Source organism: Sylvia atricapilla, chromosome 1 (assembly GCF_009819655.1).
Source record: "Sylvia atricapilla isolate bSylAtr1 chromosome 1, bSylAtr1.pri, whole genome shotgun sequence".
Classification (NCBI taxonomy): Eukaryota; Metazoa; Chordata; class Aves; order Passeriformes; family Sylviidae; genus Sylvia; species Sylvia atricapilla.
In genome coordinates, this window is record NC_089140.1 from 138,897,399 (window position 1) to 139,148,358 (window position 250,960).

At 42.7% G+C, this 250,960-nt stretch overlaps 1 protein-coding gene across 1 annotated transcript; it reads right to left on the bottom strand.

The window, feature by feature from the left end:
- Positions 1 to 53,157: 53,157 nt before the first annotated feature.
- Positions 53,158 to 231,346, bottom strand: EXT1 (exostosin glycosyltransferase 1). Its single transcript, XM_066335107.1, has 11 exons — positions 230,104 to 231,346; positions 80,245 to 80,338; positions 76,902 to 77,009; positions 73,136 to 73,255; positions 67,473 to 67,605; positions 66,006 to 66,124; positions 65,190 to 65,285; positions 61,131 to 61,220; positions 57,295 to 57,455; positions 56,122 to 56,293; positions 53,158 to 53,615 (listed from the first exon to the last, which is right to left on the bottom strand). Exons 1-11 carry the CDS (start codon positions 231,048 to 231,050, stop codon positions 53,430 to 53,432), a joined length of 2,226 nt encoding a protein of 741 aa, XP_066191204.1. The 5' UTR covers positions 231,051 to 231,346; the 3' UTR covers positions 53,158 to 53,429.
- Between the last annotated feature and the right edge of the window lie 19,614 nt (positions 231,347 to 250,960).

The following is a 250,960-nucleotide window of genomic DNA, read 5'->3' on the forward strand; positions in this document are numbered from 1 at the left end:
TGTGGGCTAGCCAGAATGCTCCTTCAACAATCCTGCTTGGTGTCAGTCTTGTCTGAAATAATGTAAGGCGCATCTGTTCCTAAAGCAAAATTATCATTAAACCAAATAATTTCAATCCGGCTGCAAATACAGCAATAAAAGATGGATCAGTTTGTGGGAAATAAAAATAGTGTGGATTAAAAACCAGAAGGATATATGACACCTTTATTCATAGCCTTTCCTCTGAGCCTAGCAGCCTGCCCCAGGCACACCATTCATTTTCTTTGTACAGTTTTTTGAAACATCTTCCCAGTGCAGGGCTGTTCCTCCATGCCACCCCTGCAGAGAGACCATCCGTGCTAGTGGCAGTTCTGCACACAGCACAGGTGACATCTTCATGCTGGAACAGAGGAAAGAGGTTTTACTTTCCCTATGCTCCCCTTAGTGCATATTTGTTTTCCAAAGTAAGTGACTAGGATTGCTGCAGTGGAAGTGCTTTGGGAAGCCCCTGTGACTAAAGCTTTAAAAGCATAAAGAGAACTATTAGTTTTTATTAATCCCATAAGGCTATTCTGCGAGTTGCCCAAAGGGAACACATGAGCAATACTTGAGAAGAAGAAATATTATTTTTCAGTAAGGTATAAAATATTTACTATCTGCCGGGATGGGCGCTGCACGATTTGTGGATATTACTTTGACAGTGCAGTGTTTAAGGATGCATTTCTCCCTACAAAGGGGGCTATCAGAGCCATATATCAAAACCTAAAAATTCCTTGCCAGTGCAGATGTTGACTGCATCTGAAAAGAAATGCATGTATAACTTCCCTAAAAGTTGTGCAATTTTTAAATATGTGCATATGTATTGTATAAAGTTCCTGTTGGATGAAACTCTCAGCTGCTGTGCCTTGTTGCTCAGGAAATAAAGATCAAGGTTATATTTTACATCACATGCAGGAAATTTAGATGCCTTTCCCATTATTTACTTAGACAGGGTGCCTGCACTCCATCCTGTCAATTGATGAATAAAAGCCTGCTCCCCAGTCAGAGCAGAGCAAAAGGTAGCCCCAGGGATAATTCACCTTCTCTGCCTTGCCTTCAGATGGGCATCTCTCACCATGGAACGCTAATAAGCTGCTTAGCCCAGAGACTTGAGGAGGGAAGAAAAGTGGATATCTACTAGTAAAAGAGACATACAAATATTTTGCCTTTGTTTAAAAAATATTTTCTCCCAGTTCTTTATCAGCATCTTTATAAATTGTAGATCTGTGCAAAACTCCTAAAAACAGTGGAATCTTTGCTCTACTGGCTTTAATTCACTTACACACAAGTCCAGTGGGCTACATTTTTAATTCTGCCTTCCACTGAACCCAAATGGAGCTGAAAGGCTGTGGATATCATTGTTCAGTATACAGGAATATTCAAAGCATCAAGCTTTTAATGGCTTCAGAGCAAGCAAGATAAATCCTTTCAGTTTTCTCATTTTTTTCCCCCCGATGTTATGTTTATTTTCTAATTGGTTTGAAACAGCAAATTTAAACAAAGAGTTCATACTTCCTGCAAGGATTTTGTGTGGATGTGCATAAAACTCTAGGCTACTTGAGTGATATTATTCTGCTAAGTGCATTACCCAGTAGTACCACTGGACCTCTGGAAGCCCAATTACATACCTCTGGATTATTCACAGGAGCAAAGCCTGGAAGACAAGGCTCCCCTAATGAGAGATTGCTTCACCCAAACCTGACATGTAGCCACCTCTGATATGGATTGTGGTAGCATTTAACAGTGCACAGCAAGATAACCCAGCTAAATTAGGACAGGAAGTGGAAAAAGAATAATGCTGCCAACAGGAGCTCTGGGGAGACTGAAAATAGGCAGATTGCAGCTACCCAAGCTGTAACCAGGCCAAGGAGCCTGGGGGAACCCTGTCAGTAGCACAACAGTGGCTGCACTGTTCCAGTAACTGGAAGGAACTAAAACCTGGTTTATCTCTTACACCTCGTATTAAACTGCACAGCCCCTGGTTCAGGTGGGAGTAAGAGCAATGCCTTGGAGGAGCTCTGTCAGTTGCAAAAAGGCCTGATGTGGGCTGCCCCGGGTGCATCCCACAGCAGCGGTGACCCAGCCCCCTCTGCCTGTCTGCCTGCTCTGAAGGGAGGGCATAAATCTCTAGGAAGTAATCTGCAGCTATTAAGGCTGCTGTTACTTTACCAGTGCTTACTTGCTTTATGAAGCTGTCTGGGCATTAGGAAGTTTCTGGATTGTATGAGACTTTTAAACTTTTTGGGTACCTATGAATAAACTGAGAAACATGAAATCATAGCCTAAAGGAAATTAAGAGTCTGAGTTTAATACTGGATGCATGCCTGAAAAAATCTATGAGTGCACCAGCAAGCTGAGATGCCCTACTTCATACCAAATTCCTAGTGAGTACTTCATTCGTTTTTATTGCCTTCTGTTGCTCAGCTTCAGCCTGAGAGCATTTTAAATGACCACAGCAGAGGCACCTGAACTAGCAGGGCTAGAAACCATCACTCAACCTCTTCAATACAAAAAGACTTCATGATATTTTGAAACAGCCCTTTTGGTGGCTGCTCAGAGCATCCCAGAGAGTGCTATCATGGACATAAAGTCAGTTCCTTAAAACAAGGAATGCAACAAGGAATGTAGTTGTTCAGGCATCCCATGACACACCAGAACACAGATTAATATTAATGAGAAAGCTCCCTCCGCTGAAGGGATTCTTCTCAGCATTAATTTCTCAGCCTTTCCATGTTCTGTGAACTTTAAACCACAGGCAGAGTCCATGTGAGGAGAGAATCTGGTGTGTCACAGGACTAAGAAGTTCGGACTCCAAACCTACCTCCCCTGGGATTGTCCTCTTGGTCTTTCCTAGTGGAGTAGTCATTCCCTGTCAATACTAACTTGTTGCATGAGGACTTCCACATGGATTCTGCAGTTAGCTGGAATATGTTTCATGCCTATCTGGGACTAACTTCAGCTGTTTACTCCTTTATCACCACTGTGATATGTCTTGTGTAAGGAATTCAGGTTCTACAGCAGACATTCACACAGCACTTCATATAATAGAGCTGACCATGAGAAATCAGATTTTTCCTTCAGACCTTGCATTGTCTTTTCAAACACAACAAAAATGGAGTTCACAATGTGATCAGTCATTCAAATAATTCTCCCCTTGAGCCCAAAGTATCTTAAATACTGCTTAAAGCCCTCAATAAAACCTGCACTTGGTAACTTTGCTCTTCTGCTGCAACTGAACCTTTCTAAAACTAGGGCAAAGCTTATCTATGGAAGCAGAACTGGTCAGCCTGCAACCTTGGAATGAGCTCCCTCAACCTAACCTCGTCTCTCTAAAATAAATACAGAATATTTATTTTGCCTCTCTAACCTTGTCTTCTCTAAAATAAATACAGAATAACGTGCATTTTTCCAAGACAACAAAGCTAAACAAAATCAAAACTGATAAAGCTGTACCAAAATAAAGCATTCCAGGGAACATAGTTGACTTCAATGCAGGAGTGAAGAGTAACCATCACATGATAGATACTAATCACAATCACTCAAGGCATCAGTGCAAGGTATTCAAATAGTATCAAGATGAACTTTTGCATATTAAAAATCTGAATTTCTTGAATAGTCTGCTGTGAAACCTTAGCTTCTCCCTTAAAACAACTTTGGAACTGAAAAACTGCAATGTCCCTTTTTGTACAGGAGATCAAGGGAGATATTGATGTCTAAAACTGACACAACTAAGAGACAAATTAGAAATTACAATAAAAATAGGAACAGGGGATGCCTGGATACATATGATGTATTTTTGGAAGTCAGTGCAGCTATTTTAAGGATAAATTCTGCCTTAGAAATCTATGATAGGCCTTTGAAGGAGCTGCCAAAGAGGTGAGTAAAGGAGATCAGCCAATAAGGGATTGTTCTTTGCCAAAGGGGTTTGTGCATAAAATTTTGTTGCATGGTTTCACAGAAAACCCATTAATGGGAGAGGAAGCAATAATCATTTCTGATACAGAAGACCTCTGATCTGAAAGCTGATCTCAATATCACATATGTTTATCTTGTTCTTAGCCTTCAATATACAAACATTTTCATTCCTTACACACACAAGAGTACCAAACTGCATATGCCTTTGGCCTGACCATTTGTCATTTTATCCAGCTATTTATAATTTCAGCATCTTTCATTAATCCCCAACAAAAGATCATCATCAGAGTAGGAAACGAATTTGGATATTTGGTTGAAAATTGGAGTGTCTCTTTTCTCAGTTTTCTTCATGCTGAACTTTAATCACTCCTCATTAAATGCCATTCACTCTGCTTCCCTACATCAGTGACATTATGTAACGGACTGAGAGGTGTCTGGACTTTTCAGTAATGACAGGCAGTAGACACCCTATAGTTACATAAAGGGCAGGAAAAATATGTTGTGGGAATACAGGCATGGTCTGGTTAGGGTTCTGTGAAAGAGATAATTATGGCAAAAAGCCATATACTGTCTTTTGTGATGCTTTTGAGTACCCAGAACTACCACATGAAGCTGCTGTATGGGGCTCTGAGTTTCCAGGGACCCATCACTTTCACAAGGTCAGTTGCAGAGAAAGATGTACCAAAAGCACTGCAGTGGCACAACCAACTGCACCAAAGTGCAGAGTTACAGCCAGAGAATGACTCAAGTTGGATTGAGCTGCTTTAGATTTTGATCTCTGAGAACAAGAATGACAGCTGAGGCCTGCCACACTGGTATGGATGGGACTTCTTCCTCTGCAGTGACAGAAGATACCTGCTCTGGTAGCTGTGAATCACTGCCTGCTGACAAAGACCATCAACTCCATGGAGCTGCTGATCTTCTCTTTCCAAAACTGTGAGCTACTTTTCTACAGTCTAAACCAGATTTCTTTTATATTGAGCCCAGCATTTATGTGAAAAAATATATAATATACACCAACATACAAGATACATGGCTCTACTTGGGACTACAGCAACCATCAGATGAAGCCATGCTGCAAGGAGCAGGTTCCAGAAACCAAGGGAGAATCAATGTCAAGTTGCCAGCTGTGAAAGAGCCTTTTCTATTGACAGCTTTCAGCATCAATTAGACTTTATCCCCTTTTTTAATCTGACTTATAGGGATTTTATGTAAAGGGTTTAGAAAATCTCTAGTAAATAAATGCCCTGGAAATAAGAATATGAAATATGCTTATGTTCCTATATTTCACTTCATACAAGCCAAACCTTGTGGCCACTAAAAAGGTAAATTGCACATGTTAAGTGCATACAGGAGAAGGTGAAGTAAAGCTGGGGTCCGCTGAGAAAAGCCCAGGATAAAAAGAGAAAGGCCAAGAACCTCCTTGAAAGCTGTAAATATAATTAAAACATGGAAGGGAAAATGTCAGATGGATTAAGGTTAATAGTTCACACACTTCCGCAGTTTGCTTATGAAGAGCATTAACAGTTTTACCAGAAAGAACTGGTAAAGGAGACTTTGAGCAATCTGCTTCACTTCTGAAGCAACCTGCAGAGCACTCAATGCTGACCTCTAGGTCCTATCTTGACCAGTCAAAAAGGGCCACCAGAAGACTACAGTATAATAAGGCAGGGAGGAAAAAAGCCTCAGAAATATTGTTCTATGTCCTGAAATCTGACTGAACGTTTCCTGGTTTGCAGGCTGATCCAAAAGAAAATGTAGCTGAAAACTTGAGCTGACTTGAAATATTATCTCAGAGCATCTCTTTCAGCTCTCTCTTGCATTATTTGGCAGTCTTCTGATAGCACTGTTCTCTCAGTGATTTCAGACACAGCTGGCTTTCCTCCAGGCAAATGCTGGCTGGGAGCTGGGGACAGGCCACTGAGGAAAACAAAGCCTTTGCTTTATATGTTATGCATGGAGAGAAAATCTTTATGGTGTCCACATCATGTGAAGAGATGTATATAGGGGGTGCAGGGGCTGTACACTGAGAAGCCAGATAAGAAACAGAAATCCCCAATCTGCCACAGAATGTGATGTAAGATGGTAATACTTTGAGAAGTGGTTCAGAAGTGTAACAGTTCTGGTTTCTTCAGGGAATTAGTAACACAAAAGTCAGTCTGATTTTGCTCAGCAGAAGAGAAACAATACCTAGCTGACAAGATAGCTCCAAGTACAGGAGATGACTAGTTAGATTACACTGAACAAAGAAGGCTACTGTGACAGCAAAGCTTCCTTTCTTGTGTCCCACGATCTTAACAGATGTTTACTGTTTACTGAGAACACTTTTTTCCACTCACTCTTTTAAAAATCCTAGTTCAAAGGAGTTAGGAATTCATGACCACTGACATAACAAAGGAAGCAATAAACCTATGCATATCAAGGCTGATGTGTCAAAAACTCCAAAGACCCAAGCAAGAAATACAGTGATGTACTATGATATAAATAAGATACTGTGATGCCTCTCGATGAATTATTTTTCTTATATAGTCAGAGTGCCTCAAAATCCCCACACCTTCTGAAGAGGAGGCTTCTCTAATAAGCATTTCTCTTATGAAGAGAAGTATCTGTTTTACATGTATAGTGTGTTCTTTATTAACTGGACTTTTTTACTATAGCAGTACCATTCCTATCCTAGGTTTTTTTTTTTTTTTTTTTTTTTCCCTTAGTGTCATTTCTAGCATAACAAGTAAGCAAATTTTTTAGGGTTTTTTTTTTGGGGGGAGGGGGGTTGGTTTTTTTGTTTTTCGTTTTCGGTTTTTTTTTTAGTTTTTGGTGTAGAAATCCAGCACCATCCCTGTAAATACAGGCAGACCCTTTCATCTTGGCTTTTTTGCTGTGAGAACAGAGACACCTTTACCTTCATGGACGTAAGACCAATATTTTCAAAGTGATCACTGCTAGACCTCATCTCTCTCTGATCTGAGTTCATTTATCTTGTTTATTTCAATTTTCACATTTTGGCCTAATCTAGCTGTTTTACCATCACACACTAGCTTCACATTAAAGATAGCAGCTAAACATGTATTTCCTGATTTGCTACCCTCCAAAAGTGTTCCCTATTTTTAAAGAAGAAATAGGATCAAGGAATTCTGATAAGGTGGAATGTGAACCTGTTTGAAGATGCATTATTATATAATGAGACAGAGCTGTCACTGTACCACTGCATACTTTAAAATCTGAACAGAAATAAACAAAATTGGTATGCATCCACAACAACCCTAGAGCCTAGTGAGGGCCACAGATTTCCTCATGTTTGATTAGAGAAATCCATTTATAAATTTACTCTTGTCCTGGAAGTTGCTTAAGGCAGTCAGCAAGTGAATAACCCTAAACCACTATGTTTCTGGTTAAGTATTATTAAAAAGTGGCAACAGTCTTTCAAGAAGAAAAACCATCTCTCTGGTCATTTCAGCTTTTGAGATCAGTCTACAAGCTCATGGGCAAGCAGTACCTGTTTTGTCCATGCTGCAAGTCTAACAACAGCCACAGCGAGTGGCGTTCTGCATCATGGGCTTGCTTCAACTTCTGAGACATCTCAAGGGTAAGGCCAAGGAACCACTTGAGATGTAGCTGCTCCACAGTTGTGAGACAATAAAAACACCATTAAAACAAGGTCCATGATCACAAAAAATATGCTGTTCTTTCGTATTTAATGGAAAAATGTGTTTGTTGGACAGCATCCATTGGGTAAAGTAAGTGCTATCTGCCCTGTTACCCAATATCACATAGCAGCTGCTCTGCACACAACTTGACCAGAAAAGGGTTAAAATTAGCCCCCACCTCCTCTCTGTATAAGACATCATGTCCATTAGCATAGTCTCATATTAAGAAGTAAGGATGATTTTACCCCCCCTTCTCATGGATTTTAGTGTTAACACAGAGAAACATCTCCAGCAGTGTCCTTCCATCCATCCATCCATCCATCCATCCATCCATCCATCCATCCATCCATCCAGACACCAAGGTACTTACCCGGCACTAGCTGCCATGATTACTTTTGCTGTGAACACTGAGGCATGCAGACAGAAATATGATACTACTGAGACTTTGGACTTGGGCCAGTCAGTCGTAAAGGCAGGGGAGTTAGAAAGTATTTTCCAAGCAAAGAGGCAGCAGACATACATCTGGGTAAGTTAGCGCAAGCAGGGAATGATGGGCAGATAGCCACAACTTCTGAGGCACATGTGTTATTTTAAAGCAGTTTTCCTTCAGTATATCTGTCACACCCAAATTTAGTATTGTCACATAAAACTCATTCCTTTCACCGAACTGGCTTCTAGTGGTCTCTTTCTAAATTATATGGGTTTCTATAGTGCAGTTGTGCTCTTTGGAAAAGAAACTATAATCATCTGGAGTAACAAGTCCAATTCACACAGAAATACTTCTTGCAGAAGCTCCATATTAAGATGGTAATATGCCTTAGGCTCAGTATTCCTATGTCAGGGAAATTCTGAAATTCACTAGAGATATTCATGCTGAAGAGGTAAATAAATATTTATCTGTGCAGAAGGTTCAACTGCCACATAAACTCAGGAGTTTATTGCCCTTTGTGCCACCAGTCTTGTGCCATGCCCTTATCAGCAAGCAACATTTATGCCTCTTTGCATCTGCTTTGCAATCTCAGGATACAAACTAGTGATTAAAGACAGAAGAAATCCAAACTGGCAATTTAGTATCATGGTAAAAAATTAAATTTAAAATCATGGTAAGCAGGGCTACTAAGTTCCTCTGGGTAGTAGCCTTTTCCAGCACAGACAAAGCTCTTGCATGTTGTTTGGGCATTTTTCATGTCTGCTTTGATCCAAATGCCTGAAAAATTACATGAGAAGGAGAAGTAGGGGAGAAAAGACTGAAGAAAAAGTTCATAAGAGAATGAGCTGCCCTTTAGTATTGCATGTGACTATTGCTAATGACTTTCCTCAGCTGGCCACCCCCTCTCAATGTGCCACCAGATGTATCCTATGTGTCCAGAGTTATCAGGACTCACAGAGCTCACCTGAAGAAGCAAGCCCAGGCTCAGCTCCTGGGGATACTTGACTTAGAGAGGAAGACAACAGTTTAATCTGACAAACTGATTCTGGAGATTGCCATTTCCATCCACCACCCATAGCCCTATCCTTTCCCTCCAGCTCTCTTGAAGGTAACCTGAGCCAGTAACTGCCAGATTGCTTCTACACTTCCTTTTTGGGTTGTCCTTGTCTGAACTACATACAAATGTAGAAAAATGTCAGTTTTGATCCTGTTGAACACCTCGTAGTGTGAGACAGAAACCCGCTGAAGCAACCAGAGGCCAAACCGTCCCGTTACATATGGCGCTCCTCTGCTTCAGGCAGGTGAGTGATTGCTTTGGGCACGGTTCTGTCAGCTGGCACAAGCCACACGCCCAGCAGCCAGGAGCTCGCTGGGCTCGGCCTTCGCCTCCCGGCCCAGCCCTGCCGTCCCCTCGGTGGGCATCTGGAGGGAGGCGTCTCTCCCAGCGCCCCGGGGCGAGGCCCGGCTGTGGCCCGGCCGGCACTGGCGGCCCCGGGCAGGGGGAGCAGCCGGCCCTGCCGGCCAGAGAGCCCCGGGCTGCGGGATGGGCCGGCTCCGGGCAGGGGGAGCAGCCGGCCAGAGAGCCCCGGGGCTGCGGGAGGGGCCGGCTCCGGGCAGGGGGAGCAGCCGGCCAGAGAGCCCCGGGCTGAGGGATGGGCCGGCTCCGGGCAGGGGGAGCAGCCGGCCAGAGAGCCCCGGGCTGAGGGATGGGCCGGCTCCGGGCAGGGGGAGCAGCCGGCCCTGCCGGCCAGAGAGCCCCGGGCTGCGGGATGGGCCGGCTCCGGGCAGGGGGAGCAGCCGGCCAGAGAGCCCCGGGCTGCGGGAGGGGCCGGCTCCGGGCACGGGGAGCAGCCGGCCCTGCCGGCCAGAGAGCCCCGGGCCCGGCCGCCACACGGCCGGAGTGCAGCTGGAGAGCACGGCCTACCAGAACGGCTGCCAGCCCTGGTTAACTTGTCTGGAGCGTGCTGCGTTCTCCTCTGGTTTGGAAGTCATGTCGAATCAAGCCATCTCGCATGAAGCTCGTGTGTGTGCCAGAACAGTGTACCTGCATATGCTCTTTGGAGCAGGCAGATCCCCCATATGGTGTTGAGAGTTATGGTGTGAGATAAACGGGAAGGAAAAGCTCCTCCTCTGATCTTTCCTAGCAAGGCCAGAAGATAAACTGGCAACAAAACCCAAAACTTCCCTCTGGCAGTCTGGCAGTCCTCTGACAATAGAGGAAAGCATCTGTATTTAAACTCTAGAGGAGAGCAGAGAGAAGGAGGAGGAAGGGAGGACGATGAGGAAGAGGAGGACAGCTGTGCTGGAACAGGCATAAAGGGTCCCAGACCACCCAGCAGCTCCATGTGGGGCTCTGTTGTGCCTGCTCAGAGCTTGTACCCCCAGCGTAGCTATGCCAGTGTGACAAAATTTCTACTTCTTGTTCCTGGGCAAACAGATTGAGGGAGAAGGATATTCAGTCACCAGTTAAACAAAGGGTTAATCCATCACTGCCACACAATGTCACCAGCTTTCTGATGCTGCCTGATTTTAAAAGAAGACATACAGTATTTCTGACCCAGACCATCAATTATTAGCATGCTTTTCTCAGTGGCCTTTCTCAACTATTACTGCAGCACCCACAGATGATTTTGATATACTGCAAGCAGTATTTAACCACAGTGAACTTAGACCTACTCCCCTCTCTGCAGCCAGTTCTCTCCCTTTGTAACTAGTATCAGAGCAGTCACAATTTTTCCCCTTTGACTTACTAGCCTCTGTCCTTTTCCACGTAATAGACCTGTGTGCCTGGCTGAAAGTTTCAGTAATAGGATGAGGAATCCTAACCTGCCCAAAATATCATCTCCAGCATACAATTTGTAAAGTCCCCAGTTGCTTTGCTCAGAAACAATCATGGTCAATTAAAGTAGGGATTATCAAGACATCTACTTTCAAAGTCCAGAAAGTTGATTGGGTTGGCACTTTTTAAATAATACAGTTTTTAGAAAGATTTTAACTACAGAAAAGCTTGACTCTTTTCTTCACAGATTTATTCATAACAGTAGAGAGCTTGGTTTTCTCTCTCATTGTTTTTTATTCAGAGAATTGGAGAATATTTCTGAAACCCCTGGAGGTGTTGCACATTCTGGGAGGGCTGGCTGTCTTATCTAAGAACACCCACTGTTTTCTACATGTCGTTGTCAGAAGTATCCAAGAGCCCTACAACTCCCATTTCATCTGTATAAACCAGATGGGGATTAACAGAGGGGGCTTCTTCTGCTTTATCTCTGCAATCTGGTGCAGGACCTAAACCCAGAGAATAGCAGTGATTTTCCAAGATTATTGATAGTAAGTGTAGTAAATGTTCCTTCTGACACCCAGTCCAGTATCCTAATTAGAGTAATCAAAGCATTGATTGGTTTGGGTGTTGGGGGACTGTTGATCCCTAATGTTCAATATTCATATTTTCAGTTAACAGAAACATTACCCCAAGATAGATATGACCAACACTTTTCAAAGTAAGAGAAAGGCATAGATGTCATCATTAGATGAGATTAGAGAGATGTGGTCTGTATTGCATTTATAACTGGCCTGCCTTACAATGAACATGTGCAGTTTAATGCAGATAAAGATAATCTGTATTGCCTGCTTAACACATTCCATCAGTTTTACATTTATGGAGCTCAAGGCAAACATTTAAAATTTTGGCTAATGTACCATATGTCTAGAATGTTTTAGTTCCATTTGACATTTTAAAAATATTTTTATTACGGTGGTAGCTTACTGGGTAAATTCATTTTTTTCTAGATCTGGGTATCCCATACTCCCTTTTTCCACAGCATTCCTAGACCTGTCTGCCATGATGTCTTAATTTTTTGGCTCACTAATCTAATTTAATCTAATGTAATTGGTTTGGCAGCTCTATTAACTTTTTTTTTTTCTTTTTTTGTATGTAGGTGCTAAATGAGGCAGAATGTGTGCGCGGCATGCGAGGCTGCCTTTTTCCACTTGTCCATTTTAAAGCATGATTGCAATTTTCTGGACAGCAGCAAGAAAAGTGGGACAACACAGCCCCTCTGTACAACCCACCTGGCGGCAAATGAAGCATCCTTCATGGTAGATTAGCAGTGAAGCCTGCTGGCAAGAGATGGCACGGTGCAGGTCAGGATCAACTTTGTGCAGACTGCTCAGGGTGACTAATGTGCATGGAAACTACACCTCAATAGGAAGGCCTTACACAGAGAAATACAGAGACGGGACGGACAATACAGAGGCAAGAGTCCGTCCTGCTTCATCCAGGGGAATTTAGATTTGATAATGGCTGGGAACCCTCAGTATTGTAGGCCACATTTTGGGCTTCTCAAAATAACATTAGGCAAAAATATTCAGGCAGATATAATTACTTCAGTATTTTCATTTATGACTGCTTCTTCACACATAACTAGCACTCTGCTTTCCAAAACATTGTAGCTCTCTGGAAATTCTGACTGAGAGCAACAGTGCAACAAGTTTTTCAGCAAGACACAAAAGCCATTATAGCAAGTATCAAAACAGTGAGTCAGCCTAAATGTTTAATGAAGTGAAATTCAAACATAGCTTAATAGATTTTCTTCAAAACTTCACAGGAACATCTTTGTTCTGAAAGAAAATCTTCTTGTTTTCTGTCTGGATCAATTTTGTAAATTAAAATTGTAAGGAAACACAAGTAAGTTTTATTGCTGAAATCTCATCATGAAATATTGCAAGGAGCATTTATTAGTGTGATACTAAAATCAGAGTTCTCAGACTGCAGCAATAGCAAAACAAATTCTCTGCTGATATAACTTAGTTTAGGTCTTGGGTGCTGCACTAAAAGGATACTTCACCTGATGCCACAATCAGGTTGTTCCAAGAGGTAGATTAATTTAGGTTCAATGGATTTATGTCAAGAGAGAATTTAGCCTAATATTCCTCACTTTGGCTTCTGTCGAGGGAAATATTCTAAGAGGAAATTTAAAGGGGTTTTGACTGATTTTATTTATCGAATTCCAATAGAAGACCTCACTGGAGAAGGGAGAAGGTCAGCTTTTCCTCAGCACAATCCAATTTAGGTGATTGTCAGAACAGCAGCAGATGCTTTTGAGAAACCAATGAAAAATATTTTTTCAGAACTTAGGGAGAATTTCTTTTTCATGGATGGTGAGGCACTGCTCAATCATGATGGGGTGCAATTTTCAAAAGTACATCATTGCCTCTTTGGGCTTCCCCAATGGCAGTGGAAAGAGGCATAGAGAGAAGTTTGTGTATCTGCAGATTCAGGCCACAAGAGATGACCAGGACTGTTAAGAACAGTTTACATAAATGTCTGACAGGGAAGGCAAATGGTCGGCTTAATTGTGTCTGTCTTGGATGGAAAGAGAGACTGGACAACTTGGTCCGAATGCCCTGCAGACCTCCCCATTCAGCATACCCTGCTTTGCTGTCATCTCTCACACAGATCCTGCCCTCTTGGCAAAGGACTGAAGTTTTATACTTCTCCCTTCAGTAAGACACTGCTTTATACAAATGCCACCAAATGAATCCTGATAAAGTAATCAATCAGTTTAACAGAATGAAATCCCTGTGTACAAAAAGGTGACATGAAATTATTGCCTAACATATTAAAGGAATATGCCACTGTAGCCCAATTACACCTTCACTATATACAATGAAATACCTCTCAAGCAATTCCTCAACAAAACAATAAACCTGTCATGAAAGAAAAATCTATTGTTCATCAAGGCTGTGTATTCAGGAAGTAATACTACTTTCAGGGTCATGCTGGTAGTAACTCAGCTTGAGATTAAAGAAAATTATAGGGAGTCTTCACTGTATTTTACACTTTACTTTTGTGGAGTAAAGGTCTGGGGTCCTAAACTTTATCAGCAAAGGATTATTCAGTGAAAAACAGAAGTAAAAATTGATAAGAATAGCAATTTATATATGTATCACTTCTTTCTTTGTAAGACCTTCCTTCAAAAATAATCTTAAAAGTTATCCAAGCTAAAACTAAAGTAACTACACTGAATTTGGGGGGGAAAAATTCTTCTGATTTGCATTGGTATACCTTAGAGTGGAGTCTGACCTCTTGTCAATATGAAGTATTCAGACTCCATATTCCTGAATCCATCTATAATTCTGTTTGTAGTCTAACAAAGAAATTGTGAGGTGAACTACTTCTAATGATTTTCAGTATTAAGAATTCCCCTCTCAATCTTTGCAAAAAAAAAAAAAAAAAAAAAAAAAAAAAAAAAAAAAAAAAAAAAAAAGGTACTAAAATAGAAAGTGTCATATCGCAGGCTTTTGGTTAGCTGAGCAGCAGGTTAAAATCACAGGGAGGAAAGGTTGTGAAATAGGCTTAAATATTGATTGGATACCTGCTCTCATTCTGAGAAGTTTAAGCTGTATATTCCCAGGAGCTTCAGTTGCTGAAACCTTTTTTAACAGCTTTGCTAGGCTATGCAGGCAACTTACTGGTTCACTAACTACTTATCTAATCAAGCTGTAATTAGCATGGTTTTCTATAGAGAAAAATTAAAAATGGCCCAAAGCTGTATTAGAGAGGATGCACATTTGGTGAAAGGAAGAAATACAACAGATTTAAGAACTGTCCTGTATAAAAAGAATGATGGTTTTCCCATCATGGGCTTTTGTGAAGATCAGTGGAACAATTGCTCCATATAAATATGATTCGTGAATCATTTAACAATCATTTAAAGCAGAGCTTCTGAACAATTAGAGGTATGATCAGAAACCACAGAGCTGCTGAACAGGGAAAGTGAAGCTAATTTTAATTCTGCTCCTCCACAATGGGGTGAAAGATTGTCATATAATTAAGCTTCTTCAAGCTTTTATGGAAATATTTATGAAATGATAGCATCTTTTAAATAAATAACTGGCCTATTTATTATTTTAAAATATTGCATTGACAAAATATTCAGCCTAGCTTGATTGTTAAACTTGTTTGTGAGTCAGGCTCAGCAAACATTCTGAAGAGCTGAACATTACAATCACAGGACATTTTCAGTCTGTGCCTACTACATGACCCATTAGCTCGGGCAAAAGAGACAAAACATACTGGGATCACAGCAGGTGGAACAGGGAAAATGTGCCTCCCCAGCATTGTTTTCCCTTTCCCTGATCACACAAAGGCTGTCAAATAAACACTGTGAATTACGAGTCCCCTTATTTCAGAGAGAATATTGCAGAGCTGCAGGGCTACAGGAAAACAAGGCAGGTCAATAAAAACAATAAAAGTCTTGGTAACATTCTCCTAGGAGAAGAAATTGCAATGATTGGAGTTATTTACCTGAAAGTCCCAGTTCAAGAATAGGAACCAGATAGCTTGGGATGGCTGACGTGGTTTCCAGCCTCCAGATGTTGGCTCTGCCCTCTTGGAAGACCCATTTGTGCAACACTGCTGTCAGAGATGGTTGTAAAGCTATGGCTGAGCCCCTGATTCTGAATACTAGGGATACCTCCCTTCTGGGCTGTGAAGACCTTAGAGAAGGCAGAAGGGTCATTTGTCCTTTCCTGTCTCAAGGCACAAGCTGGAGGTAAGAAGGGAATAGCAATGAAATTGAACACTGAACCAATTCAAATAAAAGAGATAATTCTTTCCTGACAAGTGGACCTATCATGTGAACCTTGATGCTGCAGGGCATTGCTGATGGTGAGAATGTGAGAAGGTGGAAGAACTGGATGTGAGTATTGCTTTGCTAAAGGTAGTCTAAGTGAAAATTACTACAGTTTTGACTCCTAGAGTAGTAGTTTTTCTTATGCTTACTCTGAAGTCTTGCCTCATTGTTTGAGCCAATCGGTAATGAGTAGCAGGAGGAGGATGCCTAAAGCAGTACCTCTCATCAGTGGAAGTCTTCTGACACCTTCCTTTAAAAGTAGAAGGATGGGACACTTTCAGATGTAGTATTAGAGCTGTGCAGTGTACTGTCAGACTGCAGCCTCAGGATGGTACCAGTACCTCTCTGCTTGGGGTCACAGCAGAAGGATAAGGCAAAGGTCCCAGGTTCCAGCAAGGGAATCTTCAAACTAGCACAAGAAAGGAAGATTCCCCTTAGGGATCAGGGCCCAGGAGAGACAGTGTCACCTCCATCTTTGGAAATATTCAAAACCAGCCTAGACGAGGGTCTGAGAAACCTGGCGTAAGATAGCCCTGCTAAGAGCAAGAGGCTAGGGCAGCTGTCATATGTATCTGATGGCCTCCTGTACTTGAGCACAGACCCAGGTTAAACATTAATACCTCAATATCAGTATGACTTCTCATACGAGGTGCTGGAAGGAAAGATGGGAAAATTACTCTGCATAGGAATGACCATGTGGACTAGCTCTGGGCTCTACAAGGCTTTATGTGTGGGAGACGAGCCAGTGCTGGGTGCCACCAGCTCTTTACACACCATGGATGAAGGGGAAGGAAAACATCACTCGGTGACTGCTCTGAGGATGTCTATCATAATAACTTGATCCTTGACTTGCTAATGGATCTACTTCAGAGAGAAAGGACTTAAATAAAGATTAACCTTTGTATTCTTAGGGAAATGAGAAAGAAATGTAGAATGACCTTTTACCAATTCTCTGATACACTTTCCACTCTATGTCTGGTAAAAGGCAATAATAATCATCGTACAGAAAGTCAAGGGAAGTCATCAGCGCACATTGTTCCCATCTGATTTTTCAACATTTCTGCCTGTCTCCTGCCACAAATCATCTGAAATTGTCTCCATTCATTAGAAAAGAATATAATAAGAAATCATATGAAAACATTTCTTTTCTTAAAGAGCACTAACTCTGCAAATGTCTGGTAGATCAAGAATATTTTCCATATCCCCAGGCCCCACTGAAATTAATCTGAAGTTCAATTATTTTTCAGAGATACCCACAAACCTCCAACATTTTCACTTTATTTCAGTACTTTTTTCCTGTCCCTGCTGACCTCAGAAACTCATGCCCCCAAGACACAGAACAATCAACATTTCTATTATTATTTGAAGACAGATACTTGTTCCATATTTTTAAATAACAATATGATAATAAGGCAGAGGTTTATTTGACTCACAGATACCAGCAGCTGCAGTTCCCCTTAGTAGAATAACCATAGCTTCCCAAGCTGAAAGGTTTATATGACATCTTTGCACATCCCATGCATAGATTTATGGTCAAGTCCATCTGCAAGGCCACATTAGAAAAATTACTGTACAGTTCTAGAGATCAGTACACCAAAATGCAATTCAGTACGTATTAGGAAAAAATATTTTTTTTCAAAGTGCATAAACTCTTCTAAAATATTAAAATTCATCCAGTCTCAAGGAGCTTGTGTAACAGTATTTTGTATGAGCCCTCACATGACCTTGCAATGACTTCATGCACAGGTGCTGAATGAAGACGGACTTGACTGATTAATTCCTCTCCATTGCTTTTTTGCTTTTCATTCTCATCTCCAAGCATGCAGCAGTCACACTTGGATGCAGTATTCCTTCATATCTTTTTGACTACTTATCTGTTCTTCTCTTACAAACACCATATCTTCAGCAGTTGTAATCCTTTGCTCTTTCCTGTACTTTCATTATATACTGCCACAATGTAAGACCTGACTTTTGGGACTATTAAACTCCCCTTTATATTCTGTGGGCATGAAGTGTTGAGTGCAGATGAGACCAGGACACCTCCATGTTATGCAAGAGCAAATACTGAGTGCAGCACAGTAATTTTCTGTCTTAAGAACTGTAATCTAGCCACTGCCTGGTTTTCTGCCTCCGTTCCCTTCATTTTTGCTAGCAGCATCTGAAGGCACTAATTTTGCATATACTCCAGTGAAAACAGCAAGATGTCTTTTTCTTCATCAGCTTCAGTAAGGAAGGGATTTCTTCTACAAAACCTAATTGATCTTGAAAAAATTGTTTTTAAAGATAGCTGAATAAATCTGATCAACAGAAAATTTCAGATTTCACTCAGAAATTTACTTAGAAGTATTAGATTTCTGATTGAATTCTGTACTCCAGAGCTGCTAGGCCAAAGTAAATTTCTTTACCACTCTTGATCTCAGCAAAACTTGCAATTTTACACCAGTTGAAAATCTGTCTTGAATTACAAAGCAATATCATGTAAAACTAATTTCCATTTACTCTGTGACCTTCCCTTATGAAATTATAGTCATCTAGTGTAAGTAATTTCCATGGAATACATCTTCTCCATTACAATCAATAATGGAAGCAGAGAGCAGATGAGAAGATACTGTAGCTGTGTTAGAAAATTTTCCCAACAGATTTGAATGACTGCTTCATTTCTCACAAATACTACATTTTTAAAGCAGTCTTACATGTTTTAATTGCAATGGGCAACACAGCTTGCTAGACCATCACTGCAAAGTGGTGCCTGAAGCTCTAAAACACTGAAACTAATGATCTAAAATTTCACAGAGGGAACTACAGGCAACACAGCAGGTTTGTGTTTCTGTTACAACAAAATATTATTGTGTAAGCCAAAATGACACATATAATTTCATGAATAGAGCATAGACCAAGGGAAAAAAGTTATGTTGCCACAATGTATATATATGAAACATCTCCTGCAAGACACAAAAAGTGTGACTGGTGGGAATCTGTATTGCCCTGTCATGTTAGCATGCATCACATTTTATGGGCTGAATTAAATTTAATTATTTTCTCATGCCAAGAAATTAATCCTGATGCTGTTTTTTAGTTTTTAGCTTATAATATTTGGTAATTTTTTTGTTTTAAAATATCTTCACTAACTTTTACAGGCCAGAAAGATCGCCAAACAAACTCAGAAGAGTTATCTGGTGATTTTGCTGTAATTCAGGTGAGCAGTATCCCTATTTCAAATCCATGGACAACAAAACATTTTCTTTTTCTTTCCACATGGACAAATTGGGATTTCTGCTTTACATTGGAAATTTCACTAGTCACTCTTTCTTTTCTGCTTCAGAAATTAAAGCAATATTTACTAAGTTGGCAATCACAATGATCCTCCATAAATGAATTCAGAGTTATAGGATAAAGGAGTACAGGATGAAATTACATTTTTGGTAGACACAATGCAGCAACAGGGCCTGGCTGATCATCCCAAGGCTTTGGACAAAGGGCCGCTGGGCCAGCATTTATAGTGGTAAGATAAGGGTGAGTTTGGAGTTTTGATCTGTTTATGATGCTGTGTATGTGCAGGGGATGCCTGTGCCCAGTATAGAGTGGGGGAGAGAGAGTAACTCCTGCCAGGAAATCCACCAACATCCACTGGCATTGTTCAGTGCAAAAGCAGAGACCTCATCCCAGCCTAAGCCAGTCCCCCTGGTTAGAGGCAGGACTTGGGCTATTCACATACCTGACATGGGCATGAGGTTGGAAGCACAACTCCTGCAGCTGGGGTGAGGAAGGGGCCATCTGTCCTGCCCTACCCCATGCTACTGAAGAGGGCCCCAGCCTGGGAGACTGAGTGTGGCCCGTGTACCAGGCACTCTGCTGGATCCAGCAGGATCACCAGGACATGCTGTCCCCAGCCCTCAGGGGACACCAGCACCTACAAGGCTGTTTTGTCACCTCCTTTGGCCACCCAGATTGCACTGCAAGGAATGCACAATGAGGCAGCCAGAGTCCCACTGGGGACAGGCATGAGAAGTGCCAGGCTTGGGCATCTTCTCACATTTGCCCCTTGACTGCTGCAGAGCCACAGACAAAAATCTCCACTGTTTGAATGTCAGACAATGTCCTTCAGTTGTGGCTTTATTCTGTGATCTTCACGGGTGGTAAAAGAGCTAGAGACGGAAATACTTGTCCCCTGCCAGGAATTATTAATGCCTTCCTTTATGAAATGAGAAAAGCATGTATGAGCAATCCCTAAACACAAATTAGGTGGCTAGGTCAGAGGATGCTGGTCTGGTGAGGTGCCATCTACTATTTTGTTATGAGATTTCAAGGAGAGCCTCAAGCAGTTACTTGAACCCTCATTTTCTTCCCTAGTTAGGATGGACCTTGTGGGTAAAGGCACCAATTGCAATTCTTAAAAAAAGCAATAAGCTCCTCCAAGCAGTGAATCAGGAGCTACTGACACTTGACATATCTAGAAATCATGCCAAGTAATTGTCTACAGGGGTATGGAGCTGAGGTTCATGTCATCAGCCTGCTCTTAGAAAACTGTATCTCTGTAAATATTATATTTATATATTGTACATATCGAAGCGTGCACCTATTTGCAAAAAGTTTAAAGAAGCAGAATAGACTAACAGTTGAGAATAATTATAATTGTTGTGTATTGGTTTTAATCACTCTTCTTCCCTGGTAAAAACTAAAGTGAGGGGGCAAAAAAAGGCCCTTCTTTGAAAGAGAACAAGACTGAAACTAGAGATCCAAGAGCAGGATGGGTTTCTGATTAAAGCAGGAAAAAGAACCATCTACAGTACCATCTTTAATTTATGACCAGGTACTTCTTTTTAAGGCTCTTTACCTAATGATCCTGATTTTTTTAAAGACCTACTAACTCACAAGTATTCAGTAAAATACTCCATTATTAATTATAGTGGGTTTTATCTTGTTTTGAAATACTCAGATAAGGAAATGTTCTGTGCTGAAGCAAAGGAGCAATGTTCTACACTGTAACCAGAACTTCTAAGAACAAAGTCTTGACTGAAATAAGCACCATGCAGAACTGAGATACTAAATAACCCAAGTGCAAAAGCTAAGGAAGTAAAAAGCATACCAGAGATTTCTTTAAAAAAACACCAAGCAACAAACAATCCCAAGGGCAAAGCTGTCTCTGATTTTTTCCTAGGAGGAACTTTGTACCATATGCTTGTAAATCCCATATACAACTCAAAGAAATGAGACTGCTCCCACCCTTTCAAAAATGCCCACCAGCCTTTCTGGACATCTATAATCAGGCAACAACACCAGGCCTTTACTTCGTCGGTTGCTCCATTCTGGCAAGGACATTTGGGTACTTTATTGCATATTACCTACAGTTTTGTTATGGGATGAATACCATGGATTCAGGGACACTGAGCAAGCCTCAAAGGAGATAGAGTATTAAATCTGCTATTCTTCAGTCTTGTCTTTCTCAGATGTTTGCAGAGTGGATGAAGCAATGCTTTCCTCCTCAAGAGGGCTTTCCTGGCAGGAAGGCATTGGACAAAGAGTACCACAGCCATGACTTTTGCTAAGTGAGATGTCATATGTATGTTAAATAGATTGCAGTGCTGCACCCTGACAAGGTTCTCACTGGGACCCACATGTCCTGGGTTGCTTCATTGCTCCTGTATTACCCAAACAGGAGGGAGGAGCAGGATTAAGAATAAAATGGAATCTTGTGTATTTGCCTATATGTGAAGTTTCCTCATATAGATATGGGACTGCCAGTAAATCAGCATTGTAGACAACAGCAATATTAGAAAATATCTCAGAAAAGAAAAAAGTGATACAAAAAAGAAAGTTGAATGTTTTTGTGTTCCTTCTAGATGAACTTCAGGAAATTCAGATTTAACAAAAAGTAATCAAAGATAATAATATAAATCATTAAAGCCAGCAGGTACTGTACTAAGGAAGACAGAGGAATTATGTAACCTGGGTTGATGGCCGTAAGAAAAAAAATATACAGTAAACAATCAGGAAAAGCTAATGAAAGGGTGAAATGAAGACTACATAAGAACTCAAAGTAAGTAATAAAACTTTTTTCAAATATATAAAGAAGATGAGGTCAATAAAGGAATCGTTTGTGTCTCCCAGAGGCACAAGACCAGATGCCAAACATGGTTGACATCGCAGAACAATTAAATGAACTTCCTTCACTGTTCATGAGGGAAGAGGATGAAATGTTGTCAAAGAGGGAAATGCATGATCCTGAATGAGAAGAATGAAACTCAAATGTGAACTCAAGGTCAAGATATAAAAAAAGATAAAGTGATTAGATTCTGAAAACATTTCTGGAACTTTGGGGGTCAACAGGTCCCACCCCATTCATTGGAAAGAGCACAACAATGAATTACTGAGTCATCTTGGTTTTACTGAATGTAAATAATTTTTGATCAAATCTATTGTTTTCTGTGATCAAATAAGTGTGTTTGTGTACAAGGGATGGTTGGTGGATAACACTTCTGTCAGCTTTAGCAGGGCTTTTGACAGTCTCCAACAACATTTGTACCTGAGGATGCTGTGGTCTGGATGGGTGGGCAACCAGCTGTGTGGGTTGGAGGGTTATGCTCAGAGGAGAGTGATTAATGAGTTGTGCTCCATCCAAGGCAGGCTGGGGCTGGCTAGCTTTACTGTGAGGACTCTGAGGATTCCTGGCAGACAGAGCACTGCCTGTGCATCAGGAGTGTGCCCTGGCAGAAAAGGTGGCCAGTGGTGTCCTGGGCTGTGCTTGTGGGAGCACCACCAGGAGTTTGTGGGAAGGGACTCTCCTCCCACTCAGCTCCTGCTGGGCCACATCTTTTGAGCTACTCAGTACAAGCAATATACTGAAAATATGGAGAAGAAAAAATGTTAAGGAGCTGGAACACTAGATTTGTTCAGCCTGGAGAAGAGGTGGCTTCAGGTGGACATTATAGCAGCCTGCCAGCACCAATGAGGGGGCCATCAAGAAGATGACCAAGTTCTTCATAGTGATACTGGGGAGATGAGAGATGCTAGGCATAAGTTTGAACACGAAAGGTTAATCAGGCTATCAGGAAAAACTTTTTCCCCAAGAGGACAGTCAGATATTGGAGCAGGTTACTCAAACAACTTGTGCAGTCTCCCTCCTGGGAAGTTTTCAAGACTAAACCAGATAAAGCCCTGAGCAGCTTAATCTGATCTCAGATCTGGCCTTTCTTTGAGCTGAGTTTGGACCAGAAACCTCCTCAGGTTCCTTTCAGCATCAATTATCCTGCAATCCTATGATCTGTAGGGGTCGACAGCAAGCCAGCTGAGCAGGGAGCAATGGAAGGCCCTTCTAGATCATGGAAAAACTTAGACATGATAAAGAATAAACCCAATGAGAGTCTCTTGCAAGTGAAATAGCAGCAATGCCAATTAAAGGCAAGATTAGGAACAGATTAACCAGCAAGTGAGGAAAAAAGAAGCGAGGGCAGAGACTACAACTAAAGCCAGAAATGCTGCTTCTACCACTACTGTGCTTGGCTTGCTGTGCAAATTTGGAGAAGTCTCAAGGAAATTTCTCCCCAGTAGTTAAAGCCATGTTATTTCCTCCCTGTCTGATGTAAAAATATGGACAACCAGCAATCCAGCCATGGGAGTGTTTGCCAGGCAGAGACAGCTGTCCAGGAGGCAAAGACATGATGATGATAGCTGTGTTGAAGATGCACAGATATGTTCATAGCATAGAACAGGGCAGTCTCCCTCCTGGGGGGTCTCTCCAGTAGAGACCTGTGATCCAAGCCTGGACCTGAAAGCAATTTTCCTTTTGCTGCAAAAACTACCCAGAGAACCTCACCAAAAAAAGCAACCACCAGGGCAGGAAACACTCAGAAAACATCCACTATTTTTACCAGGGTTTTGTTGTTGTTGGTTTTTTTGGTGTTGTTGGTGGTGTTTTTTTTTTTTTTGTTTTTGTTTTTGTTTTTTTTTTTTCCCCTGGGTTAAATGCTTTCCATGGAGAGACAACAAATGCTGACTCTACCTGTGAAAATCCCTGAGAAACCCAAGTTACAGAAGGCTGGAAAAGTATCATAGAAATATTATTGCTTTTCAGTCCCATGCCTAAGAGACTGGGATGGGTAAACCTCTTTCCTGTTATGTTTTGTAATCCTGAGTGATTTTGATTTCTATCCATAAAATGGGGAAAAACTTTTACTCATAAGGCAGGGACTTTGTCAGACTATATTCACAATAATAAGAGGCTGTTTGATCTTCAGATAAATGCAGATCAAGAAAAACCATGTGTTCTTATGCTTGTAAATAATTGCAATTTCAAGTGCCGTAAAAAGAAGTCAATAAACCCATTCCCAGGAGATCAAGAAATAGCATTATCCAGAGATTATAACCCAACACTGGGGTCATTCTCAATAGACAGCTGTCTCATTTCCCTTTCAAAGAAATAGCTATATATCTCACTGCAGCTCATCACAAAAGTGTAATAAAAATACACATTCATTAACCTGCAGAAAAGAAAAGGGAAGGAATAAAACAAGCTGATGAAAAAAAAAATAGTTCAGCCTAGCTAAAACATGAGACTCAAAGGAGCTTCAAATGAACTAAACCAAACTAGGTAATTGGGCAATAGCATACTAGTGAAACTCAGTCTAGGAATGTGGTTTGTGGGAAACAGTTTAAAATTACTTGTAAACATTTATAGGCTCTGAATTAGTAATTACTGCCAAGGAAAAAGATACAGGCATTATTGTGGACAGCTCAATGAAGACATGTATTAAACAGGCAGCAGCAATTAAAAAAAAAAAAAAGGAATGAAAAAGGAATGAAAAGGTAGGGGATATTGAGCATGGAGCAGACAGAGAATAATACAGAGAACACAGGAATCAATGAGACATCCTCAGCCTTGCCAAGTCAATACACATTTATTTCATATGCACCTCTCCTGAAATCTACAGCCTCAAGTGCCTTGCAAACCAATGCAATCTAATAGCAGAATTAAATAATAACAAGGGGAGATAAATTTGGTTCTCTGTTCACAAATCGAGTAAAGAGCAAAGGGCTGAAATAAGTCTGGATGAGGGCTGCAGTCTTTCACAACTGAAAAGGAATTTCTGCATAGAGAAAACCAGAGAGAAAAGAGAGAAGAGCAAGAAAGCAAAGGAAAAATATAGGCCTGCTCTGGCTGCTGAAAGGGAAGCAGTGTGAGTAGATGCCTCAGTTCATTTGTGGGTAGATATCCACATGCATAGCAAAAAATCTATATATGGTGGTTTATCAATGGTTAGCTTCAGGGGAATCATAGTTGCTGTTTCAAAAAGAGCAGGACAGGACCTCCAGAGCTGCAGCCAGGGTTCAGCTTTCTGTGCCCCTTTTTCACATCTCTGGTTCTGTCTGATTTTTATTCCTTGAACCATTTATTGTGTAGGTTACAAACAATTTCTTTGCATTTTCTGTATGTTTGTGGTGAATGGGAAAAACACTGGGGGAAATATATGGAGAGAAATGCTGGCAGGCTCAGAGCAGGAGAGCTGAACATCTGATCTGTCATGGCCGTGTCGTGTTTGCAGTTTCACTGTAATAGTCTGGAGGAAAAGAATGCAAGGATACTACTGAGATAACAACCAGTAAAACTAATGCAAAGCCTGACTTAAGGAGGCTTAAAGAAATTAATGTAAAAGTAACTAAACCTCAGATAAATGAAGTCATAGGCAAAGCACTAATGCTGAATCCAGCTGGAGTGCTTCACATTCCCACTATTAAAGGTGAAAAGCAATCACTATCCTCATTGCACAGATGAAGAAAAGAAGAGAGGAGTTAAAGGTCACTCACAAAGTCATAGAGAGCAGAACATGAGTACATTGAGAATCAAACTCAGCTTTGCAGTGGTCTACCAAGAGGTTACACTGCAGAAAAGTCACTGAAAAGTTCTGCTTTGGAAACACCATAACCTTGCTTTGAAAATTTCCAGTTAGAGGTGAACTACAAAGAGTAAAAAGGTGAAAAATAAAAAACTCTAAAATTGTCATGAAAATTACATTTGGTCATCTCATTTAAAAAAAAAAAAAAAAAAGTGTAGCAGAAACAGAACTGATCAAGAAAGAATAGGTGGAATTGGCCCTGCTCTGCTTTTGGTTTGTAAGGCCAAGAAGGGTACAAAAGTCAGTGCAAGAGGGGGAGCTTAAGAGGAACTGTCACTGTAATATACTGAGAGCTTAACTTCTGTCCAAGTCAATTTTCACTCACCTTTTGCCTATACATCCTACCTTAGAGGTCAAATATTCACTGACAATTTCTCAAAGCACACGCTGAGGTCCACTATAAAATCATAGCATTAGTATCACAGATATATATTTTATTCTCACAAAGTCAGTGTAAATGTGCAGGAACACATTTTTTTTAAAGTAAGTCATTTCAGTCTGAAAAGATTGCATAGAATTAGAGAAAAATTAATAATGGACAGACTTTTTAGAGGAAAAATAAATCAGATATTGAAGGTGGATCTATTTTGTACCTTTAATTAATTGAAAAAAAAAAGATAAGGAAATCCTTTTACTGAATTAAAAAGTAGAACCAGATCCAAAAATAACCAAAAGTTTTATTTAGCAAATTCTGTCGTTTGAAAGAGTGAACTAAAGAGGTGGTAGGCACAAAGAAGTTGGGAAGAAGAGTGAGCATTATTTCCTAAAGAAAGAAGTTCCAGTCTAAATTTGATTTTGTGTAAGACAGTGATGACCCTCTCTCTTTCAATGAGGTGAACAAGGAAAGAAAAATAATCAAAAAGTGTTCCTCTTAGGCAAATACTCAGCATTGTGTATTTACATCTGCCTTCCTGTCAAAAAGAAAAATAATTAAGAGGGTAAAAACTGAAATAGGTTTTTTTTTTCTCTATGACTTAACCAAGAAAAACCAACCAACCAAACAAACAAACAAACAAAAAACAAGACAAAAAAAGGCAACTTTGAAATCTAATTTCAAAAATTAAAAATTATATACAGAAATTTAAGGAGATCCTATTTTAACAAAGAGGAAGTGCCAAATTAGTCACAACCATGCAGGTCACTGTCTGGGACAAGAGTAGAGGAAAGACACACATGGCCCTTTTCCTTCAGTCAAATTCCCATTTGTACAGATTAGTGGTAAAGAGTCAGATGGTAGAAACACAGATATTTCAGAAAATTGAACTGGCAACCATATTCTCCTTACACTGCCCTCTGCTTCCATGTTTAAAGCCTGTTCCCTGATTCCACTGCTGTCATAATTTCCATTTCAGTGCTCCCTCCTCTTAGCACTTCTCAAAGTAATACAGGCAACTAGAATAATTTAGCCTGGAAGCATCATCCAACTACAAAATCTGCATTATTCCCAAAATAGTAAGTTCCTTTCATTCACTGTACTCATGGCACTTTGGAGGCAAGAGTGAATCTGGACTGTAATAAATATAAACTATTTCTAAACCGTTTTTTCTGTATACAGCTATCCTGAACAGACACCACTGCCAAGTGTTACAGGATCAAGAACTATTTGAATAGTCGTGGTCTGTAGCCATCTGCAAGTGAGTTTGAGCTGTGGAGAAACTAGAGGTCCTTTGCTTGTGTTTTTGATGTTGAATAGTTCTTGTTTGTCATTGGACATTAAAGTTAAGGAAGCTTCCTTCTGCAGATCTCCATCATCCTCCTCTGCTGTCTGAAGGCGCTACCCTCACTGCTACTGGGACCACTTAAATACAAGGATTTGGGGTTTTTTCCACTTTTCTTTCACATCACTGCCTGTGATCTCCCATAACAATAAATTGTGGGGACAAACTCGTATTTTGACTCCTTGGAAGTCTTACTTTTTCATTTCATAGATGTCTGAAATATTGGGAGACTGAGGGAATGTCTTTCTGCCTCAGTCAAATAAGTGAAAAAACTACTGCAATGCCAATGAGAGGAGCTCTTCTCAAATTCACATCTTCCTCTCAAAACAAAGTGATCCTGCAAGAGGCTCCAGCCACCTGGGCAGAGCAGTGTGCTCTGAGCCCTCCATGCAGACTGGCTAGGTGGGATGTAGGGCAGTAAGCAGCACTAAAGGCACAAAGGACATTTGGGACTTGCTGCACTGTTTTAGCAGCCTCCCCCATAGCTGCAGACTCCCTGAGTCAGCAGTGCAAAGCCATTGCAGGCCCACAGTTCAGTCTCTGGAGCTCACCAGCCAGGTCCCTGTTCCACTCTGGTTGCACATCAGCAGGATGTGCACACATCTCCTTTGAGCCCATGAATTACACCTGAGACCCTCAAACAGCATTAGTATTTTAGCTTTTTGTTTGGTTGGTTGGTTTTGGGCTTTTTTGTTGTTTTTTCTTTGTTTTTTTTTGTTGTTTTTTGTTTGTTTGTTTGTTTTTTGTTTTGTTTTATTTTTGTGGTGGTTTTTTTGGTTTTTTTTTGTTTTTTGTCAGAGACGCCCAACAGGACCTGTAACACAGACACCAAATCCCCACTTTACAGTGTGGAAAAGAAGGCTTGTGTTGCTTGCTCTGCACCACAGCACAAGAGTACCTGGTATTTTTGGGCAAATTATCCAACTTAAACAAAAATCACTAATTATTGTCATGGCTGACATCTTCCACATTCAGAGAAGTGAGCAAATCACAGAAAAAACACTCAAGTCCTCTGCTGGTTTTTCCAAAGAAGTTTTGGATAACTGAGCTCCTTTAGATGCTATGGACTGACAATATCTATCTTATATTGAAAATGTCATATGTTGTCTCAGACCTTCCCTAGACAGCTGTGTCAGATTAGCTATTACACACTTCTTGGTTAACAAGAAGCTAAGAAATTAATGAATAAACCATTAATCATGTAATGCAGTATTGTCCAATGATTTGTTTTTAGAAATTAGAAATACAAAATTTAAGCATAAACACAACTTTTAGACCCATATATCCTAGGTCTTCCTGGTGCTCTTTTTTTTAATGTCTGTGGGTTATAGCCAATACAATGAATATCTCATTTCAATTTCTTTCCTCATCTCTGCCCTGTTGTTTTTCAGTGGAAAATGTTCTGGTTTCCATGCACTCTTCTCCAGCAGTTTTTCAGTTATAACATGCTGCATTGAAACATCCAGGCAAGAGGCTATCAAAAGGGGTTGTTACTTCTCTGAAAGCTGGAAGCTAAGCTGCTGCTCTGAGTATGCCTGTGCAGGCAGAACAAGCAAGTCAGGTCCCTTTTGCTCACATCTAGGCCTGTATTATTATATTCTATCCCTCAGGGATTCATGTAAAATATATGGGCAATAAATGACTGACTTATTAAGCAGATTCCAGACCAGATGGAGTTAATGCTAATCTGCATGGCTGCACCCATTCAAGGAGACATCCTTCCAGGAGAGGAATGCTCTTTTAGTATGGCAGCTTATGGTATTTGCATGCTCATCTTCTCAAATATTTGTTCTTGGTATCTTCCTTCTTTTACACTCCACTCCCATTTTAGAAACTGGATAGCACTGTAAAGAATTGTTTGCTTAGGACCACTGTAGAAGTAGAAAATATTTCTCAAAATCAATTTTCCCAAATATACAAGATTTTGATACATAAATCTGGGCTTGGCAAAGCCTTGCTGCTTCTCAATTATGCAGTAAAGCTATACAAAATGCAAGGAGGTCGAAAGACTGCCCAAGGTCACAATGGGAATCAGTAGCTCAGGTTGAGTGAAGCGTACAAACATGTGAGCTCTGATTTTCGTCATCTGGCTATTGGACAACACTCTTTATTTCCAGCTACTATTGATTTACAACCTTCTACCCTCAGAATACAGCTGGCATTTTGTTAATTCAGTATCCAATAGCTCATAATGATCCTGCTAAAGATAGACTGTTATGGGTCAGTCAAACTCCATGAAATGATTGCGTAAAAGTGTGACCAGGAAGTCATTTTTCTTACATACTCTGATTTCTAATTCCTCAGACAGAAGGAACTTTTTGCTCAGCTAAGTTTCATGTACAGTCAGTAAACAATATTTCCAGTGGAAAAGTTTTCTGGCACAAATTGCTGATTACTTTCAAACTGAATTGCTTTTAGGAAGGATTTTTTCTTTTAATTTTCAGTTTGATGCTATTGAAATTTCTCATTTTGATAAGATGGAAATTCTTTCCCTAAAAAGGAAAAGAAAAGAAAGAAACTTCTCAGGAGACATGACTATCAGGAAAATCTCCTTAAAAGATAGACTAACAAAAAAGAAGGAATTTCATCCCGTTACAATTTTCCAGATTCCTCAGATGACACAACATGTCAACCAGCATCACCCATATTATTTGCCATGACAGATCCTGCCTGACACAGTGAATCACAGTGGCCAGGGCATGTGACTGGCAGCCATTAGTGGAGAGGGTCTGATCTAAAGTCACGGGCTTTCCTTTACACCTGCCTGCTGCTCATCTGCAATACCAGGGCTGTACGTGCAGCCAACTGCTCTTGGTTTGTTTGCAGATTCAGAGAGAGTAATAGCAAGGGACAGAGAGTCCTTTTCAGCACTCCTATTTCTTTCCAATTCTCTGTGCAAAATGGCTAGAGATTTCCATTAAAACATCAAAATATCTTTCTAGGTGTAAGTCCAGCTCTGCATAAGATAAAGAAATAAAACCTGTATAAACAATCTTAGGATTCAAAAGCCTTTCCAAGCCAATTGCTGTATAATGAATTCAGTGTAAATGTGTGCTGACCTTGGATACAAAATGATCTCTTTCTGCCAATAATTTGCATAGTGGATATTGCTTTTGAGTCAGGAATACAGTACGTTGTATTATGAAGGTTTTAAAGGATGAAAAGAAAGTAGAGACTGAATATTAGCTCAGAGAGACCTGCACAAGGCAGAAAGAACACCAAGAGACATTGAGGTCTTCCTCAAGTGAGGAGAGAACTGCATTGTTTTTAAGGAGTAAATGCCTTTGTGTTTATTTATATATGTTATTTCATCCACATGATCTAGCTGCAAGCTCATAAAGTAAATAGAGTGGAGAAGACAAAAAATGGCTGTTCAAACTACACCTGCTGCCCTGTCAGACAAATACCCTCCCAGCAATGTGAGCACATTTCTGTGCTTAGGGCAGGAGATGGAGTGAATCCAGGCATCTCCTTGCACAGCCTTGGGAACCAGCAGCTAGATGCAGAACCAGCCTGCATGCAGGCAGGATGTAAAGGAGAATAAAAATGTTCTCTGGCCTCTTCACTAAAAATTTCACAGGCACTAACATGTGGTTGGGACTTCTACAATACCCCCAGCTGCAAGGATGGTGCTTTAGCATGGACAGAGCAGAACTGTTTCCCTCTGTCAGCCTCTTCCTTAGTGGATCTTACTCCAGCCACGGGCAAGGCGCTGAATAGATCCTCATCCTCCCTCTTCTTGTTACCTCTGCTTTCATTCTTTTTCCTTATCCTCATGTTACATCACCTCCTTGGGATGTCTCCAGGATTTCCCATATGCCTTCAAACCCCCACAATGGGTCCATAGGCCTGCAGATAGGACACTTTTCAGGTGCTTTCAGAGTAGGTAAACAATGCAGGGCATATTACATGTTCTGAGCAGCACTGACCTATGAGTAAAGGATTCTCTGAAAAGGTGGAAGGACTAAAGCACCTGAAAATTGCAGCCCTGCACCTTCAAAACATCATTCCTAGTGTTTGCCATGTGCACTGCACATGCCTTTAGCGAGTTGGTCCCTACTGAAGGACTGGTTATTCTCAGTGTACTACCAAGCCAGCACAAGTACTTCCTGTCACTGGTTGATATTGTAGAGCATAAACTGTCATTGTTATTTCTCTCTCTCTTTTTAACATATGAACTATTTAGTGAGTTATTCATACTCCATGATCTTAATCCAGCTCAGTCCCAATAAACACCATCTTGCTTTTGTAGAACACCTTTGTCCCATAGGATTGTACTGTTTTCCTGGATAGACTAATTTTTATTCAATAAGATCATAATGTGCCAGAATTCTTTTAAGTGAATCTTTAGATGTGTCAGCCCTTGCCCGAGAGAATTTCAGTAAATATGCCTACATCATTGATTCATGCAATTCTGGACTTCTTCCACTTTATTCTGAAAAGTCAATATTTTTGAAGGATTCAGGATAGGAATGTTAGTACGGTACATTGGTAAAGACAGCTCTTCTTCTGAGGGAATATGAATGCTAGCACCTTAAAAACACTGTAAATATTAAAAGAATATTGCTCATGACAGAGGAGTAGCTGAAGTAAAATGAGGCCCTGACTAAGCACATACGTTGTTTATGGGGCGGATACACTTACAACTGTGAGAGAGGGTTTCCTGCCATGGCAGGGCACAGGAGATGTCAAAGAACACATCGTGCTTAACAAACCATGCTCGACTTGCTGCCTTAAGGCATATTCCACACATCCCCCAAACACTGAGTGATGAAAATATGAGAGTGCATTGAACTGTGGAGCACCAGTCAGGAAGGGGAAAGGGCTGGATGAGGTTTCAGAGGAGACATGGAAATGGAGTCCCACCTCCATCTGTGGCATGTTGCATGGTGGATGTCACAGATGTTAACTGGACCACTCGAACCTGCTGGTGTTTTTTTTTCTGCAAGATCAAAAAGGAGCCATGTTCAGCTCTCTGGCCCCACTACTGCCCAGGGCTGTCCCTGTCATTCCTGTTCTCCTCATTTGCACAGTGGAGGGAAAAACCTGCTTACTATAGTGACACAAAGGGCGTTGAGATGCTGCAGTGTAAAGCTCTGGGTAAATGTAAATGACAGCCAGGTCACTAGAGTAAAGAGCATTTGACCCCTCCTCTGTTTGCACAGGGGATGGAAGGGAAGGGGATGGGCTGGAGTAGAGATGAGTTGTTACTGTTGATATTATCTCTGCTGATGATTATTCCAGATGAATTGAGAACGATGGACTCAGACAGACATATCTGTGCCAAATACAGTAATAGGTCACTTTGCAATGTCTTGGTTGTCACCAGGCAGTGGCCAATGACACTCTGCCTGCTGACACCCTGCCCCATGGACAATATTGGCACAAAGGCATTCTGCTGATGCCCTGCCTCTGACCAGTGCCAGTGGTGGGATAGACAGAGTGCCAACCCCCTGTCCTCAGCTTGGCAGTAACAGCGTGGGCTGTTAATGTAAGGTGTGCTTTGCTTCTCCCACTGCTCTGGTGGAGCCAAGGGACAGCACAACTCTCACCTCTTACAAAAGGTGCTGCAGCATCAGCTGTTGCTGCAAGGCAATGGGACACCAGGTGTTCCTGGCAGGGCAGAGAACCCACAGCATCGCTGTGATCTTGTGTTTGCTGTCAGTGATGGGATGTCACTGTATGGGCACCTTGCTGCTCATCTTTCTTACTGCTTCAATAAAACTTCGGCTTTTTAAAGCATTATGTGAGCCCATTACTGTCTGGACCCCACTGAGTTAGATGGAAACAGCTGGCAGTCTTAGAGCAGAGGGGTTTGGATGAAGACACAAAAACAAGGGTGAGAAGGTTTGTGTGCAAGCAAAAGATTTAGTACTGCCAAGCACACAATCAATATTGCAAAATAACCTCAGCAATGTGTTCAGCTCCTGGCCAAGGGTCAGAACAGTTCAGCTTCCTGAGCTTCCTTCCATAGCTTAAGAACAAAGAAACAAAGGCTCTTTTTGTAGCACTCTGCAGCCTTATTCTTCAAATTATCCCAAGAAAATGAGAGTCCTAGACAGGAGAAATCCTGTGACGCATCTCATAACAGAAGACATTTCTTGGGAAGTCCCCAGTCTGAGCTTCCCAATCCTGCTGCATGAGATCTTCATCATCTGTCATTCCCATTTTTTCACCTGACAAAATGCTCTCTAAATTATCTGTATTCCTCTAACTTATTGCAGTGGGGTTTGCAGGTTACTTTTGCCGATAAAAGAATAATCCTTAGAGAATAAAAGGCATTAAATGCTCAGTGGGAGAGAGTTTGGGAAGTGCTTCTGAATGCCAGGATCCAAAAGAAACAAGTTTGAGGTAGGTCATGGGGAGACCAGACACAGCCATTCAAACCCACTTATTTTCTTGTGGAAAGCAACTCCCCTTGTGTCACCTAGGGACAGAATAAAAGGGAAAGGCAAAGGGAGATGGGAACTCACACGGACTACAGTGCTACAGACCACTGAGTTCTTGAGCAAGACCTGTGGCCTCTCTGATCTCTTTCTTGCATATTCTTTCTCCCAGTCATACAAAAGAGATAACTACGCATGCTCCAGGACAGGTACTGAAAGGAGGGTTACACCAGAAGTCTCTGTTGTTTTGTGCTGTGGAGCCACAGTCTGTGCTACAAATGGGGGAGACTAATATTATTAATTCCAAGGTTACTGGAGCTAACAGGTATATTTGTTATCAAGACATTTTCCTCTAGCCCCAGGGTTACTGCTGAAAGCTTTGTATTTTCTTTATAACTTGCTGGAACAGAACAGCAGAGAGGGAAAATTACTGCTGGACAGACAAAGGGGTCTGCAAGTTACAAGTACAGAGGTAGGCAGACAAGGACCTAAAAAAATTGGTATCATGCAAGCAGATGGTCTAATTCATAAGACAGAATCAGTCCCCGTAAGAGCTACACGGATTTGATCCAATGTCACTTAGGATATCCCTTCATCAGTAGTTAACAAGGGGTTGGTATCCCATCTGACACCACAGGTGTCTTAACTAAGGACACATTTCAATGGATGATTTTGAGCAGCAAAAGGAAGCAGCTGAAATTTAGGGTGTGTGAACTGGACAGAAATTGCTTTCTATAAAATCATAGAATTATTTAGTTTTGAAAAGATCTTTAAGGTTATCAAGTCCAACCATTAACCCAGACTCTGCAGGCCAACACTAAACCATGTCCCTAACTGACACACCTACACACCTTTAAAATACCTCCATGAATGGTGACTCCACCACTTCCTTAAGCAGTCAGTTCCAGTGCTTGACAACCATTTTGGTGAAGAAATTTTTCCTAATATCCACTCTGAACTTCCCCTGGCTCAACTTGAGGTTCGTTCCTGAGGTTATTTGTTCATATCATCCTAGAGAAAAACTAACATTTGCCTGATCTAACCACACAGGTTGAACGAACTGGGACAGCTACCAGAAGATCCTCCTGCACTGCAGAAGGAGTTGTCCCAAAATCCATGGTTACAACCAATTCTCGTATTGTAACCACCATGTTAAGCTCCGGGATATGATTTTTCAATTTTTCAATTTCAAGTTTGATTTTAGCATTTTGCCTAAGGGAGGATAACAAACATGACTGCTGAAATCTTTGTCTTCTGAGGGCTATGTTAGGTGAAAATGGATTATGCTCATTTATATTGGCTGCGCAGCAAGGCAATGGCACAGTTATTAATGATCTACACAACCTAACACAGAGAAGTACTGACAGACACAAAAATATGGTGGAGCTGGTCTTATGGATATGTTCCCAGTTCCCATTTGTGCCCAGGCACAGGCAAATTCCTAACTTATGCAAGTAAGAGTTGTATTGCTCCTCACATCCCAGGGGCTTTGTGGAGACCAAAGGGGGGTGATTTTGCAGAGTCTTTATCAGCTACAGCACAGAATTTTTCTGCTGCCATGGGGGACAGTCTCTGCTACTGGCCTGTATTTTTGAAACTAGTGAATACAGGAACATTTCAGAGAGTCTGGAGTGAGCTGGGGCACATGGAATGGTTCTCTGTCACCTCTCTGAAGGCTTGGGCTGCAGAAGTTCATCTCACAGGAGTCAGCACCAGGGAGAGCACAAGTGTCCCTTACACCCACTAGCAAGGAAGGCTGCCAGGAGTCAGGGGACAAGACACTAGCTTCTGCCAACCCCTGGAACCAGGGCTGAGGCAGGCTTGGAGTGGGGCCAGCCACAGCTGCTGATCACCTGCACCACATGCAGTATCAACGTGAAATCACTGTCATAGAATCATCATAGAGATATAGAATGGTTTGTGTTGGAAGGCACCTTTAAAGATCACCAGCCCTACTGCCATGGGCAGGGACACCTTCCTCTAGACCAAGTTTCCCAGAGCCTGATCTGAATGTTTCCAGGGATGAGGAATCTGTTACCTCAGTTCTTACACACCCTCTTTATCACTGTCTAGAGGTAAAGAGATTTTATACCTTAGATGAGGAGGTTATCCATCACAGGGAGTCAGGAGGTTAGAGTTTCACTATGCTAAGTGCTAACCAGGAATTCCCCTGTCCTGATGAATTTATTGACAAGGCAGCACCAAAGGAGCGTGGCTATTGACATCATGGAGAGCATAAAACAAGTATTCTCAAGCATAAATATTTTCATTGTTCTTTGCACCACATTAAAAAACAGTATAAACCTACTCTTTGCACAGATCAATAGATGTTCAATAATAAAAGCAACTTCTTATCACAAGCAGGCACTTTTATGGTCCCAGCTAAAGTGCAAGATGAACTAAAAGGGGACACCTCTCATAATAATTTCAGTATGTTTGTGTGTTTAAAAGCTGAGTGGTACTGTTGGCTTCTAGTCCTGATCTTCCAAGCACTGGAGTCTAAGAATCTTCCTGCGACCCTGCAGGCAGCACCAGGCTCATGCAAACATCCATCCTGTTGCTAACATTAACCTTCCAAGTGTGGTCATCATCCAACAGGTGAATAAGGAGTGGTTACAGGTGGTCAGAACTGGCTGCTGAGATTAAGAAGCCCCATGATGAATATGGAAAAGGAGCTTGGGAAACTACTTCAAAGCAGAGGGTTCATGGTAAGGCATTTCAACCTCTCCTCAGGCCATGAGCAGCAGCTGAATTTGGGAGAGGAATGCATCCAGAGGAAGGACTTTGGCTCAACACTCTCTTTCCTTCTTGGCTGGAGAAAGCTCTTTTCCACTGACTGTCATTGATCCAGACAGTATTTACTCAGATTTCCACAGGCAGCAATAAGTCAAGGGGCCCAGGCAGGGAAAGCAATTAAGTTTTCCGTGCAAGCTGGATCTACCATTTCTGGAGCAGACTGGTGTGCCCAATCCATATCACAGGCCTGGCTTTTGGAGAGATTTCAGAAAGAAAGAGGGACATATTTTATCCATCAGTCTTTTGATTTCTGTGTTGGAACAGCCAGTGTTTCAGCAGTAGATTTTCAGGCTTTAAGGCCAGCAAGCTCACCATGGTTGTCTCATCTGCCCAGCTGCATAAAGGAGCCCATCAGTTCTCCCTGGCAATGCCCCCACCCAGCCCAATGCTGTGCAATTCGGCAAGAGCACGCTCTGTGGAAAGACAGTCAGGCTGATTTAGTCTCCAAGTGATGGAGATTCCCTCCCATCCCCGGGTAACCTGTTCTGCTAATGAATTATGAGAAGGAAGGGAGCCATTTAGTCAATGGTATTTGTGTTCAATGATTTTACATGTTGCAATGGTGCCCACTGCAGTAAGTAAATTGCCCCCTGGCTTTCATAAACATCATCTGTACACAAACATTATCCAAAGCAACTCTACGTCAGGGAAATTCTCCAGTGTAAGATAATGTCATCTCCACAGCAGTAAGAAAGGTAAAACAGTACTTGGCAGCTGGGAAAGAGAGCGAGGCGACAAACAGCAGCCAGCTGTAAAATGACCGTGTCAGGGCTACAGCTGCTTGTGTCTGCCTGATTTAAAGCACCAGCCCCACAAAGGCATGCTGAGGAAACTAATTCTGTAAGAGAGTAACTTCATACCCAGGAAAATTATGAGGAACTCAGAGGTCAAGCTGGTTCTGTGGGGTGCCTTTATAATGCAGCCACCAGGAGAAAAAAAAGCCAGAAATTAAGTTCCATCTAATCAGATAGAATTGGCAATAAAGCCATGTAAATACATGCTCCATGTATTTATTTATTACATTAGGTCCAAGGGAACAAGAGCCCATTTTCCTTCTAAATTTGTATGTAATTGCAGACAGGTCTTCATTAGTGCTTTCTAACTTCCATCTTGGAGCTGATGGCATCATTCCTGTTTTATTGGCAGAGAAACTCCTGCCATAAATTGAGAAGTGATCTGGCCAAATTCTTGCAATTCTCAGTAATAGACCAAAGAAGGGAATGTGGCCTTGCTGCATCATATCCCTCCCCCGTGTCTCTCAAACTGTGCCCAGAAGAAGAAAAGTCCTGACAGTCCAGTGCAAATCCACACTTCAGTCAGACTTCAGCTACAGTCAGACTGGATGGTCCATTTTGACCATAGCCAACTCCCTGTCTACATCTCTGAAGGCTGCAACAACCGCTTCCATTGAACAAGGGCAATGATATTTTTGCTCATGCAACATAGACTCATCCAACCCTGCTTTAGGAAGGTGTGCAGAGTTCAAGTGTCTTTAGGTTGTGTGATTTCTTGCTTGAAAGCTGGGACACAACTGCTTTAGGCCATTTAGTCCTTGCTTTTGTCATTGAATGTTGATTTCTAAGACAGAAAGGCTCACCATCTTGTGTTTAAGCAGCAACCTCATTGCTAGAACTAATGCTTGACTCACCCTGATAGCAAACAGCCCAAAAGAAAATGTTAACCTGCCTTTAAAACATAAATGGGATTGTTCTAGGTGGACTTCTATCTTCTTCATATATGTTTAAAAATTAACTTCTTCATCCAGTACTCATCTTTTAACACAGAGCAAAATAGGAATTCAATTTTTGCTGGTAGTGTCAATTAAGCAAAGAGCTTCTTTGTGCACCAAGACAGGGAAGGAATCTGAAGCCTTCATCTTCCATCAGCATCTTTGACTTCCAAAGAAAACACAAAGAAAATTGTTATCTGTTCTTCCAAGGGGGAAACTAAGGAGTTAATTTTATAGAAATTATCAGGACATGGATAATTTATAAAAATTATCCCAACACTAAGGATAAAATAAAGAACAGTCATTGCTCCTATGCACTTACAAATGGCTGCATCTTTCTGAACAGTTCAACGTACTTTTCTTTTTTTTTTTTTTTTTTTTTTTTTTTTAATCTATGATTAAGTGTCCCAGGGGAGGCAGCTGCCTGATGAGCACTTCAGGAAATTTGACCCTTATCTGCAGGTGCTTAAATGGGAGCTGAGCCCTGGGGAAAAAATCATGCCTCTGAATAGCCCGGTAAGTGGCAATGAGAACTGCAGGGAGCTATTCCCTTGTCAGGAGATCGTGGCTGTGATCCAGTGTAGCCCAAGTCAGGGGCAGGGAGAGCAGCCTGACCTCCAGAACATTCCCAGCCCAGGAGGTGGCAGCCATGAGTGGAAGGAGAAGGAAGGGCAGGGACCCAGCAGCCACAGCAGTTCAGGGAGAACCCCTCCTGCTGGCATGGACCCTGCTCTTGACCTTGGCCAATGCCACCAACACACATGAAAAACACATGAAAAGTCAAATCAGGATTTACCAAATCAAAGAACTGCACTAAGCCATCTGTACAGCATGTCTTCTGCTCTGGTGATTTTTCTGGCTGTGTGAGGCATCAGGCATCACCAAGCATTGGCTTTGAATTCTAGATCCCCTGTCTGAGTCCATGAACACCTTGGCAGTGCTTCTGCAGAGTCAGTGCACCCAGCTGCCTGTGTTCCTGCCCACTAACAGACTGCCTGGTGTAAATCTGGCCAGTGCCAGCTCCCTGCCCCCCAGACATCACCCACACACCATTTTAGGGATGGCACAGGTTAGGAACTGTCCCCACCAGCATCTGACCATATACATATTGGGTTTGAGAGTGGAAAGAGAGGGAAGAGAAAAAAAAAGGTGAGTGGATGCAAGTCAAGCTGTGACATTCAGCTCAGGCCTGGAGAACAGACCTTGTGCTGTTCTAGTTCCATAGCTGGAGTAATTTTCTGGCCTTTCCCCATTTTCAGTCCAGGGTACATGCAAGCTCTCCCTGCTCTCCTCTGTACCCTCCATTCCCTTTCTTTGGACCAAACACTGAAGTCCTGGGTCTGGGGCCAGCACGCCTTAGTCCAGCAGCTGGGCTTGGTGTCTTTATTAGTATGTTACAGAATATTAATAGTAGAAATCACACAGAAATCACAAATTTCTATGCCTTGGAGACAGCTCTTACCTACTGTCTTTGCTAAACAACCAGTTTGTGATATGACCCAACCCAGACTCAGGCAGACTTTTTTCTCCCACTCTTCAAATCCTGAGCTTGTCCCGTACAACTTTTTTTCTCCAGGGATTTCTTGCAAAAGAAACCAAAGAAATAACAAGTGGCCCTCTGCTCCAGCTCACTTCCTTCTCACACCCCTCTCACCTCCACCAGGACGTTGTGGTTTGTCTCCCTCTAGTCCCTGAAGTCCCTCAGGACAGAACACCCACTGCTCTCTCATGGCTATATAGAGCCTTAAACTGTGCCAGGGGAGGTTTAGGTTGGGTATTAGGAAGAATTTCTTCACAGAATGGGTGATTGGGCATTGGAATGGGTTGCCTATGAAGGTGGTAGGGTCACTGTCCCTGGAGGTGTTTAAGAAAAGACTGGAGGTGGCACTTAGCTCCATGGTCTGGTTGACAAGGTCTTGTTAGGTCATAGGTTGGACTTGATCTCAAAAGTTGCTTCCAAAATACTTGATTCTGTGAAATATAATTTTGATGCTTTTACTCTTTACAAAAAAACTTGTCCCAGTTTGTCTTCCCTTTCCTTTTCAGTTTGGAAACCTTTGCCACTTTCCCTGATTGCTCTCATATCTTTTTAATGATTCCTTAGGGCTTTTCTTCACCTTGTCTGCAATTTGCAGGGAGAAATGACATGGAACTCGGTTCCTATTTATCTTCTCTTCTTCTTCCAAAGCTTATTTCCAGCCTATTCTTCTCATAAACTGATTATTCCTGGACCTTGCTTCTCAGTTCAGATCTGCAGGGACCAAGCACAGTGTGTTCCTCCATATGTTCTATCACATCTTTCTGTTCACTTGCTCTCTAGCCAAATTAATTGTTAATTAGTCATAAAATGTGAATATCTTTTTTAAAAAAAGAAAAAAACAAAAAAAAAAAAAAAGAAAAAAAAAAAAGAAAAGAAGACTGAAGAGGAAGAAGCAGACAAAGAAAAAGGCTCTGCAATGAAGCAGTGAGTGTGGTAATGAGAAGCCAAAGCTTGGAAGTCTCCTTTCTCTTAGCTCTCACTTCACAGACTCCCTGGAAGGTGAAGTGTCTTTGTCCCTACCCTTTCCTCCTCCTCTGCACAGAAAGCCTCTCTGAGGCAGCTGGGAAGCAGATCTAGCTCCCCAAAGTACACAACACCCTGTGAGAGTGCCACTGCCCTGTGGCTCATGTCACAACCCCAAAGAGTCACCAAAGACTCAGCCAGCTCTTGTGTGTTCCTCACTCTTGAGCTCATCCAATGCCAGCTTTATGGTTTTATTGGTACCTTCAGCATTATTAGGTTGTCCCTTTCTTTCCCTGAAGTATTTTTAAATATACTAGACACCTAGTGAGGAAAATCTCAGGCCAGCACTCCTGCCAGTAGCAAACCTACAATGTACTGGTGCCCCAGGGGGACACCTCCAGATGCCCTCACTGAATATACAATTACAGCAGCCATAAATGAAAGATGTGCTACACATCTCCTTGCAAGGGCAAGATCTACAGCCCTGACAGAGGACACACAGGAGATAGTAAACATCAGGGTCCCCGTTTTCTGCTATGCCCCAGCTGCTGAGAGCCACTCTGTGCAGCAGAGGAAATATAAACCCAGCAAAACTGGGTTTACAGCTGCTTTGTCAGTAAATTGGCACAAAGCAGCTGGGGCTTACAAGTAGAACTGGCCCTGTTCCTAGGTCCACATCAGCCTCATTTTATGAGGACACTTCAGATGGCAAAGACAGGAGCCGTGGAACCTTAATAGAAATACAATAAAATCAATTAAAAACAATTGGGTACCCCATGTGTAAAATTGCACCACAGTGTATTTTATGGGGACCCCTTTGAAGTTGGCTGCTTTGGAGCACAGAGGGGAGAACTGAGGCTTCCAGGAGCAGCACTGCTGCAAAAATCTTATCCAGCAGCACCTTCCTCACTGCCCAAACCATGCTGGAGCATTGAAATTAATTATGCTGTGGGTTGAAATGTGCTGCCTTACTTCTGAGTATTTGTTCACTAACTTTCTATCACAGAGTCAAAGAGATCCTTTTAGATTCAAGGAGATTCTGGAGTTAGATGTGAAAAGTTCATTGTTCACACAAGGTTTGCAAAACCCCCTAATATGATGTGATTTAAATTTGAAGTAGCATAACCTTGTAACCAGATTAAAAGGGATAATTGCAAAGGAGTGCAAGACAGAGCACACTTAAACCAGTGTTTTGGAAATCTAAAGTGAAAAAGGAAAGAGTCAGCACTCTTTAGTAAAAATGGAGGTTGTGTAAGCACTTGAGAGAGGAAAGAAAGAAAGAAGGAAAGAAAGAAAATGCTTCTTTCTACATGGAGAATTAATCTGAACACTGACCTCCAATCTGCTCTGGCACTTACACAGTGGTACAGGGGGAAATGGGGACATAGTGCAAATGACATAAACGAATTCCTGCAGAAGAAACTCTTCTGACAGAGACATCCATTCTCCAGAGTCAATCCCAACCATGCTAACACACTTGCATCTTTCATCCCGCACAACTCCTGCTCTGCCAATAGAAAGCTTCCACAGAAAAAGTGCTGCTTACAAGAGAAAAAAATCATTGTGGGCAGGCTTGAATTTCTCTAGTACCAGAGCTGCCATGCTCTGGCAGTGAAAGCAGCCTTTGGCTTTTCAGGCTCACCAAACCCACTCTGAGCCCTGCAGATCGCCAGCCTGGAGTATCTATAGGCTCTGATCTACTGCATTGCTCAAGGCAAGATGGATGGCAGCGGGCTAGGGCTATCAGCTAGGCTGAGTTACTCTGTTGGGGAAGAAAATAGATGCTATTGCCTGCTCAGCAGTAAAGGGAAAAGGGAAAGCAGCAGCAAGGGAGAGAGACAGTTATTATAAGTTTTACTAGGGACAGAATTAAATCGATGCAGTAAATGGCACTTAATGCACTTTAGTGACCCAATGCATTTACTTCACCATACTGTGCCATGTGGCCGATCACATTTGATGCATAACACATGAAAAGCACTAGAGGCCATTGCTGGAAAATTTCAGGATGCAAAACAAATTGTCTGGGCATTTCTGTATTTTTTCCATCATTTCTGCACGCACACACACGTACACACCCTTTCCTGCCAGCACCTAGTTTTTGACAGCACCTTCCAGAGCTTGGCTTGGCACTGACTCCACACTCCCACTGTGTCTGCATTGTCAGGATGAGCAGTCAGGGCTCATAAATAAATTCTGATAATTTCCTTAGTTTGGTTTGTCTGAAACAGCACAACTGCTTTTTTTTTTTTTTTTAAATATTTATTTTTTAAATCTTATTTTATTTTTAATCAAAAATCCAAGAAAACTTGGATTGGTGCAATCTTGGAAAATTAAATAAGTGATGACGTGTGCCAGCTGCAAAATACAGCAGGACTTCACTCATTCACATGGCATCAGTCCAAACACACAGAGTAGGCGAGCTGTCCTCAGAAAGTTCAAATCCAAGGGCTGTGTGAAGGCTCAGATTTCTTAATTTACCTGACACCAGGGGGGATATACAATGTCAGAGCTGTGGAGATATAAAAAAGACAACACAGTTCTAGAAAGATGCTAGTTGTTGGCAAAGCTGGACTCTTCTTCTTGTCCTGACATTGATTCACCTTTTTTCCCTTGCTACCACATGGACACGTGTAACACGAGGACATGGATAACCTCCAGAACAGCTGGACTTGCAGACAGTGTGAATCCATAACTGTAACGAGCTGGGGCTCAACAGGCTGGGGTAGCCATGCCTTACAAGACTGGACCTCAAAAGTCTGCCCCTTTGTTATGCAGGATTAATGATTTTCAACCATTTTTGCAAGTGGTTGTGACTGTGATATTGTTATTGCTGCGTGTCACCATAAAGGTTTGTTTTTACAAACCTTTTCTTCAGTTAGAGGTTAAATAGAATAAATGAGTGGAAACCACAACCACACATGCAACGAAAGGGGCTGGAAGCAGCCACACCCAGTGCTCCCCCCTATTCATACCAGTTCCAGGGCTTCTGCACGATGTAATAAAAATTTACTCTTAGACTGACTGTTTCACTTGAGGACCAGAAAGCATGAGCTGTGAACCCCTGAAGTTCACATTTTTCATTGCAAAATGAGGGTATTTATGAATACCCACTTGCTATTTAGGAACAGTGAGATGCAGAGAGGTTAAATTGTTTTTTACCTCAGACTAAATCATTAGAAGAGTTGGGAAGTGGAGCAAGAGTCCTACCCAAAGACAAAAAATCATATCAAGCAGTCCTTGATCTCATTACATGAAAAACATCTTCCTCAAGACTTCAGTTACTACTGGCATTACCCCTCTAAATCTATCAGACTTGAATTCTGTTACTAGGGCCATAAAGTGGAATTCAGGGAGGCTAAGCCCCATCCCCACCTGTGATCATGTCCCACTTTTGGACTTGTCTTGCACAACAGCACAATGAGCACAGCAAAAGCAGTCTGAGGGGAAGTGTCAGGCCCAAGCCATGCTCACCCCAATGCCTCACAGCTAAGGAAGGTCACTAATCTCCTGTGAGAACTCTGTGAGATGGGGTTCAGGGAAGCCATGAGGAACACTGTAATACTTTTGGATTCACTCCAGTGTTGCTGAAAGCAGAATATGGCTCTGCTCTAAGAGAGGGAGACAAAAATATACATTTGACTTATTTGCCTTTGGAGTGAACTAAACAGATTTCAGCACTTAGAGGGATTTCATTTATATCATCCATGGATTTTGAAAACAACATTATTGCTTGGTATCATAAACAATTCCCAATTTTTAGATCTTCCTGAGCTAGACTCAGTTTTAGTCCTAGTAGCAACAATTCTATTAAGGCTGTGAGGGAAATGGAATTGCAATGAACTGGTATACATTTTCTTTAAAAATTATAGTGTGACAAATGTTTTATTTTAGCTTCTCTTGAGGATTTCCTGGATATTAAAAATAATCTCAATGTAGTCATTGGCTGGCATAAACATAGTACTCTAACTGCCTGTTTCAGGGAAAGCAGAGGACTGCATTTTCCTTGCAGCCTTTCACAAGGTGCTGTTGTAAATGTGCTTTGTTATCTACCAGTATCAAGATATCACTGGATAAAACGGTATTTTAACTTCATTCTTTAAAAGTCTAATTCTGCCCTTTCTTGTGCTGATAACAATCCATTGTCTTCAGCACAAACAAGAGGGATTTACACCAATCAAAGCAAGAGGAAAATCTGTCTCTTTTCCTGATACATTGACCTCCATTACTGTTTTAAATTCTTGGGGTTTGGATACAGTTTCAGGTATTCTTAACTTCTCCATTTTCATACTGTCTTCCCAGCTCCCTGATGCTCCATCAGTGGTAGCAATAGTGTGGATATGGCAGTCATGCACATCTTACCTACTGTATTGTAGAACTCCACAGTCTAGGTGATGAGACTGTAAAATGGGGCAGATTTTCAGAAAAAGACCCAGCCTAATACCGACATCGCAGACTATGGTGGAACTAACAGCTGAACATTTTGAAACATCTGACTAGAATTACTGCAGGTATCTCTCCAAGCCAAGATGGTCTAAATTAACTATATGATCTTTAATGTCTCTTCCAAACCAAACCATTCTATGATTCTGTGAAGATGTCCTGACAGGTCCTAAATTCTTCCTAAAAATGTAGGACCTTTTCAGTCATCTACAGGGCTACCAAATGAAATCTTCCCTGGGGCAGCCACAGACCTGTTAAGGATACTCAATACAAGGAGGAACTAACTAACTGTGGATCCATTTTAGAAACAAAGAAAAATCAAAATGTGTCTCTCAATTGCCAGCAACTGATTTGTGGTTGGTTTGTGATTCTGAATTGGAGCTGATTCTGTGTAGAGGGGAAGGGACAAACTTGAAAGAAAATATTTCACAGGCTCAAAATTCTTATTTCTGATGCAACTTTGAGAAACTGGTGAGTGGGGGATTTTTTGGTTTGTTTTTGGTTTTGTTTTTGGTTTTGTTTTTTGCAGTCATTATGCCAGCAGTTTGTGTTAATACATTCTTCTTGTGAAATCTCAGAAATGGCTTTAAGTTACATTTTCTGGGAAGAAATATAGCTATTCTTTAAATTGCTTCACCACCACCAGCAAGACAATAGTTAACTACAGAAAGGAGACAGGTAAGAGCTCAGGCTGCACAGAGCAGCCACTGCAGCATGGAGCGCCCATCCAGCCCTAATGTGCAATAGAAATGCAGGTGATGTGCAAATTCAGCTTACCAGGACGAGCAGTACCTGGAGCTGGCAGCTCATAAAACCTTCACACAGCCCTGGAAGTCATGCAGGGAAATGAAGTGTGGAATAAACCATATCATGCAGTGACTAGAATATCACCTCACACTGCTCAAAATCTTGAGTAAAATCTGTTTCTCTCTGATAACATTGTGGATACCAGCTTTAGAAAGGGAAAGCAGACACTTGTTTCTTTTCTCTCTGTTAATCATTTAAAAACGAAAATAAAACAAGGTGTTGATCAGTGCCAACTCTCTTATCTACCTCCATTCAAGTGACTGCACAATGGGGCTCCAGTGAGGTTATTCAAAAAAAGCTCTCAGGAGTTCATTCAAAGTCGAACTGATTATGTTCTAAGTATTTTGGGGCAGATCCCTACTTCATGTAAGGAAGCAAGGTCCTGGGGATTTCACAGACCCAGCTTTGGTGTATTCCAGCTAAGAATTGTTTTCATTCCCAGTGTGGCAGGCTAACAGGCAAAACTGACACCAGCGTGGGATTCCCTCACTTACATCAACACAGAAATCTCCAGTGGAGGTTTTTCTTCCTTTGTGGACCATTTTTCTATACAGCAGAGATGAAGTGGGCACAAGTCTCCAAGGATCCTACTCACCTGATTGGTTCTGGATTTGATCTCCACTGTCTCTGCAGGCTACTGAGAGGTGCACTGTGACAGGGGTTTGGTTTAGGTTACCATTGCACTTCTGAGGTGTCTATCCCAGTTTTCTCCTTTATCTCATTTTGGTTCACATCACAGGGCCACACTTGGTGCACACAAACTGGACCCTTTTCAAATGAAATAAAGCTGTAAGGGGCAGATGTGGACCTGACACACTCCACCCCAACATTTAAATCCCCACCTTCAAGGTAAATAGAGCATGAAAGTCAGTTTCAGAATACAGCTCTGCATCAGTCAGTCCATGCTAAATGCCAGTGGAGAGACAACAGTCTTCTGGTGGCTTCTACAGATGTAGCTACTTGCATTTAATCAAATTAATTCCCCCACAAGCTGTTTTGTATAAATAACATAGCAAAACCACAGAATTCAAGTGCTGAAGGAGTGTTGTCAGATCATTTTCAGGAAAACATTTTGTGTTCATTTTCTGGCAGGGAGCCCATAGCCAGTATCAAACCCACACTGCGGGGATGCTGTTTTGAAGGAATCTATAGTGGCACTGAAAACCAGAAGAGCAGACTCACATCTTTCAACCTCTTCCCAAGATACATTAGTCTTCCATGACTGGCAGATCAGATGGGTTGACAGTGTAAGGACCTCTTCATGCCCTGGCAGTCTGAACCCCAGAAGGGATGAGGTCAGCCTGAACATCTCTGTTGGGAACAAACCAGTGACTAAGCCCTCAAATGTACAGGCCATGATCCTGGGCCCACTGGCGTTACCAGGAGCTTTCCCAGTGCGGGATTCATCCGACCAGATGTTGGGATCTGTGCTGCAGATCCTGCAGTCAAGTGTGCTTGTACCACCAGCAGAGAGAAACCAGCACACATGAGGCACAATTTATCTCATGCTTAAGCCCATCCATGTCTGAGACAGGTGGAGAATAATCCTGAACAGTTCTCTGTTCCACTCATCAGCTACGCAGGGAGACAGCAAGGCCAAGCTCTGACACAGAGAGAGGATGCTTTGTGCACATATAGAGTCAGGTGGGCTGAATGCAAACCCCTGTGACTGTGAAAGGCTTCTGGTACCCCCCTAACAATAAATATGGGTCATAAATCAATATATCCTCAGTCTGCAGGGCCTTCAAAGGCCTCCAAGCTGATGGAGAGATTATTTTTGCACGTACACATGACAGTGACTCCTTCTAAAAGTCATCGTTTCTACCAATGACAATGTCACACTGCAGGGATACTGTCCTGCTTTACACAAGTGACACAGACCAAAAGTTCTGCCCTCAGGTAAGACAGCAAACAGCTGTCAGTGCTGCTGGATTAGGACACTGTGTATACATGCTACACCACGTGTTTGTCAATGCAACAGAGACACAAGATATACACAGAGCCAATGCTCTGAGGAGAAAGCAGATAAAGTGCCTTTCGTTTAACAACCCCACACTTGAGACGTGGAAATTGTACTCCCGAATTTGCATTCTCAAGAACCAAAGCAAGACTTCTTATTCTGCCTTAAAAATAAGAACACACTGCAACAGAAATGTACGTCCTTTATTAACAACTTTTCAAAATAAATCTGAAGAAAAAAAGTCTTTGGTGACACTATCTATAAAACCAACCTATCTTAGATGGTAAACCTATGATGGTATACAGGTTAATGAAGTAAACCAAATAATATGGCTTTTAAAGTTATCATTCTGTCTTTTTCTCTCACTCACACATTTGCTTTAGGTTTAATTGCACCATGTTGTCAATAGTCAAACAAAGAGGGAGAAACACTTTAAAAAAGATGTGGCAGCACTATGAAAACATTGGTAATGCATTAGAAAATTTTTCTCAAAAATGTACATTTTATACAAAATAAGATTGTATTTTTGTTTGCTTTTTTGCTTTACATTTGCCGACCTAAGAATTCCCATTTCAGGTTTCCATTCCCATAATCCAAACACTATACATATTTTCTCTCAAAATAAATATACAGAATTATGTACAAGGTCGCAAGGCCCAATGGATCATCACTAACCCACTGTGAAATAATCACTAAAAACCTTGTGAAAGAGTGGGAGGGAGCATCTCAAAGCATCTGATGAGTTCTATACCCCCCATCCCCCCTCCAGTTTAAACCTTGCCTAATTTAACTCCCTCTAATTTAATTCCAACTTAAAAAATGTGTGTGAAGATGGTTAAAATAGTGGTATAAAGGCCAGCTTGACTTAGTTTTAAACAAGGGTGAGATGTACAAAATTTTGGAAGATGCAATTTTATTTCCAGCAGACACCAGTTAAGACCCTGTGTGGGGCAGGTCCCTTCTTGGAAGACCACAGGTCCATCCTGTGAAATCTCACTAATGCCCAGGGAAATGGCTCTGTCAGGCTGATGCCCTTGAAGGCCACGTTTCCAGAACAGACATCAGAGCCCGCCCGGGAATAAAAAAAAAAAAAAAAAAAAAAAAAAAAAAAAAAAAAAAAAAAAAAAAAAAGAAAAAAGCAGACAACGAGACCACCCTCTGCTGTAAGAGGATGTGTAAGTGAAGGAATTAACAAATTGTTGTCAATTGATAACAGATGTTATGGCAAATTGAATATTCTTTTAGTTTCAGTAGGGGAGTGCAAAAGAGGAGGACACAATGTTTTACACTGGGTATGTGAAGATTTTTTAAAAATCTGAGTCTACATCTAGCTCTTTCTTTCATTGCTTCAAATGATGACTTCCATTCTCCAAACAACATCTTTTGGTAAATGAGCTATTTTAAAAGGCTCTCATTGGTGAAAGATTAATTTCTTTGCCAAAATTGGCTCTAAAAGAAAAATTGCAACCTGAAATTGATCAAATCCTCAATGTTTTCCAATGGAAAAGATCAAAGTGCTCAAAGGCCATGCATTAGCACACCAGCGTGTTCACTATGAAATTATGACAAAGCTTAAACATTCACATCTAGAAAAAGGTACGGTAATAATTACAGATTCTCACAAAATAGAAAGAGGGCAAATAAAATCTTGTGCAGGCCCAAGGGACTGCAAGGAGTGCCAGGCACTTTCTATCTTGGACGTTTGCCCCTATTTTTGTGTCGCATTTTTCACATGAAACCTTTCTCCAGCAATAGGTCTCATTCAAATTATAACTGGGAAGGGTTTCTTTTTTTTTTTTTTTTCTCCCCTTTAATAAATTCAATTAAAAATTCATCAGTTCTCCCAAACGCTAATCCCTACTTCTATTCTGTTTTAATGGCATGGATCTATTCACATTCATCCACCCATCTCACCCCTGATTAAATTAAGGTCAGTAACCTTTACAAAAGGCCACATGCGTAACACTCAGTCAAGTCATCAGGCATTCAAGTACCTGTAAAGTAAAGGCTAACATAGCCTGCTGTTAATGAAAAATAATAATAAAAAAAAACTTACAAAAGGAGCAACAAGGAATGAACCTTGTTTCAGCACCATCTGAATTGGGAGAGGATAAAAAAAGAATAAAGAACCATTAACTTGCACCTAGGACACGACAAAGGAGTGATTTCATTCACTAAGGAAACAACACAGCTCTGTCCAACACAGGTAGACGTGGGAGGCTTTGCCTGCTGTCCTTTGGAGCACTGGCCAGTGATGGCCAGAGTGAGTCTCTGAGCTGGGTCTGTGTCCAGCTATTCCCCTGGGTCCCGGGGCTGTGGACACGGAGCCCAACAGCCGCTCTCCGCACTGGCCGTGAGGGACATTCCTTCCCAGCAGGACAACTGCACCCGGGTAACGCAGGCAAAGAGAAATGCTCCTACCTAGCCACATCCTTTCTGGAGCTAAGCCTTCCATTGTTACTTCTTTAATTAGCAATCAGTAAACACGAGGGGGCCTCGAATCACACTGAAAGTGAGCTTTAGCAGTCTCTTTTAGCCACCCCAAAAAGTGACGATAACAGAATGTCAAACAGCTTAAAAGCTTGGCCTGACTTGCTGCACTCCAAAAATAGTTAGTTACTCCCTTTCTAAGTGAAACTCCAACCCATGTGCCCCCAAATGGCGTTTACTAAAACCCAAGCAGAATTGTAATTTTGTTTTAGTACGGGTCCCTCTTGCTGGCTACAGATCAGTGACTGCTTCCCAGAAGTGCGGATGCTCTTGTGGACATGGGTGCTCACTCATCTGCACATGCCACATGAGCAAAATGTGAGCCCTGCAAACATCATCCAGTGTTTGGCACATTCTCCAAAAAGCAAGTCTAAGTAGAAGGTCTATTCCAGTCCTTGAACGAGCTACCTGATCTCCAAGAAGAAAACTGTCATGGAAGCCACTGAGCCATTCACTCCGGAAAATCAAATTACTGGATATCACCTTCCCATGCAGATCACCAAACACAGACCTGAGAGCACAGGGAAGTGAGGTTCAGATTCTTACAAGATGTGAGCATCTTGAATTAGCAGCTCACCCTAACACAGACTGAAACATAGCCTGCTCCCCTTGCCTCCCTGGCCTTGCCTACCTACTGAAGTCTCTTTACATTTCACTCTGCATGCTGATTTAACTCTCTAAAATGGTCTTAGAAAGATCCAATAAATCACTGGACAGTTCTCCATGAGTTTAGAGAGCTGAATGAGCTCACAGAAGCATTTGGCCATGGTGGCCACCACCATGGCAGAAGATGTCAGGCGAGACTGCATGGCCAGGGACAGGGAGAGAATAGGAAATGGAGGAAAAGTGGCATCTCTTCCTTTCAGCAGCTTAAGTCACTAGCTCCAGTCTCACATGTTTTGGCAGATTCCTTAAAGATTTGGTTTAGATTTACAAGGGCATGTAGTGATAGGACAAAGGGTAATGGTTTTAAAATGAAAGAAGGTAGATTTAGATCAGATGTTGGGAATAAATTATTTACTGTGAGGTGGTGAGGCACTGGAACAGGTTGCCTAGAACACACTAGAAGTGTCCAAGGCCAGGCTGGATGGGGCTCTGAGCAACCTGGTCTAGTGGAAGATGTGGCAGGGGGGTTGGAACTAGATGATTTTCAAGATTCCTTCAAACCCAAACCATTCTATGATTCTAAAACAACATGTCAGGAACCTGATGGTCCTGTCCTAGTTTGATGTGCTCTGTTCAAATATTGCAATACATATGTAAAGCAAAGCACTCTCTGCAAGTCTTTACATGTCAGGTTGCATTCAACATTTAGTAACATGTACTTTTCACTTTTACAGCAACTTTCCATTTAGGGATAATGATCTTATCAGCAAGAGAAATTATTTAAGCTTCACAGCATTCTCTACAACCAGTAATTATTACTTTTACAAAGAGGAAACTGAGGCATGCCCTGGTTATGTGAGTTGCTTAAAGCTGCACACTGAATTGGTGCCTGAGCCTGAATGAAACAGGTGGTCATTCTGGTCCCATTTCTCTTCATTCCTACTAGATGTGACTGGTAATGACTGAAGAGTCACTACTCTTCATCCCTGCTACCAGATTGCCTGCTTATGAAGAAGTGAGGTATAGAAAGGCTTGCTGGTCTTCTGGGCATCGGCACTAAACACTCTTGCTGTGACTTAACAGAGCTCCTCTTGGGGTGCGGATAATTACACAGCACCCCAAAACATTAGAGTTTGAAACATTTTTAAAGTGCTTATTTTCTTAGCAAACTGGAATGGCATCTTCCTGACCTAAATCATTGCTTCTGTTTTCATTCTTCAATGTAAAGAAACACATAAATAAAAAAGGATTACAAAGAAATAAACAACTGTAGTATTGCAATTTAAAATACTTCTATTTGAAATGCTAAACCATTTTGGAGCATGAGCAGCACTCATCTTTCAGAAGCAGGTTTGTGTGTTACCCTGCCCCAAATATGCCTGGGAACACCACTGCTGCCAGGACCCAGTGTCTGACCATATGCTTTACTTCAGGTGTCAGACCTCCACGAGGGAATTTCTCTACATATTTGCACTTCCAGAAAAAAAAAAAAAAAAAAAAAAAAGGAAAAAAAAAAAAAGAAAAAAGGAAAGAACAGAAACCCACTCTTTGATCTCAAATAAGCCAGTTACAGGCCAAATTCCTGCACTGCAAGCACCAACATGCTTTCTTGCTTTTCGTCAACACTCCTTTTACTCTCAGAACGAAGCTACTTTTGGATGTTTAGCTGCAAAGTGGCACCACTGCCTGCAGCAGGAACTTGCACAGGACCACCATGCTGGCCATGCCAACTGCCCGGGGTGCTCTGCCATCTATGGGCAGGGACACTCAGGATATGCCTCTATGAGCACAACACATGGTCCTGCTGTGCTTGTGTCCCCGTGCTCCATGTCACGCTCCTCCACAGTAATGCTCCTCTCTCCCTTCAAGGCAAGGCTGATTGCCTTTAAAACAGAGGTCCCCAGCCAGAAAGATCAACCCTCTCAATTTGGCTGTCCAAAGGAGTTTAGCCTTAGAGGCTGCTACTGGCTTGGGGAAAACAGGAAAAAAAAAAGTTGCTAGTAAATGAGAACTATTAATACTTCAGTTCTGTCCTGTTTGTGCTCAGTTTGTTTCTGAACCTGCTGCATTTTCTCCCAGTGAGATTCCAGCGTTTAACTGTGCAGGGAAAAAGGAATGAAAATTGCATTGACAATCAAATGCATAAAAGAAAGAAATGGCAGCTCTGAAATATTCACAACCAACACAATTTTGATTAAAGAAAGAACTCTGTTTTTAATAGGGTTTTTTTTTTGATCATTAAAAAAGTTTAAACCTGCATAGCAATCATTTCAAAAATAATTATTTAATGTTCCATAATGAAACTGTACAGGACCTAGTCTCGGGGCCAGCAGCCTGCGGGCGGTTCGGCGCAGTCCGGAGCAGCGGCCCCGGGACGCGGCTGGCGGGGTCGGGCGCTGGCCGGCGGCACAGTCTGGCTCCCACACGGGGCAGGGCGGCTCGGCCCCCTCAGCAGCGTCCTCAGAGTCGTTCAATGTCTCGGTACTTCTTCCTCAGGATGGAGACCTGGTCTTTAAAGAGGACAGGGTCGAGCCTCATCTGCGAGTGGATCAGCGGCATATAGCCAAACCAGCTGGCAAAAGTGTTCATGCAGCTCTGCCGCTGGGCAAAGTGGTCGGGGTCGGCCCAGCGCGAGGCTCGGGATGTCTGTGAGGAGAGGAGAGCAGAGATCAGAGTCGGCCTTGGCACACAGGATGGCGGGAACGGCAGGAGCTGGGCCGGGCGGACACCTGCAGCCAGCCCTGCCAGGGGTGCGTGGCTCTGTGGCAGCTGGATCCTGCTCAAAGAGGGGGAAGAACACCCTGCCCACAGCAGATCCAGCGGTGGTGAGCTGGACACCCCTGACTTCCCAAACAGAGCACAGGACAGGGCAGCGTGGAAACGTAAGCTCAACCATGAGCCAGCCTGTGGAACATGACACCCACAGGCAGCCCTCCCAAATCTTGCCAGCACTCTATTTCACCCTATCCCTCACTTCCTTTCTTCAAACCCTCCAGCTATTTCAGAGATACAACAAGTTCTTAAAAACCACCAGGAAAAAAAAGAAGGCAACTGCTTTCCAAGCAGAGGTACATGCCCAGGCCAGTTGCTACCCATGGTCTTCAGCCATAGGACGAAAACAATTATTCAGGGTCAAACCTGAACTTTTGCAGTTCAGATCTGCAGAAATTGATACACAAGTAATTTCGACCAGCTTGTATCTGAGTAGATGTCCCTAAGTGCTTGGCATTACTCATGTGTGGGTGCCCTGCAGTGTAAAGCAAGGTGTTTCCAAGAATCCCACTGGCCAAGTCCAGTGCATCAAACAGCACTGTCTCACAGACAAAAAAAATGAACTGGAGTACCACACTACATCACATTAAACTCTGACCCGAAGAACACCATGGCCATTGACTGTATACATGCATAATATTCTAGCATGATTTTCCAAAGTTCAGGGCAGCTGAAATACCTGTGGTAGTCCACTGAAACTCAGCAGCTCTGGAAAAAATAAAAAGGCCCTAGCAGCTTTAAACCTGCTATTATTCTTTGTCTGTACCTAAAGAACATTTATAAACATAATAAAACTATTATTTAAGGTAAAGTATGAATGTTGAGAACCTAGGGGTTTTTTTGTGCCACTTCCCATGCATCTCTCTATAGCACTTATATTTCAATTATACTTTAAAAACAAATATAAATTAATAAAGTCAAAGGATGTAAATTAAAACATAAACAGATAAAGTCAGGGACTTGCCAAATGACTGTGGTACCAGACTTGATCTTGGTCCAAAGGCCTGTCCGGTTTAGCTCAAGTGGCAGGTTATAATGTGCATTGATTACAGTCTCCTGATTATACAGAGCCACTAAAGAGCAAGTAAAAGCTTGTTGCTAGAGGATTATAGCAGATATTTTGGCCATTAACACTGAATTTCCATATGACTATTCATCTCTGTCACAACACTGAGGTTATGTTAATTTTTTATTTGTCTTTCAAGGAATTATGAACATGGTCCATTACATTTCCCAAAGCTGCAGGAACAACTTGTCTTTAGGAGAGAGTTATAGTTCATGGCTGACTCAAGTCACCCGTGCTGTAAGATGAAAAATGAATGCTCAGGCTTTGCCAGACAGCCAAAGCACAGCCCTGTGGAGAGGTGAGGCTGAAACTGGAAGCAATAGGTATTTTCTGGATGGCCTGGGCACCCAAATGAGCCACAATTGCTGAATGTTACCAATGCTACCGGTACCTCAGGTGCAAGCGCAGTGACACAGAGATAACAGAGTTACAAACTGGCGGGGCAACTCCCCAGTCAAAAGATCCAAGTAATGATACCAGGAGAAAATGTCGGGGGAAAATCGAGGGCCCTTCTTTCACCTGCCCTCTAGTAATCATGGCATTGTTTGCACTGAGATCACAGACACTGTGGCAGCACAGCGGGAGGCTGTTCACGACTTGCAGGTTTTGCAGGACCTGCTTATTCTCCTCATTGTTCTCTCACACAGGGTAGGAGGACAAGTGTCCCCACACTACCATGTCTTCTTACTAGAGGTACTTCTGCAATGACAGAAGGCTTATCCAGTAGCTGGAAGAGGACCTAAAGCAAGCACTTCATGGCTGCTAGTGAGTGATGGCATGACTGTGGGATAAAATGTTCCCTGTGGGGGAAAAAAAAAACTTGCATATCACAAATTATCTCTGTTGTGACAGTTCAGTGTCAGTGCTTGAATCACACTATATAATTTAAAACAGCAGAGGGACAGCCTGGTACATTATATTAATTAATAATAAAAAATAGAAAATCTTTTTAGAATTTATTTATGCTTCTAGCATTCCATGACTAGGTCTTGGGTCTAGAATACTTAAATAGAAAATAAAGAGTTTAACTGAAATTCAGTCACCACAATCATGAGTTCCAGGAGTTTGGGATCACCATGAATAACACCTTGTCAGAAAACTATGAAGGGAAGCAGCATCCACAGTAGTTGTTTGCCATTTTTCCTTTTTCTTCATTATAATAAACATATCTAAAGTCTATTTACAGTTCTGCTAAACTAAAAACTGCAAAAATATTTGACAGAATTTTATCACTGTGTAGTAAGCCTAACTTGGAAATGAACCTGTTACATTATCAATACATCCCAACTGCTAAAACATGCTGTGATTACATACCTGTCCCATCATGGTCTCCTTATACTGTTTTTTCTGTGTTACTTTGATTGGAGGCAATTTTGTCACGGCTGACACCAAAAAATTCATTAGAATGTCCTCACAATTGGCCAGTTGGTCCACCATATTCTTTAGGCTGGCAGGCAGGTAATGAGTGTACAGGTAGTGATAATATCTGAAAATCAACAGCAGTGTTATTAATACAAGTCACTGGGCTTTCAGTTACCCAGGACATTTCTATCTCAGTTGAGACCCAAGTTTTATACTCCACTCCCAGTACAGCATTTCCTTTCTTTGGTCTCATCCTCCAAGAAGAAGGGAAAACCAAATCAGTTTCTCATCAAGACAGTAAACAGTGCTAAAATCTAAAGAGAGACAATATACACCTTTTTTGTAACCAGGCTGAAAGAAACAATGTTGGCCTAAGTATCAAGATAATAGACAAGTAGGAAGGAGAGTCCTACAGTGCTACAGTGTGATAGACAATGCTGATGAATTCATCCTCCATATTTTTCTTTCCAAACTGTTCAGTTGGAAAGAACTCTTATTAAAACTGCCCTGCTACTGTTCTTATTGTTGAAATTATTCTCCTTTGGGTCTATATCATCCCCTGTGGGCTATCTTCTCCTTTGTGGGGGTGTGGATTAGAGACTCCAGTATTTTCTTTTTATTTAAATGTAGAGAGGATTTTGGTCTACTGAAGTTCTAACAACATAGGTTTTCTCCAACATGCTGCAGTATGCTTAGCTTCCACATGCCCACTGTACTGCATTTCTAGAGTAGCCAGAAGACTTTGCAGACTGCAGCTGTCAGCCAACACATACCCAGAGCTGGTCTGGAAGTAACCTTCTTTCTGCTATGCTACAGGCCATTCAGCCAAGCAGCTTAATGAATTCGGGAACTCTTTGAAGTGTGTAATTCCTGATGTTAAAAAGAGCAGTCCAACTGCCTCAAAACACAAGTGACTTCAAAGAGACCCAACAAGTGCAATAATGATTACCAGATCCCCAGAGCTAAACCAAGAACTTAAATTATTACCCCATAAAAAGTAGACCCACTTACTATCTTTCCATTTTTTCCCCTCCCCGGAAGATTGCTCTTCACACCCCACCCCCACGCCCTCTTTACTATTTTGTTTCATGCAGAAGAAGGATAGCAGATGCTCTGGATTCTTACTTGTGGTAAATAGCAGCTCCTGTCAATACCATGGAATAGTCATTAGTCCATTTGGAGGTATACCCCCACCTTTCCTTAGTGTTGTCCCAGAAGTGACTGCGTGCAGGATACCCTACAATCCTCTCTGGAAAGCTCTGCCAAACTGTAAAGGCAAAATCCACCTGCGGACAAAGGTACAGGCCAAATGAATACTGAAATGGCTTCAACAAATGTCAACAAAACAAAATACTACCTTGCCACTAATTCGCAATTCAAAATCTTGGAACTGTTGCAAAACAGTAATTCTGTGTATTCATCAGTAAATTAAACTGACTGCTTGACATTTTGCCCTATAATTATGCACATTTTAATGGTTCCTGTTAAAGGGAGTCTAGAGCATCACAGCATTACATTAACATTTTCAAGCTTGCCCTTTACATATCAAACGTTTTCAAGTTACAGGAAGAATGGGTGTAGGTGCATGTATTTATACCTCGATACAACACCAAGCAGTAATAGCCATGTGGTAAACTGAAATTTCTGCACATCATTGTGCATTGCACCTACCATTTTATCACTGTTAACAAGAGTTTGGAAAATCAGCAGTCACACACACTTTAAATGGTAAAGGTGGCTCAGTGAGAATAAAACAGTCAGTGTGGATTCCTTTCAGATTTTCCAACTGTTTTGAGCCTTCCGAAGACCATGTCAGTCATACTTTCAAGACTGTCAATATGACCAAAAAAGTTCAACATATAGCTTAATAAAGAGGAAGATGAATTTCCCATTTAGTTAAATTGCATAAGGAACCTAAACTTTAAGAAAAATGCTTTATATTGTATAAGCCACAAGAGTATGTCAAATGCTGCCAATGGCATTTTTTTTTTATTTTATTGTCTTGCTGTAACTATTTTAATAACTCAGATCTCTGAGAATTGAGAAGTGACAGGACATTGCTACCCCATGATTCTACCAAACAAAATCTAGTGATATTAGGAAAGGGATGATTGGGGTAGTTTGCAAAAGGATGGTCAGGATTATATTTGAGAAGAGTTTGGTAAAAATACATTTGAAAAGATTTTATCAATGGTTGGCAGTCTCTCCCCTTCAACTCAGACTCTGGAGCTCAAGCTTGACTGAAATTTTATAAGAGCTATACACAATTCTGATTGCCCTAGTCAAACCCCCCCAAAAGAGGGCTTTGTTTCTGCACTGCACATTAGGTTCCCCTCAGTACCAGAGGGACCTAAAACTTTGCTCAAAAATGTTTGAAAAGCCTTCCAAGAATGCAGTCAACATTAAGGGTGTAGAGTTTAGATAAAGAATAGCTGCTCTGAGAACAGTCCATTTTGTGTTGATTACTGTCAGACTTCTCACATTTAGAAGTGTTTTTATGAAACAGAAGAGTCACACATGGGCTAAAATAGAAGTTAGGGCCTGGTTATTTTCTTTAAAGTTGTTTCAAGGAATCTGAGGCCAACCAAAAAGACAATATGCACAAACCAGTAACTGTTGTGATAGTTCTGATCTCATCCAAATCAATACCACATGAAAGAACTGAAGGGGTTTTTTTTTCCCCCTATAAAGGCCTTTCTCATAAAACGTGACATCTGTTTTCTTTAGAGAAGTCTGAGAATCTCAAGCTTAAATAAATAAATAATAAAATTGCTGCACCCAGTGCCCTCTCTTGTGCTTTCAACTACTGCCCCTGCACTAGGGAGATGCACTGAAGTAACCACCCTAAGAGAAAACTCCCTTTACTAAAAAAGCTCCTCAGGTCTCATCCTAAGTAATTTCCAGCAGCACTGCCACTCTCAGCTGATCACTAGGAAAATCTAACCATTTCTGCCGGTTTCTTAAACCTCTGGATCATGACCTACACTGATTTCTAATGACTTCCCATGCACACACCCCTCTGTGCATGTTGAACAGCTCCCCTCACAGAACAATCATGCGCCATTCCGTTGAGAATGGAAAACCTTTACAACACCGGGGTCAGACAGTCTGGAGGATGTGCCTGGTGACTGCTGCTCTCAATGGGAATCTGATTGTCTTTGACCACGTTTCTAAATTGCCTTTTCTGGGCCTTGTAGCTAGTTTCAAAGGAAGTGTCACATCACATTTGCGTAAGCTGCACTGTGGGGGAAGTGAAACAATAGAGAGGTCCCCCAGCTCTTCATGGAGAGCCACCAAACAGAGCTGCTGATGCTGGCACTCTGGCAGACACATGCTGGAGCTGCAAGGTGGGCTCTAGCAAGAGCTGGCCAGCTGGTTCTGTCTGCAGCACAAGGACCAGGGGGCTCACAGAGCAAATACCCACTGCACAAACACACAGGATCAGCTGCAAGTTGCTCACAGGAGCAACAAAGAAAACAGCAAAGCAACAAAGCCACAAAGAAAAGTGTAGGTTGTCTCACACGACAACAATTTTTTGTGCTTCAAAATGTTTAGGGTAAAACATGGCCAAGTTGAATGAGAAACACTATTTCATATGTGTTCCAGAAGCTGTATGACACTGCAGTTTGGAGGATGACTAAATACCAGTTAAAACAAAACATAGCCTCAAATCCTCATGGAATCCACAGGCTGGCTTACTGTAAATACCCGTCAGTTCAACGAAGTCCCATAGAAGTATTACCATGATCCCCAGGGCAGCCAAGATGGGATCCTGCAACCTGAGCAACAACCTGCTTAGGAAGTCCAGCCCAAGAAGAAATGCTTTTTATTGCTTTGGGGTTTCTTTGGGCTGTGCAGGGCTTTGCACACAAGTGCTTTGGCAGCAGCCATATTCTTCCTCATCTAACAGAAACTACCAAGGCGCAACATTGGTATTAAACAGGTTCAACGTCAACTATTTCTTGTATTTTTGAAGCGAAAGAGGGTTACCAAGGCTGTTTCTCGAGCAGTCTAACCACAGCACAACATTTGTACAGAGGAGAAGAGCAGTTGCAATCTCATCCATTTAGAACAAATTCAGTGACATCCTAGGGTATATAGCAGTGACTGAAAACTAATGTTACACATTTCTTCACTGACATATAAGTAGTGGCAGCATCAGTGAAAGATCCCCATCACTGACAGAAATGCATTTTTATGAAGGTGAAGTGGGGAGAGCAGAATGACCATGAACATAGAGAAAAAAGGTGAAAACAAAAGAAAATCGAGTTTTTCAAGCTATTCCCTGGCCATCATTAATAATGTATTTCCCAAATATTGCACTCTATATAAACTGTCATTGGTTTCCCTTGTGGTTCTCAGGAAGAGGTTCTAGAAATCAATACTCATCCCAGTTGTAAAAATTGGTTTTCTACAGTATTTTTCTTTCCTTAGTGCTATCTTGCTCTTGGCACAGACACTCGAGCACCTAAAGTAGCAAAGATCTCCAATTTTATGGGCTGACACAATGGGTAAAGAGCACTCCTCAGTGAAATCCTGCACTAGGGTGGCAATGCTGTCTTTTGGATTGGTAGCAGTCCCCCTCTGCTGACAAGCCTTCCTTCTCCACCTACACCCTACTGATAATGTAGGGGGGAAGCTACCCCAATCAGAAAAGTGAGAGCAGAATATTAAATCTTACTGCTCTTGGCTGCCTACACCCGCCTGCAGCTATGTTACTAAAATAATAAAGAACGGAAGAACCATATGCTAATGATGAGCCAATTAACCAGGGTGAAAAGCTCCTCTGATGGCAGGCACTGGCAGGGTTGCTGAAGCAAGTGCAACACATTAAATCTGAGGAGTGTAGCAGGAAATCTTGTAACATTTGCTCACTGGCAAAGCCAAGAAAAGAGCATATCTGCTGTGCTCAGGCTGAGCCCAGGAGCCAAGCAGACTCCTAAGATGACAGAGACCCTTACCTCAGTGGTTGAAAGCACGGTGTCCTCATCCAGGCTCAGCACTGCGTCTGTCACTATGTTGTCATAGGGTAGGAAGCGACTGCTCATAACCTGTGGGTATCCAAGGCAGAATAGGGAGGAAATAAAAATCACTTGAAGGACTCATTTCCAAGGCAAATAGATAATTTTATTCCTCACTCTTATTTCCTCTTGTCTGAGGTATGTGGCATATTTCTGTCTGATGGAAAGGACCCCTCAGCTCAAAAGTGAAGGAGTCATTTCTGTCACCCCAGCAGTCAGCCTACACCTTCTATCTGAGGAGTAATTTCTGAAAAGACCTCCCTCTTTGCAGCAGGCTGCTTTCCTTTACTGACAAACTGCATTGGTCTGTACCGATAATTAGATGAACCTACAGCTTATTTGTGGAGGACATTTTCCCTGGTGGCTAGGACTGTCCCTCTGCACTCCTACAGAGTGTGAGGATCAAAGGTAACGAACACTGAGGAGGACTTTGCAGCCTTCACAAGCTTACACAGCTGGGAAACCAAGCAGCCCAGGTTGTGTGTGAAAGATGTAATACTACCAGGATGGTGCAACATTCTCCATCAGAAAAGAAGAATATGCTAAAGAACCCAAATTGAGCTTTATCTGCATGAAGAATTATATAGGTATTTATTGTAGCATTTTAGAAAATAACATTCTTAAATGGCCTTCCAGTACCTGAAGGGAGCCTGAAAGAAAGATGAAGAGGGACATTTTATAAGAGCATGTAGTGACAGGACAAGGAGTGGTTTCAAACTAACAGAGAATAAGTTTACATGACGTATCAGGAAAGAATTCTTTGCTGTAAGGGTGGTGAGGCATTGTAACAGGCTGCCCAGAGAAACTGTGGATGTCCCATCCCTGGCAATGTTCAAGGCCAGGCTGCACAGAGCTCTGAGGAATATGGTCCAGTGGGAGGTTTCTTGGTCTGTGGCATGGGGGTTGGCCCTTCCAACTCAAACCATTCTATATAAAAACCTTATAAACAAAACAAGCTTTTTAAAGATATAGCAAGACAGTCCTCAAAGTAATATAAAATAGATGAGAAAGATGGATCAAAAAGATAACAGCTGGCAGCCTGTGGCTTAGACAGGAGTACTCTTTGCTGCATGGCCAAGCCCAGAGAGTGGTCATGAATGGTGCTGCATCCAGCCCATGTCCAGTCACCCACCAGTGGTGCTCCTCAGAGATCTGTGCTGGGGCCAGGTCTGTTCAGTATTTTTACTGGCAACATGGATGAAGGTATTGAGTCTTTCATTAGTAAATTTGCAGATGACACTAAGCTGGAAGCATGTGTCAATCTGTTGGGAGGTCGGAGGATTCTGCAGAGAGACCTGGAATGGTTGGATGGATGGGCAGAGTCCAGTAAGATGAAGTTTAATAAGTCCAAGTACCGAGTCCTGCATTTTGGCAACAATAACCCCCTGTAATGCTATGGTCTGGGGATGGTGTGGCTGGAGAGTGCCCAGGCAGAAAGGGACCTGGTCAATAACAGACTGAAGATGAGCCAGCAATATGCCCAGATGGCCAAGAAGGCCCATGGCATCTGGCCTGGATCAGGAATGGCGTGGCCAGCAGGAGCAGGGAGGTCATTCTTCCTCTGTACTCAGCCCTGGTGAGGCCACACCTCGAGTGCTGTGTCCAGTTCTGGCCCCTCAGTTTAGGAAGGACTTTGAGACCCTTGAGCGTGTCCAGAGGAGGCAACGAGGCTGGTGAGGGGCTTAGAGCACAAGCTCTATGAAGAACAACTGAAGGAGCTGGAGTTGTTTAACCTGGAGAAAAGGAGGCTCAGAGGTGACCTTATCACTCTCTACAGCTTCCTGAAAGGTGGTTGTAGCCAGGTGCGAGTTTGTCTCTTTCTCCAGGCAGCAGTTAACAGAATGAGAAGACACAGTCTCAAGGTGTGCCAAAGGAAATACAGACTGGATATTAGGAAAAGGTTATTTACAGAAAGAGTGATAAAGTACTGAATTGTTTTGCCCAGGCAGATGGTGGAGTCACCATCCCCGGATGTGTTTCAAAAAAGACTGGATGGGCCACTCAGTACCATGACTTAATTAAGGTGTAAGGATATGGGTTGGACTCAATGATCTTGAAGGTCTCTTCCAACCTAGTGATTCTGTGAAAATCCATATGGTTTCTTTAGCAGACTAAATAGCACCTTTTGAGAACTGATTAAGAATAACAAGGACACAACACAGTTTATTTCCCTCATTTGCTAGGAAAAATAGCCTGGTTAGTTACTAGACCTCTGTCCCAACTTCCTATGCCAAGAAAACACTTCAAGAGTCTCAAGATCAGTAAGAGGAATCCACTGTATGGAAACAGGGACATGAGAAATTTTACACAACCCTCCTAATTGACATAGTCAGCTCTACATCCCCTGCAACCTGTTTGGCAACAAGTCTTTGGAATCTATGCCTTGATTCAGAGAAAGATCTATCTCATAATCAGGATGTTCACAATGTCTGTCTGGGGAGCACCCCTTCATCACTATGATGGCCTCATTGTGGTGAGGCAGGACTCTGATGAAGAGGTGATCTGGCTGGGGCTGAGGATTTTGCTTTGCTTACACTAAGATGAAGCAGAGCAAACAGACAGCAGGAGACCCATGTTCTCATCCTAAAATTTTTACAGACTGCAAAATTTTCAAATAGTATCACAGTAAGGACTTGCTGTGTATTTTTTTATAGCTAAAGTACCATTTTGTAAAATGGGTTTTACAATATTTGATTTCAAGGGAAGAGTGAAGGTTTGGTAAAGACAGACCATCATGATTAGCTGCATGGAGTCCTGGCGCCTGCCAGCAGGCCTTGGAGATGAAAAGCAGCTCCTTTGTGCCACCTCTGAACTGTGCTGCTCTGGCTTTGCAAGCTTGGTCCAAAAAACTGGCTTTCCACACAAGAAGCCATTTGGCATATGTTGGGATATTAGAGGGAAGAGACTCTCCACTATAAACACACCTTTGTGTACTCAGGAGACTCATTTGTAATCTAAACAGTGCCTGGGGCCAATTTCTACAAACACTATAGAACTGGTCAGAGATTTCTCCTCTATCTCACCTCTGCTAGTTTTACAAAAAGAAAATAAAAACACCCAGAACATTCAAAAGGCTTAGAAAGCTCTACATCCTTTCTTGGTCCTGCAGCAATTCTCCTGATACTGATTACATGGCTAGCTAAGGCCAGAGCCTTTAGCTGCCAACCTTGCAAGGCTCTCTGTCCCTTGTTAAGGTGACAAGGAGAAAAGGACAAAGACAAGATTACAAATTCAAAATAGGATTGTACAGGCAAAGCAACTGAAAGTTCCCTTTGCCAACGCAGAGCTCTGGAGCCAGCTGAGAGAGACTGCAGAGAGGTCCAGCTCAAATCTGTTTCAGATTCTAGAAGCAAGTCTTGCTTCTCTCAGACCTGCATTTGGAGGGGAATCATTCACTTCAGTGTGAATTAAAGAAACCTCTTTTCTTATCTGATGGCATCTATTTTGATTTTGTGAAAATACAAACAAGATGTGTGTTGCACAGCAAGAGATGACATGGTGATTTTGTTCCCACATAAGTGTCCCACTTCCCTTCCTTTTCTTCGATGGCAGCAGTACCTCAGAAGGCCATCAGAGAAGATACTTTTCAAAGCCAGGTCCTCATTTTTACCTTAGCTTTTGAGTCCACAGCTGACTCCCAAGTCTTGCATATGACTTCTCAAATTCAATGAGTGCAGCTGCATACTTTCATGCACCTGCAGAGATGAAATCTCCAACGATGGGGTCAGGACTATCTACTGGCAGGGCCACATTTCAAAACTGGGTCCCACCTGTGAATCTCAGATTCAAGGTATTAACTGCCATGCTGATGATTTCTGAGTGCACAGGGCCCATGTATGAAACCCAAATCTGCAACTAAGCTGGTACAAAAGGCGAAGGAATAGAAGGGAGTTGTCATTTTGTTGGGAACTACAAAGCTTTCACCAAAGTCACTGAAAAATAAATTCCCATCCTGTCAGAGAATGCAGGCAACCTTGTACCATGCTCCTCTCCACCTACCTTGCTTTCTCCTTCAATGACTATGACAGGCACAGAAGTGGCAGGCCAGCGGTGTTTGGCTGGGAGGGGTTTATCACAATTCCATAAAACAATAATCTGTAAGAGAATATTGGACCATGATCAAAGACCTTTGTGGCAATGCTGTCCATATTCTAAGGTCTCAGATTTCCAGACATGTTAGATTCAAGTCAGGAATTTCAAAATCAAAAGCAATGAAACAAATCTCCATAAAAATAACACTTCGTACATCGATTTTACCCAAGCCGACTACTTACAACATATATGCTCTCAGGCAAATATAGGCTGGATAGGAGCTTGGGAAGTCTATCTCAGCCACATGATACAGATGTGACTCATTTACTCTGGCTCTCATTAAAAGCAAAACTGCTAGTGACAGTCCCCTGCAAGAGGGGGCTTCTACTGAACTCCTCAGGTTTTTTTTTTTTTTTTAAAGAAGCCAAAATCCTGGCACTGATGAGATTAAAAGTCACAGTGGGAGGAGGGAAGATCATGTAACGGCTCTTGAGGCATAGACATTCTTGTGCAGTTTGCAGCACACACAATGCTGATCTTTAAAGTGCACTCATTATTTTACCTGTCTCATGTAACAATGGGTTTAATTACTATCTCTATTCCCCTCCCATTATACTCAGAATTTTTATTTCCCATGCATGCAGGTCACAGACAGTAGAAATCTCAGAGGAAAGAAACACCGGAATTGAAACGGGGTTGAAACAGGGCTGAGTCACTAGGCTAAGCATTCCTGGCAGAGTGGTTTGTCTGTGCTGTGACTGACAGCCAAACAGTGCTGCTTACCTGTGCACAGTACTGGGACTTGGCTACAGCAACCAGGAGTTTCAGCACAGGCTGAGATTGGGAAACCAGGGGAGTTACTGCGTGGATAACGGCAGTGAATGTGGAAAGAGGCTTCAGACCTGAAGTGAAAAGAGATGTGTTCAGTAAAGACAAAATGCCCCCAGTTACTACAGATTAAAGGACTTTGGGGATGGAAAAAACAATCTGCACTTAATGCAAGCCTTGCCAGGTTTTTTTAGGTCACCTCCCTTCCTCTCAGATACCAGATGCTTCAGAGGAGATCACACTTCCCTTTAACTCCCACTCTGCGCCTTTAACTTCCATTCTGAAATACCGGACTCCAAGACAATTATTTCCTTTTCTCACTCACTGTTTCCACAGATGTTCTGTAATCTCTTTCTTTCATCCAGTTTGTCCCACAATATTGACATCTAGTTTGTTCAGCCAAATGTCCTTCTTGACACAGGCTCTGTTTTGCTGCTTGGCTCTGGATGCTTGATGTTTTTTACAGATTATCTCCACAAATTCCAGAAGCTTATTCAGTTACCTCAGTTCCACTACAGCCTCTGTCAGATTTTTGCTCTTTCTGGGTTGATTCCTATCCACATGCATCTTCAATTACATCCTGAGCTGATAATTCTGCTTGCATCCTTGCCTTCCATTTTTAAATTTTTGTCTTGCTATGATTTCTTTTCTTGCCTGGAATAACACATCCTACTGGTGCCTACCCTTCATTACTGCTCTCAACCTCATCTAAATTCATCAGTGTGGGGTCATAGTCATTTTTCATCAGAATTACCACAGAAATCTTCTTCTCCCTTTTTTAACATAGTAACTGTCAATTTTTAGCAGGTGAGCAGTACAGATCTACACAAGTGGGATGGCACAGGCTGAGCCAAAAGTAGCAGCAGTCTGGTAAGCAGGATCCCTTCAGCCTGGAGGCACATTCGCCTGCAGAACTCATTGTTCAAGCTCTGCTTCAGGAAAAAGCCATGAACCTAAGCCCTATTCACTCCTTGTAGTGGGATCCATATGAAGACACACAGTATGCCGAGTAAATCCATGCCAAGTGTGCACTCCAGTAAACAAGTGTCATGGGTAAATTACCACTTTTCCAATTTCCCAAGCATAAATAAACAAAGAAAGGAAAAAGCTATTCCTCTTATGTCCCCTCAGGTCATGAATGGGTCAGCAACTCAAGCATTAATTACCAGCAACTGAAAAGTATGAAGCAACATAGATTTTTTTTTTAAACAATCTTTGCAAGCAAGAGGCACATGATGCATGTTGATGAGTCAGAGATGTTCCAGTCTACAGTGGGCAGCTAAGATTGAGACAGAATAAACGAAAAGCATCATTAACTAGAAATGAATGGTACGTCACTTGGCACATGGTACTCAAAGACAAAACTTCAAAATTCCACTAGAAACTCCAGATGCTACTACATTATAGCAAGGATTCACTCACCAAGATTAGCATAGTAGTAAGGAAAATCTCCCAGATATGAGGAATACTGTGGCAGTACAAATAACCCTCCAGGATGTTTGTTCCATATTAAGCTGTTACGTGATATGTGCTTAAATATTCTGTCCTGAATAATCTGGAAAACAAGAGAAGTAATGATTTTTAAATAGACTGTCATAGTCACTGGTAGAAGCTTCAGAGACTCCAGCTGACTGGAATCATCACCCATTTTTCAAAAAGCTGAGGCACACAAATTAGTAGACACTCCTCCTTGATCTCTCTTTAAAGGACTCAGAACCTGCACACTCTGACACCACTTCAGCAGCTCTGGCTTTGTGCCATAGGTTTCAGAGCACCTCATTAGTCTCTCGGGACATGGGGACCATACATTTTACTGAATTGTATATTTCAAGTCAAATATTTTGTTTATTTGAGTATCTTAGCAGTTGTAAGCCTGATTAGTTCATTGTCAGCTTTACTACCAGAACTCACAGAAGATAATTATTTGAAGATGGCATTAAAAAGCTAGGTAATATTAGGAGATAATGAGAATATTCAAAACCAAAAAGACTTTCAGCAAATCAGGCTGCACTAATTATGATTTTTTTCTTAATTATAAAGGGATATTAGCATTCAGATACATCACTGATTCCACGTCAGTTCTGTGACAGTTCCTTGTTGGATGAAATAGAAAATCTATTTTCACCTACTGTCTGACTCTGTAGAGGGCCAAAACCAGATTCCTAGATTTTTAAGGTCAGAACAGTTTGCTAGGCCATCTACTTTATCATCTAGAATACCACAAGCAACAAAAGAAGAAAAGATACCAGGCCATAAAATCACTATGTATTTATGAAATTACAGTTGCTTCACATCAGATGCCTGATTGCAGGAATGAGAGTAGTTCTTACACTGATGGGAAATTCTTTAAACTTCCTGAAAAGGCATAACAAGATTCAGTGGGGGGAATTCACTGAATTTATCCTCTAGCAGGACAAATTCAGCCTCCAAAGAAGGTGCAACTTTCTAAGTGCAATACACTCTTCAGCCACACGCTCTTATAGATTTGCCTACCCTTGGAGCATTAAAAGTTAGCAGGTCTGGAGATGGAATGCTGCAAAGGGCCAGTGGGTGGTGGAGGATGAATTTCCCCCCAAGCTGGCTAAGCAGGAATGCCTTGTCTTCTTCTGCAGATCATATTTTGTTATTTTCCAAGGAGGTTTTCACATAACTGGCAGTTTATGCGGTTCACAGGGTTGAGTGCCAGGAACATGATGGTTGCTCTAGCCCAATGTCTCTGGCCTTAACACAGATGTATCTGGGTGAAACTTCATGTCTCTGAAGCTGGACTGAAGTGCAGGAAAACAAAAAAAAAAAAAGCAAAAAGACCCACCACAAGAAGAACAAAAGCAGCTGCTGCAGTCTAAACAAGTTAAAATCCATGTAAGCTGCTAAGTTCAAGGACATTTGGTCCATACATGAATAAGTATTGCCATAAGCAGTGTTTTTCCTGAAATTTTTGATTGCCATGACAAGAAAAGATTAAAACACCAGTTACATTGTGTTAGACAATCCACTGCTGGTGGCAATACATGTACTGCTAAACTGGGGCAGATGTTAAATGCATGCTTTTCTGAATTTTGCCTACAGCCAATTACCATAGCTAATATGCAGTAATTCACTCACATGAGTAAGTTAATTTAACTTTTTTTTTTTTTTTTTTTTAAAACAGACTTAAGAATGTAATGCCGTCATTGACAAGAATGTATCTGAATATTTTAGTTGAAAAGTTAGGTGTATCAGACCCCTCACATGGCAATGGGGACAGGAAAAAAAACCACAGAAAACGACTGCTGTTTACTGTAAGTTATGCCACTAAACAAGAGAGAACCTAGGAAGTATTTATTTTTGAGAGTTTACCACAAAGCATAAATACTACAGCTCCTCCCTCTTGCTTTCTCAGAACTGGGGCACAATGGGATAAGTAGTAGTCTGTAAATTTACATGGCCAGGAGGTTTACACAGGCAGTGGAACTTTCTGGGGTGCTGGTAGCCAACAAAGCTGCAGGGGAAACACGTGGCTCGTGTTCATTGCGCCTCGGCGTGCTCGCAGCCAGCACAGCTCCAGCACAGGGCAGGGCCCCAGTGCCACTGCAGCACACACAGACCTTATCAGCCTGGTTCTGCATCCTCCTGGGGAGCTGGTTCCCCACAGTGAAAAAATGGATCACTGTCTCATCACTCTCCTGAGCCTACATAAGAAACATAGGTGTTTGTCAGGGATAGAGGGAAAAAACTTGGCAGAAAGAGAACTAAAATGTGTAAAAAAAGATAATATGGAGGACACCAAGGAATTAAAATGCGGAGTGTGCAGCGTTGCACATATTGCAGAGACAGCATCTACCTGGTCTCTCCAGTGATGAGGCATGACAGGAAGTTTAATAAGAGAAGAAAGGGCTTAGGATCTCTGGCAAGATCTCCTTTTTCTTTTTGGAATGCATTAATAGTCCAATAGATTTGTCTCCCTCATCCCCACACTTCAAAAAGTTCACATACTGCCTTAATCATTGCTGCTTTTTAACAGACCCTAGCCAAGCATCCAGCATTTCCTGTCTGTACTTTGTGCTGTCCCTCTCCCCTCCTTTTTCTGACTGGGGACGTTGTGCAGGAATGTTTTGGGTTTGCTTCAAGAGAAGAAGAAGCTGAAGAAGTGCAGATACACTGGAGCATGCATTCAGTGGTGTCTGCAGCAGCACACTGCTGCACTGCCAGTGCTCCCACTCACCAGCCTGCAGCAGACACTCGTGAGCATCACTGCCTAACCCACATCTTGCCCAAGGCACTGGGCAGTTCCTCTGTGCCTGCCACAGGGGGTTGCTGGCCAAATGATTCAAACATCTTATTTTGGACTATGAGCTGTTTGCCTTAGGCCACTATGCTGGTGTAGAGTTAATTTTCTTCACAGTGGCTGCTATGGGACTGTGTTTTGGATTTGTGCAGAACACAAAGTTGACAATATAGAGATGTTTTTGTTATCGCTGAGCAGGGCCAAGGCCTTTTCTGCTTTTCATACAGCCACAGTGGGGAGGAAATTGGGGGTGCCTGGGAGGTTGGGAGGAGACACCGCCAGGACATGTGACCCAAACTGACCTAAGGGAAATTCCAGACCATATGACATCATGCTCAGGATATAAAGGGGGGATAAGAAGTAGGAAGAGGAAGACATTTGGAGTGATGGTGTTTATTTTCTCAAGTCACCATTGCACATGATGGGGCCCTGCTCTCCTGGAGATGGCTGAACACCTGCCTGCCAGTGGGAAGCAGTGACTTAATTCCTTGTTTTGCTTCACTTTTGTATGCAGCTTTTGCTTTCCCTATTAAACTGTATTTATCATAACCCATGAATTTTCTGGCATTTACCCTTCCAGTTCTCTCCCTGACCCTGCTGGTGGGAGAGTGGATGAGCTGCTGCCTGGGGCTTGGCTGCTGGCTGGGGTTAGACCCACAACAGCCACCAAATGCTGTGAGATGATCGAGGAACTTAAAATGGGATTTAAGGTTTCCAGAGGTGTGCAGAATAAAGGGCTGTGATGTCCTTCCAGACATCTGATTTGTTGAAGAGTTTTTCTGTGCTGGTATCAGACATTGTCAGACAGGGACATACAGCGGCACTGCAGTTAGCAGGCAAGTGATTATTCGGATGATATCTAGAACCATCAGAGCACTCTGACATAACAGTATTACAACAGAAGATGGATCACATCCACAAAAAACCAAAAAACCAGAAAAACAAAACAAAACAAAAACAAAACAAAAACAAACAAAACCCCAAACAAATAAAAAAAAATTCTGCTAGGATTTTACTTCCAGGCATTAGCTTTTAAGAAGAGGATATACTGCTTACAGGTTTCAGACAACAGTAATCACTCTCAACTGTTTTAATCCTTTCCTAAGGAAAGTTAACTTGGGACTTTATTTAGGCAAGTTGAAATGTGAAATCAGTGAAAAGAAAAGAATCTCTCTTAGCCATCTCAAAAGATTGAGAGTCCTGAATTAAAAAAAAAAACAACAAAAAAACCCTCAAACCAAAATCAGTATCCCAAACAAATGAAAAAACCCCGAACATAACTTCAACACCTGGCATACATTAATTGGTTTCATTAAACTTTATATTCCAGGAAGACTTTAGTCTTCACTTTGTTTTTTCTGCTCTGAGCAGAAACTCCAGCTTGCTTCACCTATAGAGGTTTTGCTGTCCCTTGGGCTCCTGAAACGACATGGGCCAAAGTGTCCCAAAGCAGCACTAAAGACACATGTGTGAGCCCTGGAGCTTGATGTGATGGACACCAAGGCTGTGGGGGCTGCAGCTTGTGTGCCCTGGAGTCCAGCCCCAGCACAGGCAGGAGAGGGGCAGTGGGGAGAGTTGTGTGCCTCTGTCCTTTTAGAAATCACTAACAATAACAGGGCACATGCAGGGAAGGCAGATGATACCTGAGGCACCTGATGGTCCCTGGGACCACTTATGTAAGGGTTAATTAAACTGTGAGTAATGGCACATGGTCTTCTACCTTTGTGAGTCTGATCCTGGTGTGGGCTGTGAATTCACTACCTCATCAGTGCTTATGAGGAGTTTCAGGATGAAGAGCAGTTCCTAACAGGCAGCACAGGTGAAGACATGCTCTTCTGAGGGCAATGGGAGCATTGTGAGGATAACTATGCCAGGGGCTCTGCAAATGTTCCCTAGCTGGTTTTCTTCACTGACATGGAAAAACCTAAGGTACTGCCTTGCAGCAGCTGGAGGTTGATCAGCCATGGGCACTCATTTGCAGTTTTCAGGGGTAAGCAGGCACAGCAACAAATGTGGAGCCTTAACAACTGTGCATTGCAACTGTGCACAAAGACAGGTGCAATTGCAGAAGCATAAGACAAATGCATTTGCATCTACAAAGTGAGCCCCTTTCAGTGGTACAAATGTGTCAAAAATCTACACGAAAAATTGCAAAACAATTAGAAAAGGAACCTGCTTTTGAAATTGCAGGCCGGGCCCTACTTCTGAAGAGCCTTTCATCTTTCCTCTGTCTCTGAATTCAGAAAGGAGTCTCTCCACATTTGAGATCATCTGTCTCCCCTTTTAATACCAGTCTAATTATGATTATCTATTAATAATTTATAAGAATGATCAGGCCTTTCCTTCTCCTGTGTGTGAAGATAAGACATAGAATTTACAAGCTCCCTCTTTTCCTTGAGCCAGATCAACAGCCTCATCACAAGGCTTTAAAATGTTAAGGAATGGTCAAGGAGGAGCTCTACTGTAGCATTTTTTCCAAAAAGAATTCCAGAAGGGTTTCTTAAGAAATTCATTTTCTACAAATGACAAGGATAATGATTCATAAGCCATAAAACCTTGCAAAGTCAAGATCACACATGACAACTTTTCCATGTGTTGGGTAGCTCCCATTTTTCACTGTGTCAGTTTTCTAATGTGGATTCCAATAACGAAGAAAGTATTTCCTGAGGGGAGAAAACTTGTCAAGATGCTGAGCTTTTTTCCCAGTGACCAATTGCATATCATGAAAACCAAGGTCTGACACCAGCTGAGGACAGGAGTAGTTGGACAGGTACAGAAGTCTCACTGCTTGGCAAGGTCCTAGGCAACTTTTACTCACCTCTAGTGTAGTCAATACAATCTTCTCAACTGAAGAAAAATAAGCCTCCCACAAGAACTGTGTCTGCTGTCTAAGTGCTAGGATTTTATCCTGATGGATAGACCTGATTGTAGAAGGAATCTGTAATACAAGATGCAATATAGTCAGAAGCTTTAGAAACAACACAATCTCATCAAATTAATATGCTGCTGACAAGCCCTCTCCTCCATTAGCAGGTTGTACAGCTTCAGCACTCATGTCCAACGGAGATGTGTGTCAACAGTTAAAGCCTTGATGTAAAACAAATGAGACACAACCCTTTATAACCCCTGATATTGAATATATTAACTTTTAAAAATCTGATTTCTTTTAGTTTTTGATTGTTTTATGGTAACGAAGCTACCCCCTTGCAGCCTTGTGGTGTGGCATAGTAAGGAGCTCCTCTGTGCAGCCCTCATGCTTTTCATCCCACAAAACTCTTCATGGACTAGTCTTTTAACAGCCTAGTACCTGCAGGGGTTGGGAGTTCAACAATAATCCCCACATTCCAAGTATATTAACGGGATCTGGAATTGCATTTACCACAGCATGGCAACACTAAATGCCCTAAGGAAAACATAGCAACACCTTAAGTAAGACTCCATTTTTTGGGAGCCTGTGGATCAAATTGCATTTTACTAATTACCTTAGGTGGAAAGAATAACATCTTCCACAACATCTGTTATTCACAAGGGAAAACAGTGCTTAATTTTGCTCCCTTTCCATTAAATCTACAGATTATTGTTGTAGAAGTTGTCTTACAGAGAAACCCTAAATTGTCCTGCTGCAGAACTTTTCTATTAAAAAATGTAACTGCTCACTAGATTAGAAGGGAAAGGCTTCATGTCTACATCTTTCACCATCCCCATCTCCTTGAGACAAACGTGTGTACATGCCATTTTTTAACTTAGGACATTGACCAACGCCTTCAGTACAACTGGGACAATGCAAAGTGTCATTATTAAAGGAATTTAAATGAAAATTGCTTCACTGATGAGGGCTAATCGCAAAAATTGAAAGGCATTTAGTATATGCTGCTGCTTTGTGCTCATCTTTTTCTAGAAATCAACAGCTGTGTTGCTGCACCTACATTTTTGTGATTTCTAACTGGAATCACAGAATTGTTTAAATTGGAAAAGCTCAATGAGCTAAGCTCATTGAGTCCAAACACTAAATTAGGCCAACTTGTTCTCAGACACTGGCTTCTCATAAATCTTTTACCTGAGTCATTAGTTTTAAAAGCAAATACCTGGGCTGAGTATTTGGTCCTTGTGCATTCCAGCTTACTCTGAATTTTGCCTGCATTCCATCACATTCAACTCTTTCCTGACCAAAACACGCTCCGCTTATTCCTAAAATATTCTGAGGAGATGATCATTATTTGCTTTCACGTATTCCCAAATCAAATGATTTCCCATGAAACTTCTTCTCTGAAGAAAATTAGTGACTTTAGGAATTTACATGTAAAAAATTTCAGAAGAACAGCAAGTTCTTTACTTGCAGAGTTTGCAACCAGGTCTGGGCACTTTGCCCATGGCTCCACTGGGTGCAGTGTCAGATGAGCCAATCTTTGCTCTCTCAGCCCTTCAACTCTTAGACCATCATCTTAGAGATGCTGCTAATATAATACAGACTTTTGCCTTATGAGAGAGTTAGCACTGCAGCAAGGTGGAGCAGAAGAAAATGGTCAGATTGTCCAAGATGCTACTTTATTTCCCTTCCCTATAGGCCCTTCAAGTAAAACATAGGTCTTTAAGTAAAATACTCCCTGCAAAAGTAGTACGAAAGACAGAAACTGAAAACATGTATTGGCACAAGTCTTTCTAAGAGATCAAATCACTATTTGTGATGTATTCCAATAAGCAGAAGGATAATAAACACTACCTGTACTTGCTGCACAAGTGTGTATTAATCATATCCAGAAACATCAGTAGCAAAGACGAGACTTAAGTCACTTCACAGTGACAACACAGCATTTTCTCAATAAATGTTTAATTGCAGTATGTGCAACCTGTTGTGGTGTGTGTGCATACGTGTGTAAGCTTCCCATAAAATCAATACTCAATCGCCACTACACCTTTTGAAAGGGAATGCTGCTCTGACTATGAAGTTACTGCACAAATTTATGATTTTATACACCATACTATGCTCATGAGCATCAGCAAACAAAGTGTCAAGGTTAAAAAGAGCCTTGATGGGGGCTCTGTTACAACAGCTGGAAAGAAAAATCAGAGCTCCCATTTTAAATGCATTTGCCTATTAATCTACTTGTCCAGATAGACAGGTGGGGAAAAAGATGTATTAATACTAATCTGGGATGATTACATTGGAATTATTAGAACTTTAATAAAAGGTCATTTCAGCAATAAGTAGGGGGGAGGGAAAAACCACCCTGCACAAATAAATGCAGAAAGGCTAGATTAAGCTCTCCCAGTGCTATGATGAAGAGAATATGCAAATAAAAACATCCGAGTTGCTCTCAAACAGGAAATGAAAAACTGTAACACAACAAAAACATTTCCCAGAGCAGACATTCAGGCCCCCTGCCAGCTCTTTAAAAACACTGTTAATAACAGTGCAGTAGCTGTTCAATATGGAAGCAGCTGTATGAAGTGAACGAATGGCACGTTACCGGAAAACATGAAGATCAGCAAATTATTATTATTTAAAGAGAGACATAATTTTGCTCAGAAAAAATGCGCGGTCAACAGAAGCAAAAATCAAATGGCCCCTTTATATTTGCAGCTTGTATGACATTAAGTAGAATCGGCAGCACATTGCAAGGCTTGCTAGGCCAGCTCTTCACAAATATTTACTTCTTTAGACAAGTTAACAGCCATGTGATGACATTGCAAAGATACTTTGTTTTGGGGTGCCATCACACCTGTACCTTTGAGGGCTTCTCTCTGTGGACCACACTAAATTCAACGACCAAAAATAAAAAAGAATTGCTCTTAGTGGCTACTTTGTGTTTATTCCAAATCTTGTGGATCTCAGGCTTATGCTGCTCAATGACACTTTAGAAAAACCAATTTTTCAAGAACTTCTCTTAACATGAACTTCTCTGCAGAATTTACAGAATATATTTGTACTGTAAAACCCACTAATGTAGCTGAAAAAACCCAAACAACCATACTGCATTTAAAACCAAAGCAGATGCTGAAAGTAGCAGGGAATTTGTAACTTCTCAGCCCACTTTTGTTCTATGACTTAAGGATTAACAGCAAGTGACATGAACACTGCTTCAGAAAGCAATGCTACATGGTCCATACATCAGAAAAGGACAGATTCTGCTTCCCACCAAATTGTGAAATGGTAACTCCCACCTGAGAAAATACCTGCTCTCCTGAGGAGAACTATTTTTTACCCCTGAGGACAAACTGTTTTTTAAGGACTGGGGCAGAATCCACCCTCAAATGTTTTCTGCTTCATCACTGTGCCTGCACAGGTTTACCTCAGATTGGCAATCAAGTGCACCACACCAGAAGAGATCTCATGCTCTTTTGCAAAAATAAAAGTATAAACGTCTCCTGCACTTAAGAATGTGTCCTGGTGGCTGCAATGACCTTCAGGTCAAATAATGAATGATGTCATATTAAATGAGTTCACAGCCAGTCTGACACAGACAATTCCTTCATGATAAAAACCTTTTTTACAGCCCTGACCTTTCGGATTCATCTTCCCTGTCCATTTAGATGGTGGCAGCAATAAGCAACTGATCTGCTGAAGGCCGCGGTCTCTTTCTTACCTGTAATAACAATCTCTCATCGCCTATGATGGCAGCTTGGTTCCAATCAATCACTTCCGAGAACGGCAACTCCCATCCGTTGCTGAGCATGACTGGGACGCAGGCAGCCTGTGGGCACAGAGGCACGGCACTGTCAGCACCTGCCCACCAGGGCACCTTCAAGCTTTCCACCAACACCACCACCCCAAACGAGCTCAGGAGAGACAACATGGCAAAGAACACCAGAAGCCACAGGAGGGGAGCCCTAGAGTTTATAGCTTTCCATTTTGGGCTTATTCATATGCACTGAAAGGTGGGTTTTGCACAGACAGTGGCATTTGCAATCTGGTGCTTATGCTGCTAGACAAGGCCAGAACTGTTCAATGCAGCAGATGGAACACTGGAGAATTTAATACAAAATCATGGCCTTCCTTGCTGCTCTGTGAATCTTCCCTAATTTTTATACTATGTTGCTGACAACCCTGCAGAAAATACAGATCATATTTAACTCCTGACCACCTTTCCCATAAAGGAGTAAATTCTCTATCCTGTTTGGTATCAACTCTCTTGTTTGGTATCAACTCTCTGTCAAATACACTCTGTATTGCACAAATACAACTCCTCTGTCATCACCTGTCTACAAAAAAAAGAATTGTTGCATGTCCTAAAACAAACAAAAACATACAGGTTTAGTATCTATTTCTTACCAGTATGATTGTCTAAACTAATCAAACTTTATGAGTTTTACAAGTTCTTCTGCACAGAGAGTTTGTGAATACCTAGCAAATAGGTCAGCATTTCCACAAACAAATGATCACCAGTATCTTCTGGTCAGCTCAACTGTAACATAAGATCCAAACCAAAAACCTTCTGATGTGATGAAATAACCTTGTACCAGAGGATTTTTATCAAACCTCTGCTCTGGTTCAGTTTCTTTTGGATGAAACCAAGCTTAAGTGCTCTGAGTTTGATCTAGACTAGGGCTCAATCCTCCCAAAAGATGGTATAAAGGGGTATCTTTCAGACTGCTGCAGCTTCCTTGGTAGGATGTATCATGCACAGCATCCTAGACTGGTTAAGTCTACATTACAGCAGTGATTATTCTGTGTGAACAACTGTTATCTTCTGTAAGGAATTACATCAGTGCATAAAAAAAAAAAAAAAAAAAAAAAAAAAAAAAAAAAAAAAAAAAAAAAAAAAAAAACCAAAAAAAAAAACCCACACAAACAGAAAACATTTAGTAATGTGTTTTCATATCTAAAACATTCCACTAATGTGGATTAGGACCTTCAACATTACCTGGATCCAGACAGAAACTGGAAATACATCATTATTGGTGAATACTGCTGCTAGCCTGATAGCGAAATCCTCAGTTGCCTACATTTTATCATTGACCTGTAGCCCACAGATTCTGTGCACTCCCTGCTTTCTCCTCCTGAGATGATATATCTAACAGAAGCTGTATGACTTCGGGCCCAGATGACAGAAGAGCTGAAGAGTGCTCTTCAGGAGAATCTGAAGTGACTTGTCATCTCATACAAGCCAGTCCCACTCCTTCCTCTGAAGAGACTGGAGAGCGAACAGCACTTTTCAGGCTATTAATCTTCTCTTTAGTAGGAGAAAGAGGCAAGTGACAGTCCAGAACCTGGATCTCAAATTTGATTGCAGGTGCAGGATTCAGTGGTTACAACAATGTGTCCAGAGCATGTAGGGTATCCAAAAACCCCACCAGAAGCAGGCAGACATGACACAGGATCTACTGGAGTCCTTCTGGAGAAGCAGCAGAAATCCAGAAGGGTTTCTGGGAACCCTGGACTTTTAAAATGACATACCTACACTTAGATACCTGAATCCTGCTCAGCACTGCAGTAAACAATATTCTCAAACAGCAGCTGGGACGTTTTATGTTTAATGAAAAGGGATGGGATACCATGTATTAACAGCTTTACTACTGTGAATGCTGTGACACTTTCCAAATGGCAAAACAACTCCTGGAGGCAGGACCTTGTAAGGTGTGTGTAGAGGGCAGTTTCCCCTGAGAAGAAAAAGAGAAACCTGGAGAAATGCATTGTGAAACCCTGTTCTCAGTGCCATAAGCAAAAGGCTTATTCACATGCTCTCTCTGCAAATTGTTACCAGAAAGTTCTTGATTCTCTCTGTTATCATAGGTTGGTTTTTGGTGCAAGAATTTTAATATTCTTAATTGTTGTCCCCCACTGGACCCTTCCCTCAGACCACACCTTAACTCCCCACCTACACTGGCGTGTGTAAGTACCTCTGTCTGACCCTAGACCCTGCCTCTGGCATTTTGTCTTTTGCCCCTTGTACTGCCTTGATTCAGTTCACTCCAATACAGTGGACACCTTATTGTTTGCTATTTTGGTATTATTAAATTTACTTTTTGGACAGTGGGATCGAAGCTGTCTCGCTCCATTAAGTTGCCATTTGGGCTATGTCTCAAGGAAACTCAAAGGGGTCTGATCGTCTGGGCTCAGACTCCAGGGAGTTTCAGGTGTGTTCATCTGCCACTTCACTGAAACCAAGCAGCTCCTTCCCTCCACTCCAGCCCCTATGGAAATTCCGATACCAGACCTACAGGAGAGTTGCAGGACCTCACAAAATGCTCTCTATGCCTGACTGAAGATCCAGGACCCCAGGATTAGGCTGATGTTTGCAAAAAAAAACCACCACTAGACAGGCAGAAGGTGGAGTAGGCAGGTGTCAGGCTTGACCACTGTGCTGCCTTGGCCACAGGGACTCTGGTGCCCTTTTGTATTGCCTTCTGCTGCTGGCCCACAGTAAAAAGGTGACCACTAACTGAAAAATCTTTTTAAAAGGTGAAGGATATCCAGGTGCTGTCCCAGACAGCATCCAAACTCCCTGAGATCAGTGTATGTCCAACTTCATGTGAAGCTTCCATCTGGAGCTTTATGGCCTCCAGGCCACCTTATGTATGTTCAGCAAGCACCATGTCAAAACTGGAAATGCATATGCAGGTCTGTTTTGGCTAAGTGAAAACAAAAAGCTATTTTCACTGCCCCGGGGCTTACGTGTAAAGGCCAGTGTCTCCCAGGGGAAGTCTCACAGCTTGACAAAATACTGCTCTAAACCAATCTCTCAACTTCACCACATCCAGGGAAACCCTTTTCCTGGAGATAACGCAATCCAACCTTCAGATGAGTTCAGTGTCTCAGCCTCTCCTGGGAAGAAGCTGCCAATTGCTCCAGAAGTATGAATAGAGGCTCTCGAAAAGTGGATTACTGTCCACCAGGGAAATGAAATAAATTCCCCTCCTCCCCGCCTCCCTGCTATTGCACACTGAATTGCAGCCAGCATAGTCACTGCTTTACACTGCAGCTCTTACCTGCAAGGCTTCCAAAAACCTGAAAGAGCCAAGCCTGCGGCCACGGGGAACCAGACAGAAAGTGGCATTGTGCAGCATTTCACGGTAATCATACCTAACAAGAACAGGGGAGAAAAGAGAAAATTCAATTAGTGGTGAGTCCTAGATTAACTGGGCATGAAAATGCAAACAGCTGTTGAGACACATCTGGATAAAATCATCCCCAACCAAGACCATTCAGCACCAGGTTAACTAACTCCCTCCATGCATGTGTGTCAGCCTCCTCTCTGGCAATTTTTTATTCATCCTCAGCTGCAACCACCATGGGAGAAAGATGGGGAGAGTGGTAATGAGACTGATAAGGAAGGAAGTAATTTTGCCTTTGCAATAATGAGCCAGTTCTGCATAAACAGGGCATGACTTCCAGGAACAAACTCACATTAAATATTTTGATACCCAAAGCATTGTTGCAGTACTTCTGTGACCCTGATTTCTATTCAGATTTAGTCGAAGTCATGCATAACTGTGTTCACAAGAGGTTTGTACAAAGCAAAAAAATATTCAAACTATGCCAAAGAAATATTTCCTTATCAAGCAGGCACTAAAAAAGGGATGAGGGGATACAATGACTCACTTGGTGGTTATTGTTAAGTGTGGAGAGAGAATAAATGGCCAGATTTTGGCAATTAATCACATAGCTGCAATGATCCATGCTCCCTTGAATGTAAGTGCTGATAGACATGTCTGTGTTTTTGGTTTTATTTTTAACCCAATTACATCAATCACCAGAAAATCATTCACCAAAACCACACATCAAATCCCAACAGTTTTCCGCCTCTTATTAGCAAATTGTACTTCTGACAAGCCCAGGGAACTGTGAATGGCATTGACCTCATCTGAGTCAAAAGGATCCAGGTTGAACACCCTCCATTCTCCAGAGTGTCCGGACTCTGCACATAGATGCTACTTTGACAGCAACTTGTAGCACTGAATTTTTTTGACACAAATAGTCTAATTTTACCATGTCCTGCAGGCAGAGCAATTTTTTTTGTATGTGTGTTTATATATATATATACATAAATGATTATATTTTATATACAAAGAAGTCAGGATCTATGTTTGTATTCTCACACAGGCCAGACAGATGGGAGTAAGCCAATTTTCAATTATAAGCTCTGTCTTTAGGAAGAGACATCTTGCAAAGGCCCATTTGCTTAAACAAGCGTGTATAGCTAATTTGCACAAGAAAAGGTCACTGTGAATGGATTAAGATTATCTCCACTGAGAGTAAAATAAAACCCCTCATTGCATTAATTAAAACTACAAAACAGACTTCAAAGTCCCTTTTTTCTTTTGAATCCTATCTCAACTTTGGCTAAAATACATATATATATGTTCCATCTGAATGGCAGCTGTTTATTTTTCTCTGTGTGGGATAGAGATTGGCAGCCATGTCCCAGCTCACCAGCCAGCACTGACACAGCATACAGGGGAAAATATTAGGACTGGAATACCGAAAAACAGTTTAAAAAAAAAAGGTTGCCGTTTTTAAGCACTCCTTTTTTACATATTGAGAGGTCTGAGGCTCATTGCTTTTACTGTGTATTGCAGGACAGCAAATGTTAATAAATACCAAAAACAGAATACCCCATAGGGCTAGAAAACACCAATCAGAAGTTCCCCATCATTAGCTAGCTAAAAATGTAAAATCCTGTTAATACCTTAGAATACAACATTATCCACAAAACACTGATGACAAAACCAGAATACAAAGAAAAGCAGAGAGTGAGTCTTCCATATCCCAGTGACATCTTATACTGGGCACCTGTTCTTTCTTATCTAACTTGCTGGTTTTAGGATAGATTTACAAAGGAAAAATAAGGAAGAGGATTTTGTTGACCATTTTCTGCCTCAAAACCAGTTAGCATCTTGCTCCCATTTTTGAGCCTTTTAAAACGTAACGTGTGATTTACTGCAGAGGTCTGTAATAGCACAGTTCATGGTCATCAAGCAATTTATCTACATCATATGCACACAGAAAGCCCCATCCTAACCTTGATGTATGGGCACAAAATATCTACTCGCTTCAGGGAGGACCCACAATTACAGAAGGAACAAATCCAGAGTAAAGTAATATCCATCAAGAGCTGCTGAAGTGAATGAACTGTACCAGAGATTCTACTGAACAAACTCCCCTGCAATTTGAACTAAAATGCTTTAAGGTGACTCAATGGGATCTTTGAGGGCAGTGCTAAGGGACCCATGTCCACTATAAACCCCTCAGAGACCACTCCAGATCAAGCATCTATTTGAAATCTGCAAACATGAGGTGCTATTGTTACTCCTACAAGTTCATGGGTAGCAGACTAAGCAATGGGAGCATTCTGCCTTAGCTGGAAGACAGAAGATGGCCCAGTATGTTTAAATACAAATTTGGGAACACTTGTGCAACAGATGTAAGCGGCCCCAAATACACAAACATTTCTGTCAGGCTGCAAGCCTAATAGCTTTGTAATGCAAAGCATCGCTTATATAGGAAGTAATATACATGTACCAAACAGTACTTTAGAGTCAAGCTTGCAACAGAGACCATTAGAGACCATTTCTTTTTTTTTTTTTTTTTTTTTTTTTTTTTTTTTTTTTTGACTGTCAGGCAGCATTTGGAGGACATCTTGGCCACAAAAATGTCACTTGGTAAATGAAACTCCAGCTAACAGGCCATGGTGAGGACAGAAAGCTCAGGGCAACTTTCACTTTCAGACTCCCTCCCATTCAGCCCAGACAGAACCATGCACACAGCAGCAGGTTTGATTTTTGCCAGCATTTTGTCAGGGACTGCAAAATGTTTGTGTACATTTTTTTCCTCATAGCAGAAAGCACACAGCATTACACCTGAAAGCATCTCTGCTCTTCCCTTAACTGAGACTTAAAATGCTTTCAGTGAAGTGAGTGAAATAATCTCTAGGATTAAAGGTAAGTATCTGAGTTAAGTGTTTACTGGACTTGAAATTTCTCCTTCACTTGTGCAGGAGAGAAATCAGAGCTGGCAACAGACTTCCAGGAACACTCTCTCAGCTAGAGTACTGATGTTGTACATTAAGTACTAATCTGGCATTTAATGGAAACATCAGTACTGCATCAACAACAGGCTTTATTTCCCCACTATCCCCACTGACTAATCGGAGCAAAACCTCAGGGAGGTAATCAAGTATGAGAACCTGCACTTGCCACTGGAGGAGGCATCTCAAGCTATAGAGAAAATAGTCAAGTTTAGAGGAGGCTCTTCCAGGGTTTCTTCTTATTCTCCCCAGCAATGGGGGTTAGATTTATTTCCAGAAGTATTTATTACTGTTAGCTGGTAACATCTGAAGACGGCAGGGACATTTGATATGGTCTTCCAGCTTGCATTGCTGTGGTTTCTGCAAACTCAGAGCTGCCAGAGTGTGTGGACAGCTCTCCTTTACCTGCCTACTGAGACCCTCTTTTTTTTATCTGGCTGTGGAGGTTTTTCAGGCTCCAGAAAATGAGAGCAAAGACCAGCACTGCAGAGCACTGAGCAGAGGCTGGCTGGGCATCTCTTCCTTACTTGTGCTGTTTTGGTGTTACACTACTTCTGGCACTTTCTTTTCCTTCTGGCCATTTATCTTCTTAGCATTACAGTAGAAAAGCTTTTAGAGGAGTCCTTTGCTTTGCTCAGAAGGTATTTATCTCCAGAAAGCTCCAGGTTTCCACATTAGAAGACTGGCAGGGAGTGGGGGCACATGATTATTGCTCATACATTCCTGATTCCTACAATTCTGCACGCTTGCACAGAGGTAACATTTTACTGCCAATTTTAGGGTCGGCTTGGCCTGGGTCTCAGCTGCAACATTCAAACATGTTAAAATCCAAAAATGCATATGCCTTAAAAATGACAGTTGAGTCTTCAAAACTAAAATAGCTACAGATTTAATCCAAAGCTGGCATCCCTCTGTAAGTATTAGAGGCATGTTTTATTAACTTTCAGGCTTCTTTTTATAATGATTAAGTGTACCTTGTTCACAGCTAGTACCTTTTTAGACAGCATAAAAGAATAGCTCTATTTGCAATCAATTCTAATGTATTCATGACCTAATTGAATTATTCCCTCCCTGCCATCACCCATAGTTGAAGAAATATGTTTGGCCCCATCAATCACACAGGTGTAAACATTGCAATGCTATGTGGGCAATTATCCAAAGGGGAAACACTGCCCTGCCGGATGCTCCTACCATTTTAACTCCTTGATCGAATACACAGCAATCTCTTTTCCCTCATTCACCCTATTTTTTTTTTTTTCTTCTGATGTTCAGACCACATCAATCAGCACACGGATTAGAAGGCTGCTTGGGATTCCTGGTTCTCCATTATCCCAAGGAGCCCCGGCAGGCTGCAGAAGCTCTGCAGTGACTAATCAGCCATGCCATACATTCCTTCCTACAGCTTAAGCATTTCCCCATGTCACTACCCTGCAGAGATTATAAACTAGCCCGGGAAATATTTTCACTACCAATTTTAGTATAAACATTTTTTTTGAAAGCCACATCTTCATCACCACTGATTGAAGAGAGGTCCAAAATCTAAAAAGACTGTTTAGACCAGCAGCTATGTCTAGATGCAGTGATTATCATAACACTTTATCAAGCTACATGTCACCTGTCATGTAGACAACACTTTTTTTACAGGATACCATCACCATTCTCATTTCATAGATGGAAAACCTGAACCAGAAATGACTGGTGGCTTCTCCTGCAGCTAGAGGGACCTTGGGAATGCTAACCACAGAATCCTGACCTTACTTCTTTCCCCTCTGGTGATGCAGCATTCACTGAAATCCATCTGCATGCTATGGCTATTAAAATTCAGATGGAAATATAGGAGCAGAACCCAAGCCAAATACAACAGGTTTAACTCAAATCAAATGCAATGGGTTTAACCCAGCAGTACATATTTTAACAGTGCCACACATAATCCATCTTTTGGAAGATGCTGGAGCTCATCTTTGGCAGGGACTATCAGCACATTCCGCTGTACATGTCAGATGTGACTAGAGCTGCTCTTTTACTTCCTGAGCCAAAAAATTGTGATGGCACTTAACCAACTATGTCCAGGGCTCCCTCTCAGGGCTCCCTCTCTGAATCTGCAAGCCCATGAATGCACACTGCATCTTCCAGAAGTTTCTGTATCATATGAAGTACTACAACAAAGACATACAGTAAAAACTTTAACACAAGGGTAAATGGAGAAGTGTTTCCCAGTTTTCCAGTATATTAATTTTCAGCTATTAACCAATTGGCTATTTTTCCATGTGCAAATTCTTAATACAGATGGCTCTGAACTACTGACTGGAGAGCCTGAGAAGAAACTCCACTCAGTCACATGGAGTGTCTCGTTGCTTGGTTTCCACTAAGGTATGTTGGCTTTTAAATAAACTGTCAAGTAAAACTTGGCATTGAAAACACCAAGTGAGTAACTGCCTTTGTAGAAGAGCTGACAGCTCGGCTGTGTGTCAGATAGATAGCTGCCCAAGACTGAGCTGGGAAGGCTCATGCATCCTGCTTGGAAGGGTGCCGTCACTGCAAACCGCTTGCTCCTGGATTTACGGCTGCGCGATGCTTTGGGGTGATCTGAATGCTGGTTAACTGGCTACTGGCAGTTCATCTCCTGCTCTGCAAGTGCTGGTTCTGGAATTAGAAAGTTTAGAGGTGCAAAAACATAATTGGAAAACTTTTTTTTCCTTGTTTAAAAGGCTAATTGATTTCACAGGTGTTTAATTATCATTTGCTGTGAGATAATACCTTGTAGTGCCATAAAAAATGGATTTAATTTTCGAGTGCTTGCAAAACCATTGCCAAAGCCAAGTTAGAGTGAAAGCTAGATAATTATTCTATAAATCAAACACACTGCCTCCTTTCTTTGAAATTTTTAATACTTGGCTATAATGATATCTGACGACCTTGAAACTAACATAAAAAGGATTTTCTTGCCAAGTGCTGAAAGGCAGCCATTAGAGTATTTCTTTCAGTCTAGCTCATTACTGCAGCCGCTGCCATCATACTAACCCAGGCTGCTGGACTCCAAGGATGTTACTGTCTGACTACAGCAACAGCGTGAACACTGGTAATGGCCGAGTATGGGTATGAGCACGAGCCCAATCAGAAAACCCTGCATAATTCTACTAGGCCTTGCAATGGAAATGAAACTCTGAAAGCATGCAGTAACTAACAGCGAAGCACAACTGTTTCCTCCATTCCATGCCAGCATCTTCCTTTGTTTCAAAAAGCTGGATTATCGAAGAAAAACAGGGAAGTAGACTTTCCCCTTTGATGCATTGTTAAAGAAACTGTATTTTACATTTGAGATGGACAGCAACTGTTAAAACTGGAAGTGTCTTTAGTGTTTAAAGTGTCTTTAAAGTCTTCAGTGACATCACTGTTTGATTCAGTTCACTTCAATATCGTGCAGAAAACCATTTGGATACAACAAGCCGTTTAAGTCAATGTGCATTCCAACAAATAAAAATGCTCTAAAGATTTCTGTCTAAATATTTACACAAAATGTCCTGTAAATCTATATGATGCATGCAAGGCATGCACAACACTTGGATTGCAAAATGCAATCCAACTGGCTCCCAGTGGATAGACCACCCAGAACAAGTAGTCTTACACAGTAGCAACAGTGGTCTCACCAACATCATTTGGTAATTAAAGATAACTGCTTATTTAGCAAATGTACCAGAGTGGGTTTGTAAGGGGCATGTCAGCGGCAAACCTTGCAGAGCAGGAGTGTTATGCTCCAGTTACCAGCAACCTGCTAATGGCACCATGCAGTGCTTCTTCTAAAAGCAAACACTGGCTCCCAGTCTTTGAAGTCCTCTAAGAGTGCCTGTTTCACAGCTGCACCTCACTGTGCTGGCAGCAAGAAAACTCCCATCATGCCTAAAAAAGAAAAATCCATGGAGAAGCAAATGCATTGCCCGCCTGTATCTTGTGAAGAAGGTAAATGCAGCCCCACACATTGTGAATATCCTCCAGGTTGGTGTGAAAGCGGGGATGCACATCCAGGAACATTCACACACAGAGTCACATGGTAAGATTTTACCTGGCCCCACCTCCCCTGCCATGCCCTTTGAAGTGACAAAAGCATGTATGAATGCTCTTTGTCTGAAAAGTGCCCAGCTGGCACTTACTGACCATCAAGGTGCTGGACCCTTACAAGGTAAAGAAGACCAAACTACTAAGATGATCCAGTGGCCCAGACAGCCGCTTTCTAACAGGATTCTTCTAACAATAAATTACACCAGCGCTTTGTATCCTTATGGAACCTCTACCTTGCCATTTTCTGGAGATTACAAACTCCTTTTAGAATATTTTAATATGAAGAACCCCAGCCTGCTGGCAGGAGAACAAAGCAGCACCTCCACAAATGAAATCACCATGCAGCCTGAACTTGGGCTTCATCTACTCAGCCTTGTAGTATCTGACTCTTGATAGTCTGCTTTGTGTTTCAATAGGGCACTCACAAATATACTGGGCTGCATCAAAAGAAGTGTGACCAGCTGGTTATGGAGATGGTTCTCCCCTTCCACTCCACTCTGGTGAGATCTCCCTGGAGCACCATGTCCAGCTCTGGGGTCTCCAACACAAGAAGAACATTGACTTGTCAGAGTAGGTCCAGAGGAGGCCACAGAGACAATCAGAGGGCTGCTGCTCCTCTCCTAAGAGGAAGGGCTGAGAGTTTGGCCTGTTTACTCTGGAGAAGCCTCCAGTGAGTCCTTATTGTGGCTTTTCAATATCTAAAGGGGACTTATACCAAAGATGGAAAGAAGACTTTTACCATATCCTGTAGTGACAAGAGTAATGCTTTTAAATGAAACGTGATTGAATTTACACTGGACATAAGGAAGAATTTTTATGGTGTGAGAGTGATGAGGCACAAGAACAGATTGTCCAGAAATGCTGTGGATGTCCCATCCCTGAAAGTGTTCAGGGCCAGGTTGGACAGGGCTCTGAGCAACCTGGTCTAGTGGAAAGTGTCTCCATGCCCATGGCAGAGAGGCTGATGATCTTAAAATATGCCTTGCAACATAAATAATTCTGTAATTCTATTATACTTATTTTTGAAATTGGGGATATTCTACTCTGTCCTTCACAGAGTGACTTTGTTTGGACTTCAGCCCTTTCCTAGCAGTGAAGCAGTGTCAAACACTTGTCCTAAATAGCTCCATCTACTCCCATTAACTAAACTCACATGCTGTGACAGTCCAGTAGTGAACATCTTTGGGGTAATTTCCCACTGGCAAAGACAATTTTCTTATTGATTTATTGTCTAACTTTAAAAAAAACCAACAGAAAAACCCCCAACAAACCAAAAAACCAAACCACTACTGGAATTTCGGTCATTCAAGCATCAGTATGGACTAAAGATCCAAACAAAGAAAAATCTATACTGCATTTTCTGAACAAAGAAACAAATTTTAGTTCATCTGCTACCTACTCTAATTTTGAGATTACAGGACATACCTGAAAGCCTCAGCATGCAGAGATATAAAAGACTTATTGTGAGATCTTTCACCTGTCAACACACCTGTTGGCTCTGAAGCTGATGACTGCTACCTACCTGTCAAAAAAAATAAAAGGTCTCCAAATCTTTTTAAATTATTTTTAAATAGCTCTTTATTAAAAACTTGAGGTTAAAAAATGCTGAAGAGGATCAGTTTTCCATACTTTCACACTTCACTATCTGCTGTTACTGAATGTTTTAAATAACCTAGGAAGAAAAAAAGGTATATTACAGGCCCCCGAGGGTAAAAGATGGATAAAATCAGTGTTCTGCACTCATTTATGCAGCAGTCTGATAACTGGACCCAGCAGAGACCAGAGGACTCTTGCCATTGTACGGAATTCCATCCTCTCTGTTAAGCTGCCGGTACGACTGGGGCTTCAGCAGGACAGTAGAGAAAGTACAACCCCCTGAAGATCAAATTAAGAAGGGGTTATAGTTTCTTGCTTTGAATGTCTGGCTGAGCTCTTTACCAAACAATTTAGAATAGTCCTTATGAAGCCTATCATTTTCTATTCAGCTCCACAGATTTTCCCATTACGGCTATCGAGCTCCTAAGTGGTTTGTTGGCATCTTTAAAAGTTATAGTCCTCCAGACGCAACATCTAAAAATGGAAAGCAAAGATGATGTGCAATGCTGTCTCTAATTATGCAGGAGTTCATTTCTATGAATGACTGGATTTGTTTCCAAAAAAACAAAGAAGGACTTTACACAGGAACTGCTGGCAGAGCCCCATGTTGTCTAGGCATGCTGACCTAAAATGTGACCATGCTTGGAGGAGAAATTAGTTCAGCAAATCCAAGGAACAACTTTGAATGAAACAGAGAAGTGATTTTTTACTCATGCAGCTTAGTCACCGGGAGCAGTACACCACAACATTTCCAGATACTTCATTCTTTTGGCTTATTATTAATTCTTTTACTTGCCTTCATCTAGGACCTCCAAGTATTTTCTTTCTCCTTTCTATAAATGAGACAAAGCTACCATAAAAATAGGATTAGGACACAAAGTGGGGAGGGGGAACAACCCTACTTCTGTGTATTTTGGTTTTGTAGCTCTGAATTTTAGGGTAAAATCCCAGCACTGTTAACAGTCCAGGATGGTTTCCACTGGCTGACAGCAGGAGCTGATCTTCTGGCTTTAATGAGGACTAACTTCTGCAATAAAGCAGAGCAGAAGTGTGAACTCTTGAAGGGCAGGAAACAGCAATTTTTTTTCCTTATTGCAGTCAATAGTCAGTATTAAAATAATTTTTATTTTCTAAGAGACAGAAAGCATAATATAGCAGGAAAAATCCACTGATAAATGTTTTTTTGGTGATGTCTCCTATACCCATTCACAATTTTGCTAAGATTAAGCTAAATCAAGGCCACACAATGTGTGATTTGAGGACCAGGACTGTGCTTCACTGAGTGGCCAGGTAAAATGGAATCTGTCACTCTGCAGATCTGCTCTTTCTCTGTGCTTGCTCACTTCTGCTGACTACAGTAAAACCCAAGTTCTCTCTTGTTTTTCTCAGCAAAAAAGGCATTTATAACTAGTGCACTGGTCCTCTTTATTTCTGCATCACCAAGTGCCCTTTGGAGCCACCCTCCTCTCCTCAGCCAGAGTGAGCTGCATGCCATTTTAAGTATCAGTTTAAAATTGCAGATGGCTTTTATTAGGCATTTCCTACCTCCCACAGTGTTGTTGAGGCAACTCCAGTGGTCTTCAGTTGATGTTGAACCAGAGCAGGGTGTCTATACTACATTCACTAAGGCTGGAAAGAGTTTTATCCTCTTTCAAAGGTACAAGGGATAATTGTTTCAAACTGAAAGAAGCTAAGTTTAGATTGGATATACTGAAGAAATTTTTCACATTGAGGGTGCTAAGACACTGGAATAGATTGCCCAGGGAAGTTCAGGATGCCCTGTCACTGAAGTGTTCAAGGTCAGATTGGTTGGTCTTTGAGCAATCTGATCTATTGAAAGATGACCTGTCCAAAGCAGGGGATTAGGCTAGATGATATTTTAAGATCAAACCCAAACCCTCCTATGGTTCCATAAGTCCCCACTGTGATATACTGGACTTTTAGGAAAAATTGCTGTCTAAAAACCTCCAGAAGCACTTTTGCATCCATGCATACTGACATGCACACACTTCCACACTATTTAAAAAGGATTTTCATCTGGAAACCACTGTCGCATGCGCTTAGCCTTCTTCTCCTGCCTGACCCTGTCCTGACACATAAAAGGACCTCACATATGATTTTTGCAAAATTACTTTTTCAAAAAACAAGGCCCATTTTGAGAACAAAGTTAGAGGAATAACCAACCAGAGCAAACTGAAGGAGAGCTCTTCTTAAGCATGCAAAACAAGAAAATCAGTCTGAAAATGCTAAATGCCAAACACTAAACCAGACCATTTCATAGCTCTGAGTACCACTGTCACTTTGCTCCTAATGTCCCATGGACGTACCTGCTGATGGTGATTGCCTGACTGTTCACATCTGTACCTCCAGTGCCTCACCACAGTGCCAGGCATCTGAGCTATGCTGAACCTGAGCCTACAAGCTGTAGATGGTGTTTCTGCATCCCTACTGCCACCCACTCCTGCTCTCAGTGCTCAAGCACTGCTCACAACCCTGTTTCCCCTTTTTAGCATTCCTGCCCCGCTGGGCAGTGTTTGCCTGAACATGCTACGTCTGTTTGCAAGCTAATAAATTATTTACACAAACTATTCAAGCATAGCAGCAAAGATATAAAACATTTATCAACAAAAGGAACAGTTTGTCATTTTAAAGTAATTATGTTTCTTTAAAGAAACCAACAAATTCAGTTGTCTCAGAATTACTTACTAGTTTGTGCAGACTTGAAAAGACTCCCTCTCTGGCAGAGAGGCATCTTCACTCCAAATAAAGCTTTAACCATGAGAAATTTTATACCTCAGCAGGGAAATCGAAATCTGGTAGGTTTTGTAGCCAGAACCCCAATGAGAAGCACAGATCAGATTAGGCATATGCTGGCACCTTCTCCTGTGATGTGCTGAACTGAAACACTTCACATGAGCTGTAGGAGAGCAGGGAACTCCTAAGTGTATTTGCAACTCTGCTCTGGGGCCAGTATCTGAAGCACACCTACACCACACTTACACCAGGGAGCAGCTCTACCAGCCCCGTCCCTGGAACACTGCCAGACACCTCCTCCAGCCCCACAGGGAAGTGTGCTGGGCCAGGATGACACTGCCTGCCAAAAAAGCCCTTTGCTCTCTCCCTGCTCCCTGCCCTGCCCTTATTATCTCCTCCAGCCATGAAGGTGCAAGGACAAATGGAAAGGGAAAGGCATCAGCATGCAAGTGCTCAGAGGGACCTATGAGCTGGTGTGCTTTGCAGATTGCCAAGGAAAACATGACTGTCCAGACAAAAGGGTTTACAAGAGGATGCCAGCAGTGATGAGATTAGTCAGAGGAACAACAGCTCTTCAGCCAAATGCTAACAGCCAACAGATGGATGTGGAAAGTGTTGACTGTAAGAGAGGCCATGCAATGATGCAGTGCAACACGCAACTGGACCGCTTTTTTCTACAGGTGTGTTAATGCTGGTATTAGTTTTAAAATATTTAATAATATTTTGAAGTTCCAGTGATAAGCACAGAGCAGGTGAAAAGACATCTGTAAAAGAGGCTTCCCTAGCAGGGTAACCTTCCTACCTGTCAAAAACTCTAATCGCAGCCCCTTGTGCTAGTGGGAGAAAAGGCTGCATAGTTCCCAGCTGAGTCTGGGTTTCGTGTGTTGTGTCCCCAAGGGGTATAAACAAGACCTCGAGCTCTCCTTACAAACTTCCGAGCAGCTGTTCTCCCCCAGCTGCCCTTCTCAGACTCCAGATGGGCTGTGATACAGGCATTATCCTACAGCAGTACCTCAAATCATGTGTTAGATGTGTCAGCAATTTTTGCCAACGTTGGAGGCTAAAAAGGTACAGACCTGGAGCAGGGTTCTGGAGCATCTTCATGTAGCACAGACACCTTTTACATACAGTTTAAGAGACTGTAAAATGCAGTAAACCAAGATATAATGCTTGGCATCTGAAACAAGACTTTTTACCTTAGAAAGGAACAATTCTGTATAGGATTAGAGGGTCATTGTGGACAAGCAGCTTAAGGTTGTTACAGAAGAGCAAATGAATCCTTAGACACATCAACCATGTACACACAGAGAAGAAATTGTCCCTTTGTACCTGGAATCAGTGAGGCAGACACCAGAAAATACGCTGTGCTAACATCTCCATTTTATAGAGATGGTGAATAATTGAAGACAGAGAAAAGGGACAGAGAAGTTATTTAAAGGACTATAGTAAATACCCTTCTGAGAGAGACTGAAAGACCTCAGCTTGTTCAGCTTATCAGTGAGAAGAGGAAGAAGTGGCTTGATTACAGCATATAAGTGGCTCTACACGGAGAAAAATAAAAGGAAGCAAGAGTTCTTCAACCTGCTGAAAAAGGGCATAACAAGAATCAAGAGGTGGAAGTTAAAAGTGAAACAAATATCAATAAAAATCTATAGGAATGCCCAGCACTGAGGGTATTTTAAGCACTGACCAAACTGCCAGGAGAGATGGTGGCTCCCCCATTAAATGATCTCTTGAAATCGGAAGGAAGTGCCTAGCCAGAGGACACACTGTAACTCATCCCGCTTTACTGGATGTGGCACAGGGTAAAGCGGGTGACACAGAACGGGCTGCGCAAGAGATCAGACAGAGTAATCTCCTGGTCCATCTGGCCTTCCATTTTCTGTAAAAGCTACTAGTATCTGGTGCTTTTACACAGTCCTGTGCACAAAATCTCTACCTCCAATAGTCCATCATGTAAACTTCACCCTATTACATTAGTACTGAAATGCCTGGGTGTATCTCTGATAAGCAGCCCAGGCACTACTTAGATCGCTTTACTGTAGGTATAACAGATTCAGTAAGACTAAATAGCAACAGCTTACACCTCATAACAAAAAACCTTCAGAATTTTTCTACTTCAGACCAACACATTCATCTTACTCAAGAATTATTCATGTGATGGACGGAGAGTTGAAAACGTAACTATTTTTTTTGAACAGAGATCCATCTTGTATTTCTACAGATCTCAACTGGTTCTTTTCCTATAAAATTCTCCACAAGACTTTTCCACAGGAATGATCATCCCAAATAAAATATCAAGGTTGACTATCATTTTGGTAAACTTAAGAGAGACATTCATAAATTAGCAGAGAAGAAGGGGGAAGCCCCCAAACCATTAAATTATTATGCCTAGATGGAATTTTTAAAATTATCTTGTTTTAATGGATTACTGAAGCCCTCCCGAGTTCATCTGCAGATGCTGAAAGCATGAATGGATAAAACTAGAAGCCTAGGGATTAGCAAAGTCATTAACACAATCACATTTTCCCTGTGTGGAATATTTTCTTTTCTCTTTCCTCTGCCTTTCAAAGGTTTATGATCTCTGTCTAGTAATGCAGCCAGTTCTTATACAAAACTTACCAAGACCTTTGTAATTTAGCTGGGAACATCAGTGTTTATTGAGATGTCTTGTTTAAAACTAGTTTCTCATCACAAATTAATACTCTGCTGTGAGAGGTTTGCAGAAATGGAGAAAGAGTGAGAAATAAATTTGAAGGCAGTTCCTTCCTTCTTCTGCAACTCCACGTCAGTTTGTCTTCAGAGAGGAGAAAGGTCTGAGCACTACAGTCCCATCTCTCAAATACATTTTTTTTTGGTTTATACTTTCCTCTGCTTTCGGCTTTCTTGCTCTGCTGAATAAGTGCATCACCAGCAGAAACCTGACCACACAAAGAGATGTGCAGTTTATGTTTTGCCCACACCAAGGCATCTCAGGCTGGCTGTGGTTTCACAGGTGTCTCCCAGCTCTCAGCCAGCACAGAAAGCAGCCTCTCAGCTCCTTCTCCTTCAGCCTAACATGTTTGGCATGGTTCTGTGGTGACCTTTTCCATGGAGTTTTGAAGGATAACATAATTGCTGCCTCAGCAGATTCCCCAAGAAATTCATGAGAGAGCTTTCAGCTTCAGTTTTGTGAGGATTCTGGAAAAAATTAAGCCTTTAAAGTGACACACGACCTTACTGTCTGTCCCAGTGCTGCCACAAATGTCAAAACCTCAGAAAACACTGCTTGAATCAGATATTTGACAAAAGTCCCATAGAGAAGTTATAGCAGATGATATTAACCCATTACGCTGTGAATTCTACCATAGCTGGTAATTTTTGGGTCGCTCCTCAACCCCCAGATTCCTGACAAATGCGCAAATTCATTTTGCCCAAGGAAGCAGCACACTGTGCATTCAGATGAGTGCTGCAGGGGAATGTATCCATGGGTATCTTCTGTAGTTGTTTATACTCATCATAGCTGCAGACCAGCAGTCTCTTAGCCTCAGGTCTTAATGCATCTACACTCTTTTATAATTTTCAGGAAGATAACTACTCTGCATGTGCTACACGCCGGGGGAAGGACAGCTCTGACTGGGCTGGAGATACACTGTTCCACAGCACCCCAGGGATGGATGATGGTGTAGTGCTGGTTTCCCAGTGATACAAACCACATCCCACTAAAAGTGGGAACCTGTCTCACCCTGTCTTGGTAGCCCCGCTGCACAGGAGAGGGAAGAAGTGCCGAGGTCAGAAGGGAGCAGGCTCAGGAGACAGCCAGATGCTGCACAGGAACAGGAGCTCCCTGCCTGCCAAAGGAGAACTGGGCTCCGGGGTTAATGAGGAGTGAAAGGCCAAGTGCCCAGCAGAGACATCCCCATGGGCTGCCTGCGACCCAGCAGTAGCTGAGTCTCCAAAGGATAGGACAGCAGCCTGCTGGCACGATCCAGCCACACAGGATTCTTACCCACACACTGCAGTCATGCTGCCCGCAGGAGCCAGCCCAGATGCTCTCATAAATTAGTGCATCGAGGTCACCATGGCCAGGTTTTTGCACATCCCAGTCTACAACAAACCTTTTAAAAACTGTGCTCTATTCCTGAAAGCATGTGGTTTCTGACAGCAGTCTCAGGCCAAGGACACATGGTGCCTGTGCCCAGCAGCCCCGTGGTCTCCTTTGGTGCCTCCTGCACAGAGCCATGGTGCAGCTGTGAACATCCCCTGCAACTTCAGTCCTGGGGCTTTCACCCCCTGGCGTTTGAAAATTCTGGCTGTAGTTTTCACACATGGACAGCAACAAGGCTTTTTCTTTGCTCTGTCTGCTGCTTAGAAAAACACACCAAAGTCAAAGAAAGAACATGACTCGAAGGTTCTCCCAGCAGCATCAAGGTCTTGGTGCCTAACAGAGGTTACGCCAGGAGGAAAAGCGCTTCTGCCTCTGACGTCTGTACTGTGACCCCGAACAGCCGGCACCAGGCGAGTCTGTGCGTAGCCCGAGGACTGTTTGTAAAATGATCGATGACGCACGCAAGGCCTCTTGTTTGTCTTACTGTACACTGCAAATATTGCTTTTAGTGATGAGGTTTTTGCCAAATGGTTCTGAACACACCCAAAATGGATCCGGGAGATAAAACTGCAAAAACAAAGTAATGGGATCACCGGCTGTCCTCCAAGAGAGCCTGATCAATGTCCTCTGGTTTGGGCTTAGACTGCAGCACTGAAAAGTGGCAAAGCTGAAAAGTGGATGCAAGTGGCACCACCTACCCACCTCTGCTGCTCTTAGGATCAACCCAGATTGCAGGGAGCTGCTGAACTGCTTTTAAGCTGAAAATTCTCTCCTACTCAGCTTCTGGACCAACTTGAGCCCTTAAAATTTGAATTTCCTCAATTTCCAAAGAAGATTTACTCAGAATTTGTTTTTGAAGGGGTCTAAGTCAATAATGAATACAAAAGTGTATATTTTTTTAAGCAAGATCTCTACTTTTACCAGTCAGTAAAAATAAATCAGTGGTTACCATATGATTGTACTATGTCTGTTCCCAAGCTGAGTAAAATTGAATTTGTGCCTCTCTGAAAATCAGGTGCAAAAGGCTTGTAAGAGGAAGGTAAGGAAATCATTCTCCATCCGAGCCCTCTCCTGAGGTCAGGTGGATGATGTTGGCCAGATTCTGCTCTCAGTTACTCTGGTGTGAATCTCAGTGGAGTTGCTCTGGATTTACACCGATGTAGCTGAGAAAAAAACCTGCCCTGTCAGTTTTCCTTCTTCGGTGACTGTTCTTCTAAATCCTGGGCTCCATCTTAGACCTGCTTCTTCTTATGAGTTGCCTGACTTCCCCATGATGCCAGCTGGCATCTCTCTGCTGATCTGCCAGTGTTTAGTTCAGAGGATTTCCAGACGGCTTCACGGATACGCCTTGAAAAAAAAAACAGCTCAAGAGGTACCTCGCATATTCTGAGTGCAGTCATTCAGCAAACAGGTCCAAATGGCTCTGCCTCTGCCCCAGAAAAAATCAGCAGCACCACGGAAATTGGAGTTTAATGTTCTGCATTTAAAGCCAAGAGATTTTAATCTTTGGCACTTATGAAAGGCTGTTTTTCACAAAACTGAGTGATAAAACCCTACAAGAAACACTCATCCCCAAACTATCTGTGTGGCTTTTGCACACATCTGTTTCTCTCCTGTCCTCAAGAGATGTCTAAAATCTAATTAACCAATTAATTTGCAAATATATTCTAATTTATTCAAGACAGATTTTCTTAGTGTTAAATTATCTGACAGTGAACCATACGCTGTACGCAGGAACAGGACTTCATTAAAATACCAAAGGTTACACAAATAGAATAAAAATTATATTTGTACTAGAGTCGGCACATACTTATATCCCCTAATGAGAAAATGTGTTTGTATTTCCCTATTTCTAATTTGTTTTTGCATGTTTGGTGCAAACCTGCACTTAATACATTTGCTACATAACTACTACACCTAGTGTGGAAACATGAATATCCTGAGAGGTTTCCATGTCTGTTTAACTTGCAACAGAATTTAAATACACAAATAATCCACCATCAGCACCAGTGAAACTCTTCTCTCAGCCCAAGCAATGCCACAGCTCATTTGTTACTGTGAATTACATCCGTGCCGCGATCAGCTGCGCTTCTCCCACCTCCCTCTGCAGGAAGCACCTTGGCTGAGGAATCTCAAATTCTAATTGACAGCACTTGAGCAAAGTGAGTCTAGAGGAAAAGGTTGATGCCTTGTTCTTGATTATTGCGTTGAACTGCTTTTTCTTTTTTCTCCCCTTGCAAACTCAGGGCCTGTGTGGGTACAAGTCCCAACACCTGGTTTCAATTCCACCAGCTACTGGAGAGATTGTATCATTCACCATTGTATGGCATCAGTCACAGCTCCACTCAACCTCCTCGAAAGCACAGGAGATGCACTGCTGTGCTCAGTAACAGCCACCCAACAACAACCACCACCACAAAAAACCCCTTCCCTATTTAGTAACTCTCCAAGAATTTTATTATACAGTGTTAGCACAAACAAAAATACTTTGTCAGTATACACTGGGTACAAAATTACTTCTTGAAAACATTAATACCAAACAGCTGGGCTTTTTGCTTGACAAGCAACTTGGTATTTTTATTATAGTTCATTACATTCCAGTTGCACCACAGTCAAGTAAGACCAAGCTACAGTTCTTCTAGGTGTACCTAAGGGATTGCTCATCCACTGAAAGGCGCTCTAACTGTATCTGTAATTAATCTAAAAAATCCAATGACTTCTCCCATCATATAACAGATCAGTGGCTGAGCTAGAACAGCAGGCAGATCCTTTGGCACTGCAAACCCTGGACTGTCAAGATGCACCCAAGCCTGTTTTCACATCACTGGGGCTATGTGCTCTCAGCAGGCTCTGTAAATCAAGCACTGCTCATGGCTGCAGCCACCAGAGCATCAGGAATCCATCAGTGGCAGTGCTTTGCCCCTGGGAGAGGGGCTGAGGGCTGTAGGGGACATGGCAACTCCCATGGGCCTTGACAGCTGAGTGGGATGGTCTCAGCATGAACAGAGACTGCTGGCTGCATTCTTCTTAATTAAAGAAAAGGAGTAAGTGCAGATAGCTTTTCTGGGGGTAAGCGATTTAGGTCAGAAGACCAGCAAAGCTGGAGAAGAATGACACCCCTCTCTTGGGGCACAATATCAGTTTCAAAATTACACTTTTCATTTTTTTTTCACTTATTTTTAGCGGCAATATTTAAGGCAAGTACGTAAGGAGGCAGATGCGCCCTATCTGCCCCTACTTCCTTATACTAAATTTTTGAAGTGTTTACTTTGAGCATGCAGTGACCTGGAGGAGAGAACAACCTGCAAAATGACTGACTCTGCAGGTGACTAGATGTATAGCAAGATGTATAGCAACTGTCAGAAGGGCAAGAAAAACATGAAGGCAATGGGATGAAGGAAAAGGACCACTCGAACTTAGGTTAGGAATGGCACTGCTCAGGCAGCCACCAGTGCTTCAACAATAGAATCTGGTCTGCATCCAAGTATGGCTAATGAGAAGGAGCAGAAACAGTTTCCCAAAAAGAAAGCAAGTGTTTAAGTTTGAGGATGAGAGCAGAGCCAGTTCAGTGTGGAATGCAGAACAACAAGAAGTACAAAGCAGAGACACTTGGCATTCCCATTTGTTTTTAGCTGTACAATAAGAATAACCAATAAAGAAAATAGATTGATTTAAAGCACTAAAAGGTAGTGTTTTTTTTGGGTTTTTTTTTTTTTTTTTTTTTTTTTTTTTTTTCCCCCCCCAGTCCATAGTTTATAATTAAGGCATGGAACTAATTGTCTTTAAATAGAATTCAGGCCAAGAACTTCTGGGGATCAGAGAAATAACATGACTATCATGGCTACATTATATTTCACATAAAATGAGTGAGGGATGCTTAAATTAAGTCTTTGGCATACTTTGGACTGGAGGTGTGGGGGAAGCTAAACTTTGTGGGAACTATTTTATAGTCACCTTTAGGGACTGTAAGGCCTTCCTCACATACTAGTACTGGCCACAGCCAGAGGCTGGAGGAAGCTGCCTACAGATGTCAGCTGGCAAGGAGACAGCCCCATCAGGTGAAGCAAAGGAGCCCTCTTCCACACCTGCAGGAGAAGGACAGCTATGAGGAGTAACAGATGGAAAACAAGTTGCAGGAGACTGAGAAGCAGTGACAATCTGAAACTAGTTTTAATTCCTATTTTAGTCATTTCCTTCACAGCTGCAGGTGAAGCCTGCAGAAGAAAGCAAATGCACAGAGTACAGGGTCAGGAGCACAAGGGAAGGCTTTGGCAGTGAAGATAGTGAACTATTTGAATTTTCTATTGTGGCCCATTATGTCAGGAGGACTGTCTGCATGGCTTGACATAGCCGATTATTCCTTCAAAAAGCTTTCAAATTAATTTCTTTTTGCTCATATCCAAATCAAAGAATTATGCAGTGCAGCTCTTTATCTGCAGTGATCAGAGCTACCTACAACCACTGAGGTCTGAAAACAAAGCTCTTGTGATTGCACAAACAAATCACAAAAATCTCCTCATAAATGCTCTCAATTACTGCCAGCCTTTGCCCTGCAGCCCTGCCTGCTGGAGCTCCTGCTGACCAAAGATGACATGCTGACTGTCACACAGCACAGCCCCATGAACAGTGGGGAGCACTGCATTCCTGCTGGCTGCCTTGTGAGTCAATGTTGTTGTTAATGTACATGGGTGCAATCTCAATCTCTTATGGAAAACGGATCAGAAAACGGATCAAATTTATTACATGGATCAATTGATTTCATTAAATACCTGAGAATCCTTGCTACTCATGTTGGTCCTGAGCCTTCTTCCATCCACAGCCTGTGGCTGAAGACCTTTGAACTCCTGAGTAACTGGAGACTGCCTCCTCTGCCCCGCTTCGAAACTTTTTTGTCCTATAAGCTGCACATATTTACATACTTGGCTATAATGTACCACTTCAAAACTGCAATCAGACATTTCTCTGCTTAATTATTAATAATCTACAGACTCATCCACTACTGACCAAACATGCAAAGGCTGTGAAACTTTAAAAAGGTTGGTCAGCATCATATCCTATTTTAAGTGCCATCTTAAGCTACATGATGATGCATCCTCCCTCCCACTCCTATGATCTAGGGAATACTTTCTAGGCTTTGGCCTTGATGAACAGCACCTGAGCTGAGCCCCTTGACCTTATCAGAAACATTCTGGTGCCAGGAGCAAGTGCCCTCTAACAAGCTCTTAGTTTCTAATAAACAGCCATGGAAACTTATTTTTGCTGCCTAAGTAACAGTGCAAGTGGAACAACATTTCTGCTATCAAACTTCCAAAGAACGTTAGTGACCCAAATCGAGGCCACTTTGGAAAATTACCACGACTAAAGCCAATTTCTCTTGTGACCCTGTAAACAGCAGCCCTAAGTGAGACCCTGTGAGCTCTCCCCTGGACCACAGGGGCTGTGACCAGCACCTCCCTCTGAGTGGGACTCCTCTCAGAGTTAGTGAACTCTCAAGATTGATATACTTGAAAGACTACTGCTAAAAGCCAAAAATGAAGCCTGGGCTGATACCCCCCACTTCTCAAGGCTCACCACTTTGCCTGTCAAGAAGATACAAAGGCATTTGATGTGAGTACTTCACTGAACTCGGGGTGAGTTCTTCACAAGTATATACTTTGTGCATACTTCTTTAGTGTGCGTATGAATGGAAATACGCTCTAGCAAATATACTATGAATGTCGCTATCTTAGATTCTCAGGTATGTTAAATTAATAAGCAAGTTAGGCCCTACAGTGAGCTACTGTAGTGCTTATAGCAAATTCTATAGAATCTATTTTTAAATGTTTAAATTAGACTTTTAATTAAGTGTTGTGAAATTTAAGCGTGGCTAGAACCTTTAGGCCTAAACCGTGGGTCGAGTCTGGGACTAAGTTTGGCAATAGGGTCCATTTCAAACCTTATCAATCAACACAGGATTATCCTTACTCTTTCCCATGGTTACCCTTTTTCCATACCCAGTCACCATGAAGATAATTTTAGGCTGATTTAGACATTGTTTTAGACATTGATTTTAGATTTTAGTACAATTTTTTTTCTGTGTGCCTTAACATCTAGTAAATAGCACAGTGAACCTTATCAATGAACTTTGTCACATTTTCACTTTTATACTAACCCTGCTTTTGCCAATACCTTTGCCAATGATTCTTTGAGAAACCTAAAATACTCATCTGCAACAAGCTAATCAAGTGTAGTCAGCATCATCTGCCTAAATGTCAACCACTGTAGAATATTACTGTCCCAATACAGAGAATTTCAGGAGCAGACCACAAATGCTTCTATATTTTTGTTACAAAGCAGATGACACTTTTTCTGTTGCTCAAGCAGGGCCTAATAACTGACAATACATATTATATGCATAAGGCTTTTGGCTCACCTCTGAAATAGCAATATACACACTCAGATCTTCCTGACAAGCTTTAGCTTATTTAAGACTCACTCAATATTTTCATTCTAGCTGTTCAGAGAGGAAAATAAGGTGGGAAGAAGTCTGAAACTGTCACAACACCAAAGGGCATTGACTATAAGCACACATCTGTGATTTAAAGCGAAGTGACAGTCTATAATTGAATTGTCTGGGGCTGCCTATGGTTTACTTACTGAATTCAGACATCCTGTATGGGGGTCAAAAGAGGTTTTTACTTATTCATAGGGAAGGCAGGAGGGGGGTCTTGGTACTCCAGGTACCTCTGGTACTGAGGAACTCTCGACATGTGTCTTGATTTCTACATCAGCTTCACTGGAGCAGCAGCTAAATGTCATCACGTCAAACAGAGGGGTAGATGTGCCCATCATATGGGACTTCTCACTGGGCACAATTCCTTGTAGAAAACTGCTCAAGTCTCCCTAGACAAGGTCGTGACCAAGCTGAGAGGGCAGAGATATTTCTCCCTTGCCTCCATAACCCTCCTTTTCTCCAGGGCCTATCACAGAATCATAAAGTCATCACAGTTGGAAGAGATGTTCAAGATCATCCAGTTCAACCATCAACCCTGCACTGCTACTGGAACCCCTGAAACACTAAACCACATCATTCAGCACCAAATCCAGATACCTCTTTAAACACCTCCAGGGATGGGGACTCTATGATTCCTTGAGTAACCTACTGCAGTGCCTGACTACCCTACATTTTTTTTTCCAATATCTAATCTGAACCTCCTCTGTCTCAGCTTAAGGCCATTTCTTCTTGTCCTCTCACTGCAGGCATTGCAGAAGTCCGGTGTGACTATCAAGATGGCATTCTGGAAAGAAGCACAGCTTCTTCTTAGCTGACTTTGGATGTATCAACAGATTAAAACCAAACAGCTGTGATACAGCACCCAGATAGACCCATGCCAGCACAAGGCTGGGGCAGTCACACCAGCCCAGGCTCCCAGCAACACAGTGCTCACAGTGCTGTTTGCAACAGCCTCCAGACCCAAAGGGGTGAATGAAACACACGGTGGAAGGACTGCTAATGCCTCCACTGCAGGGAGCTGATGCTCCAGCCCTGACCCCAGCCTCTCCATCGGCCATCATTTGGAAATCTGTCCATGGAAAATAAAGATCTGAGGCTACAAAAGTATTTGACACCAAAGAGCTAGCACAGTGTGTTAATGTGCACTGCCACAATGTGTCAATCACCAACCGCTGCCAGCTCACCTCTCTCCTTCTCAGGAGTCAAAGAAAAGAAGCACGATGGTTACTACACGTTTTCTCCAGCAAGCATGCAGCCCGACACTTTGGATATTTCTACAACACTTACAGGCAGAACTGCAGACATACAGAAATCCTTCTGTATGTGTCCTGGAATGGCTTTTGCACGCTTTGCTATGTGGGATTTTAAGAATACCCTGTTGTCCACCCTGTTTGCCCTACCAGTGTGCTAACAGCACGTAGGTGTTAGGAGGGATTAGCTCTCTTGTACCAATTTGTAGGTAGAGAAATCAACATACAGAGGCTCACACCCACAAACACACTCAGAGCCAACTCAGCCCCTTTGATTCAAACTGGTCTTAGGTCTGTTCACAGCTGAGGAGCCCTTGCTGGCACAGTGGATGCACTGTGTTCATTAGGAAAGAAGATGCGAGTGACAGTGGCTTAAGCAGAATAGCCCAGGTAAGGTCTCTGCCACTAACACAAGATCCTTTGCCAACATTGTCTACATTTCTGTGCACTTTAGCCAACTCTAAAATAATCTGATCACATGATCCTGATCTAACGAGTGCTCTGAAACACAGTACTTTAACTATAGCACTTCTCTTGTATTTTTTTCAGTTAAGGACACTTGACTTTTGCCCAGTTTATATCTTTTGACTCATTGTACTAACCTGGGGGCATCCAGCTGAACCAGCTGGCATTTCCGGGTGTAATGAAGGATGCAGAATTAATGGGGAGTTTGATGCTGGGACTTTTGGGATGGCATTTAATAGTTTGATTCTCTGCTCTCTCAGTAAAGACCTAGGGAGAGGAAGGAAAACACCAGGTTCTAAGTGGATAAACCTTGAGTGTTATGGACTTGTTGTTCACACTGCAGCAAATCTATGCCTGTAAGTGAGAAAAAATAATTAGGATCCAAATCTGCATTGAAACATTTTTGCATGATTTTGCTCTTCAAGTGTAAAACTGTTCCCATGGTCTATTTTTAGGTATTTTACATTCAAGAGATCAGAGAAAGTCTTGGTTCCATTTCTCAGTGGCAAGTTTTTACAGTAAAGGGGACTGGATCCAGGATAATGATGACAGAAGAGGGAGTGGGTGAAGATAGCTGTCCCTGGAAATAAAAAAGTTTGGCTAAAGCCAGTGCAGGAGTGATGAGGGACATGCATAGCTCAGTTGCTTCAGCAGCCAGGGTGCCCCTTGTGAGTGACAGCTCCTTTGTGCCTTATGATTACTTTCATAATAATTTCACATGTTGGATAGTGTACATACTTTGGGTAGTTTATTATCTATCTAAAGTACTGCTCATCAGCTTCATTCAGACAGTAAATGTGAATGTCTCAGCATTGATCCTTTTGACCTGGTTTTATTGAGTCAGGCACCATGCTTTCAAACCAAAGCCCAGAGGAGGATCAGGGATACCTCAGCACACAGAGAGGACACTCACATCCCTATGGCACTGCAAGAAGGGGAGAGCAGAGGATGAGAAGGGAACAACAAAGCTGCAGAGACTGGAGAGACTTTAGTGGAGAAAGGCATGATGACAGGAGCCACTCCTCTTGTGAAGCTAATAGATTTTCTTGCATCAGACCCTTGATAGCAAATATTTGATTTTATTTTGTTTTTAAATTGCTTTTGAACAGACTGCAAGGTTATATTCCAACAGAGCCTCAGCACCCTGGATGCAGTTTTCAAGCTGATGCCTAAAACTCTGAGGTTTTGTTTTCTCACAAGCATGTTCTGTGACTCCCCCTCTGTCCAGCCATTCCTATCACCTGAGTGCATCTTTGGGAGGAAATTATGCTTGCACCAGAAACAGCTTCTGCATAATCCGACATATGTTTACCCTTTCACATGGAGGGGAAGTCTCCTAATCCTAAATCCTTCCAACCACCCAAGAACACATCTTTAACCCTTCATATTCACCTTCTGCATATTTCTACACACCAAAGAGCAGAAAATAGCCCCCTCGACCTCAGAGACATGCTCTTCAGTGCCTGGCCAACTGCACTTCGTTTGTAACTGGATGGTTCTCAGGAGATGTGGCATTTCATACTGTTCAAGAGCCAAAAGAAGGCTGCTTGAACAACAACTCACTGCTTTTTTGCTTGGCATCAACTAAAAGGAAATGACAATAGGAAGGAAAATTCTGGAGACGGAAATGTCGTCTGGGAATTCTCCCTTCCTCCTTGGCATGGTGCTGAGCAGCAGGCAGCAGAGCTGAACCATGCAGCATCACTTCATCCAGGCTGGGGGACGACAAGCTCCCATGAAAACTACTGAGATGTGATGACTCCCAACACTGTGCAAACCCAGGTACGAGGGATTCATTTCCACACAACTGGCCAGAGGATCAGAAAACATAATTTCATATTTGTCTGCTTGATTGACACAATGAGATTTGACGGCCTAATCTTGAAAACCATTTGCAACACTGAGCAAAGGCAATGTTTCCAATTACATCTCCCTAATAGGAGAGCACAAGCAAGGTTGAAAACTATACATGCATTTAATTCCCACTGAAATAAATATGTGAACGGTGCCCTACACAGTCCTGCATATCTGGCCTGGAGTGTTTATTCAGTTCTGGTACATGGGCACTGAGAGCACTAGAAAGGGGCTGGATCACTCTAGATCCCCAGGGAAAGGAAGTCATCATGAGCATTTGCAGCACAGCCCCAAGCTGCCTCTTGGCCTGCTGCTGTCACTCACCTCAGCATCACATCTGCCTTGAACCCATAATTTTGGTATTTTACTGCACAAAGAGGTGAGGGAGAAAGGGTGTGAACAAACACAGTGCTGAGAAATGAACTGAAGTAGGACTTTAATTCATGCTGACATGCTCCACTGCAAGTAACAAGGAAACTTTTTATTTATTTGGTCTTTGGCAGACAAGTAAATTGGACATCAAGGGTGCCAGGGAAGGCAGATCCCATGTCCTGTTTCAGGCAGGCACCCCTGAACTAGTCTGATGGTACCTGAAAGCCATGAGCAGCGGTATGGGACAGACAGTTCTGCATGAGCAGGAGTCTTGAGTCCTCCACCATGGTCATTTTGCATCACTAGGAAAGTAGGTGGGCCAAACAGCAGTGAAAATTGTCCCCTTGATCTGGTCTAGGAGGAACTTTTGGACAGATGTCCACCTGGGTGAGAGGCAGTCCAGGTATGTCCTGTAGCCCTTCGGCCTGGGCAACACTGGACAAGGACATGGCACACAAGGAACTGTCTAGAGCTTGCACACTGCCCTCCCCTCTCATAAAGAAACATTTTGAATAACAACTTAATGTCATCTCTTATAATAAAAGAGTTCTAAATAATAAATTTCTGACATCATCTGGTTAGGACTTTGCATCTTGTCCTCATTTCAGACTGAGTGCTGCTAATTATTTAGGCTTCAGAGCTCCCAGATTAACACGGAAGATGCAGTCACTGCTGCACGCCAGCAGCTCTCTCTGCAAGACCAGTCCCAGTGTGATCTCAAGGAGCCGCCTCACAAGTGCACAGCCAAGAGTCTGGCTCCAGGCTCCAGGCAATAACCAGCAGCAGGCACAGGGCATGTCACTGCATTCATGCAATGTTTATGGTTATTCTCAGAGTAAATAAGAGGCTCTGTCATGTCACCAATCATTTCAAGCAGCAGCTCCCAATGATTTGAGCCATTTTCCCTATAAAGATAAGGACATCATGCAACTCAAGAGCAGAAGTAATGAATGTCTGATGGACCAGAGCAAATCCTGGCCCAAGCTAGTTTTTAAATCAGCCAATTTTTGAAAGGTTATTTGGCAGGGTTGTCTGTGTGTTCAGAGACCTGGGCTTTATTTTACTGTGCTGATGAACTCTCCTTTTGAACTTTCTCTGCTTTAAGCCACTGCCCATTACCATTCATAACACTACAGATTTTAAAACATTGCCAGAAAATAAACATGTATTTCAAGGTGCTGACTAGAAAACATAAAGCAAGAGAGGGGGAAGGTTGTGTAAATGGGAGCTGTGCTCATTGGCTAAGCCCTGTTAGCAGCTGGATGAATACCTGCTTGGTTTGGCACCCCCTCGGCCAACAACCTGCACTGCACAGCAACGTTCCCCAGTAAAAGAGCTGAACCATCAAAGCTCATCCAAAATATCAGTGAGACAGAGCAGGATTTGGTTCCTGCAGTGCAGGGAGTGTAGACCAAACACAAGGGAGGTGTAATGACATGTCCTGGGCCACAAGTCAGTCAAAAGGTTTTGACCAGTTTGATGTGATGGGCTGCAGCTCAGGAATGTTCTCCTGGTTTCATGTGGACAAGTTTTGGCTCGCTGCTTAAACTGCTTTCCTTCTCATCATTTCTGCCTTGGTGATACCTGAACCACTCAGCTTGGGAGGGCAAAAATGTGCAATGGGGAGCAGAGACTCCAAAAGAGTCAAAATTTTTATTTCAGAAATATGTTTTTCTCTCATTTTGTATCAAACTTGAAACCAGTATCTCTGTAGCCTTCTGCGTACTTGAATAGAGGTTAATAAATTACTCTGCTTGAAAAACGTCCATATGTTTCAGACAGTGAGCTTCTGCTGGGAAGTTTCTTTAAAATCTGTTTTCACGCTGAGAGAATAAAACCAACTGTTTTTCAACTTCCCTCCCCTGCCCCCATGGCAACACCCTTCAGACACTGAATAAAGACCCAAAACCGACCATGGGCCCAGGTTCACCTTGGGTGAACCCCACCTGGGGCAGTGGATGCATTTCTGTGTCCAGCAGGACACCAGAGCACTCCAAGCACCTTGTCTCACCCTTGCTGCCCACTCCTGGCAAGTCCACTCACTTTCCCCTGCTGTACTTGGGATGTGGCTACAAAGATGAACGTCCCTGGGATAATGTGAAGGAGATGTGTCTTACATTCACTAAAACGGGTTCCACAGTCGAAAGAAAAAATGCTTTAAACTGAGGATAACATCTTCATTAAAGTTGATTATGACAAAACCACAAATCCTTCCTTAATTAATTTCTTCTCAGCAGGCACTACCCACTCACTGAAATCAGTATTTTTAGTAGAACATTTAAAATTTTTTGATGCAAAATCAAATACTCGTTATTTTTGGTTTCAATATTTTAGGTGGTTGAAAAAGTCTGGATTTCTGGTAGCATCTTGACTTAAAAATTAAGTTTAAAATCAAAGCAAGAGCTTAAAATCCAAATGGGGCCAATTCTTCTTTCATTTCCTGTTTTCTTCCATTTGAATTTTATCTCTGCCTCAGACTCTTCACATATTTTCATTATTTCATAATCATATTTTCCCTCTAAAAATAAGTCTCTTGTTACTGGAAGAACATCCTCAAAATCACCAGAGAGATACTGCCAAACACTACTGGAAAAATAATTATCCTAAATATGTAAGGCATCATTAAGAAGTGTCAAGGTGAAACTCCTCATGAAGGGAAGTAATTAAAGATTTAGGGAATTTGCCTACTAAATAAGATAGAAAACAGTATTTTTGCTACTTTTCCTCTGAATCTTTCAGTTATCCTAGCCATTGCTAGTACCACCCCTTTGTAAAATACTGTGAGGCTTCAACAGCACATTCAACAGAAGCTGTCATTCTTAAAATGAGGACCCAGTTTTCTCTCTTAAAGGACTGAGAAGCCTTTTAAGAGAATTATATACTGAATCTCATGCACAAAGCCTGTGACTTATGTACAAACCATCCCAGACCAAACAGAAGATACTGTTACTAATAAACTGTAAATAAAGGGGAAGTGGCTTTTTCGATTTCCCAATTAAGCAAGATAATACTTCCATCAATTATGTTTTTATGTGACATATTCCCAATATGGATGTAATAAATGGTAGTATGCCTCCTGGTTAACAACTCAAAGAAAATCCATTTAATTGTCCCTGCCCTTGCACAAAACAACACCAGTGGTCTGTAAGCCATTCCCTAACTCATACACGACTGGTATATTTCTGGAAGCCCAGCTCAGCTTTACATAACATTACTCACTAATTGGCAACTTTTGAACACCAACCTGATGCCACTTCTCTGCTCCGAGAATACTGGTCCCTCCAAAGCAAAGGCAGGATTATCCCAGCCTCATGGAAGTCCCAGGGAAGGCAGTGCCTTTGGAGTCCCTGCGCCAATGGCTGCAGGATTGCAGACCGAGGTGCATGGGCTCCTGTGAACGCGAGTCATAAGGTCTTGGCTGGTTTTCCCCTGGGAAAGCTGCAGTGCAGGGCAGAGGCAGCTGAGAGAGGGATGATGAGGATCATCCTTTGGAGGGTTTTGACTGTGGTTTGGTAAAACGGCAGAAAACCCGAAGTGCTGCTGCTGAAGGGCTGCTGCAGGATCCAGGCAGCTCATGCACAGTAACTGAATCGATGCAGGTGAATGGAAAGGCAAGTAAAAAACCCTGCTCCAACTCAACCAAAAAGCTGACCTGCAGAGGAGAAAAACAAAAGTGAAGCCTGCCAGCTCCTCTAGAGGGCAAAAGAGGAGAAAGGTCTGTCCACTTGTGGCTACAACCTCCATCCAGCCCTTATCCTCCACTGTGTTTGAGGGCATTAAACATAAACATTCTTCATGTATTTTTCCAGAGCTGTTTGTTTCTTGTCCACCCGTTCTGCTCTGTATAAGCAACATGCTTTACCTACTTAGTGCTTAGCAGCTATTTGTAGGAGCTCCCCACATGTCACAAACACTTTATCCCTAAATTTCATATGTCTATTTCATTTAGGTTGCTGCTTTGCATCAGAGCACACAATGGCTGGCAGCTGCAACCTCCTCCATCTCCCCCATGTGGGCTCTGAGCATGCTGGCTAAATATGCTCACAGGTTTGATGATTACACCTTTATTTCAGTGCAGTATGAAATGACTGAATATCCCAGTTAAGACCCCAAATCTTTGAAAAAAAATCTCTTAAATTTTTCAGAAGCCAGATGTTTATGTATTCTGGCCAGGAACCTTTTGGATGCTCTGCTGAATGACTGTACCTCAGGCCAGCAGCAGCAACGCATCCCAGTCCTAAGGTTGAGTCTCTCAAGGGAACAGATGGTCACCAGCAGTCAGCTTGTACACAACCTGCACTGAAAGGACATGGATACTGCTTTGGAGGATGCCCAGACCTGCTTTCAGATCTCATGGTTGTCATCTCCGCAGCTACAAACCCATGAAACACGAAGGGATGAAATTTCGGTAGTTTCTCCATTCCTGTCTGATGGTGATCTCTGAAGACCAAATGCAATGGGAGTTGGAACCATGCTGGAGGCTGTGTTGTTTGACTGCAGACACCTCTCCAACCACAATACCACCAGTGTCTGATGCTTGAAGTCCAGTGGGCGACTGTTTTCCTCCACATGGACTATACTGTGCTCGGCTTATGGAAAACAAGCTAACATGTACCTGTTTTTAATTTTGATTTCAATTGGGTGGGAGGTGAGAGAACATCTCAAGAACAGAGCCAAACAAAGGTCACCACCAACTTCTATTCCTCAAAGCTTTGTAAAGTGGTAAAAAAAGAGAAAAAAAAATCTATTATTTCTAAGGCAGGTTGCTTCTCCTAATTAGTGAGTCAGCTCTGCTAACAAAGATTACAACAGGGCATGAAAGCAGTGCTGAAGATGGGAGTATTTATGCAGGTCAGTGGGGGTTTTCCTAAACATTTTGATTACAACTTTAACTGCACTAAAACACATGCAAAACCCTATCATTAAATTTAAACAGCCTGATGATATGTGGTACCAGACTAAGAGAACTGCAAATAAATTGCTGTAATCTGCCATACTGTCACTTAGTCCTGCTCCTCAGCAGCCATAATTGACTAATAGGATAATAAAGTGGCAGCTATGAATCTGAAGGCTCAACTCCATTGTTTGAACACCCTTAAGGAGAAAAAACTCCATGTCAAGAAGATGAAGCAGCTTAATCACAATCATCTCCCACAGTTCAACTTACTTAAACACTCATCTGGACTCCAGGATTACTCTGTATAAAATGAGATGCCATCCTGGTCTTCAAGGGTGACAAGTATCCAGGCAATGCCCTTGTTCCAGAGAGCCACCAGCATCCCCTGCTGCCCTTTGCCAAACAAGGCTGTGAAGCTGCAGCAAGAAGCACCCCTCTGGCCAAAGAGCTAAGTGAGGGACTTCGAGTTTGTGCAGCCAGGCTTTGTCTCAGGGAAATGCTGTTTTACTCCACAGAGGCTGCTTTCACCTGATTCTGTGACCACAGCACCAGCAGCTACCCCATTCTGCACAAGGGTTACTAGGAGGGAGCCAAATCTCACACTCATTTAATCAAGTAGATCCACCACGTGAAAATGCTTCTGGTGAGCTAGGACATGCTATATTCATGCCTGGGACAGATTAGGAGCATCCACTCTTCAGTGCTGTTTACAGAAGACTATTTGAGGGGCTAAGAGTGGACAAGTTCTTTTTCAAGCAGAGTAGAGGCCAATCTGTATTAAAGAAATTGCCTTTTTGTTATCACAGCACTCCAACCCACCCTGTAGTCATCCTACAACTGGAATCAAAGCTCAGACAGAGACGTCCCACTATGTGTGTATATAAATGCAGGAGAGATGGACCATGGGAAACATCCTCACCAGTACTCAAAATCCTTAGAGACAAAAGCATGGGGTAAGATAAGTGGATGTGATATGGCCACATGGGCACCAGAACAACCCCTCACACCACCAAAGTCTTTCGAAGAGCTAAACTGCTTCCTGGTGTAAATGGAAAGCCAGTGATGAGAAATGAATAAACAAACTGACCTCCAGGATAGAGAAGTATCTGTATTTTTGCAGCCAAACATGCTCTTCAACACAGCTTGGTGCAGGACGGAAGGCTGGAATTGGTGCCAGCCCTCCATCTCCCACAGCTTCCCTCCCTGCTGCTCCAGTCTGTGTGCCAGACAAGCACTTTATTGCTTTTTCCTCTGCCCTTTGCCTTTCTCAGACATCAACAACTCATTTTGTCTCTTCCTTATGGGGAATAAAAAGGAGCAGCGGGGCAGCACTGCCATGCTCTCTGCAGCAGGGCTCCCCACAGCCAGTCAGCCGCTGCCAGTGCTGCATTTCACCCCGAACCCACGTCACTCCGACCACCCCCAGCCCGGGTAAGAAAACACAATGGAAAACTCTCCACTCATTTCACAGGATTTGTTTTTAAAATCTGAGGCACTGGTGCAAGTTCTGGGAACGAGTCTCACGGTTCCCCATTACTACCCACTCCTTGCCCTCAGCAGCCATAGGGCTCCTGCTGTGACCGAGGGCATTATTTCTCCATGGAGAGCATTCACCTTGCTCCAGATCTTTCAGGAAAAGCACATTTTGCAGCACTGATGGAGGAGAGGAGAGCCTTGCTCCATCAGGGCACATCCAGATCATCAAACAAAGACAGTGTCTGCAAACGGCTGGACCTTCAGAAAAAGGAAAAAACCTGGTAAGCCTCAAAGAAGCAATGTCGGTCCATGATCAACAGGAAAAGGGACAAACACAGACGACAGAAAAAACAAGCCAGAAATAGGATGCCAGAATCAGAGATGAGATTGCTCTGGAAGCATCCAGGGCTAAAAATCAGGATTAGAAACTACTAAAGGTAGTTTTTTCTACTTTTAAGGACTTAGTTCCCCTTATTTAAGGATAAGGATTAACTCTTAATTTGAGCCAGAGCCTTTAACCCTACCTAACAACAGAGCTGGAAAGGACTGCTGTTTATCCATGACTGAGTCTGTTTACAGCACGGCATGTTAAAGCAATTAAGGGTCCTTAAAGATAAAATACTTCTGCATAGAACACCATTAGGTCTATTTGAGCATGCAGTGTCAGCAAGCAAATCTTTGTATCTTTGACTCAGTGCTCTGAGAAAGCTTGAGCCTGGGTAATAACTTTTGTTTAATAATGCAAATTATAGAAAATAATGAGAACATTTGCATGCTTCCTCGACAAAGAGGGGCATTTCAAAGTCTCAGGAACCAGCCTAAGCAATAGGAAATGTTCTTGTTCTCATGTGTCAAACTGCTTTGCTTTTCCTCTTTCCTGCTGACCAAAGGGTTTCATGCTGGAAATGCTAATCACGCTTGCATTTGCCATAGTTCACCCTCTTGTTCTTGTCTACAGAAACCTGCAATTCAACCAAATTACCATCAACCATGGTATTCACCAGAGTGCATCTATATGCCTACACATGCTTTACCCAGGAACTCCTCTGCACATCCACATGCATGAATCATAGCAGAATTCAAGGCAAGGGGCGAATACTGAAACCTCTGAAGTGTCAAACTGAAGAAGATGAATCCTCTCGTTTTTCTCTCTGCTGATAAGTTCTTAGCTTTACATTCCCATTCAATTACCAGATTAAAAAGCTTGGTTTCCACAAACTTTGAAATTGAGCTTATTTGAGAGTCACAAGAATTAGATGCCAAGGGTGCCTTTCACTAAGGCACAGGCACTGCCTGAACAGGCTAAACAGTCACTAAGAAAACTTGAAAACAAAAAGGCAAAATATTTTTCAAGGTCTCGACAGGAATGTAAACAAATGCACCAATGATATGCAAGTATGAGATTTAGGGGCCCTAAGCCAGTCCAAAGAACACTGCTCTGGACTAGCACAAGTCACTTGAGAAAGCTCTTTCAACTAACATATGGGTTTTGGCTGGGGTAGAGGTAATTTTCTTCACAGTGGCTGGTATAGGGCTGTGTTTTGGATTTGTGCTGAACACCGAAGTTGATAATATAAAGATGCTTTTGTTATTGCTGTGTAGGGCTTACACAGAGCCAAGGCCTTTTCTGCTTTTTGTACTGCCATCCTAGCAGGGAAGTTGGGGGTGCCTGGGAGGTTGGGAGGAGACACAGCCAGGACAGGTGATCCAAACTAATTAAAGGCATACTCCAGACCACATGACATCATGCTCAGGATATAAAGCTGGGTGGAGAAGGGAGGCATTTTGAGTGATGGCATTTGTCCTGCCAAGTCACCATTACACATGATGGGGCCCTGCTCTCCTGGAGATGGCTGAACACCTGCCAGTCCATGAGAAGCAGATAATTATTCCTTTGTTTGCATGTGTGTTTTTTTCTTTCCTTATTAAACTGTCTTTATCTCAACCCACAAATTTTCCAGCTTTTTACCCTTCCAATTAAGTTCCCAATCCCACTGGTGGGGAAGTGAGCAAGTGGCTGCCTGAGGCTTGGCTGTTGCCTGGGGTTAAACTGCAACAATGGGAAAACCAAGGCAGAAGATGCACCTCAATGATAAAATCCAGCATAGGGTTTCCTACTACCATAACCCATACACAACATCCATACACCACAAAGATGTCATCTAGTACTCACTGAAATTTGTCCCCCCAAAAATTCTAATAAGCTTTAACTGGTACTAATCCCTCTCCTGATCTCCTGAGCAGTTCAAGCTATGCCCAAATGCAGATGTCTGCTACCTTTCCGGGCTTCCTAGGGTCTTCTCCCCCAGCCTCCAGCTGCTGCTTCAGAAGAGTGCAGTCATCCACTGCATCCTGAACTGCCTATGCCAAGACTGGACAGATGCCTTTGATACATTTTGTCTGCTTGTGGTGCCTGGATCCTGCTCCTGGGGTCCGCACGGAAGCAAAGCTGTGCAGGAACCCTCAAACCCAGCTGTGCTTTGGCCATCCAGAGGGTAACAGCTCTGCTGTGACTGACACACGATACCCCCACTAAAGCAGCACAGGCTCTGAGAAATCTTCCTTTTCAACTCTATCTGTGGAAACTAGAATGCTGAATACCTGGAGGAAATATAAATCTGGAATTGTTTTCAAGCCCCAATTCCCCTCTAATGTCTCAGGATTTACTTATACTGTGTGCACACAAAAAGATCCCTAAAAAATTACTATTTGTGTTTAAACAATCTTGCTGTATTACTCCCCATGACTCTTCTGACAAGGTAGGATGTGAAGGTTTTCAAAAATGCTGTTGAAAAACTTAAAATTTCATTTGTAAATGGAAAAGAAACAGCAACATGTAAAAAATAAAGACTCCAGTTTTTCCATTTCACCTATGCTATTTATTTACAGTGGAAAGCTCTGCATTACCTATTAACTCTGTCTGTATTACAGAGCAGAAAAAATTAATGAATAGCACTTTCTAGACCTAAAATAATGACAGTGATCAGCTCAGAAGACAGGGTGGGAAATGATTTCTAGGCAAAGTCCTGATTCGCTTTGTTACACAGGGGGAAAAACACAGAAAAACCTAACACTGTATTACATTTTTCCTAATATACACTAAACTTGCTGCTGGATAATAGGGTCTTTGGAATGATCCTAAAATATCTTTTGAGTGAGAGGTCACTTGCCTGTATATAGAGCTATCTGAATGCATTTACGCTGATGTAATATACACTCTCTCACTACAGAGGAAAGGTTGCATTCAGCGAAAGCACTTATCAAGATTAAATTTACATTTTCTGAAATTGTCGAAAAGTGCTTTTTATGAAGAGCTGCAGAAGCCGCACTCACATTTAGAAATATTGCAAAAAGCACTTTCTGAAACACGCTTTACTACTCCTGAACCTGACAGAGCTGTGAAATCCACAAAGGGACTGTTGTACGGTTTTTAAAGAAACATGTTGATGTCTTTGTGATTAAAAACAATATCAAAATTGGAATAGAACTTAAATGAGAGGTTCAGAGACTGAACTACACACTTAAATACACCTCAGCCACAAGACCTTTACATACATACATATATATATATGCCTGTATCTTAGCAGGAACCAAGCATCTTTGCAGTTATTACGTAGGTCTTAACACAGCAAAAATACATTTCATATATGTGAGTTTGCACTTTTACATTAGAAATGTGCGCATATTATATACTAGGGACACATATGCAAGAAATTCTGGAGATTGAACAAAAAAGGGTTCCCAAGTTACATGAACCACAGCCTTAACACAAAAGACTGAAAAATAAAACAATTTCAGTAAGGCTGAGCAGCCATCTTTGCTGTTTCAAGAATTTGCACTTTGAACTAGAACCAAATCCTGCCAAGCCTGATAAACCAACAGCCCTAAAGGACTGAAGGCATTAAGAACTCTTCTCCTCCCTCCTTCAGCACACACATCAGAGATGAGGGTCACATTTTCATTTTGGATGCAGGGGAAATTTATACCAACAGCAGCATTCATCAACAAAAAAAATACACTCTCAAGTTTAGGAGTGAAGTTAAATTTTGCAGATGACATTAGCGATGTCATTTGCCAAATGGGTTGTTGCCACTCAAAATTTCGGACCACATGAAGAGAGTTATTGGATAAATTAATCCTTCCTGGTCTGTGCTCTGAAATATCAACCATTTGTCTGAGTTACATTCTGCACTGAACCTTTTCTGGTGTCCTATGAGAAATGAGTCTGGTGTGTTTAGTCCAGTTGCCAGAGAACTAATATTTCTGCACCACAAAAATTATAACCTCAGTTATTGTTTCCCTCGCTGGCAATTCTCAGCAGAGATCTTGAACACTGAATATGCCTCAAACCAGAAATGACTAAATGGTGGAAATAGCTAACTTTCAATTGCAGGGAGCATTGCTGTTGCCATCAACAGACTCAAGATTTTGCTCTTTTTGAGGGGAGGAATCCCGAGTTCAAGCTGAAAGAAGGACTGAAGGAGTTTACTGTACTGCTGCCATTCTGGGACTTCCTAGAAATGTCAATAATTTTCTATTATTGAAAAGAAGCTAAAAGACGTGGCTTAAAAGCATTCTCATTTTGATTAATTTCTGCCACTTGTAGGCAGTTACTCATTAAACATTTAGACTAGAAATAAGTAATTTTTTGGAGATTATTATTACATTTGCAGAAGCCTAGCAAACAAGGTGCTGCATCATTTTCAACTGTCACACTTTTTCACTTGAAGTTTTTTCAAAAAGTGTGACAAAAAATTGGTGTGCTACATCACCAAAAATTTGGTTCACGGAGATAGCTTTATTCTTTTCCACTCATTTCTTAATGCAATAAAGATAGTCTCCTGTGTTATTTTAGGAAATACATCGTTTCAGTGCCAAAGCCAACAGCAACAAACAAAAAGACCAAGCTGGTGTATTTCTTTCTATGCATATGCACGTGTATATATATATATATATATATATATATATATATATGTATGTATGTATGTATGTATATATGTATATTGCTGAAGAATACAGCAAAGCATTCTCATCAGATTGCTCCCCTTGGCCCTAAAAAAATTATTCCCCAAATGTCATTCCTTGGCCCAATATTATTTACCTTGATGAATATTCTACAAAAGGTGGTATTTTTTTCCTTTTCTCTCAAGGCAGAGAAGAATCAAGGAAACTAAAGAACAAGAAGAGCCCCCTCCTGACTCACAATAAAAGCTGATCATTCCCACAGACTTCCCTACCTGCAAAGAGCATCCTGTTCTTTCCACCCTGCATGATTGTATCTCTTAATTGTCTGTAAGGATCCAACACTGACCTCCAGTATTTGTTGGTGGACAGTAACACATCAACACAACGGAAAAATAAAGCAGGGTATTCCTAAGAGAGAAGATGAAACCTACTGTGCCCAGTGATGGTGGCCCAGGGCTGGAAGCATGATGTGTTGGAATACAACCACCAGGACAATTTTTCCAGCCCTGGGACCATATCACCACACCATCACCTTTCAGACAGGCTGCCTCTGAACCTGCAACAGCACTTTCCTGAGCACATCTACACCTCAGCCACTAACACAGGTAGAAGGTATTTAAGATTGACTATATTGTTGTGCCACTATCAGGTATTGAATGCATTGTCTTGCAGAAACCTGGCAAGGGTATTCTGTGCAACAGATGATAACATCTGCTTCTTTATATTGTAGTCTGACTTCTCAAGATGATAAGCTTGAACTCTTTTCTACCCTTCCTTTTTCTTGCCACAAAAATCAAGGCTGACCACCTCAGGCTTATTCTACTGTTCATCAAATAAAACCTTTATCAGTGGCCAAAACTGAAGGAAATTCAGGAAGTGGCATCATCGCAAAAGTTGCTCATCTGTTGAGCACATTTGAAACAAATTAGTAAAAGCACAGCACCTGTGGGTCAGTATTGTATCCTTCCTCCAGGCTTGCAATTATGCACTGTGAAAGTGATTCAATATCATACCAAGATGATGTTTGGTGCCAAACACTGATTACTGCAGACCCGCTCACCTCTCAAAAACTGCTTGCATACATGATCCCCTCAAGAGTATAGTCTATCCTGCATTAATATCATCTTGCCTCTGCTTAAAATATAAAAAACTAAAGTTCTCTGAATCCTGCACAAGCCTGACAAAACTGTTAGTCATTGTAGGAAGAATTAACATCCCACCAACCCCCATAACTATAGTACTGATAACTATGGAGCAGAAGACACATGACGATTGCGCCCAACTGATTTAACCACTCTACAGTCTCTAACATTACATGGAGAATGTTAGAGAATTACATGAGAAGTCAGACCCTAAACCTCTGCCATTAATTCCAAACAAAAATTCCTTTTCTGTTACAGAAATAATGGCTGATCTATACTTAGAGAAAATAAAGTTGGTAGGTTTAGTAAATCCTCCAAGGTCCTGGAAAGTCAGCAGCTGGGTAGGAACCAGCAGGTGGAACCCAAACCTCCCCTCGCTCCCAGTCAACAACTTACTCTGGTGAGAACACACAGGGCTAGAAAGTCTGTTCTCTCAAAGCCAGCAAGTCATAACATATTTCTCTTCCTTTCCCCCCGACCTGAGAAAAACAAAAATACTTATTTTGGACAATTTCCTCCTTGTAAACTCACTATGATGACTGTAAAACAGTTGAAGTAGGGAGAAGAAATCCATCCCAAAACCAATATAGATTAATGCAATCTTTATTTAACCTTTTAAAGACTGGGAGCAGTTGGTGGTGTTTTGTAAAATAGGGCAGAAACTGCTAAATACTGCTGCTGAGGGGCTGCAGTGGGATCCAGGCAGCTCTAAAGTTAAATACAGGTCATTACTTGAACACCCAATCCCAGAATGACTTGAAAACCTACATACATGGACGTATGATGCTGTCTAAAAAAACTCTGGAAAAGGCCTTGGCAAAGGGTTATTCCCTTGTCTCTTATTTGTGCCTGTCTAAAAGAATGAGACAGAAAATAATAGCTGCCTCCCTGCAAACAAGTGCTGCTGGGAGTGCTGGAAACAGCCAGTGACCAGAGGTTAATTTTTTATTAATTAGAGCACAAAGCATCCTGGCTTGTCCCTCATTAGGCATCTCCAGGCAGTTTGGCTTGGCTAAGCAGAGAGCCAAGTGAAGCAACAGGCACCCTGCGACAAGGCTGTCGTGGAGATAGCTGATCACTCCTGCTCCAGGAAAGCCTCTTCAACCAGGACATGACAAATTTGATCAACAGTATCTTCTCAGCCTGCATAAAGGCAAGTGCATTGCACGCTTTGTTATCTGACAAGGCTCCTGAAATCTGAGCTTGCAGCAACAAACCCCGTCCATTTTAGCCAGGCTGGTTTTATTTCTAATAGGTGGGGAGGGAGAAAGCACCAGGGAAGGTAGGCAGGGAAAACCACCAGGAAAACCAGCAAAGAGAGTGGGTATTGCAGATTCATACATTTAAATATAACTGTATTATGTTTGATCCACCAGAGCTCAGGGTCTCAGTTTGAAGATTAGAAAGAGCCAACACTGTGGAAATGAACCTTGTGGGGCAGGTCCACTTTGAAATAAATAGCACCAGGAGTGACCAAAATTTACTGTTTTTTCTTTATTACAAAACAGACTCCCAGCATGGAAAACTTAAACCCCATTAGATCATACCCACATCCGGGGAAGTCAGCTGAATGTGTCCAGATGTGACTGATAAAAGAATACACAGAGCCCGCATGTACATTGCTGTGTATCCTTTCCCCACAATATGCTGCAGATAAGGAATGCTGCTTTCCCCAGGATGAGTTGAGGGGAGGTGTATGTCTGTCCCCATGTGCACATTCACATAACAGACTTTCCTCTTTTTTCATTTCTTTTTCTCATTTTTTTGTTTCTTGCTCTCCTGGGAAGACAGCTCAGACAGTGTCTGGCCTTAACCACAGATAAAGCTCCTTGTTCTTGTCAAAAGCAGTGCTGGGAGAATGGCAGCACAGGCAGCACGGTATTTTAACTCTTCCTCATAAAAACAGATGAAGACTGGCAGCAGAGCATTACACACAACACACCAACATTATCTACATCTTTCCAAATCAGCTGGTATTTTGTTTGTCAGCCAAAACATTCTTATTTGCAATTCTTAACAAGAGACTATGAAATGATACTTGCAACATATCAAGACATCATATCAAATTAAGGAGAGTTTAAGAATTGAAATCAATTTTAAGTGAACTCTTCAGCAAGCCCAGTGTTAATATCTACTGCTGCTTTTGCCAGGTACAGGCAGTTTCAGTCCTCAGCTATCCTTTTCAATTACCGTGTTTTAGATTCAGCTGCTCTGCATCTGCCTGAAGATCAAAGCATACTTTTCAAAAAAATTACAAAACCCTAAATTAAGTAAATAAGTGCATAAGCTGAGGTTGGAACTTTCTAAGAAATATACCCCAGAGTGAAGTCAGCCATCAGTAAAATTAGAAATAAAGCTGATTTCTAGATTCAGATTTCTTTTAAATCAGAAGTATTTTCAAAGTTGTGGGGAAGGTGAGCCATTGGGATGCAAAATCAAATATCTAATTCTTTAAATGACATTAAAAGGTAACTTTATACATCAGAACCCACAACTGTTCAAGTATTTTCAGAAAATTCACTGAAAACTCATCAGTGTGCCTTTTATATGCTATACTGTAGCCGAATATGGAGGCAATAGCCATAGGTACTACATTTGCATTTTTATACAGACATTTACATGAATAAATGAAGTGTTTTGTATGTCTGGATTCCCATTTAGGCACAAATCCCTGTTTCCAAGAGCACATTTTCAGAAGCATGCTGAAAATAGAGCCCTTAAACAATGTCTTGCTGCAGCAGCCTTCCCCCAACGTGGCAGTGAGCTTGCAATTTTAAACTCATTTTTACTCTGTATCGCCAGAGCTCTGCAAGACCCTTTGAGGATTTTAAACCCCTACAAGCATGCCTGTTTACCATGGCAATGCTACAGCTGACTGCAAATTCATTCCCTTGCAAATGATCCTCTTGGCACCACATTTTGGAATTTGCTCCATTATTTCCAGAGAAGGTAGGCTGAGACCTATGGAAGCATCTAGGCACACACACCCTGTGTATCTTTAGCTCATTGGAAATCCAAGCAATTAAAAAAAATTGGAAATGGGGGGGAAAATGGACCGTGGGAAAAAAAGTGATTAACCAAAATATTCAGACTCCCTGCAGGAAGGCTCACTTCAGTTGCAGCTTCTCCCAGATAGATGGTGAGAAGGAACTGCCAGGGATTTCACACCCTCATCAGTCTCTGGGGAAGTCTGCTCCCACAGCAACAGACATGGGCTCTGGTCCTGGGTCTGCTCTGAATTTCCTGTGGGACTGGGAGAGTTATTTAAAATCTGTAGTGCTCCGGTGATTCATTAATTCATCAGTGGATCAAATCACAGTTTAACATCAGTTCCAGTTTCTAAAAGGAATCTATTCCATTCAGAAGCCAGTTGTATAAACTCTACTCATGAGACAAAATAAAATAAATCCCCCATGCCATTATTAAAAAAACCCAAATACCCACACTGTCCCATGCTGAAGCACTGCCTTTTGTTAAATCCTATGAAATGCTATGAGCTATTTGTTTCCATCCCCAAAGAATTCCCCTTAAAAACTTCGCAGCTCGGTTGCAAAATCTTTATTTCAAAGAAATCCAGCTTTGGAAAGGTGGATTTTCTGAAGGACACCACAACCTTCACTCTCCCTGAGCCCTGCAGTCCTCCTGCAGCAGGAAGCATGGCCAGGGGAGCATGGGGCTGGAGCCCATAAAAGCCAAACAGAGCTTGAAAAGAAACCCCAAACCCACAATTCCCTTGGTGCACATGTTTTTCTCTTCAAGTTGAATCCCCTGCTTGCCATCTCTCAGGCTAAAGTTAGAAAAAACCTATAAAGTGTCTAAGTCATTCCTTCTATTTTAAATGTTCAGACATTAAACTATTCTGTGAACAACTGCTTTCAGGCATGAGAACAGCAGATGAATCATTATTTTTATCAAGTTCTGTATTTAAGGCCAAAGTCCCCTATCAGCAAAGAACACTGCAGAAAGACTGGTTTTGTAGGTATAGCAGTGGAAGGTAATACACTACTCTGCCATGAAAAGACACCACAAAATACTTAGACCCATACCCTGAAGTCCCTCTCTCTAACAGTCCTCATCTGAAGAGGGTGCTCAAGCTGTGCACACCTAAAGGTCCTGCTCTACCACTGGAGCTTCAAGGCCTGGCCTCCCCCCACCAGAAAATAGCCCAAGGGTGAAGTTTCCAAAACCTATCACTGTCTATGACCTCATTTTTTTTTTCCCCAAGGAGACTGGTAGGGTGCTTCTTCTCCAGCCCAGCCTGCCTGCAGCTCATCATCAGCTATTTTTTTTTCCACTTGCTCCTGCTGTGTTGAGACGAACGAAGCAAACTGAAAAACAGCTCAAATACTGCTTTAACGGTACATCTATTATCAAATTCTCACACCTCCTCTGTCAGGTATGGCAGCGCACACCCTCAAGCTCATGCTCAGATGGTGCAATGAAGGACATGCTGCCAGTGGTCCTCAACACACTGCAACATTACAACATCAACCACAGATGGGAGCATGTCTCAACAGCGATGAAGGGGGCATTTCAACTCTTGTTATTTCAGTCACATTAAGCTTAATGGAAGTTAAAAACATGCCTTTTGTCCACCAAACAAAGGCATCAGACAAGCTGAGGCTGATGCCTCAGCTCTTTTAGAGTTAATTTTATTTGTGTGTGTGTGTACAGTAAGTCTGGACTCATCTTTCTCTACACCTTTAATGTCCACATACAGTATCTAAACCAACTCTCTTTTCCCTGTCATTATAATAGGCAGAGAAGCCTGCCTGCACCTTACTGGGCTATGATGCAACTTGACTGCTGTTTGCAACATGCAGTGAATTTCTGGAGGAATGCAGCACTTCCATGAAACTGTTCCACAGTTGGAAGCCTCAGGACCCAAAAGCTGCTCTCCTAGTTGGCTCCTTCTGCAGAATGGAAATTTCTGTAACAAAGGTAAAATCATCAACTGCACTAGGAGCTACTGTGATGCACACTCATGCTATGACTTTCAAGTCTAATTCCAGTGGTCCTTATGTAGGGTGACAGGACAGAATCTGCATGGCAAGGTAAGAGAACTAGAAGTGCAGACAGGAGCCTGTGATCCAGCCCACCTCATATCAGGTCTACCCAAAAAGACTGAGACTTATTTCTCTGCAAAGCATCTGGAAGAAACATCAGCGCTGCAGGTTCACCCACCTGGGGCAGCAGGGTTTGTGGGTTTCCTGTCCAGAGGATCCCACAGGAGGAGCTCAAACTGTACCCCAAAGACTAGATGGAGCGTTTCACCTGGCTAAAGACTACAGTCAGTAAAAGGTCACATAGCACTACATTGCTAACACAAAAAATACAGATGCTACTGAATGTGCCAATAACGAGTTGAAAACAGAGTTGTGCTGGAACACAATTAAGGCTGCTGAAACGTTCCGATGATTTGTAGGCCCAGTAATGCCAAGCCCTTTTAAACCTTTTATTAAAAAAACACCTTCTCCCACACAGTTAAACAGGAAATAGTGCCTTCAGACACTTGGCATTAGCCACCAGGAGGCAGACAAATCTAAACAAGTTCATTTAGGTGCAGAATTAAACCTGACAGCCATACTGCTCTTTGGCAAGCAAACAATATGACCAAAGGGAAGCAATGAAACATGCCCCATTTTTAAACCCAAGCTTAACTGTAAGCAAAAATCCATCTCAAAAAAAGCTTTGAGAACTGATGGAAACCAATGACATGGCCTGTCACTGCAGGAGATACTGTGTGCTTTGCCTGTGCATTTGCTCCTGGGGCAGTTTGTGGCTAGTGGCCTTTGGGTACTGCGTGAACTTGCTGAGCAAAGCCACACTGGCGAAGGACACACTTGCTCCACTGTCCCAGCCAAACCAGGAAAGCAGAGTAGGAAGCAGCCAACCTGTCCCATGCCCTCCAGGACCTCCTGGAGAAGTGGGTTACCAGCCAAGGGCTGTCCTGAAAGCATGAACACAAAAAAAAAAATCCCTTAAAATGTCTATGTGTAATTAGGAAAATGCTGAGAACTATGGTGTGTAAATCACAGGTATCTCCACAGAATGTGAGAAGGCATTTTAAGGCGGCTGAATTATCTTGACACAAAAGAGTTATTTATACATAAATTACAGTAACTTTGCCCATGCTAACAATACTGTCATCCCTCCCTGTGATTTACCATGGTCTTGTAATGCAAAAGCTTCATTCCCCTGGCACTGGAGTGGTATTGGGACTGGTAATTCCTGCACCATGAGGGCTTCCCTTGCCAAAGGTGGTGGTGAATGTCGAGTGCATTTGCTGGTCATGGCAATCCTACTGGCTACCCCAAGCTCAGGGAGGCCATCTGACACACCCACATCAGTCCCTGATCCACTGGCTGCTCAGGCAGTGCCAGGAGGATGCCTGCCCTCATCTAGCAACCGGCTTGGAGGAAATGGCATCCATACATGAGTGACTAAAATGAGGAAGATCTTGTTTAAAGCTGAAAGCTGAGCAGGAAAACTAAAATATACCTGGAAGTGAATTGTTTTATAACAAACGCATAAAGAATTAGCCTTGTGTGGACATTTGTTTTTACAAAGAAGCGACTTTTTAATTTGTCCTCCAGATGGACTGTGACCCACAGACTCTCTCCTGTCACGTTTGCTCTGCCACCACTGGGCTGGCCATGGCAGTGGACCCCAAGTAAAGCAAGGGAAGGGAAGGTGAGGAGAGGTCCTCAGTGCAGGACACAGTTTGGCTACAATTCGAAAGGGCAGACACAGCTCCTGGCCCAAGAGGGGCTCTCCAGTCACATCCTTCCCTTCATCCCTGCAAAAACACTCTGGCTCTCCTTCCCCAGCCCAGCTCCTGCTCAGACTTGAATCTGCACAAATGCAGGACCTTGGTCCTTCTGCATTTTTATATGTTTATGAGGCAGTAAAAAAGATATTAATCTCATTTTCAAAGCAGCAGTCATCCTGTGCAAGCCCAAAATTTCCAACATGGCAGTGTGCTGGCTCTTGGCGGAGGCTACAAACTAAGCCAAAATTATGGGAGGTGGAGTGAAGTTTGCATTTATGATAAAATGGAACTAGATCTAGTTTAATTAAAATACCTGATAGGGAAGTACTGGAACCAAGTAATAGCAATTAGGCAAAGCACTGACTTTTTCTCCGGCTGGATCTTGACACAGAGCAAAACTGAGCAGAAGGATCACCGTAACCCAACTGTGCACTTGGGTTAAGCCTCCTACTTGCCCAGCTTGGGTCATTCCTTTCCTGATGCTCTGTCCCTGTAACACCCATCTAGCACAGAGTTATAGTGAATGAGATGACCCCAGATCCATCCCACAGTGTGAACTAGCTCCAACAGCAGCACACCTTTGGGGAGAGGAGTCTGTGACATCCATGGCCACCATTCTGCTCAGCCAGCAGGCAAAGACCACCAATCCAGCAACAAAACAAGGAACATAAAACTAAAAGAAGTTTGTCTAATCTGTCAAAATAAAGCCTACAATGCCACCATAACCATCTACATAAACTCTTCAGTTTCCAATCTTTCCCCATATTTAATTAAAGAAGTACTTTGCTGCTAAGTTGGCAATTTAAAAAGTCCCTTAAATCTCTGTAAAAAAGGAAAATACACCCTCACACTCAGCAGGGCTGTCCTGCTGAAGAAGATAATCCATTTAGGAACAACTGTAACTGTTCCTGGAAAGAAAACAGAAATCTCCTTGAGAGACTTCCACCTCATTCTCCAAACCAAGTTTTACCAACAAGGCTGCTACTTTTCCTCATTGCAGGACCCAGGAGTCTTGATTTAACATGTAGAAAAAGGATAAGGAAATGGCAAAGTAAAAAAAATCCCCCTCAGTTCAAAGAGAACTATTAATTTTGATACTCTGTAAATAAGTGTGAAAGAAAGCAGATTATTTTTTTTTTATGCCTTCGAACTGTGACCAGGCTGTCTAAATGTTAAAGCCTGCTACTAGCAACAAACATGGACAAGAAAGAGGACTCATTTTCCCTGGGAGGGCTGGCTGCTTTTCTAGTGGCACTTGGAAAGCCACTCTTGACCAGAAGCTCACATGGGTAGTTCTTGGCTGACAAGGCTGTTGCAAATTGAATTGGAATAATGCTAAACGAGGGGGAATCCCTTTGGTTGCATTGCTAACAGAAGCTAAAAGAAAATTATCTATTTACACCTTCATGCAACATCCTCTCAAATCATCTGAGCACAAAGGTAATCAGCATTTGCCAGTGATTGCTGCGTTGCATGGCTCATGGCAACCTCACATTGGCCTCATGGGTTATATCATATGCTTCAGAGAAAAAACAATTATCACTGCAAGCCTAAACAAGTCAAATAAATAGAAGATGTGACCAAGCATCTGCACTGCTGTCCAGCAGGTTTATGAAAGCAGAGTAATTGTTACTGTCAGACCTTGGAGGCATGGAAAAAGAGGACAAGAATGCACAGAGGTGATTTGATACAAGATATTTTGTATGCCAAGCGGAATGATGGTGAGCAATTCAAGGTCCAAACCTCTAGCCAGTAAAGTAGCTGCAAACGACCATCTTCCTATTTTGCTGATTTGTACCCTCTGTGAGCTATTGCAACAGGGATTCTTCAAAAGAGCTGATTCTCCAAAGCAAAAATGACAGTGGACCTGCTTACACAAATACTGGGACATAACATTGTCTTTCTGGTGCAGGTAGTGATGAAATCCCCATCCCAGCACAACACAGTGCTTGAAAGACAAGAATTAAAGAGGGAAATAATGTGAAGAAGTGGGTCAGGTGAGAGAGAAGCACAGCACTCATTTCCTGCTGGCAGGGTAGGGACAGGACAGTGCAGGAGCTGCAGACCACTAGGCTCCTTTCCAGCCCTGCCCACCCAGCTCCCCTTGGGGTGCAGAAGAACCTGCCAGGGGCCTTCCCCATGAGTTAGTTTCCATATCCATAAAATGGAAACACGGGTACCCATTTTTTTTTTTAAAGCTTTTTGGGATTTATAACTCTGTACTCTGCAAGGTTTCTGCTTTGCCGGGAATATGTGCCACATGCATAGCTAACAAAGGATTTTCTGAAATGAACCTTTCCTGTTTTTATTAAAAAACTTCATGTGGGGTGGGGAGTGACTAATTAGATTATAGACTTTCAGAAAAGGACCTGATGATTACAGTGAATCATAAATGCAGTGTAAGCTGGGATAACTCATCCTGTTAAAGCGAGAAAAAAAAAAAAACCAACACAAACCTTCCCTCCAAAAAAACAAAATAAAAAACCCCCAAAAAACCCCAAAACCACCCCCTAAAAAACCCAAAAAACCCAACCCAAAACATAAAACCCCCTCCCAAATAAAAATCACAAAAACAAACAAAAAAACCCCCCACAAAACACCAACCCCCCAAAAAAATCCACCAAAAAACAAAACAAAACCAAAACAAAACAAAACCAAAACCAAACCAAAACAAAACAAAAAGACCAAAAAACACAAAACCAAAAAAAAAAAACCCCACCAAACAAACCCAAAAAAACCAAACCACCCAAACAAATCAGGACCAACGGAAAGAAAAACCCTAAATGCTGCCCAGCCTGGAAAGGAGAGACGGGAGAGCACAGACTGCAAGATGCATGAAGTCATCTTTCCACTGCTGTCAACAGCTTGCATGGCCCCAGCTGACAGAGCTAAGGTGACGTGCCTCCAGAAATATGTAGGGCAATTGAGTTTCTAGAGAAAGCCCAAGTGAGGCCACATTGTACACCAGGGGAATAGGGAAAGTCCTTGAACCAGACAGTCCTGCAGTTCCAAGCTGCCTAGCTGGCTGTGCATTTTACCATTGAGGTGGCCAGGAGGATGCAATTGGGAGTAGCCAGGCCAGCACTGCTGCACAGCTGATGGGGGGGACATTTGGCCACCCTGGCAGTGAACAGCCAGGAAAACACCTGAAGCTACAGGTGTCATTCCACCCAAGACAGCCTCCAGACAGATGGCCCTGGAAATAAAGCTGTGTGCCAAGGATTGCACACTCCTGCTGAGCACTGCAACAGCTGCAATGTCAAAAAGGAACTGTGAAAAGCAAAGCCATGAGCTCTCTCCTATCTCCTGCTTGGCCTTAGCACAGATCCCATTTCCAGCAAGGTAACAGGGCAGCCTTTAAGACTCTGCAACTAAAACACTCTGAGTCAAAAACCTTTTCTATACTTTCCATGAGACATGCTGTATAAAGCAGTGAAGAGAAGATGTGGGTCCTTCTCCTACTTGGTCTGTGCTTTGGTCTCCTCCCTCCCCTGCTCCCAGCAGTATTTCCTTGAGCTCAGCTGGAAGGGTTGTAAATAGAAGCAGGTCGGGATGTGCAAGCTATTCAATATTTGCACCGAAAGAGGTCAGGTGCCTAGGGAGCCAAAAAGGCCCATTTTCCTCCTGGAAAAGGAGCATTAGCACTTTCTTAACAAGACTGTACCCAGTTAAATTTAGCAACTTGGCACACACATTGCACAAGGTCACCATGGCTTTTCAGAAGCCTATCTAACTTTGACATCGTTGCACCTCATTTCTTTTTCATATATTTGCGATAAACCAATTTGTCATTCATGCTTGAACATCTATCCTCTGAGTCATGTCTAGGCACAAGGATTTTTTAAGACTGGCTTCTGGGGGCATGAACAAAAAGGCCATTAATGGCAGTGGAGGCTATGGACAGCCAGAGATTTAACTTACCCAGTTTATGAAAGTAATTTATTTTCAGGTTATTGGTGATGATGGTGGATATCAGACTCACATCACAAATAAGAAGAAGAATATCAGAGATCTGAGAACCAGGCTAAAAACAAAGCTGCAAATTAATAACTGTGGAAAAAATTACTGAAAATGTTGTATATCCTCTTTCCCAGAATGGATAAACCCATGAAAAAGAGGCCAGGTCTGGAGAATGATTCTCCTACAGTTTCTTTTTCTCATTTCCCTGTTGTTTCTTAATATTTCATATTCACCAAGTGCAATATTAGATTATGACTGGCATTTCTCTTATGTGGCTTATATTAGAGAGGGGCCCAAGCAAGAGCCAGCTGGAAAGAGAAAGGGAAAATATTTCTCAAAATTTTTCATTAAAAAAGTATCTTCTGTGAAATCCACATCTGGATTTTGCTGCTGAGACTCATCTCTATCTTACTTATTTCAATCTCTTTTATTATTTTTGCATATCTATTGTTGAGTTTTCCTAATGCATATACCATTATGTGTTCTCAGATTCCCAAATAATCTTGCAGCCAATAAAATCCTTCTTCATCTAAAACCAAGTTACTGACCCCCAGTCACTTTCAGCCCCACTTTGGATATAATGCTTACCCAGTCTTCAAGTCATCAGTTAAGCTGGATATTGCATTACACTCCACTTTGATTTTCTAAGTTAAGCAATGCCTTTCTACATGCTGTTGAGTGGATAACCTGTTTCTTAGCAATTGTGTCATTTTACTAATGAGCAAGAAGAAATAAAACAGGTTTGCATACAAGTTAAATTTCCCCCTAATTTTAAGGTCCTTTATGCTGTTACACAATGTAACATTTTGGAATGGAAGGTACCATACAAACAATTAATCATACATATGAAACTACTATGTACATATATACCAGTATATTCTATTTATATGGTCATATATAACTCAAATTAAATGAATGAGTTTCAACACTATCGCTTAAACAGTATCACCAGTCACTTGTGCATTTTTTTCCTCTGAATTTTCCATGAGACTGACAGTGATTGAAAACAACTGCACCAGCAAGGTCTCCTTGTTAATGGATGTGTCAAAATCCCAGAGGTAAAAGTAGTGACTGCAGCTCCACACATTACACTGCATTTCTCTTCCATTTCACAGCACAGAGCTGAAGTAATTTTTTAAGCCATATGGTTTTGCTATACTTACAATCTACAGCCAACACTATAATTCCAAGTGCATGAGCAGGCATTTACATACATGGAATACAAAACTCAATCTTCCAGTCCTCATTTACATATGTATCTTTGCGCACACATGTGAGATTTACGTATAATGAATGCACTTGGGAAGTCCTTTCTGATCCTTGAGATATTGGCACCTTCAGTGCTATGCTCCATGTTTGAGTGGAGGCAGGTATCTCTCTATTCCCTGCTCTTTCCACATACTACTAGAAGGCATAAACTGGTCTACATAAGCATTATGTATTTATAATATATAGTACCCTTATGCCCAAAGAAGTACTCCCCATGCATCCATTTTGAGCAGCCTGTGCACAGATTGATGCATATATCACTGGTGCAATCTTGTAAATCAGTTACCCCTAAATTGAATCTCCACTGCCACAAGCATCTTGTATGAAGACACTGTAACTCAGCAACAGTACAATAACCACCTCTCTCATGACCTAGTAAAAATTGCATGCCCCTATTTGTGACCCTACTCCCTTAAAAGTCGATGGTGCACAAAGTTGCTGTGCCCAGTTGAACACTTGTGCTTGGAGATGAGCAGCCAAGGAGTAACTGGTAGCTGACCAAAGCTGCATATATTCAGACACAATCAGCACTGGCACCTCCCTGGGTGATCTTCCACTACATGAGGCACAAAAACCACAGACAACTGCAGTCAACTCAGCCAGAGAACTTAGCTGGGGACTATCTCAGTACCCACTGATGCAGCCACTGCCTCCATCCGTACTCCAAGGCTTTTCTGTGAACATGATAAAGAGACATAAAGCTTTGAAACCACTCTGGATACCAGCTGGAGAAAGCCAAGCCAGCCTCTTCAGCTGTTTCACAGCACATACTGGCCAATGTACTTTTGTTTGTTCTATACGACAAACATAAAGATATATAAATAATGAGAGCTGTTGAGACACTACCTTTTATTCAGGTTTTTAATTCACACAGATAAAGCACTGCTGCCTCTATGGACAGGTTCAGTTGTCCTGAAGTACAGCAATACAAGCAACAAGAAAAATTAAGAGGGGGTCATTCCCAAGATTAAGTGCTACACAGACAGGACATGGACAACGGATTCGAGTTTGGTTGGGCATTTGTCTTCAGCAGGCCAGGCAACAGGGTCACACAGCACCAATGTATACAGAGAATATATGTTGGGGAAGAGAATTAAAAGGCTGGAAAACACATCATGGGGTCCGGCCGGAATCACATCAAGCAGAAGAATGGAGCTCAAAGGGTTTGCAATGCCAAAGGAAAGCTATGAAGCACTTACTGACAGGTTCGATGGCACTGTCATTTTTCTATTGTACAGCTCTGTTATTCAGATGCTGCAACATGGGCCTTTTTTACATTTCATGGTTTTTCTGAAAGGATTATTCCTATTCTGCCTTCTTTTTCCTGAACTACATCAACATGAATTTCAGCTTTAATTCCCACTGATTACTTGATCTGCAGATGGTTAGACACATAAATATCTATGTATGCCAATCATGCAGTTTCAAGGGAATCATTCAAATATATAAAGAAGAGCAGAAAGGTAACAGCAAACATGATAAAAGAAAATAACAGAAGATACATCCTCTTCAATATTCTTTTAAAAATAAATACAGGTTAAAAGATACAGTGGTAGAAACATTCTTGAGATTATTAATGAAATATGATGCTGCATGATTTTTTGATGTTTTATTTCTTACTATTACTTTAATTAAGGCTGTAAGCTAGTTAAATAAATGAGTGGCACATAAAAAAACCCCTAAAAAATCTGAAGTACTAGTGTTCATATTTGTCTCTGATATCATCCACAAGGCTACTGCCCTGTAAGTCCTCCTCAACACCTTGAGACTAATTTGCCTATAAGGCAAGAGGAGACTTATTTTTCCCATGAGAAAGAGCAATTTCATTCTGGAAGCAATGTGCTACACAAGCAAACCCAGAGCTGGGCAATGGAGAGGCTGTCTGTGAATGCAGGGTGGGAGCACAGCTGCTGCAGAGGCTGATGAGATAGATGGGGGCAGTGCTTCCCTCCCAGCACCTGGTCCCCAGCAAGACACACCCAGAGACCCCATCAGCAGACAACCCACATCGCCTGACAGATGCTCCAGCACTTCAAACAATTGAAACTCCCCCACACAGAGAGCCCAACAACAGAATCTGGGCCAGAACACATATTTATTGCACTTTTAGAACATGTGTGGATGCAAGAAGACACTGTGAAGAGAGATGGAGGAGATGTTCTCCTTCTTCCACTCATCATTCCCAAAATAACATGAAGAGATGAAGTACTACAAAAATGAGTGGGGAGTAAAGGTGGTGGCAAGGCCCAGGCAGCACTGCAAGGGCAGCATTGGGCACAGCTCTCTGCAGCCTGGGACACACACTACAGCAGCTGGGCTGGGTGAGTGGGTAAATCCCATTTAGGGAAGCAAACTTTTCCATGCCTGGCATGAGGTTCAGAAATTAGACCCCTTTGGTTTTGGAAAGAAGTAATTCTGACTGACTCCATGCCTGTTACAAATGAAAGCCTGAGCAAAAAGGGAAAAGGCTTAACATGTATATTAAATTTAAATACAGACATTTGTAAAAAATTAATCTCCAGTATTTAACTGCAGAGCCGTACAAATTGGTGCTTTCTGTTTACGTAGGAGGCTTATGCAGACAATTCTCATAGTTCAGTGGAAATTGTATTTTTGCATTTAACTCTATTAAGCTTATTTTTCTGTGACAGAGAGGAAGGGTCCAGGGAGCACAATGCAGATTACACTCAAAACAGATATTCTACAAACATGTCTGGAATGGTTTAACAAACTCCCAAACTGACAGCAACCAGAATGCAAGGGCTTTCACAGAAAAAGGGCTTGGGAGGAAAAAAACAAAACAAAAAAGGTCATTGTAAGAACATTTCTGTGCCTCCCAGATGACAAGCTGCTGCAGAGCTGTTTGGTAAACCGGGGATGCTTCCCAAGCAAATGAGAGCTGCACACCTTCTTGTCCCACTGTCCCAGTCACCAGTGCCACACCACCAGAGGCAGCTCTGCACCATCAGCACACTGTCCTCCCCGACCACCGCCCTGTGCTGGCCCTGCTGGAGCCTGGCCCAGCCCTGCTGGCAGGAGAGAGCAGCTTCTGTGCCTGCTTTGGATTTCAAAAAAGAAACCCAAAAAACCAAGTGGAAAAAAAAAAGGTAGATCTTCACGAACAAACAAATCCCAGCTCTGCCTTCCTTGCTCTGTAACCAAAGGTAGATATTTTCTGTATGCTGGTGGAAATAGAACTGCAGCTCCACACCCTGCATTTCCCCAACAGCAGCACAGGGTGCCCTTTCTCACTGGTCCTGTACCACAATCAATCTAGCACTATTTCAGCTGCTTCTAAGTTTCTCTTTCTAGGTTACATCCCAGGTAAGGGAGGGAGGGAGGAATGGAGGGAAAGGGAGAGAGCAAGACACATTTCCACTTATCTCCATAGTAATCTTAATAGTACTGGGCAATCAGATTGGATCAAATCAATCAAATCAGATTGGATCAAAATACAAATTGGATCTAAAGATATCAACAAACTTCTAACAATATTTGAGAGGGCAACATGAGGGTATTAATATGCCAAAGAATTATGTCCTTCTTATTTTTCTTGAAGTAAATACAACTTGGAAAACTTACACCTAAAAATCCCAATCTTGCCTGTGAAACACTTATTGCAAGGAAGTGCTCTGTAATGGCCTGCAAACAACCAGGCTTGCACAGAACTGATGTCATGTTGTCAGATGCACAAATCTCTACCATCAGTCAGGCTGATTAATATTTGAAAAAAAGCCCTATCTCAAAGTACACAGGAAAACATGTGCAAATGAGATACAGCAGTGTAAGGGAGATTAAGAATCCAGCACAACATGAGATTAAAGATATTGCTTCTGCCTGGGTCTGAGGTCAACATCATTTGCTCTTCCTGAGATGCAAAAGTGTCTTGCTCAACTCAGAGTACTTTAAGGGCCTTCCAAAGCTTTTTGGCTGACATCAGTTGCAAGAGGTAACAGAGGTCTTTTGATCTGGGGGTGGGTTGTTTGGAGTACTTTTGACTTGGATACAGCACAAGCCAAGCATCAGATGCTCTTAGTGCCCTCCTGCTATGAAATGCAAGATCTGGAGGAGGATTCTGAGGAGCACAGGGCAGGGTTGCTCATCCCAGCACCTGTGCAGGGGGACTGCGCTTGTCAGCGGTGCCCAAGGGACGGCAGGACACATTTGTCAGACCCAGAAACTCCATCATGTGGCTTCATGGTCTTAATGTTGATGGAGCTCTCGTCTATAAAGGTACATGTGGTGTCTGGCCACGGCTGTCTGTGCAACACTGAGAGGCTTCCATCAGATTTGCAAGCTCCACTGGTGGCAATGGTGCAAGACAGCCCTGAATGGCCTGGAGCCATCCAGCAGGCAACAGCTGGCAGAAGCTCTGGGTCACTGTCAAGCCCTGAGTTTGCCAGGGAAGTGCTTCTGTTGACTGACCTTTCTAATCCTACTGCATCTCATATGCAGCACAGCAGTTTGAGCCAAAGTGCTAAAGTTAGGCATGGGAGTGCCATTCCTCGAAAGCCTTATCCCTCTGACACAGCTCATCATCTGAAAAAGAGATTTTCTCAGTCAACTGGATCTGCTCTGAGTGCCTCTCTCTGAAAGAAGGCCAAGAGCTGGGATTCAGTGGACATGAGGCAAATACCCTGCCCTTCCTGCCAAAAACACATCAGCTACTGGTATCAGGTGCCTTTGCTAGCCATTCACAGGACAAAAGCTGAAACCTATCAGCCCAGCTGAGTGGATCTGGATGTTCAGCTACAGCAGTTAGGAGCAGTTTGGTAGCACAAGACTAGGCAGGGACAACGCAGCAGAGCCAGGCACACCCGCAGTGTGGCTGAGGCTGGGGCACAGCTGCTGGGGGGCAGCAGTGGTGTGCCAGCACTGCCACTTCCCTTTTCCTGACTGTCCAGGCAAAGAGCTGGCATGCCTGTTTGTAACAAAAAAGGTCTTAAAACAACAGAAAAAGCCCAGATAGCTCTGCTTTTCTGCCCCTTTGTTAATGACATGCTGGCCTCCAGTCCATACAATAAGATCCGAAGAAGGATACAAAGGTCACGTTAGAGGAACACAGTTCCCCTGACTTCAAAGAGAAATGGAAAAACACTGGCAGATTATGGCTTAAGATTGCCTGTAGGTTTCCTGGTGACACATACCACTCACATCTCTGTACGGACCTAGCCTCCACACACAGGTCAGCATTGCTGCTCTGCTTGCAGCTCAACACTCCATACAAGTGCATTTTTTAAATTCTGCCTTTTTACTCCCTTTTCTTTAATTTAATTGCTTTCATTTACCAGCATGTCATGACATCTGATATAAGAACTTTCCAGACCAAGACATGAGCAAGCTCATGGAAGTGTTCAGGGTAAGACTGGATAGGGCGCTGAGCAACCTGATCTAGTTGAAGATGTCTCTGCTCATTTGCAGGGTGGTTGGAACTAGATGACCTTTAAAGGGCCTTTCCAACCCAAACCATTCTGATTCTGTGATCTCAGTCAAAATATGCACTTGAGGCAGGGCATCCTGTGCTAAAAGACAGCCATAGCAATCACTTCCTCCCTGAAAAAAGGCAGCAAAGACTAAAATCAAGCTGACATCAAACTGTCTGACAAGGACCCTGTTTATTTCAACACGTGAAGAATCAAACACACATACACCCATGCCTACCACAGCTGCAATCTGTGTTATAGCCATGTTTGGTAAAAGAAGAGCAATCAAACCCAGGTCACTGTTTGCACTGATTAACAGCTGTACATGGCTAATCACACAGAAAAAGTAATTTTTCAATTATTTTCTATGTAAATTATTTATCACACTCCATTTCAGAGCCTTTTCTTTCATGCAGCTCTGACGAGTAATGGATGCAAAGCAAAACTTTGAAAGTACTGGAGTATATGGCAAGCCCCCTAAATCCTATTGACTTCAATAACACCTAAGTCCATTCTGTCATACTTAAATACACCTAAAATACCTTTTACATAGTCCTAGAACTATATTTAGAGGGAAAGCAAAGCCTCATGGTCTGAACGCAGGCTATCAGTCCTGAACTGGAACTGATGGCAACTCTGCAGAAGGGCTTTAGCAATTCACTTCCCTGCCTGCAATTCTTGCCTATGTGCAGAGGATAATAATAAAAGGGTTTTATTGAGTATAAAGGGGTTCTGTTGGGATTAAAATTTAAGAAGCACAGTGCAATCTAAGTGTTACATTTGATTAAGGGGGAAATCCTGACACAAAGACTATCTAAGAAAAAGGCTGTATAAAAATCACCATATGAAATCAGCTCTCTAACACAAGAACCGTTCTACTACCCAGCACTGCAAGACCATCCCATGTGGAAACCTTCAAGCTACAATTTGGCATTTCTACATAAGATTTTTCTCCTCCTCTCTATCTCTTTTTTTACCCCCCCATGTGATTAACAGCTTTATTAATTTAACAGCTCCTTACTTAAGAGGATTCCAGCAGCTTACTAGTAGGATCCTGGATAGACAGCGCAGACTGTACTGTATACAGAAAGGCAGTCTAAGCTCATCCTGGTATAACAACTTCACACAGTACTTAACATAATCAAAGACACACAATAGAACTATTCCTCCTAAACTAATCAAACCATTAAAATATCAGCCTCAGCCCAGATCCATGATGTATTGTGCTCAGCTGGCCGAGAGTCAATTCAAACAGTATCTCTCTAAACCTCCCTGATTCAGGGAGTCTGACCCATACTTCCCCATCTCCCTCCTTGGTTCTCGGTGCTGCCTGCTCATGTAAAGCCTGAGCAAGCAGATATCCTGACACCAAAGCACAAAGTAGAGCCTTCTCAGCCCCCTCCCCTGTGGGGCTCTCACCAGCACTGGTAATAATTCCAAAAAAAAAATTCACAAAATCCACCCTGGGATGCAATGTGCTTTGGTGTGCTTGGCTCAAGGCAACTGCTCAACAAATCAACCCATAAATAAACACAAGAAAGAAATGAAATAAAAAAACCTTGAATAAAACACGTGGCAAAGCGGGAATGGGCTGGGTGTGCTAGCAAAGCAGCACATACCAAAACTCCAACTGATTACTCAGCAAGCAGGAAGCCGGTGTCATGATCTGACTCATATTTCTGAAGTCACTCTGTGATGACTACAGTATCCACAGCCAGAGATGGCTCCGATTGCTTTTAAAGAGGTAATGTCAAAACTATGAACAGCTAGTTTACAAGTTCATGGGAATTGCATGACTTTTTTTATATGAAAAACATTCAGTGTGTCAGAGAGCAACCTTCTTACCCGCTCTGAAAAATATTCGTCTCTCCCAGAGACAGCTCCAAGGACACTGCACCCGGCACGATGCAGGCGTTAGTTGTTCCAAGCCCTGTGAATGCTTTCCTTGGTGACTCCACTCACGTGATACAGAGATTGATTTTTATTATCTTTGGAGCAATATTTTATGAAAAATATTTTTAGGTATTAATGATACTTTTAATAACTATTCCTCTTCCCTCCAGTCTCATTTTTCTAAAAGGCTATACTACTTTCTAGCACAAGCAGTAAATCTGGCACAAGACAAGCCACGCAACAGCCCAGATCTTGTCCCAGCCCCAGCCCCTGGATCCCCCCCAAATCCTTCCTTGTGCTCAGGCAGGGCTTGCTCAGGGAGACTGCATGTGCTGGGGCAGGGCTGCTTTCACCTCCTGCCTGTAACAGCCTATTTTATCCATCCTTCCCTAAGACACGATTAATTCACAGCTCTTCTCCAGCCTGATTTCAACAGTGAAGAACAGAAAGTACAATTATTGTGCTTGCAACAGCCTTGTCCCCACTTTTTAGCAAAAGGAGCAAAGCTCAGAGGCAGGCTTATCTGATGACTCAGCTTTCCAGTCCTCATTCCCAAGAACTTGGCTGCCCACTCTGGTTTCCCTTGGGTCAAAAGCTCATGTGCCATACTGCATCTGGCTGGATGCTTGGAGCTGCTCACACGGTCCAGGGAGGTTCCTTCTGGACTGCAAAGGATGTCAGTTATCACGCCAAGAAGAAAACTCCCAAACCTCCCATTCCCCAGAGAAGCTGTGGGGAGGAAAAAGCCTGCATTCTTTGACACTGAAAAGGAAGAGAAGGGGCAGAGTAACATTTCAGTGCATACCAGAGAGAACAGCTCATGCCAGAAGTATCCCATATGCAACTCTGTTTCACCTCCTTTGGGGGGCTTTGGTCTACCAGGCATTACCTTCCCTGTAAGTTTTTCTCTGTAGTTTAAGTCTAAGTGTCAGCACCATGGTACTCTCCTTCCCTCCAGGGTGTGTATGTCCCCATTTCCTTGGCTCTCCAGATATCTTGGCTGGTGAAACATCTTGGACTTGTTCACTATTCCCCTACAGAAACTTTTTATTTCCCTGTTCCAGAAGATTTCCATGGAAATGTTCTTGTAACCAGAGCTTCCACCCGCAGAGCAACATGTTTTTATTCTGATGACAGTGATCCTTCCTGTACTCACCAACCTCTGAATGCCCAATCTCCTGCAGGAAGCCCTGAAACAGGCTCTTGCATACAGCAGTCATGCCTGATTCTCCTCCAAATTTTTATGTTTCCTTTTTGGTATAGCAGTAGCCCTTAATGATCTTTTCTTTGTCTTTCCCACTCTTCTACCATTACCCATACACAAGCTGAAGGACACCTACAATGTCCACCATATGAGCATCCTGTGAGTCCTTGCAAGAGTTTCCTCCTATCAATTTTAACCACAATGATTTTTTACTCATGAGGAAGTGTGGATTAATAAAGAACATATCAGAATGTCTCTCTGGGGTATAATTTTTCTTATTAATTAGTTTAGAATTAGAAATAGCATCAATGAGGTCCAACTGAAACATCCCTCTGTTCTGTAACAGGAAATCCTCCCTGGGTGATGGCTGAAGCTATTGCTGAAGTCAGATAAGATGGTATCAGTCTCTTCTGGTCCTCCTGGTAGGAACTGATATAAAGATGTGAGCCAAGGGAGCATTTTCCCATGTGCAGCAGCTCAAAAATGCTACATACTCTGAAGGTGTTCAGTGAAGGTGCTCATGGGCTAAACTGTTAATCTACTCGCTAGCAGAAAGGACTCTTTCTGCTAACCCTTCATACCTCCACAGAAAAATCTTCGTTTTCCACCCTCATCCTTATTTGAAAAGATACACAGACTGGAAGTTGCCAGATGGAAAACACAAGGGAAACACAAGGCATAAAATAGGATATCACATAAGACTAACAAATGAGAGAAAGAAAGCACATTTTTTTCACGGTGTGGTGTGATCTTGGCCAAATAATCATAGCAGGATTTGTGCAGGTTCATAACCTGCTTCAATAAACAACAGACTTTGCTCCAGAAGAGAAAATGTCTCTAATAATTAACTTTCAAGTTGCTCTGTGGGATTTTCTGACGATCCCGTGCTGCCATTTGGCATCTCTGCATGGGACTTTCTGAGCCTGACTCACATCTCATTATAGAGTTTCCTTGCGCCACTATAATGTAATCAACTCCAATAAACTTACTCATGATTTACATCACCCCCAGCAAGAAAAGAGTTGAGGCCTTCATCAGTTCCTCATTCTTAAGCAAAACTTATTTTTTAATTTGGCTAAATTGCGTTCAGCTTCTCTGTTAGAAACGTAGACATATGGAAAGCTAATGCAAAGATTTTATTATTACAGGGAAAGAAACAGATTGATTACAGTCATTTATAGGATGTTCTCTTCAATATGAACACTACTAACACTGCACAAGGAAGACATGCACAAATCCATATGAAAACTATCTACATATACACAAAAACCCCTGCATTTCCGCACTGACAGAACCATTGCAATTTCAAACACTTCAGTGCTTTTTACGAGTCTTTAAATATCCCATTTCCCTTTATTTTTAACCCAGGGTCTACATAAATATGCTTTTCTCCTTTCCATATTTAACGGTCTTTAAAAAAACCCACACAATTTAAAAGAAGACACATTAGAAGAAACCATCGATCTTTCTGCAGCGTCAGGGAGAACAGCAGGAATGCCGCAACAGCGCTAGCAGGCAGAGATGTTCTGCCTAACTCAGGACATCTCTGCACAATGCCCGTACTAATGTCCTCCCCAGCCAGTCAGGACCTTCCCCTAAGTGCTATTGCTGATCCCAGATTTCCATGGGAAGTTGTGTGCCCCAAGCCGGGGCGCCACCGGGCTCTGCCACTCCAGCAACCTGACCTGCACCTGAAGCTGGCCCTGCAGGGACTCCATGCCTCTGGAGCACAGCTCTTCCTTCCTAGTGATGATTAAAATACTTAGGACTGTCAAGTATTCAGAAAAATGTGCATTCAGTCTCCAGAAGACTGGATGTTCATTTCTCCTACGAATTTGACCCAGCCTCTGAGAAGACACATACTGAGTAGGGCTGGCCCCCAACTTCTGGCTTGATGTGAGAGGCAGGTGCCGGACATGAATTAAACTTGCTTGGTTTTACAGCAATTAGATTTGAACTTAGACCAACAGAGTAGGAACATGCTCCCTGGTTTTCTCCCTGACTCAGTTGTATACGCATTTTCTGCCTCGTGTCTCCAAAAAGAGTAACGAGCTTCAAGTGCACTTGCACAGGCATTATGAATAGGAATAACGCCTTAAGCAGCTGCTAGTCATTCAATTCTTTGAGGATTATGAGTCTCGCTCCAGTGATCTCTGCTTTAACCTACCCATAAAACCAGCTGTGCATTAGCCCTCCCCATTTATGGTCACTGACACTTCTCGGGTAGTGTTTAGATCTAAACCCAGGTTGTATAAACAGCACAAGGCAGGCTGCATTGTGATTTCTTTCATTCACACAAGCCCCAGCTTCTTTCTTTTCATAATTTAAAAAAAGGCTCTCCATTATTTCATCCTTATTTGCTTTTCAAATAAGAAGGCAAGGCACTTCTAGCACGGAAAGAGATCTACACTGGGAAAGATTAAGAGGGATAATAAGCACAAAGGCCGCTTATGCACCCATGACCCATGGTGATGGGACAGAAACAGGAGGAGGAAAACAGGAAATTTCAGATGCTAAACTTTGTGCCTTATAACTGATAATGCTGGCCCTGCTTGCCTCCAGCCTGGCTTCTGCTCCCCTTCATTACATCTGCTGAAACAGCACTTGGGAGCTGCTGTCTGATGCAAGTATTGCAGCCTGTGGTTCAAACTGATGGTTAAAGCCCACAGGTGCCATTGTCCTCTGGCTGCAGAGCCTGAGCCACTACCAGGGGCCTCCCCCAGAGATTCCTCTTTAGCTTGAGAAACAGAAACCAGTTTAAAAATTTCAGTTTACAGCTGAAAATGTTGGATTCTCTAGGTATTTTAGTAATGACCTTCCCAACAGTTTATCCTCTAGCCTATTTTGAAACTTGACAATATACTCTAGAAGTCTCAGCTAAACAAACATTTAAGAGCATGACATCCTTCCATACTGGGATGGTGAGCACTGCCATTTATTTGAGGGTCCTTGGTTTTGGGCTACAATACCATAAACTAATAGGGCCTTTTTTTCTGCCCTATTATTATGGGTGTTCCAGCCCAGAAGTGTCTAAGTGTCAGGAAGGCTGGATGTGAAGTGCTTTTAAGTCTTCTGTATTACAGTTTGTATTTACAGAAATCATTAAATAAACACCAAAAAAAAAAAAAAACCCAAACCAAAAAAATCCAAAAAAAACCAGGTAAAAATCCCCAAAACAGAACACAACTCTGGAACACACAAGAAGTTCTATGAAAAGAACAAACATCTAAACCCCACAACCTAAAAAATGGAAAGGCACATGGGGCTATAGGAGCATGAAACCACAAGCCTTACAAAGTGACTCCCAGGCCCTCACAGTAAACTGCAGACAGGAATTCACGTCCTGCTCTGCTTAGCCAGAGCAATCTAACACTAATTTTATACCAAAGAATGCAGCCTCATCTTATACTCCTCAGTTAAAAAAAAAAACCAACAAAACCATCAACAAACCAAAACAAAACAGAACATGCCTAAAATGCTTCTGCTCCTGTCTAGACTTATGCAGCCAAAGGGAGTAATTTTCCTTTTCATCCAACCTATGAACCATCCTAGGCAATCAAGTGATGCTGATGGCGGAGGGGGATGCAGAGCCCACAGTAGTCTCTACATGGGCAAGAGCTCTGTTTAAAACAGGGAGTGGTGCTCTGCAGCTCCATGTTTGCTCTCAGAACACCCAGCAGGCCATCCTTCCCCACCAGTGTAACTCCTTCCTTGGGGCGAAACTACAGCAGTGCTGCCTTGGTACAGAAAACTGGCACAGAAAGAGAAGCAGGCTGGCCATCCTTCCTGGCAGGGTCCACATGCCTCACTTGATCAGGGCACATAATCTTCAAAACTGTTGGCTTCTTCTCCAGGTTAAGTGGCTGCCCTACCCACAGAGGATGTTCAGGGAGTGGGGCAAGGGATACAGTAGCCATGTCTACCCCAACCCCACGAAGACTCCCACTTAAGGCAAAGCATCTGAATGGTTTAACATGTAACCTGCTTAAGCATTTACACTGGAATGTGTTTCATTATAATTGCAAACTACTCTCAGTAAGATAAGGCTGTTGGGATTAGACTGCCCTAGTGATCTTATCCATTTAACCAGCTATTAGCTATAGCTTTAGTAAATGCAGGGCAAGAAAGCAGCCAGGCCAGCCAGGGCAGAGCAGCCTCTCCATCAGACCTCATCATCCAGCATGGCAGACTGAGCGCTCAGAGATCATTGGGACAGACAGGGAAAGCACACTTAAAGAAAAGCCCTTACTTTAAAATTATACCAGTAACTATTTCAGTGGATACCAGAAGCTGTCAACCCTCTCTTTAAGATCTAGGAAGCACTGGGGTAGGAGGAGGGTTGAGGAAGCTTGCTTGGGAGCATGCTACAAAGCAACTATATTAAAGCCTCTTGGAGAGGTGACTAGGGATTTGTCATGGTTTTAGAAAAATGCCTAGTAAACAAAAAAAGTCAGAATAATCAGAAATATTTGACTTAACAAACTACATCAGCTTCAGCCCATAGTGGAAATTTCTGTGTTGATTTAGGTATCAGTGAAACCTAACATGTTCTCTAAATAGCAGCACTTCAGCAACAAAAAAACAAAAAAGGGCAAAAAAATCTCCTTGTACCAGATCTGGATCTCAGTTGCACAGATGCAAATGTAGAGGAAACAGTGCGGACTTCAAAAGGAACACCACTCCAGACTTACACTGGACTCAGATTAGCATCTACCCTTTTAGTCCCAGCCCAATATGCAAGCAGAACACAAGAAGTGAGGAAACTCCAGTGCCAAGGGCACCGAGTTACAAATCAGTGGTGTGGCTGTAGGCAGATGGGACACAGCAGCACTGCCAGCACAGAGCCAGGCACGATGTGGAAATGGCTGAGCCTCTGCTTCCACTATCTTTTCTCCTGACGCCTGGACTCTGTCATACCTGAATTATGAGCTCTCATACATGATAAATTTTAAGCATGGCAAACCATGGCAAACATTTGAGATCCAGTCAATCCTCCTCCCAGTCAGTACATGTCCAACAGAAAACTACACCACTGAATTAATTAAATTACCTGAAGGAAGTTTCTAAGAGACTGTAATGCATATTAAATCAGAGTAGCAAAGGGCTTGAAAGGCTGATATTCCTGACTGTCTGATGCTTAGGTTAGCATTCCTGAACTTTCCACTCATTAAAAATTGGATGTTGCCAATGAAAAAGCCTTACAGAGATAGATACAATTGCAATACCATAAATGCCAGGCATTAAAGAGCACAATAGGAATTTTAGGAATATCAGGTGTTGAATCAAAGCTAATTCCTGTATCAAGCATATCAAAAAGGATAATACCTGCTCCTTAGTAGCGCTAGTGGGGAGGGAAACAAAGAAGGACTTTCAAAGAAAAGGGATGGAGGTCCCCACTGAGCTCAGCAGAAGCTATCTCCAAGTTCTGAGAAGCCAACCTCAGCATGGCTAAAACTGTGACTTGAATGTGAAACGAAAAAAAAAGGAATTAAAATAGTCTGTCTTAGCTGACAGCTGTAGACAGCCACCTTCCTGACAACCTCTGTGACAGCAACAGTCCACAAGCCAAGAGTAAGAAGAAGGAAAGAAGTATATAAAAGTAATAGTAATTATATAATGCTCTCTGTGTTAGAAAAAAAGCTTTCTGTGATCAATAATTAATCCTGGAAGAGAAGGGAAGGTTGTTCTATCTGTGTGCTCAACAAAGGGGTCAGACAGACATCTGACTCTGATCTCAGCTTCACTAAGTAAACGAAGGTAATTTCTGGAGATTTCGGTCAAGTCACACAGTGTACACAGCAGATGCTGTGTACAGAGAGGTCTACACAAGAATCTTGCGCAGACTACACAGAGGTCTGCACAAGGACCCTGAACTCGGAGTTTCTGGCCCAAATATTTAGTACATCAGATCACACTGTACTGCTGATTCACAGAGCAGTATGCAGCACGCCTCTCATTGGGTACCTGGAGGTTAATCAGTGTGGGGATGGAAATATTTACAATTGCCCCACACGAAGGACATTGGGATCCTCACCAGTGAATTACAAACCACAGCTGGACTCCGAGTGCACACGTTTCCCCAGACAAGGCAGCAGTGGCATGACAGTGATGCTGACCATGATGAGCTGCAATCTCCCAAGGGCCCAGGCAATCAAACACAGAGGACATCTGCTGTGTTGTAAGACCTCCAGCTTGTGATCAAGCTCTATCCTTTGCCCTCTTCCCCTTCTCCTCCTCACTTAGCAGTTACCAAGCATTTTCTACATGGTGTTTTCATCCTTTCAGCTATCATAGGTAGTTTTTCCCATATATTGCAGTTTACAACAGCAGTCAAAGTGACTTTGGACTACCCACATACTAATTTATAATTAAAAACAGGAAAAAAATCCCAATAGCATGGTTTTAAATTCCAGCAATCTTTTTCCCTGGTAAAGTTAACAGCTAATGCTATAAATCCTCATTTCCTTTTACACTGATAAACAACACCAGAGCCTTGCTCTATGGAACTGGAGTGCCTGGAAAACAATTGATTTTCTGTCCACATCCACCCAAAATAAGCATGGGGTCTGGCAGTGGGAGTGCAACAGCTCTCTTCTGCACCAGCAATCCAGTAATAAGCTTCCCTGAGCCTGGAAGCCACCAAAACACAACAAAGAGCCAGAGGAACTATGCATCATGTCTGGCTGGCTGAGGATCACCAGCCAGACTGACACTTTTACAGTTGGGTCAGCCCAGGAGGTGAAAGGGCAGGGTGAGAGAGGACATGTTCAAAGCAAGCCCCCAGCGAGTCTTAGACTCCTTCATCCAGATGCAGTTGCCTCCAAGATGTAAACAGAAGGAATTGCTATCCTGTCTGGCTTGGCTGGTGATTTAGATACATTATTTGACTTCAAAGCATCTCAGTAGCATTGTCTGGCAACAGGTAAATCTCACCCAGCATGGGAAATCCAAAAACTTAAAAGAACAGGAGGACAGGAGGTTAATATCTGTTGGCACTGTTAGTAACACACGGGTTCCGACTGAACCACTCTCTTCTTGTGTTTGCATCAGAATCTCTGCATAGACAGACACTAATTAGCTCTGACTAATTAATGAAGAAAAAAATCTAATTGGCAACCCTCCAAACTTTGGATGACCTCTCTTCCCAATGCCTGTTGTTGCACCCCTGAGTACTGATAAATTGCTTCCTTGGTGCAAAAGGAAAGGACAAAGGCTAATGAAAGGGTGAGTGGCAATAGTAGTCATGGGTCAAAATGCAAGATTCATTTGGTAGCCTCCACCACCAGTATGAAAAGACTGGTTGGAGATAACAGGAACTAAGGTATTCAACAACTGGCTCCTGCCCCATCTCCTCCGTTCTGAGGCAATACAGTCTCACCTTTTGTACCACAGACCATCTCCAGCAAAGCCCATGAAGGACTCCACCATCCACCAACAGTTGTGTGTCACTGCGTATCCTCTTACATATTCCTGATTCTTGAACTAATCCCACTGCCTCAGAAGACAGCGAAAAAGGCAAACTCAAGGTCGCCTGCCCTGGGAGGAGGAGGCATCAGGTGCATTTTGCTCTGGAAAGTGGGATCCTTCCTTGTGGGACTCAGCAAAGTGAACACTCCCAAAACACACGCTCCACCTTGTCTGATGGCCATGTGAGATTTGTATTTTGAGAGGCGAGTTCAGTGGTTTGAGAGCAGCAGTGACAAGAAGCACAAATGTTCTTATTACAAATTTGGGATAAAAGTGAAGCATTTACTTAGCCACAAAAGTCTGAGCTATTCTTCCCTAAAATTTCTTTAGTAAAAGGTCTTATTTCCAGTATAGGACATTTGAAGAGCTGATATTGGCCAATAACATTGACAGTGTGATATCAGATGGTGCCAACTGAAGACTCACTGTTTATTTGGTGAATTTCAAAACATTTTCACTGGAATAAGCTCATTCCATCCCATTTTTCCCCCTTCTCAGCAAAATGGTACTAGCAATCTACTTTAAATCCCCATTTCCTGGCTGAATTAAAAGTTAAAATTACTGAGAAATGCATATGGTTTAGAAGACTTCAGCTTCATAACTCTCAGCTAAAATAAATTTGAAGACATGATTAACATTGAATGCATTGATCTATTTATCTAGTAAAATGATGTTTTAATATACCCAGGACAAACAGTAATTCATGTGCAAACATATTTGAATTGAAAAATGAAAGTAAACCATGAATTATTCCACTATCCATCATATTTACAAAAGCTGCTATGGCCTTTTCTAGCTGGCTAAATCATAACATCATCCCTAGAAATACTAAGCAATATATCCAATAGTTCCTTCCATTTTGTTGGGGCATATTTTTTATTTTCTTTTTTTTTTTTTTTTTTTTTTTTTAGATTTTGCTCTCTCAATTTACCCTTTATTTCATTAAAATTGCATGTTAGATATCTATTTTCCCTACTGTTCCTAAAGATGCAGTTAAAATTACCACAACTAAGAAAGAAAAATAATTTGCGCTTTCTTTTTTTTACCCTGTTTAAATTGTATATTCTAAGCCTCTCAGTTTCTTCTGAGTATCTGTCAGTTTCTTTGTTGTCTGTGTGTGTTGTCTTTCACATAGCAACAGAAGAAAGAGCAGGGATAAAGAGGAAAAACCTCTCCACATGGGAAAATATGAGCTACTCACAAATCCAAAGAACTTAGGGACACTCAGAAGAGCTAACTAACAAGCTAAATAATACACTTTGGAAGTAAACACTGATGCACAAATACCAGAAATGAGAATCTGAAGGTCGTGGCAATTCACAACACAAACACGAATCAACAAGTTATGCTGCTACAAAAAACCCCAAAATCTTGAGTTTTATGAAGAGAAATGGCATACATAAGAAATGGGGGATAATTGCTCTGTTTATTCAGCCTTTGTGAGACCCCAGTCACATTCCTGTGTCCAGGCTCAGACAATGCATTAACACAGATACAGCAGCAGACAAATTTAAAACAGCCCAGACCCTGAATAGGGGAGCAAAAGTCAGAAGAGATTTAACCAGTGACTAAAGGATAATAGAATTAGTTGCACAAAGTAAAAAATAAGAGAGGGTTACAAAATAAAAGCATAAAAAGTTTGACTAAAAAAAATCAGAATTTAAAAAAAAAAAGTTGAAGATTACGACCAGTGGTGAATGGACAAAATACTTTCAGTTGCAAGAAAATGCATTTCAGTTGTGTATCAAGTGAAAAACATCAATGTCCAGGACTGGAACAAGGATTAACTTCAAGGAATTTTACAACAGCAGCTTAGACAAATGAGATCAGGGCAAGACTTTTTCTTTTCCTTGTGCCAGAAACTAGATAATTTCTTGCAAATGTGCATCATTGTTTAGGATTCTTAGGGAATCCTGCTCCATGCCTGAAGCTGAGGATGGAACAGCAATACAGGCAGCAATAACCTGGGACAGAACAAACAAATAAACAAGCAAACAGAAATTAATCACTCCCATCCGGCACCTTCTTAGATCTTGGGGAGGATAACAGTTTGACAAGAGACATTCATTGCATCTGCATTTCACTGACATTACCCTGTGCCAAGATCCTTGATGTTCATCTTCATACTGCAAAAAATTTATTCCTATATTTAGCTAAACATTCAACCCTGACAAATAAATGTTTCATCAGCAATCTTGATTAGCAAGGATGGAAGAGCACAGACCTCTGCCGCAGTTATATTTCTGCTCCCACAAATATTCCCCAACCACACTGCAGGGAGGTTGTGCGACAGGCCCCTGCTTGCTTTATGGGCCAGAAGCAACTGCAGAAAGTCAGAGATTCCCACCCTGTGGCAGGATGGCACTGCCAGGCAGCTGCCCTGTGCCTGCACAGGCTCAGAGCTTCACTTCAGCGCTGCCCAATAACTGCTCTTGCCACACCTGACTCCTTCACGGAGCCCGGATAAAATACCCAATTCATTACGTCCACTCCTTTCCTGGAGGTGATTCAAATAAAAAGCTGTTCTGGCAGAAAAGCTGAGGAAATGAAACACGAGGGAGACGGGGAAAAAGGAGGAGAAAAATAGAAATCAAGAATAGAAAAAAAGCACTCAACCAGGTGGATGGAAAGAGTCCAGAATTACATACAGCTCTGGAGCTGGAAGAAAAAAGAAGAAAACGAACACCTGGGCATATTGTGAGATTAAAAGTGTATTTAGTATGTGTGTCCCAAAAAGGGCAAGTCATAGATCTGAACCATGGGCTGAGAAAAGAAACTCTCTTTCCCACAAAGAAGGAATCTCAGCATTTAAGCTCTGGAAAGAATAAGTATTTATTCATAAAGATAGCTTTCTCTTTTCCTGCCAAAAGTAATGAAGATCATACTCAAAATCTACCACCTGCACTCGATTACCAGATATTTAACCACAATAAAAATATTTTAAAAATGTAAATGAAGTACTCTGATGGACAGAAATGCCAGTTCCCCATGAAATTCCTTCCGTAAAGCTGGGATTGCCACAGGCTATAATTAAAAAATTGTCAGTGTCTGAGGCACCAAGTACTTTCCCATAGAAAGATCCAAGATTTGTATGCTCTGTGGCAAATGTTAACATGGGCACTGGCACTGGGAAGGTACAACTCAGGAACAGCTAAATGGAGGCTGATTCACTGGTACTTCTGTAGTACTTCAAAAGTATTAAAGCACCTCTTGTTCTCACTCTGTTTCTCCTTTTCGCTCCTTTTTACGAAACAGAAGTGTTCAGAAGTACTAATCCTACACGGTTAACTCAAACAAGAAATTACCAAACTACATCTCAACTGAATCTGCTAAATTGAATCAAATCTCTTCCTTTCTTTGTCTACTGGGAGACCTTCTGGTGCAACTCATGTTGACTTACTGTAATGCTTTGCCCTTAGCAAATGCCTTCCAGTTTTCAAAGGAAAAAAAAATGCACAAGCATGAGGAGTTCATTCTGGTGCTCTAGACAAGCAGGTAAAGAAAGAAGTCTAGCAATACGAAACATCAGGGCACTGCCTCCCAGCATCTCCAACCCAAAAGCTTTTTCACGTGGCTGAGCTTCAGCTCCGCAGCAAGCACCCAACTGGTGGGTTCCACGGTTCCCCTGAGGGCGTGCAACAGCTCATGTGCAGCCCTGACACAGACCCAACAGAGCCATCCTGAGGAGCGTGATGGATGCACTTCTGAACAATCTTTCACCCAGGAGGGATTTTTTGCCAGTTTTTGGCAGTTATGTTATAAAAGGAGTTTTAAATTATTTGGTTTAGACAGTTAGATACGGGTGGTTGCAGAGGTAAACGGGCCACTCCCTTATCAAAGACAGGAACTTGAAAACATCCCTTAAAAAGACTATAATCTGTTACTAATAAATCTTCAAAGGCTGCTGACGTGCCCAAACATACAGAAAATGAAGTTTTGCAAATGACAGCATTCAAGGCTACTGCCTGCTTACCATACAGTTATAAACCAATAGAGAGCAGGTGGGTGGCTCTCACAAAACACAGACACTGGAAACGCTAATACTTGTTTAGTGTCCCACGCCCATTAGCTATCCTACTTCTTTTTTCTTCTGTTTTAACAGCACATTTTCCTATTTTTACAAACCCGCTTCCTGTAGCTATAGGAAAGAGCCACGCAAACAACAAGGGGAAGCTGATGACACAGGGGAAAGAGTGAAGCTGCCTAACAAAGTTGAAATAAAGCATCTGGAAAACAGTGATTTCTTTCCCCTAAATACACATAGTTACAATAAACTTCTGTAAAGGGAATGGAGAAAAACAGTGCTAACATTAAATAATACAAGAGCTTTTTTTTGCTCCTGCTGTTGTTGAGTTGGCCGTGCTCCTCTAAAATTGCAACCCCTTCTTAATGAAGGGACCATAATCTCAGCCTTTAGAAAGGGTGGTTCTAAAGCTAGAACATGCTCAATTCAAAACCAAAACAAACTTCTTTTTCTGGCTTGCACATATTACATCACTGAGATAAGGGATTGCCAGTATTATTAATTAACTAGTGCATCTAAGGTCTTTTAATCCCAAAGGCTACTTCCATGTAAGCTTGGCAATGGTCCTCAAGGGACAACTCATCAAGGTAGCCTATTCCAAGCAGATACTCCTTGGCACATCCTTTAGGCTGACTAATATGAAACACACTTCTACCAGAGTCCAAGCCTATCAACAACTAGCATGGGTCATACTGGGGAGAAACAGCTTAGGCTGCACATGCTTGGATGTTGGGACTGCTCTTTTGGAGAGGTCGCCCATGGCCAGGACAAACCACCGGTAAAGTGAAGGGTAAAGAAACTGAGGGAGTTGCTGTTCAACAGGAATTGGCCTGTCTGCTGGGCCTAGCACTGCAAAGCCTGCTGCCATCATAAAAACGATGGGAAATCAATCCCATTCACCATGGGTGGGCAAGGGCAGGAGCTCAGTTATAGACAAGGGAATCTATAGGTACAGCCTCACTGTTGGTAGACACCTTTAGGCACAGCAACGCCGTTTATCACATTTCCTTTTTTTCTGCCAGATCTCTCAGCAGGGTTCATGGGAAGATTATTTATAAAGTCCTCTTTGGTGCACCGTGATTTAATCAGGTATAGTTTGAATATTACGAGACGCATTAATTACCATTGCTGCACAAGAGCAACTGAAGAAGTAAAATGTTTTCCATTTGCATGGACTCAGAGTATTTGTTTAAAATGTTCTCAGTATCATTAGGATCTAATCAAAACAGAGTGCATGATAGTTATGCAGGAAATACAAAAAAAAATTACCTGCTGCTTAAGTATCCAGTTTTCTAATAATATTGCAATAACGTCTTGACAGATAATTGGCTCCCCAGTTATAATGGAATTCCTTATGTATGTTGCTAAAATTACCTATTGGTATTTTTGAAAGACAAGGAAAGGTTGGGAAGGAAATGGTAATTGTCTTCAGTATGGAGAGATTTAATCTGGAAGGTAAGTAAAGATATACCATCTGACTTATTTTGAAAAATAAAAATAAAAATTATTGAAATGAGTTTTATGGAAGCTTCAACCCTTCTGGAAAATTACACAAATGCCATTTTAAATTAAAATTTAGAATAAATTGATTCATAACTGCTGAGTTGTTTTTAATGACCTGTTTGAAGGTCCCTGCAGGTAGAACATTTGATTTGAATTTTACAAATAAAGGTAGGAAAAGTACAAAATATTTAAACAGTTTTACTTCAAACTGTTACTATTTGTGACCTCTTCTTTCCTGTCTATCATAAAGAATGGATAAAGGGCTACAGTTTGACGTACTTCATTACTGCCTTTTTTGAATTTTTGGTTGTCTGAATCACAGGAAACTACAAAGCAACTCAGTTTCCCAGATCCTGTACAACCTTGGAAAAGCAAAATCTTTTAAAACTTCCCAAATTGTTCTTCCATGAACCATAACACCGCTTTTGAATTTAAGCAAAGGATTTTATGAACTATCAAATGTTCCTACATTGTGAGCAACATGCAAAGCTGAAAGTGTTCCTTCATGCAGCCTGCACTGCCATGGCCATCCTCACAGCCCTCCCCCCCCCATTTCCAGTCTCTGCAGCCTCTGCAGCCACTTCTGCAGCCTTTTATTTCAGTTGATCAGTTCACATGCAGAATGTATTATCCAAGTCACAAGCTGGACTGCAATCTATTTTCAAGAAGATCTTGGTCTTCTCAGCATCCAGTAATTCACAACTGCCTGGGAATATAGCTACGAGATGTTGCCCCCAGATAAACTAAGTTACCACCTGAGACAGATATAAAATTTCCCCAGAGTTTTAAAAAAAAGGTTTTTCAAACCTTCTTTTAATGAATTAATGTACCATTCTTTTTCTTTAGGCAAAGCACTTCTTTAAATGATAGCTCTTTTAATACTATGATATTGATACTTTAATAACAAAGCTAAAGCCATGACTTTAACACCTATCATTGAATGTCACCTGCTTTTCTCCAGAAATATTCAGGTATTCCTCTAGTCTTTCCTTGAATTTTGCATTTTACCTCTTATGGGTCATAACATTTCAAGAGCATGATTAGCAAATGCCTTTCTCAGGAGGCATACCTTAGTAAGGTCTTCACTTTTAGAAACAGTTAGCAGCGTGAGCTAGTATAGAGGAGACACTTCAATGTGACCACGAGAGGGGCTGGAGATGTGGGGTGGGGAGGAGACAAGCCTGCAGTGTTCTAAGTTCTAGGTAATTCTCTCTGTACTACGAAAAACATTTGAATCTGCTAAAACTGTCTACTAGCACGGTTCAAATGGTATCAGCAGTAAGTATAATTTACTAGTTGTGAGGAGTTGTGCCCTTTTGAGGAATTGAAACTAATAGACACATGCAGAGATAGTAATTTTCAAGTAGTGGAATTTGCTTAATGCTTTTTTAGTTAACATGCTTTGGTAGAAACAGGGTCTAAACACAAAATCTCACTTCCTATCTGAGCTCTGGTATCAGGCTCCAAGGCAAAGTTTTAGTCACTGTACAGCTAACAACTATATCCAAAATTGCACTTTAGATCTAAGTCTGGCTAGCTGCTCTCTGTCCCTCAAGTATTCAGAGGGTGTGAATCCAAATGTCTTGTTCAGATCTACCCTCCTCACAAGGAGGGTAAGCCAAATAAGCCCCAATAGAGTATGCATTTGCGAGTGGCCTAAGAAAAAAACACTTGCAAATGAGGGCTGTACAAACATATAACTCAGCATTTGTTTTTCTGGAGAACATCCTACCTGATGGTTTCTGTTTATTTTATTAACACTCGTATTTCAGGACACATATGAAGCATTATCTTTATTTTACAGATAGGAAACAGAGATATTTTTTCAGATAAGGCATAGAAAGGTAAAGTGACTTGCCTGAGGTCACATTAAGGTTTCTGGCAGAGGCACGATCTCTCCTAATCTTCTGAACTCTAGGCCTCTGTTTTAAATTACAAGACTCAATCAGGTTTACAGCATCTCACCCTGCCCTACTGCCAATCGTCTGCAGTGCTGAATTTGCTCCAAGCAAAACGCATTCATTGATGAACTCTATTACTTGTTCCTAAACATTACTTATGGACTGCTACTTCAAATGAAATTCTCTGCACTGCAGTCATATTTTACCTACATGGATATTCTAATTGAGTATTGAGCAAAGTGGCTAATTAGGAATCTTCAAGGGACTGTTTGTTTAATTTTGTTTTGGAATATGTGCTTGCATAAATGCCATACAAGAAAAAGTCTGGAGGCCACAATCATCTGCAATGTAAAAATATTTCAGTTTCTGTGAAGTTTTCCCTCCCCCGAGGGTTCTAATTCATCTCTCCTAGTTGATAAATCAAGTCAAAAATGCCCTCCCCCCCTTGCTTTGGTGTCTAGCAGAAATATGACCCTTTTCTTGTCCAGGCATGCAGACAAGTGATGAATCAGACTTTCCCTGAGAAACTGCTGCAGCTCTTTTCCTAAGGCACATTACTGCTTGAATAACTCAAGTTTTCCTGAGCAGTGGGCCTGCTTAAGCAGCCTTTATTTACATGAAGAGAACACAAGAGGTATGGTCTGAGTCTGATCTGTAGAAGGTTATCAAGTGTCATCCAGATAAGCTCTCCAGAACACCAAGAGGTCTTACACAGTGCTTTGCTATGTCCCCGTGCCACTCCTGTCTGAGAGCTGAGACAGTGCCAGAGGTTTCAGTTGCTTGCAGCAATCCCAGCCTATTCTCTGCCATTCACTGAGGAGCATTTAGGCACTCTAGGCACACCAAAAATATCTGATGAATGCCAAACACGATATACCACGACCTGCAACACACATGAATACCCCTACCTCCTTAAAGTGTTAAAAGAAGTTGTAACTTGAATCATTACCATAATTCATTATGATCTAAATCACAAGTATTTCAAAAAATTTCCAGCTCATTAGAGCCCTAGAGCAAGTGGATTTCCCCACAAAACTGTTTCTTCCCCTTCAGAATGGAACAGGGCCAATTTCTTTTCTGCCCTATAGCAAAGACAGAAGCTGATCCAAAGAACACAAAAGATGCAAACTATTTAGAAATGTGAAGGCAAATCTGCTATAGCTTTAAATATATAACTGCTCCTTTGATTTATCCAGGTTTTCTATGTATCAGTGGGTAAAGCCCATGCTCTTCCTTAGTATGACATTCAACACTGTGGTTACTAAACCTTTTGTTCACACTGTTAGGTACAAACATGACTGAATCAAGAAAATACAGGTTTGGTCAATGTTCAGGCAATAATGAATTAATTTGTTCCCATAGTGCTCATGCAACATTTATGAACACTCCCATTCTACAGAAGAAATTACTTCTGTAGAAAGACAAGGTCTACAAGCTCATTTCCTACAGGCTGTCAACCAATCACATAAGAAATCTGGAGTCTGGTCGTTTTATTTCTTGTACCCTGAGGCTTGCAACAGCTAAGTGCAATGATATGGGTTTCCCTACCCACTTCATTTTCTGCAGTCTTTAACTCCAGGTACAAGCATGGCTCCACTGAACTGACAAGCAAGCAACTTTGACACTATAATTTAATCAAGCCATGATCTCACTTTCTCTTATTTGATAAGGCACTGGTCACATAGAAAAAAAAATTGCTCTCAACAAACCATTTCATGGCATGGCAAGGACTCAGTCCAGCTAGGGAGGACTTGAAAATGACATGCAGCTCAAACTGCATTTCTCTCACTAACACTAAAAGTAGAGAGAAGGCTGTGGGTGATCTTTTATCTTCCAATCACTGTTGGGGTGGTGGGGGGGGGAAGGGTTGGTGTTTGTTCTTTTTTCCTTTTCTTTGAAATAAGAGTAAGCTAAAAACTGACAAATATGCCAACTACTTGGAAGAGATGGGGGAAAAAACAACAACAACAACAGCAACAACAAAAGCACAGAGAATCCATTCCTATCCATAATGTCTTGCAGCTTGGCAGGGTACTTTAAACTTTGCTTGCAGAATATGGTTTGCAACAGTATGTGTTTCATAGGGGAACAGTAGGCCAACAGTAAATAAAAGTCCTTCTAAAGCAGTAACCTTGTGTATGTTGGACCTTCCTATACACTGCTTCCAGTTGTTTCCAAATCTCTTCTTACTGGATCATGTGTACTTAGCTTTGTATGTTTTCCCAAACTGCTTTGAAATACTTAAAAGAATGGGATTAAGGAGCAAAAGCTATGTACACTGGAAATAAAATACAGTGCACCCCATGGCTTTACAGATGTTAACTCTTAATCAGTTGTGTAAGGCACCAATATTTAAGAAATTTGGTGTATCAAACATGGCAAGCCCTCTAACATGAAACAGACTACCAGTCTTGAAACATTTTTCTACAGCCTGGCTCCCATTTCTTCCTTCTGAGTAGACACTAAACAGACTTTTTTCATCTCCCAAGAGCAGTGTAACAGAGTGCTGCAGAATGTACACATCCAAACGATTGTTTATTTGGATCACTATAATCCAGACCAATTTACACAAGAGTCCCCACGTATGTGGGCTTGTTTCAGTTCATTCCTACTTCACACTTACACCAGGACTCCCCAAGCTCCCTGAATTAACATACATTTGAGAGATTAATAAGTAACTGAAACCTAATATAAAGTTTGCAAGCAAAAAGCAGCACAGCTGTAATGCACAGACCCCCACTGTGCAAATGATTCCGGCTTCCTCTCTAAAATAGCTTCAAGCATTTTATTAATTCAGAGAAGGTCAGACACACATATCAACATCCACTGGTTTTAAGAGTTTGCACTGCATGTTGTGAGATCACTGGATACTACTACAGTTACTACTAGTAACTGGCTAGCCAGGTATTTCTGAGCAATGAATACCCTCCATGTGGCTGAGACCCAAATACAAAGTCTCAAAGTAAACAGAGCCTCTGCAGCACAATAACTGAAAGCTTTTGGGAAAGGCAGTGAGCTGACATTCAGAATGACAACTGGGAAAAATCAGTTGGGATGTGTATGTAAAGCAGTGCACTACCTTGTCTCAATAAGGCTTCTGTTATTCACTCCTGCTCTCAAACTGCTCTTCCACACCCCCCACACAATTTCAAGGAAATGACTGAACTTGCACACTCACAGTACCACTCTAAACATGGCACTGGCAGCATGGTCAGAGTTGCAGCTCACCATTTTACAAACCCCTCCACCATCACTGTCTTGTAAAAAGTCGTGGATTTCGGCATCCATGCTGCTATCAAGTGCTGCACCCCACACCCAACAGGACTGCTCCTCACTGCTCAGTCACTCTGCACATAGCTGTGTAAGATGACTACAGATGGCTGGAAAGATAAAGATTCCGGGTGCTTATTAAAGAGGCCGAGTTAATTAAATAACACTGAACACTGATTGTGCTGAGCTTTGCCCTCCCTCCACTAGTGAGCCAAGCTGACAGAGGAGGTCTAGGGGGATGTTAAACTTCCTACCTACTTAATATCAACTAACTTGAAAAATTAATCAAGGAAATTCACATTAATACAACTGACAGGCAAATGTAATTACACTGTGCATAACATTTAATTCAATATGGTTACTGAGCCTAAAAAGCACATTACTTTCTTTATGAGATTGCTTTGCTATTTATTAGGGAAAAGGTCTTTGTAAAATGACTCTTTATTCAGCTGCACAGAGGAAAAGAGAGATCTGGGAGCTACTCCCATGGCATGGAAATTGCTTCATTCCCTTCAGCTAGATTTGCTAAAAATGAGATGTAAATCAAGGCCAGAATTGCACTACTGGTCTTCCACTTCTTTAGAGTAACTTCAGGGTGACCACTGTGGAAACCCAGCTTGACTTGCTGCCTTCCTATTTTTCCAACCCTTCACACAACTCCCACATACATTCCAAATTGCTGTTTATCTTGTTGTTTTAAAAAGACCTTTTTTTTCCCCCTGCCCAATAAATGTCCTGTTCAACTCTAGGTTTTAAAACTATCAGATGGCAGAGTTTGGTTTTCTTGCTTCTTGGGAAAGGAATGAGCAACAGTGGTGACAGAAGAGTCACTTACTTGTAGACCTCAGCAGAACTCACTAATGCATTTTAAATTAATCTGAAAGGCTGTCTTGGCACAAAAAGGTCAGACCTTCCTCTTTTAATTAAAACTTAAAACAAAAAAAAGCAGGGTGAATTTATACCTTAATCTCCTTCTCTGGTCAAACCATGTAGCTTTACTCACAGCTAGCAAGTGGACTTTTCTTTAAAGCTCTGCCCTTCACTCATAAACAAAACCAGCCAGAGCTCTGTCTCATTATAGCCTGCACAGACACATGGTCCTGCTGTGAGGGCAGCCCCATGCAGAGAGTTGCACAACAGCAGAAGGAGCAGTTGTCTGCTAGTTTCTTATTATAACAGAGCCCCTGTTCCTACAGTGCTGGACCTGCTTAGAAATTCCAGTTTTAAGCCCTGTTCCAATGGTTTGTAAACCTGGATGGGGAAATTTGTTACAGATTGAATCCCCACACACCACGCCCTGTTTGTGCAGCAATACGTGGTCTCCTGCCAATGGACACTTAGGGATCCAGGGCACTGGCTCCCAAAACCCATTGCTTCATCTTGTCACCTCCGCTCTCATGCAAATGGGCTTTGGTTGCCAGTTGCAAGAGCAAACCACAGTGCTCTTTTCTCTCTGCTACAAGAAACATGGCATGAGGAAACGTTGGAAGTGAAGATTTCTCTCATTTGCTCTTTGGTGTCAGATTTGGGCAAAACATGGCAAATTTAGACAGTACTGTGAACAGAAACAGATCTATTGGTTAATAAAGACCTTCCTTCTGCTAGCCCATGCAGTGCTAGTCTTAGCTACACTTTTACAGCTGTCTTAATGAAGTTACAACTATCTCAACACCATCCAGAAAAAGAAGCAGTTTTGAACCCTAAAGTAACAATTATAAAATTAAGAGAGACCTGACAGATATGCCAAAACACACACCAGGACAAACACCCTTTCTTGAGCTGCAGATCAAATGCTACAGCAGGCCCGTCAGTCAGCTGCTGCTGAGTGTGACAGCCCTGAAGTTTGCGTGGCAATGAAAACAGATAAATAATTGGAATGAAAGTGTGGATTGCCCGTAGCTAAGATAAGGGAGGTGCTCAGAGTGGCTGCTGATTTGGCTGGTGGCCCCTGCACTCCCGTGGCTGGGATGTAGGCAGGGAGCTGGCGAGGATAGCTGGCTGCTATCACTGCACCCACAGTCTCCCAAATGGCAATGCTCAGTGCAGGGAAACATCTGCCTGCAGCTGCTCTGCACAGGAGCTGGTGAGCACCTTAAAAGCAATCCTCCAGAGTATCCAACCCACCCACTGGTCCCACCTGATGGCAGAGAGAGAAACATGGGCTTCCCTTCTCCCCCTTTCATGAGGCACACACACACTCTCTCACCCCGCCATAGCCACTCCTCCCTCGGCTCGGGCAGGGTGCACAGGCTGTGTCCAGGGTGCATGGCCAGCCTGGCAGCCAGCTGCTCGCCCCCGATGCAGCCAGGATCTCCACCTAGGGAATGGCAGACTCCAGTGGCCCTCGGTGATCGATCCGCGTGATCGATTATCAAGAAGCTGTATAAAACACGAGCCAGGCAAAGGACGTGTGAGGCCCTCTGGGCTCAGGCTCTCCAGCTCCCGGGGCTGGGCTCAGTGCCCAGGCGAGGGATGCCCTGAGCACAGCGAGGAGCTGCCTGGCCTGCCCTTGCCTTCCCCACGCCTCGGGGCCCGGCTGCACATTCACCTCAGGCGCTGCACTGTGGCACCAGCCTTCTCTTCCAATGGCTTTGGCAGGCTGAACGGCGCAGGGGACAATCAGAGCAGGAGGCAGCAGCCAGCCCCAAGCTGCAAAAGCTGCTCCTGGGCGCTTCGGGGCTCTGCGAGGGAAGGGCACCGGCAATGCAATGCCCGCCCTGTTGCTTGGGAGCTTCCCAAACATGAAAAAGAGCCAGGCTGCTCTGTTGGCAGGCGCTGCACAACAGGATACACATACACTGGTACCGGGGAGCCCGCAAATACAACCAGAAGGATTTACATTTGGAAAGTATGAAGTGATCCAATTTGAAAAAAAAATTTAAAAATCCCTAAAAATCTACTTCAAGTGCAAGCCTTTCAGTTCCACACTCAGGGCCATTTTTCAGCTAGCTGTCACTTTTCACTTCAAAGGTTATTCCTTAAAGCTAAATAAAATATTTATGTTATTCAGTACAAGGCATGAAAAATTTCTGGTTTGCTCATTCCTGCACACGGATTTGAAACCTGCCTGTAATTTCCCTTCTGTTGTTTGGAAGCTTAGCTGCAAATATTAAGTGTTCATTATTACTAAAACTGAAAAAACAAGGTCAAACCCGGATATTAAGTGCTAGGTCATTTCCTGCCTCAGTGACAGATCTTCCTCAAAATGCTTGCTATCAGATCAAATCAATTAGATTTTTTTTCTTTCTATATCAAGTTATCAAGAGCTTACTCACTAGTTATGATGAGGTGGATTCTTACCCCACAGGGAACCCTGCACAGGTTGTGAACTGCCAGACCCCTATTCACTCACACACACACAATAAATGCAAATAACCAGTGCTCTACTTATGAAACAGATTCTGGTTTATTTATTTATATCAATATATCAAACATATACAATTCTATTTTCTTCAACCTACTCAATTAACAGCTCACTGCATATACTGTGTAAATAAATCTCATAATATTGCCATTCCACTTTTGTTTGTTTAAACGCCCAGCTTTAGCAGCTCACAAATCCGAAATGAAAAAGCAGGTTTACTCATCCCTGAGCAAATTTAACTCCTGCTAAATTCAGTGTTATTTTCCTTCTAATTTCATTTAGGCTAAGTGAAAGTCTAAGGCTTTCTTATTCCTAAACCTACAGTTTTCACCAAACTGAAAGGAAAAAGCTCCATAAAAACACTATCATTATGCATCTACTCCCTGTGTGTTTGCTAGCAAAAACTAACCTTTGTAAAGGCCAACTTTTCCTTTTAGTTTTGCATGAGTAAATTTAAGGCTGTTCTACTGACCTCACTCCAATTTTTCTATTTTAACTTGGCTTAGGCAAGTTTGAGACATGTGGATGAGACCATAGTATCTTGTGAGACACAGGATTTAGTTTTTGCAAATATTTGCTTTATCAGAGTAGGTGCTGGTATCTAGCACGTAAGGGGTACCATTGAAGCATTATAAATGTTTTTAAAAAAGGTTACTAAGGCATTTTATCACTCTCAGTATAAAGAGCCAAAATACACCTTCAAACTACCAAATGTGAGGGAAATTCCTCCCTGTACATGTGGACTATCATCCCTGCCACAGCAGGCATGGGACTAAGAGATACTTAACGAACCAAAAAGCCAATCTAAAGTACAAAGGAAAACGAAACCCTCATTTTGAGGGAGTGTAACCAAACATACTTCAAATGCAGCACACAACATACGCAGGCCAGCTTTATGGACAAAGGCTGCATTCACACGAGCTATGGCAGCAAAGTGCCCGCGTGTTCCCAGACCCTGAGGACACAAATGAGTTTCATCCCAGGCAGACATCCCTCCAAACACACCTGGAGGCATCATCCAGCATGTTAAAATGTACAACATCATCTTAAAAATAACTCACTTGGTGTGATGATATGTGTGGGGGGTCATCACTGCTAAACACCCAACAGGCAGAAGAATAGATAAAATAGATAAAAGATAATAATAGATAAAATCTTTGAAAGAAGGCCCAATTTAAAGCTGTCCTCATCTTGACAGCATAAGAAACACAAATTAAGCTTAAACTAGTGAGTAAACTGTTATCACTTGGGGGATTCAAGTATTAAGAAGAAGCTACTTAAAGCCAATTGGGAGATCAAATATTAAATAATAATGTATTAGAACTAATAAATTAAAGATGAAACATGCTTTACAATTCGAGTCTTAACTACCACTGGCTTTCATCTGAAAAATGCAACATAACTAAAAACAATTGAGGCAGCATTAATCTCTGAATTCAGTGCTGTGACAGGGAAAAATAAAACAGAAGGGCTCCAATCTCACATGTGGTTTTACCTTGCACTGTTTTGATTTGGCAAACTTATTTTGAAGTTAGCTTGTTTTTATAGCATTCACTAGAGAATCATGACAAAGGCCAAGGTCCTCCAATCAGCCAAAGCTTCCCCAGTATCCACCAGTCCCTGCTGTCCCTGCTCTGCTGATGATTCAACCCCGTGTTCAACCTCTGCTGGCTGCACCTCCATATTAGAAGATAAGCAAGCCTGCAATCTGTTCCACTTCATGCTAATTACAGACAAATCCTGTTTAGTCTACCCATGAAAGTAAATTGATTTGCATGGGATTATTTACAGAAGTAAACGGGATCTAGACTGGCCCTAAGGATTTGGGTCTTTTGGGTGAGATATCGATGAATTCCCCAGCTGTATGAATTTCTAAGTGTCCTTCCCACTGCATTAATACAGGTCATCAAATGTGATAGAGAGATATCCTCCCTCCACTAGTCTTCCACAATACAATCTTTTTTTTTTTTTTTTTTTTTTTTTTTTAAATAGCAGGGTTAGTTTACTAATGTAAATCATGAGCTTTGCTTTCAATAGCCAAGGGATCTGGTAATAGTAGATAACTGTAAATGTATTTATTTATTTAAAGGTATTCCCAAAAGGACTACCTTGTTTAATCCCGTTTTCATTTTTGAAGGACACAGATAAAGCAATACTACAACCTGGAACAAACCTTTCCTTGCCCCATTTACTACACTCCTTGGGGACCCATACATCTGTTTTAAATGAGGCATAGCTTATACACCTCATACATTATTAGCACAGCATTTTCTCCCTAGGCTTTCCAAGCTTTCAGCTCCCTACAGAGTTGCTCTTGACAACTCACAGGCACCTACTACTTTGTGGACCCTTTGTCTTACTACAAGACAATAGGTGCAAGGCAGGTAACTTCTTCCCATGTAGTTGCTAGGGTGGCTCCAGCACACGCTGGCCTTCCTTCAATGGCAACCAGACCAGACATGACATGTGGAGAGACAGCTGGAGACCTCCAATCTCTGAATTTCAGCTTCTGGGAATTTTCCCATTACATGACAGTGCTGGTGCTGGCAGAGAGGGACCATCTCTCCTGTTATGCTGTGAAGCTCAGAAGTCTCATGTCCAGCACAGCTCCATGGCTCCTGCATCTCAAAACAGGTGCCATGGATTAAACTGTTCCCTCAAAGATTACAGTGTTTCTACACTGACTGTACTAGATTCATAGATGTTAACACAGACGTTTTTCTCTTGCATATCTAAATTCAGGCAAGACTAGCCCAGCCTTGCTGTGACCCCTTCTCTCACTCAGGCCAGGCTGGGAGTTTGGCACTTCCTCACTTTATTCACTATCAGGCACCACTCAGGTCAACTTACTGCATCAGACAGAATGGGTGTAATTTTTTTGAAACCGCTTCCAGGTTGACAATATTTTTAAATGTTGCAGCAGTTAAAAAAAAATTCCTTTGCTCCAGCTCTCATAGCTGGGTGTCTCCATGAGTAGTTTTGGGTTCTTTCAAAGGCTGATAACCTTCCCCTTTAAAGCTCAGGAAATGTCAGGTATTTACAGTGTCATTGCTTTTCTAAGGCCTCTCTGATACAGATACTCAACGATAACCAGGGCTCTTACACAAACAGCTGCCTTTTTTTTTTTTTTTTTTTTCCAGTTTGTCTGCCCTAACAGCACTTAAAAGCTTTTCAAGCAGTAAATTCCAAGTCAGCTAGAGGACAAGAGACAGAAATGCCTTAACCCAGCTCTTCTGCTCTCCCTGTGATCCCTGCTTACTCTTTTCATCAGTGACCTCATGTTAACATGGCAATTTTCCTCTTCTATCCACCTCAGCCACCTATCTGCTGCTTAGGACAGACAGTGCCTCTTCAGTAAGCAATTGCAGGGACATAGAAAGGCAAACCCCGAATCCCTGTGGAGACTCGAAAACTGCTAATGCACAACAGCAGCAGCAGCAGCTGCAGGACAACACCATAAAGCCCAGATATGTGCACAGCTCCCACTCCTGGGAATGAATGAGCATGATGAAGAATTATATATGACCCTAAAATACAATCCAGTAAGCACTTCAGCCTCAAGCAGTTCAGGGGTAAGAGACAGTCATGGATCTCCCGTCTGTCAGCATCCCTAGGCAGTCTATCTATCACTTTGCCAAAGCCTCAGAAACAGTGTATCATTGAACAGTTTAGGTTGGAAGAGACCTTAAAGATCATTTCCAACTCCCGCCATGGGCTGGGACATTTTCCACTAGACCACGCTGCTCAGTGCCCCATCCAACCTGGCCTTGATGTGTTGAGTCATATGATGTTGTGAGTCATGCACTGTGCTCCTGCCTCCACAGTGTCTCAATCCATGACAGATTGGGATTTGGCCCAGGAAACAGACTCATTCAGTTATTTCATCCAAGATGCCCCCCTTCCAGAGGAGCTTGTCTTCACTGGTTCAGTCTGGCTAAGAAATGCCACAAGGCATTTGGCTTTGCTTAATGGTGGGTGTATCTAGAACCGGTATCACAGTCATGAATGACAATAGAAGGCTGCAACCCCCAAACTTAGCTAATTAGAAGAATAAGACAAATTCAGCTAGATCAGATCTCCTCTGCTAACTCAGTTTATTGTCTGTATTGACCAGCACAATCTGGCCAAATCCCCAGGGCAAACAAGCAGCTTCTGCCAATATCGTCACAAAGCCAAAAAGTCTTAATTTGCTACAGGAAATGTTCCTTTTACTGTATCTTGTACATCTGGCAACAGCTAAAATGCATCTAACTTAGTCAACAGTCAGATGTGATGAAACACAGCCAGCATTCTTCCACTGGCGTAACACAGAGCTCAGCAGACGAGCTGAATCCAAAATCTGAACACCACTGAACATCAGATGTTTCTACATTCATTTTCAATTAAATGTTTTTGTGCAGAGCCCAGAGAGAGAGGTTGTCTAGAAATATGCTATGTGACAGAAGATACATAAAGCAAAAACAAAATAGAAGCACCTACACCAAGTCCAAGCCTGTGCCAGTAGCATGGCAAAGTAAATCTCTTCATCCTGCAAATCAAGATTTCCCCCATGCATGGAAATACTCTGAAAACTGAATTATTCTTTGAAAATTCAAGAAGGGTTGGGGTCAGGTTCTTTTTTTGACAGCTGCCCAAGAGAAATAATGAAGTTCAACAGTTTTTCCATCTAAAACATACTTAAGCCTTCTGATCTACATTATATCAAATCCACAAATTGTTTTGTATTTGGGTACATCTTGTAAAAATGCTATTTCTTTCTAGCTCTGTTGTCAGAAGGAAGCATCATCTTCCTATGCTACTTACAAAATAATGGAGCAACCAGTTCTCTCATCCACCTTACCCCACTCCTCCCTCCATACACACACCCTCACTCTGATTTCAAGTTTTCCAGGATGGAAAACTGTCCACGTGGTTGCATTCAGTCATGGGGAGCAGACCTGGAAATTTTTCCGTTGCTGCTGGAAAACATGACTAACCATCATCTGAGATAGGTCCAAAACTGACTTGTTCTCCCAGCAGAACAGAGGCATTGATTGCTTATGTGGAAAGCCCGAACTCCCAGCAATCATACTTAATTTCTAACTTGTTCCTGTTGGCATCATCCATTTATCCCTCTCTCCTTTCAGAAGGATCAGAAGGATCTGATCCTTACCTGACCTCCAAATATAAAACCTTGTGAAAAAGTAATGAAGTAGCAATTGCATTATATTTTATATTCACTTTGAGAAATTGTCTCCATTTTCCTTGCTGATCAAATGGAAAGAGGAGGTGATAATATCCAGGGCAGGGAAAATAAACTGTGTCTGCAGTGAAAGCTACCCTCCAAATAAGGTGAGCTTCATATGGAAGTTGAGGGTTTTTCTGTGCCCTCCCTTTTTCATACTAGCACTTGCTTTGGGAGTCTTTATTTTGCTGACACTTTTCACAGGGTTGGGATCAGCTCTGAGATTCACCAGTTTTCTTGTGGGAAGGATCTGTTTGGTTTAAGAGAAAGTGGGGGAGGAAGTGTTTCATTTCTTAAACACAACCTGCACATGAAGATATTTTTATTCCCTTGCTTTCCTATCAAAAAGTCTAGACTCAAAACCACTGAGCAAAAGTTGGATTTAAAATACCAAAATTAAACTGAAGGCTGCAGATAGGAGCACTTCCAGTTTTCACTGGGGGTTTAATCCTACCCACTCCCCATTCCTTTGCTATCAGCTGGTGGTTGAGAAAGACTCCGGATGTACCATTTTTTCTCCTGCTACACTGCAGCTGGCATCCTAGGAGTCTTGTCTTCTGGGTTCCTACAGTAATTTCTACCTGCTGTCAGGTAGCAGATGAAAATAGAGGCAGGCTGTCAGTATGAAGATGCCAGGGCATCCCATCCTAGGGCTGCCAGAGTGGCACAGGAATTCCCCATGGCCCATCCACTTGTGACTCCGGGGCAGCCCAACACGGATGGCCACCAGCTGGCACCAATGGAAGACTAAGAAAGGCTTGGCTCCAATTTTTGTCCTTCACTTGTCCAGCAGCACACAGAACACAAAATAATCTTTCCAAATTATATTTTCTCATGCCAAAAGGAATAGCCTGTCTAATGATGAAAACATCCTGACCTCTTCTTCCACCTCTCCTGGGGGAGAGAGCTATAAGGCTCTTGTACTTGATGGTTGGAACAGCATAACCCTGTCCAAAAATCTCTGGGGAAAGACAAAGCAGGCAAACCGGCACTCTGCTTCATTCCAGGGCTTAACAAAAGGAGGCTCCCACTCAGCCTGCTCTAATGAGATGGATTGCATGGGCATTTCACATCAAATCACAGAGAGTTTTCACTGCGTGTCTCCCACTCCAGGAGGATTCCCTGGCCCTCAAAGCCTCACGTTTGCCACAGGCTCCCTGGATGGACACCTCTGTGCTGGCTCAAAGGAGCTGCTCAAAGGAGCTTCATCTGCCCAAGCTCCCTCAAACATGGGGCCACCTTCCTTTGGTCTCCATGTGTGCCTCGCAGGAGAACAAGGCAATTAACTGAAATCATACAAGCCAAAAAACTTTAAAGGCAGTGCTAAAGGTAAAGTACAAAAGGGATTACTTTCCAAACCTAAACAGCACTGGTGTGCTACTGAAGTCAGCAGCAGCAGCATCTAAAAGTATTCAGCACATTTGAAGAAACCATCAACAACCTAATGGATTATTTTTCTCTGTGTGGAAATGTTACTTTAATGTAATTTCCCTAGTGCATTTAAAATGACAGGATGTGCATCTTTCTTCTGGTCCAAAGTAAAAATGTGGGGTTTTTACATCTCAAAGCCAGCTACAAATACCTATAGCCCTATGAATGCAAAATCCTCTAGGAAACATAAGTAAAATCTATCTATATACTCTTTTTTTTTTATGCAGCAGATCAGGATTGACAGAGGGCTCTAGAGCTGGAACAGGTTTTCAAATCTGGTAAAAATGGTGAGAATTGTTTCGCAAATACAGAAGAATACAAAAATTTAACCTTTTATCTGCCCTCTGCTTCTAGTGCTATATGCATAATGCTCTGTCATAGTACAATAAAAATCTGAGTCATTTAAGTAATTTCCCCCCAGAGAAAGAAAAACCAAAAGAGTGGGGGGTGAGACAGATTCACATTCACATCTGGAGGAAAGAAAGCCAAACCAAAAGCAACCAATTTATTTCCAATCAAACATTCTCTTTGTGAAATGGCCACATTCTGCAAGAAAACAGCAAGATAAACTTTATTTCCAAGTAAAACAAATACCTGGTAAGAAATAGTTTGAATGAATGAACTTGGTGTAGACCATGTAAATGTAACCCTCAAAGCTCTTTACAACCAGACAACAATAATGAGAAAAACTCTTCAACTGAAGAAATGGGTTACTTTCAAGCTGCATTCCTTTCTTCTCCATTTACTCCCTTTCCCTCTTCCCCAACTGCCGCAAATTCATGGAGCAAAACTGTAGAAGTTGGGGAGTTTTGTTTAATTTTGTGTTTGGTTTTTGTTTCAGAGCAACCGCTTCATAACCATAACTATTCACAAACATTGTTTGCTTTTCAAACAGATGTTGCACTGTAATTGTGTCCAAATGAGCTGATTTGTGGTTTTCTGTTTGATTAGAGAACAAAACAGATAAGAGCAAAACCACTCGGGCTACGTGAAATTTGTAGGAGTCTCAATGAAATAACTTGCAAGATTGCCTGAAAGCAACAAGACCCACCACTTGCACTTCCAAGAAAAATTCACCAACATAAGCTTTCTACTTCCCTCCCTCGTATGTATCTCAAAAGCAGCCTCAGGCAGACCTTCTTTCTTAATCCATGAGCAGGCTGAGGTCTAACAAGCGCCTGGGGATGGAGGCCAGAAAAGAGGAGCAGGACACTAGGGACTGCACACACACACACACACAGGCAGAGCTGCATGAGCCTTTCCTCCCCGACAGCCCACAATCACCCAGCAGGGCAAAACCAGATCAAGGTGGCAGAATGTTACAGAAGGACCTGAAAGCATTGCCTGCAATGAGGCTAGTCACAGAAGAGGTAAGGGGAAAAACCCCCACACACATGCCAGGGGAAAATGGTCCCAGAAGGTCAAACATTGCACAAAGGAAAAAAATGTTGGCTATTATGCAGTACGAGATAAATAAATCGAGACCAGAGGAACAGCAGCTGCTATGCAGATGGCACTTTCCCCATCCCGACTGCCAAACCGGACAACCCAGGACTCTCTATTTCCGTTAATCTTCCTGGGCAATGACAGGCTGCAGCAAGCAATTCAAACAGTCATGTCCGAGCATCCTGGGAGGCTGTGGAAAGCCAGTGAAAAACGATGGCTCTGGGGTTAACTAAGCCACGATTCTGATGAAAAGCAGATGTCATTTAATTATTGGGGGGCTTCTACTAATTATAACCCATGGACATATATTTTATAGTACACCAAAGATCAGAATTAACAAAAGCCCAAGGGTACTAGTACACACAGTTCCTCCCATGCCATTAAAATTGTACAAGTGGGAAGAACAACAGAAAGAGCAATCATTTCTGTTGTTAGACTAAGTCCTACATCTTGTTATAAAGAGCAGGGTAGCCTTAGTTCAGGCTCTTATTCTGCTTGTCTGAGAGAATTACTTTATCAAAAGCTAAAAATCACAAATTAAATCTGCATTAACCCGGAAGTTTTTTTCCCTAGCCCTCACTCTTGTGAACAGAGTACCATTCCTGACTGAACTACAACACGGACTTTGGGAGATGATTTTTTTAAATTCAGTTTCATATTTTCTGCATGTAGGAGCCCCGAATTACGTAACAGGATCTCAGTCAAACATTTTTTCCCGTCTGCATAGTGATTGTAAATGCATCTAAACCACAAGGCTCTTATAAGCTATGAGTTCCCATTCTGCTATGTTTGGAAGAAAATTCTTTCTAAGAAGAGTGAGGTAGGAGGCAGTGGAAGGTAGCCAGATAAACTCCTTGCTTTGGTCCATATGCAAGCATTTCTCAGTACAAAGAAATCCTAATGACCTCAATTTCTGTGCTTAAGGTTCGCTTTTCAAAATATTTTAAACACACCACCGCCCCAAAAGCTCTTCAGATCTAATATATGCAACAATCCCAGGAAATTCCTTTTGGTTTACCCTTTGCTTACAAAGAAAGCCTCACATATGAAATTCATTTCTCTTAAATTCTTTAAACAATATGCAAGCAGCGCAGGCTTCGAACACAGGGCTAATTATGGGTAGCAGACCTTTTTCTATCTAAATAGTCAGGTTAAAATTTATGGTGTAGTTTACAGACTACAAAAATTCCTGATTTAGTAGGTAATGTTTGTGGCCCTTCCTCATGAGGATCTTGTCTACAAGCAGGGAAATACAAGGGCATTAAAATGTATATCAAGACATAAAAAGCAATATTTTAAATGTGTGGCAAAGGCTAAGGTAATCTCACTTCTAAGTTAAAAAATGGGCACAGGCCTAATTTTCCCAGTGTTTTTATTTTCACACAAACAGTTATCTAATGAAAGCTATATATGAATATGAAAAGGGAGACAGTACAGAAGGGAGAGTTCACACAGAAACGTGACTTGCCGCCCTTTGCCAGAAGAAAAATCAGCCCGACTCCTTTGGTATCAAGCATGGCAGAAGCTCCCAGGTTCCCGGGTTAGTGGCAGCTGACACATCCAGCAGTACTCGGAACCTCTTTCAAGTCAGGGAAAAAAGCCTGGAGAACACCTGTGCAAGTGCCTTGTCTCAAAGCCATCTTCCTGCAACTACACTCCTCTCATGCCTCTCCACCTTTAAATCAGCCCAAGATGCTGCTTTCCTGCTATACAATAAAGACCTCAAGCCTTGCATTTTGTACACTTCAGGACTGCTTCTCTGGCAGGCAGGAGATGCCAGCAGACAGCAAGTGCAATGCTGGAGGCTCTGTCTCCCCCTCCCACAAGGGCAGACCACACAGTGGCATTCCTGCAAACCCGCACCCCAGCAGCAACAGCCTGGAGACCATCCTGTTCATTTTAAACCCTCGAGGAAAGACAAAATAGCATGTGTTGGGTAGCAAAGAAAGTTTTTTGTGCCACAGCTTCCTCACTTTGCATGGTTAGGGCTTACTTAAAAGGAGTGGAGGGATGGTTTGAATTCATACATCGCTTCTCCCCCTTCCTGAGGAAGCTCTGGCGTTCTAGCCAGATGCTGGGAGCAATTCCAGCTCCATCTGTTTGAGAGTTTTGAGTTGTGCAACATAAATTTTACTTTAATGTGTGGTAATAATGACCTCCAAAACCCCATCTTGCCTCATTCAAATATGTTAGCTGAAAGCCAGTTTTCATGTACATTAACACATTAAGTATTGCAGGGTGCATGCTAATGCTGTTTATGAAGATTAAGCCACACAAATTCCTATTAGCACTAATGGTGGTTTCATGACCTAATCCTCAAGAAACACAAAAAACTGTATTTTTGAGCAGCTCCAATCTTATGCCCATACTCCCTATCCAAGCTTGTCTTATCATTCTCAACTTCTAATATCCATGTGCATCCATTCTCATTAGGTCTCCCAAGCTCCACAGGCTCAGGACAGGTCAAGCCTTCAGACTAAGAAGGCTTTTACAGAAGTTACAAAGTCATACAGGAGACAGTACTTAGTTAAAGTGAATTTTCCCCCATAAGGTATCAAATCAGTGTTAGGGTTTGTAAGAAAGTTTGAAAATCTTAAAACTTTGCTGAGAGTGAGTCTTGGCTGGCTTATTAGACATCTGCATGGTCTGTTTCAACAAGCCAGAAACAAATGTTGGCTGTGCTCCGTTTCTGTAGCTCTGCTTTTCCACAGCCAACCTATCCTATTTCACCTACTTTTCCAATGGCAAAAACAAGACACAAAAGCTGATAGACCAAACGTTTTCAAATGTAAATCTCGATTCTCCTGTGAAAAAGAGGAAAGCACTGTGTTTTCTTCCCACAGGATGCTCCTCCAATCTCTACTGCTTCATTTTAACTGACATCCTAGCATATACAGAGATGCGCTGAAGTGTTGCCTTCTGGGTGATGTATTATTATCGTAAAAGATGTTATTTGTGTTCACAAGCACACAAGAGAAAAAACTATCTCTTATTTTCCAGGTGGCACATGTTATTCAACACTTTTGCAAACACTTAAGCAAACATCCAGCTTTGGCTAAAATCAGCATTCATCCTGCAAAGACCTTTGCAGAGGTCAAGGTCTCATAAGAAGGAGCTGTGTGCACTTCCCAAGTTTTGTCAGAAACCAAGGGAGGCGGCAAAACCAGGTCTTGAGGCAGGTTCATGCTGAAACTGCCATTTGCAATGAGCCAAGATTCCCAAAGGAGCAGGTTTCCTCTTCATGCTCTCTCAACTCCTCTATCCCAAGACAGATAGCAAAATCAGACAGCTCCTTCCTCTCCTCACTCCAACTCTCCAAGTACCCCCTAAACCTAATGGCTGGGCCCTCCACATCTGTTTGCTACACTGCCACACTCAAAGCAGCTTGGGGCTCTGGCTCGGTGGAGGCAGGATGCATATGTAGAGACTGAGATACGACATGTTTTGTGCCATTGGTCTCATTTACAAACTCAGGTCAAGGCAGTAAGCTACACATGAGAAAATGGACTAAAACAATTATAAGCTTCATGTACCAAAATAATTCAGCTCTCAAGACTGAAATAGTGTCAGTGTATCCAGTTACCACACAAGAAAGGTTGTCCCAAGGCACACAGAATGAAGTCACACATTTGGCATTCAAAATAAACTAATTTTTCTCATGAACTGTCACTGATAAATAGATATATGAAAAAGTGGTCATGCAGTCTTTTTTAATGATACTACAGAACTCCCACGTTATATACATTGCACTGAAACTTGCCTTTTAGCTTAATCTAAATGGCACTGAAGAAAACTAATAGATATATAGACTTCAAATGTACACTCTCCCAGAAAAGAATCAAAGAAATCAGTGTTATAAAAAAGAGGACATAATTGTGTGCAACACAATACTGTGCACACTGAAACCTGAACAAATTCATCAAGTAACTTGTCCTGCATTCAATAATCAGGCACAAACGTTTGTCAATGACCAGTGAGGTGACGGACACAAAATGTCTGTAATGGATGCAAGAGACTACCATGCCCTTGAATTCAGTTTGTATTCACTGTTCCTAGCAACTTACACTAACCACGAATGGAGAAAAAAAATCAAATGCAAAAAAGGAAGATTCTTGTCTATGTAACCTTCAGAGCTTGAAGTTTGATAGCAACTAAGCAACTAAGGAAATCGGATGAACTTTGATACAGAGCAGCTGACACAGAGCAGCTGAAAATATACATTGGAATAAGCCCTAAGCTACATTTGCAAAGCTTGAGTTGGGTGCAGTGAAAGAGCAGAACCAACAATCAGGGCAGATTTGAATGCCTGCAATGAAATAAAGAACAACAGAGAAAGGCCAAAACATGATGAAATCACAATTTATTTTGTTTTGGGTGGGGAGCCCAGACTTTTCCCACTGGCTCTTTTCTAAAATAAATAGGAAAAACTAACAGTCACAAACTACAGAAAGTTCAATAAGCAAAAGGATTTAGCCATGGGTTCCACATGATGAGTTTTAATAGATGGCATTGGCATGCCCCAAGCTTGCCTTTTGCCAATTTTTCAACAGCTCTAAACAGTCGAAGAGAATCATATTTTGGGCTTAAGAGTTTTGGAGGAGGGGAGAATTCAGACCCTCTCTTCCTTCCCACAGAATGTAACAGAAACACTTAATCTAGTTTCCTCAGTAGGGCCCTCTGCCAAAATATTTAGTCACTTTTAGTCTGTTTGCTCTTGGTACAATTATATGTTTCTGGTTTGTCATATCCTTATCTGATTCAGCTGGTTATTTGTTCAACATGAGTGGCTGGGAATGGGGCATACTGTTTGTGTGCATATCCACATACACCTCTGACCATCATTCCCTGGAACACACCCCCGCACTCCCACACACAAACAGGGACAGCTTTAGTTAACTGCCATATGGAAAAACAAGTATGCCTAAGACACCCTGTGAAAGAAGACAAGATTGGTGAACTCCCAAGCAGTACATAAAGAGAAGTTTCGAGGCTTTTATTTAAGGAAGAGGTAACATCATCTAGCATTCTGTTTTGGGGAATTTGTGTCAAATTGACATTCCAATTTCGGTAGCATACATAAAATTCCACAATTATTTAGCACTGTACAGGTTTTACATAACTCTTCAAGTTACTGACTCACTTCATTTTCCTTCTGACTCTAAGACAGATTAATCTGAAATGAATTAAGACAGGCAACCAGAAGTAATGTTACTGTAGCTGGTAAACATTCTTTAAACTGCTCTATCAGTAAGCTGCTTAAAAGCCTCACTATCATTGTATGCTGCATCTGCTCAACAATTACTACCTCTCAAATCAGGGATTATGACTATGTGCTGAGTATTGCAACACAACAGGCAAAGTAGTACAGGTAGCAAGGAATTCCAAAGGCAGAAATTGGTGAAGTACTTAATTGCTCACACATAAAATGCTGGGCCCTGGAAAATCAGGCAATACAGCACCCAATCCCATGTACGAGCAGATGCTCTGAGCCTTGAAATCAGAATTTCTATCTCATCTTAAAAAAAAACAAAAAAATATCAAGCAACCATGTGTTTCATTACAAGAGGCAGAAATATTTCACAAAAATAAGGAAAAACTGCATTAAGGACAGGACAATATATTGCAATTACAGTTAGTAAAGTAAGTAAAAAAAAAAAAAAAAAAAAAAAAAAAAAAAAAAAGGCAGTGGCCAGAGCAATGTGGAAGAGGCAGGAAAGATTCTTCTTGGCAAAAAAGGCTTTAAATTTCAAGATTAAAACAAGAAACACTTTGAGAAAAGACCTGTTAATTCTCATAGGACTGTGCTTCTATCATGGTTTAGTCATGTACATCGGAAGGACGTGTGTTTCACAGGTCCACAGCTCCAGACATGCCCAGGATAAAACATAACCTCTGCCCACAAGTACTTTACTCTAGAAAAGGGACTGCACAGAAAATGCGGGAATTCTGCACTTAGAGAGTTTGTGCTGGTAGAAAGGAAATCATCACTGCCGAGTGTGAAGCACATCCTGACAACAGATTCTGGCTCAGTGCAAAACTGAGTTTTACACAGCTGCAGTAGCTGCACTATCTGCAAACAAAAATAACCCCAAAACAAAAACTACTCTGCTCAAAAGACAGGCACAGACCACAGCAAGGAATCAGAATAAAGAGGAATTTGTATAATAAGAATGTGTCTGCTGTGAGTTTAAAATTAATTTTGCTAAACTTGCCAAAGAGATATTTATCTCCAAAATCTTAATCCAGTAATGTCTCAGTCTACAGCAAAGAATCAAAGGAAGAATTAATTGGCAATGCAACAGTTTCCAGTTTTGATTTGGTTTGTCTCCTTGAACAGTACTTTGCACATACATGTTCTAATACCTGACATGGGAGGCATCTGGATTTTGTTCTCAATTCCCAACATGAATGCAAGAACACAAGAAAATGGCTGTCTTCCACCTGGGCATCTGTTTATATTCTGCTTATCAGATTGTTTCCCTTTAAAAGTGAAATTAAAAAAAATCAGTTTAGTTATTCACACAGAAATTTTAATTACTAATGTTAACTTCTAGGCTACTAGGAAGTTTTGAACCTCTTGTCAGAACTGATTTATAAAAAGGTATCCAAACACCCAAAGATACCTAAATTTACAGGGAAACAGAGCTTTAATATTAATTCTTTAGTTTCAAGTTGTCTGGTAGCACATAGACCCTTCCCTCACCAGAAGTCTTTTGAAAACAAATGACATAGAGTCAAAATTTCAGGTAGAACCAGAAAAACACTTAAACTGTAGTTCTGGATGAGACTCAAAAGAAAGAGAGAGAACACAATCCTACAAGCTGCTTGCTTTCAAAGCCATCAAGTACAATTTAATATCAAGTAAAATTATGGCTGGCTGGCACAGTTTTCCTGAATGGGTGTGACTACAAATACTCTATTAAACAAATCAAAACCATGCAAATATTTCAACAAAATAGGATCAATGCTTGATATAAGCTTACTTAGACAATGCTCAAGGTAAAAGAAAATTACAGTCTACAATGAGAATATTTAAGATGATGACTCTTCTGTGAAATAAGCCTTGTCCTACTCTTGCCCCTCCTCGCACATCAATAATTCATTTGGGCTAGAGGACAAAACAATGGAAGGACTCCCATGAAGGATACCATTTTGTCATTGCCCAATATAGAAAGTGTATAATTAAATACAAGCCTGAAATTAGCTCAGCCACAAGCTTTTGATCAACCCTGTAACATACTTTCAATACCCTCACTGCTGTTGCATGGCTTAAAAAAATTCAAAAATGACCACCACAGAATCGGAGGAATCAGGTTAAAGGGGAACTAAAGAAATTATCTGGCTATTATTTCCAGCCTGTTTTCTGACCCAGTCACATGCCCCTGAATAGCCAAACTGAAGGAGGCAAGTCTGGAAGGCCCAATTCTGCATCATGTATAGACACTGTCAAAGAGGTTCAAAAATCGTTTGGGGGTCACACAACCATCCTGGGGCCAAAGCAGATCAGCAACTATGCACCTAAACTCTCCCAGGGCCATGAACAAGGATTTAAGCACCTAAATGCCTGATTATTAAAACCACAGGGGGGACCCACATGAATGTCTGTGGATGTCACACTCGCTAACAGTGCAGGGGTACTGATGTTATGAACAGAAAAACCTGTTCAGGCTCCTCAGCTATGGACCCCTGCTCAGCACAGAACACCTGAGTAATATTTCTGAAGGCTGAGAATAAACACTCACTGGCAGTTACAGTAACAGAATATCCACTCGCTCACCCATCCCAATAACTATCCACCTTCCCCACCTGTTCAAAACAAAAATAAATTACCTCTACATCCCAAGAACCTGCCTTTGCAGAGCACACATCCTCCAACCCAGTAATCTGCTTTATATAAGTGAATCTGGTATGTGTGGACAGTCCTGACGACTTGCTATCACCAGTGAAGTGACCAATGCTGGTTTTCTACCCCAGAGAGCAGTGGCTTAGTGCTCTTCGGCATACCAGATCCGTTTTAGGGTGACATATCTCTCTGTGACAAATGGGCTGAGGACTTCAAGTGACTTGGGGGTTGGGGACAGCTCTTCCTTATCTGTGTTTCGTTAGAAAACACTATGGTTCCAAAATCCAGTAAGAAAAGTTCACTGTTATCTGAGCAGACAGAAAATGTGAATCTTCTTTTCAGATATACAACTGTAAAGCATTAGACAAAAGACAAGTAACTAATCCTTGTTTAAAATAGCTTGCTTTGTTTAAAATACAACGTATTCCCTCTGGCATTAACTACCTCAAATCTCAGGGGCTTGAGGTTATTTCAGGATTTGGTAACTAATGGAATAATTGTATTACTAGGAGTATAAGTAACAATGTCTACATTGTGTAAATATCTTCCTGTAACTGACTGGTGATAACGACATTACACATCCTCCAGAAGGCATTATATTCTGAATAGATACGAGTTTGCTTCAAAGGTTTTTGATTTTTATTTAGAGTGTTCAAAGTGTGTAGGCATAGTCAAAGCAATACATTTTAAAACCCTGTCATAAATAATCCTTCTGTATAAGTAAACTTTCATCAAAAAGAAAATGCTTAATTGCTCAGAACTTCCTAAATGTGAACTGTCACTCTGGATACCAGCCCCTGCACCTTTCTTGTAGCAGGCAGTCATTAACTGGTGGCAGGGTGGAAACTCACACTGCCCGAGTCATGCAGCTCTGTTGCACCACCCTCAGCGACCCCGCCGACGAGTCCGAGATGTCCCAGCCAGCTCAAGCCCTCTGCAGCCCATGTAACAGCACAGAGCACCTTCATCATCCAGGGGCCAGCCCATCCCTGTGGCTCCCAGCCTGAAACTCATCATTTCAGCACCTGATGACTACGAGCTGCATCACTGAATAATCATTAGCAAAGAGACCCAAGATCTCTTTTACCATTATGAAGGTTTTTCTCTAGTGTTATGTTCTTCAGATCTTACATCTACCTTGTTTAGATGTTACAGGTAGATCTTACGTCCACCTTTATTAAAGTTACAGATATTAACAACTGTCAACATATCAACTGTCTTAATGCAAAACAAGATTTCAAGAACGCACAAGCTGATACTGCTACGTGAAACCAAATCCCACCACTTCCTTCCATGCCAGTACTTCCAAAGGCTCTTTCACACCTGGATAAACCATTCACATTTTAATGTAAGTGCTCTGACTTCACAAGGGAATGCTGATTTCCTCTCCTTTCCTCCTTGCTGCCTTGAGAAGTCCTTAGGAACACTGACACCACCCAGCAAGGGACCCAGCAAAGATCCTTTCATATGCAAGGACCCCCAGGCCAAATCCAGGTGACACCATCCGGTTTGCTAAGAGTTTGCAAGTGAGAGTCGGAAGACAGAGATGTTGAAAGCCACATGGTAGGACTGAATTCAAAACTTCTGAAGGTAAGAGACAGGATCAACATACCCAGGGGGAAAAAAAAAAAAAAAAAAAAAAAAAAAAAAAAAAAAAAAAAGCTTTAGTGGAAAAGAAATACAAAAAGATTCCTTTAAGATAGCTGAACAATAAAACAGAGAGACAAGTGTTCCTTTCTGAACCAAACAATTGTTCAAAATATGGACACTGCGTTGTGTGCATCACAGCTTTCACATCAGCCCTCTGCACCTTCACACAGGTAAATAACTCACGAGACAACAAAGGTGAAGGAAGAGGAGCTATAATTATCAATAAAACTGATACTACTTACAGGTATTCTCAGAAGAAGTTACCTCACGCTTTCAATCTCAGCTCCCAACAAAGAACAAAACACTCTGACTCAGAAGAGCACAGGACTGCTCTTAGCTTTTTCACATCGCATCTCATACAATATCCCTTAACTAGAGAGGCTGGGGTCATAGCCCAGGGCACAGCTGCTCCAGTCGCTGTAAAAATCAACTGATTCTCCTACACCATGTTGATTAATATAATTTAGGAAGCTGAATTTGTAAGCATTAGAAAAATCAAATTGATTTCATCTATATTATGAAAAATCTAATTGCTTTCTTTCATAAGCACTAACTGGCTTTGCTTATCTAGATTTTCCAGCCATGAAGCCTGGTCTTTTAAAAGCTGGTCACTGACTCTTTTGTGAGCAACATTCTTCTTGTACTGGCCAGAGACTTCACTTAGCTTTAATCTCACTTTGTATCATGTAATTGAGAAAAAGAATATTCTGCAACGACCCTACTCTTTGTATTATCATCTTCATGAAATTTTGCATGAGAGCTCTCTCAGCTGCTGTGATAGTTGAAACTGGAAAAACCATGCTCCAGGGCAACTTCACCATTACAAACATCCAGGGAAACTTCCAACTTCCTGTGTGGTCACAGTCCATAACACAGTGTTTGCCAGCATAAAGCACTTAGATATTTTAATATATGCTGCTATTCATGTAACACAAGATCAGACTCAGGAAGGAATGTGAGAAGAACAGGGGCAGCCAAGTGGATGAACCACTGTAGATTAAACACCATCCATGCTGCTTTGCTGGAGGGAGGATAATAAATAAAGGTAGAATTGCTGATCTCAGCTCAGTCCTTGAGGAGCTGTAAGGTCCGAGCCACAGAAAGATACCGGCAGAAAAAAAACATAAGCTACACAGACAAATTGGGTAATGTCTGTTCAAGAGAGAAACCTGGTCTTGAGCAGGAAAGGATCACAGATGTATCACTGCTGAGAAGGAAAACCCAGTCAGGTAAAAAGATTTAGGTCTCCTGTATAGCAGAACTAGGAAAATCCACACTGGCTGACTGCCCTGAATGTGACCCGCTGGTAATAAAGGCTCAAACCTACTCTCCAGACAGACAGCTCCTTACAAAGGAAACTGGAGATTAAGACTCCACTGGAAATTATCACTTTGAAGATTAATGTGTGCACACACACACATGCTTACACACAGACTAATGCACTGAAAATCCACTGTTGGAAACACATCTAAAGCAGGTGGAAATGCAGGATGGAGAGCACGCAGGCTGTGGGGTTAAATACAGCCATTAATATTACTAGTTTCAGCTATTCCAGCACAACACAACCACTGTTCATCAATACTGCTGTCAGCTCTGTGTTAGCAATAAACCACGACAGCCTGATCACCCCTTCCCCCTGGCCAGGAGGGACCGGCTGCAGATGGAGCTCAGCATGCCCACACAGGCACAGCCCCGGACACCTCCCTGCAGGGGCAGAAAGAGGAAACACAGACTGGAACCCGACACCATGGTGTCATCCAGGAATTTGCTGTATAGAAGCTCTGCGATCAATTGCTGGGGTTGCCTTTTCAGGAATTATCCAGGAATGCAGAGGCAACCAGAAAGCTCCCTCTCAAGTCTCATTGTAGCAAGTGATCTGCCCCAATGCCAAGGTGGGATTCCTGTGTCAGGCTGTCCTCAGCCCCGGGCCTTGGCGGCGACACACAGGAAGGGATGGGTGTACATGTCACTGGATTACCTCCTGACTGCTACAGAGCCATCAGAACGCTTTGTTAATGCAGCCAACCTTCTAAATAAATAAAATCTCTTCTATATTAATTTTTACATTTTCATTCCAAATTCTTCTCAAACCTCTGATGCTGAACTGACATAGAGAGGGGGCCTTGCTCCTTCCTTCGCTGAAATGACAGCTTTTAAAATGGCATCTGCAGAATAATGCTTTAAAATCAAGGTTCCGTTCAAGGGATTTTAGAAAGCTTTCAGTTATTGTTCACTGCTACTTGCTTTAAAATACTCCTCACTCCCCTCTGCTTTTACATTATGTCTTCCTATAATGTCATATGGCTTGGATTGTCAGAAGGAGCAAACTCTAGCACAGAATCACCCCCACTTAAACCAACAATAAAAAAATGTCAAAGCCATCACCTAGTAACAGCTGGGGAACTTCCACTATGAACACTTACTTTCAAATTTCATTCTGACCACCCATTTTTAAAGTTTTAAAAACATTTTAATGCCCCTTTTCCACAAAGCAAGTAACTTCACCACAAGATTCATGAGGAGTGCTGAGTCCACATTTCAGAGACAAAATCAAGTGGGTTTTCATGAAGAAGACAGGGAAGCAGGCTAAACATTGTGGAGAAGTAATAGAGAACCCAGCAGAATATTTTCTTACATTCACTCAAGATTTTAATAGGTCTCACCATCACAACTTTTCTATGAACAGGCGCAATTACACACCAGCCTCTGCATGACCCAGGGGGTACGCCTGGAACACTGCACCCCATTAGATATACTGGGCTGTGATACTTTGAAGAGACAAGAAAATGAGTTTTCTAGTTATTTATGTAAGCAATTCAGAGAGCATGTCCACCAGTTTCTCTTCTCAGAGAGATTTTATTTTTGTGGGGATTTTTCAAGGACAAAGGATTCAATTTCAAAACTTTACCAATAAAAAAAAAAAAAAAAAAAAAGAAAAAAAGTAAAAAAAAAAAAAAGAAACCTCCACTACACTATTTTAGCAACAAGCAATGCTGCACCAGTTGCTATCATTGGTAACTTCTTGGTGTCTCTAGCACAAAGCAGAGCCCAGGTCAAACATGTGTGACAACAGTACTGACTGCTTGTCCTCACTTCCACAGCACTCTTGATGGATGCTGTATTGCTGGTGCAGCATGGCATCCTCTTCTGGGCATCCAGAGGCTCTGCCCACCAGAGTTAAACTCCTGCTGCAACAAGGAGTCAATAATGAGATTCAAGAACAGTGGGCTTGTGTTTCCTTCAGGCAAATTAATGGGAGGAGTCAGGGTCACAGAAACGTTTGAAATGGAAGGTAGGAGGGAAAACAACTGATAAAATACACCCTCAGAGCCTTGCAGGGTGCAGTGTACATACTCTCCCCTCAAAGATGTTGTACATTAGACAGAGATCTCTGAACACCTGCCCTCAGGAGTGCTTGGTGACAGCCCAATACAAGGTACATGCACAGCAGCCAATTGAGCCTGACTCTGCACACCCAGTGTTGGGGAGGGATGTCAGGGGCACCTTAGCCAGCCCCACAGACACAGCAGGTACACCTGATCCCTCTGCTTTTCACTGAGTTATCCTGCACTCTCCAAGAGTAAGGGGGCTTAACTTAAAAGAATAGGCACACAGTCAGCCGAGCAGAGCCAGGAGCGCTCTTCACACCACCTGCATGAGCCCAGAGGGGTGAAACCACACTGCCCATCAAGCACAGGCATGGCCATTTGCCTATCAGGCAGAGCTGACCCTGGAACAGCCTGTCAAACCCTGCAGTGCCCCCTCTGCCTTTTCCCAGAGTGCAGGAGACCCAAAGCAGGACCACAAGGCTCCTCGGCATTTTCCCTTGCTTCCCAGGTCCCTGCACTGTAATTACTGCCAGCCATGTTAGACAGATAAGTGACAAGGGTAGTGAGAGCAGCAGGGAGGTGCTGGCCTTGCTGCCTGTAATGGTGGGGTCCTTCCCCAGTGCCAGAGGTTGGCCATTAGGGGCCTCACCTGTCACCAAGCCAGAAATCACAGAATCACAGACTTAAACATTTATAAAAGACACCATAAACAACTCCATCTCTCTGGTGACAGGAAGGATGTACTTGACAGGTTGCTGGAGTGTCTGAAGTAATGATGGGGACAGCAAGGCAACGAGGTGCACACTGACTTGAAAGAGAGACCAAGGGCATCTGAAAAGGTTATGTGTAGGGGAAAAAAAATACCCAGTCTTATCAGTGTTTCTCTAGAAAACACAAGCGATAAAATACGAGATGGAAACATTCAGTGTCACATTCTCAGCAGCACTGTGTCTTACTACCAAAACCACCCTTTTAAATACAATTAACGTGTTGCTGTACTGAGGTTTTCCTGCACCCAAGCCAAGAATAACACAGTTGTTTGCTGAAGAGCAGACTAAGAATGAATCTGAGAAAGAGTTAACCAAAGCTAACTGAGAGGTTTCCAAAAGGCTACTGGACAGGGTTAAGAGAACTGAAAAAAAAAATGTGCAGAAAAAGTGGAAGGTAGATCTGACTTCCCCTTCTCAGTATTTCCAAGGAATACCATTGCAAAGTTTTGACAATTACGAAGCACGTTAGCTAATCATGAAAATCCATCAAGTATGTCATAAGTGACAAGGAAAGAGTACTTGACTGCTAAAATAAGATGTGCCACAAAACCTCCTGACACTCACTCACATAAATCAGAGGAACATATCCATCATTTGACACAGAAGGTGTTTCCAGAGAGTAATATTTTTATGCCAAGAACAAGAAAGTTTGTATACCTCTTTTAGAATCATGCCATATTTTGATCATTACCTCATCAAAGCATTTCAAGGGGGGGGGGGGGGAAGGTTCATGCTTTTGTGGTCTAAAACTCAAATATTCGTAGCAGAGGCAGAGGACCTTCCTACCCACACCAAGGCAGCATGAGCAAGGCAAAGCCACATGCCATCAATGCCGACTGCTGCTTGCATGTGAGTAATGAGGAATGACAGCAAACACACATGAGCACTTTACACAGTGACACTTCGGTCCAGGAAGTAGCACCAGATTACGAATGTTAATCCTAAATGCTTTACAACATCGCTGGAACAAAAGAAACAAGGCAGAAGGTTTATTGCACTTTGTTTCAAGGATCTACATGTGGCATTATACCATATCAAAAGGTAAGAGCACTTAAGTGAGTGCAGATGTAATTCTGTTGTTTTCAAATCTTACCTTCTGGTTTTGCATGTGAACTAGAAATGTCCTAGTTTATTCTGTAGTTGTTTTTCAGGCTTGTTTCTTCCCTCCTCATCCCAGCTATTCTAAATGCAAATTGGTCATGTCATTAATATAAAATTTCACTTCTTACTACAAATACAAACCCAAGTTAAGAACTCGCTATCTACTTGAAATCCTGTTTGGTTTTTCATTAAAGGAAACCCAGCTCACCTCCTGTGAACCTCCTGCTCTTCAGAGCTGATGATCCCAGCCAACAGCCAGAACTGCTGCACTCTTTAGAGATTTGGTTGCATCTACCCCACACTGGGACTATCTGCATGCTTCCCATTAGCACACCTAACCGACTTCCTTTTCCCATAAACCCTAGTGCAGAGTAGGAAACAGCACATGGACTAACATAGCTTAGGAGTTTACCAGCTTTGGCAATTCATCTTTACACCACTGGTTTCCCTTCGGCAAGGGATAACACAGAAGATACAGTAAGTAGTTCTGCATATAAGGTAGCAGAAGAATGCAAACAGCAGCAATAAAATACATATTTCTTGATACATTATTTCAGGATGAAATAACCTGCCATCCACAGCTTATTTCCTTTCTTCTGCAATTTTCTTTTTTGTTTTAATTCTGAGTCTTGACAGTAGCTTGCAATATCCCACCATGAATTTTACATAACAGTATGCATTGTCAACATCCTATGGAGTTTGAAGATGTCAATGATAGCTTAAAATATAGCCCACTTGTTCTCATCTCTACCATTCCTGAAATGCTGTCAAGAGATATATTGATAATTAAATCTCTATGTATATCAAAAGATACTCCTCAGCTCAGTAAAATGCATACACTCCAGCAGCACAATTAGTCTGAGATGACATTCCAGATTTTCTAGCTAACAAGGTCAAGAGAGAAAAGATAGGAAATCTCACCTATTCAACTGCAGTCTTTACTGGCGCGTCTGTGAATGTTTGCTGTATTTCTTTTTTGAATTTAAAACTTGTCTTACTAGCAACAGGAAAAAAGATTGATTTTATAGTCTGTACACCAAAAAATAGTATGTTGAAAAACAGATGCTAGAACAATATTCCACATGCCCCAACAATTGCACAGCAGCTCTCCTCATCTTCATGCAAAAATTTTTTGCATGGTTGCCAACAACTTCAAAACGAAATAAAATTACATTATCCCAGCAGAAGTAAGGTATCTCCATATAGTATCATGGGCAAATTACCTTGGTTACCAGAGCCACAGAGGGGTAGATATTTGAAAAACAACTTATCTTCAATTATTTTATAGCAATATTTGTGACCAAATGCCCTAAGCTAAATTACTGTCTGTGCACCTGTGAGTATGTGGAAGCACAGTAAACTGCTAAAACTCTTCAACAACAACAGCACTGTTTATGGGCACAGAAAGGAAAGAAAGAAGTCACTGAAATTTGCACTTTACTCTGTTTATGTGACATTATTCTACAGAAGTGAGTAACTCTGAAATCCCAGTTCTTCAGATGACCTGCAGGGTATGCAATATAACACAGCTCAGTAATTCTGCTCTTTACCTCTCCTCAGAAAGGAATTACTTTTCTCTGCACATGCTGTGATTTATAGCGCTCTGTTTTGTTTGTGCTCATAGATTCCTATTAAGGCCATTAAATCATATAGCCACTGATGGACTTCAATTAGCACTGGAAACACACAAAAAAGCTTTGTTAAAAATAAAGTTAACTGACAAAAGACATTTTGGAATCCAAGTTTTCTCATACAACAAAACAAATAACCTGATGAAACAAAATACAATGGGAAACTAGTTGCAACCTTAACCATGGAGAAACACCCCATCAGTTCATAATGAGCACGGGACTGTCATTTATCCTGAAGCTCAGAAGAAGGCATTGTCCACCCTCTCCGACAGCTCTTTGTTACTACCCCCATGATTGTTTGCAAGCATATTCAATCCAATTAACAGTTTTTAGTAACAAGTATCTGGCCTTTGATAGGAAATGTAACGAACTCTCTGGAGAGAAATCAGAACCTCTCACCAAATTCCCTTTCATTGCACAAGGAGTCCAACTTCTTCCCACCCCCAATCCCAGAGGATGGATTTTGTCACGGTCACTTCTCTCAGGGCTGAACCCTCAGAAAGCCTGAAGAGACTCAAATGGATGGCCCAGAAAAATGTGCGTACCAGAAATCAATTTGAAACTATATATACAGCACAGTTTAAGTATAAATTCAAATTCATCAAAGGCTAAGGGGTGACAAGAACTCTAAACTCTGGCATTTGGCACCACTGGAATCAGACAAACAAATGAGCCAAAAAGCAAAGAAGTCATTATGCATTTCTATTTAACAGTCTACCAGTAATCTACTGCCAATACTACAAATTTTGGTGATTCATCAAAATCCATCTTCAACGTAACAGGAGAAAATAAAGAATTAAGGTTAAATTAATGACCACAAACACAAACTAAGAGGCATGAAACAACCTTTACTACAGTGTTTGCTTTCTAGAAGATGTAGAACAAGACAAATTGCTTCCCAGCATCTCCAAACTGATTATCTCATGGTTTAACACCTTTACTGTACAAATGTCTGCCTAGTGATTACAACAGACCAATCTTTTGGAACAAGACAGAAATAGATTTTTTCCTTTAAAAAAACCTCTGAAGTATCTATAGTCAAAATCATGAGATGGAAAAAAAAAACCAACAAAAAAAGAATAGTGTCTTGTTGCCCATTTTCTTTCCTAAACCAGCTGAATTTCTAAAATATTAGATTTTAAAAACCTTGCATCAGTTGTCTTGGTCTAAAACATGTAGTATGCTTTTAAATAACACAATAAAAAAATCTTTATCTGTTTTTTAAGAAAAATAGATAGATTTAAATAGTAAGATATTCACAAAAGGAACTTTCAAACATTTGCACTGACAGCAAAGTACCAACGCTATAAACCCCAACCACTGGGCACAACACTTTTCCTCTTTTGCATTCCTTTCCTCTGGAAGGAATGGCTATTTTAAGCAATGGATCCCAAATTAGACAATACTAGTCCTTAGAGATATAACATGAACATCTTTAATAGCATGATCATTAATAGCAGGTTACTTTTTGAACAGCCGGCAGTGGGAGGAAGGAACTTTGTGGACTGCCAAGAAATTAAATTTGTCTGTTGGCAAGAATGCATCACTATTTGCAGGGTAAAAAATGAATGAGAGAATGTAGCCAGATCATAGCCCCCAGTCCTCAGCTTAGACCTATGTAATGAGTCTAAGTTTTCTTTCTCCATCTAATCTGATAAAGCCATGGCCAGTTTATACCTCCAGGAAAAAGAGCAAGCTCCAGAATAATGCAGATAAATTTTTAACTGCAGGTAGAGTCAGACACCAGTGATCCAGCAATTTATAATTAGTGGTGAAGAGCTATGAAGAAGGAAAAACTATATATCTGTGCTGAAGTAGCCATGGGGAACTTTTACAGAACAGGGTCTGCATTTTCCCATATAAAAGGGAAAGCAAAACAATAAGCATTTTAATTTGGATCATCCTTATTAATTAAATATCCAGACTATCTCTGACTGAAAGCAACAACCCACATCCTAATCACAAGCAGTTGCAAATTTGTGAATATCTTTAGTTCCACTTTTCTACACCAGACTTCTGGCATTTATTAAAAGTAACACAGGTTTCTACAAAGAGAACTGGCGGGCATCACATTGCCTGGTAAAAATAAAACCAGGGATCAAGAAAACTGTATTTTTATTCAGAATGGCCACCTTTTTTCAGGGAGATGGCCATGCCTTCTTTTGTAAGCATGCACTTTAACAAATCTCTGTATAGTTCAAGTAAACCAACTGACCTAATTAGCAGACCACAAACTACACGAAACAAGGGAAAGCTTCCTTGGGAAGTATGTTTGCCTTTCCATTGGTACCTAGGACCATATTAGGTTTATTGCTACAAAAATGTTCTACATAGAACATATTTTGACTCGGTGTCTAGGAATACAACTCTTCTCTTTCTGGGTCCTTTAATAACTTTTTAGAATCAGTAAGAAAACCAGTTCTGATGGCAGCTTTTTGGAGAGAAAAAGAACTGGACAAAACACTGTCAACTGGCAGGTAGGCTCCTGCACCTCCCTCCTACTTCCTTCCACCAATTCAGCACTTCCTCATTAGCAGATGGAAAGATGACAAAGATTTACTTGCTCAAAAACACCTCTCTAGTCAGCAGCAGACAGCTGCCCTCTATCTCAGGAAGCAAGCTCTATTCTGACAGGCACATCAAATGCATTTGTCAATATATATTTGGGCATGTTGATACCTGCTGCCTGTCTCATTCCCAAGTGGAACCTCTCCCCACACCACGTGATGTGAAATCTCCACATACACTCTCACATACATACACACCTTTGATCTATCTAAGCTCAAGACACAACTCCCCTCCAGTATTCTTACCCTGACATTTGATACCTGCAGGAGAGAGACCAGCCATTTCAAAACAAGATGAATCTCAAACAAGAGAAAAAAGAAATACACACTTCCAAATAAGCCAACTTGATCAGACATGTGCCCAGACTACTGTAATTTCATGGGAGCACAAGATCCAGATTTGAATTTTGCAATTTGGCGTGGCTCACTCCAGCCCACCTTCTCCATCTTCTTCCACAAGCTGTAGCTTTCAATTGAGGCAGATTACAGCTAACAATTTATCTGATCCAATAAAATGATCCAGACGGGAAAGATCCTTCCTCAAATGCCTTGTTATCTTGATTAGATAATTGAATTTCTAAAGTTATTTCATGCTGCTAGGAGGCAGGCACATACACATTGACTCACTGAATGACTCTGGGCAAAGTTCAGCTATCTCCTTGCACCTGCACCCAATTTAGCATGACTCTTCCTTGTTCCTTCACTACTTGCCACATCAGCTCGAGATTCTGCAAAATCCCAAAGTGGGGCAAAACTGTGTCTCACATGATCTCGTAATAAAATTGATCTTTGAGAAGGTCTCCTTAGCCTTCTCTGGAGTCTTTTGTTTCAGTCCATGTACTATCCATGCCAAATAAAAGAGGCTATACATACTAACTGAGCCAAGAATGGAAAAAAGTCCAGATGGTTTAGTAAGGAGTTTGACATGATTACAAGAAGTTTCCAAAAATTAGTAACTTTCATGGACTAAGCTGTGTCCTACATTAGCAGAATGTGTTTTCCATTATCTCCTTTGGTCTCTTGAAACCTCCCGAAAGCTCAACATTTCAGATGGTAATTTGCTTTATGCCTGTTAATTCCTGCTACATTCTTCACAGAAAATGCTACTTTTCCTTCACAACAGACGTTTCAGAAATCTCCTTCTGTTCATTTTCTGAGAAGCTCCACACATTCTAGATGTATGCCTCTAAGAAAAGCTCTACTGTAAACACAGGAAGACATAACCTGCCTAGGCAAGAGGAAGGTATCTAAGATTGCCTCAAAATAAGACACAATTACAGCCACAGAGCTTTTACATTAAACATATCCAGAGCTTATACATTAAAATAATGTGATGAGAGACAAAGGTGTAAAGTTCTTGACCTTGATTCAGGATCCATAGCTGGAGTGAGACATTTAGGATGGGTCTCCTGACATGTAACTTCAGACACCTGAAGGTCAGGCATTGTAAGTGAGCTCTACAGACTCTCCGAGTCAAGGAAAAGAGATAGGTTTCCTCAAGACCCAGTGTATTCCATCTGTCCATGTCCACAGTGGCATGGATGTAAATCATGAAGATACCAACCTGAGGAGGGCAACGCGAGCCTCTGGAGCTGCTCTCTTTTCACTCTGTAGAAAAGGAGTTTGGTTGCATCTCCTAGATGAGGTACTAAGGTTTCAGAAGACTAATTCAGAGCACTACAAACTCCTCTTTAACAGTAGGTAGTTTATACATTGCAGAGATGTTATATACTTATATAGAGATCTCACTCAACACATCTTGTAAGAGGCTACTGGAAGAAGTTACTGATGGAAGCAGCACTCACCAGAGTACCCTACCGTTGTGACATGCCAGTGGCACACAATCACCACTCCTAGGCCATCAGTCAGATGCTGCAGCTTTAAGCTTACTTTATATATCAGAACAGGCATAGATGAGCATGTCCTATAATAGTTTGTACAGCTCACTGACCTGTTTAGCACATCTGAAAGCAGAGACTGTAGAAGCAAAACAGAAGCTGATCTAGTGATAGAAGTATAGCAGCAGGAAACAAGTACTGAAAGCTGCTTCTTTACAGGCAGAGAGATACCTCCCAAAGGAAATAACTCACTTTCTTCTTCCCAGCACAAAAATGATGTGGCAGTCATGAATGAGTAAAAAGGAGAGGAAACAACACAAAAGGAACTGAAAGCAGTCTAAAGCCCATTGTGCAAACCATGGACTTTTGACCTGAGAGCACAGTCTTGGAGAACTGCTGCCACTGAGCTAACTAAGCTGAAACAACCTGCTGTAGCCAGGCCACAAGGTAACACCTCACAATAAATGGCTGTGGAGTGAGTTTTTATGAAACAAGGTTAACTTCACACACCATGCACAAAAAATCCAACATGCAACATCCAGTCCTCAACAGAACAGCACTACAACAGCCTGAATTTACACAGAACACAATCACTCATTTTATTTATCAGTTCAGAGCATGTGAATCTCAAGGCACTTTGCAAACAGACTACAATAACAATTTATGACCCACAATGATGGTTTAATATACGTTCAAAAGCTGGATACCAGCATCCTCCGAAGTGGAACTGAAATATATTAGGCCCTTATACAAACACTGAAGAGTGATATAATAATCCAGAAATCCTGGGATAACTACTGCAGTCATTCAAAAAAATAAAACCACCCAGTCTTGCCACAAAACAGATCCAACCTAAAGTTTAGAAGAAAAATAATATATAAATATAACCAAATGGGGAAATTCAGAAGGCTGTTCCAAAGTTAAGGCTATGTGGGACTAGATAACACTGGGTATATTTTGTGTTTCAAAATGTCATTACTGTTCCAGCATTTTAACTTCTGGACCTACAAATAAGGACTAGGCTCAAGAATATCTTCCATCCAATAACATGAACACTTTCTATTCTTGGGAAGATAGGTTTTGCAGACATCAACCTCACAGACCATGTTAAGGTTTGTGAACACAGGTGCCAACAGGTAAGACCTGAAATTTAGCTCAGTGGTCTTATTTCTGAAAGTCAGCAGACAAGAAGCACAGAACTGCCAGAGCAGCACAAGGAGCTTGAGGAAAAAGGGTCGCTGCTGGCCACAACAGTGGATCACTGCTGCCTCAATGCAGAACTTGGTGCTATTACCAGAATGGTTTTCGAATTGACTCTGCAAGAGATGGAAAGGAAGTAAGAGCCACTGTTTTGTTTTGGATGGGAAAAGAAGCTGTGCACTGGAAAAAGGATAAACCAATATAAAGATGCTGATTTTATAACGCTGAAGTATGCCTGCTACTCTGAGCACCTTCATTACAAAGAAAACAGTAAAGGGAGAGCTGCAGAAGAAACAACACATGTTCTTAAAGAGTCCCCACATGCACCAGAGCCTTTCTGAACACACCCTTACAATCACCCTGGCTGTTCAGACACATATGTGAAACTGCTATAGAGTGGTCAGGGCGAAAAGGGACATTTTTCTCACCCAGTGCCAGGTGGTTTTGAGAACTTTCATATTCAAATTTCTACATGGTAGAAGTCTTCAGGTTACAAGCTTCCCTTCACACCATCAGGGAAAACAAGCTTTTGTTCACTAACGCCCAAGTCACAACTCAACCACAAAGTATGACTAGAGCAAAACCATGCCCTGAGTACACAGCCCACACTGCACAATCTCAAATCAACGTCGCCCTTCAGAGCTGGCCCTGCTGCAGAGCCATCAGATCCTCAGAGGGGGGACCAGTCTTTCATGCCACTCCATGCTTTGCCTTCTGAATGGTTTCTTGTCTGTAAAACGCAGGCAACAGACAATTCCTCTGGGACACTCACAGGCAAAAATGCTGCATGACTATCAACTGTCTAATCAGAGAGATGGAGGGGGGAGAGGGTAGGAGGCATTACAGAGAATTTAATAAGAAAATAAACACACAGGGGCAAAGTCAACTGCCTCTGGCAACATTGTTTTTCAGGTGTTAATTTAAAAAAAATATATATACTAGACATATCAAGATAAACAGACACAGAAGAGCGAGGAAATGACAAAATAAACATCTAAACAGAGGAGTTTTGGAAACAGAATTAATTCTAACATGCTGATTTTCTAACACAAATGTAAAATTTACTTGAAATTTGTTTTATTTTCTTTGCATTTTTCCAGCACATATACATTACAAGCAAGTTATTGCTGTTGGGCTTACTCAGCTATGAGCACTACACTGCTGCTATCAGTAAGATCAATCATGCACTAAATTGCTACTGAAAACATACTCTCTATTCTGGCTTTATTTGTCCACATGGCTAAGCTGCTATTTTCTACTGTACATTTTTTACGTAGGGAGTAACTGCATTTTGAAGTCGCCTACAACTTAACCACTGACTTCTGAACAAGAAATGAAATGAAATATTTTCAACATAAATTTTTTTTTTTCCTATACTATGGTGATACCAAAAGCTGTGGCCAATATGAACACACAGGTTGTGGTCACCTTTTGTTTAGGACCATGCTGGTTAACCAAGGAATTAACAGGCTTTTAAATGGAACTACATTATTTTTGTCAGTTTTCACTGATCCACAGTATTTTCTTTCTTCTCTTCAGAACAGGCAAATTTCCACTACTTCTCTCACTTAGAAACTAATTAAATAATATTTACACTTTTAAAAAATGTATGCACAAAAATAACTATCAACAATCTAGCACCACCACTTGAAAATTAAAACATACCTAAATAGAAGGCTCACAAAGCCTCTGCTTGACTTTCATTTATCAGCAGCTAAAATTCCAGGAGGCACCTGGGTACCCTTTAAAGGTGTCCAGCTTGTTAAGCAGAGATGCATGAAGGGAATATGAGGCAGTAAGGTCAGATAACCCTGTGGCAGGTGCTTCTGATGCTGCAAATACTGTTGGACCCAAAGACTACCTTAAAGATATCTAGAATGGAAAATTATTTTTCTAGCAATTGTTTGGAGGTTTGGGTTTGTAGCTTTTCCCAACAGACTGACTATAGTTCACTGCTTCTTTTGGAGATTTAAAGTAGGCCTGGAAGGCTGGGGGGTAGGAAAGCAGAACTGGTGTTTGCAGGTAATTTTTACATTACAGAAAATACACAAGATCTGTTTTTCCCCACTGAGATGCTGAAATGTGAGTCTGAAATTTTGATTTAACTGAAGGCTTTGAGGTGTTCCATTTGGGCTCATTCCTTGTGAAAATGCATTAGATGCTGAATTTAAATCTGCTTTATAAAAACTTAACACACTCTCATTCAGTTGTTTTCACCCTCTTATTTTACAATTGTGGTAGTAAGTTCAGCCCACCAGCATGTGCCTGCCCATTTCTAACACATTCTCCACTACACCTCATGACACTGTTAGCAATATCATAGCAATTCTGCAGCTTATAGAAAACTCTGCATACCACAAGAAGAGGAAACAAAGATTGCAATGTTATACAGGAAACTGAGAAAACAAGCATGCACTGCTAACCATCACTTACGGTTTGGTTCAGTGCTGGGTTATTAAGTCTAAGGTTTGTAACAGCAAGCAACACAAGACTTCATTCTCTGTGGTCTTGAAGACTCACAGTTCAGAAAGTAAGATCTCTGTACCTCTTCTAATTCTCCAGCTCTTTGATAACCTTATTCTAACTGACCTAGCCCTTACAGGTTGGGTTTGGTAGCATGAAATGCATTAATCCTCACCCTCAGACAGAAGAAGGAATACAAAGAGAGTAGTTTTAGGATGGTTCACAGGGCTGTATAACCTTGAGCACACCAGTTAACCTTCCCATGCTTCATTCCCCACCTGCAAAGCTGGGACAATGCTTAGACACTCCAAAAGCCTGATACAAGGCTTAATTAACCAGCAGTAGGGCCTTGGCTCAAACACACTGAAATGACCAATATAGTTACTGAATTTCTCTGAAGCTGGGGGTGGAAAAGGGAGGTATTTTACACTGTGCAAGGTCTTTGAAAGCACTGCTGTTAATTGGTAACAACTTGTCTGCCAAGGGAGGGTGAAAGTATCTCAGTCAGGACATAAAAGTGAGCAGGACCACTTGTCACAGAACCTTCAGGCCCCAGGTCCCTGCACAGACAGGGACCTGCACCTGCATCACCCCCGGGGGCCACCCAAGGCCCTCATCTCTGCTCTGAACAGTTTCCAGAGAACAAGCTGAACTGTTTTCTCTTCACAAAAAGAAATTACGAGGGCACAAACTGAGACATCTAAATTGACAAAAATTCTCCAGCACAGCTGGGATTTGAACCCGCTTCCAGTTGAGGGCCTTATCTGTTAGGCAAAGCTGTCCAAGAAGATAAGCTCTGTTTCAATGTCCATGCTAAAAAAGATCTTTTATGAAGGCTTTTTTTCCACAACGACCTAACTCTTTCTCGTTACTGTTTTTCTTGGAAACAAACATGTACTTTGCAGTTTCCTCTGAATTCTAGGGGGTTTTTGTGAGTAAGCTCACCTCAAATTAAAGGAGTTTTTTTGTTTGTTTACTCAAGTCTACATAGATCTCTCTGCTAAATGCAGAATGCAAGGCAAATGGAGTTTAATAACCATGATACTGAGTAACCTTAACTTATGGATCGCAGCACCATTTTGCACAGATCTGACTGAGGAGCAGAGAAATCTTGGCCTGGTGGTTAGGCAAGGTGGCTGCTGGACAAGAAGCATGTCAGTGTGGTTTTCAGGCTTTCCAAGCCACATTCTTACTTTTTTCTCCTGCTGAGGAAATACTTCCTAAACTTCTCAAGTGAATGAACTGCATGCTATCTCTTGGACATCAGTCAGTATTCTCACATCTTTTTCGTAAAGAGTGCATTTATGTATGTGCTGATGCCCATATTCTAGGGAGAAAATTACAATGTATTGCATCAGAAGAAAGAACTTTTCAGAAAAGAAATTACCAAAAGCAACTGTTCTGTCAACTGGCTTACAGTTACAAAATTGTCTGTCTGGGCAATGTAAAGACCTGGTCATGCTGCATGAGACACCTTATCTGAATGACAGAACCAGATGTAAAATCTCAGGCAGTTTCCCCACAAGGAAAACCTTTTATGAACATGGCCACACAGAAGATGAGTATGCATTTTGTTTGACTCAGAACAGCATACTTATGCTTACTTACCAGGAGATCTATTTTGGTAGCACAGAAGCTTCACCTCTGTTTGAATGACCCTGTGGTCTTAATACTGCAAGGGTTCAGTGCTATCACTGTTCCAAAAGTTCTCTATCATCACTGCAAGAGTTCTGTGCTACCACTGCTGCAAGGGTTCTCTGCTATCCCATCCCTCTTCACAACTGGCCCCTGCTGCATCTCCACTGTAAGGACAAGAGGTGAGCATCAAGAAAGAAACAAGCTTAAAGTGTTTTTAAGAACCAAATTTGCTACATGAGCAAGGCCTCAGTCCGTAATTACCACATATGGCAAAAGAGGGCTGTAGCAAAATCAACAATCAACTTTGCAAGATCAGCACTCAGAGAAAATGAAAAGCCAGTTGCCTGTGAATAGACAGTTCCCAAACTATAGCTTTAGGTTTACAGAGCAGAAGAGGTGGCATTCAATCCCTACCAAGCTCATCTGCTAACTCACAGAAGAAAATACTAATATTCTTGACTGTTCTACCTCTTCCTAAGTAATCACAACAAGAACACAGTATGCTCATAAGTGTATGTGAAATCTGAAATGGTCTATGGCAAAGTTTTGTTCACACTGCAGTAACTGTGTAAAGTACATTTTGGAGCATTGCTCATTTTATGCCAAAAGTCATAGATCACATCCTTCTCATGCATCATTCAAGTTTACTTCTTTTTGGAACCACTAAGAGCTACAAATCCATTCATAAAATTCAGTGAGAAACAGTCAATTATCTTCCTTTCTTTTAAAAATATATTAAAATTAGAATGCAAAAGTCTAATTTCACTGTGTCAAGAGTACTACTCAAAATCAAGTGCTAAATTATTACTCACTTTCAATTCATCACTGTTTTACAGAATTTACATACATCAAAATTTAAAAACAACTTCATGAGGATTGTAAACAAGGATAGAAGTGTGAGGTGGACAAGACTGTAATAAGAATGGCCATGCAAGCCAAGCTTCTAGCTTTTTTCAGGCTGTAAACCTGTGTACTTTGCACCAAAACTGAAAAGCAGAAAGTAAATATAACAAATTTCTTCAGTTGCAATGAACTGCTTTAAGTTCTTTCAAAATTATTTTTACTCTTATGCCCCTAAATAGCTAGGAAGCCAAAATTTGTACACTTTTCTGCTCTTCTTGGAGGTGAAGCAAAGAAAGAAGGGATTGGCAAGATGCATTTAAATCCTAAAATAATCCTTTCAAATGACATTTTGCCAGGACATTCCCTTCAATGTAACACAAAGGAATTAATGCAAATAGACTATCTTTATAAAGAGAATCAAAAGATTCCCATTTTCTTTTCGGTCTTAAAACCTTTTACCAGGACCTCTGTAAAATAGTTTTATTCAGGAACGTGAGCAATACACAGACTCTTTTCTTGTTTCAGAGATGCTGAAACAAGAAGCCCTCATTGCTCTGATCCTCCCACAAGCATCACACCGCTCTCAGCCCATTCAAACCCAACGGGGACCAGCAGACAGACCAGCCTGCTGCCCCCTCCCACCCCACTGCCTCTGTTCACAGCCAGCTCTTCTCTCACACCCTAGCCTTTCCCCAAAATTAAACCCTCATGACTGGTTTCAAAGCATCCTGTAGACCCTTTTAAAGCAGATGAGCAGCTGAAGGCCGTGTCCCAACACGGAGCAGTAGCAGAGTGTGCCCGGAGTGGCTGTGACACCCGCAGGCGCCGTCCGGCGCCAGGCCCCGGAGAGCCGGCCTGCGCTGGCAGACCTGTGCCCACAGCGAGCTGCACGCAGCTCTGCAGAGCAAACCCCAGCTCAGCACCACGATCCAACACCACACCACCGCTACCACAGCTCGGGAGACCCTCCTGCCCCAGGGGCTTCCTCTCCTGTCACAGGGGAAATGAACGGCAATGGGTACAAGTTACTTCTGGGGAGATTTCAAGATCTCCCCAGAGATCACGAGACAAAAAATTTTCACATTAAGAACAACCAGGCATTGGAATAATCTCCCCAGAGAAGTGGCGGACTCTCCAGCATTAGGTGTGTTTAGGACTTCGCTGGACAGGGTGCTGGGAATATTGTCTAGACCATGTATTTACCAAGAAAGGCTGGACCAGAATCATTGAGGTCCCTTCCAGTTCCTACTCTATGATTCCTATAGCACACAGGCCCTTCATGGGGTGCACAAGGCCAGCCTGCGGGATGCCAGCTGAAGATGGATTGGTTTTTCTTGACTTAGCATAGAGGCCTGGCAAAAAAGGCAAAGGTTACTAAAGGCAAGTGGCTGATCAAGTGAAACAAAGACACCTGACACATCTGCTCCTTGTGATGCTCCCAGGGAGGAAACTGTCACCAAAACAGGGGTGACCATGAAGTCAAGATGCTACTTCAATTCACCTATGAAGTTTTTTGACAGAAATATGAGATTTAAGTGGCACCTAGGTCTCTCACAACACAGAGGAAATTCAACTTCCTATAGATTAAAACCTTTATTAGATGTTTCTCTGCATGGCCTGAAAGCACTGCTCTCCAAAATGAAGACTTGTATATGACAGAATTCAGCTATTGAACAATATACCATAACTCACCCTTAAGGCTCTGTAATATTATATCCATTACAAGGTACATTTTTGAAGCAGCCTATGGAGTTATAAGAAGCTACAATTTTCTCCATGTCTGTCAGTGAGATGCTTTCCAATACCTGTGGCCCAATGCAGAAGTGCAGCACTGTGGACCACTACAACACTCTCGTATCATCCTTTTCATGAGGTTTCACAATCCAAAAGAACCTTGTGGAGAAGGAGAAACTAAGAAAAGAGTGTCTTCATTCCTGCTTCTTCCCATGTCCTTTAAAAAACTTAATTTTATTTTGCTGTCCCTTTTTTAAAAATTATTTTTATTTACTTGCTTATTTAGATGCCGCAATCCTCTTCTGCAAATCTCAGAGCTGGCTCTGAGGCAGACTACCAGCCATAGCTTGGAGCCATCAGAAAAACCTATGGCCACCACCACCACCCTTAAAAGGACAATAAGTCATACAGAAACCAAGAGTGAAAACCGCAACCCTATGAGAAATCTTCGAAGACAGAGCTTCACGCAGCTTTTCTACTTTCTTTTGTGTAAAAAGTAACTCTTGTATGCCAACAAATCACTGACAAAGCATATCCCTTATTTTAGCTGTTACACTTATTTGCAATATTTGAAGTACTACAGAGGTAGAAGTAATAGACATTCTACTTCTTTAAAAAGAAAGAACATGCCAAATTGTGTTTTCAGCATAAATCAGCATAAACCATATCAGAGTAATGTGGAATAAGCTTCACTTTCTAATTTAGCATATTCTACTTTTATTGAAAACAAAATCTGTATGCTTACATGGCAGATACGTGCAGTATTTATACTGCCCATACGATACAGAAAATTGAAGCACACTGGAGAAAACTAAGTAGAAGACGATTATTTGACTCACAGAGGTTTGGGGTTGTATCAGTTCCACTAAAAGAAGAGGTGAGAAGACGCTCCATTTCCCCTTTACCACTTGATAGTGCTGGTTATTTAAGGACTTTTCAAGTTCTTGGGTGAAATGCAGCTGAAGGTTTCCAGACCAAAACCTTGCAGCAGCTGCACCAGCCTCTGAACATCCCGATCAGCCTCACTAGCCCCTCTTCAAACTACCCATGTGAATGAGGACCATAGGACACTTGTAAAACACCAAAGTCAGCTTCCAAAATCAGCTGTGTAAACAAAAAACTACCTTTCACAGAAAATGAGGTTTTCAGATACACTTTCAGTATTGAAGTGTGGCAGTCACTTTATCTTTGCTAGGTCCAGTGCAGAACTGGTTTTACCTGAACCCGTGTTGGATTCAACAGTGTAAGGCAAATTTCTTCACTAAAGATGGACGAGCAAAGCAGGACCAAAGGCTCTGTTCAGCAATCTGCATACAGGGGGCAAAGATGATTTAAAAGAAGAATTGTCTTGTGGACAGATCTCCTCCCATCTCCAATCACCATAGTATAGATAATAACCACACCATTCGAGCACTACTAAACAAAGACAGAAGCTAGGTAAGCTGTAATTTCACAGGCTTTGTATTGTATTCCTCAGAGTGGACTGCAAGCATCACTCATAACAGTAAGCAGTACACAGAGTCATGAGGTCTCTTTAGAAATCAGCTCTGCAAATCAAACACGTTCACAGAACATGACTTAAAACAGATAGATGACCCCACTCTTAACTGTACAGACCATTTGCCACAAAAGCATTTAGTAGCAAGGGCACCATGACAGTTACAAGGGAGAGGGCAAATGTGCGGTCTTACATGCCCATGGGTGTGCTTGCTGCAAGAACAGGACAAAGACAAACACACCTAGGGAAATTTTCAATGCCAAAAGAATGTTGAATGGTACCTCTGAACTTTGCCACAGTAAAACATCCAAAATCAGCAAGAGAGAAGACAAAAAAAAAAAGAGCTGTTCATTTCCAGACAAACTGAGTATGCAGCTTTTCCACAGGTAGTAGAAAAAACATTTGCTCTTCTATGAAAGCACGACCTCTGCTAAGACTTGTTTTAAGCACAAGTCCAAACCCATATTTCTCTAAGCCAAGTACAAGTCATATCCTCTTCAAGTAACTACAATCTGAACTAGGCATCTCATCTCTGCAGAGCTCATGTTGAAGCTTTATGGCCCGAGTCATCTGACCTATTTTTAATGCCACATCAGGAGGGGAACAAATGCACCCTGGAGTGTGCATTTCTCTCTAGCAACTATCACAAAAATCCAGACAACCCACCTCGCTCAAAACATCTCTAACATTTCATGTCTCTAGTTTATCTGGTCAGCAGATCTGATCATACTCAAGGCCATGCTTCCAGCCATGCTAAACCTTAACAGTCACCTGGGGTGGATACACCAGTCCCAGTGCTCAGAAGGGGCCTGCAGGATGGCTGAGCACAGACAGGCTGCCATTAGCATGAACATGCCACACGCAAGGCATGACTGTCCCAGCAGTACTCCAAGGCCCACACGTAGCATGGATTATCAAGAACATTACACTTCTGTGCATCTCCACACTGCAGACACTGAGAAGGGCTTGGCTGAGGCAGAAGATAAACCCTGTCCCTGCTTTGCTGGATTAGATAGATTCACTCACACACCAGTTACAGCTTCAAGTTCAAGAGAGAGATTTCCCTTTCCTTTCTCTTGAATGTTTCTTGTTAGAGGAGATTGATGGAGTAGGACACCTGGGGATCAGAACCTAATGGATTCCAGCATAGACTCTGAGTCTCAAAATCAAATCCTGCTGTCACTGAAATGTTGCTAAGTATCTTTGTTATTCTTTCCAGTATCTGTCTTCTTGTTTTGGTGCTGTCAGAAGGATCATGTTTCCTTAGATAGCGAATACCCTGGGTGCTACCGTTACCATGCTCCCAGGAGCTCATGTGGCATTTCCAGTGCCCGGGATATAAAGGGGATTATTGCAGCACACACCCCTGCCTGGGAACTTGCAGGGTGCAAGGACTAAACAGCAAAATATAAAAAAGCTATAGATAAATTGCTAGAGTAATTAGATTATATAGTCATCAAGAAAGTGTTTGGTTGCAGCCTGCATTCATTAAAAGTATAATCAAGCAATTGCTTAAGAAAGATTTTTTTTTTTACCACATATGTTGCACTATCAGCAACAGCACAAAGATTACTGGCGGCTGCAGCTCTGACTCCCAAGGACTTGTTAGCTCTTGCTATTGATCCATGAACTAAATTTCTTTTTCTGGGAATTTCTGGCCAGGAATGTCCATATTGACCCAAACTATTGCAGGCATAATAGGTCGCTCCTGGACTGTAACATTGCTCTCAGTGTTCATCAGGTTCATGCCTCTGAACACGTTATTACCCACCAGTCTCCCCCACTAAGTAGCAAACTGCTGGGATTTGATTCTCTCTTTGTTTGAGGGTACTTATTTGGAGGGGGTGATGGGCTACTAACATCAGGGTTTAACTCAAGTACACAAAAGCCAGGAAATTCACAGCCAGGGCTGAAAATGTGTGCTGACACAGCAGCATTATCTCCTGCCATTAAGCCTTTTCTGGATCTTTTGGCACAACTGCCTGGGTTAAAGCCTCCGTGTCAGCAGAGATTTTTCAGACTTTGCTGCTAATTTGTTTGCTTTACTTAAGTTACTAGCATCAGTCAGATATATTCTTCTTAACATTACATGAACACCTCGTGAAGGCCAAGCACATATGCACACACATCCCCACACTCAACACCTCTCCATTTGTGGTTTCACCTTCCTTCTCTCCAGGGCTGTGAATACAGCACGAACCAACTTGCAAAATCCCAGCTGTCCTTCCAGAGTGGACACAAAAGGGGATTAAGCAGCACTGAATAGTGCTGACAAACAGACCTGGGCAACCGTAGCAATTGGTATTGCAGAGTAGACTCACATCCCAAGGATCCGGCTTTGGCTCCCCTCCCAAACCCGGGAAGGTGGGTGGGAGGAGGACCCTGGGGATTAACCATGGCATAGCTCTCCTGAGGGGCAGAGATGCCAAAAATGGTGCTTGGGGAACTGCTCTTGGCTCTTTTAGTCACCCTCACTGAATTAATTTAGTCACTCTTTTAACAGAAGGTTGAGGATAGGAAGCTTTGGCAGCCTTTACTGGGAAGTGACTTCCCTGAAATGGGATATTCTCCATTCCAAGGGCAGAGTGGGCCTGGGCTGGCTGCAGGTGGGCACAGTGATGGACACTGCCTGCCCCTTCTCCCTGCTGTCCCAGCCCCTCTAGGGGCTTCTCAAATCTAAAAATACCACAGGACAAAAAAAAAAACAGCCCAAAGCAGTAAGGTGAGGTTTTTCCCATTCGTGTTTGTGTGACTATAAGCTACACAATGGGGGATGGTTAAAAATGGATGAAATTGTAAAATTACCCCAGCAGGTGAGCCCACTCCTGCAGTAGAGCTGGCCTGGATGCTGGCAGCCATGGAAGAGTGTCAGGCTGCTCCCATGCCACACTGGCTTCACTGGTCTCCCACCACACTCAGCACGTGCCCAGCACAGCCCCACCAAGTCCCCAGGCCCAGCACACAGAAAACATTCCATACAGGGGACTGGACAGCCCCACACTGCACAGCCGTGATCAGGACCTGCTGCCTCAGGAATACTGAAGCAGGCAAAGCCTCAGTCATGGAGGGTGGGAAAGGGAAGGGGACCCAAGCAGAAGTGAGGAGCCAGAGGAGGCTGCCTGGGTTAAACAAGTGACAACATAGCAGCCCTCAGCTGCTTTTCACACAATTTCAATGTTCTTTCAAGCAATGACAGCTCCAGCTGCCTGCAGGGCTGAGGTACGGAATATATATACATTTTCTCCATCTACTTTAAAAATTCAGAATAAGATTTAAGTAAAATTTAAGAAATTACTTAAATGACCAAGAGATCCTATCTCATCAAGAAAAAAAATAGCTAACTTTGCCTTCTAAACAGGCGACTAGAAATGGCAAACTAATTTAATTAGAGACTTTATCTTGTTGGTTACGAGGCACTTGTTATAGATTTACCACTAAATTAAAAAATTAGGAGGTTACTTACACCAGCCCAAAATTTACCAGCTTAATACAAAGGACTTGCCAGAATGACTCAACATCAAATAAAAGAGCAGGGTTGGATTTTACTGTTTTAAAGACATGTAGTTAATATAATCTATAAATAACTGAAATAGTGTTTCTGAATGAAAGGGCCATTGTTCATTTTTATCATGGATATGAAAACAAGTGCTGTGGTGAATGAGGGGAGACTCTCCAACAGAACATCATAGATTTATTTTATAAAAAAAAACAATCCAACAATACAGAAGGATACCTTCAGGCAGTAGTTTAAGGTATGCTTCAGTACAAAGGCAGGGTCTTCGACAACATGGATGCCAAAGAGATGAACCTAACCAACACACATCAGAAAAAGAAAGCAGACAGTAGGGATAGATAAATGTGGATTTTATTTGGATTCTAAAATCCTACAGAATTAATGTTACTATTAATATAATATAGCTGCTTAGGAGGATTTTTCTGATTAATACGAGCAATTTTGGACAATGACACTTAAGCAGATTCATTGTCATTTAAAACCTAAATCTAAATCAGTCCTTAGCTTTAAACCAGATCAGTTCCCAGTTCTGGTTCACTGGGCAACCACAGAAACATTTGTCTTATCACAGAGGAGGCAAAGATCCATTTAGAGGCAGATGTGTTTCTTTTGATTGAAGTGACATAATTTTGACGGTAAAGCAACAGTAAAAACTCACCAAGGGGTTAAATTCCTGAAAACGCTGCTGCAATAGTAATAGTTGTTAGAGCCAGGCCATGTCTTGGGCCAGAGAGTCTTAACCAAACAAGCCTGCATCTTCACCCATTAATCCAACTGGAAACCAGTGGGTCTGTGCAGAACATACAGCACTATCAACTGCTGAGAGCAGAGCTCCCTGGATTGACAGGGCTGGCAGGAAAGCAGGCACCCACCCAATTAGTCTGCCCTGCAAGGCTGGCCAGCTGATGTTAGTTCTGTGGGGAAATCAACCCCTGGCTCCAAGCATACAAAAGATTAAAAACCTCAGGTTCAGAACACTTAATCTTCCTTGCAATTAACTGAAATAAACAGATGAACAACAGGGTAGATGAGGTTGCTTCAAAGTGGTAGCCTTAAAGTCATGTAATAAACAGGAAAACAAACAAAAAATAAAATTCAAAGCCATGCAACATCACCCTCCCCCCATACATGTTTTATTCCACTGATGACGGAGGACTCAGTCAGTCAAAATCTGCAAATTGGTAGGCAGTACATTCTGTGCTGTCTGTCAGTATTACACATCCTAAAGGGCTGAATAAATAATTGAAGAATAAATAATTGTGCCAGGGCTTTGTCTCATGGGCCATTTTTATAGATTGCTGTCTAATGATAGCACCATCTGCAACACTCTGCATTAATATGGGATAAAATTACATAGTGCTTTGTTTGTTCTGACACTGTGATGTTATGATGTCTCTTAATATTATCTTGAATAAAAGGCTAGAGCAATGATGGAAGTGTCCCAATTGCTTGTAAACTCTTATTTAGGGAAATCCAAGTTTAAGCAGAGATGTTTTTCCCCAAGGACAGGGAAGAATGGGGAAGCCTGGACGTTTCCAATGCATGTCTTATCAAGGTGATTAAAAAGAGGAGCTTGTTAGTAATGTTTTTGTTATGCATGTCCAATTCAGAGACTGCAGGTTAGCAGTCCTTTGCTGAGAAGACAGCAGGCAGGCTCACCTCCAAAAAAAACGGACACCCCAGCCCCAGTTCCTTTCTCAGTGCAGAGAGGAAGGCAAAGAGATCAAGCACAGGTTCTCACTCCCTAAATCCAAAAGAAGATTACTTACATCAGTTTAATCTGGCACGGAAGCATACTATAGGTGATGGGGAGTACCTGTAAGGAGACAAAAGCTTTTTGTATGAGAAAGAAAGCAAGCTCAATAAAGCCACCACTTGCTTTCCAGTAATGCTTTACACTTCTTAACAATTCTCCACCCAAGAAAGAAAATCCTTATTTATTCCTAGAAAGTAAAATCTGAAGCCACGATTAAATATTCACCGATAGTACTCCTTCTGCCCTCTGTGCAATTTCCCATGCCTGCAGGACACCAGGAGCATTTCCCTTCCTTCCTGAAAAGGTCTTGTGTCATCTCTCCCTCCCTCCTCAGCTAAAGGCACAGGGGTCAGGCAGAGTGGCATCAAGCAGCCCCATCCCCTCACTCCTACCTGTCTTCAACTGCTGCAATGAGCAGCTGTGGCTGGTAGAGTGGCAGGGGTGCAAGATAGAACAAACGCATTTGCTGCCTCAAAGCTATTACCTACCTGTGGAACAATTGCGAAATTTTAATTCGGTTTTGCAAAACCCAATCTCACTGTCATCACAATCCAGCATCACTCCAGGGAGGCTGCAATGAGAAATGCTTTGGCCTCTCAAGCTGCAGCCCACAATTCCCATGTATTCCTCAGCACCTGCCTCCAGAACTGAACATTCCAATTTTCACATCCTGGAAAAGCAAACCCAGAAGAGATGTTGGGCACATGGGGCCCTGGCAGTTACAATACCCACAATGTCACAACTGTGGCCGTAGGTTTCACGAACTAATTTGCAAAGCAGGAGGTTTCGAACTCTCTTGATCAGATTCAGCTGGGTGTCAGAAGTACAAAGACTTGGAGACAGAGGAAACTTTGGAGAATGAAGCATTGTGGCTGCTCCAGTCAAAAAGATGAAGGTGAAGGAAAAGCCTCTTGCCCCCAAGCCTTCCTTGCAACACCAAATATTTTTCTAACCCTCAGTCCAGCCTCACACTAAGAGCTGGCATAGAAACTAATCCAGGATGTGTGGTTATAACTTGGCTGTAACAAGTTACATCTAAATTAACAATTAGAAAGAGACCTACTGATACAACCTCTAGCAGGGAGATGTCTTCAACCAGCACAAAGCTTCTCTGAACAGACGACACAGGCAGCATTCTATTCCTCTCTCGCCAGCATGGACCATGGTTAAGATAACTGCAGAGCCACTCAATAGTTACAGCAGTGTGCCCTTCAGTGTCTCTGAAACCTCAGAAAACCAAATGTGTGACACAGGTTGCTAAAGCACACCACCATAACACAGCAGGGGTGGAAACCTGCTTCTGCACAAAGGATTTGCTGGAGCTTTCCAAGAGATTTGGTCATTTACACATTAACCAGCACACACACATATGGATATCAATTCAACACTGACCACAGCTCACATAATACAAACTCAAGAGCTTCACTCCCAAATTTGTATTGAAGAAGATAGGTAAATGGCCCATGTCCTGCCCCTAGGTCTGACAGAGTTCCTGCACAGTTCAGAAAAATTCCATCACCCATCCTGCAATTCCACTGGGCCAGCTGGGGATGCAAACCTCTCTACCCTACAGGGACAGCAGGGCCACTCCACATTAGTGTTTAGGAAACATTCAAATGTAGTTAAGCAAACACATCACTGACTTAGCAAAACTTATACTAATGCCATAACACCTCCACCTTTGCCCCATGCAGCTGGGTATCTGGGCATGCATTATTCTTCCTCCTGGAAAATGTAACACAGCATTCCTTGAGAACAAAACACAGCCTGTGGATGTGCACAAGTGGGGAACCGAAGTCAACACATACACAGAACAACGACAAGGGAAAAAGTATTAATCAAGCAAATTACCACCAAAGAGGACTTGGGCTACAAATCAGAAGAATGTGGTTCCTTCATGTCCTGGTTTAGGGCAAAGAAATAAAATGGTCAGAGGATGTCCCAGATGCTGCAGATCCATGTGTGCCCTCAGAAGTGGCTCTGTCTTGCAGGCATTCCACTGTTTCTGCTGCAGATAAAGAAGGCCCAGCAACCCATGAAGTGTGGGGAATTCATCCCCCGTGCCCAGGCAAAGTACAGGAAAGCCACTGTGCTCAGGGAAGTTCAATTGCAAGTCCTGTCAGAAAAGGCACTGCTCCCTGAGGGCTACGGAGGAGGGCCAGGAGGAGGAGGAAAAGTTTAGGGTCTTGCTAAACTGTAGATAAAAACTGAAGGGGAAGGTAGAAGTGTGGTGTGCAGGGCATGCGGCCACTACCTGGTCTGTGAGGGCAAATATCCACTTTTGTCAAAGCAGAGCAGTGAAAAAAAGAATAAAAGTAACAAAAAGTACAGCTCTTGACATTAAATATTCATGACAACAGCTATGGTGAGGCTAATGGAAAATGTCCGTAAAACCTTTAAGAAGTTTGTTAATGCACGGAGACTGCCAGAGGTCACAGCACACTTGGTGCAAATCAGGAGCAATTGAACAAAAATAGTTTGTCCCTTTTCAAACTAGCACTAAAAAGGTGTCCATTTATTGCACCAAAACCACTGAAGGCACCAGGAAGGGTCATAAACACTCTTTAATAACAGTATTCCTGATAGCTGCTGCCCAGCTGCACAGCCATTAAAATCTCCCCTTACAGTCTCGACACTAGATCTCAGTCTCTAGCTGAGAGGAGACTCCCAGGCCCAAGGACAGTGCTCTGCAATTCCAATGCCACCTTCACCAGTCCCATGCTAAGAGGTAAGGGCCAAACCCCACATAGTCCAGCAACCTCCATCCTGCAGTGAGACTGACATGGTTAGTGCACAAAATATCGCTACAGAAACACCATGCAGGCCATTTATCTTTGCTATCTCCATTTAGTAACAAAGCCACATACAGGAAGCAACATCCCTATACTTTTAGGAGTGCTAAACGTGATACTCCAAGGCCAGACAAGCACAAATACAATTTGCCAAAGCACCCAGGTCTCTTCCTTGTCCTTATCCTCGAAATAAATCAGTTACCCCAAAATGACAGTTGCAAACTCTGAATTTTGCAGTTTCCATCACTGTTTTGCTCTGAATACCGGCAAAGTTCAACTTCCCACCCCATTCCAGGCCATGCAGGTGAACACTGGTGTTTCCTGGGCAGACTAACAGCTGAAGCAGTGCCAGTCAAACTCCAACTTCTCCCATCACACACCCACCTGTCCCTCAGCAGTGCAGACAGAGGGAGTGGGTATTTCCCACTGGTGGGAAATGGTTTCCCAACCTGCTGGTGTGGTACGCTCCCTGTTGCCAACGCAGGAAAACACCATTTAAAACCACCTCTGGCTATTTTAACGGAGAGGTCCTGCAAGATCTCATGAGGTAAAATAAAAAGTACCAGTTTTGAACACTGAGTGCTGACTCCCGCTTCTCCTTTCCAGGAGAAGGGCAGATGCAGCCAACAACAGCGGGTTTCTGTTAGGAGTCCCATCTTTATCATCTACACATCCATGAGTCCCAGCACAACACCATTTCAGTTCTGATATCCACCTTCTAACATTAATTCCATGCAAACAATAATCACGGAGCCCTGCCACCAGTCCAGACACAAAAGCAATTAAAACCCTGTAACAGTTGTGCATCAAATACTAACTGCGAGTGCATCTTTGAGGCTGCCAGGTAAGTGCTGCCTGCAGAAGGTCATCAAGCACATAACCACTTGCAGCCCAGAGACTGCACAGACACGCATATCCAAGCGTTTTAAATGTATACTGGAAGACTTTAAAGCATAAAAAATTGTCCAGATTTCTCTCACTCCCTGTTGACCAATAATTTAAAGCTTGCATCAGCACTGGTCTTCAAACACTACTACTAATGGCAAGAATGTATACACCCTGCTTTTTGCTAATGGCAAAAAGCAAAAAAAGTTGCCTTTTTTTACTCTATATTTCAGAACACATAGCACCCACATAAAATCATTTAGAGAGCAAGAGTAGATCACATTAAAAAAGCAACATATAAGTCATAGTAATGAATTTATTGGTTGAGGATTTGAAGGTACAAGAATCTGTCACTTCCATTGCTTGGTTCAATAATCTTTACCAGTTGATTTATCTCCTATGGTTTGCTCAGCTTTCCAACTACTAGTATCAAAAGGTTTTCTCTTTTTTACTTTTAAACTAAAAACAAAGTGGAAAAAAACCTGTGATTCACTCCCAGGACACAGAAAAATCCATTTGTGATGGAACACAAAAACCACCAACACACGCAAATGTTTCCTAGAAAGTCAACAACTGTTAGTAGGCCTTTTTAGGTTAATAACCACGGCATTCCTTTGTTTAATTTTACATACAAAAGGTCACCATCCATTACATTTTCCTCCCAAACATTAACCCTCCATATTCCACAGATCCAAACACCAGACTTTCATCGAGGCAGAGCTTTCTAAGACATCACCATTTTCTGTGATTGCCAAAATCTCTGGTGGAGCACAAGCACTGGTTAAACCACCCAGCACAAAAACGGGCACAAGGGCTCTTGGGTCAAGTTGTGCTACTCTTGCTGCTTCTCTGGCTAGGTCTGAAATACATTTACCAAAGAGTCAAGAATAAAGCCTTCAAAACAAACTATGTTTCATGTGCTGAGTTGTTTCATGTGTCAGAGTTGTTGTGGCACTTGTACTCTGTAAGACCAACTCTTAAAACCTCTGAGGGTATGTCTGGCTTTCAGACAACATATGTAGTGCATGTTATTTCAGAGAGTTTGCAGGAACCTAAAAGTCATGGTGTGTGCAATTCTATTTAAGATGTGTATGTGCAGGCATGTAAATGAAAACTGTGATCTATATATCAGTTCTGAACATACAGAGATACTTAAACCACACACACCCCACAGCAGAGAAAAGTTTGGACACCACCAGATATAATATACTCCACCTACTCAAACTATTTCCCTTCCCAAAAAGGATATGGCTCAGCGAATTTAACTTTGCAAGTAATTTCAGTTTGGGTGAAAGCCTTTGTTTTTAGTAATATCCATTTGGCTTCCAGAAGCAATACCAAATACAGGTAGAGCAAGTTACACAGGATTAACATATAGCTTTAAGCTCGTATTATGTCAAAATGTACCTCTCACACATTCAAGTGTGCTTCCCAGGCATCGTTTGACCACTCACATTTCACTCCTGGTTTCTTCATTTTTAGATTAATTCCAAGCAAAAATCTCTAACTACAAATGTACTTGCACACATTTTCCACACCCAAACACCATACATTATTGTATTTAAATACGGGGGAAAAGACAGATTGAGTGAACTGTTCAAAGCCACAAGTATAGCACAGGAGAATTCATATTCAAGACCTTCCTGGATTCGAGTTCAGCATATTAGATAATTCCTTCCTGCAACAGCATTTTTCTCTATCTAGACTTTGCCACAACCACAACAAATCAAACCCCTCCACAGGCAAACAGCATTAGAGATGCCATTATCCACAACAGACTTGCATTAGAGATGAATATGACTGCAGTCCCCAGAAGAAAAAAAGTGCTGAAAATAAGATATTAAGAGCCAAATTAATTGGTGACATAAGCAGGTACGATACATTGAGTGAAATGGAGTAGCTTGTGCCTGCCGTGAATATAACCGTAACCGTTTAGCAGGTTCTTCCCTGAGTCTTTGTTTAAACAAATTTGAATTTATTAGTCTGCTGCTGAATAAATATGATAAACTCTCATTGAAATTATCCTCTGGTGAGCAGCAATAAATACTAGGCAATATTCTTTCAAGTGATCCATTATCTTAAACTGGCTAAGAGCAACTCCAGGTTTTCTGCATGCACAGACAAAAGTTATCTTCAGTACAAGTGAGTGCAAAATAGCATACTGCTGCGACTTTGGGGATGCACATGGAAACATTTCCAAGCTCAGTACCAAACCAAGCAACTCAAGACACCCCATCTCCATGGAGCTCGTATGGTAACAATACAGAATATTTTCATACATAATTTACAAACTACTATGAAAAGCTAGAGGTCAAAACTTCCAGGGCATAATGTAACAGGAAAAACGTGCAAGGCATGTTGGATCAGCTTTTCTGATATTACAAAAAACTGGAGCAAAAACACAGGCAGCATTTGTAATCAGGAAGAAAAAAAAGTCATCTTTTGTCAGATATAGCATCCAAACAGTCTTCAGAGTCTGTTTCATTAACCACTATTTAGACATACACATAGGCCTCAAATAGGAAAGCAGGGGGTGAAAAACCCTGTACAAACAATCCAGTTTTTGCTCCTATAATCCAAACACACAGCCAGGGCCATTTTAGCACTTCCCAGTGTTCTCCAAGTGCAATATTTAATAAACCTTTGTGTTGTGAGACACTTTCAGGCACTGCATTTTAATACTGTAGGCAATTACATCCCTTGGATGTTTCCATTACCAGAAGCTGAAGCTCAGGTGGCTGCTTAACCACCCCTGCACAGGGACAGAAAGCAGGCAGCACCTAATCTACATCTTCCCCTCCCTACCTGCTCCTCCATCCCCCTTCCCACATAGCAGCAAAGTGCCTCAAATACCACTGCAACACCTGCTTCCCAATGCAACCATGCCTGATTCTCTGTACAAAATAAAAATCAAAACTAAAACACATAAGGATGTAATATAACATTTGCATAATGGGTGTGAGACAGAAAAAACAATTTAGCTACAGTGATTACACAGACACAAACTTTCTGCCAAAGGGATACAAAACAAACATGGTCTGTTTAAAAATACATCTTGCACATCATTTTTACCATATTTAAAAGAAAATCATACTCTTTAAACTAGAGCCCTGGCTGCAACACCCAGGAAGCCTGTGCTGCAGATGGCATCTCCCTGCAGGCTGTCCCCCTTCTGCCTCCATACTGGTTTCACACGAGTTTCAGGTGAGATGGCACCTGAACAGAGCTGGATGAACAGTGAATAGCTGTCTCAGCACAAACCCTGCCAGATCTACCTCACATGATCACACTTTGGCGTTTTGGTTTGGTTTCTAACAAAATTTGGAGCAGTGCAGCAACTTCATACGAGGTTTGTGTTTTGAAATCACATGCTTGTGGTGCACCATTCAGCACTGACAGCTCTCAGATTTGGTTTGTTTGTGAATCAAGATGCCAGACACAAATGCCCTCACACCAGAAGTTCTCCAGGTCAATTGGAGGTGTTTCAAGCCATGATGAGCATTTCTGTTACAGGCATATTTGTTTCAACTATATCACATTAAAAATTGAGAAAGTAACCTTCTCACCTCCTCAGTAGCCAAACACTGCAGCCCTACTTTTAACAAACATGAGAGCAAACAGAACTGAGAGGGAAGAAAAAGTGTTATAATAAAAGATGTAGGAATGCTTTTCCAATTCTTAATTCTCCTCCTCCTTCCATCCTTGGATTTTCACACACAATATTTATCTCCTTGAGAACTCCTTAATGCTTCTCTTGATGCCCACATGTCTCACCCATTACACATCAACCCTGGCACTGGGCCACCCCAGCAGGACACAGGTCATCTCACACATCCTGGCACAGCTCAACTAGGGACCCTCTATTTCTACAGAAGCAAGCATAAACTTTCACACCCTTGACCATGAGTATACCCTCTGCTACAGGAATGTATTTTACTGTTTAGAGCCAAGCGTGCATTGTTTTTCTTCTAAGCCACTCCTATTTTAGGGTCGTCTTTATTATCCTTGTCCTAACTACAAAAATTACAAGGTCCCTCAGCAGAGTAATTCCTAACGAAGATGCTGATAAACAGAAATAGGTCAAACAACAGCTCTGTCCATACTTAAGAAAATACTGCACTGTCTACAGCCTCCATCTCTCCACTCTGGCTTTCCTTTGGAAGCTCAAAGATGGCACCTTTGTCTATGTATTTTTCTATCTTAAACAACCTCACAAGTTTATTGCTATTTGCCTGTGAAAACACCAGTAACTGAGAATATATCCTCTGCCAAATGCAGCTGTTGCCTTGATTCAGTCCTTTTGCACTGAAGCCTCCACCTGACAGAAGTACATCTGTCCTTTCCTCCACTTGTTTCCAACCTACCCAACAAGCAGATGCACAGAGACAGCACCTACATGAAGATGTTTCATCAGGAGTACACCACTGACAGCAAACTGCCAGTATTCAGTAAAACCCATCCAGGAAACAGCTGTATTTCAGTACCAGATCTTTGGAGTCTTTTCCTCCTCCCTTCTTCCCACCAGTCATGTTTCACCTGAGTATCTTCCCCAGCAGTTGTAAGGAAAAGCAGATACAAGATTACACCATTGCCACTAATGAATTCACTCAGTCATGTCACTAACAGTCCCACTCAAGTGTACTGCAGAATTCCTTTGGCAGCTTCTCCCTCCATAATGTAGTAACAACTCACCACTGTCCCAAGTGAGCTACCAGGGTTCAGTTAACCACATCACTTTATTCCCACACCAACCACCCGAAATGCTATCCCACTTGACTCTTACTGCCCTGTAATTAAAAATAGACAAGATGAGAGTAGTCAATATCCATCTAAGCTTTCATGACCAATCCACGGACACAAGGTCAAATAAAGAAATCACTGCATGGAGAGACTTACCAGCAGTACCCTCATTACAGGCAAACTGGACATTAATCATTAAGTCCTAGATAACGATTTTAGCCTTTTGTAGCACAGAATTTAAGTCAAGATTATATAAACAGCTGGCTAATAATAATAATAATAGTAAAGAAACCCCAAACCCAACCTCTGGCTATGAATATAATTGCCTTACCTTGCAAGGGAAGCTTTCACTTACTGTCCTAAGCATTCAAACAAAAATCTGGACCCTTCCTCCCCACACTTTAAATATTTGTCCAGGCCATTCCCAACTTTTCCCTTTTAGCATTCCCCAAGAAACAGCTACACTCGCTGTCCTACTATGGCTAGACACTCATGCTCAGCTATGGATAAAGACCAGAGGGGTGGCATAAGTATGCAGAAGGGGATCTGGCAACAGGAGTCTTGAGAAACCTGAGCTTCATTATCTGTTCTGCATCAGCTTCCACGGAAACCTCAGTGACCGGCTTGGGGCTGCCACCTCCCAAAACTCAGCACCTGGAGGAACAATGGCATACAGTGCCTCCCATCCCTTCCACCCTTCCCTTTAGCCTGCTCCTCTGGGCCAACTTAACTACATGTGGGAAGATGCCATCACGGTCACTTGTATTTGAGCTGACACCCTGAATGCACTGAGAACCCAAAGGAATCATCTCCTAGTAAATGTAAATCACAGACACACAACCTTTTATCTTCCCCAAACCAGAGTCCCAGTCTTCAGGCATCAGTCCTTCAAACACCCTCATCCTCTTAAGAGTTGGATAGGGAACATACCATGTTCCCAGCACCAGGTCAGGATGGCAAAGTTAGATTTATGTATGCTGTTTATTGATGGGGAGGGGGGAATTGTGATTGTTTTGTTGTGTACACTGACCTACACCACCACCATGTTCCTTAATACCAACACGCACCATGCTCATCATCCACAGCCCAAATTCAGTAAGAACCAAACACGAAGACACCAATCCCATTTCTGCCAAAGCAACCACAGCACATGGTGTGATGTTTGCACTGGCCCTGCTTCCTGCCTGGAGGATGCTTGCTCAATTTAGCTGAAGCAGAACTGCTCTAACAGATTACATCCATCCCAACACAAGCTCCAGAGCCACAACACTCCTTGTGCAACACATCTCAGTGACCTAGGCTTTGGAGACCAATTCCCGACCGGAGATCATACTGCTGTGGTAGTGATGCCTGCTCCATCTGCACCATTGATGGGTCACAGTCACACCTGACCCCACAGACACACTTTTATTCAAAAATCTCCTTCGAGTAAGCTTTACTTCTTCCTTGCAAGGATTGCCATAGTGGCTTCCCCTTAAGTCTTTCAAGTCTTCCATTCAGCTCTTGTTTTCTGACAAGCACAGCTGAACTCAAAAGCTGTCAAAACACACATACTTCCCAAGGTTACAGCTGCAGACACTTTGGACCACTCGTCCTCCTGAGCCTGAAGCCAAGAACCACACAAGGAAGTCCACTGCTTAGTGCAGGATTGCAGAAGCTCTGTCTTTCCTGATAGATCTACTATCAACTCCAGCAGAGCTAGGAGATCCCCCACCAGCCCAAGCTCAAAGGAAAAACATGGAATAGTTTGAAGTTGATGTTTTAAGTGTAAGGGAGCAGATATCTTCAGTGTGTGTTATACTTCCTACAAAGAGTCTTACAAGTGACTTAAGTCACTTGTGAGTTCAAGTGAGTACAAAGTGAGTACAAAGTGAGTTCAAGCCAGCCTTTTCTTCTCTCCCTTTTTCATCCTGCTTCTTTTCACAGGACCACACTCATAATGATGGAAAAGTTTGAGTTAAAAGTGTCATCTACATAAAGGTTGCCTAGATGCTTTGAAGATGCATGCCACAGGATGTGTGCAAATAACAGGATTTCACTTTACGTTGCATTTAAAAGAAAATGTGCCAAAAGCGATCATTCTGCACACAATGGGTAAGAGAACAAATAATGAGTCCATGCCACACTGATAGCAGGACTGAAGCTAAAGGCGTCACTTAATTTGCACTGGTAAAGCAAAACCAAATTATTCCGGAGAAATAAGAAGTCTGAATCAGAAGCCATCCAAACTTTTAAATTCAATCCTGTTGCTGTGAACACAAAGCAATACTGGTCTCAGAACATTCTGGAGACATTAATGAATCAAGGACCAGTAAACTTTCCAGGGAGATATCTCTCTACTCTACACCTAAGTGGAGCAATACCCCAGATAAAAAATACAACAGTTGAATTCCAGACCTTGCATGAAAAAGAGGACATTATATACTGTGTGGGGATGACAAACATCTCAGATCATTTGACTTGTAGCTGGATTCTGCAGCCTCTGACATACATGGCACATTTAGCTTTAAAGTTAAATGAGACTTTGGGGCAAAAGGATGCATTTACACATCACCCTGCAATGTGACATCCATCCCCCACTTCTCTGACTTCTGTTTAAATAGATCAAAGACTGCTGGCCATGAAAAGCAACATCACATAAGGCAGTCGGGGGTGCCTCCCAACACCTCCCCTGCTGCTGCTGGCCGTGCTCTGGCTGAGGATTCAGAGCGGCCACAACTGAAGAGCTGTTAAACAACTGAAGTCAGCAATGAGTAGATTACACTAGTATCCCCAGATGTGAAGAATAAAAAGCATATTTCAAGGAAAATGTATTTCAAGGAAATAACTTCAACACAGGGCAGCAGCAGCTCAGCACATGACCGTGCCCAGGCACTGCTGCTGCCCAAAAAGGCAAGACTTGCCGGTGGAGCATCTCCTTGCCCCAGCAGTGGGTCTCTACCCTGGGGCTGCATAAAGGCAGCCTCTGCAGAACAAAAGATGCAGGGAATGAAATACTTGAAGAAGATTCTTCTCTCCAAAGTGCTATCATTTGGCAATTTGTTATGTGCTCCCAACCCCATTGTTTCTGAGAGTCGCAGAACAAAAACTGCCACTCATCAAGATTCAAAATTACAAGGCTTGTCTTGCAGAGAGAAAGCAATACCTAAGTCATATCTGGTTTTGAGAAAGCTACAATTCACATAAAAGCTGAGCAAAGCTCTCGTCTATCACTTTAATTAATTGTGCACAGAAGAACAGGATTGAAGCAAACATATTCCAAAGCACACTGAAGTTGAAGGCGCGTTACAGCCCCACAGCTTTCAGCTTTCATTACAAAAAGGTGGATTCTCACTTAGTACTATTTTAAAGAAAAATAAAAAAGCAGTAAGTTTGAACTGTTTTCTAAAAGTTTTGAGTTTCTAAAACGACTTGGTTTTCACACGTCATCTTTAGACAGCCATAAAGCCACTTGCGTGTCTCATCTTACTGTCTAATTCGTTTAAATGATCTGGTTTCACTTTTTCCCAGAAAAATATACTGCTAGCATGTGGAGGCAAGCAGGGCTTTGCAGGGTTAGAGCAAGTCAAAGGCAAGCAAAATGGCATAGCTGCCTACAAACAAATAGCAAGCAGCAAACCTAAGGTGAAATGAGTATAATTAGCTCCTCAAAACTGCTAAATCCTGTGCTGGGAGTCCGGACAACTGCTGGAGCTGGATCAAGCCAGCAATGCTCTGAGAAATGAAGATACATAGCAGTTAAAAGTCTGTTCAGTAATGCAGTGAGGGCAAATCAAGGAATTCTACCCACATCCAAGAATGAGCACGGATCCACAACACTTGTTCTTCACACTGCTAAGGATGAGCAGCATGGAGAAAGGGCTCAAACCCAACTTCAAGGCCTACAGCTCAGAAATACTGAATTGTTTGTGTATCCCACAGATTTCTTCCCTCTTACTTTACCAAAACTTTAAGATAAAACCCACTGTTTGTAAGGGAAAAACTTCTAAAAGGAACAAAAAGACTACTCTCACCTCTAGAGATCCAGTAGTGCTATCCTGTGCATGCATTCATACCACCTTCAACCTTTATACACCAGGGTTTAAAACACTGTAATAACTGATTCTCCGTTAATCTAGAGAGAGGCTAAAACCATCTTACAACTAGACAAAAAGAAGGCAGGAACAAGTTCATTCCTAGGCTTATAAAACAAGCCTTTACAGATAATTATGTTTTATTACTTTTCATTTTATGAGGATTGTGTTACACAAAACAAATACCAGATGCCTATTTGTTGCATTTGGGGGAGAGGCGGAATCTCCGCAAGCATTGCTGTAAGCAGCCCTGCTTTTAATAAAATACAATAAATGCATAAAAATTAATACTGTTGGAAACCAGCAGGTAGGAAACAAACTGATGAACTGGAAGACCCCCTCCCCTCCAAGCTCCTGCAGCAGGAGCAGCCACTCACCAGCCTATTGCTCAGGGCAGGAGCTCTCTGACCAAGGCTCCTTATGCATTTCCCTTTCATGCATTGCCATTAATGCCAAATTTTGCAGATAACCAAAAGCTTAAAAACAAAAAAAGAGGTGAGGTAAGCAGGAATTAATCTACTTTTGTTAAAGAGACACTCATGTACTCAGTCAGGAAAACCTGCAAATAAAAGTCAAGTTCTTAAAGATGGAATAAAGAAGGAAAAAGTGAAGAGAGAAGGTGTAAAGGAAGTGTAAAGGGATTTCTGACAACCTTAAAGCAACCATCCAAAGTACCTTTTTACTGTTAACTTGCCAGACTCATACAAAACGCTCCCAGATGGCCTGACAGAGGGTGCAGGACACGCCTCTATACCTGAGATGAAGGATATGCATCTGAAACGTGGACACAACCAGAGGGAGGCACACAAAGCATAACCAATAACAAGCAAAAAAGGGATGCAGTTCCTCAAGGACAGTAAAACACAGCCAACTTTCCTGAAATTGTGTATGCAGGATGTTATTGCAGCGGTGAGTCAAGTTCAAATTTTTTTAAGGAGCAATTTCTTTAAGACATAGTGCAGCAATAAATGCAAGGTAAACAGCAGTGGGATGGTTTCCATGCTTTGCTGCTCATTTTCAGGTTTCCATCTGTTCTATTTATCAAAGCTGAGGATGGGTCTCTTCTATTATCCTCCCCCAGTGCATATCCTCAACCTACTTCCTAATCAAGTTTGTTTACAAATATTCATTAAATTCCATACTTTATTGGCCCAGTCAGTTAATTTTAAGACCACAGTACCACAAGCTGCAATTACAGTAATCAGTGCATTGATTATTGTGAAACATGGTTACCCTGAGACCAAAGTTAAAGTAAGAACTATTGCTATAACCAGTAACTACACCAACAAGGCACCCAGGGATCACATCACTATCTCTAAATTCTTAAATTACCAGTTTTTGACCCAAATAACACACACAATTTCACTGTGAATTATTTTACAGTGACCTGTGTCATAAAGAATTTTCATTTAAAATGAAAGAGTAAAAAAACTTTGCTAGAAAGGGTTATTATTACAGGCCATCAGAAATAGCTAAATAAAACAAAAGATGAAAACCTGGTTTCACTGCAATTCAGTAATGTTGTGATACAGAAAGTCAATAGACAAGTGCCCTGGTTATTTTGGTCCTCAGCAACAGTAACTGAAACTGTTACTGCTGAAACATCAGCGGGCAGTGAGGAAGAGTCTTGTCAAAAATGATTTTTTGACACCTTCAGTGCAAACAGTTAAGATAAGGACCAGGTCCCCCTGCACAAACACAGAGCAAGAGTCGATCCAGACCCTGGGGTTCTCAACTGCTGAGCTCCACAGCAAAGACAAAGGAGGATCTGAGAAGAGGCAAAGCTGAGATAATAGCCAGCCCCATGGTTAGCTCCACGTGAAGAGACACGCATGGAGTGAAAGATTATTGGCATGGAGTGAAAGATTATTGGGAGTTTGAGGCTTCTACTGAGCTGAGGGGACATGAAGCCTTCACACTGTGTGCAGAGCTCAGGAAGAAGCACCCACATGTGGCTAAGCAAGGGGTGCTGCCAGCCCCAGCCCCCTGACAGCCCATTCTCAGGGTCTCTGACCATGCAAGGCCCAGCTGGGGACAATCAGACGCTGCTCAGACCTTCCAACTCTCATCCTGCCTACAGCAGCCCTGAAACAACACTTACAGACAGACAGGACGATAAGGTGATGGGCTACCCTCAGCTGAAGATGAACAATCACCTCTTCTTATCAACACCAGCTCCTGCTCAGGTTTTGTCTCCTTACACACCACATCTGCGAAAGCCGTATTCCAGAGAAAAAAGCTAAGATTTTATTACTGGTCTCTTTGGGAAGGCCACAGAAAAGTAATTGCATTTGTGGGCGCGTGAACTCACAAATTAACCCCAGGAACCCTGTTTATGGCAGAGGGGTCATTTACAACGAGAAGTGAGAGCAGCAAGCGCACATACCCCTGACTTTGATGTGTCACCCACCTGCCTTCACACAGCTCCAGCTGCCTGTGTGCTTTGATTACCTGAGCCTTCCCCGCCACTGCTTCACTCAGCTGCTTTCATCTTGCCACAACAACACTGGCATGAGAAGAAAGGGGGAGAGGGAAGAGGGTGAGAAAGAGAAATAAAAAGAAAGAGAAAGATTTGGGGCTGGAAAAGTCAGCTTGGTAGAGGAATCTGGAAAGAACTGACATGCTGTCAGGCAGAGATAAAAGCACTAGAAAATAAGGGATGCGTTGCGCACTTACTAAAATGGTGGCATGATTCTAATAACGAAAGCACATCATTGGCACCTGCTTGAAATGACTCCCATGAAAGAGCCACCCAACAATCTAGGACAGCTAAACTCAGTGCCATTTTTATCTTTTTGTCAAATATGCATAAAAGCTTCTGAAGACAACAGTCCAACACGAAACTGTAACAGAAAGTATTCTAAAATCTTACTTTAACTGATCCACTGGCCAGACTGACTATCGAGCCTGAAGGCATGCCAAGCAGTGAAGAGAAACCTAACACCAACTTGAATTAAAACTCACAGAACTGTAGTAAAAGAAGTAGGCAGGGAAAGGGGATGAAGAACAGTTATGAAAATGCACGACTGCCTGAAATATTTCCCTATCTTCAAAAAATGTTGCCTTGAAATTCCTACCTGCTTCATTCACCTTGCTGCTATCAGATTTTTTATTATCCTCAGTTTTGAGAATTTGTCTGGCACTTAGTATGCAGGAGCAGTGCACAGGAATAGATCCTGCTGCCACAGATAATGCGGTTCTAAGGGAAACCCATCAATTGTTAATGGCCATGCAAATTGTTGAAACTAGAGAGTTATTCACAGTTATCTCGCTGTGATTTGGTAAGTGTCCATGCCTGATGTGATCACTCACTTGATATATTATTCCATTACAATTCAAGTAGTAGTCTAAGCTTTTGGGTTTAGAGAAAAAAAAACCTGTAAGGGAGTGTGGAAGGGTGAAGGAATCTTATTTGTTTTAAATTATTTTAAACAGTCATACACACCTTCTTTGTAAAGTATGATAAATCCCTGTCTGCGACTGCAGTCATGCCTTACTGAAACATTTAAATCCCTCAGATCGGAAACTGAAGGAGCTTAGCATGCAACTTTAGACCATGATCCTGCAAAGCACTTTCTTATGTTTCAACCATACACACGGTGCACACACCCTTTGTGGATCTTCCAGCTGCAGTTCACACCGGTTTACAATTTCTGATCAGGGTTTTCTACTGCTTAAGGAAAAATTTGTTGGCAATTATTAAGCTATAGGCATCTCCTCAAATCCATAATGCATTCACTCTCTCTTGCAGCAGCAACCTACTGATCATTAATTTTCAGCTTTATTGCAGCTCCAACATTTCAGCTGCCTTTTTTTTTTTTTTTTTTTTTTTGCATCTTGTCTGAGATTTATTACTTTTAGCAAAATATACTTTAGGTTTTTTCTATTTTGTTTGCTGATTTTTAAACCACTCTTAAGGTGGAAGCATTACTCTTCTTTATAAAATAATTCTGAAATCACCATATTAAAAAATAAATCCTATAATTATGTTTCCCATTAGGATTAGATAAAATACATTTAATTAAAAGAAAAATCTGCTAGCACCCAGCACAATGGTTGGTGGCAAACTCATAAGATTAAACATTCATGTGTTTATCTTCCTGAAGCAGCTGACTGAGTCTATGAGCAGACACACCAAAACAAGCCTTCAGAGATATAAACTCAGACATTATAACAAAACTTTTTCCTTCCCTTCAGACAAAGATTCTCATTTTCAGAAGCAGCCTCTGAATTTATTCTTAACTACTACAAAAACTACAATTCTGATGAGCTTTCTGGTAGTAACACACTGAACTACCTGACTGCACCAGGAATTCCAGTTTTGTGATTAAATATCTGCAATTATTCACCAGGTAAAAAACAGTATCAGAAGTTTAGATCTTCTAGGAGAAAGAAGAAAAACAGGATTCCTACCCAAACACTGCCACGCTCCCCTGTCTCCCACACTGCTGTTGGTCAGGTGATGTTCTCCATCAGCCTGAAGGTGGCAGGGGTCATAACACACACTGCAGCTCTAGCAAACTATTTATACCATACTCCCTTTTACAGCCTCAGAGAACTAATTATTAACGGGACAGGATCCCCCACGGACACACTCAGCAAACACTATGGTATGCAATTTTCCTTTAGGAATTTACTGCTATGGGCAGGCCGTCAGCATCACGCTCTCAATTTTGTTTAGGAGCTGAAGAATGATTGATCTTATTGATTTGTGTCAACAGTCTGACATGGCCATATCGACCAGCTGTAATTTTGTAGGAGGAGCTGGGAAGGGAACTGGAGATTGCATTCTCTGTGGCACATCACCCTGCCCAAAGAGAAAATTATGTTAGAGATGCTGGTACAGCCATCAACAGGACAGCACTGGGACTCGAACCGACACAAGTGAGTGACGACAAATTTCCCACTACGGTGTTTACAGCGAATCCACTGCTAAACACCCAAATATGTAATTATAATCTATTACAATTATGCAAAGAAGTAACATTTCAGAAAGGCCTTCTCATTTCCCATTCTTAGCATTGAATACTTTTGTTTTGCAGCCAATCAACTAAATTAGCCCTAATTCTGTTTCATTCATAAACACAAAGAGGATATTAGAGGGGAAAAAGTGAATAAACGGGAAATTCACTTAGGAACCCAGGAATTATTTTGTTTTCATGTATTTCTGGACTAGAAACCATCATGGAGAAATAAGTCAACTTACAGAAGCTTTACTGAATTTGCTAAGTGCACTGCAGGAGCCCTTGGAGGAGTCATCAGGAATGACAGTGCTTCAGTGCCTGGAAAAACAGTGGTCTTTGGTAGCAGCTGAGTGAAGCAAGGAGAGTTAAAAGGCTCATATATCAAACACGTCCTGAGCCAGGACAAGTCAAACCCCAAAAAAGCTTTAGAGGCTATCTGCCCTCACCCGATACACAGAGAAGAGCTGCTTTATACTGCTTCTGACAACTGTCACCTTTTATTGGAAAATCATTTTAGACCTATGGTCACTGATGCTTCTTGAGAAGGGGATATAGAAAACATAAAAGAGTAGTATTTCAGTTTTACACAGGCTCTAAACATTATAAAGCACTAAAGTAAACCCCTGAAATGCTTAGGAAAAGCAAAGACTTTTTTCCATTTTAAAAGCATATGGAAATGCAACCATGGTTGCCAGTGGCAATCCTGGCTGTCAGACCGCAGTCTTGAGATCACATCCAGGCAGGCGAAGGCAGGAGCTGCTGTGACAGCCCTGCCAGCGCCTCACTTCTCCCAGGGACTGCGGGAGGGTTGAGAAGTCTGTCTTATTGGAGTATGAAATGGGAGCCTGATTTAGCCAACACAAACATCCCACCTCTACCACCTTTCAGAAAACGCCCATTTAGCATCCTGGCCAATGAGACAGCACTAAACCACACGAAAAACTGAAGCTAAATCTCAAGCGTTGGTGGGAATGTAGAAACACCAGATGTTTAAAGAAAACAGTCTCTTCTTTCTCTTATTATCGAGGAGGCCTAACCCTCTTGACTGGCTTACAGTTATGTTTTCTTATTCTAAGAAATGATAACATTTTAGGAAGTTAGATTCCACTTGGAAAGTCATCAGCATGGCAGCATTCATACCAGTTTTTTCCCAGCACAGCAGTTAAGACACAACATTTTGCTGAGATAGGGCCTGTATTTCTTAAAACACTACTTCCCCCTTCTCAGTGAAACAAATCTCTTCTCTTTTGTTCTCATTTGGAATTAATTTCTTAAAGCAGGTTCTCCTGCATCACAGCAGTATGCTGATCTCGCACCTCTTGGCCTTCAGACACCCTCCCAGGCTATGTGACACTCCTGCCACAACACCAGGATAGTTTCTTCCCACGTGTGGCTGTCAACTGTTACAAATTATAATTTATTGTATCAGTGGAAGAAAGGACTCCCACCATTCTCTGGCTGGGGTCTTTAATTTCACCTGTGCACACCTGGTGTCGCAGGCACCTCCTGCTACAGCTCCCTCCCTCCCTGCCTTCTCCAGAGATGTAGGGATGAGTTGTATCAGCATTAGGTAGCATCAATGCTCCCTACATTTGACTGAGGAGGCTCCTAAATTAAGGGCAAAATAGTGATGATACATGTCCTGTTTCCTCTTGAAATTTGGATTGAAAAATTATCAACACAAAGCCTCACACAAAAGCACAGCATAGCTGAATGAACAGAGAAAGCAGAACAAATCTATTGCTCAGTCTAAACCATGAGAAGGTTTTAAAACCTATATGTCCCAAATACTTGGCAATTTGGAAAGGTGCAGAACCTTAAATAAAACCTATAGACACATTCTCACAGGCTAAACTAACATCCATATGACATGAGACAAGAGTATAAATCTTGCATCATCATCTAGATATAGCCAAGTCCATGAGAAGTCAGTCATCTTAGCAGCTCAGAACAGGGCATTTAACTCCATTCTCAGGCCTGACAGTTGTTCATGTACCTTCCAATTATTCTTCTCTGGTTAGCAAAACAGTTTGTTTACCCAAGACCACAAAACTCTGTGGATTTTCTGAAAGAAACCCTTTGGAGAGAAAAGGAAAACAATCACAGATAATACTCCAGAAATCATCAGATTACAGCACATTCTCTTGACTCACATCTGTTGAGTAAATAAGTGCTTCATGCTGACCGGTTTCATTTACTTCCCTCTCCCGCAAGCGGCTGCTGGTTTACTTTCCAGTGGGCTGTTCCAGGTCTGTATGTGGGGCAAAAGGATTATCTCCAGCAGTCAGACCAGCAGTCTTTTCACTCAGGTTTGTCTTGAGCTGGAACTCCTCTTGTTTGATCCCATTCTCCCAGCAAGATGCACTACTTCACAGATGCATGAATGCAAACACACCCACAGCTGAGAACAACCTCAACGCAGCGGACAGCAGCAGGCAGCACACAACCCACAAGAGAACCCCAAATTTAGCCACCTCTCTCCCTCAGCAGCAGTTTCAGTGAAATGTACTTTAGGCAACTACATAATGACCTGCAGAATTTGGACTTTCCCCTGTGGAACACCCAGCCAAGGAGGGCAAGAAGGCAGGAGCATCAAGGGATGCTCTGCAGCACCTTCCTGCTGAGGCCACCTTGCTGGGGGCACAAGAGGACTTCCTCTTGCCAAAACAGGTTACTCTTAGCTCAGTTCTGATCTGGTACGCCATTCAGCAAGCCCTTGAAACTACTTGTTTCCAGATTAATTCTACTTAAAATGATGGCACAGATAATTTTTTCTTTGAATTCTGTTCTATCATCAAGTGTCTCTTCAGTGATGAGTATTTATCAATAAACTATCCTAGATCAATTTTCCTAGGCAGGAAAAATAAAAGCAGGGCCCCTCTAGCTGTGAAAGCTGTGTTCACAAACATTCTGCATGCAGAAAACACCTGCCGCAGACCAGATCACCCATCTACTGTACTGCTTTGTCACCACACAGCCTCGTATGAGATGCTTCACAGAAAGACACAGAAAGGCCTGGGGCAACCAATTATAACAATAACTCACCCCTCAAGAAAACTTAATTACTTGAGGTTAGGAGGGCCCCTGGTTTAAGGCCCGCGGGCAGGGTGGGCCCCTCTGCCAGTGCCTGACCCTACACTCCCGGCAGCGCCCAGCACTGCTCGTGCGGGGGAACGCGCTCCATGCACACGGATCCACTGCTCCCACAGCTCTACCGAGAGGGAAGAGCCTGGTGCAAACGGCCAGGCTGAGGATTGCACAGCTGGATGGGAGCTTAGGGATGCTCCTGTCGCCCCTGCCCCCAGCTCCTGCCAGGGCATCAGCCTGGAGCTTCTGGAAGCTCCTACCCCTCAGGGCCCTACTTGCAGTAAATCAGCATCAACAGGCACACTCTGCAATACATAAAGGGAGCAAGAGAAAGAACACAATAGAGCAAGCCCTATATTCTCAGACATCCATTAAAACTTTGTTATTTACCTGCTTACTGCATTTTGGATAAATGTATTGTAAACCAGGCAAATATCCAGTTTCTCAAAAATCGATATTAAAAAGTAGTCTGGTGGGGACAGATCTTTGTAGGAGCCAAGATACTCTGGGAAAATGCCCAAGCGCTCTCAGTAGTTTTTGAGTTTTATCCAAGCTCCCAAAGCAGCCTTGAATGCCTCTTGCATACAAGATGCACTGACTGGTTCCCATCTCATTTCAGATGTCCTAAACAGCCATTCTAAACCTGGGTGATTTCTCAGACTCTCCTAAATAGCTGCAAATGAGCTGACTTGTGAAAGCTTTTAGATAATTCAAAAAATAATCCAGTGAGTGATTAAGTGTGGCATTTACATTTGTATTTTAGTACAATACACGGAAGCCCAGTATATTAAAAATACAAGAATTTCACCTTTGTTTGAAACATGCACATACATGCACTGGAGTGTTCACATTATGTTTGACAGGCAAGCCTAAGCCTTACTTCACATTCTCATGCCAGTCTGCTGAGTGGCAAAGTCATCCCTTGCATGTACTTCTACCATTTCTTTTTTCAGTATGTGTATTTTATTCCTAGTGGGAAGGAATCAAAACTGAAACTTGCTTTCCTTCCCATTCTGTGCCTGTTGCATGACTGCGACCTTTGCTCACGATTTTCAAGGGTGGGAGGTTCAGCTGTGATTGGCACATGTTCTACCAGTAGAGTGCACACCAGGTAAACCTACAGGGTACCAGGCATCAATGAAAATGTTCAGCTGGATATATTTTCCTGTAAAAGTACACATCCAACCCTGCCTAGCGCTACTGTGTGCCCTGCTGTAGTAGAGAGATGTCTCACTGGTATAAGCATGCAAGGTGCTGCTGCTCTCTCCCTCTTCTGCCAGCACCCAGCAGCCCCAGGAAGATCTGTGACCAGCTCCTTCCCCAGGTTCCTCCTTCACTACCACTTGCCTTCAACCTCCTCTGGCAGAAGTAGTCCCACCTCATGAGGTCCTGTGTGTTTTACCTCAGTTCAGTCAAGATCACACAGGCCTTTTGAGCACTGACTAGTCAAAAAGCCTAGTCTATAAAGAACATCTCATTATGCTATTTGTCCTCCACTATAGCTCACTCCAAAAATATGGGTTTTTTCTCACTTTTCATCCTCCATTCCACTCCTTCCTTTTTTTTTCCCCTTTTGCTTCATTCTCATCATTAACTTTAGATAATGGATGAGGAAAAAGTCTCCTTGAATGAGCTTCTGGTGAGACCTTATTTTTTTTTACACTATTACTGCTACCCTCTCCATCTTTCAAGCGCAAGGTTGCTGCAGGTCAGCGGATATGCCACAGACACTATCTTACTTTCCTAGAAAGATCCTCATTTTGGTGCAAACCTCCTTTCTGCATCTGGCTTTACTAGAATTCCATTTCTTTTGGTATCCACAGTCATTTATATTACCTTCCAAAAAGTAATTATTTGGAACCAGTTAAGCCTGTATATGAATTCTGCCTTTGTTTAAAACACATTGTACATATGTATATATTTAGACTGTCATTAAATATTTAAGAGGCTGTCTTCAAACTTCAGCAGCAGCAGCTTTTATTCCCTTAACCCTTTGTGAAATGGAAAGCTTGAGGCTGAAATCTTCTTGTGGAGGAATTCAGAAAGCCCAGCTGCCCTAGTGCTGGATGACAAAGGCCAACTCTGACAACCAAGGACACTAAAGAAAACCAGAGGTTTTCTTTGTTTTCTTTTATATCCTGTTTGCTAGCAGTCTAATCATGATAATGTAATTCATTTTAGTCTGCCTCAGCTTTATCTGCTGAGATGCATAACTAGGATGCAAATTAATTAGCCGTGACATACAGATGGATCTTTCAATACAATTCACAGAGACAGTCAAATACTCACATGCCCATCCCTCCTTTCCCTCAAACGAAGTAAGACACTACACATTTTTCCAGACGTCAGGAAGTCACCTTTCTTGGTTTTTTCAATCCCCTAGATAGGAAATACCACATCCAGCAGACAGGTGGACCTCACGTGAACCCAACACCAAATGTTACATCCTAGATAAAATCCCATCACAAGTAGCATGTGATCTGTGCAGCCCCAAGCCAAACACATCCTTACACCACTACCCTGCTAACACAAGGTTAGCACGTTTTAAAATCTGGCCACCTAATTTACCTGGCTTGGCAAGGCCTCTAACTAGACCCCAAACCATTCACACATCACTCTAGCAAGCACTGGTATCTCAAGGCAGCTCTCCATGGCCAGGGCACCTTCACTACTGTCTTTCATATGAAGTGGTCTAAGTATCACAGCAGAGGATAGGAAAATCAGCACAGAAAAGGGTAATATGCAACTCCCAACTGATATGCCAATAGATGTATCCTGGAGAGTATGATTCTCCTTTTTGATTAAAACCTTGAGGATGCATTGTTAAATCCAAGCCCCAAACGCCTCACAAGAGCCACTCCATGTGTGGTTTTCAAGCCCAGATGTATTTAGAGACATTTCTTTCCAATCACTACAGCCTCACTGATGATCAGATGCTGCTTTATGTGGGATGAAAAATGGGAGTTCCTTCTACAGCTTTCACACCTGAGATACACATCAGCACAGGAGCATTTCAAGTGGAGGGCTGTGTCATGCTACCTTGGGGAGATGACCCTGGCAGATTTTATAAAGGGAGTGGAGGACCAGGCATGGTCCCTACAGGCACAGAGGAGCCAGCAGACACAGGCCCCCGGCAGGACACAGTGCTGTGAGAGCAGCAGATGGCACACTCTGCTGTGCATCAGCACCGAGGCACAAGAGAAGGGGCAGCAGCACACTCTGCCAAGGCTGCCCTCGCTCCGGTAAGATGCTGGGTCAAAGAGCTGCAGCATCTGCAGTTATTCACCTCAGCAGCCTGACCACAGACAGAGCCTGCATCAATTCTTGGAGTAATCTTATTTTCTTATCAGCATCAGTTTTTAGTTCTTGTCTTTTAACAGCAGCATTGCAAGGAATGTTGAAGCCCCCCACCCCCAATACAGCTGCACTGTAGTGGCAAGTATGCTTTTTGTATGAATAGCAAAGCATACTAGTTGGGTTCATGCTGTCATACCCCCTGATAGCTGCTATATACAAATCTCCCCACAATAAGTGGCAAAGACACTTTATGGGGAGCAGAACTAAGAGTTAGAGGTGTATCTTTTATTAGACCAAAATGGCATAGCTGTAAAAAAACTGGACTCACGTGAAACCACAGGCACATATGTTTGATTTTATGACAACTTGACAGCACACACTGTAGTATACAACAAATAACCAGGAATTTTCCCATCTGTAAATTAGCTCCAATTGGTCAGATCTAAAACCAAAAAAACAACACACCCTGAAAGGCTGGAATTGTCAGGTCCCCCTTCTTTCCCAAAGCATATATTCCTTGAAGAAGATCACAAGCCAAAGGGGCTCCCGGGTGACAAATACCATGAGCTTAGCTTAGTATCTCTACTGATCACCCAGCACTGATGCTGTATTGCTTCCACGTGTGCATTATTTCACCACTCTCCCATCAGTTTTCTGAAAATGAATGGGATTGAAAGTCCACTGAGTAATTGCACTGCTCTTTCCTCCCCCTCCGCAGCAGAATTACAGTAACCAAAAGGTGAGCAGAGTTCACCGAGGCAATTCATGCAGGCTTTCCCGACTTTGCAATGCCGACCTTCCCGGTCTCTTCCCAACCCCCGGGGATAGTTTCGGTGGAGAAACAGCCAGTCGGAAATTTTAACCAGTATTAATGCCAACGTCGTTTCTTCCCAAATCCTCTCCAGAAGTATTTTTCCACCCACGTTCCCCCGTGCACCACAAAACCCTCCAGCCGTTGACAGCTCTGGGTGCAGCTCCACTGCACATCACCCAGTGCTGTACGGCTGGTCTGTTTTAATTCAGTGTGTAATTCATGCTACCCAGGAAATATTCTCGTGTGAAAAACTTCATATACAGGCACCTATTCTGCAGCAAACATAGCGGTGGTCGGCTTTTAAATGAACTAATCAGCTGCAAACAGCTTAGTCAGCATCGCAATCCTGGAGGTAATTCCCAGAAGCGATTTTCTCGGCAGCAATATATACAAACCTGAAAAGCAGACTGGAAAACAAGGGCAACAGTACAGCGACAAAAAATTTGGCTTCACAGTGACATTACCAACAAATAAAAATAAAAGTCGAGAAAAGGCAAGCAACCAGGCGTTCACAGAAAGCACACGCTTGAGCTCGCATCACTGGTGTATTCTCTCACATGTGAAAACCAGAAACTCAGACACAGGACATAAACACAGCCAACACTCCTTCCTTCTTTCTTTCCCGATACTGTGCTGGTTTGAACTGAGAGGAAAAATACGGCAAGGCGAGTTACTGGCTTGTCTGTAGAGATACACAGACACAGATCACACACCGGGCAGTGCTTTCTGGAGAACGCATCCCAGCCATTGCCCTCAGCAGCCAACCCACTTCGGGAGCGCGGCTCACATGCGACCTGGAGAGAGCTCAGGACTCCTAGAAACTTTGTCTCAGGGCAGGGAAGGCACAGGGCACCTGGCCTAAGAGGCGCTGGGGGATCAAAAAGCAGTGCCAAATGCCAGCGCATCCTCCAACACCTCTGCCGCTGGCAAGGTTTGGAAAGCCACCGGGGCTGCGGATGGAGGTCATCAGTCCCCGGGCAAGCAACGCCACGGCGGCAGGACACCGAATCGCCCTTCAATGCCTCCCCGCCAGCTCCCCCGGCCAAGGCAGCACGGAGCCAGCCGCCAGCCTCACGACTGACGGGAGAAGCCACCGACTCGCCCAAAGGAGTGATGAATGCCTTCCTCCGGCCACCACCAGCGCACTGGCACACATCTGCTCACATCTGCCCGGCGGCCCGGGCCGCCTGCATGCCCTGGGGATACAAGCTCGGGGAAGGGGCACCGCTCACTTACTTTTCGTATTCGGCGTTGTCTCGATCGCAGCGCGAATCCTTGTGCTTTTGCCAGTCTTTGCCATGCTTGCAGGTGGTCAGGAGGACAACATCCTCTCCGTTATGGACGTGATATAAGGCATTCCTGGTGTCTGACCCTATCCCCGTCAGGTACCTTTTCCCCTTGAATACCAACATGTACTTCCTGAGAGGAGGGATGGTGTTAAACCTCAAAAATCCCTTCTCCCCTCCTGTCCTAGGATGATCCTTAGAAAAGAGCGGGATAGAAACGTCAAAGTTGGGTCTGAAGTTTTCAGTACTGATGCTGGCTTTGGCCAGCATAGCCTGGCCAATGTCGAACCCCACATCCTCAGTGTAGTCGGGCCAGGTGCCGGAGTATAAATTAAAAATTAGGTGGTTTCTACCGTTGTTCCACAGGTGGAGGCTCTGCACCTTGGAGCGGAGGTTGTGCACATACTGGGGCGAGAGCTGGTCTCGGTCCAACGTGTCCAGGCTGAGGACGAAGAGGCAGGCCTGCCCGGGGTCCGAGGTGTAGAACCGGGAGCCCTCGATAGCGGCCAGGACGTTTTGGTAGCTCTCGGCGATCTTCTCTCCTTTCTGCTGCGGGTACACGTAGACCTTGAAGCCGTTTTTCCGGCACTGGGCGAAGTCGAAGCAGGACTCCATGCGGCAGCGGCGCCCGCGGTAGAGGCCGGCGCTGGCGTCCCGCCGCTGACGGGGGGAGACGCGCCCGCCGCCCTCGGGGCTGGGGCGCTCGGCGGGCGCGAAGGGCCGCAAGGCGTCGGGGAAGCGGGGCCAGGGCCGCTCGGCGCCGCCGGGGCGCGGGCCATGCCGGCTACCGGGCGGCGGGTGCCGGGCCGCCCGCAGCCGCACGCCTCCCAGGTAGAGCAGCAGGGCAAGACAGGTGCCGGCAGAGAGCAGCGTCAGGTAGCGTTTTTTGGCCTGCATGTGTCCGGCGGGGGTCCGGGGGGCTGCGGAGGAAGGCGGGGGCAGCCCGAGCTCGCCGGGCGCCGCTCTCAGCTCCGCTCCGCCATCTTCCCGCCGGCGAGCGCTTCAAACTCTCTTCGCCCACCTCCGCTCGGCGCCGTTCCCCAAGCCGCCGGCCGCGGCCGCGCATGTGGGCGACCGCCGCAACTTTCTCGCCGCCGGTGTCTCAGGGGCGGCGGGCGGCGGCCCGGCGGCGGCCCGGCGGGGCGCCCCGCATGCACTCAGGGCCAGCCCCCCGTGCGGGGCGGGCACCGGGCAGCGCCGCTCCCGCCTTCCCGCCGCTGCCGGCGCTCGGCTCCGCCACGCTCCCGCCCACCCCTCTCCGCCCCGCGCCGCCAGCCCAGCCCAGCCCGGCCCGGCCCAGCCCCGCCGGCTCACAGCCCGCGGCCGCCGCGCCGCAGCCTGACGAAGCCCCGCATCGCCCGGCGCCCCACGCCCGGCCTCGGCGTCGCTCGCTCCTCGCCTCGCTCCCGCTGAATGGCCCCCAGGACGGAGCAGCGGCGGCGAGGACCCTCCTCCCTCTTCTTCTCCTCCTCCCTCTCTTTCTCCTCCTCCCTCTCTTGCTCGCCCCTCCCTCCTTCCCCGCCTACCCCGGGCCGCGGCGGCAGCGACCGCCGAGCTCCGAGCCCCGCTCGACCACCCCTCCCGCCCGGGGCCGCGACCCCCGCCCGCCGCACCCGGCCCGCGCCGCCCCCGCCCCGGCCCCGCGCGCTGACCTCACCCCGCCGCGCACCCCGCGCCCCCATTGGCGGGCGTCACGTCCGGGGGGGCGGGGCTTCCGCCGCGCCCATTCATAACGCGGCGGGCGGGGCCGCCGCTGCTGGAGGGTGTCTGGGGTTCCTGACTGGTGGGGCCTGGAGCGGTGCGCTCGGGGCTGCCCCGCGGGGTGACATCCAGCGAGCCTCGCCTCGGGGCTCCTTCACCCCTTGCCCGCTCCGCTCCCCTGCCAGTGCAGCCCTTAGCCCCCGGCCGAATGTGCCTGGACCCGGCTTTCCGCCGCCGGTGCCGGCGCTGCCGCTGCTGCCCCCTGCCGCCCCCTGCCGAGTGCAGCGCCGCTATGCTGGAGCGGTCCCGGGGAACCAGACGCCAACCCGGGTCTGAGACCCAAAAACCCAGTTACGAGGCGCCTGGTAACAAGCGTTCTGTGTGGTGCGGCAGGGCTGCGGCCCGTGGTCACGGCCCCTCTCCGTGGCGGGGACGTGGCTCCTGTGCCAGCGCTGGGGCTGCCCTCGCACCCCGGGGCGCCCGGCCGGGCTGCGCTGCGGTCGGCGTTCTCCGGGGACAGGCCCTCCGCACCGCTGGGGCGGCTTCTCGCCGTTGGCAGACAGCAAAACGATGCCGGTAAACGAATGGTCTGTAGGGAGCTGCCTAAGCACCCAGCCATCCCTGCAGCTACATATTTGAGCTTAACCTCATCTGCTCCTTGGCATTCAGTTCCATCGCCAGCAGCTCGTGCTCCGGGAGAGCCCTCGTCACTCAGGCAGGATGCGCTGCGTGGTGAACCCAGGCTGGAGGGGACGGCAGGAACACAGCTGAGGGCCCCAACTTGCTTTGCACCCAAAGTGCTGGATTGCAGCGCCGATGAATGTATCTGTTTCAGCCCTGCTAGCTCAGCAAGTAATAGTGGGGGAAATTTTCTGGGATGGGCCTCAAGGTGCTTGCACAAGACTGGATGTCAAGTAACTATCCGATGCTAAAGTCTGTCCCAACCTGCTTTCCTTGTTGCTTAGCCTACATTAAAAGTGTAATGGATTTGCCTTCCCTGGATTGCAATCCCACTCTCCAATTGCCAGATATGGAGGGGTCTTACACCACCTGAGGGACAGAAGCTTCAGATCAGCCAAAAGCTTCCCTACCCCTGCATTCTTCCATGCATGTCCCAGGAATGAGCTGAGGCTGCTGTGTCCTTTCCTCTTCTCCTTGCACTAATGCTGAATTGAGGAGGAGAAATGCACTATAATGTGTGTAAAAATAGTGTCTCTTCAAGAAATGTGGTGAAAGGTTACTATGGAAAAGTGCATTACTGGTAGAAAACGAGGGTCAGTCCTGTAGCTGGAGCCAGGAGAAGACAATTCCCTTCAAAATTAATTTGACTGTGGGGAGGACTGTTGCAGGAAGAAGTTGGGAATAATAAGAAAAAGTCAGATTCTGAGAACAAAGTCATATTTGTGGCTGGTGTAGATTTAGGTACATGGGTCAGAAATTTTGGACAATGACCCAATAGTGGGGAAGTGTGATTAAATATTAATCTATTCGTTAGCCCTGTAGTCCTTCTCTGAAACATTTGTCACAGCCCATATTCCAGAACTGAGATGCTGTTCAGAAAAAAAGAGGTCAGCTTCTTGAAAGGTGAACCAAGGCAGCTCGCAGAGGCACCTTCTGTCAGGCACAGGAAGGTGGAATCCCATTACTGCAAATTTGCTCTGCAAATTAAGCCTCTGGGGACCAGTTTCAAACAGAAAAGGAAGGCTATGAGCTTTGCTGCCTGTGCCAAGAATGGTAGCTGTTGCAATTAGATTTTGCGAATGGGGTGCTGCTGAGGCTGTGGTACCATGGTGCTACTCCCTGCAACAGGGAAGTGTAGGAGAGAAGTGAAAGCTGTTGGGTTTCCAGCTGAACTGCCCTGTACTTGAGGTACCCACACTGTTGCCAACTTCACAGCACCAGTGAGTACTTGGTTTGAATATTTGCATCTGGAAAAGGGCAATGAGGTTGTCACTCTAGACCCCAGAGAAAATAAACCTCTACTGATCACTGCTAGTGGGTTTTATCTGTAGGATTCCTGAGTTACAGTGTAGTTGCTCCAGAGAGATCTGGATCCCATTGTGCCAGGCAGAGCCTACTCCAGGAGATGTGTATGTGTGCCTGTAACTGTGGAGAGAGTGGCTATGGTGATCAGTTGCCTTTTGAAGATCTTTCTAAACCAGCCATCACACACGGTTTATAACTTTCCTATATCACAGACTGAAATCAGCCTGTGCCCAGTCCACTTCATTGCTGCTGCTCAGGCCCTGTGGGCAGCATGGCAGGAATCACACAGCCAGCTTCCACCTCTTTGGCTGGAGACTTAACCACAGCCTGGGCAGGCTGAGTGCTTCAGAAAAGGAAGCCTACCTTTCTCTGCCTGCATCTGTGACTTGGCAGGTAGATGATGGAGCAGAAACCAGTTTATAATAGAAATTCTGCCTGAAGATGAGGAAGAATCAGTGGTGAAAGGGTATTTCAGTGTATCCACATAGCAAGAACATGAGTCACCAACCCCAGGTTTGCTCTTGCCACTGATGCCTGCTAAGGGTCTGCAAGTTTTAAGGTGGCTTTTGACCCTGGGGGAAAAAAAAAGAAGGGTTTGAACCCCCATTTTGGTTCATTACCCTTTGCACTCTTCCAAATAATTTATATCTTCATGTGGCTGACAGTTGTCTGGGAATCTGTCCAAGCCTTTAAATGAAAGGCCATGAGAGGGAATTGGTTTTCTATTTCTGACTTTGTAACTTAACACCTGCCCAATCTGTGGCAAGTCACCTGGGGCCAAATTCTTAGAGAGGTAGATTAGTGTCAGCTTCTCATTGGGACTCATTTTGGGTCTCTCTTGGTGTCCACCTATAGCTTTAGATGCCTTCAGAATATAATTCCTCAGAGTTCCTGGCTCAGCTGTCATTTAAATCTGGAGGCACCTTCCACTTTTTTAATGTGAAAAATTTCCTACTGCTTCACACACTTGGATGCTTGTTAGTTTTGATGCTATTGAGTAATGTCCTTGACTGATTCACAGGGCATTAGATGTTACTCCATGTACAGAGTTCAAATCTGAACATAGAAACTTGCTTCTTGCACTGAAATCCACTCAAAACATAGGAGAAAAATGCTCTCACTCTGTCACCTGTCCATATCGTTTTGCATTGTTTGTTTTTTTTTAAATCTGTTAACTCTGTCCTTTAAGTGTTTGCTCAAGTAGGGGACCTGAAATCAGCCCCACTATTTCTGCGTGAGCACCCTCTCTGAGCGGGGTGGAATGGGACTCCCCTGCTGAGACTGGCTTGTTATAGGTAACTACCTGGGGTAATCACTCCACTAGACTACCTGTGGGTCTCACATTTCCAGCTAAATGGGATTGATAATATTTTCCTGGCTAATAGGACAGCATGAGAGCTGATTTATCACCACTGTCAAGTGTGTCATGGTCCTAGGGGAAAAGGATAAAATACAATGGAGCTAAGATGTTTGAAGGGGCTTGTTGACAGACACATGTGCAGTTAAAAATTGTTACTCTGTTCTATGCTTAGCTCAAATCACCATTCTTTGTGCCACACACCTGATTTTCCCTTCTTAAGTGCAACAAGGATTTCCAAAGAATGAAGCAAAGCCTTGCAGGTGCCACTTTGGTTTGGGTGATCATGCACAGATTGAAGAGCAACGTTTTTGGCAGAAGTATTCACGTAAAGGCTGTGGGAAAGGAACTGACTCCTATTTGGAATATGTTAACCTTCTGGTGGGAGGCAAAGTCAGTGCTCTCCCTTTATTCAGTGGTCGACAATGCCAAGTTAAACTTTGGAAAGCCCATTCTCCTGTCTGGAAAGAGTTAAGGCTGCCTTAAAAACCATCTCTGCCTTCAAATTGCCCTTACCCAGGGTTGTGGTGCTTTATCAAAAAACAAAGAGGGGGAAAAAGGGGGAAAAACAAACAGGCTTTTAAAGAGTTGTTTGTGGAATGCTAAAATTCTGTTAAAATTATTCCTCACTGGGGCAAAATGAAGTGATCTTTGCTCCACAAATTAATACTAGTGCTGTGGTTTCTTATCATATCTTGGTAATATCACATGGGAATAAAAATATCGACTCCTACCCATTAAAATAGCAGAGATGTAACTGTTTGAGCTTCAACCTTGCAACAGCTGCTTCTCATGTCCTCAGAAATAATTGGCTGTTTAAATGTGAGAAAATCACAGTGATTTTATAAGTAGTTTATTTTTAAGGAAAATGTAACTGCCCTTGGTTAAGAAGGTGAGATTTTCAGGTGAGTTGGAGGGATAGCAGTGTAGGCACCTTATTTACCATGATATTAAACAGATGGTAAAACCAGAGGTTTATAAATATTAAGATCTTAATCTCAAAGAAGAGCTCTCCTGGGCTAAAGTCAGAGACATAGAAGGCATTGCCTAAAACTTGCTATAGGGTCGGGGTCACTGTGTGCTGGTTATGGAGCAGGATGGCAGTGCTGAGGGTCTGAATACTAGCAGCTGGCTCTGACAGTAGCACTGTATGAGATTCATTTGAGGACTTAGCTCTGTGGCTATTGAGTATATCAATTCATGAAAGTCTCTCTTTGGGTCCAACCTAATTTGGAAACAACTTAAATCTGTGAACATCTAATGTGGTGGGGGTGGGAAAGCTCCCAGGCTGCCTGAATGCCTGCTCTCAGGTATGATCAGGACTGGAGGTGACCTGAGGGCAACCAGCGCCAAGGTTCCTGGGTCCTGCCTGGCTCTCCCTGCACAGAGCTGGTGGCCCAGTTCCCCACCTGAGTTTAGCTTTTCCCTCCATATCCCCTGGGAAGAGACTTGGCCAGCAACTGCTCTGGGGAAGGGTCTCCGCATTCACTGTCTTGCTGGCAGGAGGTCTAGCAGAGGGGAACACGGACAGTGGGAGAGCAGCTGGGTGGTGGGCAGCATCCTGCCAGAAAGCCCTGCAGAGGTGCCGTGGGTTAAATCTCCACCTCCAGTTTTGGGGAAGAGCTGGCAAACACTTTCACTGTATGAGTGAGTTTGTGGCCGGCAATCCCCAAGGAGGGGAGAGGGAGGCATTGAATGACTGCACCATTCTGTCCCCAATATTTCATAAGGGCTGTTTTTTTTAAAATTAGCACTCAGCCTATTGCTTCTCCTGGCATGTCCTTGCATTTTTCTGGTTGTTCCCTCCGCTCCTGTGCTGGATGGAGAGCACGTGGGGGCTCCTGCAGCCTCCGAGGAGCCTGCATGTAGCCAGCTGGGCTTTGGCCCCGAGCCTCAGTGGGACAAAGGGTCAGCTCCAAGGGCTCCTCAGACACGAGCCGCAGGGCTCTTTCCCGCGGCGTGTGTTTGCTCTGCAGGCTGCCTAATAATAACTGTTCCTCTGCAAAGGCAGGCTGGCGAAGGGAAAGCTCCTGGGCGGCTGCTATCCCCGAGAGCACCGGCAGCCTTAGCAGAGCCTGTTTATTGGAGCTTCTTTCCTTGAGGAGTAATAACTTCCAGATTTACTCCTTTCTAACTGAGCATCTTTCAAAGTGGGTGTAGAACTATTTAAATAGCTTCTGTGGAGGTGGGATGAGAAATTGCTCTTATTCCATAGTCTGCAATCAGCACCAAACAAGCACTTTTCTCCACTGCACACACAAACAGGAAAGTATCTGCCAGCAGCCTCAGCATTTTAGATCTGATTTTCTGCCTGCTGGTGTAAGACACAAGGAATTTCACTAACATCAACAGAGTTTCAATAGTGTCGTTTTATTTTACTTTATTCTAAATCCAGTTAAATCTCCAAACTTTTTTTTACTCAGGGACTTCTTAGTGGCTGTGCTTTAGGAGGAGATGAACCCCCACCTCAGTGCAGAGCCAGTGCAGAGCTGCTGCAGCTCTTGCTTTCCAGCATAGCTGGACCATGGTGTGGTTCTACACTGCTCTTTGCCTGGGTTTTGGATGAGTCAGGGAACAGCTCTGTGACTCACTTCTTCCTGGACAGCAGAATACATCCTACTGCACAAGAGAGAGGAGCTTCCCTGCAGGAGATAGAGGCTATGAATGTCCTGAGGTCCCCTTCTGGGATATCTGAAGTTGGGCCCTGCTCACCTGAAGAAAGAGCCTCAAATCCGAGGGCAGGCAGAAAAGACCTTGTTAAATATGAAGAGTACAAGGCTCTAAACTTCTCCCTGCTTGGATGGAGCAGAAATGCAGTGGGGAGCAAACAGTACAAAGAAGTCCCACACTCTCAGAGTTGTCAGGGGGAGCCAGGCTCCCTGGTGGCTTCCAGAGTGAGTTCCAGCCCCTACCGAGTCGAAGTGTAGCCATTTACCCCAATAAACCCCAACAAAAGTTTGGGTCCTTACTGAGTCAGTTCTGTAGCTGGTGATGTGTGTATTTTCGTGCATGGCTTTTCTTTTGGTGCAAACATGGGTGGCAATCTGATTAGCTTATGATTCATGATTTGGCTAATGTTCCTACTTCCCCCAGTCCCCACCTGTTCAAATAACTACTACTGTAATGTAGGCTGTTAACTTGAAATAACTTTTCCAACCCCTTTGGTAAATGAGCTCTGGAAACTCTAAGTTTTGTCCAGAGGAAGAAGTTGTAATAATTTAGCAAAAATGCTTTTCAAACCAAGCCTACATGGTGCAAAACTCTATGTGATCATTTAAGAAGAAACAAGTTTACTTTGAGCTGATTCTATTCAACTAATGCCATGATCAGGCATGCTGTTCTGGGAGAGCCTGGTTGCCAGACTCTACTGCTTGGCACTGCTTCTTGCCAAAGCCCATCCCCTTCCCAGCTCTGCCACACAGAAAAACAGCTTCTCACCCAGCCCTGACAGCAGGAACCAGGTGAGCAAACCCTCCCATTCAAGGAGTCACAGCTGATGTGGAATATTGTGCCAGAGCAGGGTGAGGAAAGGCTGCTCCAGGCAGTTTGGCTGTTCAGACCTCAGGGGAGCAGAGGAAAAGCCTGCACAAGCAGCTGTGGTGGATTGAGGCTGGTGGCTTGTGCCACCTCTGCTACTGTCACATGAGCAGGCCGGGCACTGCTCCTTTGGTCACCTGTGCTGTGCCCATCACTCACCAGTACAGTTAACCCAGCCTGAGGGGGTTACAGCAACACTTCTACGTGCCCTTTGCACCAGATCAAACAGATCAGTCAGGCTCAGGACAACTTCTCAAAAGCCTTAAATTATGTAAGCAATACAGCAAAATAAAATAAAATAAAATAAAATAAAATAAAATAAAATAAAATAAAATAAAATAAAATAAAATAAAATAAAATAAAATAAAATCTGGTACTGAACTTGCCAGAGGATTGATTTAGTCTAGTCCTCAACTGACTGAGATATTGCTACATAAATTTGGATCATTTTCAAGCACACATGCATTTCAGCCTCAGTGTATACAACCCTCAGGAAAGCCATCAGGCAAATCTTGATCTCACCCAGTCCTCTTCTGGCCAGGGGCTCCCCTGCACTTGCCTGCCTCATTTCCTGCACAGCCCTCAGCTGCTCGTTTGGTGCCCTGTCATGTGTTTAGCTCTTGCTTCCTCCATTGCCATGGATGTCTAATTCTTCTGTAAATCCACCTTTTACTGGTGGCAGATCCTCAGGTTGGGTCATCATGGGCACAGTGCAGAGCCTCCGAGCCTCCCAAAACCAGGTGGAAGGCAGCAGGGAGAGGAGCAGTTGTGTGACCTTGCTGCTGCAGTCAGCACCTGGGTTTTTCACCAGGGTAGGTAGATGCCTTCCCTGTGGGTAAAAGCAGCAGGTTCACCAAGGAATTGCCTCTCCATAGGTGGTGTGCTGATTTCACCCCTGGCAAATAGCATTAATATAATACATCAAAGCCAGCTGCATTACTAGCAAACCAAGAGAAAGGATTTGCTATACATGCTAGCTACTTTTCAAATGCAAATGTCTGTTTTAAATCAGATTAAGACAGAAGGAAGCCTAGAGAATGCCAATAATTAATACATGATAAAGGAATAAACATCCAGAGCATCAAAAGGTAAAACACAATCACCAAGATGAAAGTAATCCATCTTCTCCACACAGCCTGCTCTGCTGCACAGAGTAAGTGGGTGTGAGTCCCCATCCCCATTTCCATAGGTAGGTGGTGAGTGTAAACCCAAAGAAGCTGCTGAGGAAATAAGAAGGCTCCTCAAGCTCAGGCAGGGGAGTGGGGAATCCTTGGGCTGGGCTTGGCCTGGCTTGGCTGGGCCCAGCTCAGCTCAGCTCTCCATAGTCCCTATGTTCAGTAAGCCATGCTGCTGCAGAAAGGGAACCTTTAGCAGTCACTTCTGTTTAGTGGCACGACTTTGGCTCCTTGAGGGTGTGCACAGCTGGCTCCTGTGGCTTTAAACCAGTTAGAAAGGTGGTGTTTGGGATTCTCACTGAGCCTTGAGTAGACCTGAGAAATACTTTGCCCTGGATTCTCTTCCTTTCCCCACATGAAAAGCACACCAACCTCTCCCTCTCTTCTCTCCCTTCTCCATGCACATTGAGTTACAGTTGGGGTTACAGCAGGACCCTCAAAAATTATCACATCTCCTCAACATTCAATTTTAAAATAAGAGAAATAGGAAACTCAAGGAAAAGTGGTAACAACTTCTATTCCCCTTTCACATTTCTTAAAATTCGCATGGTGCTGCATTGGACCCCGGCAGTGCCTTATGCTTTTACTTCCTTCTTCATCTTCTTCTGGAATAGCAGCACTTACTCTGGCTTTGCTAAGCTCACACAGGGCCCCAGACTGTATCAGGCTTTGTGGATCAATGGTAGCAGAGACCAGCCGGCCCAACCAGCCCACAGTGAGGGTGAGCTTTTCTGAAGGCAGACCGACAGACATCCTGCTAATGTTTGGAAGCTGCTGCTCACCAGGGAGCAAGAAGCCCTGTGGCTGCTGGTTTCACTGACTGGTCTGTGTACCAATCCCTGGGTTTGGAGGGTACTTATCTCACCAAATAGTCACTTATTTTCAGCTCTAGATACCAGAAAAGAAACAGAAGTCTCTTCCCAGACCTCTCAGGAGCTGTGTTGCTGCCTTAAAAGTTTGCAAAGTGCCCCCAAATCAAAACATGGCCAAATCATGGAACTACATAATGGATGGAAGACACCTTCAACAAATAACCAGTCCACCCCCCTGCCATAGGCAGGGTCCTCTTGCAATAGATGTGGTTGCTTGAAAGCTCAGAACTCCATCCAAACTGACCGTAAACATTTCCAGGAATGGGGCACCCACAACTTCCCTGGGAAACCAGTTATACTGTGACCACCCCTACAGTAAAAAATTTCTCCTAATATCTGTATTGGCTTTGCATGGCAAGACTCTGGTAGCAGGGGTCTATAGAGGTGGCTTGTGTGAGAAACTGCTGGAAGCTCTCCTATGTCCAGCAGAGCTAATCCCAGCCAGCTCCAGGATGGGCAGAGGAGGCTGCCCTGGCCAAGGCTGAGCCCATCAGCCTTTGTAGCAGTGCCTTTGTGATATGATATTTTAGAAAGGAGACAGAAAAGTTATTGCACGGAAGTAATTGCGGCCAAAGAAGATTGGAGTGAGAACATGTGAGAGAAACATCTCTGCAGACACGCAGGTGAGTGAGGAAGGAGAGGCAGGAGGTGCTCCAGCTGCTGTAGCAGAGATTCCCCTGCAGCCCTTGGTGCAGCCCATGGTGAGGCAGCCGTGCCCCTGCAGCCCAGGGAGGATCACAGGGATGCAGAGATGCACCTGCAGCCCAGGGAGGAGCCCGTGCTGGAGCAGGTGGATGCCCAAGGAGGCTGTGGTACTGTGATACTGTGCACAGCTCTGCATGGAGCAGGCTCCTGGCAGAACTGTGGGCCCATGGAGAGAGAAGCCCACACTGGAAAACAGGTTTGCTGGCAGGACTTGTGACCCTGTGAGGGACCCACATTGGAGCAGTCTGTTACTGATGGACTGCACCCCATGGAAGGGACCCATGCTGGAGCAGATTGTGGAGAACTGCAGCCCATGGGAAAGACTCGCATTGAAAACGTTCATGGACTCCTGTGGGAAGAACTCTTTCTGAGGGGAAAAAGGAGGAAGAAACAGATGGTTTTGAGATGAGGTGAATTGACTGTAACCCACATTTCCTGTTGCCCTGCACTGCTGTGGGGGAGGAGATTGAGGATAATGAATGAAGTTAAGCCTGGGAAGGAGGAAGGAGTGGGGGAAAGTATTTTTAAGATTAGGTTTGCTTCTCATTATCCTGCTCTTATTTTGATTTGTAATAAATTCAACAAATTCCCCCCAAGTCAAGTCTGTTTTGACAGTGACTGTAATTGCTCTGTGATCTCTCCCTGTTCTTATTCCAACCCACAAGCCTTTCTTTATATTTTCTTTCTCCTGTCCAACTGAGGACAAGAGTGATAGATTGGCTTTGGTGGGAACCTGGGATCCAGCCCAGGTCAAATCACCACATATCTAATCTAAATCTATCAAATTTTCAGTATAAAACCATTACACTTTGTTCTTTCACTACAGGCCCTATTAAAAAGTCACTTTCTTTCTTGTGAACCCCTTTTAGGCACTGGAAGGCTGCTAAAGGCCTGTCTGGAGCTTTCTCCAGGCTGAACAGCACCAAGCTCTCAGCCTGACTTCACAGGAGAGATGCTCCATTCCTCTGTTCATCTGTCTTAGTTTGGGAAGACAGGTGTCTGCCAGGGAAAAGCCAGAGTTTTGCTTGGAATGGAGAATGTAAACTCCCTACCTCTGAACTATTATAGTTTTGAAATTAAGGAGTTTTCAGGTAAATATATGGGAATAGGAATAACAGTTATTTACTAGGAATATTAAAAATATAGTAGTACAAAAACCGCAAATGAACAAAAAAGGAAAAACCCTGACAGAGTCAGAACATTACCTGACACCCTGTTGGTCAGGGTATTGCTTGCAGTCCAATAAAGTCCTTCTGAAGTGATAGATGTGGCTGTGTTGGAGTAAAGATGATCCTGTAGAAAGGTCCAGTGGTGGCAAGATGGGTCTGGCCTTCCTCTGGGAATGCAGTGGAAAACAGGCTGTCCTGCTGGTCTGAATCTCAGGTTTTATCCAGGTAGGAATGCTTGGCTCCTCCCACTGGGTGGAGCATCTCACAATGGGATGATGTAATTTTTATCAGCCATGCAGTAAGCCTTAATGCCCATTAACAGCAGATATCCTCCTGGGGGAAGGATGTGTTGTGGAAGAGATAAAGAACACTGCCACACATGGTTTTAACAACTGGCCCATTAACAGAAAAACACCCAGCCTCTCCCTCCCTGGAGTTATGAGAAAAAGAAAAACACCTCTTGAACTGGTTTCAACAGATGGGAATAGAATACATCTTGCATTGAAACCCAAGACATCATCTTAGCGGCCCTCCTCTGGACCTGCTCAAGAGGTCCATGCCTTTCCTTTACTTGAGGTCTCAGAACTGGATGCAGTACTCCAGGCAAGGTTTTGCAAGAGCAGAATAGAAGGGGAGCATCAGTTCCTGAATCACCTGCTGGCCATGTTTCTAATGCAGCCCAGGATATGATTTGCTTTAGCACAATATTACAGGTTAAAATCACAATAAACAATTAAAAACTGAGGAATAAGGATACTCTGGGATTTTCTTTCACTTTGTGACCTACTTTGTAGGGATAAAACCCTCCTGCTGTCCCTTGAAAGCCCAGAAACACACTCCTTTATAAATAACCTAAAAAAATCGTAACACTTCCCACATGCTTCTTTTACAGTTCTCTTTCTCCTTTTCATTCAAACCCCACATTGGGCTGAAAGGAGCCCCAGGCTAGGCCACAGTGTGGACAGATGGACAGTGTGGGTAGTTGGCTCCTTGCACCTGACGTGGCAGAGATGAAGGTTACTGCCTCCATCACCCACTGATAAATCTGAGCTTGCTGCCAGCAGAAGCAATGGCAGTTTGTCATTCTGGGAGAAAAGCTGGCTGCAGCCCAGAGTGGCCATATCATCATGGAATTGTAGAATCATTTAGGTTGGAAAAGACCTCTTAGATCAAGTCCAACTGCTAACCCAGCACTGCCAGGTTCCCCACTAAACCATGTCCCTAAGTGCCACACCTACACATCTTTTAAATATGTCCAGGGATAGTGACTACATCACTTCCCTGGGCAGCCTGTTCCAGTGCCTGGCCACCCTTTCTGTGAAGACATTGTTCCCAATATCCAATCTAAACCTCCTTTGGTAAAACCTGAGCCCATTTCCTCTTGTCCTATCATTTATTACCTAGGAAAAGAGACTGACCCCCACCTAGCTACTGCCTCCTTTCAGGGGAGGGATAAGGTCTCCCCTCAGTCTCCTTTTCTCCAGGCTAAACACCTCCACCTCACTCAGCTGTTCCTCATTAGACTTGTGCTTCAGACGCTTCACTGACTCCATTGCCCTTCCCTGGACACAGTCCAACATCTCAATGCTCTTTTTGTAATGAGAGGCCCAAACCTGGACACAGAATTTGAGGTGTGGCCTCACCAGTGCAAAGTACAGGGGGACAATGGTCCTGCTTGCCACATTTTCTGATACAGGCCATTTGCCTTCTTGCCATCTAGGCGCATGGTGATTCATGTTCAACTGCTGTTGGCCAACACTTCCAGGTCCTTTTCCATAGTGCAGCTTTTCAGGTGCTCTGCCCCAAGCCTGGAGTGTTGCATGAGGTTGTTGTGACCCAAGTGCATACCTGCACTCCTGCAAGGGCCCTTGCTTTCCTGTGCTAGGTCTACATAACCATTATCATCCTTCCTCAAAGCATCCTCCAGGTACCTCCTGTGCAACTGGAAAGCCTTACAGCATGGGCTGGGCTTCTCACAGGGGTGGAAGAGCAGGTTCCCAAAGGTGAGGTCTCATACTGAGCTTTACAATGAGCTCTGTAAGTTCAGCAATTATTGCTTGCATAAAAATCAGAGAATCACAGAATGATTTAGGTTGAAAAGGACCTCTGGAGGTCATCTGGTCCAACCCTCCCACTTAAGAAGGGTCACCTAGAGATGAAAAAATATGAGAGATGCAGTCAGTGACGGTGGTGGTTGGGCTCTTAACCAGAGTTAATGACAAAAATCCAGCCAACCCTCATTGGCTGATACTCTGCCATCCAACCAGTGAAATCAATCAGAGGGATTGAACAACAACCTATCAGTCCTTGTCCAGCCCTTCCTCACTGCAGAGAACCCTGGCGAGGGTGCAGATCCAGATGGTACCAACTCTGCTGTCTGGATTGCATGAAGAGGAGATGGCAGTGCCACCATCAGCACTGATGTAACAGCACACACATTACTGCCTTTCTGCCAGAAATTTTGTTCTGCAGAGGCAGTGAAGCAGCCAGCAACGTCTGCATTCAGTAGTTATCCTTTGGAAGACAAGCTGGGTCAGCAGAAAGGACAGTCCCTTGGATTTCTGAGTGAGGGGAACAAATCCCCTTGACCAGTGGTTATTTAGGCTTCACCATAGCCCTGTTGATAACATCAAAGCCTTCTGGCAGATTGCAGATGTCAGCGTGGACTCTGATCTTTGGCTGCTGCCCAGAGAAAATTATTAATCACTTTGACAAGTACTATCCAAAGGAAGTCTAAACAAGTAGTGCTTCAGCATCAGGATTACAGGAAATATCAAAGCTGTAAAAGGCCAGAATTTCCGTCTTGGCCTTGGGACCCCAATAGTTTGATCCAACTAATGAATATAATCACTGTGACCTAATATTGTAGAAATATTTACCAGCCTTCAAAGGGATGTCTGAGGTGGAAATTACCCAGGGGTGCTGCTGAAGGCAAACACTGCTTCTAATACCTGCATGTACCTATAGGAACCAGAAGTGGGGTTTGTCCTCTATATGTGTGGGTGATTACCATGTGCTGGACTAGATTACACACAACCCTTTACCTGTGTGAGTGGGGGGAGAAAATGGCCTCTTGAGATCTATTGCATTTTGCCCTTTATTTCAACAGGACTAAAATCCCGCTTGGACAATTCCCACTGAGGACTGGGCTGCTGTGAGGAGCATCCAGCCCCAGTCATTCCCTGCTGGCCTTGCTGTTGAACCCATATGGTTTCACAAGATAGTCTAGTCTTAAAACCCAGCGTTTATCAATTCTAATGCTATTAAGAAAGTAGGGTTTTCAGTGGTGAAAGAAACCAGCAGAATCTGATTTGGGGACCCAACTTTGCAGGCAATGAACTTCGCTATGTTTTTTCTATAATTTTCACAACCAGAGGGAACAAGCTGAATGTCACAAGGTTTTAGCTTCTGATTGGACTTCCATCACAAGCAAAGGTGATATTTGCAGGTTGAAGTACAGCCCTTATTTACTTTAGTAGCACATTTCCCAGCAACTTCAACCAGGAAAGAGTTTTGTCCTGGCTGTCTTTCACTGGCAGGGTTTTTGTTCCCATGGTCATGTCAATAACCTTCCTGTTCACCTCCAGCCCCATGGCATATGGCTGGGCAGCATCCTTGCTGTGCTCTCTCTCATAAACAGCCTCTTGTTTTGGCCTGATTTCTGCCCTAAAGAGTATTTCTTCTTATAACTTAATTTTTATTTCAGATTAAATGCCATCTCCTAGCAACTGGTATATTTTTGTACCTAGTCTGCTAACTTTCGGTGTTTGAATATTGCTCTCCATTCATTTTGCTGTCTCAGACAGAAAACACTGGTTTCCAGATAGCTACTGGTATGTACATCTGTTTGTTAAATTTCTAAACAGTTGAATCAGTTAAACAGCTAGATTTACATCCACCTGTTTGTTGACTCTGTAGATGTACTCCAGAGGAAAAAAACCACACAATTTAGTCTTCCTGCTTGATGCATCTTTAGAAGAGAAACATGGAGCAGGAGCTGCCTTTGAAAAAGGTGTCTCACCTGAGATGTTTTGGTATGGGGCTCTTTCTCCCACTATGCAAACCCTTGGCATTTCTTGACATGTTAAAGAAACATTGAGAAATGAGCTTACCACCCTCTGCAGACAAACCATGTGTGTCCTCCCAACAAGCCATGGCAAAAGTCCATGTTGGCTCTCAAGAGCAGGACAGGGCTGAGTTATGCCCACAGTGAAGCTTTCATGGACCTCACGTTAAAAATGAGCCATTTCTCTTTTTGATGTTTAGCTCAGATTCTGTGACATGACTTTTAAATGTGTGTGAAGAGGCATTTGCTGTTTTTTATCTTTGTACGGCAGGGCCTCAGCATACTGCAGAGAAGGGCTCATGCATCAAAACAGGTGTCTTATTGGAAATTCTTAAATTTTTTTGAGACTGGTCTTTGAATTTGCCTTGAAGAAGCATTAGCAAGGAGGGTTCATCTGTGGTTCATTAACTTCAGTAAACCACAGTCTCTGAGTTTTCCCAGGTTGTCAACAGAGAGAAATGGTAACTTTTAGGATGTGCATCAGTGCTGCAGCTGTCTGCTAAAGACTGGGATGGGGAATCCCTAAGCAGAGCCTGGAAACAGACTTTGCAGATGTTTTGTGCTGGTCAGGTGGATCCTCTAACACAACAAGGTGAAATCCATCCTTAGATTCAGTTTCTTATTTTGTCACTTTTCTATCCATGCAAACTTGACTTTAGCTATTTTTCCTGTTTGCAATGGCTATAAATGGAATTTACGTGTAATAAAAGAAGCTGCCCACAAGAACAGAAAAACAACTCATAATTCATGACTTTTATCTGTAACTTCTCACTTCCAGAATATCTATTTGATGAACTGTGAGTCATGTACATTGGTTGGGACAGATATGCTTAGCTCTGATTTGTACAGTGAGATGTAAATTATCAATTAATTAAATGAAAATTTTCTCTGTGAACTACTGCTTCCCCTCTCTTCATTTCCCCTCACCCCCCTCACTTCTACTTTAACTCACCAGTGTTTAAAGCCATTAATGCCATTGCCTGATAACCTGAAAACATGCCATACACCTTCTCCAACAACAGTGTTTTCTTCAAGACTGCTGGCAGGTATGAAGATTGAAGCTGCTCATGACTTCCTGCAAAAATAACGTGGCATCAGGACTAGTTACAAACAATGGGGCATTTAACTTCACATCTCTGCTAAAAAAATACTTCCTGCCCCCAGGCTTGAACTGTGCTGGCTCAGAGAGATGGACACTTAGGACATTCTTTAATACTGCTTCGTTTTCCTGCAGAAGCCTCCGCAATTCTGACCAAAGCATTTGCCAGATGATCCTCAAAGGGCAGATTTGCATCCTGCTAACTCTAAAAATCATAAAATATTCGTGTGAGAAAGGATATGTGTGAGTGATTCCCTGACAGCTGAGTGGAACTATAGATAGCTGTGATCACCCCATGAAAACATGAATTTTGTCAGATATTGCTGAGCTGGTTGGGTCTTGCCTGCTACATGTGATGGCATCATTAACACCTACTGACAGATGTTTTCCTCTCAGCTTGGCCAGAGGTGCTTGTACGTCAGTGGGTAGCATTGAGTGGAGACAGAGTCAGTTTTTGGCAATTTTATGCAGTTTGGCTCCGGAAACTCCACTGTAACATAAAGTAAGGTAACCCTGTGCAGTTGTTTAGAGCAGTATTAAGTTTAAAAACTCTGTGCACTGAGACTTTGTAAAAGAGGATTTTTGTCAGTTTTCATGGAGCAGAAGCAGTAGATTCTCCTGTGCATCCTTTCTCCTCACTTACCTGTTACCCCAGGCAGAGCACCATTCACACTCAGAGGGCAAGGAGCTCTTCTCTAGAAAGCAAAGTGAGGAGTGAGCTCCTCCATTATCTCATTTTCCAGCCTGCTCCCCTGCCATGGCACCTCTTGTTCCTTGCCCCAGCTCTCCCCTGACCACAGTCCCATGATACCAGTCTCCTGTACTGAAGTTTAGCAAGCTGGGTTCTTTCAGAAAGACAAAGAGAATTAAAATACAGGCTTTGCTAGATGCAAACTGTACCACACTGTTGTATGCCTTGGAATGATATACAGACATTTAATAATTCACATTAACAATTTTTCCCTGCACAAGAATCCAGTGACAAGAATCTGTCACTGATACACTGTGTTAAATTTGAGTGGCAGGGTTTTAGTAGCAGGGGCACTACAGGAGTGGCTTCTGTGAGAAGCTGCCAGAAGCTTCCCCCATGTCTGACAGAGCAAATGCCATCCAGCTTCAGGATGGTCAAGGCCAAACCCATGAGCAGTGTCAGTATAATGTATACCCTATGATAATGTATTTAAGAAAGGGTGGGGGGGAAAACCTCTTCAGAATAACAGCAGTGGGGAGAGGAGTGAGAATATGTGAGCCAAACTGCCCTGCAGACTACTGGGTCAGTGAGGAAGGAGGCGGAGGAGGCCTTCAGGCACCAGAGCAGAGATTCACCTGTAGCCCATGGAGGGCCCCACACTGGACCAGGTGAGTGCCCAAAGGAGGCTGTGACCCCTTGGGAAGCCCATGCTGGAGCAGGCTCCTGGCAGGACTTGTGACCCTGTGAAGGACCCACATTGGAGCAGTTTGGTCCTAAAGTACTGCACCCCATGGCAGGGGCCCACAGTGGAGCAGTTTGTAGAAAACTGAAGCCCATGGGAAGGACTCATGTTGGAGAAGTTTGTGGAGAGCTCATGTTGGAGAATGTCTCCCCTGGGAACTATCCTACACTGGAGAAGGGAAGGAGTGTGATCTCTCCTCCTGAAGAGGAAGGAGTGGCAGAGACAAGTGATGAACTGACCACAAACTCCATTCCTTGTCCCCCTGATGAGTGTGACTGCTCTGAGAATCTTTTCATTTAGCAGCACTGATGTGACTTATGGTCCTTCCACATGAATTGGTGCTTCACCACGAGGCTTGTTCAGGAAAAAAGAAAGGGATATAAAAAAGAAGGTAGCAAAGGGGGCCATGAGAGGCTGGAGTGAACTGATACCAAATAGGATGAAGAGGCAGAGGCAGAGACTAGGAGGAACAGGAGGTGTGTTGGTGAAAAGGCACAAGGGAGAGCCAGCAAGGAGACGCAGGAATGGCAAATGATCTTTGCATGCAGCAGCAATTTGAATGGACATGTGCCAAGAAAGATTTCATTTGTCAGGGCAGAAGAAAGGATGCTGCAGTGAGATGTGAGATGATCTGAAGTTTATCTGTGAGGATGGAGGGGAAGGCTGTGTCTTGACTTTGGTCTGAAGGAGGAATCTGGAAGGCTTCAGTGTGGCCTGGAAGAAATTGAGGGATGTATCCTGTGGCCTCTGTTATGTACAAGGTCAGATTAGATATTCACAGAAGTCCCTCCTGAGTTTAGCATCTATAAATCTGTGAAATAGAAGCTTTAAACCATGATAAAGGCCTGAGTCCTTGGAGCATCATATTGAAAGCCCAGAGTATCATGAGACATTGGCTTTAAGACCAGGATTTGGGGGTATAGAAAATCTATTTCAGGATTTTTTTAAATTTTTATTTTAAAGTTTATTTAATCTACCTGGGTTCACAGGCAGAGTATATTAAAAAAAAACAACAACCCTGTAATAAAATATTTAAAGCCCTCAAAATACCCTTAAGAGAGTCTTTTCATAACATGTGTTGCATAAATAGGCAGGATGCTGCTGCGATGTGATATACAGATGTCATCACTTTGATAGTTTCATAGATTTCACAGCCAGAAGGCACCACCATGGTGGTTTCCTCTGCCTTCCTGCATAATGCAGACCATGGAGTTTTGCCCAGCAATTCCCACACCGATACATGAGCTGCATCATGTACAAAGACATCCACACTTAATTTAAGTATCTTTTGGGGTGATGGAGAACCTACCATATCCCATGTCAGCTCCTCCAGTGGTTAATTACAAGACCATTAAGAAGAAAAATGTGCCTCACTTTCGACTGGATTTTTTTTTTAGCTCCACTCTTCCTGGTTTATATGCCTTTGTCTGCTAGGTTAAGTAGTCCCTCGTACTGTATTCCTCCTCCATGCATAGATACTTATAGATCAATTCATCCCTTATATTCCTCTTGGATAATATAAATGGATTGTGCTCCTTTGAGTCATTGTAAGATATGCTTTCAATCAACCTTATAGATTGTCACCCAGTCTTTCTCAGTGTTACAACATGATTTTTTAAGTGTTGACAGCTGAACTGGACTTGCTTTGTCTCATTAATGTCATGTATAGGGCTAATATGTTTCCCCTACCACTCAATATTCCCATTT

Bases quoted from the DNA above. Each gene is read 5' to 3' on its own strand.
- EXT1 (XM_066335107.1), bottom strand. From the start codon at position 231,050: ATGCAGGCCAAAAAACGCTACCTGACGCTGCTCTCTGCCGGCACCTGT. The intron at 57,456-61,130 runs GTAAGGGTCTCT...CTTTGTCCGCAG, and splicing joins CCGTGCTTTCAACCACTGAG to GTGGATTTTGCCTTTACAGT. The intron at 56,294-57,294 runs GTAAGAATCCAG...GTTGATTTTCAG, and splicing joins GGAGCTGCTATTTACCACAA to ATATTATCACTACCTGTACA.